Here is a 247,213-nt window from a genome sequence, read left to right on the forward strand (position 1 = left end):
AACTAGGGATAGGGTTTCTCTTGTCCTCACCTACCACCCCACCAGCTTCCACATCCAGCACATAATTCTCCAAAACTTCCACCATGTCCAACTGGATCCCACTACCAAACACCTCTTTCCCTCCCCCCAACGTTCAGCTTTCCACAGGGATCGCTCCCTACACGACTCCCTTGTCCATTCGTCCCTCCCCACTGAGCTCCCTCCTGTCACTTATCCTTTCAAGTTGACCAAGTGCTTCACCCACCCCTACACCTCCTCCCTCACTACCATTCAGGGCCCCAAACAGTCCTTCCAGGTGAGGCAACACTTCACCTGTGAGTCTGTTGGGGACATATACTGTATTGGGTGCTCCAAGAGTGACCTCTTGTATATCGGTGAGATCTGACGTAGATTGGGAGACTGCTTCGCTGAGCACCTATGCCCCATCTGCCAGAACAAGCAGGATCTCCCAGTGGCCACCCATTTTAATTCCACCTCCCACTCCCATTCCGATATGTCCATCCGTGGCCTCCTCCTCTGTCGTGATGAGACCACACTTAGGTTGGAGGAGGAACACCTTGTGTAGCCTCCAACCTGATGGCATGAACATCGATTTCTCCAACTTCCAGTAATGCCTCTATTACCACCCCCCCCCCCCACCATTTTTTTGAATTATTTATCTTTCCTCATTAACGTGTCAACCTTCATGTAACCATTTCAGGAGTCAGCCTGACCAGAGGCCAGATAGAATTGGTCTCCTGCTTTGCTGAAAAGCATTAACTTTTACAGGTGACTGGTACAATGCAGTTCAGAGACGTGTTGCTGAGGCCGTATAAATGCAGATTGCTCATCTGCTGTGTAAAATCAGCCAGGAAGAATCAGATTCAGATTCACCTATTTATCACCTATACATCTGTGATGAAAGATTTAAATGTGATTCTTCCTTGAGTATATGTTAACATCCATATCACCAATAAGACAAAACTGTGTTAGCCTGGGATGTGAGAATGTGTTGGAAAGTACAAAGGAACCAGCTCACAGCCATGTTCCACGAACTTTGTGTGAGTACCAGTGCATTGCCTTGAGAGCAGAAAATGCTGAAAGATACGTTTAGATAGATAGATAGATACACTTTATTAATCCTGAGGGAAATTTGGTTTCATTACAGCCGCACCAACCAAGAATAGAGCATAAATATAGCAATACAAAAAACCCCAACAATCGAACACCAAAATGCAAACTATGCCAGATGGAAAATAAGTCCAGGACCAGCCTATTGGCTCAGGGTTTCTGACCCTCCACGGGAGGAGCTGCACGTTCGATGGCCACAGGCAGGAGCGACCTCCCGTGCCGCCAAGTGTTGTACCACGGTGGAATGTGGCTGAAGTCCAACAGTAAAAAGTTCAATATCCAATTTCCCAATTTGTCTGGGAAAGTACGAGGGAAAATGTTGTGATAGACGTTTGAAGGGATCTGAAAGGATATTAAACAACAACAAGTGGGAACTTTCTCCCAAGCTGAGCCATGACCCATGCTAAGAGTCAGGGATAGAGACAAGGACAGAGATAGAGAGAAGGAAAGAGAGGCGGACACTGAGGGAAAGCTGTCGAGCATCTTTGGTTCCCTCTGACAGTGTGTTGTGTAGCACGGTTTAGTGATTGGTTGATAAGTATTAATTTGTCCCTTGTACTGCTTTATTAACCATTATTTCTTTCTGTATTTTATTCTTTATATCTCAAATAAAGTAATTTTCTCTCACCTTTAACATCTGTACAGTACCTCCTCTGTTTGCGGATACCTCTCGCTGCTGATTCAGAAAAGAGCAACAAACAAATATTTAAATGTTTTTATTGCACAATTGACATCATCAGCAGGAGTCAGCATAACGGGGGCTATGTTTCACATACCACAGGATGGACCACAGGTGGGGTGCAGTCTGGGGTACCAGGTGCATGGGCAACACCCATGGTATTGGAGCAATGGCCAAAATATTGTTCGTGTCTTGCCCTCCACGTGCCAGAGAATCGAGATGGAGAGCAGGAGTAGTTACGTCCAGACTATGGAGCCACTCTGTTAAGCAACTTTGAGCTTCCCAATCCAGAGGAGAGTAAGGGTAGAAACTCAATTGAATTGAATTGAATTGAATATATTTCTCACGTCCTTCTCGTACATGAGGAATAATAATCTTTATGTTACGTCTCCAACTAAATGTGCAATTATAGTAATGTATAATAATCAATAATAAATAGAACAGTCAATGTAATATAGAGTACACTCAAATCAGCATGAGTTCATTAATCTGATGGCCTGGTGGAAGAAGCTGTCCTGGAGCCTGTCGGTCCTGGCTTTTATGCTGCAGTACCACTTCCCGGATGCTAGCAGCTGGAATAGATTGTGGTTGGAATAACATGGATCCCCAATGATCTTACAGGCCCTTTTCAGATACCTGTCCTTGCAAATGTCCTGAATCATGGGAAGTTCACAACTACAGATGTGCTGGGCTGTCCGCACCACTCTCTGCAGAGTCCTGCGATTAAGGGAGATGCAGCCAGTCAGGATGATCTTAATTGTGTCCCTGTAGAAAGTTCTTAGGATTTGGGGGCCCATACCAAACTTCTTCAACCATCTGAGATGAAAGAGGTGCTGTTGTGCCTTATTCACCACACAGCTGGTGTGTACAGACCACGAGAGATCCTCGGTGATGTGGATGCCAAGGAACTTGAAGCTGTTTACCCTCTCAATCCCAGACCCAGTGATGTCAATAGGGGTTAGCCCATCTCTGTTCCTCCTGTAATCCACAACCAGCTCCTTTGTTTTTCCTGAAATGTCATGCGATGGAAAAAGACATATGACGTGTTGGGCAGCAGATCATGTTCAGACAGCATGCCGGAAAGATTAGCGCCCTGGTACACTCACCTCAACTATAAGCAAATGTTTTGAGAGGCCGGTTAAAGACTACATCCACAGCCTGCTACCACCCACACTGGACCCCTACAATTTGCCTACCAACTGAACCGGTCTCCTGATAATGCCATAGCAACAGCACTACGCACCATCTTCACTCACACGGAGAAGAGGGATGCATACGTTAGAATGCTGTTCCTGGACTACAGTTCAGCATTCGACTCCACAATCCCCTCCAGATTTGACAGGAAGCTCAGAGACCTCGGCCTGCACCCCACCTTGTGCAGCTGGATACTTGACTTCCTATCGAATTGCCAACTGTTGGAAAGGACCGGCTCCCTAACCTCTGTCCCTTTGACTCTCAACACAGGTGCCCCCTAGGGTTGTGTCCTGAGTCCCCTCCTCTGCTTCCTTTACACCCACGACTGTACTGCCACACACAGCTCCAGTCTGCTGATCAAATTCGCAGATGACACAACTTGGATAAGCCTTATTGGTGATAAGGCAGTCTACAGCGGAGAGGTTGACACCTGACACAGTGGTGCCAGAGTAACAACCTCTCCCTCAATGTCCAAAAAAACAAAGGATTTGATTGTTGATTACAGGAGGAACAGACACAGGCTCGGTCTGATCAACATTAATGGGTCTGCAGATGAGACGGTGAGTAGTTTCAAGTTCCTCGGTGTTCATATCACCAATGATCTCACCTGGACTGCACACACCGGCTTTGTGGCAAAAAAGCACAACAGCATCTCTTCCACCTCAGGTAACTGAAGAAGTTCGGCATGGGCCTCCAAATCCTCAGGACTTTCTACAGGGGCACCATAGAGAGTATCCTGACTGGCTGTATCACCACCTGGTAAGGGATGTAATCACCATAGCGAAGTTGCAATTCTGGATTAAACTTGAATCAATGAAGGGTACTCGACAGTTGTGGCAGGGCTTGAATACTGTCACCTCTTATAAAATTAAACCAGGTGACATAGGTGGCAACAGAGCTTTGCTTCCAAATGAGCTCAAAGCCTTCCGTGCTCATGATCAAAACGTGGAGAAAACATCACAAATTCTCACAGCCCCAATGATCCTGTGATTTCGGTCTCTGCAGCCGACATGCAATCAACCTTCAGGAGGATGAACCCATGTAAAACATCTCACCCAGATGGTTACCTGGCCAATTACTAAAGACCTGGATTGATAAACTGGCTGGAGTAGTCACTGAGGTCTTTACCCTCTCATTTTGGCAGTCTGCTTGAAGCAGCCTTCAGTTATACCAGTGTCTAAGAAGAACATAGTAACTTGCCTCAATGACTAAGGGTACATGTCACCCAGAGCGGATGAATCGCACCCTAGGGTTCTTAAAAAGGTAGCGTTAGAGACTGCGGAGGCATTAGCAATGATCTTTCAAAAATAATTTGACCCTGCATGATGCCAGAGGACTGTAAAATTGCAAATACCACTCTCCTCTTTGAGAAAGGAGGAAGGCAGCAGGAAGGAAATTACAGAATCAGAATCATGTTTATTATCACCGACATGTTTCGTGAAATTTGTTAACTTAGCAGAAGCAATTCAATGCAATATATAATATAGAAGAAAAAGAACAATAATAAATAAATAAATAAAAATGTGCTTATACATGTATTGAATAGATTAAAATCGTGCATAAAAGCAGAAATAATGTATAGTAAAAAAGTGAGGTAGTGTTCATGGGTTTAATGTTTGTTTAGGAAACAGATGGCAGAGGGGAAGAAGCTGTTCCTGAATCACTGAGTGTGTGCCTTTAGGCTTCTGTACCTCCTACTTGATGGAAAACGTGAGAAAAGGACCAGTTAGCCTGATCTCAGTGGTTGAGAAGATGTTGGTTTCAATTGTTAAGGCAGAGTACAAAGTAAATGGCAGGATACTTGGTAGTGTGGAGGAGCAGAGGGATCTCGGGGTACATGTCCACAGATCCCTGAAAGTTGCCTCACAGGTGGATAGGGTAGTTAAGAAAGCTTATGGGGTGTTAGCTTTCATAAGTCGAGGGATAGAGTTTAAGAGTCACGATGTAATGATGCAGCTCTATAAAACTCTGGTCAGGCCACACTTGGAGTACTGTGTCCAGTTCTGGTCACCTCACTATAGGAAGGATGTGGAAGCATTGGAAAGGGTACAGAGGAGATTTACCAGGATGCTGCCTAGTTTAGAGAGTATGCATTATGATCAGAGATTAAGGGAGCTAGGGCTTTACTCTTTGGAGAGGAGGAGGATGAGAGGAGACATGATAGAGGTGTACAAGATAATAAGAGGAATAGATAGAGTGGATAGCCAGTGCCTCTTCCCCAGGGCACCACTGCTCAATACAAGAGGACATGGCTTTAACGTAAGGGGTGGGAAGTTCAAGGGGGATATTAGAGGAAGGTTTTTCACTCAGAGAGTGGTTGGTGCGTGGAATGCACTGCCTGAGTCAGTGGTGGAGGCAGATACACTAGTGAGGTTTAAGAGACTACTAGACAGGTATATGGAGAAATTTAAGATGGGGGCTTATATGGGAGGCATAGTTTGAGGGTCAGCATAACATTGTGGGCTGAAGGGCCTGTACTGTGCTGTACTATGCTATGTTCTATGTTCTATGAGGTTATGGAGTACTTGGTGACACAGGACAAGATAGAACAAAGTCAGCATGGTTTGCTTAAGATAAAATCTTTCCCGGTGAACCTGTTGGAATTCTTTGAGGCGATTACAAGTAGGATAGATAAAAGGGATGTTGCATATTTGGACTTTCAGAAGGCCTTTGACAAAGTGCCACACATGAGGCTGCTTACCAAATTAAGAGCCCAGGGTATTACTGAACAGTTACTAACATGGTTAGAGCACTGGCTGGCTGCCAGTGACTAGTAGTGTTCTGCATGGGTCAGTGTTGGGACCGCTTCTTTTATGCTGCATATCAATGATTTTGATGATGGAATAGATGGCTCTGTTGCCATGTTTGCAGATGTTAGGATGCCTGGTAGAGTGGCTGGTAGTGTTGAAGAAACAGGTGGGATGCAGAAGGACATACAGATTAGGAGAATGGGCAAGAAAGTGGCAAATGAAATACGATGTTGGAAAATGCTTGGTCATGCACTTTTGTAGTAGAAATAAATGTGCTGATTATTTTCTAAAGAGGGAGAATTTCCTAAAATCTGAAATGCAAAGGGTCTTGGGCGTCCTTGTACGGAATACCCGAAAGGTTAACTTGCAGGTTGAGTCAGTGGTGAGGAAGGCAAATGCAATGTTAGCATTCATTTCAAGAAGCCCAGAATACAAGCGCAAGAATGTGGTGCTGATGCACTGGTGAGGCCTCACCTTGAGTATTGTGAACAGTTTTGGGCTCCTCATGTACAAAAAATTGTGCTGTCATTGGAGAGGTCTGGAGGAGATGCACAAGGGTTATCACATGAAGAACGTTTGATAGTCCTGGGTCTGTACTCACTGGAATTTAGAAGGATGAAGGGGGATCTCATTGGAGCCTTTCAAAGGTTGAAAGGCTGAGACAGAGCAGATGTGGAAAGGATATTTCCCCAGGTGGGGGAGTCTAGGACAAGAGGACACAGACTCAAGATAGAGGGGAGTCCATTTAAAATGGAGATACAAAGAAATTTATTTTGCCAGAGGGTGGTGAATTTGAGGAATTTGTTTCCACATGCATCTGTGGAGGCCAGGTTATTGGGTGTATTTAAGGCAGAGATTGATAGGTCCTTGGTTGGACATGGCGTCAAAAGCTACGGGAAGGAGGCTGGGGAATGGGGTTGAGAAAGGGAAAAGGGATCAGGTATGATTGAATGGTGGAGCAAACTTGATGGGCCAAATGGCCTAATTCTGCTCCTATGTCTTATGACTGTGAGGGGTTTCTTCTTTTAAGTTACTGCATAGGCTAATTAAAATGGCTTCTTTGTTACGTTATAATTAAAATGGCTTCTTTGTTATGTTAACTGCTGAGAAAGTTCTCTCGCTAGCAGCTTGTTTGGGTTATATTATTGATAACAGAGTGAACGAACCAATTGGGATAGATGTTATTCTTTCTACTGTGTCTGTAAGTTATTGTGATGTGCGGGTTTTTGGGCAGAAGGTCTTGGAAGAGAGAGAGAATGGACAAACTGCTGTGAGCTGGCTAATGGGGTCGGACCCCGAGCAGGAGTCCAAGGTCCAGGGTCTTCGGCAAGGAGAGGAGACGGAGACAGACTTGTGTGGAGCGCCAGGTCAACCACCGTGGTTGGTCGCAGGTGGCAGGTCGAGGTGGTCAGAGGGGATCGAATGGTGAAGAGAGGCTCATTACGAGAGCTTCAACTGTTGTGCACGAAGAGATTGAACTTTGATAAGTGTGGCGCCTTTTATTTTCCTTTAATATTTTATCTCTATTAACTATATAGTTCCAGTAATATCTATAAACTGTAATTCATTTAATCATAGATGGTGTATTGTCTGTTATTTGGCGGGGTGGGGTACATCACACAGCATCCACACAAACCTAGTTACCCAGTTTGGCAGAGCCGAGGGCTGTTTCCCCAGAAGACAGCGAGTTGAGCGACACTGAGGCTTGCCTGGGGGGGGGCGCTATATTTAGGGGCTTTTGTCTGGGGTTGGATTCAGTGGTGTGCTACGTGGTTGCCCTGTTTAAGTCAGTAATGTGTGTCTCTGTGGATTATTTGCTGGTTATTGCTGCATGCGTGTTGGGTGAGGTCTTTGTTCGAGTTCAGACTAGTGCTGACGAGTTGGTTGTGGGAGTCGGGGCTGGCCATCCTGTTGGGAGAGAGAGGAAAAAGTGGTCTGATTCGGAGGTAATGGGGAATGGGGTTGAGGAGGGGAAAAAAGGATCGGCCATGATTAAATGGTGGAGCAGACTCAATGGGCCAAATGGCCTAAATCTGCTCCTATGTCTTATGGTCTTTTGACTATCATCCAGTTGCACTGACATTCACAGTGAAGAGACGTTTTGAAAGGTTTGTCATGAAATATAACCTGCCTGAGAAGTGAATTGTGTCCACTACAGTTTGTCTACCAGAGCAAAAGGTCCACAGCAGATTCCATCTCATTGTCTCTCCACTTAACCTTGGAACATCTGGACAGCAAAAATGAGATCCCCCTTCATCCTTCTAAAGGTGCATACATCAAAATGCTCTTTATTGACTGCAGCTCAGCATTAAATACCAATTTCCCCTCAAAACTAATCAGCGAGCTTCAAGACCTAGCTCTCATTTCCTCCTTCTGCAGTTGGAGCCTCAACTTCCTCAATTACAGACCAGTCAGTACGGATTGGCAACAACATCTCCTTTGTGATCTCCATCAGCACAGTTGCACCACAATGCTGTGTGCTCAGCTTTCTAGTCTACTCACTTTACAATGTGTGGCTAAGCTCAGCTCCAACGTCACATTAAAGTTTGCTGATGACATCACTGTCATACGTTGAATCAAAGGTGATAATGAATCAACATATAAGAGGGAGTTTGACTACCTGGCTGAGTGCTACCAGAACAACAACCTCTCACACAATGTCAGCAAGACCAAAGAGCTGATTCTTGACTTTAGGAGGTGTAAACCAGAGGTTCATGAGCCAGTCCTCATCAGTGGATCAGAAGTGGAAAGGGTCAGCAATTTCCTCAGTACTGTATTATTATTTTTGAGGATCTGTCCTTGGCCCAGTATGCAAGTTCAGTTACAAAGAAAACACTGCAGTGCCTCTAATTCCTCAGGAGTTTATGAAGATTTGTATGACATCTACAACTTTGACAAACTTCTATTGTGCTAGAGGAGAGTATATTCACTGGCTGCATCAGAGCCTGGTATGGAAACACCAATACCCTTAAATAGAAAACCCTACAAAACGCAGTTGATACAGCCCAGTAAGGCAGAGGTAAGTCCTCCCCACCAGTGTGCGTATCTACACGAAGCATTATCGCAGGAAAGCAGGATTCATCATCATGGACCTCCACCACCCAGGTCCTGCCCACTTCTTGCTGCTTCCATCAGGAATAAGGTACAGGAGCCTCAGGACTCACACCACCAGGCTGAGGATCAATTACCATCCCTCAACCATCAGGCTCCCGAACCAAAGTGAATAACTTCATTTGCCCCATCTTTGAAATGTCCCTACAACCTATGGATCACCCTCAAGGACTCTTCATCTCATGTTCTCAATATTTGTCACTTACTTATTATTATTCATTTATTTTTATTTGCACAGTTTATACACTGGTTGAATGCCAAAGTTGGTGCAGTTGCTCATTGATTCTCTATGGTTATTTATTTATTTAAAAATTTATTGAGATACAGCGCAGAATAGGCCCTTCTGGCCCTTTGAGCCACATTGACCAGCAGCAAACTAACAACTGCTCCAATTTAATCCTAGCAAAATCATGGTACAATTTACAATGTCCAATTAAACTACCAACTGGTCTGTCTTTGGACTGTGGGTGGAAACCAGAGTACCCAGAGAAAACCCACTCGGTCACGGGGAGAACATACAAACTCCTTGCATCCGGGTAGCCTGTACTGTAAAGCGTTGTGCTAACCACGATGCTAATGTACCTAAGATGGATTTATTGAGCATGCCTGCAAGAAAATGAAACTCAGGTTTGCATATCGTTTGGAGCAAAAAGACTGTGAGTGAACGGCTGATTTCCGGAGCGAAGGCAGTATTTTTTTTACTACTCAGGGTAAAAGGGAGGCGACACTGCGCAGGTGCATGACATCAGCCTGTAGAGCGCAAAAGGTTTAAAAAGAAGACCGCCATATCCAGCGGACAGCGGAATGATAGGGCTTTGGATCAACGGGCTTAAGCGGTAACGGGACGAGGCGAGGTAGGTCTACCTGTGTTATTTGCGGAAAGGAGGAAGATGTGTGTGAGGCCAGTTTTCTGTGCTCAGTGTCAGATGTGGGAGGTCCTGGAGTCTCCCAGCCTCCCGGACGGCCATATCTGCACCAGGTGTGTCGAGCTGCAGCTCTAAGGGACCTTGTTAGGAAACTGGAGATGCAGCTCAATGATCTTCGCCTGGTCAGGGAGAGCGAGGAAGTGATAGAGAGGAGCTATAGGCAGGTGGTCACACCGGGGCCACAGGCGACAGACATGTGGGTCACAGTCAGGAGAGGGAAGGGGAAGAGTCAGGTACTAGAGAGTACCCCTGTGGCTGTACCCCTTGACAATAAGAATTCCTGTTTGAGTAATGGGGGGTGGGACAGCCTACCTGGGGGAAGCAACAGTGGCCGTGCCTCTGGCACAGAGTCTGGCCCTGTGGCTCAGAAGGGTAGGGGAGGGAAGAGAAAGGCAGTAGTGGTAGGCGGCTCTATAGTTAGGGGGTTAGACAGGTGATACTGCGGACGCAGGAAAGAAACACGAATGATAGTTTGCCTCCCAGGTGCCAGGGTCCGGGACGTTTAAGATCGCGTCCAAGATATCCTGCGTAGGAAGGAGAACAGCCAGAAGTCATGGTACACCAGTGACATAGGTAGGAAAAGGGAAGAGGTCCTGAAAAAAGACTACAGGGAGTTCGGAAGGAAGTTGAGAAGCAGGACCACAAAGGTACTAATCTCGGGATTACTGCATGTGCCACACGACAGTGAGAATAGGAATAGGAAGAGGTGGAGGATAAATGCGTGACTGAGAGATTGGAGCAGGGGGCAGGGATTCAGATTTCTGGATCATTGGGACCTCTTTTGGGCAGGTGTGACCTGTACAAAAAGGACGGGTTGTACGTGAATCCCAGGGGGACCTATATCCTGGCGGGGAGGTTTGCTAAGGCTACTGGAGAGAGTTTAAACTAGAATTGTTGGGGGGTGGGAACCGAACTGAAGTGATGGAGGAAAGGGAGGTTGGCTCACAAATAACAAGGCTTGTAGACAGTGCGAGAGGGAGGATAGGCAGGTGATAGAGAAGGGATGCACCCAGACTGAAGGTTTGAGATGTGTCTATTTTTATGCAAGGAGCATTGTGAACAAAGCGGATGAGCTTAGAGCATGGATCAATACTTGGAGATATGATGTGGTGGCCGTTACAGAGACATGGATGGCTAGTGGACAGGAATGGTTACTTCAAGTGCTGGGCTTCAGATGTTTCAGAAAGGACAGGGAGGGAGGCAAAAGAGGTGGGGGCATGGCACTGTTGATCAGAGATAGTGTCACGGCTGCAGAAAAGGTGGACATCATGGAGGGATTGTCTACGGAGTCCCTGTTAGTGTTGGCGTATGGCCAAGAGGTTAAGGCGTCAGGCTAGTGATCTGAAGGTCGCTAGTTCGAGCCTCAGCTGAGGCAGCCTGTTGTGTCCTTGAGCAAGGCACTTATCCACACATTGCTCTGCGATGACACTGGTGCCAAGCTGTATCGGCCCTAGTGCCCTTCCCTTGGACAACATCGGTGGCATGGAGAGGGGAGACTTGCAGCATGGGCAACTGCTGGTCTTCCATACAACCTTTCCCAGGCCTGCACGCTGGAAAACTTCCAAGGTGCAAATCCATGGTCTCACAAGACTAACGGATCCCTATGTGTTTTTATTGGCCACTCAATAGTAACAGGGATATTGAGGAGCAGATAGGGAAACAGATTCTGGAAAGGTGTAATAATAACAGAGTTGTCGTGATGGGAGATTTTAATTTTCCAAATATCAAAAGATATTTTCCTAGAGCAAGGGGTTTAGATGGGGTGGAGTTTGTTCAGTGTGTTCAGGAAGGTTTCTTGACACAATATGTAGATAAGCCCGACAAGAGGAGAGGCTATACTTGATTTGGTATTGGGAAATGAACCTGGTCAGGTATCAAATCTCTCAGTGGGAGAGCATTCTGGAGATAGTGATCATAATTCTATCTCCTTTAGAATAGCATTGGACAGAGATAGGAACAGACAAGTTAGAAAAGTGTTTAATTGGAGTAAGGGGAATTATGAGGCTATCAAGCAGGAAATTGGAAGCTTAAATTGGAAACAGATATTCTCAGGGAAAAGTACGGAAGAAATGTGGCAAATGTTCAGGGGATATTTGTGTGGAGTTCTGCATAGGTACTTTCCAATGAGACAGGGAAGTTATGGTAGGGTACAGGAACAGTGGTGTACAAAGCCTGTAATAAATCTAGTCCAGAAGAAAAGGAAAGCTTACAAAAGAGTCAGAGAGCCTGGTAATGTTAGAGATCTATAAGATTATAAGGCCGCTAGGAAGGAGCTTAAGAAGGAAATTAGGAGAGCCAGAAGGGGCCATGAGAAGGCCTTGGTGGGCTGGATTAAGGAAAACCCCAAGGCATTCTACAAGTATGTGAAGAGCAAGTGGATAAGATGTGAAAGAATTGGACCTATCAAGTATGACAGTGGGAAAGTGTGTATTCAACCAGAGGAAATAGCAGAGGTACTTAATGAATACTTTACTTCAGTATTCACTATGGAAAAGAATTATAGTAATGACTTGCAGCAGACTGAAAAGCCTGAGCATGTAGATATTAAGAAAGAGGATGTGCTGGAGCTTTTGGAAAGCATCAAGTTGGAGAAGTCGCCGGGACCGGATGAAATGTACCCCAGGCCACTGTGGGAGGCAAGGGAGGAGATTGCTGAGCCTCCTATCTTTGCATCGTTAATGGGGACAGGAGAGGTTCCGGAGGGTTGGAGGGTTGGAGGGTTGCGGATGTTGTTTCTTTATTCAAGAAAGGGAGTAGAGGTAGCCCAGGAAATTATAGACCAGTGAGTCTTACCTCAGTGGTTGGTAAATTGACGGAGAAGATCCTGAGATCAGGATTTATGAACATTTGGAGAGGCATAATATGATTACGAATAGTCAGCATGACTTTGTCAAGGGCAGGTCATGCCTTACGAGCCTGATTGAAGTTTTTGAGGATGTAACTAAACATATTGAAGAGGGAAGAGCAGTAGATGTAGTGGATATGGATCTCAGCAAGGCATTTGATAAGGTACCCCATGAAAGGCTTATTGAGAAAGTAAGGAGACATGGAATCCAAGAGGACATTGCTTTGTGGATCCAGAACTGGCTTGCCCACAGAAGGCAAAGAGTGGTTGTAGATGGGTCATATTCTGCATGGAGGTCGATCATCAGTGGAGTGCCTCAGGGATCTGGTCTGGGACCCTTACTCTTCGTGATTTTTTAAAATGACCTGAATGAGGAAGTTGAGGGATGGGATAGTAAGTTTGCTGATGACGCAAAGGTTGGAAGTGTTGTGGATTGTGTGGAAGGCTGTCAGAGGTTACAGCGGGACATTGATAGGATGCAAAACTGGGCTGAGAAGTTGCAGATGGAGTTCAACCCAGATAAGCGTGAGATGGTTCATTTTGGTAGGTCAAATATGACGGCAGAATATAGTATTAATGGTAAGACTCTTGGCAGTGTGGAGGATCAGAGGGATCTTGGGGTCCGAGTCCAAAGGACGCTCAAAGCAGCTGCGCAGGTTGACTCTGTGGTTAACAAGGCATACGGTGTATTGGCCTTCATCGATCGTGGAATTGAATTTAGGAGCCGAGAGCTAATGTTGTAATGGACCCTGGTCAGACCCCACTTGGAGTACTGTGCTCAGTTCCGGTTGCCTCACTACAGGAAGGATGTAGAAGCCATAGAAAGTGTGCAGAGGAGATTTACAAGGATGTTGCCTGGATTGGGGAGCATGTCTTTTGAGAATAGGTTGAGTAAACTCGGCATTTTCTCCTTGGAGCGATGGAGGATGAGATGTGACCTGATAGAGGTGTATAAGATGATGAGAGGCATTGATCATGTAGATAGTCAGAGGCTTTTTCCCTGGGCTGAAATGGTTGACACAAGAGGACACAGGTTTATGTTGCTGTGGAGTAGGTACAGAGGAGATGTCAGGGTAAGTTTTTTTAATCAGAGAGTGGTGAGAGCATGGAATGGGCTGCCAGCAACGGTGGTGGAGGCGGATACGATAGGGTCTTTTAAGAGACTTTTGGATAGGTACATGGAGCTCAGAAAAATAGAGGGCTATAGGTAAGCTGAGTAAATGCTAAGGTAGGGACAGGTTCGGCACAACTTTGTGGGCCAAAGGGCCTGTATTGTGCTGTAGGGTTTCTATGACATATATATACATACACACACACACTTTGATATTAATTTACTTTCAACTTGTTTCAGCACCATTCAGCTCGGTACCCTGTGTCACTCCTGTACACCGACTCATCACCAGCTGTGAATCATCGTGATATAATTGGCAAACTTGTATAAAGTTGTGTGAGGAGCCATTTCAAAGAAACTTCTGATTTCCAGCCTCGCTGACAGGCTGTGACCACAGACTCCGCCTCTGAACTTGAGTTTTTATCAGACTTTGACTTTCAACAGTAAAACAGGTCATCATGGGCAAGAAACACACACAAAATGCTGGAGGAACTTAACAGGCCAGGCAGCATTTACAGAAAGCGTACAGTCGACGTTCTAGGCCTAAATCCCTCGGTAGGACAGGAGAAAACAAAACCTGAGTAGTAGCTTTCAGTGGGGGGCGGGAGGGGAGGGGAGGGGGAGAGAGAAAAATGCAAGGCGACCGGTGAAACCTGAAGGGGGAGGGATGAAGTAAAGAGCTGGAAAGTCTCACTGATATACAGGAGGCCACACCTGGAGCACCAGACATAGTATATGACCCGAACACCTCACCTACGAGGACTGTTTAGGGCCCTGAATAGTAGTGAGGGAAGAGGTGTAGGGGCAGGTGTAGCACTTGTTCCGCTTGCAAGGATAAGTGCCAGAAGGGAGATCAGTGGGGAGGGACAAATGCACAAGGAAGTCGCACAGGGAGGGGTCCCCACAAAAAACAGAGTGGGTTAAACGGTGGGGGAGGGGAAAGAGAAACACAAGGTGAGAGATGAAACCGGGAGGGGTGAAGGAGCTGGGAAATTGATTGCTGAAAGAAATACAGAGCTAGAGAAAGGGGAATATAACGGAGAGGGCAGAAGGCCATTGAAGAGAGAAAAGGAGAAGGAGCACTAGAGGGAGTTGTTGGGCTGGTATTGTTCTCTCCAATCCCCGACACAGTTTCACTCTTCTAGCCCCGGCTATTTCACTGCATCTATGTTACAGGAAAGTATAATTAGTTTACTTTTTCCTCTGGCAGCTGCCGTGACGCCGACTTTGTGGTGCTCCTGACCAAGAAAGTTCTGCTCTGAGTTGCTTACTCCGCGTTACTGCTGAGCGCTCGTTAAAAACTTCCCCACAAGGAGTGGGGAGGGAGTTCTGCGTGAGGAAGCTAATCGGGTGAGTGGGGCTCGGGAACATGTCACCGCACGGGAACCACCCGGACAAAGTGGGTCACTTTCCTCTTTCCTAGCGCAGTCAGTGAGGGGGAGACCCGCAGCTACCGGCCGGCTCACGGCCCCGAGACTGGCTCCGCCTCGTTGTTGTTGCCGGAGCCGGAACGGCGAACCCGTCTGCTCCGGAGAATCGGGAGAGCGAGGGCTAGGCAGGTGAGGGAGGTGGAAGTCCTTAAAACCCCAAGACAAAGGGGCAGAATCCATCATGGGTGATCCCGGATCCCACTGAACCCCATAAACCAGCCTTCTCGCCGGACCCTTTGATGTCCTGATCAATCTGGAAACTATCAACTTCCGCCTTTAATATACCCACGGACTTGGCCTCCACGGCAGCCTGTGACAGAGCTTTCCAGAGATTCGCTACTCTCTGGCTATTAAAAAAAATCCTCCTCGCCTCAGTTCTGAAAAGTCGCCCCTCAATTTTGAGGCTGTGCCCTCTTGTTCTGGATACGCCCGTCACTGAACATCCTCTCCACATCCACCTTATCTGGTCATTATCACATTCGGTAGGTTTCAATGAGATCCCCTCTCCCCGCATTCTTCTAAATTCCAGTGGGTCCAGGCTCAAAGCTGCCAAACTGTCCTTGTATGTTAACCCCTTCATTCCCGGAATCATCCTCCTGAACCTCCTCTGGACTCTCGCCAATGACAACCCATTCCTTCTGACATATGGGGCCCAAAACTGTTGACAATACTCTCAATGCAGCCTGACTAGTGTCGTATAAAGCCTCAGCATTATCTCCTTGTTTTTATATTGTATTACCCTTGAAATGAATAACAACATTGCATTTGCCTTCTTTACCACAGACTCGCCCTGTAAATTCACCTTCCGGGAGTCTTGCATGAGGACTCCTAAGTCCCTTTGCCCCTCTGATGTTTGAATTTTCTGCCCATTAAGATAATAGTATGTATTATTGTTCCTTTTACCAAAATTAATTTATCATACATTTCGCAACACTGTATTCCATCTGCCACTCTTTGCTCATTCTTCCCATTTGTCCAAGACCTTCTGCAATCTCATTGCTTCCTGGGCACTACCTACCCCTTCACCTATTTTTGTATCATCTGCAAACTTTTCCACGGTGCCATCGATTCCATTATCTAAATCATTGACAAACAACGTGAAAAGTAGCGGTCTCAATATTGATTCCTGAGGAATACCACTGGTCACTGGCAGCCGACCAGAAAAAGTCCCCTTTATTCCCATTTGCTGCCTCCTGCCAGTCAGACATTCTTCTATCTATGTCAGCATTTTTCCTGCAATGCCATGAGATTTTACCTTGTTAAGCAGCCGCATGTGTGGCACCTTATCAAATACTTCCTGAAAATTTGAGTAAGTGAAATTCACTGCCTCTCATTTGTCCACCTTGCTTGTTACTTCGTCGAAGAACTCTGACAGATTTGTCAGCAAAGATTTCCCTTTACAGAAACCAATGCTGATTTTGACTTATTTTATCATTAGTCTCCAAGTACCATGAAACCTCATTCTTAATAATAAACTCCAACCCTTTCGCAACCACTGAGGTCAGGCTAACTGGCCTATAATTTCCTTTGTTTTGCCTTCCTCCCTTCTGAGAGAGTGGAGTGACATTTGCAATTCTCCAGTCCTCTGCAACCATGCCAGAATCAAGTGATTCTTGAAAGATCGTGTCTGCTATCTCTTCATAACCTCTCTCAAGATTCTGAGATATAGTCCATCTGGTCCAGGTGACTTTATCCACATTAAAACCTTTGAGTTTGCTAGCACTTTTTTCTTTGTAATACCAATGACACTCACTCCTGCTCCCTGACACTCATGGACCTCTGGCACACTGCTAGTGTCTTGCAGTGAAGATTGACGTAAATAACTCATTAAGTTCATCGGCCATTTCTTTGTCCTTCATTACTACCTCATCAGCATCATTTTCCAGTGGTCCAATATCAACCATCATCTTCCTTTTACTCTTTATATAACTAAAAAAATACTTTTAGTATCCTGCTTTATGTTATTGCTTCGTTTGATTTCATATTTCATCTTTTCCCTTCTTATGGCTTTTTCAATTGCCTTTTGTTGGATTTTAAAAACTTCTCAGTCATCCAATTTCCCACTCACGTTTGTCCTTTCCTTGGTTTTTATGCCGTCCTTAACTTCCCTTGTCAGCCATGGTTGACTACCCCTTTCATTTCAGAACTACTTCTTCTGTGGGACATATCTATCCTGTACCTTGTTAATTATTCCCAGAAACATCAGCCACCTCTCCTCTGCTGTCAGCCCCGCCAGTATCCCCCTCCAATCCACCCGGGCAAGCTCTTCTCTCACATCTCTGTAATTCCCTTTATTCCATTGAAATGCTGATACATCTGACTTGTGCTTCTCCCTCTCAAATTGCAGCATGAATTCAATCGTATTCTGATCACTGCCTCCGAAGGATTCCTTTACTGTAAGCTCCATAATAAAATTTGGATTATTAAATAACACCCAATCAAAGATAGCCTTTCCCCTTGTAAGTTCAAGCACAAGCTGCTCTAAAAAGACGTCTCGTAAGCATTCAACAAATTCCCTTTCTTGCTAGCCAACACAAACATGATTTTCCCAATCCCCTTGCATATTGAAGTCCCCCATTAAAATTGTGATATTACCCTTATTACATGCCCTTTCCAGTTCCTTTTGCAATCTCCCTTTGAAAACTGGATGGATCCTGGGGTTTGTTTACTTACAGCAGTGACTTTCAAAGTTCAAAGTACGTATTTCACCATATACAAGACTGATTCATTTTCGAGTGTCCATATTCAATAAAACCATAGAATAATAACTATAACTGGTTGAACACACTGATTGGGCATTGAACCAGTGTGCAAAATACAATGATCTCTATAAATACAAAAAGAAAGAAATATCATACGAGGAAAGTTTGATGCCTCTTGGTCTGTACTCACTGGAAGTAAGAAGGATGAGGAGTGAGGGATCTCATTGGATCCTTTTGAATGTTGAAAGGCCAAGACAGAGTGGATGTGGAAAGGATGTTCCCCATGGTGGGGGAGTCCAGGACAGGCAGGGACAGCCTCAGGATAGAGGAGTGCCCATGTAAAACACAGATGTGGAGAATTTTCTTCAGCCAGAGGGTGAGGCATTTGTGGAATTTGTTACCGCATGTAGTCATGGAGGCCAGGTTGTTGGGGTCTATTTAAGGCAGAGATTGACAGGTTCTTGATTGGCCATGGGTTCAAAGGTTGTGGAGAGAAGGATGCAGAATGGGATTGAGGAAGGGAAAAGAGGATTAGCCGTGATTGAATAATGGAGCTGACTTCTTGGGCCAAATGCCCTAATTCTTCTCCTATATCTTATGGTCTTATAATAAATAAACAATGAATACCGGGAACATGAGTTATCTGAGCGACTTTGTGGTGACACAGCTATTTTTTTTATAAACTCCATGACAACCATGGTGTCTTCATTCATATCCTCAAAGGAGCCCTTGAACAGGGCCCAGTCTGCTGACTCGTAGCAATCCTGTAGCCACTCCTCTGTCTCCAGCGACCACCTCTTTGTGGTCCTAATTTCTAAAGCCTTGCTGTTCAGCGTCTTCTATGACTTAGCTTTCAGACTGTGATGGGCGCTAACTGACTGGAAGGAGGAAGGAGGGGAGAATGAGGAGGGGAGAGGGGATTTCATTAAAAACTACTGAATGTGGAAATAACTAGATATGGTGGATGTGGAGAGGATGTTCACTGTGATGAGCGTGTCCAGAACAAGAGGGCACAGCCTCAAAATTGAGGGGCGACTTTTCAGAATGGAAGCAAGGAGGATTTTTTTTAATAGCCAGAGAGTAGTGAATCTCTGGAATGCTCTGTCACAGGCTGCCGTGGAGGCTGAGTCCGTGGGTATATTAAAGGCGGAAGTTGATCGTTTCCTGATTGGTCAGGGCATCAAAGGTTACGGCGAGAAGGCTGGTTTATGTGGTTCAGTGGGATTCGAGATCACCAATGATGGATTCTGCTCCTTTATCCAGACATCCCACCTCTCCCGGAAGTTCCGGGAGTCTCCCGCTTATTAATAGTGGCTCCCTGATATCCGCAAATTATATACAATGTCCCAGAAATCAATTTTTTTGAGAGAGCGAGCGCAAGGGAGACCACGAGACAGAATTTGGCGAAATTTCTCCTTGTATATGTTTTGTGGAAAGCAAGAAATAACACAAAGTACATTAAATGCAATTTTTGACAGTGAAAGTGTTGATTGTACTCTGCCACTGTTTACAGACAGATTTTTCAGTTGCTGGCCCTTTGTGAGAAAGCTTGCTGCATATGTTGGCCATGACAAATTTTGTGGCTCATATAGTATTATTGGTTCAGAGTTTAGATGACAAAGTTGTAATCCTGACCTCAGGTCTTGTTTGTGGAGTTTATACATTTTCTCTGTGACTGTGCAGGATTGCCCTGCATGCTTAGTTTCCACATGCATCCCATAAACTCTAAGATTGATAGGCTAATTGGTTGCTGTAAATACCGTAATGACCAGGGGAACATTTGGGGAGTTGATGTGAATGTGAAGAGAGTAAAATGAATGAGGGAAGGATTACTGTCAGTGGATGTTTGGTGTTAACACAAATTTTGTGGACTTATTGGCCTGTTTCCATCCTGTTCTGTTTTGTAAATCTATCAAAGTCCATAAAATATGCTAGTTATCAAAGGATCTGGAGCTTTTGTCGCTTAAATGATGAATAAATTCTCCACACATGAGAGAACATTGAACCAGTGAGCAAAATACAACAATCGCTGTAAATACAAAGAGAAAGAAATATTATACGAGGAACGTTTGATGGCTCTTGGTCTGTACTTGCTGGAGTTAAGAAGCTTTTGCGGGGGGGGGGGGTGGTGGCGCTGGAATCTCATTGAAACCTTTTGAATGTTGAAAGGCCAAGACAGAGTGGATGTGGAAAGGATGTTTCCCATGGTGGGGGAGTCCACCAAGGGGTTTCAGCCTCAGGATAGAGGAATGCCCATTTAAAACAGAGATGTGGAGAAATTTCTTCAGCCAGAGGGTGATGCATTTGTGGAATTTGTTACCACATATAACTGTGGAGGCCAGGTCGTTAGGTGTATTTAAGGTAAAGATTGACAGGTTCTTGATTGGCCATGGGATCAAAGGTTACAGGAATGGGGTTGAGGAAGAGATAAAGGGATCAGCTGTGATTGAATAGCGGAGCAGACTTGATGGTCCAAATGGCCTAATTCTGCTCCTATGTCTTATGGTCTTATAAGCAATAAATATCGAGAACATGAGTTACCTGAGCGACTTTACAGCAACACAGCTTTTTTTTAATAAAATCCATGACAACCATGGTGTCTTCATTCATATCCACAAATGAGTCCTTGAACAGGGCCCAGTCTGCTGACTCGAAGCAATCCTGTAGCCACTCCTCTGTCTCCAGCGACCACCTCTTTGTGGTCCTAATTTCTAAAGCCTTGCTCTTCCGCCTCCTCTGTAACCTATCTTTCAGACTGTGACAGGCACTAATTGTCTGGAAGGAGGAAGGAGGGAAACTTTCTGTTCCCCGTGCTGAAACTCATTGGCAGGGCTGTGGGGGCTTCCCGGGTCTGGGTGTTGGGGCAAACTGCACAGCTCATTGGAGAGATCCCACTCCTCCCTCCACTTTCACTCTTGTTATTTGTGTTTCCCGGGGCTGTCTTGTTGCACATTTCATATTTCCATCGCTTATTGATTCAGTCGGTGGTTGGGAGAGGGGTCTTGTTGGAAGTCTTTAAAAACTCATACAGGAGATTGATGGTTAGAGATGAGCTGGATATTGTGTACTGAGAAGAGGAGGACGGCATGGAGCATGGATACCGACAGACTGTTCGGGATAATTATCTGAATGTCCTGTTTCTCTGACTAAAGTGTGATTTGAATTTTCTGTGCCTCATATTTTATTTGTTATGGGGGGAGGCCATTTGGCTCAGGGAGTCTGTGTGGAATCCAACAGCAGTGACTTTTGTTCCATTTTCCTGTTATTTTCCCCAGAAACTTATTACTCTTGAGTGCCAAATGAAGTAGGGGAATTTACAGCAGCCGATTAACCTATCAAACAACCCATCTTCGGGATGTGGGAGGACACTGGAGCTCCCAGGGGAAACCCATCAGTCTCAGACTGTGCAACTCCCAACAGACAGTCCCAGACTGAGGTCAGGATGGAACCAGTGTCACTGATTGAAGTGAAGAAGCAGCACCATTACTCTTTATAATCTAAAAGTTGCAAGCAATTGTCTCCCGGGACTCACAGTCCTGTTAGTCACAGTCACTCTGTGGGAAGCATTTCCAGACATTTTGAGTGGACACAAATTGTGACCAGCAGACATTGTTTGTCTGCAGGCAGTTCCACACATGGAGGGGCTTTGGAGAGGTGGATTTTCAGCAGCTTGACAAAACACTGACTCTCAAATTCTCCATCTTGATCTAGTCATACCTGAGAGTTGGTCTGAAATACGAGGGTGATACTCAGTAACTGTTTCCTCAACCTCAGAGTGCCATAATCGAGAACCCCACTGGAAACAGTTCTGATCTGTAAATTGCTGATCCTACTATCAAAAAGTCATTGTGTAGAATATTAGACTTCCCTATCGAGGCTACTCCTAAGCTTTTTGAAAGGATATGATTCCATATTGTTTCTTTGGAAAATTTGTTTTTTGATGGCCTTAGCAACATGCCTCTGAACTTTAGTGTGTCAGTCACCTATAAAAGTTAGTGCTTTTCTGCAATGCAAGGGACCAATTCTATCTGGCCTCTGGTCACGTTGAACACTGAAATGGTTGCATGAAGGTTGACATCTAATAATTCAACAAACTCTAGACTGACCTGAGTTCAGCTGCATCAGCTGAAGGTGGTACTTTGATAATTGCATCGACTTTGCTCTGAGGCCTTGAACTCCAGCATCAGTTTGACAGGCCATGTAATGCTTAGTATTTGTGGAAATTGGCATTTTGCATGCTGACACTGATTCCATTAAGACTGCAGTCTGACCATCACTACTCCTGGTAGCTCCATACTGAAACCAGGATTTCACAGATGAAGCGGCCAGAGCGTGAGTGGGCCAGTGAAGTAGCGGAGCTTTGAGGCTTTGACTCGAGAGATTCTGGCAGTTTTGGCAGTTAGTCTGTGCAATCAAGTCAATCAAGATTTGAATAGATCAGCAGAAAGCAGTTGATTAGACAATCAAGATTTGAATAGCTCAGACTCAGCAGAAAGCAGCTGATTGGGCAGTCGAGGTCAGGTGACCAAACATTTTGAAAAGCTAAAACAGATAAATAGAGGGATAGCTCAAGTGAAGCGGCCAGTGCGTGAGTGGGCCAGTGAAGGAGTGGAGCTTTGAGGCTTTGACTCGAGAGGCTTCGACGAGAAGAGGCTGAGGACAAGCTAGCTCGCAGTTAGTTTTTACAATGTCTCCTGAGACGGTGATGTGCCTCTCATGTGAGATGTGGCAGTCTTGGGGGAATGCCCCCTCCTGCAGAGTCACATCTGCCAGAAGTGCATACGGCTGGGCGATCTGGAAGACCGTGTAAGGAATCTGGAGCAGCAGCTGGATGACCTTCGACTCATAAGGGAGAATGAGGCAGTCATAGATGAGAGCTACAGGGAGGTAGTCACACCTAGGCTGTCGGAAACAGGTCATTGGGTGACAGTCAGAGGGGGGAAAGCGAAGTTGAGCAGACAGGTAGTGCAGAGCACCCCTGAATGATAAGTTTACCGTCCTGGATACTGTTGGCGGGGACGACCGACCAGGTGTGACCACGGCACTGAGTCTGATCCTGTGGTGCAGAAGGGTGGGACGGAGAAGAGGAGAGCTGTCGTCATTGGAGACTCTATAGTCAGGGGAGCAGACAGGAGATTTTGTGGACGTGAGAAGGACACCCGCATGGTTTGTTGCTTCCCGGGTGCCAGGGTCTGGGATGTCTCTGACCGGGTGCACGACATCCTGGTACGAGAGGGAAAGCAACCAGAAGTCGTGATACATGTTGGGACCAACGACACAGGCAGGAAGAGGGATGAGGTCCTGAAGTGTGAGTTTCGGGAATTAGGCAGAAGGCTGAAGAACAGGACCTCAAGGGTGACGTTCTCAGGATTGCTGCCAGTGCTACATGACAGAGATGGTAAGAATTGGAGGAGATGGCAGTTGAATGCGTGGCTGAGGAGTTGATGCAGGGAGCAGGGTCTTACATTTTTAGATCATTGGGATCTCTTCTGGGGAAAGTGGGACCTGTACAGATTGGATGGGTTGCACCTGAACTCGAGGGGGAACAATATCCTTGCAGGTAGGTTTGCTGGCATGGTTCGGGAGGGTTTAAATTAATTTGTGAGGGGGATGGGAGCCAGAACGATAGAGCAGTGAAAGAAGTGCATGGAGTAAAGCCTAACATACAGAGAGGCTTTGAGGAAAGAGAAGCAGAATAAATGGTGTAAAGACAGTAACGTAGAAGGGCTGAAATGTGTGTACCTCAATGCAAGAAGCATCAGGAACAAAGGTGATGAACTGAGAGCTTGGATACATACATGGAATTATGATGTAGTGGCCATTACAGAGACTTGGCTGGCACCAGGGCAGCAATGGATTCTCAATATTCCTGGATTTCAGTGCTTTAAAAGGGATAGAGAGGGCGGAAAAAGGGGAGGAGGGGTGGCATTACTGGTCAGGGATACTATTACAGCTACAGAAAGGGTGGGTAATGTAGCAGGATTCTCTTTTGAGTCAGTATGGGTGGAAGTCTGGAACAGGAAGGGAGCAGTTACTCTACTGGGGGTATTCTATAGGCCCCCTGGTAGCAGCAGAGATACAGTGGAGCAGATTGGGAGGCAGATTTTGGAAAGATGCAAAAATAACGGGGTTGTTATCATGGGTGACTTTAACTTTCCTAATATTGATTGGCACCTGATTAGTTCCAAGGGTTTAGATGGGGCAGAATTTGTTAAGTGTGTCCAGGATGGATTCCTGTCACAGTATGTGGACAGGCCGACCAGGGGGAATGCCATACTAGATCTAGTACTAGGTAATGAACCAGGTCAGGTTACAGATCTCTCAGTGGGTGAGCATCTGGGGGACAGTGACCACCGCTCCCTGGCCTTTAGCATTATCATGGAAAAGGATAGAATCATAGAGGACAGGAAAATTTTTAATTGGGGAAAGGCAAATTATGAGGCTATAAGGCTAGAACTTGCGGGTGTGAATTGGGATGATGTTTTTGCAGGGAAATGTACTATGGACATGTGGTTGATGTTTAGAGATCTCTTGCAGGATGCAAGGGATAAATTTGTCCCGGTGAGGAAGATAAAGAATGGTAGGGTGAAGGAACCATGGGTGACAAGTGAGGTGGAGAATCTGGTCAGGAGGAAGAAGGCAGCATACGTGAGGTTTAGGAAGCAAGGATCAGCTGGGTCTATTGAGGAATATAGGGAAGCAAGAAAGGAGCTTAAGAAGGGGCTGAGAAGAGCAAGAATGGGACATGAGAAGGCCTTGGCGAGTAGGGTAAAGGAAAACCCCAAGGCATTCTTCAATTATGTGAAGAAAAAAAGGATGACAGGAGTGAAGGTAGGACCGATTAGAGATAAAGGTGGGAAGATGTGCCTGGAGGCTGTGGAAGTGAGCGAGGTCCTCAATGAATACTTCTCTTTGGTATTCACCAATGAGAGGGAACTTGATGATGGTGAGGACAATATGAGTGTGGTTGATGTTCTGGAGCATGCTGATATTAAGGGAGAGAAGGTGTTGGAGTTGTTCAAATACATTAGGACGGATAAGTCCCCGGGGCCTGATCGAATATTCCCCAGGCTGCTCCACGAGGCGAGAGAAGAGATTGCTGAGCCTCTGGCTAGGATCTTTATGTCCTCGTTGTCCACGGGAATGGTACCGTAGGATTGGAGGGAGGCGAATGTTGTTCCCTTGTTCAAAAAAGGTAGTAGGGATAGTCCGGGTAATTATAGACCAGTGAGCCTTACGTCTGTGGTGGGAAAGCTGTTGGAAAAGATTCTTAGAGATAAGATCTATAGGCATTTAGAGAATCATGGTGTGATCAGGGACAGTCAGCATGGCTTTGTGAAGGGCAGATCGTGTCTAACAAGCCTGATAGAGTTCTTTGAGGAGGTGACCAGGTGGATTCAGAATTGGCTTGCCTGCAGAAGGCAGAGGGTGGTGGTGGAGGGAGTACATTGAGATTGGAGGATTGTGACTAGTGGTGTCCCACAAGGATCTGTTCTGGGACCTCTACTTTTTGTGATTTTTATTAACGACCTGGATGTGGGGGTAGAAGGGTGGGTTGGCAAGTTTGCAGATGACACAAAGGTTGGTAGTGTTGTAGATAGTGTAGAGGATTGTCAAAGATTGCAGACAGACATTGATAGGATGCAGAAGTGGGCTGAGAAGTGGCAGATGGAGTTCAACCCAGAGAAGTGTGAGGTGATACACTTTGGAAGGACAAACTCCAAGGCAGAGTACAAAGTAAATGGCAGGATACTTGGTAGTGTGGAGGAGCAGAGGGATCTCGGGGTACATGTCCACAGAGCCCTGAAAGTTGCCTCACAGGTGGATAGGGTAGTTAAGAAAGCTTATGAGGTGTTAGCTTTCATAAGTCGAGGGATAGAGTTTAAGAGTCGCGATGTAATGATGCAGCTCTATAAAACTCTGGTTTGGCCACACTTGGAGTATTGTGTCCAGTTCTGGTCACCTCACTATAGGAAGGATGTGGAAGCATTGGAAAGGGTACAGAGGAAATTTATCAGGATGCTGCCTGGTTTAGAAAGTATGCATTATGATCAGAGATTAAGGGAGCTAGGGCTTTACTCTTTGGAGAGAAGGAGGATGAGAGGAGACATGATAGAGGTGTACAAGATAATAAGAGGAATAGATAGAGTGGATAGCCAGCGCCTCTTCCCCAGGGCACCACTGCTCAATACAAGAGGACATGGCTTTAAGGTAAGGGGTGGGAAGTTCAAGGGGGATATTAGAGGAAGGTTTTTTACTCAGAGAGTGGTTGGTGCGTGGAATGCACTGCCTGAGTCAGTGGTGGAGGCAGATACACTAATGAAGTTTAAGAGACTATTAGACAGGTATCTGGAGGAATCTAAGGTGGGGGCTTATATGGGAGGCAGGGTTTGAGGGTCGGCACAACATTGTGGGCCAAAGGGCCTGGACTGTGCAGTACTATTCTGTGTTCTATGAAGAAAAGAGCATAATCAGCTGATCCAAAATCTCATCTGTTGCACAGTGCATAAACTCCGGTGGTCTTTAACCTCCACATGCCCTTTATGTGTGTTAATTGTGAGACACGTCAGTCACTGTATTCAGGCCTATCTGCTGTTTAGAGATGGATAAATTCATCTTACTGAATCCATTTGCCTGTCCAGTTGCAAAAAGAATTGAGCTATGTGTATGAACATTCATGTAGCAATTTAGTCCCACGGCATCACTGTTTCACCGTGATTTGGAAATGGGAGCAACCCAATCACAGCTCAGATGGGACAGAATACCATGTCTCTTCAGACAGCCCAGTTCATGCACAACTGCTTCTTTTGTGATCTGGAGAAGAGTTTGGGTCTTGTGGAAGGTGTGAGTAGCTTGTACTTCCACATGGATCTTCACATTGAAATCCTTTAAATGTGTGTGTGTGTGTCAAAAACCTTCCTTTCTTTCTAAGCTGACAATTGTTTCTGAGTTTAATGTGAACCCAGTTTAATATCCTTCCCCACTGGCTTCTGTGTTTTCAAACTCCCAGATTCTAGGCACAGCCCCTCATCATTATCATACAGGTACTCCTCATTCATATCATCCATTGGGAACTTAACGCTGGTGTTTCTCTCCCTTTTGACAGTATTAGCTGTTTTTTTTTACTAATAGTTCTGATAACAACCCTGGTCTGCACCCTATCACAGGCATTATACCTTCTCCCCACTGTACAGGAATTTGCAACTTAAAGCAAACTTGTCTTCTTATTTTTGCCATTCTGATGAAAGGTCCTTGGCCCAAAATGTTGACTCATTTTCTTTGCAAATGTTGCCTGGCCTGCTGAATTCTTCAGAAATTTGGTATACACCCCAATATGTTTTACTTGCATATAATTTTCCATTTCTGAACAACAGTGTTGTTGAACTGAACAATTTTGCCAAAGTTCTCTTTTATTTCCACAATTTTACCCCTTATTCTTTGCCATGTATTAAAAGCCTAGAGTGCACTTAACTCTTCTGGAGTTAATCAATACTTGGCCATTTGTTTAAACTTTGGGGGAATTTCTCCTTGTGCATGTTTTATGAAAAGCAAGAAATGACACAAAATACATGAAGTTCAGTTTTTGACAGTGGAAGTGTTGATTGTTCTCTGTCACTGTTTACAGCCAGGTTCTTCAGTTGCTCGATCACTTGCTGGCCCTTTGTGAGAAATGTTGCTGCATATGTTGGTCATGATAAACTTTGTGGCTCATATTGTATTATTGGTTCAGAATTTAAATGACCAAGTTGTAATCCTGACCTTAAGTCTTGATTGTGGAGTTTACACATTTTCTCTGTGGCTGTGCAGGATTGCCCTGCATGCTTAGTTTCCTCATGCATCCCATAAACTCTCAGATTGGTAGGCTAATTGGTTGCTGTAAATACTGTAATGACCAGAGGAACATTTGGGGAGTTGATGTGAATGTGAGGAGAATAAAATGAATTAGGGCAGGATTAATGTCAGTGGGTATTTGGTGTTAACACAAATTTTGTGGACCTACTGGCCTGTTTCCATCCTGTTCTGTTTTGTAAATCTATCATAGTCCATAAAGTATGCTAGTTACCAAAGGATCTAGTGCTTTTGTGGCTTAAATGATGAATAAATTCTCCACGCATGAGAGAACAGGAATCCTATACTTACTGACAGCACCTCAGCAACATTTCCCGACTACAATTCCCATTAGACTTGCCAGCGATGGTTAGAGTGTTGTTGAATTTTCGGGAACAAGCAAGCAGCTGAGAAGAAGGGAGTGAAGAAATCGGGTACAAAAAGTCTTTTTTTAAACACTGCTTGGGGAGAAGGGTCTGCACTGTGCAGGCACGTGATGTGGCGTGCCAAGGTTTAAAAACAGACCACCATGTACAGCGGGCAGCATTGTGAGCGGGCAGTGGAGTGACAGGGAGCAGAGTGGGACGTATTTGGCTTAACAGGCTTCAGCGAGAACAGGCAGAGGCCAGGGTAGGTTCTGGTAAGTTTTTTTTTGTTCAGATTGCTTAGAGTAGAGAGAATGCCAGGCAGGGTGTTGGAATGCTCCTCTTGCAGGATGTGGGAAGTCAGGGAGCCCTCCGGTGTCCCTGACAACGACTCCTGCAAGAAGTGCACCCAGCTGCAGCTCCTAACAAACAACGTTAGGGAACTGGAGCAGGAGCTGGATGACCTGCGGATCATTCAGGAGAATGAGGAGATTACAGATCGTAGCTACAGGGAGGTAGTTACACCAAAGGAGCAGAGGACAGGAAATTGGGTCACTGTCAGGTGAGGGAAGAGGAAAGGGCAGGCAGAGCAGGGTTCCCCTGTGGCCATTCCCCTCAACAACAAGTATACCGCATTGGATACTGTTGGGGGGATGACTTACCTGGGACAAGCTGCAGCAGCCGGATCTCTGGCACTGAGTCTGGTTCTGCAGTGCAGAAGGAAGGGTGGAAAAAGAGGAGAGCAGTAGTGATAAGGGACTCGATAGTTAGAGGTGGTTCTGTGGTCGTGACAGAGAATCCAGGATGGTTTGTTGCCTCCTGGGTGCCAGCGTCAAGGATGTCTCTGATCGCTTGCATGACATTCTGAAGTGGGAGGGTGACCAGCCAGATGTCGTGGTGCACATCGGTACCAATGACATAGCAAGGAAGAGTGAGGAGGTCCTGGAGAGTGAGTATAGAGAGCTTGGTAGGAAGTTGAAAAGCAGGACCTCGAGGGTGGTAATCTCAGGATTGCTACCTGTGCTACATGCCAGTGAGGGTAAGAATAGGATGCTCTGGAGGATGAACAAGTGGCTGAGGAACTGGTGTAGGGGGCAGGGTTTCAGATTTCAGGATCATTGGGACCTCTTCTGGGGCAGGTGGGACCTGGACAAGAGAGACGGGTTACACCTGAACTACAGGGGGACCAATATCCTTTCAGCGAGGTTTGTTAGTGCTATTGGGGAAGCTTTAAACTAGATTTGCAGGGGGATGGGAACCAGAGTGCCAGAACTGACAGTGGGGCTGGGGTGAAAATAAATGATGTTAAAAGTTCAAGCAAAGCCGCTAGAAAGGTTGTGAGTGGTGGTAAAAATCTTCTGAGGTGTATATATTTCAATGCTAGGAGTATTGTGAGAAAGGCAGACGAGAGGGCATGGATTGACACATGGAATTATAACGTTATAGCAATTAGTGAAACTTGGCTACAGGAAGGGCAGGACTGGCAGCTTAATATTCCAGGGTTCCGATGTTTCAGATGTGATCGAGGCAGAGGAATGAAAGGTGGGGGAGTAGCATTGCTTGTCAGGGAAAATGTTACAGCAGTGCTCAGGCAGGACAGATCAGAGGGCTTGTCTACTGAGTCCTTATTGGTGGAGCTGAGAAACAGGAAAGGTATGGCCACATTAGTGGGGTTGTATTATAGACCACCCAGTAGTCAGCGAGAATTGGAGGAGCAAATCTGCAGAGAGATAGCAGGCAACTGCAGGAAACATAAAGTTGTGGTGGTAGGAGATTTTAATTTTCCACATATTGATTGGGACTCCCATACTGTTAGGGGTCTAGATGGGTTAGAGTTTGTAAAATGTGTTCAGGAAAGTTTTCTAAATCAATATGTAGAGGTACCGGCTAGAGGGGATGCAATATTACATCTCCTATTAGGAAAAGAGTTAGGACAAGTGACGGAAGGGGAGCACTTTGGTTCCAGTGATCATAACCCCATTAGTTTCTACTTGATCATGGATAAAGATAGATCTGGTCCTAGGGATGAGGTTGTAAACTGAAAGAAGGCCAAATTTGAAGAAATGGGAAAAGATCTAAAAAACGTGGATTGGGACAGGTTGTTCTCTGGCAAGGATGTGATCGGTAAGTGGGAAGCCTTCAAAGGAGAAACCTTGAGAGTGCAGAGCTTGTATGTTCCTGTCAAGATTAAAGGCAAAGTTAATAGGAATAAGGAGCCTTGGTTCTCAAGGGATATTGCAACTCTGATGAAGAAGAAGAGAGAGTTGTATAACATGTGTAGGAAACAAGGAGTAAGTAAGGTGCTTGAGGAGTATAAAAAGTGCAAGAAAATACTTAAGAAAGAAATCAGGAGGGCTAAAAGAAGACATGAGGTTGCCTTGGAAGTCAAAGTGAAGGATAATCCAAAGAGCTTTTCAAGATATATTAAGAGTGAAAGGATTGTAAGGGATAAAATTCGTCCTCTTGAAGATTAGAGCGTTGGCTATGTGCGGAACCAAAAGAAATGGGGGAGATCTTAAATGAGTTTTTTTGTGTCTGTATTGACTAAGGAAACTGGCATGAAGTCTATGGAATTAAGGGAAACAAGTAGTGAGATCATAGAAACTGTACAGATCGAAAAGGAGGAGGTGCTTGCTATCTTGAGGCAAATTAACGTGGATAAATCCCCAGGACCTGACAAGGTGTTCCCTCAGACCTTGAAGGAGACTAGAGTTGAAATTGCAGGGGCCCTGGCAGAAATATTTAAAATGTCGGTGTCTACGGTTGAGGTGCCGGAGGATTGGAGAGTGGCTCATGTTGTTCCGTTGTTTAAAAAAGGATCGAAAAGTAATCTGGGAAATTATAGGCCAGTAAATTTGACATCGGTAGTGGGTAAGTTATCGGAGGGAGTACTAAGAGACAGAATGTACAAGCATTTGGATAGGCAGGGACTTATTAGGGAGAGTCAACATGGCTTTGTGCGAGGTAGGTCATGTTTGACCAATGTATTGGAGTTTTTGAGGAGGTTACCAGGAAAGTGGATGAAGGGAAGGCAGTGGATGTTGTCCACGTGGACTTCAGAAAGGCCTTTGACAAGGTCCCGCATGGAAGGTTAGTTAGGAATATTCAGTCACTGGGTATTCATGGAGAGGTGGTAAATTGGATTAGACATTGGCTCAATGGAAGAAGCCAAAGAGTGGTTGTAGAGGATTGCTTCTCAGAGCGGAGGCCTGTGACCAGTGGTGTGCCACAGGGATCAGTGCTGGGTCCATTGTTATTTGTCATCTATATCAAGGATCTGGATGATAATGTGTTAAACTGGATCAGCAAATTTGCTGATGATACAAAGATTGGAGGTGTAGTGGACAGTGAGGAAGGTTTTCAAAGCTTTCAGAGGGATTTGGACCAGCTGGAAAAATGGTCTCAAAAATGGCAGATGGAGTTTAATACAGACAAGTGTGAGGTATTGCACTTTGGAAGGACAAACCAAGGTAGAACATACAGGGTAAATGGTAAGACACTGAGGAGTGCAGTAGAACAGAGGGATCTGGGAATACAGATACAAAATTCCCTAAAAGTGGCGTCACAGGTAGATAGGGTCGTAAAGAGAGCTTTGGTACATTGGCCTTTAATAATCAAAGTATTGAGTATAAGAGCTGGAATGTTATGATGAGGTTGTATAAGGCATTGGTGAGGCCGAATCTGGAGTATTGTGTTCAGTTTTGGTCACCAAATTACAGGAAGGATATTAATAAGGTTGAAAGAGTGCAGAGAAGGTTTACAAGGATGTTGCCGGGACTTGAGAAACTCAGTTACAGAGAAAGGTTGAATAGGTTAGGACTTTATTCCCTGGATCGTAGAAGAATGAGGGGAGATTTGACAGAGGTATATAAAATTATGATGGGTATAGGTAGAGTGAATGCAAGCAGGCTTTTTTCCACTGAGGCAAGGGGAGAAAGAAAAAACAGAGGACATGGGTTGAGGGTGAAGAGGGAAAACTTTAAAGGGAACATTGGGGGGGGCTTCTTCACACAGAGAGTGGTGGGAGTGTGGAATGAGCTGCCAGACGAGGTGGTAAATGTGGGTTCTTTTTTAACATTTAAGAATAAATTGGACAGATACATGGATGGGAGGCGTATGGAGGGATATGGTCCGTGTGCAGGTCAGTGGGACTAGGCAGAAAGTGGTTCGGGACAGCCAAGAAGGGCCAAAAGGCCTGTTTCTGTGCTGTAGTTTTTCTATGGTTTTCTATAGTAACAACTGGTTTAAACATGTACAGGAACAATATTTTTACTAATATGATACTGTGATGATTGTACCTTTATATTACTGAACATTATACTGTTCTGGAGTATGTAAATACATTTTACTAATCTAATTATGAAAATCTTGACAATAATTTCCCTATTTTAATACAAGTTTGTTGGTTAGAAATGTTCCCTACATTTCGAAAGTGAGGTGGGGGCTCAGTGCTGAACCTGGTGCTCCTTTGCCCAGTAACTTGTTCCCACCTTGTGTGGAGAGGCCAAGGACATTTTTTCTCAGGTTATTGGGAGTGGGGTTGGTGGACATTGGTGCTAAGGACAGTGAGGGAGGGGATGCTCACAGCTTCCGTTAAATGACAGGACTAACATCTCTCTCTCTCGCCCCCCCCTCACTCCACCACTACCCCACTCCCCCTCCCCACAACCCCTCTCCCAGCTTGTCAGCCTCTCGACTCTTCTGCTGAGATGAGAGTGATTCACTGCACTCTGCTGTTACTGAATGAGATTCTCATCTCACTCCAGGGTAATTATCACAAAATCTTGTTTAATTATGTTTCTTTATCTCACAGAGTAGACACATGGAATCAGAAGATAAATTGTTTTATACTTAGTAACTTATGAAATTGTTCACACTACTTAACTGCAATGAATGAATGTCCCATTCCTATCCTTGAAAGTGAGATTCTAGATATCTGTAATTACAAAAACATTTTCAAGTGCCTTTTATTTGGTTAAAAACTATAAATTGCTGACTTTTATATGCATTAATTTGCGAGATAGATGAAATGTATGAGAGTATTGAGTTTAGTTTTTGGTGTGTATCTAATCAAACCCCCACAATGACTTCTGCTAGAACTCCCATGAATCACAGGAAAACCATTAAACATGTAGACACACGCACGCACGTGCGCGCAGACACAGACAGACAATCCTGCGGATACTGGAAATCCAGAGTAACTCAGCAAATGCTGGAGGAATTCTGACAGGTCAGGCAGCATCCATGGAGAAGAATTAGAAGTCACTGTTTTGGGCTGAGACCCTTCATCAGGACTCCAGTGGTCCTGGATTCATACGATTTCTTGCTGGGCTTTTCCATTTTTACTAGCATTGCATTTGTTGGCTCAGACACACCCTGTATAGGAATCCCTTCCCCAGCAGTGTCTGAATGGTGGAACACCCTCCCCAGCAACACTGGGAGACATTCACCAGAAGTAACGGAGCAGTTCAAGGAAACAAAACATCAGCTCATCCTCAAGAATAATTGATGTACCAATCTTGTAAGTTGAGAAAGCAAAGAGTGGTTTGCATCCAGCAATATTTGTGAGGGCAAGTCATCATTAGGCTCTGTGCCAAATTCATGGCATATAAATGATATGATGTCTGTGAAAGAATGTTAAACAGGCCATGAACAGCAAGTCAGGAACAGCTTGTTCAAATGCCCTTCACTGTGAAATCTGCACATTTTGGGTTCTGTGCACCCGAAAGTTGACCTTCCATCCAAAAGCTTTTCCTCAGTGCACTCTGCCTTTAGAGAATATTGTAGGTTTTCACGAATAAAAATGGTGAAGACATTTTATGTTTAAGAGAAGTCATAACAAATCCTTTATTGTACTCCAAACTCTGACCACAATGCATTAAGAAAAGTCATAACAAATCCTTTATTGTACTCCAAACCCTGAACACAATGCATGGTTAAGAAACTTAATGTAATCAAGTCAGACCAGCCTTTAATATGAAGCTCCAACTCAATGTCTGTGGTTGTTAATGATATATATTTCCACTAATTACATGACCATACAACCCCCCATACTTCACTAAAACCGGCATTGTGACCCTGTCCGGAGTTTGGACGAGCTGCCCAGCTCAGGTTCTGTGTTCCATGGGAGGAGGAACAGCAGGTGCCTCGGCTCCTCCAGAGGAGTGTTGACACACTCACGGTCATGTTGTGACACCAGGTGCCTGGTAGTGGAATCCTCCACATCCTGGTGGGTCAGTGTAAGGTGATCTACCGAAATATGTTCAGGTTTACCCCTCTTATCCGTGATAAAAGTCTTTTCTCCCCATTCCAAAACGTGGAATGGGTCGTCGTTAGTGGTCTAAGGGGATGTTGGTGTGCATCACGTCGGATGAAAACAAACAAGGTGGAATGTAGGTCAACAGGAAGCCAAGTGTGCTGTGCACCATGACGGGAGGTGGGAATAGGTGAAAAGGAATTGAATTTACTGAAGAGGGTGGAACACTGTTGAATGGCCGACAAGGCAGTCGTGGTGTCCGGAATGAAATCACCTGGGTCTCATAATGGCTGCCCTTATACCAACAGCCATGGATGACTGCAGGTCCTCTTGGAGCTATTCTGAGCCTCAGGAGGACCCACGCGAGATGATTATGCCAACACCCATAGGTCAGGGAAGCCCTCAGAGTAGCCTCTGAGGAGCGGTGAAACCACTCACACAGGCCATTGGAGTGTGGGGTTACTCTGTGGTGTGAGGAACCATTTCTGCTAGTTCCCAGAGTGTGTTGGTGACTTGTCATCAGGAACTTGCATCTGCCTAATTCTGCTATATATCTCCAAACAATTGATCACAGAGGAAAATTATCAGGCAGATATTTAGAGCAGCCTTTCTCAAACCTTTTCCCTGGAGGAACTGTTGAAACAATTTTTAGGTCTCAGGGAACCCCTGCATAAAAATTATATCTACAGATCACAGTCCGTTAGTGTGATCAGTAGAAACACAGAAAATAGGTGTGGGAGTAGGCCCTTCGAGCCTGCACCGCCATTCAGTACGATCATGGCTGATCATCCAACTTAGAACCCTGTACCTGCCTTCTCTCCATACCCCCGATCCCTTTAGCCACAAGGGCCATATCTAACTCCCTCTTAAATATAGCCAATGAACTGGCCTCAACTGTTTCCTGTGGCAGAGAATTCCACAGATTCACCACTCTCTGTGTGAAGAAGTTTTTCCTCATCTCTGTCCTAAACGGCTTCCCCTTTATCCTTAAACTGTGACCCCCCGTTCTGGACTTCTCCAACATGGGGAACAATCTTCCTGCATCTAGCCTGTCCAATCACTTTAGAATTTTATACGTTTCAATAAGATCCCCCCTTAGTCTTCTAAATTCCAGCGAGTATAAGCCTAGTCAATCCAGTCTTTCTTCATATGAAAGTCCTGCCATCCCAGGAATCAATCTGGTGAACCTTCTTTGTACTCCCTTTCTGGCAAGAATGTCTTTCCAAAGATTAGGGGACCAAAACTGCACGCAATACTCCAGGTGTGGTCTCACCAAGGCCTTGTACAACTACAGTAGAACCTCCCTGCTCCTGTACTCCAATCCTCTTCCTATGAATGCCAGCATACCATTCGCCTTTTTCACCGCCTGCTGTACCTGCATGCCCACTTTCAATGACTGGTGTACAATGACACCCAGGTCTCGTTGCACCTCCCCTTTTCCTAATTGGCCACCATTCAGATAATAATCTGTTTTCCTGTTCTTGCCACCAAAGTGGATAAACCTCACATTTATCCACATTAAATTGCATCTGCCATGAATTTGCCCACTCACCCAACCTATCCAAGTCATCCTTCATGCTCTTAGCATCCTCCTCACAGCTAACACTGCCACCCAGCTTCGTGTCATCCGCAAACTTGGAGATGCTGCATTTAATTCCCTCATCTAAGTCATTAATATATATTGTAAACAACTGGGGTCCCAGCACGGAGCCTTGCGGTACCCCACTAGTCACTGCCTGCCATTCTGAAAAGGCCCCATTTATTCCCACTCTTTGCTTCCTGTCTGCCAACCAATTCTCTATCCACATCAATACCATACCCCCAATACCATGTGCTTTAAGTTTGCACACTGATCTCCTGTGTGGGACCTTGTCAAAAGCCTTTTGAAGATCCAAATATACCACATCCACTGGTTCTCCCTTATTCACTCTACTAGTTACATCCTCAAAAGATTCGTCAGACATGATTTTCCTTTCACAAATCCATGCTGACTTTGTCCGATGATTTCACCGCTTTCGAAATGTGCTGTTATCACATCCTTGATAACTGACTCCAGCAGTTTCCCCACCACCGACGTCAGGCTAACCGGTCTATAAATCCCCAGTTTCTCTCTCCCTCCTTTCTTAAAAAGCGGGGTTACATTAGCCACCCTCCAATCCTCAGGAACTAATCCAGGTTGTAGATATAATAATTCAAAAATAATTGTCAGTGCTCTTTTGAATAGAGAATGTATTTATAGCTGGCCTTTCTTGAAAAGAAAACAGGTAGTTAAACTCAGTTTACCTTTCTTGGAATTAATCTCTTTCTTTCCCTCCCATAAATTTTTAAAACTCATATGGCAAACAAAATAAATTTTTCAATTCTGGGTCAAACTTGAGATAAGCACACATGGATTTCACCTTCAGCTGAAATGAGATGATTTTTATCCTTGCTCTTGTTGCTTGTTCAGCAAGAAAAAGCTTGCTCACACGTGTAAGAAGTTGAAAACTGCAGCAAAATGTTCATTGCTTTCCGATGGCAGGATACTCTTCTTCTACAGAAATCCAGAACTTATCCAGGGTCAGGTCAGTAAATCTAATCCTGAGTGCATGATCAGAGTGCAGCTCACAAAGTTCTTCCTCTTCTCCCAAAGTCAGGCTCTCTGGCTGAGCAGAAGATTCAGAGAAAGATTCCCTCAACCAGTCATACACTTGAGTTGAAAGGGAGGAAAAATACTGTTCAGTTTTGTTCTGCAGTTCTTCCAGGTGATTTTCATTTAGAGTCAAGACTTTCTGATATCCTTCCTCACTCTCAAGCCCAAACAACAGTGGAAACTTTTCAAGATTTCCTTTTCCAACATGATTTTTCCAAAGATTCAGTATCCTTTTAAATCGAAGAATCTTGTCATTTGAAGTCAAAACGTTTTCTCCAGGAAATTCAGAAACTTGTTCAACTAGTTCATATGATGAAAAATGTCTGTTCAGTAGGATAGTTTCTGCATTAGGGTTTTGTTTCTCTTTGGCACGATGCCAAGTGTGATAGAAACATAGAAAACCTACAGCAGAATACAGCACCTACACCCCACGATGCCGTGCCGAGCATACTTACCTTAGAAATTGCCAAGGGCTACCTGTAGCCCTCTATTTTCTTAAGCTCCATGTACTTATCCAGGAGTCTCTTAAAAGACCCTATCATATCAGCCTCCACCACCGTTGCCGGCAGCCCATTCCTCACAGTCACTACTCTCTGCGTTAAAAACTTACTCCTGACATCTCCTCTGTACCTCCTTCCAAGCACCGTAAACCTGTGCCCTCTTGTGTTCGCCATTTCAGCTCAGGGAAAAAGCCTCTGACTATCTCCATGATCAATGCCTCTCATCAACTTAGACACCTCTATCAGGTCATCTCTCATCCTCTGTTGTCCCAAGGCCAAAAGCCCAGGTTCACACACCTATTCTCATGAGGCCTGCTCCCAAATCCAGGCAACATCCTTATAAATCTCCTCTGCACCCTTTCGACAGTTTCCACATCCTTCCTGTAGTGAGGTGACCAGAAATGAGCACAGTACTCCAACTGGGGTCTGACCAGGATCCTATATAGCTGCAACATTACCTCTCAGCTCTTAAACTCAATCCCACCGTTGATGAAGGCCAATGCACCGTATGCCTTCTTAACCACAGAGTCAACCTGCGTAGCAGCTTTAAGTGTCCTATGGATGGGGACCCCAAGATCCCTCTGATCCTCCACACTGCCAAAAGTCTTACCAATAATACTATATTCTTTTGTCATATTTGACCAGACAAAATGAACCACCTCACACTTATCTGGGTAAAACTCCATCTTCCACTTCTCAGCCCAGTTTTGTATCCTATCGATGTCCCAATGTAACCTCTGACAGCCCTCCACACTATCCACAACACCTCCAACCTTTGTCCCATCAAGTTTGATTGGGAGTAGTGATGGAGCCTCAAGATGCCAGGAGTGATGTTTGATTGGGAGTAGTGATGGAGCCTCAAGATGCCAGGAGTGATGTTTGATTGGGAGTAGTGATGAAGCCTCAGCTTTTTGCAGTTTATTTTTTAAAAAAATGACGACTGGACAATGTCTATATAAAATTGCTACTTCAGCCCTCAAATTTTGGTCTGTGAGCACTTGGAATGCATTAAACTTCCCTCATCAAATTTTTTGTTGTAATTTGGGTTTTTCTGTCCAGCTTCGGCCTGGTTGGATTTCACATACAGATTTCCGTGCTGAGTCCCACCCACACCATTACACACCCTCAGACCTAAACCATCTCTTTCTTCATGCTTGTTGGGTGGGTTGTGGTGGAGTAGCTGTGGGATGTTATTTTCCACCCCGGTGCTCTGTGGGATGCTAAACTATTCTGATGGTTTGAGGGGGTGGGGTAGATGCAGGGCAGACCCAGTATTTTTTTAACATTTTTATTATAATCTGTAGTAAATTTATATGCAAACTTGTGTTAAAGCCAGCTGCTAACATACCCAATTCAATTTACAGAACACCGAACATAGAATAGTACAGAAGAGTACAGGCCCTTCGGCCAACAATGTTGTGCCAACCCTTAAACGCTGCTTCCCACATACCCCGCCCCCCACCTTCATATACCTGTCTAGTAGTCTCTTAAATTTCACTAGTGTATCTGCCTCCACCACTGACTCAGGCAGTGCATTCCACGCACCAACCACTCTCTGAGTAAAAAACCTTCCTCTAATATCCCCCTTGAACTTCCCACCCCTTACCTTAAAGCCATGTCCTCTTGTATTGAGCAGTGGTGCCCTGGGGAAGTGGCACTGGCTGTCCACTCTATCTATTGCTCTTAATATCTTGTATACCTCTATCATGTCTCCTCTCATCCTGCTTCTCTCCAAAGAGTAAAGCCTTAGCTCCCTTAATCTCTGATCATAATGCATACTCTCTAAACCGGGCAGCATCCTGGTAAATCTCCTCTGTATCCTTTCCAATGCTTCCACATCCTTGCTATAGTGAGGTGACCAGAGCTGGTATGTAATTGTTTAAAAAGGGTTCTAAGAGTAAACCTAACAATTATCGGCCTGTGAGTTTGATGGCAGTGGTGGGTAAATTGATGGAAAGTATTCTTAGCGATGGTATATATAATTATCTGGATAGACAGGGTCTGATTAGGAACAGTCAACATGACCTTGTTCGTGGAAGGTCATGTATGACAAATCTTATTGAATTTTTTGAAGAGGTTACAAGGAATGTTGACGAGAGTCAAGCGGTGGATGTTGTCTATCTGGACTTCAGTAAGGCCTTTGACAAGGTCCCACACGGAAGGTTAGTTAGGAGGGTTCAATCGTTAGGTATTAAGATTGAAGTAGTAAAATGGATTCAGCAGATGGGAGATGCCAGAGAGTGGTGGTGGATAATTGTTTGTCAGATTGGAGGCCTCAAGGATCTGTACTGGGTCTAATGTTGTTTGTCATATACATGAATGATCTGGATGATGGGGTGGTAAATTGGATGAGTAAGTATGCAGATGTTACCAAGATAGGTGTTGTGGATAATGAAGTAGGTTTTCAAAGCTTGCAGAGAGATTTAGGCCAGTTAGAAGAGTGGGCTCAGAGATGGCAGATGGAGTTTAATGCTGATAAATGTGAGGTGCAACACTTTGGTAGGACTAATCAAAATAGGACATACATGGTAAATGGTAGGGCATTGAAGAATGCAGAAGAACAGAGGGATCTAGGAATAATGGTGCATAGTTCCCTGAAGGTGGAATCTCCTGTGGATAGGGTGGTGAAGAAAGTTTTTGGTATGCTGGCCTTTATAAATCAGAGCATTGAGTATAGGGGTTGGGATGTCATGTTGAAATTGTATGAGGCATTGGTGAGGCCTAATTTGGAGTATTGTGTACAGTTCTGGTCACCAAATTACAGGAAAGATGTCAACAAAATAGAGAGAGTACAGAGAAGATTTACTAGAATGTTACCTGGGTTTCATCACCTAAGTTACAGAGAAAGGTTGAACAAATTGGGTCCTTATTCTTTGGAGCATCGTAGATTGAGGGGGGACTTGATAGAGGTATTTAAAATTATGAGGGGGATAGATAGAATTGACATGGATAGGCTTTTTCCATTCAGTGTAGGGGAGATTCAAACAAGAGGACATGAGTTGAGAGTTAAAGGGCAAAAGTTTAGGGGTAACATGAGGGGGAACTTCTTTACTCAGAGAGTGGTAGCTGTGTGGAACGAGCTTCCAGCAGAAGTGGTTGAGGCAGGTTCGATGTTGTTGTTCAAAGTTAAATCGGACAGCTATATGGACAGGAAAGGAATGGAGGGTTATGGGCTGAGTGCAGGTCGGTGGGACTAGGTGAGAGTGAGAGTTTGGCATGGACTAGAAGGGCCGAGATGGCCTGTTTCCATGCTGTAATTGTTATGATTATATGGTAATCAAAATCGTAATAATTTTTGAGATTTTTCTCATTTGAGTTCACAGTCCTGGTTGTGTAGTAGTTGATCTGTATATTGGGTAACAGGTTCCTGATCAATGTTCAATATGGGTTCCTTGTCTCTCAATTATTTCTCTCCAGGTGATTTTATCCTACTTGTACCCGAAGAGCCTTTTGTAGCAATTGCAGGTGAAGATGTTGTACTGGAATGTGAGCTGCTCCCACCAACCTCTGCCAGCAACATAACAGTGCAGTGGCTGAAATCAGGTCTCAGCTCACCCATCCATGTGCACAGACATGGACAAGGTGACCCCCTCGCCCAACACCAGGATTACAAAGGAAGGACAGAACTGTTTAAAGATGAAATTACAGAAGGAAACATTTCCCTCAGATTAAAGAACGTAAGGCCAGACGATGAAGGGCGATATACATGTTCAGTTAAAGACAGAATTGTCTTCAAACAAGCTACAGTTGAACTGCATGTTCGGAGTGAGTATTATTGCCATTTGTACCACGGTGTAGTGGGAAGCTTTTGTTTTGCATACCATCCAGATAGATCATTTCATACACGAGTATATTGAGGGAGTAAAAATAAAACAATGTGGAATATAGTGGTGTTGTTGCAGAGAAATTACAGTGCAAGTAATTACACAATTACACAATAAGGTGTGAGGGCTGCATTGAGTTAGACTGGGGCTACAAGTGTTCATATCTCAGTGTGTGAGATGTCCATTCAGGAGTTTGATAACCATGGCATAGAAACTGTCCTCGAGTCTGATGGGTCGTGCTCTCGGGGCTTTGTATTTTCTGCTCAATGGGAGAGGAGAAAAGAGAGAATGACAGCGGTGGGTGGGGTCTGTGATTATATCGGCTGCTTTCCCAACCCAGTAGTAAGTGTAGACAGAATCAGTGGAACAGTCTGGTTTGCATGAAGGACCAGGCTTTGTTCACAACTCTTCAGTTTCTTCTCAAACCTCAGTCACAGAGACATAGAGAAGTCCAACACAGAAACAGGCCCTCTGTCCCATGTAGTCAATGCTGGACCATTTAAATTGCTTATGCCCATCGATTTGCACTGGGACCATGGCCCTCCACCGCCCCCCCCCCGCCAACCATGTACAGTACCTAATCAAACTTCTCTTCAACATTGAAATCGACCTTGCATGCTCTGCTTGTGTTGGCAGCTTGTTCCACACTCTTACAAACCTCCGAGTGAAGAAGTTTCCCCTCATAAGCCCATTAAACTTTTCACCTTTCACCCTTAACTCATGAACTCTGGTTGTAGGCCCTCCCGACCTCAATGGAAAAAGACTGCTTGCATTTACCCTATCTATACCGCTCATTATATTGTATACCTCTGTCAAATCTTCTGTCAGTCCTCTGCATTCCAAGGAAAGAAGTCCTAACCTATTCAATCTTTCCGCAACTCAGATCCTCCAGACCTGATAACATTTTTGTAAAGTTTCTCTGTACTCTTTCAAACTTATTTACATCTTTCCTGTAGCTGGGTTACCAAAACTGTACACAATACTCCAAATAATACAACTTCAACATCGCAACCCATCTCCTGTAGTCAAAACTTTCATATATGAAACATCTTCAAGTCAAGAAAAGTCAAGTTACTTTTATTGTCATTTCGACCATAACGGCTGGTACAGTACGCAGTAAAAATGAGACAATGTTTTTCAGGGCCATGGTGTTACATGAAACAATACAAAACTTCACCGAACTATGTAAAACAACGCAAAAACTACACTAGACTGCAGACCTACCCAGGACTGCATAAAGTGTACAAAACAGTGCAGGCATTACAATAAATAATAATAAACAAGACAATAGGCACAGTAGAGGGCAGAAGGTTGGTGTCAGTCCAGGCTCTGGGTATTGAGGAGTCTGACGGCTTGGGGGAAGAAACTGTTACACAGTCTGGTCGTGACAGCCCGAATGCTTCGGTGCCTTTTGCCAGATGGCAGGAAGGAGAAGAATTTGTATGAGGGGTGCGTGGGGTCCTTCATAATGCTGTTTATCTTGTGCCCTCCCTCCTACACCAACTCTTTAGCCAAATGTTAAAGGGTGTAATCTTCCTATTTTTGTTCCAATAACATTTGGCATGGGTAGCAATCCTGAGATCATAATCCTAGACACCCGGCCCATTAACTTAGCACCTAACTCCCTGAACTCAATTTGCAGAACAGCATCACTCTTCCTACCTATGCCATTGGTGCCTACATTGACCACAACCTCTGGCTGTTCACCACCCACTTTGGAATGCTGAGGACTCGATCCAAGATGTCCAGGAGCTTGGCACGTGGGACGCAACATACCATCCAGGAATCTTGTTTTCATCCGCAGAACCTCCTTTCCGTTCTCCTAAGTAAACAATAGACAAGAGACAGTAGGTGCAGGAGTAGGCCTTTCGGCCCTTCGAGCCAGCACCGTCATTCACTGTGATCATGGCTGATCATCCACAATCAGTAACCCGTTCCTGCCTTCTCCCCATATCCCTTGACTCCGCTATCATTAAGAGCTCTATCTAACTCTTTCTTGAAAGCATCCAGAGAATTGGCGTCCACTGCCTTCTGAGGCAGAGCATTCCACAGATCCAGAACTGTCTGGGTGAAAAAGTATTTCCTCAACTCCGTTCAAAATGGCCTAGCCCTTGTACTCAAATTGTGGCCTCTGGTTCTGGACTCCCTCAACATCGGGAACATGTTTCCTGCCTCTAGCATGTCCAATCCCATAATAATCTTATATGTTTCATCAGATTCCCTCTCATCCTTCTAAATTCCAGTGTATACAAGGCCAGTCGCTCCAATCTTTCAACATGTGACAGTCCCGCCATCCCGGGAATTAACCTCGTGAAACTCCGCTGTACTTTCTCTATATGAAGAATGTCCTTCCTCAAATTTGGACACCAAAACTGTAAATGATACTCCAGCACGAGGAAATCTGCAGATGCTGGAATTTCAAGCAACACACATAAAAGTTGCTGGTGAACGTAGCAGGCCAGGCAGCATCTCTGGGAAGAGGTACAGTCGATGTTTCGGGCCGAGCCCCTTCATCAGTCCTGACAGTACCCCAGTAGTCACTGCCTGCCATTCTGCAAGGGGCCCGTTAATCCCTGTTCTTTGTTTCCTGTCTGCCAACTAATTTTTTATCCATGTCAGTACCCTACCCCCAATACTATGTGCTCTAATTTTGCCCATTAATCTCCTATGTGAGACCTTATCAAAGGCTTTCTGAAAGTCCAGGTACACTACATCCAATGGCTCTCCCTTGTCCATTTTCATAGTTACATCCTCAAAAAATTCCAGAAGATTAGTCAAGCATGACTTCCCCTTCGTAAATCCATGCTGACTCGGACCAATCCTGTTACTACTTTCCAAACGTGCTGCTATTTCATCCTTTATAATTGACTCCAGCATCTTCCCCACCACTGATGTCAGGCTAACTGGTATATAATTCCCTGTTTTATCTCTCCCTCCTTTCATAAAATGTGGGATAACATTAGCTACCCTCCAGTCCTCAGGAACCGATCCTGAATCTATAGAACATTGGAAAATAATGACCAATGCCTCCATGATTTCTAGAGCCACCTCCTTAAGTACCCTGAGGTGCAGACCATCAGGCCCTGGGGATTTATCAGCCTTCAGTCCCATCAGTATATCCAACACCATTTTCTGCCTAATATGAATCTCCTTCAAATCCTCCATAACCCTAGGTCCTCCGGCCACTATTACATCTAGGAGATTGTTTCTGTCTTCCCTAGTGAAGCCAGATCAAAAGTACCTGTTCAACTCGTCTGCCATTTCCTTGTTCCCCGTAATAAATTCACCTGTTTCTGTCTTCAAGGGCCCAACCTTTGTCTTAACTAATATTTTCCTCTTCACATTCCGAAAGAAGCTTTAACTATCCTCCTTTATATTCTTGGCTAGTTTGCCTTCGTATCTTATCGTTTCTGTCCGTATTGCCTTTTTAGTTATCCTCTGTTGCTCTTTAAAAGTTTCCCAATCCTCTGGCTTCCCGCTAATCTTTGTTATGTTATACTTCTTCTCTTGTACTTTTATACTATCCTTGACTTCCCTTGTCAGCCACGGTCACCCCTTACTCCCCTTAGAACCTTTCTTCCTCTTTGGAATGAACTGATCCTGCACCTTCTATATTATTCCCAGAAATACCTACAATTGTTGTTCCACTGTCATCCCTGCTAGGGTATCTTTCCAGTCAACTTTGGCCAGCTCCTCCCTCATGACTCCATAGTCCCTTTGTTCAACTGTAATACTGACACTTCCAATTTTCCCTTCTCCCTCTCAAGTTGTAGTTGAAAACTTATCATATTATGGTCACTACCTCCTAATGGCTCCTTTACCTCGAGTTCCCTTATCAAATGTGGTTCATTCCACAACACTAAATCCAGAATTGCCTTCTCCCTGGTGGGTTCCAGTACAAGCTGTTCTAAGAATCCATCTCGGAGGAACTCCACAAACTCCCTTTCTTGGGGTCCAGTACCAACCTGATTTTCCCAGTCTACCTGCATGTTAAAATCCCCCTTAACAACCGTAGTATTACCTTTGCGACATGCCAATTTTAACTCTTGATTCAACTTGCACCCTATATCCAGGCTACTGTTTGGGGGCCTGTAGATAACTCCCATTAGGGTCTTTTTGCCCTCACAATTTCTCAGTTCTATCCATACTGACTCTACAGCTCCTGATTCTATGTCCCCCCTCGCAAGGGACTGAATTTCATTCCTCACCAACAGAGCCACCCCACCCCCTCTGCCCACCTGTCTGTCCTTTCGATAGGACGTATACCCTTCATTATTCATTTCCCAACCCTGGTCCTCTTGTAGCCATGTCTCTGTTATTTCTACAACATCATGCTTGCCAATTTCCAACTGAGCCTCAAGCTCATCCACTTTATTTCTTGTACTTCGTGCATTAATATATAATACTTTTAATCCATTACTCCCTCACCTTTCACATCGATTCCTATTGCAATTGGCCATTCTCTCCGATCCCTTCCTGAGCTTTCTGCCCTGTTAATTCTGTTGTCTTTCTTAACTTTCCTTATTCTCTCTTTCCCTTTAATTCCATCCTTATATTTCCTCTCCTCCCCCTCCCCCCCCCCAACACTACTTAGTTTAAACACACCCTTGTAGCAGTGGAAAACCTGCCTGCCAGATTGCTGGTCCCCCGCCTGATAAGGTGCAACCCGTCCCTTTTGTACAATCATCCTTGCCCCAAAACAGATCCCAGTGGTCTAAGAATCTAAGTCTCTGCTTCCCGCACCAGCTCCTCAGCCACACATTCAGATCCCTTATCTCCCTGTTCCTGCCCTCAACAGCACGAGGAACTGGAAGCAAACTGGAGATAACCGGTTTGGAATCTCCTGTGGATAGGGTGGTGAAGAAAGATTTTGGTATGCTGGCCTTTATAAATCAGAGCATTAAGTATAGGAGTTGGGAGGTAATGTTGAAATTGTACAAGGCATTGGTGAGGCCAGATTTGGAGTATTGTGTACAGTTTTCATTACCGAATTATAGGAAAGGTGTCAACAAAATAGAGAGAGTACAAAGAAGGTTTACGAGAATGTCAGCTGGGATTCATCTCCTAAGTTACAGAGAAAGGTTGAACAAGTTGGGTCTTTATTCTTTGGAACGTAGAAGGTTGAGGGGGGACTTGATAGAGGTGTTTAAAATTATGAGGGGGATAGATAGAGTTGACGTGGATAGGCTTTTTCCATTGAGAGTGGGGGAGATTCAAACAAGAGGACATGAGTTGAGAGTTAAAGGGCAAAAGTTTAGGGGTAACATGAGGGGGAACTTCTTTACTCAGAGAGTGGTAGCTGTGTGGAACGAGATTGCAGCAGAAGTGGTTGAGGCAGGTTCGATGTTGTTGTTCAAAGTTAAGTTGGACAGCTTTCTGGACAGGAAAGGAATGGAGGGTTATGGGCTGAGTGCAGGTCGGTGGGACTAGGTGAGAGTAAGAGTTCGGCATGGACTAGAAGGGCCGAGATCTCTTATTTCCATGCTGTAATTGTTATGATTATATGGTCATCAAAATCGTGATACTGTTTGAGATTTTTTTCATTTGAGTTCACAGTCCTGGTTGTGTTGTAGTTGATCTGTATATTGGGTAACAGGTTCCTGATTAATGTTCAATATGGGTTCCTTGTCTCTCAATTATTTCTCTCCAGGTGATTTTATCCTACTTGTACCCGAACAGCCTTTTGTAGCAATCACAGGTGAAGATGTTGTACTGGATTGTGAGCTGCTCCCATCAACCTCTGCCAGCAACATGGCAGTGTGGTGGCTGAAATCAGATCTCAGCTCACCCATCCACGTGTACAGACATGGACAAGGTGATCCCCTTGCTCAACACCAGGATTACAGAGGAAGGACAGACCTGTTTAAAGATGAAATTACCGAAGGAAACATTTCCCTCAGATTAAAGAATGTAAGGCCAGACGATGAAGGGCGATATACATGTTCAGTTAAAGACAGAATTGACTTCAAACAAGCTACAGTTGAACTGCGTGTTCACAGTGAGTATTATTGCCATTTGTACCAGGGTATAGTGGGAAGCTTTTGTTTTGCATGCCATCGAGTTAGATCATTTCATACACAAGTATATTGAGGTAGTAAAAATAAAACAATGTGGAATATAGTGGTGTTGTTGCAGAGAAATTACAGTGCAAGTAATTACACAATTAGACAATAAGGTGTGAGGGCTGCATTGAGTTAGACTGGGGCTACAAGTGTTCATATCTCAGTGTGTGAGATGTCCATTCAGGAGTTTGATAACCATGGCATAGAAACTGTCCTCGAGTCTGGTGGTTCGTGTTCTCGGGCCTTTGTATCTTCTGCTCAGTGGGAGAGGGGAAAAGAGAGAATGACAAGGGTGGGTGGGGTCTGTGATTATATCGGCTGCTTTCCCAACCCAGTAGGAAGTGTAGACAGAGTTAGTTGAAGAGTCTGGTTTGCATGAAGGACCAGGCGATTTTCACAGCTCTTCAGTTTCTTCTCAAACCTTAGTCACAGACACAGAGAGAAGTCCAACACAGAAACAGGCCTTTTGTCCCATGTAGTCCATGCTGGACCACTTAAATTGCCTACTCCCATCGACTGGCACTGGGACCATGGCCCTCCACCCCTCTGCCAACCATGTACATTACGAAACCAAACTTCTCTTCAACATTGAAATCGATCTTGCATGCTCTGCTTGTGTTGGCAGCTTCTTCCACAATCTCACGGACCTCCGAGTGAAGAAGTTTTCCCTCATAAGCCCATTAAACTTTTCACCTTCACCCTTAACTCATGAACTCTGGTTGTAGTCCCACCCAACCTCAATGGAAAAAGACTGCTTGCATTTACCCTATCTATACCCCTCATTATATTGTATACCTCTGTCAAATCTTCTGTCAGTCCTCTGTGTTCCAAGGAATAAAGTCCTAACCTATTCAATCTTTCCGCAACTCAGATCCTCCAAACCTGACAACGTTTTTGTAAAGTTTCTCTGTACTCTTTCAAACTTATTTACATCTTTCCTGTAGGTGGGTGACCAAAACTGTACACTATACTCCAAATAATACAACTTCAACATCGCAACCCATCTCCTGTAGTCAAAACTTTCATATATGAAACATCTTCAAGTCAAGAAAAGTCAAGTTACTTTTATTGTTATTTCGAACATAACGGCTGGTACAGTACACAGTAAAAACGAGACAATGTTTTTCAGGGCCATGGTGCTACATGAAACAATACAAAACTACACTGAACTATGTAAAACAACACAAAAACTACACTGGACTGCAGACCTACCCAGGACTGCATAAAGTGTACAAAACAGTGCAGGCATTACAATAAATAATAACAAACAAGACAATAGCACAGTAGAGGGCAGAAGGTTGGTGTCAGTCCAGGCTCTGGGTATTGAGGAGTCTGACGGCTTGGGGGAAGAAACTGTTACATCGTCTGGTCGTGACAGCCCGAATGCTTCGGTGTCTTTTGCCAGATGGCAGGAAGGAGAAGAATTTGTATGAGGGGTGCGTGGGGTCCTTCATAATGCTGTTTATCTTGTGCCCTCCCTCCTACACCAACTCCTTAGCCAAATGTTAAAGGGTATAATCTTCCTATTTTTGTTCTCAATAGCATTTGGCATGGGTAGCAATCCTGAGATCATAACCCTGGACGCCCGGCCCTTTAACTTGGCACCTAACTCCCTGAACTCACTTTGTAGAACAGCGTTACTCTTCCTACCTATGCCATTGGTACCTACATTGACCACATCCTCTGGCTGTTGACCACCCACTTTGGAATGCTGAGGACTCGATCTAAGATGTCCAGGAGCTTGGCACCCAGGACGCAACATACCATCCAGGAATCTTGTTTTCATCCGCAGAACCTCATTTCCATTCTCCTAAGTAAACAATAGACAAGAGACAATAGTTGCAGGAGTACGCTATTCAGACCTTCGAGCCAGCACCGCCTTTCACTGTGATCATGGCTGATCCTCCACAATCAATAACCCGTTCCTGCCTTCTCCCCATATCCCCTGACTCCGCTATCATTAAGAGCTCTGTCTAACTCTTTCATGGAAGCATCCAGAGAATTGGCGTCCACTGCCTTCTGAGGCAGAGCATTCCACAGATCCAGAACTGTCTGGGTGAAAAAGTTTTTCTTCAACTCCGTTCTAAATGGCTACCCCTGTACTCAAATTGTGGCCTCTGGTTCTGGACGCCCTCAACATCGGGAACATGTTTCCTGCCTCTAGCGTGTCCAATCCCTTAATAATCTTATATGTTTCATCAGATCCCCTGTCATCCTTCTAAATTCCAGTGTATACAAGGCCAGTTGCTCCAATCTTTCAACATATGACAGTCCCGCCATCCTGGGAATTAACCTTGTGAACCTCCGCTGCACTCTCTCAATATGAAGAATGTCCTTCCTCAAATTTGGACACCAAAACTGTAAACGATACTCCAGCACGAGGAAATCTGCAGATGCTGGAATTTCAAGCAACACACATAAAAGTTGCTGGTGAACACAGCAGGCCAGGCAGTATCTCTGGGAAGAGGTACAGTCGATGTTTCGGGCCAAGACCCTTCATCAGTCCTGAGAGTACCCCACTAGTCACTGCCTGCCATTCTACAAGGGACCTGTTAATCCCTACTCTTTGTTTCCTGTCTGCCAATTAATTTTCTATCCATGTCAGTACCCTACCCCCAATACCATGTGCTCTAATTTTGCCCATCAATCTCCTATGTGAGACCTTATCAAAGGCTTTCTGAAAGTCCAGGTACACTACATCCAATGGCTCTCCCTTGTCCATTTTCATAGTTACATCCTCAAAAAATTCCTGATGATTAGTCAAGCATGATTTCCCCTTCGTAAATCCATGCTGACTCGGAGCAATCCTGTTACTGCTATCCAAATGTGCTGCTATTTCATCCTTTATAATTGACTCCAGCATCTTCCCCACCACTGATGTCAGGCTAACCGGTCTATAATTCTCTGTTTTATCTCTCCTTCCTTTCATAAAAAGTGGGATAACATTAGCTACCCTCCATTCCTCAGGAACCGATCCTGAGTCTTTCGAACATTGGAAAATAATGACCAATGCCTCCACGATTTCTAGAGCCACCTCCTTAAGTACCCTGAGGTGCAGACCATCAGGCCCTGGGGATTTATCACCTTTCAGTCCCATCAGTCTATCCAACACCATTTTCAGTCCAATGTGAATCTCCGTCAATTCCTCCGTAACCCTAGGTCCTCCGGCCACTATTACATCGGGAGATTGTTTCTGTCTTCCCTAGTGAAACCAGATCAAAAGTACCTGTTCAACTCTTCTGCGATTTCCTTGTTCCCCATAATAAATTCACCTGTTTCTGTCTTCAAGGGCCCAATCTTTGTCTTAACTAATATTTTCCTCTTCACATTCCTAAAGAAGCTTTAACTATCCCATTTATATTCTTGGCTAGCTTGCCTTCGTATCTCATCTTTTCTCCCCGTATTGCCTTTTTAGTTATCCTCTGTTGCTCTTTAAAAGTTTCCCAATCCTCTGGCTTCCCGCTAAACTTTGTTATGTTATACTTCTTCTCTTTTATTTCTCCTTGTCAGCCATGGTCACTCCTTACTCCCCTTAGAATCTTTCTTCCTCTTTGGAATGAACTGATCCTGCACTTTCTGTATTATTTCCAGAAATACCTACAATTGTTGTTCCACTGTCATCCCTGCTACGGTATCTTTCCAGTCAGCTTTGGCCAGCTCCTCCCTCATGACTCCATAGTCCCCTTTGTTCAATTGTAATACTGACACTTCTGATTTTCCCTTCTCCCTCTCAAATTATGGTTTAAAACTTATCATTTTATGGTCACTACCTCCTAATGACTCCTTTACTTCGAGTTCCCTTATCAAATCCGGTCCATTACACAACACTAAATCCAGAATTGCCTTCTCCCTGGTAGGCTCCAGTACAAGCTGCTCTAAGAATCCATCTAGGAGGCACTCCACAAACTCCCTTTCTTGGGGTCCAGTATCAACCTGATTTTCCCAGTCTACCTGCATGTTAAAATCCCCCATAACAACCGTAGTATTACCTTTGCAATATGCCAATTTTAACTCTTGATTCAACTTGCACCCTATATCCAGGCTACTGTTTGGTGGCCTGCAGATAACTCCCATTTGGGTCCTTTTGCCCTTACAATTTCTCAGTTCTATCCATACTGACTCTACGTCTCCTGATTCAATGTCGCCCCTCGCAAGGGACTGAATTTCATTCCTCACCAACAGAGCCACCCCACCCCCTCTGCCCACCTGTCTGTCCTTTCGATAGGACGTATATTCTTGAATATTCATTTCCCAGCCCTGGTCCTCTTGCAGCCATGTCTCTGTTATTTCTACAACATCATGCTTGCCAATTTCCAACTGAGCCTCAAGCTCATCCACTTTATTTCTTGTACTTCGTGCGTTAATATATAATACTTTGAATCCATTACTCCCTCACCTTTTACATCGATTCCTATTGCAATTGGCCATTCTCTCCAATCCCTTCCTGAGCTTTCTGCCCCGTTAATTCTGTTGTCTTTCTTAACTTTCCTTATTCTCTCTTTCCCTTTAATTCCATCCTTATATTTCCTCTCCTCCCCCCACTACTTAGTTTAAACACACCCGTGCAGCAGTGGCTGCCAGAATGCTGGTCCCCCGCCTGTTAAGGTGCAACCCGTCCCTTTTGTACAATTCATCCTTGCCCCAAAACAGATCCCAGTGGTCTAAGAATCTAAATCCCTGCTTCCCGCACCAGCTCCTCAGCCACACATTCAGATCCCTTATCTCCCTGTTCCTGCCCTCAACAGCACGAGGAACTGGAAGCAAACCGGAGATAACCAGTTTGGAATCTCCTGTGGGTAGGGTGGTGAAGAAACCTTTTGGTATGCTGGCCTTTATAAATCAGAGCATTGAGTATAGGGGTTGGGATGTAATGTTCAAATTCTACAAGGCATTGGTCAGGCCAAATTTGGAGCATTGTGTACAGTTTTGGTCACCAAATTATAGGAAAGATGTCAACAAACCACAGAAACCATAGAAAAACTACAGCACAGAAACAGGCCTTTTGGCCCTTCTTGGCTGTGCCGAACCATTTTCTGCCGAGTCCCACTGACCTGCACATGGACCATATCCCTCCATACACCTCCCATCCCAATAAATCTGTCCAATTTATTCTTAAATGTTAAAAAAGAACCTGCATTTACCACCTCGTCTGGCAGCTCATACCATACTCCCACCACTCTCTGTGTGAAGAAGCCCCCCCTAATGTTCCCTTTAAACTTTTCCCCCCTCAGCCTTAACCCATGTCCTCTGGGTTTTTTTCTCCCCTTGCCTCAGTGGAAAAAGCCTGCTTGCATTCACTCTATCTATACCCATCATAATTTTATATACCTCTCTCAAATCACCCCTCATTCTTCTATGCTCCAGGGAATAAAGTCCCAACCTATTCAACCTTTCTCTGTAACTGAGTTTCTCAAGTCCCGGCAACATCCTTGTAAACCTTCTCTGCACTCTTTCAACCTTATTTATATCCTTCCTGTAATTTGGTGACCAAAACTGAACACAATACTCCAGATTCGGCTTCACCAATGCCCTTTACAACCTCATCATAACATTCCAGCTCTTATACTCAATACTTTGATTAATAAAGGCCATTGTACCAAAAGCTCTCTTTATGACTGTATCTACCTGTGATGCTACTTTTAGGGAATTTTGTATCTGTATTCCCAGATCCCTCTGTTCTACTGTACTCCTCAGTGCCTTACCATTAACCCTGTATGTTCTAACTTGGTTTGTCCTTCCAACGTGCAATACCTCACACTTGTCTGTATTAAACTCCATCTGCCATTTTTCAGCCCATTTTTCCAGCTGGTCCAAGTCCCTCTGCAGGCTCTGAAAACCTTCCTCACTGTCCACTACAGCTCCAATCTTTGTATCATCAGCAAATTTGCTGATCCAATTTACCACATTATCATCCAGATCATTGATATAGATGACAAATAACAATGGACCCAGCACTGACTCTGTGGCACACCACTAGTCACAGGTCTCCACTCTGAGAAGCAATTCTCTACTACCACTCTTTGGCTTCTTCCATTGAGCCAATGTCTAACCCAATTAACCACCTCTCCATGTATACCTAGTGACTGAATTTTCCTAACAAACCTCCCATGTGGGACCTTGTCAAAGGCCTTACTGAAGTCCATGTAGACAATATCCACTGCCTTCCCTTCATCCACTTTCCTAGTAACCTCCTCGAAAAACTCTAATAGATTGGTCAAACATGACCTACCACGCACAAAGCCATGTTGACTCTCCCTAATAAGTCCCTGTCTGTCCAAATGCTTGTAGATTCTGTCTCTTAGTACTCCCTCCAATAATTTACCTACTACCAACGTTAAATTTACCGGCCTATAATCTCCCAGATTACTTTTCGATCCTTTTTTAAACAACGGAACAACATGAGCCACTCTCCAATCCTCTGGCACCTCACCTGTAGACAGCGACATTTTAAATATTTCTGCCAGGGCCCCTGCAATTTCCACACTAGTCTCCTTCAAGGTCCGAGGGAACACCCAGTCAGGTCCCGGGGATTTATCCACTTTAATTTTCCTCAAGACAGCAAGCACCTCCTCCTTTTCAATCTGTACAGTTTCCATGATCTCACTACTTGTTTCCCTTAATCCCATAGACTTCATGCCAGTTTCCTTAGTAAATACAGATGCAAAAAACCTACTTAAGATCTCCCTCATTTCCTTTGGTTCCGCACATAGCCGACCACTCTGATCTTCAAGAGGACCAATTTTATCCCTTACAATCCTTTTGCTCTTAATATACCTGTATAAGCTCTTTGGATTATCCTTCACTTTGACTACCAAGGCAACCTCATGTCTTCTTTTAGCCCTCCTGATTTCTTTCTTAAGTATTTTCTTGCACTTCTTATACTCCTCAAGCACCTTATTTACTCCCTGTTTCCTATATATGTCATCCAACTCCCTCTTCTTTATCAGAGTTGAAATATCCCTTGAGAACTAAGGTTCCTTATTCCTATTCATTTTGCCTTTAATCCTGACAGGGACATACAAGCTCTGCACTCTCAAAATTTCTCCTTAGAAGGCTTCTCACCTACCGATCACATCTTTGCCAGAGAACAACCTGTCCCAATCCATGCTTTTTAGATCCTTTCTCATTTCTTCAAATTTGGCCTTCTTTCAGTTCAGAACCTCAACCCTAGGACCAGATCTATCCTTGTGCAAAATAGAGGGAGTACAGAGAAGATTTACTAGAATGTTACTTGGGTTTCATCACCTAAGCTACAGAGAAAGGTTGAACAAGTTGGGTCCTTATTCTTTGGAATGTAGGAGGTTGAGGGGGGACTTGATAGAGGTATTTAAAATTATGAGGGGGATAGATAGAGTTGACATGGATAGGCTTTTTTCATTGAGTGTGGGTGAGATTCAAACAAGAGGACATGAGTTGAGTAAAAGGGCAAAAGTTTAGGGGTAACATGAAGGGGAACTTCCTTACTCAGAGAGTGGTAGCTGTGTGGAACGAGCTTCCAGCAGAAGTGGTTGAGGCAGGTTTGAAGTTGTCATTTAAAGCTAAATTGGACAGCTGTATGGACAGGAAAGGAATGGAGGGTTATGGGTTGAATGCAGGTCGGTGGGACTCGGTGAGACTAAGAGTTCGGCACGGAGTAGAAGGGCCGAGATGGCCTGTTTCTGTGCTGTAATTGTTATATGGTTATATGGTTAACCACCCTGGAGGTCCTGCTTTTCAGCCTTCTTCCGAGTTCTCTGAAGTCATGCTGCAGAATTTCTTTCCTGCTCTTCCCGACGTCATTAAGTATCCCCTATCACCACAGCTTTCCTCTGCTACTGCCCCCCCCCCACCTTCTCTTCTGAGTTAAAGGCCAGAAACCTAACTGCTGTGACTTTCCTCTGCCAGGTCACCACTTGGCACAGTAACCAAAGTACCTGTTGTTGCGGTGGATGGCCGCAGGGGTACTCTTGTACTGTCTGTTGAACCCCTTTCCCCTTCTTGACTGTCACCCAGTCTCCTGTGCCACACCTTCGTTGTAACTACCTCTCTAATTATCCAATCTATCACCCCCTCAGTCTCCCAAATGATCCAGAGTTCATCCAGTTCCAGCTCCAACTCCTTAACACGGAGTGTTCGAAGCCACAGCTGGATGCACTTCATGTAGTTGTAGCTGTTGGGCTCCCTGTATTTCCGTATCCTGTAAGTGGAACATTCAACTATGCTGCCTGGCATCCCAGTTGTTCTATCTGAGCAAATATAAAGAAAGAAAAACAATAATAAACTGTGGGGAAATAATTACCTACAGCTTTTCGTTTTCTCTCACTCATGCCTCTCCTCAGTGAAGCCTCGAAGAGCTGAAGCCTCAAAATCCCAATTCTATCTCTTTCCTCTCCACGGTCATTGCAACAATGGCTGCTCCACTTTCCCCAGCCTTACTTTAGTTTCTCTTTGTCAATCAATCCCGAATGCTGATTGCACCATGCGGCTCAAAGCTCCAATCTGCCCCGAGCTGCTGTCTTTTCTACTCAATTGATGAACCACTCCTCTCAATAACTAGTATACCACTCTGAATGGCGTTGGGGGAATGACCTACTGGGGAAAGACACAGTGACCAGGGCTCTGGCACTGAGTCTGGTTCTGGGACTCAGAAGGGAAGGGGGTAGAAGATGAGTACAGTAGTGATCGGGGATTAGGGCTGAGGATGGTGCAGTTGCTACACAAGCAAAGGCAGTGTGTAATAAAATTCCAGGAAGGACAGACAGGTAATAGAGCAACATTTCAGTCAGTGCAATGAGTTGCAGTGTAACGGGGGATGAAATCGAAAAGGATTATGAATACAGGACAGGTGGAGTTATATCTGAATGCATGCAGTATATGAAATAAGGTAAATGATCTTGCAGCTCAGGTAGAGATTGGCAGGTATGACATTGTGGGCATCACTGAATCGTAGCTGAAAGAAGATTATAGTGGGGAACATCATCATTATGATCAGCTAGGGCTTTACTCTTTGGAGAGAAGGAGGATGAGAGGAGACATGATAGAGGTGTACAAGATAATAAGAGGAATAGATAGAGTGGATAGCCAGCGCCTGTTCCTCGGGGCACCACTGCTCAATACAAGAGGACATGGCTTTAAGGTCATGGGAAGTGGGAAGTTCAAGGGGGATATTAGAAGAAGGTTTTTTACTCAGAGAGTGGTTGGTGCATGGAATGCACTGCCTGAGTCAGTGGTGAAGGCAGATAAACTAGTGAAGTTTTAAGAGACTACTAGACAGGTACGTGGAGGAATTTAAGGTAGGGGGCTTATATGGGAGGCAGGGTTTGAGGGTTGGCACAACATTGTGGGCCGAAGGGCCTGTACTGTGCTGTACTTTTCTATGTTTTCTATGTTCTATATTGGGTAGGCTTACCAGATTAATTACTATGAGAGTTATCATATCACGAGAGATCAGATAGTTTAGTTACTTTTTCCCTTGCAGTTTAGAAAACAATGGTTGAACTTGTCTGTTCAACTAACACCCTAATTGGGCTTCACAGGGCAGATACAGAAGTTTCCATTGGGTAACAGGACAGCACAGCACAGAACAGGCTCCTTGGCCAACAATATCAGTGGCAACCAAAATGCCTAATACAACTAATCCCATGTAATTGCATGTGATTGATATGCCCCCATTCCCTGTTTGTTCTTTTTTTCCTGTCTAAATGTATTTTAGACATTTTGTTTATACCCACTCCTCTCAGTTACCCTGTGACACATTCCAGACACTTTCTTCCTGCCCCCTAATCCTATGTCCAAGTACAAGATTTCCACTGGAGGAGAAAGCACTGACTAACTATCCTATGTACGCCTATCATATTTAAAATACTGTACATCAATCAGGATGCCCGTCGGCCTCCAACACTCCAGAGAAAACAATCTATTTGTCCAACTTTGTGCTGTACTTAAAACTCTAAGACAACATTCTGTTAAACCAGTTCTGCACGCTCTCCTCCACTGTCCCCACATACCTTCTGTAATGTGGTGCACAGAATATTCCAGTTGTGACCTGACTAAAGTTTTGTGCTGCTGCAACATGACTTCCAGGCTTTTCTGATCGACGTCCCAATGGGTGAAGGCAACGGTGCTGTAAGCACCTTTATCACCCTATTTACCTGCACACTTTCAGGGTGTTACGAACTCGCACCATAAGATTGCGCTGTACATCAACGCTTTTGAAAACATGGAATAGTACAGATTAGCAACAAGTTTTTACTCTCAATGTCTATGCCGTATTAAGCTAATCCCTTCCACCTGTACATGATCCACATCCCTTCATTCTCTGCACATTCACATGTCTGTCTGAAAGTATCGTCGATGCCACTGTCATAACTGCTTCCAACACTATCCCTATCAGCCTGTTTCAGTCACATGCTGCTCTCTGTTTAAAAAAAAATATATTCTGCATATGTCTATAAACTTTTTCCTCCCACTATTTGACATTTCTACTGAGAGGACAAGTTTCTGACTGCCTTCCTTATCTATGCCTCTCATAACTTTTTAAACCTCTGTCAGGCATCCCTCCAGCCTATGATACTCCAGAGAAAGCAATCCAAGTTGGTCTAACTTCTGGTTATAGCTCATACCTTCCAATCCCGGCAACAGGTATATTTCATGTCAAAGAAATGTGTACAATATACATCATGAAATTCTTTTTCTTCACAAACATCCATGAAAACAGAGGAGTGGCCCAAAGAATGAATGACAGTTAAATGTTAGAACCCCAAAGCCCTCTCCCAGCTCCCCTCCCACGCATAAGCAGCAGCAAAGAAGTTATCATCCGCCTCCCCCATCAGCAAAGAAGCATCAGCAACCCCACCGGACACTCAAGTGTGCAGCGAAGTATCAATAAAGACACAAACATGCAGTATCCCACAGACTACTCATTCACCCGGTATTCGACATACCACAGGCTCTCTCTCTCTCCTTAATAAGGGAAAAAAGAGGTGTCCTCGTTTCACAGCAAGAGGGGAGATATAACAAAACAACTCGCTTATTTATGCTATTAAAAGTCTGTTGCATCACTTTTTCTGAGCTCTGTGCCCAAAGAACTCGGGTCTCTGGGCACACACAGCCAGCAACCAGCTCGCTTCTTTCGATCTTCCATCTCCCACCTCGCACCAGGTGGCAGCACGAACTTGAATCCACCCACCTCCAGAGCTACAAAATTCCGGCACCCTGAAGGCACGCTAGTCTTCTCGGCCACATCCTTGGCATGTCGCTCCCCTCTCCTTGTAGCTCATGCCTTCTAATCCAGGCAGCATCCTGGTACACCTCTTCCACATCCACTCCAAAGACACCATATCCTTCTTGGAATGGGGCAGGCAGAATTGCACATCAAATTCCAAGTACTGCCTAGACAAAGTTTTATAGAACAACAACAACAACAGCAACAGCAACAGCAACTACTTCTTCTCCTCCCCCTCCCTCCCCCTCCCCTCCCCCTTCCCCTCCCCCTCCCATCTTCAAGGTGCATTCCCACCACCAATTGGACTGGAGTGTGGTGTAGAGAGTTGAGACATAAAACTCCTACTAGTTCCTTATCAAATGAAAACTAAATTACCCCAAAGATTTTGAAAATAATGAAGGACAATATTGTGAATTAAATTCAAGTCACTTCTATAACTTAGTAAAGTTTTCAAATGAAAATTATCAACCCCCCCGCCAAGCTAGTACTGTAGTGCAGCCTGAATTTGCTTTCTTTCAACCTTCTAAGCTTCACATTGTAAAAGATGTTCAACTGTTTCATAATGATAAAACCTACACATCCCAGAGTGATGTTTTCCAACAAGATACAAGGAAGAATTAACCATAGAATGCCCAATTCTAAGTCAAGTCAATATAGTTCCTTCCTTCTTGTTTTACCCTCTTTTCTCATCAATCAAACTTTTTTGTGTATTCTGTATTCATAACTTATGCCCATTATCCTATGTCTTGCCATAATCCCCTAATTCTTAACTCCACCAACCCCTTAACTTCTGATTTGTTAAGTGGAAGGTCGATATCCACAGGTGAACTTTTAACAGCTTTTTTGGCCAAACAATCAACTCACTCATTCCCCTCAAAACCTCTGTGTGCAGGGACCCATAAGCAGAAGACATGCAGACCAATGCTTTGAATATGAAATAAAGTTTGAAGAGCTTCCAGCAGTAAATCTGACCTACTGCTGGAATGAGCTGTTTTGAGAAAAAGAAACTGAACAAATTACAACTTTGCGAGGACAAATTTCCTCCACCCACTCTCAGCCCAAAATGCTGGCAACCGATTGTGCTGTATATACAGATAAACGGTTAGTAAGATGTTTCTTTATTGTTACATGTAATTCAGGCACAAAAACAGCCACACCAGCATTCCCTGTTAAATTCTCTTTAGATCCATCAGTAAAAATGGTTAAGATATCATAATTTTTTTTTTACCATATTGATGAACCAACAGACTCTCAGGCATATCAGGATCCTTCGATTTGATTAACTCATGCAACCTGATAAAGCCATTGGAAAAATTCAGGGTGGGGTTACAGAGAAAGCTACAGTGGGACATATTGCCTAATATAACAAACCTATTCCTAGCGTGACAAGAACCCAGCCACCCAGAACTAAAAATGCTCTTCTTGTGATGTTCCTGACAATCTTCCAGCACGCTTTTAACAGGGTGATCATTGCTCTAACCCCTCAAATTAATCCAGTATGCTTCTACCTACACAGCTGTAAGGGGACGACCATATCAGACCACAACGCAGTCTTAAAGCCCGTGCTTGTATCACATCCAAACATTTTACATTTGAAGATGAAGCTGATCCATAAGCCACACAGCTATAATCAAGTACAGATCTTATTAAGTTTTATAGAGCTGTATCATGACTTCCTGACTCCTGTACTGTATGGCCCTTGTGATGAAGGCAGGCATTTAGAACATAGAATATAGAACATAGAACATAGAATAGTACAGCACAGTACAGGCCCTTTGGCCCACAATGTTGTGCTGACCCTTAAACCCTGCCTCCCATATAATCCCCCACCTTAAATTCATCCATATACCTGTCTACTAGTCTCTTAAATTTCACTAGTGTATCTGCCTCCACCACTGACTCAGGCAGTGCATTCCACACACCAACCACTCTCTGAGTAAAAAACCTTCCTCTAATATCCCCCTTGAATTTTCCACCCCTTACCTTAAAGCCATGTCCTCTTGTATTGAGCAGTGGTGCCCTGGGGAAGAGGTGCTGGCTGTCCACTCTATCTATTCCTCTTAATATCTTGTACACCTCTATCATGTCTCCTCTTATCCTCCTTCTCTCAAGAGAGTAAAGCCCTAGCTCCCTTAATCTCTGATCATAAGCATACTCTCTAAACAAGGCAGCATCCTGGTAAATCTCCTCTATACTCTTTCCAATGCTTCCACATCCTTGCTATAGTGAGGCGACCAGAACTGGATACAGTACTCCAAGTGTGGCCTAACCAGAGTTTTATAGAGCTGCATCATTACCCCGTGACCCTTAAACTCTACCCTCGATTTATGAAAGCTAACACTCCGTAAGCTTTCTTAACTACCCTATCTACCTGTAAGGCAACTTTCAGGGATCTGTGGACATGTACCCCGAGAACCCTCTGCTCCTCCACACTTCCAAGTATCCTGCCATTTATTTTGTACTCTGCCTTGGAGTTTGTCCTTCCAAAGTGTACCACCTCACACTTCTCCAGGTTGAACTCCATCTGCCACTTCTCAGCCCACTTCTGCATCCTATCAATGTCTCTCTGCAATCTTCGACAATCCTCTACACTATCTACAACACCACCAACCTTTGTGTCGTCTGCAAACTTGCCAACCCACCCTTCTAGCTCCACATCCAGGTCGTTAATAAAAATCACGAAAAGTAGAGGTCCCAGAACAGACCCTTGTGGGACACCACTAGTCACAATCCTCCAATCTGAATGTACTCCCTCCACCACCACCCTCTGCCTTCTGCAGGCAAGCCAATTCTGAATCCACCTGGCCAAACTTCCCTGGATCCCATGCCTTCTGACTTTCTGAATAAGCCCACTGTGTGGTACCTTGTCAAATGCCTTACTAAAATCCATATAGATCACATCCACTGCACTACCCTCATCTATATGCCTGGTCACCTCCTCAAAGAACTCTATCAGGCTTGTTCGACACGATCTGCCCTTCACAAAGCCATGCCGACTTTTCCTGATCAGACCATGATTCTCTAAATGCCCATAGATTCTATCTCTAAGAATCTTTTCCAGTAGCTTTCCCAACACAGATGTAAACCTCGCTGGTCTATAATTACCCGGACTATCCCTACTACGTTCTTTAAACAAGGGGACAACATTCACCTCCCTTCAATCCTCCGGTACCATTCCCATGGACAATGAGGACATAAAGATCCTAGCCAGAGGCTCAGCAATCTCTTCCCTCGCCTCGTGGAGCAGCCTGGGAAATATTCCTTCAGGCCCCGAGGACTTATCTGTCCTAATGTATTTTAACAACTCCAACACCTCTTCTCCCTTAATATCAACATGCTCCAGAACATCAACCTCACTCATATTGTCCTCACCTTCATCAAGTTCCCTGTCATTGGTGAATACTGAAGAGAAGTATTCATTGAGGACCTCGCTCACTTCCACAGCCTCCAGGCACATCTTCCCACCTTTATCTCGTATCGGTCCTATCTTCACTCCTGTCAACCTTTTCTACTTCACATGATTGAAGAATGCCTTGGGGTTTTCCTTTACCCTACTCGCCAAGGCCTCCTCATGCCCCCTTCTTGCTCTCCTCAGCCCCTTCTTAAGCTCCTTTCTTGCTTCCCTATATTCCTCAATAGACCCATCTGATCCTTGCTCCCTAAACCTCATGTATGTTGCCTTCTTCCAGCTGACTATATTCTCCACCTCATTTGTCACCCATGGTTCCTTCACGCTAGCATTCTTTATATTTCTCACCAGGACAAATTTATCCCTAACATCCTGCAAGAGATCCCTAAACATTGACCACATGTCCATAGCATATTTGCCTGCAAAAACGTCATCCCTATTCACACCCACAATTTCCAGCCTTATGGCCTCATAATTTGCCCTTCCCCAATTAAAAATTTTCCTGTCCTATCTGATTCGATCCTTTTCCATGATAATGCTAAAGGCCAGGGAGCGGTGGTCACTGTCCCCCAGTTGCTCACCCACTGAGAGATCTGTGACCTGACCCTGTTCATTATCTAGTATGGCATTCCCCCTCGCCAGCCTGTCAGCATACTGTGACAGGAATCCAGCCTGGACACACTTAACAAACTCTGCCCCGTCTAAACCATTGGAACTAATCAGGTGCCAATTAATATTAGGGAAGTTATAGGCACCTATGATAACAACCCTGTTATTTTTGCACCTTTCCAAAATCTGTCTCCCAATCTGCTCCTCGGTATCTCTGCTGCTACCAGGGGGCCTATAGAATACTCCCAATAGAGTAACTGCTCCCTTCCTGTTCCTGACTTCTACCAATACTGACTCAAAAGAGGATCCTGCTACATTACCCACCCTTTCTGTAGCTGTAATAGTATCCCTGACCAGTAATACCACCCCTCCTCCACTTTCCCCCCTGTTCTATCCCTTTTAAAGCACTGAAATCCAGGAATATTGAGAATCCATTCTTGCCCTGGTGCCAGCCAAGTCTCTGTAATGGCCACTACATCATAATTCCATGTATGTACCCAAGCTCTCAGTTCATCACCTTTGTTCCTGATGCTTCTTGCATTGAAGTACATGCACTTTAGCCCTTCTACCTTACGACCTTTGCACCCTTTATTCTGCTTCTTTCCTCAAAGCCTCTTTGTATGTTAGATCTGGCTTTACTCCATGCACTATACTTGCAGTTCTCGCATGACCTTTATCCTCCTCCACCTCACTCTCTGCTCTAACACTCTGGTTCCCCTCCCCCTGCAAATCTAGTTGAAACCTCCCAGAGCAGCACTAGCAAACCTTCCCGCAAGGATGTTAGTCCCCCTCCAGTTCAGGTGCAACCTGACCTGTTGGAACAGGTCCCACCTTCCCTGGAACAAGGCTCAATTGTCCAGAAACATGAAGCCCTCCCTCCTGCACCATCTCCTTAGCCATGTATTTAGCTGCATTATCTTCCTATTTCTAGCCTCACTAGCACGTGGCACGGGTAGCAATCCTGAGATTGCAACCCTGGAGGTCCTGTCCTTCAACTTTGCACCTAACTCCCTAAATTCTCTTTGCAAGACGACCTCCTTCTTCCTATCCACATCATTGGTCCCTATATGGATCACGACATCTGGCTGCTCACCCTCCCTCTTGAGAATACCAAGAACTCGATCTGAGATATCGTGGACCCTGGCACCGGGGAGGCAACAGACCATCCGGGATTCTCGATCTCTCCCACAGAACCTCTTATCTGTCCCCCTAACTATTGAATCCCCTATCAGAACTGCTCTTCTCTTTTCCCTCCTTCCCTTCTGAGCTGAGGGTCCAGTCTCGGTGCCAGAGATGCAACCACTGCAACTTGTCCCTGGTAGGTTGTCCCCACCAACAGTATCCAAAACAGTATACTTATTATTGATGGGAACGGCACAGGGGTGCTCTGCTCATTCTGTGTATTCCCCTTCCCTCTCCTGACAGTCACCCAGCTACCTGCCTCCAGACTTTTAGGGGTGACTATCTCCCTGTAACTCCTGTTTATTTCTGCCTCTGCCTCACCAATGATCCGAAGTTCATCCAGCTCCAGCTCCAGTTCCCTAACTCAGTTTGTCAGCAGCTGCAGCTGGATGCACCTTTTACACGTGTAGCCACCAGGGACAATTGTGCTCGCCCTGACTTCCCACATCCTGCGACGCAGCATCTGACTGCCCTAACTGCCGCCTCCATTGCATACTCTTAAGTTAATTACAGTAATTAAAGGAACTTACCCAGCCTTACCTCACTGAGATCAAGCTCGTCCTCAGCCTCTGCTCACTGAGGCCTCTCGAGCCAAAGCCTTCCTACTGTGTTTCCCTCTACTCCATTGCCCGCTACTACATCACCCGCTCCGTTAATCTGCTCACTTTTTAAACTCTCCCACTGTCTCACCGGCCAACTTTCACATGCTTGCGCAGTTGTGCCCTGTTCGAACTGCTGAAGAAATGACCTCCCCTTTTCAATCTGCTCACTTTTCAAACTCTCCCACTGTCTCACGGTTTCATACACATCTTTTTTTGCCACTCTATCTATTTGCATTGCCACTATCAGGAAGATTGGACTTTAACCCAAAATTCCTCTGTACATCAAAGCCACTTACACTTGACATTCTGAAGTGCAACACCTCACTTGTTCAGATGTCTCCTCAGATCTCCGAATGATCTGTGTCCTACTGTATCCTTTGAGAACTGTCTTCACTACCCAAAATTCAACCAATATTTGTCTTGTCTGCAAAGTTGCCAACTCACCTATCTACAACTTTGTCTCAGTCATTTATATGTTGTATATGTACTGTGTGTACAGTTCGCCAAGGATCCTGTGCATCTCAGAATGTTCAAAGTTTACAACTCTGAAATTCTTCTTCTCCAGTTAGCCATGAAACCACGAAAGAAAAGAAAGGCAGCATGATCATCCAACCCCAAATCCCCCCTCCCCACACAAAAACAGTGAACAAACACAGAACAAGCACATCGACCTCCAAATCCCTCCTTCCACACAAAAAAGAACAAAATGGGAACAGGCACATCAACCCCCAATTCCCCCTCCCTGCAAAAAAAAATTTAGTGAGATTAGGCAAAAAACATCGAATATTAAAAAACTATAGGACTGAAAAAAAATTCTAGTCCAAATCTACATCCGAAACTCAGAAAACTTGGATAACACTCTCCAGGCAAAGCGACAGGCTTTTCCCTGTCTGGCAACGAGTGATTAAAAGACAGGCAGCCGGCGCTCACCCTCCACATTCACCTCAATCTTAATCATCCTGATCAACCCACCATGAGAGGCTGTTCAGTTTCCTTACTAAAGCCCATGTAGTCAACATCCACTGTTCCACTGTTATAAATCACCTTCTTCACCTCAAAAACCTCAATCAAATTTGCAAGACATACCCTACTCCACACAAAGCCATCTAAATGCAAGCAAATCCAATCCCAGAGAATACTCTCCAATAGCTTTTCTATCACTGATATGAAGTCCATGGGCTATCATAGAAACCATAGAAACAGGCCCTTTTGGCCCTTCTTGGCTGTGCCGAACCATTTTCTGCCTAGTCCCACTGACCTGCACACGGACCATATCCCTCCATACACCTCCCATCCATGTATCTGTCCAATTTATTCTTAAATGTTAAAAAAGAACCTCATTTACCACCTCGTCTGGCAGCTCATTCCATACTCCCTCCACTCTCTGTGTGAAGAAGCCCCACCTAATGTTCGCTTTAAACTTTTCCCCCCTCACCCTTAACCCGTGTCCTCTGGTTTTTTTCTCCCCTTGCCTCAGTGGAAAAAGCCTGCTTGCATTCACTCTATCTATACCCATCATAATTTTATATACCTCTATCAAATCTCCCCTCATTCTTCTACGCTCCAGGCAATAAAGTCCCAACCTATTCAACCTTTCTCTGTAACTGAGTTTCTCAAGTCCTGGCAACATCCTTGTAAACCTTCTCTGCACTCTTTCAACCTTATTTATATCCTTCCTGTAATTTGGTGACCAAAACTGAACACAATACTCCAGATTCGGCCTCATTATTAATATCCTTCCTGTAATTTGGTGACCAAAACTGAACACAATAGTCCAGATTCGGCCTCACCAATGCCTTATACAACCTCATCATAACATTCCAGCTCTTATAATCAATACTTCGATTAATAAAGGCCAATGTACCAAAAGCTCTCTTTATGACCCTGTATACCTGTGACGCCACTTTTAGGGAATTTTGTATCTGTATTCCCAGATTCCTCTGTTCTACTGCGGTCCTCAGTGCCTTACCATTAACCCTGTATGTTCTACTTTGGTTTGTCCTTCCAAAGTACAATACCTCACACTTGTCTGTATTAAACTCCATCTGCCATTTTTCAGCCCATTTTTCCAGCTGGTCCAAATCCCCCTGCAAGCTTTGAAAACCTTCCTCATTGTCCACTACACCTCCAATCTTTGTATCATTAGCAGATTTGCTGATCTAATTTACCACATTATCATCCAGATCATTGATGTAGATGACAAATAACAATGGACCCAGCATTGATCCCTGTGGCACACCACTAGTCACAGGCCTCTACTCTGAGAAGCAATTCTCTATCACCACTCTTTGGCTTCTTCCATCGAGCCAATGTCTAATCCAATTTACCACCTCTCCATGTATACCTAGCGACTGAATTTTCCTAACTAACCTCCCACGCAGGACCTTGTTAAAGGCCTTACTGAAGTCCATGTAGACAACATCCACTGCCTTCCCTTCATCCACTTTCCTGGTAACCTCCTCGAACAACTCTAATAGATTGGTCAAACATGACCTACCACGCACAAAGCCATGTTGTCCCTCCCTAATAAGTCCCTGTCTATCCAAATGCTTATAGATTCTGTCTCTTAGTATTCCCTCCAATAACTTACCCACTACTAACGTCAAATTTACCGGCCAATAATTTCCCAGATTACTTTTTGATCCTTTTTTTAAACATCAGAACAACATGAGCCATTCTCCAATCCTCCAGCACCTCACCCGTAGACACCGACATTTTAAATATATCTGTCAGGGCACCTGAAATTTCAACACTAGTCTCCTTCAAGGTCCGAGGGAATACCCTGTTATGTCCTGGGGACTTATCCACTTTAATTTGCCTCAAGATAGCAAGCACCTCCTCCTTTTCAATCTGTACAGTTTCCATGATTTCAGTACTTGTTTCCCTTAATTTCATAGACTTCCTGCCAGTTTCCTTAGTAAACACAGACGCAAAAAAACCATTTAAGATCTCCCCCATTTCTTTTGGCTCCGCACATAGCCGACCACTCTGATCTTCAAGAGGACCGATTTTATCCCTTACAATCCTTTTACTCTTAATATACCTGTAAAAGCTCTTTGGATTATCCTTCACTTTGACTGCCAAGGCAACCTCATGTCTTCTTTTAGCCTTCCTGATTTCCTTCTTAAGTATTTTCTTGCACTTTTTATAATACTCAAGCAACTTATTTACTCCCTGTTTCCTATACATGTCACACAACTCTCTCTTCTTCTTTATCAGAGTTGCAATATCTCTTGAGAACCAAGTTTCCTTATTCCTATTCAATTTGCCTTTGATCCTGACAGGAACATACAAGCTCTGCACTCTCAAAATTTCTCCTTTGAAGGCTTCCCACCTACCGATCACATCCTTGCCAGAGAACAACCTGTCCCAATCCACGCTATTTAGATCCATTCTCATTTCTTCAAATTTGGCCTTCTTCCAGTTTAGAACCTCAACCCTAGGACCAGATCTATCCTTGTCCATGATCAAGTTGAAACTAATGGTGTTATGATCACTGGAACCAATGTGCTCCCCTACACAGACTTCCGTCACTTGCCCTAACTCGTTCCCTAATAGGAGATCTAATATTGCATCCCCCCTAGTTGGTAGCTCAATATATTGATTTAGAAAACTTTCCTGAACACATTTTATAAACTCTAACCCATCTAGTCCCCTAACAGTATGGGAGTCCCAATCAATATGTGGAAAATTAAAATCCCCTACCACCACAACTTTGTTTCCTGCAGTTGCCTGCTATCTCTCTGCAGATTTGCTTCTCCAATTCTCGCTGACTATTGGGTGGTCTATAATACAACCCCACTAATGTGGCCATACCTTTCCTGTTTCTCAGCTCCACCCATAAGGACTCAGTAGACAAGCCCTCTGATCTGTCCTGCCTGAGCACTGCTGTAACATTTTCCCTAACAAGCAATGCTACTCCCCCACCTTTCATTCCTCTGCCTCGATCACATCTGAAATATTGGAACCCTGGAATATTAAGCTGCCAGTCCTGCCCTTCCTGTAGCCAAGTTTCACTAATTGCTATAACGTCATAGTTCCACGTGTCAATCCATGCCCTCAACTCGTCTGCCTTCCCTGCAATACTCCTAGCATTAAAATATATACACCTCAGAAGAATTTTACCACCACTCACAACCTTTCTATCAGCGGCTTTGCTTGAACTTTTAACATCATTTATTTTCACCCCAGCCCCACTGTCAGCTCTGGCACTCTGGTTCCCATTCCCCTGCAAATCTAGTTTAAAGCCTCCCCAGTAGCACTAACAAACCTCCCTGAAGGGATATTGACCCCTTGTAGTTCAAGTGTAACCCGTCTCTCTTGTACAGGTCCCACCTGCCCCAGAAGAGGTCCCAGTGATCCTGAAATCTGAAACCCTGCCCCCTACACCAGTTCCTCAGCCACTTGTTCATCCTCCAGAGCATCCTATTCCTACCCTCACTGGCACGTAGCACAGGAAGCAATCCTGAGATTACCTCGCTCGATGTCCTGCTTTTCAACTTCCTACCAAGCTCTCTATACTCACTCTCCTGGACCTCCTCACTCTTCCTTGCCATGTCATTGCTACCGATGTGCACCACGACATCTGGCTGGTCACCCTCCCACTTCAGAATGTCATGCAAGCGATCAGAGACATCCTTGACCCTGGCACCCGGGAGGCAACAAATCATCCCAGATTCTCTGTCACTCTGTCACTCCAAGATTATTTCCTTCTTGAAATATAAAACAACATTCGCTATCTCCAATTCTCCAGGACTTCATTTCTGGCCAGCGTTCCACCATTAACCCCTGTCTTCTGTGGGCAAGACAGAGCAAAGAGTTTTGTCAAAATGCCAGAAATCCCAGAAAAACCCAGAAATTTCCTCTCTTGCCTCTCTCAGTCACTGGTTGTGATGAATCAGCATACGCAGGGAAATTGAAAATTTGTCTGAGTGGTGTCACAACAACAACCTCTCATTCAATGTCAGCAAGACCAAGGAACTGATTGTAGACTTCAGACGAGGGAAAGCAGAGGTCCATGAGCCAGTCCTCACCGGTGGATTAGAGGTGAGAGGGTTAGCAACTTTAAATTCCTGGTTGTTACTATTGTAGAGGACCTGACCTGGACCCAGCATGTCAGTGTAATTGTGAAGGAAGCATGGCAGTGTCTCCAGTTCCTTAGCAGCCTGCAGAGGTTCAGTATGACATCAAAAATTTTGATAAAGGTCTACAGTTGTGTAGTGAAAAGTGTATTGACTGGCAGCAGCATGGCCTTATTTGATGTGGGATCACCAAAGCCTTTGAACAGAAAATCTGACAAAAGGAAGTGGATTTGGCCCAGTATATCACAGGAAAAGCCCTCCCAATCATTGAGCGCATCTACAAGAAACACCATCGTAGAACAACGTTATCCATCATCAGTGATCCTCACTGCCCAGGCCAGGCTCTTTTCTCACTACCGCCATCGGATAGAAGGTACAAGAGCCTCAGGACTCGCACCACCAGGTTCAAGAATAGTTATGAGCCCTCAACCATCAGACTCTTGAACAAAAGGGGATAACTACACTCACCTGCCCATCCATTGAGATGCCCCCACAATGAATGAACTCTCCTTCAAGATTGTTTTCTTTCATGTTCTCAATCTTTATTGCTATTTATATATTTTTGCATTTGCCCAGTTTGCTGTCTTCTGCACTCTATTTGATCTTTCAGTAATCCTGTTACAGCTACTATTCTGCAGGTTTGCTGAGTACGCCCAAAGGAAAATGAAACTCAGGGCTTATTTATGTAGTCTGACAATAAAATTTACTTTGAACTTTGTATAGATCAGAATCAGGTTTATTATCATCAGCATATTTCGTGAAATTTGTTAATCTAGCGGCAGCAGTTCACTGCAACACATAAAATAGAAAAAGAGGGAAAAAAAATAAATCCATCAATTACAATATACATACATTGAATAGATGAAAAATCATGCAAGAAACATTAATAATGTCTACTGTATTAAAAAAGTGAGCTGGTGTTCATGGGTTCAATATCCATTTAGGAATCGGATGGCAGAGGGGAAGAAGCTGTTCCTGAATCGCTGAGTGTGTGCCTTCAGGCTACTGTACCTCCTACCTGATGGTAACAGTGAGAAAGGGGCATTCCCTGGGTGCTGGAGGTCCTTAATAATGGACACTGCCTTTCTGAGACATGGCTTCTTGAAGATGTCCTTCCTGGATACTTTGTAGACTCGTACCCAAGATAGAACCGACTAAATTTACAACCATCTGCAGCTTCTTTCAGTCCTGTCTGTAATTCCCCATACCAGACAGTGAGGCAGCCTGTCAGAATGCTCTCCATGGTACATCTGTAGAAGTTTTTGAGTGTATTTTTTGACATACCAAATCTCTTCAAACTCCGAATGATGTATAGTTGCTGTCTTGCCTTCTTGATAATCGCATTCCCTTGATATGTTGGGACTAGGTTATGTCCTCAGAGAGATCTTTACACCCAGGAACTTGAAACTTCTTAATCTTTCCACTTCTGATTCCTCTATGAGGATTGGTATGTGACATAGTAGAATTTCCCAGATTGATTTCACTATCTTCCATAATCTAATCATAAGCAAACAACTTTTGTTACCCAAACACGAGGAAATCTGCAGATGCTGGAATTTGAAGCAACACACATAAAAGTTGCTGGGGAACACAGCAGGCCAGGCAGCATCTATAGGAAGAGGTACAGTGGTCGTTTCAGGCCGTCAGGATGAAGGGTCTCTGCCCGAAACGCTGACTGTCCCTCTTCCTAAAGATGCTGCCTGGCCTGCTGCGTTCACCAGCAACTTTTATATGTGTAACTTTTGTTACCCTTTTGCTTTTAATATACGTAAGAAATGCCTTGGTATTTTCTTTAATTCTAATTGCCAATGGCATTTCATGTCCACTCTCAACTTTCCTTATTCTTTGCTTGTGTTCTTTCTGGCTTTCTTTATATTCCTGAAGTATCCTGTCTGAATTCAACTTCCAAATATTTACAAGTTTCATCAGGCAGCATCTGTGGAGAGAATAACAGTTAATGTCTCAAATTGATGAACTAGGAAAGGTTAGAAATCAATAAACGTGATTGCAAGCAGCTTTAATACTTATGCTTCATGAATTCATGTTGCATTTTGCCTGACGACTATTATTTCTCCATCTGTCATTAACTGCAGGTTCGGGGAGTGAACCTCGGATTCAGATGAAGAGGAATCATGGAGCGGGAATCCAGCTTGTGTGTAAATCCAGTGGATGGAATCCTGAGCCGGAGATCCAGTGGATCGGTGGCGATGGGAATGCATTAACAGAGGCTGAGACAAAGTACCACAGAGACTCGGGTCTTGTAAATGTTGAGAGCAGTGTTAGAGTAACGAGACAATCATCAGGCAAACTGAAGTGTATTATCAGGAGTCAACATTTGAAAACAGAACATACAGCAATTATTACAATATCAGGTTTGTAAATTTCATCATTGAAGGGGGAAGGTGAACTAATTTCTGCTGAAAACCTGAATACCAAAGGATAGTAATGTCTTAGCCAAAATCTTATGCCTGTTGAATGCTGTCCTTCGCTTTTAAACTGTTAGTCAACTGTTAGTGACAATTTTGCTGTTTGTGCATCTTTTAAATCTGGCACACCATTAAATGCCAGTTGAATCCACAACTTGTTCATTTGGGTTGGACATCAACACAGATATTTTCAATCCTTTGATACTCAGGTGAAAATTAGGTGGATACAACTTGGAATGTTTCCAAAAACATTAGCATTACAAAACATTTCCCAAAGCATTAGCATCTGCTGCATTGACCTACCTGTGAACTATTGACATTGCTATGCCCAAGATGAAAGTCGCAGGTGTTGTCGAATTGGAAAAAAAAGATCCAGAAAAATAATCAACCCGATTACTACTTGAAACCTCTATAAATTGGCCCAGGGCTAATACGATCAGAGTAGAATTCCTGGCTCAATGATCAGTGTGGGAATACCACTCATAATTTTGTATACCTCTAAAATCTCCCCTCAATCGGCTACATTCCAGTGAATAAAGTTCAAAGGCAATTCAGTCTTGCCCCATATCACAGTGGCTGAGTTTTCGGTAACTTCCCTGTAAATTTTCTCTGCATTCTTTCAATCTAGGTAGGTGATCAAAACCGGACATACTTCAACTTAGGCTGTAAAACATCTCATTCAATTTCAAGCTAACATTCCACTTGTGTACACAATACATTGATGTACAAAGGCCAATATTCCAAAAAGTTTTTCTTATGACCCTATCTACTTGGAACACCACTTTCAAAGAATTATGGACTGTATTCCCAGATCCCTGTGTTCTACTACACTCCTCAGTGCCCAACCACTCACCATGTAAGACCAACCCTGGTTGGTTCTACTGAAGTGCAACACCTCACACTTGTCTGTGTTAAACTGCATCTGTCAATTTTCATCCCATTTTTCCAGGTCTTCCAGATCTGCTGTAAACTCTGATCATCTTCCTCACTGTCCACTAAACCCAATCTTGATGCCATCTCTAAATTTGATGATAGAGTTTACCGCATTATCATCCAGTTTGTTGCTATGGATGATAAACAACAATGTACCCAGCACCGATCCCTGTGGCAGTCCACTAGTCATAGGCCTCCAGTCAGAGAAGCAGCCACCTACAACGCTCTCTGGCTTCAAACGAGAAATCAAAGTCTCTTGCAATCTTGAAAGCCAAGCAACTGAATGTCCTTGACCAAACTACCATACAGGACGTTCTCAAAGGCCTTGCTAAAGTGCATGTAGACACCATCCACTGCCTTGCCTTCATCAACATTCTTTGTAACTTGCTCAAAAAATTCTATAAGATTGGTTAGACAAACTTATCACACACAAATCCGTCTTGGCTATCCCTAATCAGTGACTGCCTATCCAAATACTTTCATATCCAGTCCCTTAGAACACTTCCCCAAAACTTTCCCAGTACTGACGTCAGGCTCAGATGCCTATGATTTCCTGGCTTATTCTTCAATAGCAGAACAGCGTTAGCTATCCTCCAATCCTCTGGCACCTCACCCATTGCTAAAGATGTTTAAAATATCTCTGCTGGGACCCCTGCAATTTCTGCATGAGCCTCCCACAGGGTCTGAGAGAGCATCTTGTCAGGTCCTGTGATTTATCCACCCTAATTTGCTTCAAGACAGCAACACCTCCTCCTCCGTAATCTTTATAGGGTCATTACCCCGTTACTGCACAGCCTCACGTCAATAGATCCTGTCTCTCTCCCGAGTAATTACTGATGCAAAAATCCATGTAAAATCTCCCACGTTTCTGTCAGCTCCATGCATGGATACCTCTCCTCAAGTACCTCATTTGTTCCTGCCTGACTCTACCTGTTATGTACCTCCTCCTTTTCCTTAACTAGGACCTCAATATCTCTTAAAAACAATGTTTTTTCAACCTGTTATCCCTGCCTCTTATTCTGACAGGGACATACAATCTCTGTACTCTGAAAGTTTCCCTTTTGAAGACCTCACACTTAACAAGTACACCGTTGCCAGAAAACAAGTGGTCACTATCCACACTTGCCTGATCCTTTCTGATACCACCAAAACTGGCCTTTCTCCAATTTGGAATGTCACCCAAGGATCAGACCTGTCCTTTTCCATAATTACCTTGAAACTAATGGCATTATGATTACTAGATGCAAAGTGTTCCCCTACAGAAACTGCTGTCACCTGCCCTGACTCATTCCCTAACAGCAGATCAGGTATCACACACTCTCTCTTTTGGACTTCCACATAATGATTAAGGAAACTTCCTTGAGCACATTAGACAAACCTTTTCCAGCTGTTTTACAGTATGGGAGTCCCAGTCAATATGAGGAAAGTTAAAATCACCCACTATCACTACATTTTGTTTCTTGCAGCAGTCTGCAATCTCTCTACAAATGTGCTTCCCTACATTATAGGCTCATAGAGAAGTACAGCACAGAAGCAGGTCCTTTGGCAAATCTAGTGCATGCTAAAAATATTTAAATCGCCTACTCCCATCGACTTGCACTGGGATGATAGCCCTCCATATCCCTACTATCCATCCACCTACATAGAAACATAGAAAACCTACAGCACAATACAGGTCCTTCACAGCCCACAATGCTGTGCTGAACATGTACTTACTTCAGAAATTACCTAGGGTTACCCATAGCCCTCTATTTTTCTAAGCTCCCTGTACCTGTCCGGGTGTATCTTAAAAGACCCTGTCATATCCACGCCCACTACCGTTGCCAGTAGTCCATTCCACGCCCTCACCACCCTCTGCGTAAAAAAAAAAATTTAACCCTGATATCTCCTCTGTACTTGCTGCCAACAACCTTAAAGTTGTGCCCTCTCACGTTAGCCATTTCAGCCCTGGGAAAAAGCTGCTGACTATCCACACAATCAATGCCTCTCATCATCTTATACACCTCTATCAGGTCACCTCTCATCCTCCACCATTCCTAGAATAAAAGGCCAAGTTCACTCAAGCTATTCTCATAGGGCATGCTCCCCAATCCAGGCAAAATCCTTGTTAATCTCCTCTGCATCCTTTCTATGGTTTCCACATCCTTCCTGTAGTGAGGTGACCAGAGCTGAGCACAGTACTCCAAATGTGGTCTGACCAGGGTCTCTATAGCTGTAACATTACCTCTTGGTTCTTAAACTCAATCCCACGGTTAATGAAAGCCAATGCACCGTATGCCTTCTTAACCACAGAGTCAACCTGCACAGCAGCTTTGAGTGTCCTATGTACTCGGATCCCAAAAACTCTCTGATCCTCCACACTGCCAAAAGTTTTCCCATTAATACTAAATTCTGCCATCATATGCGACCTTTTAAAATGAATCACTTCACACTTACTGGTGTGAACTTCATCTGCCACTCTCATGCCAGTTTCACATCCTATCGATGTCCTGCTGTAACCTCTGACAGCCCTCCACACTATCCACAACACCCCCAACTTTTGTGTCATCAGCAAATTTATGAATCATCCCTTCACTTCCTCATCCAGGTCATTTATAAAAATCACGAAGAGAAGGGGACCCAGCACAGATCCCTGAGGCACACCACTGGTCACCGCCCTCCATGCAGAATATGATCCATCTACAACCACTCTTTGCCTTCTGTGGGCAAGCCAGTTCTGGATCCACAAAGCAATGTCTCCTTGGATCCCATGCCTCCTTACTTTGTCAATAAGCCTTGCATGGGGTACCTTATCAAATGCCTTGCTGAAATTCATATACACTACATCTACTGCTCTACCTTCATCAATGTGTTTAGTCACATCCTCAAAAAGTTGAAGCAGGCTCGTAAGGCACGAGCTGCCATTGACAAAGCCATGCTGACTCTTCCTAATCATATTATGCCTCTCCAAATGTTCATAAATCCTGCCTCTCAGGATCATCTCCATCAATTTACCAAGTACTGAAGTAAGACTCACTGGTCTATAATTTCCTGGGATATCTCTACTCCCTTTCTTGAATAAAGGAACAACATCCGCAACTCTCCAATCCTCCGAGACCTCTCCTGTCCTCACTGATGATGCAAAGATCATCACCACAGGCTTAGCAATCTCAAGTCAAGTCACTTCTGTTGCCATTTTGAACATAACTGCTAGTACAGTACACAGTAAAATTGACAGAACTTTTTTTCAGGACCATGGTGCTACTTGAATCTCCTCCCTTGCCTCCCACAGTAGTCTGGGGAATATCTCGTCCAATCCCAGTGATTTATCCAACTTGATGCTTTCCAAAAGCTCCACCACATCCTCCTTCTTAATGTCTATATGCTTATGCCTTTCTTTCCACTGCAGGTCATCCCTACAATCGCCAAGGACTTTTCCATAGTGAATACTGAAGCCAAGTATTCATTAAGTACATCCGCTATCTCCTCTGGTTCCATACACACTTTTCCACTGTCACACTTGATTGGTCCTATTCTCTCACGTCTTATCTTCTGGCTCTTCACATACTTGTGAAATGCCTTGGGGTTTTCTGTATTCCTGTCCGCCAAGGCCTTTTCATGGCCCTTTCTGGCTCTGCTAATTTCATTCTTCAGCTCCTTCCTGCTGGCCTTGTAATTTTCTAGATCTCTATCATTACCTAATTTTTTGAACCTTTCATAAGCTTTTCTTCTTGACTAGATTTGCAACAGCCTTTGTACATTACAGTTCGTGTACCCTACCACCCTTTCCCTGTCTCATTAGAACGTACCTATGCGGGACATCACAGAAATATCCCCTGAACATTTGCCACATTCCTGTGTACATTTCCCCGAGGGCATCTGTTCCTAATCTGTGCTTCCAAGTTCCTGCCTGATGGCTTCATACTTCCCCTTATTCCATTTAAAAGCTTTCAAAAGTTGTCTGTTCGTATCTCTCTCCAATGCTATGGCAAAGGAGATAGAATTGTGATCACTGTCTCCAAAATGCTCTCCCGAGAGACCTGACACCTGACCAGGTTCATTTCCCAATACCAGATCAAGTACAGCCTCTCCTCTTGTAGGCTTATCTACATATTGTGTCAGGAAACATTCCTGAACACACCTAAGAAACTCCACCCCACCTGAACCCCTTGCTCTAGGAAGATGCCAAACAATATTTGGGAAATTAAAATCTCCCACCACGATAACCCTGTTACTATTACACCTTTCCAGAATCTGTCTTCCTATCTGCTCTTCAATGTCCCTGTTACTATTGGGTGCTCCATAAAAAACACCAGGTAGAGTTATTGACCCCTTCCTGTTCCTAACTTCCACCCACAGAGACTCAGTGGACAATCCCTCCATGACTTCCTCCTTTTCTGCAGACGTGACGCTATCTCTGATCAGCAGTGTCACACCCCCAACTCTTTTGAGTCCCTCCCTGTCTGAAACTTCTGAAGCCTGGCACTCTAACTAACCATTCCAGCCCTTTAGTCATCTCAGTCTGTAATGGTCACAACATCATAGCTCCAAGTACTGATCCATGCTCTACGCTCATCGGCCTTGTTCATGATGCTTTTTGCATTAAAATAGGCACATCTCAAACCATCGGTCTGAGCGTATCCATTCTCTATCACCTGCCTATCCTCCCTCTCACACTGCCTACAAGCTTTCTCCATTTGTGAGCCAACCTCTTCCTCTGTCACTTCAGTTTGGGTCCCGCACCCCAGCAGTTCTAGTTTAAACTTTCCTGAATAGCCCTAGCAAACCTCCCCACCAGGATATTGGTCCTCCTCAAATTCAAGTGTAACCTATCCTTTTTGTACAGGTCACACCTGCCCCGAAAGAGGTCCCAATGATCCAGAAATCTGAATCTCTGCCCCCTGCTCCAATCCCTCAGCCACGCATTTATTCTCCACCTCATTCTCTTTCTATACTCACTGTCCCATGGCACACCAGTAATCCCAAGATTACTACCTTGAGGTCCTGCTTCTCAACTTCCTTCCCTACTCCCTGCAGTCTGTTTTCAGGACCTCCTCTCTTTTCCTACCTATGTCATTGGTACCAATAGATACCACGACATCTGGCTGTTCTCCTTCCCACTTCAGGATACTGTGAACGTGATCAGAAACATCTTGAACCCTGGCACCTGGTAGGCAAGCTACCATCAGTGTTTCTTTCCTGCATCCACAGAATCGCCTGTCTGACCCCCTGACTATAGAGTCCCCTATCACTGCTGCCATCCTCTTCCTTTCCCTACCCTACTGAGCCTCAGCGCCAGACTTTGTGCCAGAGGTGCAGCCACTGTTGCTTCCCCCATGTAGGTTGTTCCCCCCCGCCACCAGTACCAGTACTCAAACAGGAGTACTTATTGTGAAGGGGGACAGCCACAGGGGTGCTCTCTTGCCTCTGACTCCTGCCCTTCCTTCTCCAGACTGTTACCCACTTATCTGTCTCCCGAGGCCCCAGTGAGCCTGTAGCTCCTCTCTATCACCTCCTCACTGTCCCCGACCAGAGGAAGGTCATCGAGCTGCATCTCCATTTCCCTAAGGAGCTGCAGCTTGACGCACCTGGTGCATATGTGGCCGTCCGGGAGTCTGGGAGTCTCCCTGACATCCCACATCTGACACCCAGTCCAGATCACCGTCCTCACAGACATACTTCCTATCCCTATTCTTCACAAGCTATCTACCTTGCCTCGACCTGTTATCGCCAAAGCTCTGTTCAACCAAAGCCCTCCTACTCTGTCTCCCTCTACTCTGACACCCACTCTACAAAACTGTCTTCTTGTAAATCCTTCCCGCTGGTCTAACTCGCTGACATCCACGCGCTTGCGCAGTTATGCCTGAATGTAAACTTTTCGTAAACATTGAAATTGTGATCGCATGCACCACTTGTGTTAGCAGCTCATTCCACACTCTCATGACCCTCTAAATGAAAAAGTTTCCCCTCCTCTTCCCCTTGAACTTCTCACCTTTCACCCTGAACCTATGCCATGTGGTTGTAGTCCTACCCAACCTCTGGAAAAAGCCCACCTTCATTTATTTTATATAGCCTCATAATTTTGTACACCTTTGTCAAATCTCATCCCAATCTTCTATGTTCTGAAGAATACAATCCTAACCTATTCCATCTTTCCTTATCATTCGGGTCCTCCAGATGTGGCAACATCCTTGTGAATTTTCTTTGTACTCTTTCAACCATGTTTACATCTTTCCTGTAAGTAGGTGACCAAAATGCATACAATACTCCGAATTAAGCCTCACCAACGCCTTAAACATTATCAACATAACATCTCCTATACTCAATAGGAACACTCACAATGTGCTGGAGGAACTCAGCAGGTTGGGCAGCATTTGTGGAAACGATCAGTCAAAGTTTCGGGCCGGAACCCTTCATCAGGACTGAAGAGGGAAGGGGCAGAGGCCCTATAAAGAAGGTGAAGGGAGGGTGGGAAGGAGAAGGCTGGTAGGTTCCAGGTGAAAAACCTGTAAGGGGAAAGATAAAGGGGTGGGGGAGGGGAAGCAGGGAGGTTACAGGTAGCTGGGGGAGTGGGCAGAGTGAAATAGAGATAGGGGAAGGGAATTACCAGAAGTTGGAGAATTCTATGTTCATACCAATGGGCTGGAGACTATCTAGACGGTATATGAGGTGTTGCTCCTCCAACCTGAGTTTAGCCTCATCAAGGCAGTAGAGGAGGCCATGGACATATCCGAAAGGGAATAGGAAGCAGAGTTAAACTGGGTGGCTACTGGGAGATCCTGTTTGTTGTGGCGGACGGTGCGGAGATGCTCGCCGAAGAGGTCCCCCTGGTATGAACATAGAATTCTCCATCTTCTGGTAATTCCCTCCCCTTCCCTTCCCCTATCTCTATTTCACTCTGCCCCCTCCCCCAGCTGCGTATCACCTCCCTCATGGTTCCGCCTCCTTCTACTACCCATTGTGTTTTCCCCTATTCCTTCTTCACCTTTCCTGCCTATCACCTCCCTGCTTCCCCTCCGCCACCCCTTTATCTTTCCCCTTACTGGTTTTTCATCTGGAACCTACCAGCCTTCTCCTTCCCACCCTCCCCCCACCTTCTTTATAGGGCCTCTGCCCCTTCCCTCTTCAGTCCTGATGAAGGGTTCCGGCCCGAAACATTGACTGCTCGTTTCCACGGATGCTGCCCAACTTGCTGAGTTCCTCCAGCGTGTTGTGAGTGTTGCTTTGACCCCAGCATCTGCAGATTATTTTGTGTTTACGATCCTGTACTCAATACATTGATTCATGAAGGCCAATTTTGCAGAAGCTTTATACCTGTGAGATGGCTTTCAACAAATTATGTATCTGTATTCCCAGATCCCTTTATTTACTCACAATCTTCCGTGCCCTACCATGCACTACGTAAGACCTACCCTGGTTATTCCTAATGAAGTGCAAAACCTTGTACTTCTCTGCACTAAATTCCCCCTGCCATTTTTCAGCCCGTTTTCCCAGCTGATGCAGATCCCTTTGCAAGTCATGATGGCCTTCCTTACACTCTCAGTCTGGGTGTCATCCGCAAATTTGATGATCCAGTTACCCACATTATCATCTAGATCATTGATATACTGTAGACAGCACACAGTAAAGGACCCAGAACTGATCCAGTGGCACACCACTAGTCACAGGCCTCCAGTCAGAGAGGCAACCCTCTACTACCACTCTCTGTCTTCTCCCATAAAGCCAATGTCTAATCCAATTTACTACCTCATTCTGCATGCCGAGCGACTGAACCTTCTTGGCCAGCCTCCCATGTGGGCCCTTGTCAAATGCCTTACTTGAATATCAGTGGATTTAATTTGGCTTTTTTGACTCTGATTAACAGTAAAGTCTCTTTCATGTAAAGTGAATGCAAATTTCTACAAATTGGTCGAAATTTATTCCAATTATTACAAAATAATTGATTGTGTAATTACTGACCCACTTCAAAACTCTTCAAGCTCTGTCAGTTTGCATGGTGATCACGAGTGAACAGCCCTTTTCAAGTCCAGCCAGAAATTCTCTATAGGATTGAGGTCTGGACTCTGACTTGGCCACTTGCAGACATTAACTTTGTCGTTTTTAAGCTATTCCTGTGTAGCTGTGACTTAATGCTTGGGGTCATTGTCTTGCTGGAAAAGAAATCTCCTAAGTCGCAGCTCTCCGGCAGACTGCATCAGATTTTCCTCCAGGATTTCCTTGTATTTTGCTGCATTCGTTTTACCCCCGACCTTCAGAAGCCTTTCAGGGCCTGCTGCAGTGAAGCATCCCCACAGCATGATGTAGCCACCACTATTCTTCACAGTAGGGCTGGTGTGTTTAGTCTGATGGCCAAAAAGCTCAATTTTGGTTTCATTAGACAGTAGAACCTTCTAGCTGACTTCAGGGTCTCTCACGTGCCTTCTGGTGAACTCACGATGAGATTCATGTGATTTTTTTAAACAGTGGCTTTCACTTTGCCACTGTCCCACAAAGTTACAGCTGGTGAAGCACCCGGACAACAGTTGTTGTATGAACGGTCTCTCCCATCTCAGCCGCTGAAGCTTGTAACTCCTCCAGAGTTGTCATCGGTGTCTTGCTGGCCTCTCTCACTCGTCCTCTTCTTACACGGTCGCTGCGTTTTTGAATTAAATTGAATTGACTTTGTTACTTACATCGTTCATGTACATGAGGACTAAAAACCTTTACGCAACATCTCCATCTAAATGTGCAATGTGCAATTTATAGTAACTTGTAATAAATAGTATGTACAACAGGACAGTCAATATAACATAGAATTACAATTCTATCAGTGTGAATTAATCAGTCTGATGGCTTGGTGGAAAAAGCTGTCCCGGAGCCTGTTGGTCCTGATGTTTTGCAGTGGTACCGTTTCCCGGATGGTAGCAGCTGGAACAGTTGCAGCTTCAAAGACGCTTGCAAACTGCTGTGCAAAGAGAGTACAGAGTACAGCAAAGTTATGTTCCTGTTAGAAAGAAGGATAAGAGAACCTTTGATGTCCATGAAGGTGATGAATTTAGTCAAGAAAAAGGAAACATATGTCAGGCTTTGGAAGTTAGGATCAGACGAAGCAAATGAGTTGTATAAAGAAGCCAGAAAACAACTAAAGAAGGGAATTAGGAAACTGGAGGGGCCATGAGAAGTCCTTGGCAGGTTGGTTTAAGGTGGATCACATGGCATTCTATAAATATGCCAAAAGCAAGAGGATAACTAAGGAAATTGACCACTCAGGGATTAAGGGGGAACACTTGCTTGGATGCAGAGAATGTGAGTGAAGTACTTAATACCTTGCTTCAGTATTTACTAAGGAAAAGGATGTGGAGTACCAGGAGAACAGTGTTTCAGAATCAGGTTTAATATCACCGGCATAGCTTGAGAAATTTGTTAATTTAGCAGTAGTAGTACAATGCAATACATGAAAATAAAGAAAAAATAAATAAGTAAATCAATTACAGTAACTACATACTTGTATTGAATCGAATTGACTTTATTACTTACATCCTTCATATACATGGGGAGAAAATGTTCAATGTGCAATTTATAGTAATTTATAATAAATATTCTCTGCAAATGGGATAGTCAATGGAAGGATGCTGTTCCGCCTAATCATGCTCTGGTTACGGGATGTTATGGCATGCCTAAATTTAGAAAAGATTTTTTGTTCAATTTCTGAATCTAACCAAGATTTTCAAAATTTGTGGGGGCCATTTTCAAATTATTTTCATAATCTTTGATTTCTTATTGAAGTACAGAAGGTGGTTAATAGTATATTTTATTATCTGATAAATTTCTTTTTTCTTTTTTTTCCCAAACAATAGTGGGTGTAGCTTTGGTTGTGGGTGTAGATTTTGGTGGCTTTGGTAGTGGGTGTAGATTTTTTTTTTCTCAATAAAATTGTTTATATTCAAATATACGAACTAATCTAATCCATATGAATATAGAGTAAGGAGTTTGTTAATGTGATTTAATATACTACATCTGGTAATATTATATTTTGTTTTTTGTTTTATAATATATATTCTCTTGAACTCTGTATTCTTATATATAGAAATCAAATCAATAAATATTGAAAGAAAAGTCAATATAACATAGAAATACTGTTGCGTCAGCATGAATTAATCAGTCGGATGGCCTGGTGGTAGAAGCTGTCCCAGAGCCTGTTGGTCCTGGCTTTTATTCTGTGGTACCTTCCATTGGTTGGGGTCAAACATGGATATTGCATCTGAGCTGTTTACATGATTATATAAATTGGTACACAAGTCAGGGCAGTATGATATGGAGAGCAAACTGTTGCTCATGCAGCAGGTTTTTGTTCTCCAAACAGCTGAAACATCAAAAGGAACATCAGAAACCAATACAGTTTGGCATCAGTCGTGTTGTAGGACTCTAACTCCGGGTGTACTCCTGAAGCCATCCCCATGACTGGGTGTAGCCACAGGACAGCGGAGGTTTGAGGTCAGAGTTTTCCTTTTGCAAGATGATCTGCCAGCCTCAGCTGACAAGCCCCATCTACTCAAAGTGACTCGTTTTAAGCTGCCAGTAACCTGCTTTTGGCCCTTCTCCTGACAGTAGAAACCGTTCTGTCAGGCATGAAGGCCAGGAGCTGGACTTGGTTGTCAGAGGCTATTTGAGATGCACACCATTGGGAACATTAAATAGGTAGTGGGAGCTCATCCCCAAAAACTGGCCTGGCTATAACAAACTGAAGGAACTAGTGATCTTATAGAGATGTATAAAATATTGATGGGCATGGAGAGGAAGAATTCACACAGTTTCCCCCCTGGGTTAAAGTATCAAGAGACCATGAGATATAGGAGCAAAGTTAAGCCATTTGGCCCATTGAGTCTGCACCACCATTTCATCATGGCTGATCCAATTTTCCTGTCAGCCCCGATCTCCTGCCTTCTCCCTGTATCCTTCATGTCCTGACCAATCAAAAATTTATCAACTTCTGCCTTAAATATACGTGAAGACTTGGCCCCTGCAGCTGTCTGTGGCAAAAATTCCACGGATTCACCACTCTCTGGCTAAAGAAATTCCTTCTCATCTCCATTCTAAAAGGATGCCCTTCTATTCTGAGGCTATGTCCTCTGGTATTAGGCTCTCCCACCATAGGAATAATCCTCTCCACATCCACTCTGTCAAGCTTTTCACCATTTGATTGGTTTCAATGAGGAATATCAAGCAGTAGTAAATCAAGGCAACCGGACTTGCTGTGTTGTCTGATCCACGGTGGGTAGTTTTCTGGCTTATAATACCTGGAAAACTACCCACATTGGATTAGAACTGAAGAAGCCTCTCTGATGAGTGGCGAAATATCTTCTCGACAACACAGCAAGTCCAGTTGCCTTGATATGGCCCTTGTGGCTACAGGGGTCAGGGGGTATGGAGGGAAGGCTGGGTTCTGAGTTGGATGATCAGCCATGATCATAATAAATGGCGGTGCAGGCTCGAAGGGCCGAATGGCCTACTCCTGCACCTATTTTCTATGTTTCTATGTTTCTATGTTTCTATGATTTACTACTGCTTGATGTACAATGAACAAGGTACTGTATTTAAATACGCGTAGCATTTGGAATAAGGTGGACAATATTGTGGCGCAATTAGAGATTGGTCGGTATGACGGTGTGTGGATCACTGAGTCGTAGCTGAAAGAAGGCAATAGTTGGGAGTTTAACATCAAAGGATATATTTTGTATCAAAAGGAAAGGCAGGAAGGCATTGTTGGTGGTGTGGCTCTGTGTGTAAGAGATGGAATTGCATCTTTAGATGGAGGTGGCATAATGTCAGAGAATGTTGAACCTTTGTGGGTGGAGTTAAGAAATTGCAAGGATTAAAAAGTCCATTGTGGGAATCATATATAAGCCTCCAAATAGTAGCCAAGATGTGGGGTTGAGATTCCAAAGGGAGCTGGAAAGGGTAATGACACAATTGTAATGGGGGACTTCAATATGCAAGGGTGTTGGGAACATCAGGTTGGTGTCAGATCACAAGGGAGGGAATTTGTTGAATGCCTATGAGATGGCTTTTTAAAGCAGCTTGTGCTTGAGCCTGCTGGGGAAAGGTTATCTGAGATTGAGAATTGGGTAATAACCCAGATCTTATTAGGGAGCTTAATGTAAAGGAACCCTTAGGAGGTAATGATTACAATAGGATTGAATTCATAATGCAATTTGAGAGGGAGAAGCATAACTCACATGTATCTGTATCGCAATGTAATAGAGGGAATTGCAGGTGCATGAGGAAGGAGCTTGCCCAGGCGGATTGGAGGATATTGGCAGGGATGACCCTGGGATGTCATCTTATGAGGATTTATGTAGGAGACTTACAGGGATGACGGTGGAGCAGAGATGGCTGAAGTTTCTGGGAATAGTTCACAAGGCGCAGGATAGATATGTCCCACAGAGGAAAAAGTTCTCAAATGGCAGGGGTAAGCAACTGTGGATGACAAAGGAAGTTAAGGACTGCATATATGACAAAGAAAGTGCATATGTGGTAGCAAAAGTGAGTGGGAAGTTGGATGATTTAAAATCCAACAAAAAGGCAACCAAAAAAGCTAAAAGGAAAAGATGAAATATGAAAGCAGACCAGCCAGTAATATAAAGCAGAATACCAAAAGTTTTTTTTTCAGTTAAATAAAGAGTATAAGGGAGGTGAGAGTTGATAATGGACCACTGAAAAAGGAAGCTGGTGAGGTAGTAATGGGGGACAAAAAAATGGCAGATGAACTTAATGGGTGCTTTGCATCTGTCTTCACTGTGGAAGACACGAGCAGTTTGCCGGACATCCGTGAGTGTCAGGGAGCAGGAGTGAGTGCCATTGCATTTACAAAGGAAAACGTGCTAGGCAAGCTCAAAGGTGCCTAAGACAGATTCCTGAGAGAGGTTGCTGAAGAGATATCAGATGCATTGGTCATGACCTTTCAAGGATCACTTGATTCTGACTTGTTCCTGGAGGACTGGAAAATTTCAAATGACTTCACTCTTTAAGAAGGGAGGAAAGCAAAAGAAAGTAAATTATAAGCCAGTTAGCCTAACCTCAGTGGTTGGGAAAGTGTTGAAGTCTATTGTTAAGGATGAGGTTTCGAGGTACTTGGAGACTAATGATAAAATAAGTCGAAGTCAGCATGGTTTCTGTGAAGAGAAATCTTGCCTGACAAATCTGTCAGAGTTCTTCGAGGAAGAAGCAGGGTGGACAAAGGAGAGAGAGTGGATATCATTTACTTGGATTTTCAGAAGGCATTTGATAAGGTGCCACACATGAGGCTGCTTAACAAGATACAATCCTATGGTTTTGCAGGAAAGATACTGGCATGGATAGTGACAGGCAGGAGGCAGTGAGTGGGAATAAAGGGGGCCTTTTCTGGTTGGCTGTTGGTGACTAGTGGTGTTCCCCAGGGGTCAGTATTGAGACTGCTACTTTTCACATTGTTTGTCAGTGATTTAGATAATGGAATTGATCGTTTTGTGGCAAAGTCTGTGGATGATACGAAGAGAGATGGAGGGGTAGGTAGTACTGAGGAAGCAATGTAGTTGCAGCAGGACTTGGACAAATTGGAAGGATGGGCAAAAAATGGCAGATGGAATACAGTATTGTGAGGTGTATGATAGTGCATTTTGGTAAAAGGAACAACAGTGCAGACTGTTATCTAAATGGGGAGAAGGTTCAAATATCAGAAGTGCAGAGGGACTTGGGAGTTCTCATGCAAGGCTCCCAGAAGGTAATTTACAGGTTGATCCTGTGGTAAAGAAGGCACATGCAATGTTGGTATTTATTTCAAGGGGAGTAGAATATCAAAGCAAGGAGATAATACCGAACCTTTATAAGACGGGTCGGGCCACGGTTTTGGTCCCCATATCGCAGAAAGAATGTAATGTCATTAGAAAGAGCCAAGAAGAGGTTGACGAGAAAGTGTCCCGAATGAAGTGGTTAACATATGAGGAGTGTTTGGCAGCTTTGGGTGTGTACTCACTGGAATTTAGAAGAATGCATGGGGATCTCATTGAAACCTACCGAATGTTGAATTTGCCAGGATACTGATTCACCAGCAGTTGGTCCTTCCAGATACAGGTGTATTTTTACTGCAGTCATTTGAAACACCTTGACTGTACACAGGTCTCCAAAAACAGATCTCTGTTTAACTAATTATGTGACTTCTAAAAACCATTTTGCTGCACCAGTGATGATTTGGTATGTCATATTAATGGGGATGAATACCTATGCAATCTATTATTCTATGTTTTATATTTGTAATAAACTTCGATCATTTTCACTCTGACACGAAAGAATCTTTTTCTGTTAATCAGTTTCAAAATTGCTGAATTAGGTCACCTGTGATTCAATGCTATAAAACAGTAAAATCTGAAAACTTCCAAGGGGTGAATACTTTTTAGAGGCACTGTGCTTATATATCTGGTTCCTTTCAAGACCTTCCAATAACTTTCCCACAACTAATATCAGACTCACCAGCCTGTAATTTCCCTGGTTCAGAGCCTGTTTTAAACAACACAACAACATTGTCTTTTCTACAATCCTCTGGTACCTGTCCTGTTGCAAGGGATATTTTAAATACCTCTGCTGGGGTCCCAACAATTTCTGCACACCTCCTGTGTTCTCTTGCTTTTTGTGTCCTCCATAAGCACCTCATATGTTCCTACCTGCCTACACCTGCTATGCAACTCCTTTCCTCTCTTAACCCAAGCCTCGGTATCTTTTGAAATCTAAGGTTCCCGACACCTGTTGTCTTTACCTTTTATTCTGACAGACAAGTACAAGCTTTGCACTGTCAAAATTTGGCTTTGAAAGCCTCCACTTTCAAAGTACACTTTTGCCAGAAAACAGCCACTCCCAATCCACATTTGCCAGATCATTTCTGATGACATGAAAACAGGCCTTGCTCCAATTTAGAATCTCAACCCGTGGACCAGACCTATATTTTGACATATTTACTTTAAAAATCCAAGTACATCAACTAATTCTCCTTTATCTGTCCTGCTTGATATTTCTTTAAAGAATTCCAACAGATCTGTCAGGCAAGATTTTCCCTTGAGAAAACAGTGCTGACTACAGACTATTTTATCATATGCATCCAAGTCCCTCATCTTTAAAAATTCACTCCAACATCTTCCCAACCACTGAGGTCAGACCAACTGGCCTATAATTTCCTTTCTTCTGACTCTCTGCTTTCTGAAGAGTGGAGTAACATTTGCAATTTTCCGGTCTTCTGCACCCATTGTAGAATCTAGTGATTCTTGAAATATCATTGTTAATACCTCCATGATCTCTTCAGCCACCTCTTTTAGCACTCGGGGTGTACGCTATCTGGTCCAGTGACTGATCTACCATCAGTTTCCCATGAACATTCTTTCCTGTTATGGTAGCTTCACACACCTCATGACCCCTGACACCTAGAACTTCCACCATACTGGTAGTGCCCCGCACAATGAAGACTGATGCAAAATACTTCTTCAGCTCATCTGCCATTTTATTGTCCCCCATTACTAGCTCTCCAGCATCATTCTTGAGTGGTCCAATATCCACTTTCACCTCTCTTTTACATTCTGTATATCTGAAGAAACTTTTGGCATCCTCTTTAATATTATTGGCTAGCTTACTTTAATATCCCATCTTTACCTTCTTAATTACTTTTTAGTTGGCTTTAAAAGCTTCTCAATCCTTTTAACTTCCCACTATTTTTTCTCTATTATACACCCTCTCTTTGGCTTTTATGTTGGCTTTGACTTCTCTTGTTAGCCACGGTTGTGTCATCTTTACTTTTGAAAATTTCTCCTATTTGGGATTGCATATATGCTGTGCCTTCTGGATTGCTTACAGAAATTCCAGGCATTGATGCTGTGCTGTCATCCCTGCCAGTGTTCTTTTCCAGTCAATTCCAGCCATCTCCTCTCTCATGCCTCTGGAATTCCCCTTACTCCACTGTAATACTGATACATCTGACTTTAGCTTCTCCTTCTCAAATTTCAGGGTGAATGTTATCATATTATGATCACACTCCCCTGAGGGTCCTTTTACCTGAAGCTCTTTAATCAATTGTGGTTCATTGCACAACACCCAATCCAGAATAGCTGATCCTCTATTGGGCTCGACGAGCTGCTCTGAAAAGCCATCTTGTCGGCATTCCGGAAATTCCCCCTGCACCAGCCTGATTTTCCCAATCCACCTGCATATTGAAATCCCCCATGGCTATTGTAATATTGTCCTTGTGGCATGCATTTTCTATCTCCCATTATAATTAGTAGGCCACATACTTACTACTACTTGGGGGTCTGTATGCAACTCCCATCAGGGTCTTTTTACCCTTGCAGTTCCTTAGCTCTATCCAGAATGCTTCAACACCTTCTGGCCTATGTCACCTCTTTCTAATGATATCACTTTTTACCAACAGAGCAACACTGCTCCCTCTGCTTTCCTGCCTGTCCTTTCGATACAATGTGTATCCTCGGGCATTATGATCCCAACTATAATCTTCTTTCAGCCATGATTCAGTGATGCCTACGACATCATACCTGCCACGATCTGGTGTGACAGTCAAATGCCCGGGAATGTAAGAAGCTGCAGGGAAAAGTGGACTCAGCCCAGTACATCAGGGGCAAATCCCTCCCCACCATTGGTAGTATCTACAGGAGGTGCTGCCTCAAGAAGGCAACATCCATCATCAAAGATTTTCACCATTCAGCCATGCCCTCTCCTTGCAGTGACCATTAGGCAGAAGCTACAGAAGCCTGAAGCCCCCACACAACCAGGCTCAGGAATAGCTACTTTCCTTCACCTGTTCAGTTCATCAACTAACTCACAAAACTCTAATCACTACCTCAATATAACAACACGATGACAACCTTGATCACTTTGCACTACAACAGAGATTGTTTCTTTTTCATTATGATTGTGTTCTTTCTTGTAAAAATTATGTGTAGTTTATGTTTTCCTTGTGAATGCTACCTCTGTGACATTGTAAAGCCTGTGATGTTGCTGCAAGTGTGTTTCTCTTTTGGCCTGATGCTTTCATGGACTTGTGCATATGACAGTAAACAACATTGAAACTTTGAAGAGACAATTTGTCAGGCACACGGACAAGGAAGGTTGAGGAGGATCTGGGCTAAACACTGGCAAATGGGACTAGTTTGGACGGGGCATGTTGGTCATCATGGACCAGTTGGGCTGATGGACCTGTTTCTGTGCTGTATATCTCTACAATTAAACATCAGTGACAGTGATGAAGTCTCAGAGCCTCCATTATAACAGTCCATTGCAGCCATTTCTGGTTCTTCCAGTGAACACCTATTAATGTTACAGGAGGAGGCTGCTTGGGCAGTTGTGGACTTTCCACCCAAATGGAATTTTACTGATCTAATTTTGCTGGGGTGCATTGCAGATTTTTTCATTGTCTCATTCACTGATCTTTATTCTACAGATGATCTCTTCCCTGCTGTTCCTGAATGGGTCCTGCCACTGGTCGTCACCATTTGTGTTGTAATTGCTGCAAACTTCACCCTGATTTATTGGAATGTGAAACAAAACAGATGTATAAAAGGTACGTTTCTGCAATATTGTGAAGTACAGGGCTGGAAATCCAGTGGAAAATCTCCCAGTTTCCCTCTGAAATTGAAAGCCAGAGCATTTTCTGGAGAAATCATGTAAAATCCACATTTCCCAGCAGTCTCTGACATTCCAGCAGTGAACGTTGTCTCTGGAAAGAATATTTGTAGCCATAGAGCTGGGAAGTAAGGAAGAAAACTGCCCGATGTTGCATCTCCTGTGTCTGCATGATGAAGTGCCAGGAGGTTCAACTGGTCACTGATTCACTTGTACTTCCTGTAACTTGGTTCCCGATATTTCGGCTCCTCTGCAGTGGTGAAACTGGGTACACTTTGTACGATAACTTTGTTTAATAGCTCAAACCAAATTTTAAAACTATGCATTTTGATTGTGCAACCTATCCCACTCTAAGCTCTCCACTCACGGTGTCCTACAATGTTCTCAAAGGCTTAACAGAGGATGAAGAACAGAACTTCATCTTTTAAGTAGGAAAGCACAAAAGTGCTGGAGGAACTCAGTATCTGTGGAAAGGAATAAACAGTCAACGTCTCAGAGCAAGACCCTTGATTGGAAAGGAAGGGTGAGGAAGCCTGCAAGAACATGGGTGGAGGGGAAGGAGTACAATCCAGAGGCTGGTAGGTGAAGGAAGGTGAGGGAAACATTGGTGGATGAGGGAGAGAATTGAAGTGTGAAGATGGGAGATGATAGATGGAAAAGGTAAAGGGCTGAAGAGAAGGGATCTTGTAGGAGAGGAGAGTGGATCATGGGAGATCAGGAAGGAGGAAGGAGCTGATAGGCAGGGTAGGAGAAGCAGTAAGAGAGGAGTCAGAATGGAGTATGGAAAAAGAGAGAAGAGGAAGGGCATCAGAGGGAGGTGATATGCAGGTTATGAGAAGAGAAGGGGTAAAAGAGGAGTCAGAATGGGGAATGAGAAAAGAGAGGGGGAGGGAGGAGAAATTGATATTGATGCCATCAGGTAGGAAGCTACCCAGACGGGATATCAGGTGTTGCTCCTCCAACATGAGAGTGGCCTCATTGTGCCTGGAGAGGAGGCCATGGACCAGTATGTTGGAATGGGAAAGGGGATTGGCATTAAAATGGCTGGCCACTGGGAAATCCTGCTTGAAGGGGCTGACCAGACAATCCCCCAATCTACATCAGGTCTCACAAATGTAGGAGAAATCACACTGTGAGCACCATATACAGCTGGTAGCTCACAGCATTTCAAATTCAACACTGAGTTTAACCACTTCAAACCATGGTCACCATGTTCATGTTTTCTGACAGCAACTGTTGGTAATGGTTTTTGTGTTGTCATTTAAACCTTGACCCTAACATTGACCCACGGTGCATTTCCTCACTTGGCTCTTCTGTCTGACATCTGACACCACTTCAACATTTTTTTGTCTCTGATGGGAGACAGTCAACCATGAGTTTGATGATCCTCTCCGCAGCTGCCTGACCCTCTGAGTGTTCCCCATTCTTTCAGATCTCCAGCTTCGGAAGTGAAATAATCGTCCTGAAAATGTGTTGTTGTTCTAATATACCACTGGTCTGTCTTTTCAGAGCTGGAACTTCAGAAATTCTTCATAGAATCCGGTAAGATTTCAGTATTGGAATATTCAGAAACTATAAAGAATAACAGTTTTATATAATAAAATCAACCTTTTCTTCTGTTAGCATTAATTATTTAAATCCCTCATGACATTGCTTTGTTTAGAGATTCATAAATTAAGAATAATAAACTAATTTCCTGTATTTTACAACCAAGGCTTCTTGAAATAGTCTTGATGAAATACAAGGACCTTAGAATAGGAGCAAGCAATCTTCTCTGGGAACAGTGGCTTAAGCAGAATCTGTCGGGGCTATAACCATTAGCATAATGGTTGGTGAGGGAAGTTATTTTTCACATTTAGGGTAAAAACTACATCAAGACTGGATGTTTTGGGTTGAAACCCTCCATAAAGACTGATGCTGGATTTTGACCAAATATGTCAAAATTTCACTTCACTCCCCCAACATTCTCCCCCCACCCCCCGAGACGCTGGTCACTGATTTCCTCCACCCATTGTTTGTTGTGTGAATGAAATGCTCTGAGTGGAATTTTCCAAACCCTTGTGCTTTGGGTGATTCCCCCCAACCTCGAGAACATGGTGGCAACTTCCTAGAACTGGGTTTGTATTTCTGCACCGAACATCAATCACCACTCTGACGCAGGCTGGTAATATTACAGGGTCAGATGTTGCTGATCCCAGCCTACATTCACCCTGTGTCTGCACCCGCGTTCTGCAGCGCGACAGTCCCAAAAGGTCCGATCAGCATCATTGGTTTATCACAGGACAAAACACCAATGAAACGAAGAGCAACTCAGTCACAGATGTTAGAGTCAGCATGGCCACTGACTGGTCCAACGACACAGTCACATGAAATGTATTTAATATATTGTCAGTGTTCTTGTGTGTCATTAAAGTAAATCTTAGTTTTTATTTATAAAGTTACTTTTATTAACGTTTCCATTGTGGTTTGCCTTTATATATTTTAGGAAAATGGAAACCCCTCGAGCAGTCAGGTATGTGTCCTCACTCCTCTCTCACCCCTCTCCCTTCCCCCTCCCTACCCCTCCACCCCTCTTAACCCCCTCACTCCCCGCTCACTCTCCCCCCCATCCTCCCCTCTCTCCCACCCCCCTCCCACCGCCTCTCTCTCAACCCCTCTCTCTCCCACCCATCTCTCTTCCCTCTCCCCACACCCCCTCACTCCTCTACATCCCTCTCCCTCCCTGAATGAGGATCAAGGCCGGATGATGGGACACAACTCATCCCACCAGGAGAAGGGCAAAGGTCAGACATTTCCTGTTGAAGAAAGCGAGGGATATGTTAATTCAGGAGTTCGTGTACTTGGGTCAGTGAACCCTCCACCAACATTCTGTTTGAATCTGACAGGATCCTCTCTCCATGCGGCAACAATAGCTCGAGCCAATTCTACAGCTCATTCTCTTCGAGAATTTCTCCCATTGGTGGTGGGATTGGTAAACTTTCCCTGCACTGAGAGGGAATTACTGCATCACCGTCCACTCCCAGACAAGATGATCGTGGACTTGGTTAAGTCCAGGGGTCCTGGCTCATCAGACAGCAAAGCCTCCTTTGCCAGTGATCTACAGCAGGATCTCCAACCTTCACCATCCATATTTTCCACAAGTTGTGTAAATAAGTATGTGACTTTTTCTTCCTAGATCCTGTCAGCAAGTTTTCATCAGCAGGTCCAAACTTTAACATGGATTTGGCTGAATTCTGCAGTGACAATCATTTACCATCAGTGGATCTCAGGGCTGAATTCTTTTTATGATCCACGTTCTCAGCTGCAGCCGTCCGGCAGATGAGCTTTACCTGTGAGATGGACTGACGTGTAAATTTAGTCAGGATTTTCTGTTCAACTGCACGGATGGAAATTGAATTGAACTGAAATTGTATTATTACTTTAACAAGCACCAGAAATTTGTCTTGCATGCTGTTCGTACAGATTAATTGCAACAGGGCAGGTACCAGAGGACTGTAGAAAAGACAATGTTGTTATGTTGTTTAAGAAGATGAAGAAGGATCAGGCAGCACGGAACAAATGAGGTACTTGAGTATCAGAAATGCAAGCAAACACTTGAGAGGAAATCAGGAGGCTAAAATAAGCCGTGAAGTTGCTCCAGCAGACAAGGTGAAAAACAATCCCAAGGACTTCTACAGATATGTGAAGAACAAAAGAATAGCACGGGACAAAACTGACCCACTTGAAGATCAGTGTGGCATCTGTGCATGGAGCCTAAAGAGATGGAGGGAAATCTTAAATGGATTTTTTACATCTGTAGTTGCTCAGGAGATGGACAGAGTCTCTAGCAGTGAGGCAAAACAGCAGGGAGATCATGGACCGTATGGAGCTGACAGAGGAGGATGTGTTGCTGAATTAGGGTGAATAAACACCCAGGGCTTGACAAAGTCCCCCTTCAGACCATGTAGGATGTTAGTGCAGAAATTGCAGGGATCCTAACAGAGATATTTAAAGCTTCCTCAGCCACAAGGGAGATGCCAGAGGATTGGAGGAGAGTTAATATTGTTCCATCGTTTAAGAAAGGAACATAGGAATAATCCAGGAAATTATATAGACAGCTTAGTCTGCCATGGGTAGCGGGTAAGCTATTCCAAGGGACAGGAAATTTCAGTATTTTGGACAGACAAGAACTGATTAGGGATAGTCTGCATGACTTTGTCTGTGATAACTCATGTCTAATCTGTCTTACAGAGTCTTTCCAGGAAGTTACCAGTAAGGTTGTTGAAGGAAAGACAGTGAATGTTGTCTACATGGACTTTAACAAGGCCTTTGACAAGATGCCGTTTGGGAGTTTATTCAGGGTGTTTCAGTCGCTTGCCATTGAGGATGAGGTAGCAAATTGGATTTGACATTTGCTTCACAGGAGAAGCCAGTGAGAGGTAGTAAATGATTGCCTCTCTGACTGGTGCCCTGTGACTAGTGGAGTGCTGCTGGGGTCGGTGGGAGGTCCATTATTGTTTGTCTTCTGTATCACCGATCTGGATCATAATGTGATAAACTGCAACAGCAAATTTTCAGATGACACCAAGATTGTGGGTCTGATGGACAGGGAGGAAGGCTATCAAAGCTTTCAGCAGGATGGATCAACTGGAACCATGGGCTGAAAAATGACAGATGAAATTTCATGCAAATAAGTGTTAGGTGTTGCACTTTGGAAGGACAAACCAGGGTGGGAATTGCAGGGTGAGGGGTCGGACACTGAGGAACAGAAGGATTGAGGAATACAGATCTTTAATTCCTTGAAAGTTGTGTCACAGGTTGTAAAGAGAGGTTTGGCACGTTGGCCTTCATAAATCATAAATTGAGTTCAGGAGTTGCAATGTTATGTCGAAAACATTGGTGAGGCCAAGTCTGGAGTATTATCTGCAGTTCTGGTCACCCACCTACAGGAAAGATCAATACGATTGAAAACGAGTACAGAGACAACTTGCACGGATGCTGATGGGGCTTGAGGACCTACCTGAGTTATCAGGCAGGGTTAAATAGATTAGAACTTTATTCCACTGAGTGTAGGAGAATGAGGGGCAATTTGACAGAAGTGTACACAATTATGAGGAGTATGGAATGGGTAAATGCATGCAGACATTTTCACTGAGGTTGAATGAGACTAGAACTAGAGAGCATAGGACAAGAACCATCCTCCATAATTATCTTGCAACTAATGGAATTATGATCACTCGATCAAAAGTGTTCCCCTCCACACACTTCTGTCGCCTGCCTTGTCTGTTTCCCTATCACACACTCTCAAGTTGCAACCTCTATATATTGATGAAGGAACATTTCCTGAAAACAGTTGACAAACTCAGTCACATCCAGTCCTCTTACAGATGGGAAATCCCAGACAAGATTAGGAAATATAAAATCACTTACAATCAATTGTACTGGGCAATGAACCAGGGCAGGTGACAGATCACTCAGTGGTGAGCTTTTTGGAGACGGTGACCACAACTCCCTCACTTTTCCCATAGCCTTGGACAGGGATTTGAGCAGCCAGTGTAACTGGAGGATGGTGAGTTACGATGATATTAGGTGGGAACTTGGGATTGTCAACTGGGAATGGTGGTTCTGTGGGAAATGCACGATGTAGATATGGTGTTTGTTTAGGGAGCGCTTGCATGGGATCATGGACAGGTTTGTCCCATTGAGACAGTGAAATGGTGGGAGGGTGAAGAAACCATGGTTGACAAGACATATAGAACATCAGGTCAAGAGGAAGCAGGAAGTTTACTTCCAGTTCTGGGAAGCAAAGATCAGACGGGGCTCTAGAGAGTTAGAACGTAGCCAGGATGGAACTGAAAACTGGACTGAGGAGAGTTAGAAGATACGAGAGGGCCTTGATGAGTAGGATTAAGGAAAATTCTAAGGCATTGTACACATACGTGAAGAACAGAAGGATAACTGGAGTGAGGTAGGACTGATCAGGGACAGAAGTGGAAACATGCCTGGAGTCAGAGGAGGTTGGAAACGTCTTTAATGAAGACTTTGCTTTAGTATTAACTACCGAGAGCGAGACAGTGATTTTTCTGAGAACAGCACAAAACAGGCTGATATGCTAGAACATTGACATTCAGAAAGAGGATGTGCTGGTTGTTTAGTAAAGTATTAGGATGGATAAGACCACAGTCTATACCACAGGTTACTATGGGAAGTGAGGGAAGAGATTTCTGTGTCATTGGCGGTGATCTTTGTGTCCTCATTTGTCACAGTAGTGGTGCCATATGCCTGGAGGGTGGCATATTAAACTAATTTGACAGGGGGATGGGAACCGGAGAGATCGTGCTGAGGATGAGGGAGTTGGTTTACAAACAGAGGCAGTGTGCAATGAGACTCCTGGCAAGGAGAGGCTGATGATAGGGGAAAATGGCAGTTAACAGGGTGAGTTGTAATGTAAAAAGTGGGCACAATCAAAAAGGTTGAATACAGGATTCAAGGTGTTATATTTGAACGTGCGCAGTATACAGAATAAGGTAGATGAACTTGTAGCACAGTTACAGATTGGCAAGTATCATGCTGTAGGCTTCACTGATCGAGGCTGAAATAAGGTTATATCTGTGACCTTAATGTCCAAGGATGCACATTGAATCAAAAGGACAGGCAGGAAGGCAGAGGGGGCTGCGTGGCTCTGTTGGTAATAAAATATGAAATCAAATCAATAGAAGGAGGGGACATCAGATCGGAAGGTGTTGAATAATTATAGACAGAGCTTTGGAACGGCAAGGGTAAAAAGACCCTGATGGCAGTTGTATACAAACCCCAAACAGTAGTTTGTGGTCTGCAAGCTACAACAGGAGATAGAAGGTGCATGCCGAAAGTGGCAATGATACAAGGGGGGATTTCAAGATGTGGGTAGATTGGGAAAATCAGGTTGGTGTGGGATTCCAAGAGAGGGAATTTCTACAAAGCCTCAGAGAAGGCTTTTTAGAGCAGCTTGTGGTTGAGTCCACCAGGGGATCTGCTGTTCTCGAATGGGTGAAATGAACTGGAATTGATGAGAAAGCTTAAGGTAGAAGAACCCTTAGGGGAAAGTGATCATAATCTGATCGAATTCACACTGAAAATTTGAGAAGGAGAAGCTAAAGTCAGATGTATCAGTATTACAGTGGAGTAAAGGAAATTACAGAGGCAGGAGAAAGGAGTTGGCCAGAACTCATTGGAAAAGAACACTGGCAGGGATGACGGCAGAGCAGGAATGGCTGGGATGTGATACGAGGGATGTTTGTCTTTGGAATTCTCAGCACCAGAGGGCTGTGGGGTCTCAGTCATTCAGTTCATTTGAAGTCACAGAGTTATCGTCATATAGCACAGAAACAGGCCCTTCGATCCATCACCTCAGTGCTGACCTATTTACCCATCTACACTCACCCCATTGGCCAGCATTGGGTCAGTCTCCTTCTGTGCCTTGTCTATGAAGTGTCTGTCTGAGTGTCTCTTAAACACAGTGATTGTATCTAATTCCAACACCTCCTCTTGCAGCAAGTTCCAACATCAACCACTCACAGTTCAAATAAATGTATCTTCAAACTCCTTCCTCTCACCTCAGACATGTGACCTCTTGGATTTGATCCCCCTCCTGTGGGAAGAAGATTTCAACCATCTGCTCAATCTACAGTCTCATAACCTTGTATATTTCTGTCAGATCACCCCTTGGCCCATTTACCTGCATTTGGCCCGTATCCTTCTAAACCTTCCCTGTCATCATTCTTTTCTCTGCCCCGGGCCTCAACTCCTCTTCTGTGCCAGTTTCACAGGGCCTTCAATTCTCCCGTGTTACAGAAGATGTTCGACCTCATTTTCTACCACATTACAGAAGCAAATGTGCTGCAGGTCCTAAAATGCACAAAGGTAGATAAATCCCCAGGAGAGATTGGGGGGTTGCGGATGTTATTCCCTTATTCAAGAAAGAGAGTAGAGATAGCCCAGGAAATTATAGACCAGTGAGTCTTACTTCAGTGGTTGGTAAGTTGAAGGAAAAGATGCTGAGAGGCAGGATTTATGAACATTTGAAGAGGCATAATATGATTAGGAATAGCCAGCATGGCTTTGACAAAGACAGGTCATGCCTTATGAACCTGACTAAGCTTGAGGATGTGTCTAAACACATTGATGAAGGTAGAGCAGTAGATCCTGTGGAAATGGATTTTAGCAAGGCATTTGATAAGGTACCCTATGCAAGGCTTACTGAGAAAGTAAGGAGGCTTGGGATCTAAGGTGGTTCATTTTGATAGGTCAAGTATGATGGCAGAATATAACATTAATGGTAAGACTCTTGGCAGTGTGGAGGATCAGAGGGATCTTGGGGTCCAACTCCATATGACACTAAAAGTTCCTATGCAGGTTGACTCTGTGGTCAAGCAGGCAGACAGTGCATTGGTCTTCATCAACCGTGGGACTGAGTTTATGAGCCGAGAGGTAATATTGCAGCTATATAGGACCCTGGTCAGACCCCAGTTGGAGTACTGTGCTCAATTCTGGTCGCCTCACTACAGGGAGGATGTGGAAACCATAGGAGCGGTGCAGAGGAGATTTACAAGGATGTTGCCTGGACTCCTTATGAGAATAGGTTGAGTGAACTCGGAGGATGAGAGGTGACCTGATAGAGGTGTACAAGATAATTAAAGGTATTGATCAGCTGCTTTTTCCCAGGGCTGAAATGGGGCAATGTTTTAAGGTGCTTGGAAATAGGTACAGAGGCAATCTCAGGGGTAAGTTCTTTGTGCAGAGAGTGGTGAGTGCGTGGAATGGGCTGCCAGCGGCGGTGGTGGAGGCGGAAATGACAGGGTCTTTTAAGAGACCCCTGGATAGGTACATGGAGCTTAGAAAAATAGAGGGCTATGGGTAAGCCAAGGTAATGTCTTCTTTTTTTAATTAATTTTTTATGCATTTCTACAATATAGCTACAGAAAAAAAACATCAACAAAATGGAGATTTATACAGTGCAAAACATGTCCAATGTATAATTCATAACAACAAAGAAAAAGCACCCAAAATAAAATCTTGTAAGATTAGTATCCTCCCCAACGTCCCACTAGAAAAAAAACCCAGGCCAACCATTTCAGTGTATAAAAGAAAAAAATTATCGGAGCACTTGACCCCACAGAGCTGTAAATATATATTAAAAAAGGAAAATATAATGCTGACTACCAAAACTATAATGTAAAACAAAAAACTGTAAAACATACAGGAAAAAAAAAGGAGAAAGTAAGGGAGTGCAGTACAAGAAAAAGGGATAAACCTAATCTAAAGAGGAGTTATGAAAGTATTCAAGAAAATATCCCCACACCTTATGAAACTTTATGTCCGAATTAAGAAGTGAATAATGAATCTTTTCAAGGTCTAAGCAGGACATAATATCACTCAGCCATTGAGCATGAGTGGGTGGGGCAGCATCTTTCCACCAAAGAGGAATTAACCATCTCACCAAGAGAGAGGCTAAGGAAAATGTTCGACGTTTAGTCTGACCTGAGTGCATGTCTACTTCACCCAAAGTGCCAAAAAGAGCAATCAGAGGGTTAGGTTCTAAGTGCCAATTAAGAATATGAGAGAGAGTTTAAAAAACTTCTCTCCTGAATTTCTCTAGACAAGGACAGGCCCAGAACATATGCATAAGAGAAGCCTCACCCCCTTTACACTTATCACAAACGGGACTAGTGTCAGGGTAAAACTGCGATAATTTAGTTTTAGACATATAAGTCCTGTGTACAGCCTTAAACTGCAAAAGGCAGTAGCGAGCACATGAAGAGGTTGAGTTAACTGACTTCAGAATTGAATCCCAAACCGCATCAGATAAGGAGATATTTAAATCATGCTCCCAGGCAGTTCTGATTTTATCGAAGGGGGCACGCCTCAAGATCACTAACTTATCCCGAATAACAGATATTAAACCTTTACCCAACGAATTGATACAAAGAAACAGGTCCAGAACGTTTTTCTCAGGTTTCTCAGGAAAGTTTGATATTAAAGGGTTAACGAAATGTCTAATTGGAAGATATCTAAAGAAATGAGTATTACGTAGGTTGAACTTTACAGACAGTTGTTGGAAAGTTGCAAAACGATTACCTATGAAAAGATCTTCAAAGCGCCTAATACCCTTTCTATACCAATCATAAAATGTTGAATCCCGCATAGAAAGTAGGAAAAGATGATTGTATAAAATAGGGCTGGAGAGAGAGAAACCATGAAGGTCGTTATATTTTCTGAACTGAGCCCATATTCTCAGAGTACAGTATGGCTAATAAGAGGATTTACAATTAGTCTGGGCAAATGACAGGGAAGTGCAGATCCGAGAAGTGCAGAAATGGAAAGATCCTTACTAGAATTCAGCTCCATTGCCACCCATTTTGGGCAGTCAGACTGATTATGGAAGAAAGACCAAAAAATAATACAAGGAATATTGGCTGCCCAATAATATAAACAAAAATTATGCAAGGCCATACCACCTTCCTTTTTAGATTTTTGAAGGTGAGCCTTATTGAGTCTAGAGTGTTTACCCTTCCATAAATAGGACGAAATAATACAATCTAACACATCAAAAGGAGCTTTAGAAATAAAATTTGGTAAAGACCGAAATAAATACAAAAAATTAGGAAGGATATACATTTTAATAACATTAATTCGACCTACAAGAGACATGGACAAGGGTGACCACTGTGTCAGATTCTGTTTTGTAGAGTTTAGAACATTGGTAAAATTTTCTCGAAAAAGATTCTTAAAGTTTCTTGTTACTGTAATACCAAGGTAAGTGAATTGGTTGTTAACTACTTTAAAAGGGAGGTCATGGAATATTAATGCTAGTACTTCTCTATAGATTGGGAAGAGTTTGTTCTTGTGTAAGTTAAGTTTATAACCAGAAAGCTGACTAAATTTATTAAGGAGTGAAAACATTGGGGGTAAGGAGGTAGTCGGGTTTGATATAAAAAGTTAAAGATCATCAGCATAAAGAGAAACTTTATGCTCAACACCTCCACTCCAAATCCCCATCAATTCAGCACAGCTACGAAACACAATCGCCAGTGGTTCTATAGCCAAATCAAAAAGTCAGGGACTTAGAGGGCATCTTTGATGGGTGCCACGTTTAAGGCTGAAAGACTGGGATTGCTGAGAGTTGGTCAAAACAGAAGCGGTAGGACATGAATATAACAATTTAATCCATGTAATAAAACTTTGTCCAAAATCAAATTTTTCTAAAACCGCAAAAAGGTAATTCCATTCCACATGATCGAAACCTTTCTCCACATCAAGAGAAATAACACATTCAGGAGTCCAAATTGAGCGTGAATATAAGATATTAAATAAGAGCTGTATATTAAAAAAGGGAAGGTGATTTTTAATAAAACCAGTTTGATCTTCAGAAATAATAGAAGGTACAATGTTCTCTAATCTACGAGCCAAAACTTTAGCCAAAATTTTAACATCGACATTTAACAAAGAAATCGGCCTATACGAAAAACAGTCTGTTGGATCTTTACCTTTTTTGGCTAAAAGAATGATACATGCCTCGTTAAATGATGCTGGCAATTTGCCGTGTTTAAACGAATCAGATAGGACTAAAAATAATTGAGACAAAAGCAGTGAAGAAAATGATCTATAAAATTCTACAGAAAAGCCATCAGGTCCAGGAGATTTACCCGACTGCAATGCAAAGATGGCAAATGATATTTCCTCTAGTGATAATGGCTCATTAAGTTTTGCTTTAAAGTCAGAGGAGAGCGAAGGAATATTTAAACTGTTTAAAAAATGCTCAACAGAGATACTAAAGATTCAGAGGTATAAAATCGAGAATAATAGTTCTTAAATGTATCATTAATATCAGAAGGATTCGAAGTAATGTTCCCATTTCCCATTCAAAATTTATAATTTGTTGTTTAGCTTTAGAGCGTCTTAGTTGGTCAACTAAAAATTTACCGGACATACCACGATGAATATAAAATCGACTCTTACTTATGTTACGTACCCCGTAACTGGGTTGCCAAACCAGCAGAAATGGATCACTCAGTTGGAGTCTGGAGTACTAGAACTAAGAAAGTTTTATTAAAGAAACAAGCAACACAGTAATCGAAAGGATAATAAATGCAACAATTCAACAATGATAACCACACATAGAAACATAGAAACATAGAAAATAGGTGCAGGAGTAGGCCATTCGGCCCTTCGAGCCTGCACCGCCATTTATTATGATCATGGCTGATCATCCAACTCAGAACCCAGCCTTCCCTCCATACCCCCTGACCCCTGTAGCCACAAGGGCCATATCTAACTTCCTTTTAAACATAGCTAATGAACTGGCCTCAACAGTTTGCTGTGGCAGAGAATTCCACAGATTCACCACTCTCTGTGTGAAGAAGTTTTTCCTAACCTCGGTCCTAAAAGGCTTCCCCTCTATCCTCAAACTGTGACCCCTCGTTCTAGACCTCCCCAACATCGGGAACAATCTTCCTGCATCTAGCCTGTCCAATCCCTTTAGGATCTTATACGTTTCAATCAGATCCCCCCTCAATCTTCTAAATTCCAACGAGTACAAGCCCAGTTCATCCAGTCTTTCTTCATATGAAAGACCTGCCATCCCAGGAATCAATCTGGTGAACCTTCTTTGTACTCCCTCTATGGCAAAGATGTCTTTCCTCAGATTAGGGGACCAAAACTGCACACAATACTCCAGGTGTGGTCTCACCAAGGCCTTGTACAACTGCAGTAGTACCTCCCTGCTCCTGTACTCGAATCCTCTCGCTATAAATGCCAGCATACCGTTCGCCTTTTTCACCGCCTGCTGTACCTGCATGCCCACTTTCAATGACTGGTGTATAATGACACCCAGGTCTCGTTGCACCTCCCCTTTTCCTAATCGGCCACCATTCAGATAATAATCTGTTTTCCTATTTTTGCCACCAAAGTGGATAACTTCACATTTATCCACATTAAATTGCATCTGCCATGAGTTTGCCCACTCACCCAACCTATCCAAGTCACCCTGCATCCTCTTAGCATCCTCCTCACTGCTAACACTGCCACCCAGCTTCGTGTCATCCGCAAACTTGGAGATGCTGCATTTAATTCCCTCATCCAAGTCATTAATATATATTGTAAACAACTGGGGTCCCAGCACTGAGCCTTGCGGTACCCCACTAGTCACCGCCTGCCATTCTGAAAAGGTCCCGTTTATTCCCACTCTTTGCTTCCTGTCTGCTAACCAATTCTCCACCCACACCAATACCTTACCCCCAATACCGTGTGCTTTAAGTTTGCACACTAATCTCCTATGTGGGACCTTGTCAAAAGCCTTTTGAAAATCCAAATATACCACATCCACTGGTTCTCCCCTATCCACTCTACTAGTTACATCCTCAAAAAATTCTATGAGATTCGTCAGACATGATTTTCCTTTCACAAATCCATGCTGACTTTGTCCGATCATTTCACCGCTTTCCAAATGTGCTGTTATCACATCCTTGATAACTGACTCCAGCAGTTTCCCCACCACCGACGTTAGGCTAACCGGCCTATAATTCCCCGGTTTCTCTCTCCCTCCTTTTTTAAAAAGTGGGGTTACATTAGCCACCCTCCAATCCTCAGGAACTAGTCCAGAATCTAACGAGTTTTGAAAAATTATCACTAATGCATCCACTATTTCTTGGGCCACTTCCTTAAGCACTCTGGGATGCAGACCATCTGGCCCTGGGGATTTATCTGCCTTCAATCCCTTCAATTTACCTAACACCACTTCCCTACTAACATGTATTTCGCTCAGTTCCTCCATCTCACTGGACCCTCTGTCCCTTACTATTTCTGGAAGATTATTTATGTCCTCCTTAGTGAAGACAGAACCAAAGTAATTATTCAATTGGTCTGCCATGTCCTTGCTCCCCATAATCAATTCACCTGTTTCTGTTTGCAGGGGACCTACATTTGTCTTTATCAGTCTTTTCCTTTTTACATATCTATAAATGTGCACAGAATTAAGATAACAGCATCAATCAAGCTCTATCGTTGTCTAGGGGTAAATGACCAATTTCAAAATGACTCAAAGTTCAGTCCAGTTTGTAGTTCAGTTTGCAGTAATCGTTTCCATGGCGATGGACAAGGTGGGGGAAGAGAGACAGAATAGGAACAACTGATCATTCAGCACAGCTTCACTCACAGACCAGCGGGATGGCTCACAAACAGCATTTGGGCGGGTCCTTGGTGATGTCACCTGAGGTCACCGACTGTGACCCCTCCTCCAGATGCGGTCGATCCTCTGCAGTGAACCCGGCACCCAGGCAAGGGCGGACACACACCGGGTTCCCGCTGATCGTACCTTTCCACCCTGGTCGTTGTCTGGCACTTCTCACCCACTCGTGAGAAGCGTACCGCTTCCAGGGTCTCGTTACCTCGGGTGGCGTGTGTGTCTGTCTTAGCGAACCTGTCCCTTTTTATCCCCCTGCTGGGGTATCGCCTGTCCATCACTTCAAACAGTTCAGGGTTCAAAGGGGGGAGCCGCTCCAGACAGCTCTCCCTCCCACATCCCTTCATTACACATCTCCAGACGCTGCTCCATTGTTCCTTATCTCTCCTTCCCCTGAGGGCAGGTGGCAGACCAACTGCTGATGCCACTGATGCTAGCCCAGGCCAGCAAACATCTTAATTTTTATGTGTATTCTCGTAACACTTTCAAGAAGTTGGCACTCAACTGGCTGAGTGGAAATGAGGTCAAACTTACTTTGAAGTTCTTCTCACTTCTTATACAGTTCGGGATTTTTGGTCTGGGCATATATTTGGTCTGTTGCTTTAATTTGACTAAAGCAGATTTACCTGTGAGTCTCGGAACAGAGGAGGATCGATCCAATACTGAATCAAACCAACAGTTAAAATCACCACCCAATATAAAGGAATATAAACTCACATCAGGCAATAAAGAGGAAAAAAACGATCAAAAAAGTCCACATCATTTGAGTTGGGAGCACAGAGGTTAGCCAGTTTCCCAGAGACAATAATAAAATGACCATTTGTATCCGATACTTTGGTGTGAAGCTCAAAGGGAACATTCTGATTAATAAGGATTGAAATCCCCCCTGGCTTTAGCCAGAAAAGCAGAATGGAAGTGCTATCCCACCCAGCTAGACATAAGGCGATAGTTATCAAAACTACGAATATGTGTTTCTTGCAAAAAAGCAATGTCAGCTTTGAGCTGCTTAAGATGTGAAAACACCTTCCTTCTTTTTACAGGATGGTTCAATCCCTTAACATTCCAGCTTATAAAATTCAACGGGCTAACCACTGTCATTTAAAACAACATCAAGGGTAGTAGGCATAAATAGGAACAAACATTCAAATAACAGCTCTGGGGCAAAAGTATAAGACAAGATAATCAGGACAAAATAAAAGTCCCGAGTAACAAAGAATAACTAAGGGTTGTATAAATAGTGTTGGCACTAGGGAATCCTCCTCCCTCCCTCTAATCCCAAAGCAAGAAATCTACCAAAGAACAGCAGGAAGCTCTTCAGAAAAAAACTACCCCTAAACCTAACTTTCAGTTTCTGAATATCTTCATAACCTCCATTTAATTAACAGTTCATTAAAAAAAGAGAACTTATGCACTGCGAATTAAAATTGTACATAAAGAAAAAAAGAACCAGTACCAAAGCGTATTAGTAATAATCCAGAGTACCATACCTGCAAAAAACAATCAAAAAGAATTCAGTAATTAAAAATTTAATTGAAAAAGAGAACAGGGAAATTCTAGGTAAACGGGGAAAGCCTAGGTAATTTCTGAGATGTACAGTTCTGGTTACCTTCCAAAAGGAAGGCTGTCATGAAACTGAGAAGGAATAAAACAGATTTACAGGGACATTACCAGGACTGGAGGGTTTGGTTTACAAGGAGAAGCTGGGACTTTCCCTGGAGCTGAGGAGGCTGCCAGAGGAAGTTTAAAGGAATAATGGATACATACATCCAAGTGGGACAAGCTCATTGAAGCAAGTTGGTCAGGATGAATGAATTCGGCCGAACAGCCTCCCTGACCTCCTCTTTAAATGCCTCCAGTTTTCACTCACCCCGTCCTCAATCCAGTTGTTGCTCCACCCCCTCCTCACACCAGTTTCCACTGGCTACGTCCTCTTTCTTTCTATTCTTGTTGCTGGCTTTCGGCCTCAAACATCGGCTGTCTATCTCCCTCCACACATGCTGCTTGACCCGCTGAGATCCTCCAGAGTTTTAGTGTGTTGGCCGGAAAAACTCGGCTCTCCATCCGGGTGGAAAAACCTCGGGAAGACGCTGGTTGTCGTGGTTTGATAAATCCCGCGAAGGATTTCTGTCGGCCACCCGACTGTGCCTGAGCCTCTTTCCCCGGTCCGGTCCGGTCCCGGGGCCGCGCTGCCCGAGTCTGCCCCCGATCCCCGGGGACTCTCTAATTCTCTGCTTCTCCCCCCAGTCTCTGTCACCCTGGATGTGGAAACGGCGAGTCCGCGGCTCCAGGTGTCTGAGGATCGGAAGAGTGTGAGACTGACCGGGACCCGGAGGAATCTCCCGGACACCGGGAAGAGGTTCACAGACCGGGCTTGTGTGCTGGGATCGGAGGGGTTCACATCGGGGAGACATTACTGGGAGGTGGAGGTGACGGGGAATCGGTATTGGAGTCTGGGAGTCGCCGCAGAGTCTGTGCAGAGGAAGAGATGGGTCAGACTGAGTCCAGGGACTGGCTTCTGGATCATCGAGCGGGATGATAACTGGATGTGGGTTCACACCTCTCTTGGATCCCGTCTCCCTGCCGGTCCCATCCCCGGGAGGGTGGGAGTTTATCTCAGTTACGAGTCCGGGACAGTTTCATTTTACAACGCGGAGACCAAGTTCCATCTCCACACTTACTCTGGGAATAAATTCACGGGGAAACTTTATCCTTTCTTGGAGACTTGGCGTGAAAACCACTGGCTGAGAATCTGCCCCGGTTTAGCCCCGGGTCTGTAAACGGGTCGGGTCCAGGACCGGCGTCAGGAGTAAGTCAGTGTAAATATAAATGTGCGGAGAGTGATATATAAACACGATGTGAGAATTATCGATCCATTCATTTTAAAATCCACCGGGACTGAGAGGGTAACTGGGACAAGTGGTGGTGGTGCTGACTGGAAGAGGTGAATCTTCGGGGACGGGACAGGGACCGGCGGCAACACGCAAAGTGTCAAAGAATCGGTACAGAAAGGTGGAAGGAAGGGGGAGTAAAAGCTGACAGCTGATCCGGATGAGGGAGGGGTGGAGTGTGGAAATGTGTCAGAAGCTGGGAGGGGAGAGGTGGTGGAGACAAAGATGATGGAATCTGGTCGGAGAGGAAAGTGGAGACTGGAATAAAGGGAGGGAGCTGGGGAGGGGAAGATGGAGAGGGAGGGAAAGAAAATGGCCACATGCTTCCTGTGGGATTATCATTGTGGAATTGGTTTCTTATTCCCTTAATCTTCCTGGTGACCTCTAGGATGTGATCTGTGAAGTAAATTCTGTTGTCCTGATTCATCTCGTACGTACGTGCAACATTCTTGTCCAATCTGGGCACACATGGTTTCTTTCTCGGATAAAACAAAGCCAAAGCGTTTTTGGATTTGCAATGGACTAGCACCAATTCTGCCGACAATTAAATGTTGCTTATTGGCTTGGATCGAGAGCATATGCAGTTTAATTTTCTAACTTTTCCAGTGCTGATGTTATGTTAATCAGTTCCTGTGCTGCTTTACCAGCTCCCGAGGCAAGTGTTACATTCTCCAGAGACAAGAGTCTCCTGGATGGGTACATGAAGCTTAGAAAAATAGAGGGCTGTGGGTAAGCCTCGGTAGTTCTAAAGTAAGGACATGTTTGGTGCAGCTTTGTGGGCCGAAGGGCCTGTATTCTGCTGTAGGAGGTTTTCTATGTTTCCATGTAACACCAAGTCCTTTTCACCCTGGGGTTATTGTCGTACAGAGGTATACACCATCCTCTGAAACACTGGTTGGTTCCAAATTTACATCCCCATCCCCAGTGACATTCTGGCCATCCGATAAGGGGATGAAGGGTCTATGTTTCTCAGTCCCGTCATCATTGTACCAGAAATACCCTCGGCTGAGGGCTCGGACCAATTAAAGTCACAGTTCATCTCTGTTTCAGTGAAGGACACATCCATTTCTACATGTGCCAGGACAGCCGTACACACCCAGCAGCCTGAGTGTTCGTGGCAGGGAAAGGACACGATCTAATCCGACTGTCGTGGTTAGAAACATAGAAAATAGGTGCAGGAGTAGGCCATTCGGCCCTTCGAGCCTGCACCGCCATTCAGTATGACCATGGCTGATCATCCAACTCAGAACCCTATACCAGCCTTCCCCCCCATACCCCCTGATCCCTTTAGCCACAAGGGCCATATCTAACTCCCTCTTAAATATAGCCAATGAACTGGCCTCAACTGTTTCCTGTGGCAGAGAATTCCACAGATTCACCACTCTCTGTGTGAAGAAGTTTTTCCTCATCTCGGTCCTAAAAGGCTTCCCCTTTATCCTCAAACTGTGACCCCTTGTTCTGGACCTCCCCAACATCGGGAACAATCTTCCCGCATCTAGCCTGTCCAATCCCTTTAGGATTTTATACATTTCAATAAGGTCCCCCCTCAATCTTCTAAATTCCAACGAGTATAAGACTAGTTGATCCAGTCTTTCATCATATGAAAGTCCTGCCATCCCGGAATCAATCTGGTGAACCTTCTTTGTACTCCCTCTATGGCAAGGATGTCTTTCCTCAGATTAGGGGACCAAAACTGCACACAATACTCCAGGTGTGGTCTCACCAAGGCCTTGTACAACTGCAGTAGTACCTCCCTGCTCCTGTACTCGAATCCTCTCACTATAAATGCCAGCATACCATTTGCCTTTTTCACCGCCTGCTGTACCTGCATGCCCACTTTCAATGACTGGTGTATAATGACACCCAGGTCTCGTTGCACCTCCCCTTTTCCTAATCGGCCACCATTCAGATAATAATCTGTTTTCCTGTTTTGCCACCAAAGTGGATAACCTCACATTTATCCACATTAAATTGCATCTGCCATGAATTTGCCCACTCACCTAACCTACCCAAGTCACCCTGCATCCTCCTCACAGCTATCATTGCCGCCCAGCTTCGTGTCATCGCAAACTTGGAGATGCTGCATTTAATTCCCTCATCTAAGTCATTAATATATATTGTAAACAACTGGGCTCCCAGCACTGAGCCTTGCGGGTACCCCACTAGTCACTGCCTGCCATTCTGAAAAGGTCCCGTTTATTCCCACTCTTTGCTTCCTGTCTGCCAACCAATTCTCTATCCACATCAATACCTTACCCCCAATACCGTGTGTTTTAAGTTTGCACACTAATCTCCTGTGTGGGACCTTGTCAAAAGCCTTTTGAAAATCCAAATATACCACATCCACTGGTTCTCCCCTATCCACTCTACTAGTTACATCCTCAAAAAATTCTATGAGATTCGTCAGACATGATTTTCCTTTCACAAATCCATGCTGATTTTGTTTGATGATTTCACCGCTTTCGAAATGTGCTGTTATCACATCTTTGATAACTGACTCTAGCATTTTCCCCACCACCAATGTCAGGCTAACCGGTCTATAATTCCCCGGTTTCTCTCTCCCTCCTTTTTTAAAAAGCCACTCCAATCCTCAGGAACTAGTCCAGAATCTAAAGAGTTTTGAAAACTTATCACTAATGCATCCACTATTTCTTAGGCTACTTCCATAAGCACTCTAGAATGCAGACCATCTGGCCCTGGGGATTTTTCTGCCTTTAATCCCTTCAATTTATCTAACACCACTTCCCTACTAACATGTATTTCCCTCAGTTCCTCCATCTCACTGGACACTCCATCCCCTGCTATTTCCAAAAGATTATTTATGTCCTCCTTAGTGAAGACAGAACCAAAGTAGTTATTCAATTTGTCTGCCATGTCCTTGTTCCCCATAATCAATTCACCTGTTTCTGTCTGTAGGGAACCTACGTTTGTCTTAACCAATCTTTTTCTTTTCACATATCTACAAAAGCTTTTACAATCAGTTTTTATGTTCCCTGCCAGTTTTCTCTCATAATCTCTTTTCCCTTTCCTAATTAAGCCCTTTGTCTTCCTCTGCTGGACTCTGAATTTCTCCCAGTCCTCAGGTGAGTCACTTTTTCTGGCTAATTTGTATGCTTCTTCTTTGGAATTGATACTATCCCTAATTTCCCTTGTCAGCCACAGGTGCACTACCTTCCTTGATTTATTCTTTTGCCAAACTGGGATGAACAATTGTTGTAGTTCATCCATGCGATCTTTAAATGCTTGCCATTGCATATCCACCGTCAACCCTTTGAGTGTCATTTGCCCGTCTATTTTAGCTAATTCACGTCTCATACCTTCAAAGTTACCCTTCTTTAAGTTCAGAACCTTTGTTTCTGAATTAACTATGTCACTCTCCATCTTAATGAAGAATTCCACCATATTATGGTCACTCTTACCCAAGGGGTCTCTCACGACAAGATTGCTAATTAACCCTTCCTCATTGCTCAATACCCAGTCTAGAATGGCCTGCTCTCTAGTTGGTTCCTCGATATGTTGGTTCAGAAAACCATCCCGCATACATTCCAAGAAATCCTCTTCCTCAGCACCTTTACCAATTTGGTTCACCCAATCTATATGTAGATTGAAGTCACCCATTATAACTGCTATTCCTTTATTGCACACATTTCTAATTTCCTGTTTAATACCATCCCCAACCTCACTACTACTGTTAGGTGGCCTGTACACAACTCCCACCAGCGTTTTCTGCCCCTTAGTGTTATGCAGCTCTACCCATATCGATTCCACATCCTCCTGGCTAATGCCCTTCCTTTCTATTGTGTTAATCTCCTCTCTAACCAGCAATGTTACCCCACCTCCTTTTCTTTCATGTCTATCCCTCCTGAATATTGAATATCCCTGAATGTTGAGCTCCCATCCATGGTCACCCTGGAGCCATGTCTCTGTGATCCCAACTATATTATATTGTCAGAAGCCCTTTGAGAACATTTTTAGATGGAGCTTCTGCTCACTACCTCCATGGCCATGATAACCTTAAGGAACTCCATCCTGGGACTTTGTGGGAAGAAATTTTTAGAGGCCCAACTGAGATATTTAGAAAACTGAACATAGAATAATGCAGCCCTTTATTGTCACCTGGTTCGGAAATGGCGCAAGTGTGGAGTGAGATAGATCAGACTTTAATGTGAACACTGTTAAAGAGAAAAGAAAGCAATAAACGTTGCCCAAACAAGAGGGAAAAAGAACAAAGCCCTTAAGTGGAGTCATTGGGATGCCACCATGACGGCGGTTTTTTTAGCAGGCTTTCTTATTTTTATGAAGCCGAGTTGCTAGCTTCACGCTCAACCCAGCACGGATGGAAAGCGGGTAAGGGAGCCGGCTGGATTCGAACTCGGGAGCCTTCACTCCAAAGTCCAGCACTGACACTACTACGCCACCAGCCAGCAGGCCAAACAAGTCTGTTTGGTAAAACTCTCAAGTGGAAATCGAAGCCTGCACTGCAGGTGAAAAGAACAACTAAATATTAAACAAATACCACTAGTCTTCTGAGTCAATTGACTTTGACAGTCCAATTTCTCAGGCAAGGCTGAATGCAAACAGGCAGTAAAGCGAAGCGTTGCTGTGATGTGTCCAAGCCTCCAGAAGCACTGTGACGGAATGAATGGAGTTAAATACTATCACAATGAAATAATAATTAGCTGACACATGCATATTCACAAGCTCAATTGCCGAATCTGCTGCGCTGCCGAATCCGTGCTTGTGGCAGCCCCCACCCCCCTCCTCTCTAGGCACAGCCCCTGAGGTGCCACAGACCTGTGTCCGCTGGGAGTCCCGGATGAGGGACTTGTCCAAGACGTCCTTCACTGATGCTGATAGACCAGTGCGATGGTGTGCACTGCCAAGATCGGAGACAAAAACTTCCATGTAGAGACAGAAACAAGAGCTTTTACAGAGGTAGCTCGACCAAGTGACACAGTGAGACGGATAATTCTGAAATTGAGGACCCTCCGATTGGAGCTAGTCAGGCATCTGCTTAACAATAAAACTAACAGAATCCCTGTGCCTATCAAAATAAACCTAACAAACTTAAACAGAAAGCACCAGGAAACTGCATTACAAAGAGCGAGCTGCTCGAGGAAAAACACACGGAACTCTTAAAACTTTAATAACTGTTGTTGATTAATTCCTCCCCAGTAACACCATTGTACATCTGTCTTGCACCTCTCCATCTTAATAACATCTTTCCTGTTGCAAGGTAACCAGAACTGTAAGCTATGCTCCAAATGTGCTCCCACCAACGTCTTGTACACATGTAACATGACATACCAGCTCCTACTCAGCATTCTGATCGGTGAAGGTGGGAACCCAACCATTCCCCCCCCCCCCATTCTGTAACGTAACACTCTCCAGGGGCCCACCAGTTACTGTGTAGGTCCTGCCCTGGCTTTTGTCCCAAATCATAACACCTCACATTCCTCTAAATTTAACTCAATCTGCCATTCCTTAGTTCCACTGGCTCAGTTGATCAAGGTACCATTGTCATCGAAGATCACCTCATCTCTGTCCACTGTACTGTTGAGTATCCATCAACGGAACTACAGAAGTTTGTGGATTAGAAAATTCACTGCACAATTCGTAATTAATCAAAGCTCACACTTTATTGTCTCTGAACAAACAACAATGTAACTATGTTGACTCCAGGCCAACAACTTAAACCATATATTCTACTCTTCCCTCTGTACAACTTGCCCAATTTATAACACCATAACAGGGGATCTCCATTGGCCAGACGATCGATCCTTCCTTCTCCCAGCCCCTGGCATGGGGGTTCTTCCTCGTGATGGTGATTCTCCTGAGTTATCGCTGTGACCGCATTTATATTCATTTCTCATCAATTCAAACGTAGCACTCCAGTGTCATTAACACTTTTTTGTTGGCTTTGGTCCAGGCCAGCATCCATTAATGGCCTCTTCCCAGCCAGTGACAATCGGTAATTCATGACCTTATGTGCTCAATGAGCAACGAGTTTGATTCATGCAAAACAGCTTCTGACTCCAACAGTCAAAAACCTTCATGTTATAACCAACCAAAGAACGTCTCACAAATGACTTCTTATTCGGAAATGATCTCTGGTCCAGCAGATTACGTGAAGCATCATTGTAACTTCTATAAAACACTGATCAAGTCAAGCAGCTAACACACAAAATTGAGGACATAAAACAGTTCCACAAAATGGCAGCCTCCATCTCCAAGCACGTGACAGGAATAAAAAGAATAGATCTGTCTGCTTTCACTGTCCTTGACCCATTCAAGTTCAACGCTTTCTTACAGAATTAAAATCCGCCATGGCCAACCTCTATACCACCAATTTTAGTGTCACCCATAAACTTACTAACCCTGTCTCCAACTGTCAATACCTCCAGTTGAACAAAGTATTTTTGAGTGTTTCCTTTAGCTGTCATTCTGTGTTTTTGTATTGCCATGGGCTCTTGATTGTTTTCATGCCCCATGTGCCCCTGTCCCCGTCCCTGCTCTACTACAGCCCCTGTATCACTGATTACTCTGCCCCTCACCTGTTTCCCATTATTACCTGTATTGCTGCCACCTGTGTCTCATTGTGCTCTACCTATCATCTGCCTTTCTGTTTGTTGCTCAGTGTATTTTACTCCTTTTTAATGCACCCGTGTTTTGCCAGATTGTGCCAGTAAGTTCTCCTGAGCCTTTCCAACATTTAGCTTTTCCTAAACTCTGTCTTTCTGATTATTGACCCTGCCGCTTGTTGACCCTGATTTTGCTTGTTTATCTTGATTGTTCTGGTTTTTGACGCTGCCTGTTTCCTGATTCTAAACGTGGAGAAAATTGGAAAATCTGAGATGTAAAAGGACTTGGGAGTCCTTGTACAGCACACCCTAAAGGTTAACTTGCAAGTAGAGTCGGCGTTGAAGAAGGCAAATGCAACTAGCATTCATTTCAAGAAGTCTGGAATATAAGAGGCTTTATGTGATGCTAAGGCGCTGGTGAGGCCTCAAATTGAGTATTTTGAACACCTTTGGGCTCCTTATTTGCGAAAAGATGTGCTGAAGGGTTCAGAGGAGGTTCTCGGGGATGATTCCGAGAACGAAAGGCTTGTCATATAAGGAGCTTTTGATAGCTCTGTGCCATTGAATATTTGCGGCAACATAACTTTCATTTCTTGAGACTGCAGCGCATCTAGTGGACAATCACGGTACTACAGAGGTTCAGCAGTTGAGTGTAAAAACATTTTGAACCAGGAAGTGCTGGGAATTAACATGGCTTCGAGGCTGGACGAGTGTTTAACCGAGGAGGTAATTTGCCACGTCTGCCTGGATTTCTTCACCGATCCGGTTACACTGGAGTGTGGACACAACTTCTGCCGCTCCTGTATCACACGCTTTTGGGAAAGGGAGGAGAGAAACTCCTGTCCGGAATGCAAAGTGCAGTTTGCAGACCGGACCCTCCGGTCCAGTCGACTTTTAGCAAGACTGGCTGAGAAAGCTCGAAAACTGCACCTGAAGCCGAGAGAGAATGAAAGTAAACTTCACTGCGAGGAACATGAAGAAGAAATGAAGCTGTTTTGTGAAACGGACAAGAAACTGATCTGCGTGATTTGTGCAGTTGCGCAGGAACACAGAGAGCACCGCTTCCTGTCGATTAGAGAAGCTGTTGAAACCTGCAAGGTAAATATTAACCGATTTCAATCAGCTGTTTATCTTATTGTGACTGCATTGTCTAATTCCTTTCCTCTCTGGTTCTCAGGACCAAGTTAAATCTTCTATAGAAACCCTCACAAAAAGGAAATCAGACTTTCTGGAAATGGAGCAGCAACAGATACGGAAGATTTCCGGAGTTCGGGTGAGGCCTGCCTGTGCGCAATTTCTGATCTTGTTTAGTTTTCGTTTCCTCTGCTGATGGCAGCACCGTATCGCAGCAGGTAGTGCTACTTTTTCATAGATTCAGTGACCTGGATTCGACCCTGATCTCTGCTGCTGCCTAGGTGTAGTCGCGCCTTCTCCCTAACGGCATAGACGGGTTTCACGCCAATCACAGAGACTCTGGCTGAACAGGTAGGATGCATGAGGACTTGGACAGATTAAGAGTATGGGCAAGAAAGCGGCAAATGAAATACAATGTTGGAAATGCATGGTCATGCACTTTGGCAGTAGAAATAAACGTGCAGACTATTTTCTAAATGGGGAGAAAATCCAAAAATCTAAGGTGCAAACGGATCTGGGAGTACTTGTGCAGAACATCCTAAAGGTTAACTTGCAGGTTGAGTCGGTGGTGAGGAAGGCAAATGCAATGTTAGCATTGATTTCAAGAGGTCGAGAATACAAGAGCAAGGATGTGAGCTGAGGCTTTATAAGGTACTGGTGAGTATTGTGAAGAGTTTTGGGCCCCTCATCTTAGAAAGTATGTGCTGACATTGGAGAGGATTGAGAGGAGGTTCACAAGGATGATTCCTGGAGTGAAAGGGTTATATGAGGAGCGTTTGATGGTTCTGGGTCTACTCGCTGGAATTCATAAGGATGAGGAGGCGATCTCATTGAACCCTTTCTAATGTTGAAAGGCCTAGACAGAGCAGATGTGGAAAGGATGTTTCCCATAGTGGGAGAGTCTAGGACAAGAGGGCACAGCCTCAGGATAGAGGGGTGCACTTTCAAAACAGATGCAGAGAAATTTCTTCAGCCAGAGGGTGCTGAATTTGGAGAATTTGTTGCCACATCAGCTGTGGAGGCCAGGTGGTTGGGTGTGTTTAAGGCAGAGATTGACAGGTTCTTGATTGGACATGGCATCAAAAGTTATGTGGAGAAGGCCGGGATCTGGGGTTGAGGGGGTGATAGAAAAAAAGGAATTGCCATGATTGAATGGCGGAGCAGACTCGATGGGCCAGATGGCCTAATTCTGCTCCTATGTCTTATAGTCTTGTGGTCTTATAGAATTGCTAATTGATCACGATGATGCGGGTGGTCTGGGAATTGGCTGGGAGTTAATGAGTGTGTGATGGAGAAGATACTTCTTGGACTGAGGGACTGGTGGGATTGCTCTGAAAGTCGGCATAATTTTTAAGGACTAAATGATCAATTTCAGTGTCGTGGTGCAGTCACATAATATCTTAACCATCACGGTCATTTGACAGGAACAGTCTCGTCACCTGCAGTCCCACATCACAGCCCAGTTTGTTGAACTACACCAGATTCTCACTGAGAAAAAGCAGCACTTCCTCAGAGATCTCAGGGAAGAAGAGGAGAGGATTTTAAATCCTATGGAAAAAAATCTTCGAGCGATTCAAGAGAATTTAAATTGTATTCGGGAGGAAATTTCAACATTACAGGAACGGATGGATCTAACAGACAGTGTGAGGTTCCTCAAGGTGAGAGACAATATTACAAGCACAAGAGATTCGGCAGATGCTGGTGTTGGAGAAACACAAACAATGCTGGAGGAACTCAGCTGATCAAGCAGCGTCTGTGTGGTCGACTTGCTGGCAGTGACCCTTCAGCAGGGCTGGAGAAGGAGGCAGAGGCCAGAATAAGATGGTGGAGGAGGGAGAGAAGTACAAGCTGGCAGGTGATAGGTGAAACCAGGTGAGGAGGAAGGTGGGTGGGTGGGAAGGGGGATGAATTAACCTGGAGATGATAGGTGGAAAAGCCATCTAACAGGAGTATGAAAGAAAGGGAGGATGAGGGCCACTAGAGGGAGGTGAGGTAAAGAGAAGGGGTGAGAGGGGAAACAGAACAGGCAATGGCAAAGGCGAGATGGGGAGGAGCAGAAATTATGAAAGTCAGAGAAATTGATGGTGCTGAGTTCCTCCAGCATTTTGTATATGTTGCTTTGGATTTCCAGCATCTGCAGAATTTCTTGGCTACACAAATTGATGTCAGGCTATAAAGCTGGAGGCTGCCCAGAAAGAATGAGGTGCTCTTCCTCCAACTTGAGTGTGGTCTCATTGTAGCAGTTGAGTAGGCTGTTTACTGACATGTCAGAATGGGACTGGGAAGTCCTATTGAAATATGCAGCCACGGGGTATCTTGGGGTTTTTTGCAACAGATGGAATGAAGTGCTTGACAAAGAGTTCTCCCAGTCTATGTAGAAGCTGCACCAGGAGCACCCAATACCAATGGATGACCCTGATAGACTAACAGGGATGGTGATGTGCTGGATATGGAGGCAGTACTGCTATATAGTAGGTAGAGACAAGGGGAACAGTGAACAGTGAACCATATTCCTTCGTGTGTTTCTCCGGCTTCCCCATTTGGTCTCTGCTGCCAGTTTCAACCACACTTGTGGCAGAGTTTTGCTTTCTCTTTCCTGAACTTATTGCATGATCTATTGAAGCCTGCCTTACATTTTATCTTTGGCTGAAGGCATTGACATACATTCTTTATCTTCTCTCACCCTTTAATCTATGCATAATGTTAAATATCTGTCTGATCACCTTAATGTCTTACTAGGGTGAGAATGGATGACCTGTCCCATCTTTCCTGTAAGTATCATCCCCTATGTTATAAATTTCTCAAGCTTTCTTTGTACTATGTCTGGTGGCCCTACGTCATTTCCACAATGACCTTTATAAAATCTGTGTGCCAGCAGGGGTGAGTTTGGAAAAGGGAATATTGAGTGTCATGCAATAATTGGCACAAAATTCCTGTTGTAGGGTGTCCAGTCTCAATTAATTCAAATTTATGTTTTATTTATTTTAGGAAGAAGATCATCAGAAGAGCAGGTAGGACATCTCAACAAAATTCGTTCATAAAATAATTCAAAATTGGCTGATGCTCCGTTTATAACCAGTTGTTTAACATTTGCAGTGTTGGCGATGAAGCCCAAATGTTGTCAGTGACAGATGGTACCCTGACAATGGAGAAATTCGATCATCTCTTCTCACTAAAAACATTGTTGAAAGAAACTTATGTTGCCATTAAGCAAGGTAAAACTTGTACCGTTTCCTTTGTCCTTGCACCGTTAAATAATAATTAGAAGAAAAAATGACTTGCCATAACATTTGGGGGGCGGTGGGATTGACCTCCTTGGCCCAAGTTTAGGTCTCAGGAGAAGCATGGACATCCTGACTAATCTGGTAAAGATTCTGGCACCAAACCCCTGCATCCTGAACCTATTCACACTGAGCAAACACAAAATAAAAGTCTGAATTCCACTTTAGAACATTGGAAATTAAAATTAATTTAAAGAAAACAGGAAATAAAACCTGGAATTGTCACGGACCTGGCAAGGCAGGAAACCTGTCCCACTCACCCTGTCTGACGTGGCCATGACTGCAGACTCTGGTTGACTCGGGTCTGCACCCTGCTGCCCCTGGGAGACTCGCCGTTGTTATCAATTCAGCACAGAGAAGCATTGAGGGACTGAGACTAGAATGTGGAACAGCATTGACCTTGGCCCAGGATTGGATCTCGGGGAAGCTACACAGACTAACCGATTGTACGTATATATATATATACACACACACACACCACCCTGCAACCCTACAACCCCCAAGTCTGTAACCATTCTATCTCACACCCAACCATTCAACTCCACTTTCCTGCCATATTCGATGCACCCCTCCCTCTGTGTCACCAATCATTCCAGAAAATAAAATAGCGACAGGAGTAGGTCATCTGGACCATCAAGTCTGCTCCCTTTCAATATGGTCACAGCTTCTCCACCTCAGAAATCTCCTGTGCCAGATTACTCCTAATTCTCTAACATTAAAGAAAATTATCTCTCTCCTTCCAATTTCTCCAGTAACTGCTCACATCAGTCCCGTCCATCGTCAATTTGATCCCATAGGAAAAGTTCTATATATTGCGCACGACCACTTTATCTCCACCCGCAATCTTTCAATCCTCCTCTCTTCTTTCTGCCATTTTTGTCAGCACGCCTCTGTCCCCTCCCAGCAATCCCGGGAAAATTTTGTCTCCATCCCGGCGAAAATGCTCGCAAGAAGTTTGTTTTCCATTTATCCCAAGAATAGCGACTGCTGCCGTTCAATTGTGCCTGAGGGCAAGCGGTTTGAACCCCAGTCACGAGGCTGCCCAATCCATGGGGACTCTCTAATTCTCTGCTTCCCACCTCTCCCCACAAATCTACAGTCTCTGTGACTCTGGATGTGGAAACAGCAGGCCCGGGGCTTGAGGTATCGGCCGACCTGAAGAAAGTGAAATGGACTCGGTCCCCGCCGCATCTCCCTGACACGGAGAAGAGGTTTACAGTCGGGGCCTGTGTGCTGGGATCGGAGGGATTCACATCGGGGAGACATTACTGGGAGGTGGAGGTGATGGGGAATCGGCGCTGGAGGCTGGGAGTCGCCGCAGAGTCTGTGGAGAGGAAGAGAGGGGTTAAACTGAAAACAGACAAAGGATTCTGGATCATTTGGCGCCGGGATGATGAGTTCAATGTGAACACTTCCCCTCCAACCCGTCTCCCTGCTGATCGCATCCCTGGGAGGGTGGCTGTATATCTGAGTTATGAGACTGGGACAATTTCATTTTACAATGCGGAGACCAAGACCCATCTCCACACCTTTACTGGGAATAAATTCACAGGGAAACTTTATCCTTTCTTTGGAACTGTGGATGAAAACAAGTGGGTCAGAATCTGCTCCGTCCCCCTGCGGATCTGTAAACGAGCCGGGTCCAGGCATCAGCGTCAGATGCTGGGCTCAGCAACTGCGGAAAATCTCACTGACAACAGATTGGCACTGAAAGGGTCCCTTTTAATCCCCAAATTCCGCACTGTGGTGATCCAATGAGCCTAGAAATAGATCTGGTGTCTAAATAAATGTGGGAAAAGTGGACTAAAAAAGAATTACTGAAAAAAATAAAAACTATTGATCCATTAATTTTAACGTGTTAACTGCATTGTGAGCACAACAGAAATATTTTTTGTGAAATTATAAAGATTGAATCAATCGCCCTTCGCCTGAGCTCCGCAGATCAGCAGCAATCGCAGTTCGCGGGTCCAGAGCTCCCGGCTCCCCAGGGTCCTGAGGTGTAGAGAGCAGTGTGAACGTTGCAAATGGTGGTGCCACTGGCTGGGATAGGTGAGTCGAGGGTAGTTGTAAATGGATGGCAGGGGTCAAATCCGACATCGCCATAAATGAAAGAAGACAAAATAAATGCTGGGGATGTGAGAATGACTGAAATTCAAGTAGTTTGAATTCATTGTTGAGACCTGAGAACCAGGAGAAAGATGAAATAAGGAGAGATGGGTGAGGATTGGGAACTCACAGACTGAAGGGGCAGGAAAGGCACAAACTCTGGGCACCCTTAAATAGCTCCCTGATGTACTTGAAGAGCCATGACCTGCAGGGTTACCAGGTATTGAGGGTGGTGACAAATGAACACACTCTAGAACCATTTGGAGTGTTTGTGAATGAAGGAACCTTTCTGGGGAAAGAAAAATCAATGGTGGTTGATCGGGGTGTTGTACATCTGATGTAATCGATAAATTCTCTGCACTGTCCCAAATAAAATCAGGGTTCTGGCTGGCATAGTGTAACAGTGATTACATCGGCTACTCCCAACTCCATCTCCAATTACCTACATTTGATCCTGACCGGAGGGTCTGGAGTCCTCATGTTCTCCCTGTGACCGCTCTGAGTACTCTGGTTTTCTGTCATATCCCAAAGACAAGCAGCTCGCTCGAAAGTACCCAACTATCAGACAGTGGGTGTGGCTGGAAGGGGTAATTGGGTGGGGGAGGGGAGCTGATAGCAAAGAGAGAGAGAATAGGGTTGAGGGAAATGAGTGGAGGAGTGGGACTGACAGTGACCTGATGGGTCGAATGGTTCTTCAATGTAAGGAAAAGAACAGGGTATTTCACAGCTTTAACTACAGGACTTCAAATTCAATCGATTTCTTGCTTGTATTCCATCTCAATGCCCTCCAACTTGATGGCATGAATATCAATTTCTCAGACTTCTGGAAAGTGCACCCCCACCACCCCATTCCCCATTCCTGTTACCTTCTCTCACCTTATAACCTTACCTGTCCATCACCTCCCTCTGGTGCTCCTCCCCCTTCCCTTTCTCCAATGGTCTTCTACCCTTTCCAATCAGATTCCCCCTTCTCCAGATAAAGATCTCTTTCACCAATCAACTTCCCAGCTCTTTACTTCACCCCTCTCCTGGATTCACCTGTCACCTTCCACCTTCCTCCTCTGACTTCCCATCTTTTTCTCCAGTCTTGATGAAGTGTCTCAGCCCAAAACATCGACTGTTTACTCTTTTCCTTAGATGCTGCCTGGCTGCTGAGTTCCTCCAGTGTTTCTTTACAGCATCAGTGATCTCTAATTGGGATTGGATTCCCACCGAGTTCTGTCTGGAATTTGTACATTCTTCCCGTGACCACATAGGTTTCTTCCCACATTCCAATGACATATGGAATCTGGAGCCTGCTTCATGCTAATTATCCAATAACATTTTCTGTTAATAGAATACCAGCCTCAATAAACAACATTTAACATTATTGCTAGGGTATAGTTTTAAATGGACGACAACACACAGATTACAGCAGCTGACGTCGCATGTTTCGACCTGCACGAGGGCAGTCAGTGGCCAGTAAATGCTGGCCCTGCTGCCAATTTCCCCCTTTCCATAAGCAAATATTTGAAGGGTCTCAGCCCGAAATATAGACTGTTTACTCTTTTGCATGGATGCCTGCTGAGTTCCTCCAGCGTTTTGTGTGTATTACTTTGATTTCCAGCATCTGCAGGTTTTCTCTTGTTTGAAATATTTACTTGCCCCTTGTCCAGCCGAGAGATACAACATTTTGTTTTCGTTCTTGCTGCATTACTCTTTCCAGCAACAAGTGGGGATCCTCGCAGTGAAACAGATATTTGGGCCTCTTGCCATCCCCATTATCTGGTTGAAAACACCATTGTAATGAACTGATCTTCCAAACATTCCTTGGTTGCATTGGCGGAGTCCTGAATTCAGGGCATTAACAGTAGATGATCAAGGATGAGGGTCACTGTAGATATACCCCTTTCCCTCTCTCTGTCCTTCTCCAGATGATCCTCAAACTCAGTCCTTTCCCCTCACTCACTCTCCAGCCCCATGAACCTCACTGGAACTGGAAGGCCCCACGAGAGAGTGAAGGGTCAAAGGCCTTCTCCCACTGCTCCCAGTATGGATTTCTTTCTGCCCCTCCATCTCTCAGTCTTCCATTGCCTCTTTTCCTCCGCATGTCCCTCAGCCTTATTCACATAATAAATCGGTACACTTCACCTGATCAAGGACTGTGTCAGCAACCCGGGTTGGAAAAACTCTATGCAATGATCACAGGAGCAAACAGGGTGCAGGAAAAGGTGGGGTGAAAATGTATTGGAGGAACAGATCTGAGGCAGGGCGCACGGAGCATAAGGGTCGAGTCGTCGTGCGCTCTGGGTTGGGCCGAGTAACGGGGGAGGCTCCGCTGCCACTTCTAGCTGCCGGGCTGTCGATTGGGTTGGGCCCCGAAGCCGACACTTAATCCCGGATGGTCGGGCTCCTTCCTTAAGCCGAGTCACGGTGGTGGAGGCCTCCGCTCCAGCCGAGCCTCGGGCTCGATTTCCGAGGTCGGCGCCGGAGGCCTCACTTCCGGCAACTGTGGATGGCCACCAACGGGGCTTTACGGTGGTCGCTCCGGGGAAGCGTCTGGGGCACCTTGAGGTCTCCGCTGTCCCTTCTGTGTGGTCGCAATGGGCCGTGTCTCCAAGCGCTCCGGCTCGGTAGCAGACCGCGGGTCTCCGGGAACGTGGTGCGCCTCGCTGGTCGGGCCCGGAGTTTAAGAAGCATTTCTGGCGCGGTGCTCTCCAGCTGGGTCAGTAGCTTCGCCAGGGGGTTGTTGATCTAGATTGGTGGTTTAGGAGGGTTTCTCGGGTGGAGGATAGCGGAGAGGGCAGTTTGCCCGGGAGAGCCGCCAGTTACCAGCGCCATCTCTAACGGATCTTTTTACCGACCAATTAAAGAAACTAGAACTGCAGCTCGATGACCTTCAGCTTGTTAGGGCCATTGAAGAGGTGATAATCAGGAGCTACAGGGAGGTCGTCACCTCGAGGCTGCAGGAGACAGATAAATGTGTGACTGTCAGGAGAGGTAAAGGAGGGCGCTTTCCAAAGCATCTCATCCGGCTGGCTAGTGCTGAAGGGGGCTGGCCAGAAAGAATTTCAGTCTACAAATGAGTGAATTCGAATGAATCAAGGACGGTAGTTGAAGGCCAGGGTTTCAGGCTGGCTGGTTAGGTGGATTGAGTGGGTGGGGACTTTGGTGGGGAGAAGCCTAGTAGTTTGGAAAGTTAGCTTGTAGCCTATGGCTGCAAAAGGTGGGGGGGGGGGCCGGTGAGATTGAAGGGGGAGACCGGGAGATTGTGGAATACACCAGCAGTAATGGTAGCCAAAAAAAAGGGGTGCATCAAGTGAAAGACCTGAAGTAATGGGGAAAATGGGTGAATTGGAGGAATTCAAACAACAGGAATTCTGCAGATGCTGGAAATTCAAGCAACACACATCAAAGTTGCTGGTGAACGCAGCAGGCCAGGCAGCATCTCTAGGAAGAGGTGCAGTTGACGTTTCAGGCCGAGACCCTTCGTCAGGACTAACTGAAGGAAGAGTGAGTAAGGGATTTGAAAGTTGGAGGGGGAGGGGGAGATCCAAAATGATAGGAGAAGACAGGAGGGGGAGGGATAGAGCCAAGAGCTGGACAGGTGATAGGCAAAAGGGGATACGAGAGGATCATGGGACAGGAGGTCCGGGAAGAAAGACAAGTGGGGGGGACCCAGAGGATGGGTAAGGGGTATATTCAGAGGGACAGAGGGAGAAAAAGGAGAGTGAGAGAAAGAATGTGTGCATAAAAATAAGTAACAGATGGGGTACGAGGGGGAGGTGGGGCCTTAGCGGAAGTTAGAGAAGTCGATGTTCATGCCATCAGGTTGGAGGCTACCCAGACTGAATATAAGGTGTTGTTCCTCCAACCTGAGTGTGGCTTCATCTTTACAGTAGAGGAGGCCGTGGATAGACATGTCAGAATAGGAATGGGATGTGGAATTAAAATGTGTGGCCACTGGGAGATCCTGCTTTCTCTGGCAGACAGAGCGTAGATGTTCAGCAAAGCGGTCTCCCACTTTGCGTCGGGTCTCACCAAAGCCACATCGGGAGCACCAGACGCAGTATATCACCCCAGTCGACTCACAGGTGAAGTGTTGCCTCATCTGGAAGGACTGTTTGGGGCCCTGAATGGTGGTAAGGGAAATTTATAGAATTGGAGGAATTTATAGTTCTGTATAAAATTAAAGGTCAGAAGGAAGGAGAAAGAGGATTTAGAGCCCTTAATCCTTTGAAAGTGGCAGCAACATTGGAGAACCAAATAGGTAAAGGATTCCAGGCCAAGATTTGGTCAAATGGATTGCTGAAAATTTGTTGCAAAGACATTGACCAATATAACAGTGCTAAAATGGTGGGAAAATTGGTTGTGAAAGTGGGGTGTATTACTCTGAAAGGAAGGAGTTAAGGGGGTAGTGTATGGTATTTGATCTGGCATCTCTGAAAAGGAAATTCTGGACAATATTAAAGGTGGTCAAGTGATTGAAGCCAAACGATTAAAATCAAGAGAAGGTGGTAATTGGGATTCCCCTGTTCTTCTGGTTTTAGCAGGTGATGTTCTTCTAACTAGAGTCTACCTTGTGTGCATATCTTATCAAGTTAGAGAATACATTAGGCCTCCCTTACGCTGTTATAATTGCCAGATATTTGGACATGTTGCTGGTTCATGTCGAGGTAAAAGAAGATGTATGAAATGTGGAGAGGATCAGGATATTAAAGCATGTAAGGCAGCAGTACCTAAATGCAGTAACTGTGGAGGGGACCATATAGCGGCGTTCAGAGGATGTGAGTATTTCAGTAAGGCAAAGCAGATTCAGGATGTTAGTATCCAACAAAAATTATCATATGCTGAGGCAGTAAAGAAAGTTGATAGAGAGCAAAGGATAAGTAAAGATTGGAATGATGGGGAGTCAGTTCATTCTGAGTTCTCCAACTATGGTTCCTTCAGGCATGTTGTTGATGACTAAAGAGTCTTTTTTGGCGTTTGTTGTTGACGTACTGGTTGGGGCTAAAATTACAACAAAGAGGTCGGATATGATTAAAGTAGAGATAAATAGAGGGATAGCTCAAGTGAAGCGGCCTGTGGAAAGCAGCCAGTGAGTGAGTGGGCCAGTGAAGGAGTGGAGCTTTGAGGCTTTGACGAGAAGAGGCGGAGGACAAGCTAGATCTCAGTTAGTCTTTACGATGCCTCCTGAGATGGTGATGTGCCTCTCATGTGAGATGTGGCAGTCTTGGGGGAACGCTCCTCTCCCGCAGAGTCACATCTGCCAGAAGTGCATACGGCTGGGCGATCTGGAAGACCGTATAAGGAATCTGGAGCAGCAGCTGGATGACCTTTGACTCATAAGGGAGAATGAGGCAGTCATAGATGAGAGCTACAGGGAGGTAGTCACACCTAGGCTGCCGGAAGCAGGTCGTTGGGTGACAGTCAGAGGGGGGAAAGTGAAGCTGAGCAGACGGACAGTGCAGAGCACCCCTGTAGCCATTCTCCTGAATAATAAGTCTACCGTCCTGGATACTGTTGGCGGGGATGAACGACCAGGTGTGAGCCACGGTGGCAGGGCCTCCGGCACTGAGTCTGACCCGGTGGTGCAGAGGCATGGGATGGAGAAGAGGAGAGCTGTCGTCATTGGAGACTCTATAGTCAGGGGAGCAGACAGGAGATTTTGTGGACATGAGAAGGACACCTGCATGGTTTGTTGCCTCCCGGGTGCCAGGGTCGGGGTTGACTCTGACCGGGTGCACGATATCCTGGTACGAGAGGGAAATCAACCAGAAGTCGTGATGCATGTTGGGGCCAACGACATAGGCAGGAAGAGGGATGAGGTCCTGAAGTGTGAGTTTCGGGAATTAGGCAGAAGGCTGAAGAACAGGACCTCAAGGGTGGCGTTCTCAGAATTGCTGCCAGTGCTACGTGACAGAGATGGTAAGAATTGGAGGAGATGGCAGTTGAATGTGTGGCTGAGGAGTTGGTACAGGGAGCAGGGTTTTAGATTTTTGGATCATTGGGATCTCTTCTAGGGAAGGTGGGACCTGTACAGATTGGATGGGTTGCACCTGAACTCGAGGGGGAGCAATATCCTTGCAGGTAGGTTTGCTGGCATGGTTCAGGAGGGTTTAAACTAATTTGCAAGGGGGATAGAACCCAGAGCGATAGAGCAGTGAAAGAAGTGCATGGAGTAAAGCCAGATCCAACATACAGAGATGCTTCGAGGAAAGAGAAGCAGAATAAATGGTGTAAATATAGTAAGGTGGAAGGGTTGAAATGTGTGTACCTCAATGCAAGAAGCATCAGGAACAAAGGTGGTGAACTGAGAGCTTGGATACATACATGGAATTATGATGTAGTGACCATTACAGAGACTTGGCTGGCACCAGGGCAGGAATGGATTCTCAATATTCCTGGATTTTAGTGCTTTAAAAGGGATAGAGAGGGTGGAAAAAGGGGAGGAGGGGTGGCCTTACTGGTCAGGGATACTATTACAGCTAGAGAAAGGGTGGGTAATGTAGCAGGATCCTCCTTTGAGTTAGTATGGGTGGAAGTCAGGAATAGGAAGGGATCCCTCCTGACGAAGGGTCTCGGCCTGAAACGTCGACTGCACCTCTTCCTAGAGATGCCGCCTGGCCTGCTGTGTTCACCAGCAACTTTTATGTGTGTTACATAGGAGCAGATTGGGAGGCAGAATTTGGAAAGGTGCAAAAATAACAGGATTGTTATCATGGTTGACTTTAACTTCCCTATTATTGATTGGCACCTGATTCGTTCCAAGCGTTTAGATGGGGCAGAGTTTGTTAATTGTGTCCAGGACGGATTCCTGTCAGAGTATGTGGACAGGCCGACCAGGGGGAATGCCATATTAGATCTGGTACTAGGTACTGAACCGGGTCAGGTCACAGATCTCTCAGTGGGTGAGCATCTGGGGGACAGTGACCACCACTCCCTGGCCTTTAGCATTATCATGGAAAAAGATAGAATCAGAGAGGACAGGAAAATTTTTAATTGGGAAAGGGCAAATTATGAGGCTAGAAGACTAGAACTTGCGGGTGTGAATTTTTGCAGGGAAATGTACTATGGACATGTGGTCGATGTTTAGAGATCTCTTGCAGGATGTTAGGGTCCGGGTGAGGAAGATAAAGAATGGTAGGGTGAAGGAACCATGGGTGACAAGTGAGGTGGAAAATTTAGTCAGGTGGAAGAAGGCAGCATACATGAGGTTTAGGAAGCAAGGATCAGATGGGTCTACTGAGGAACATAGGGAAGCAAGAAAGGAGCTTAGGAAGGGGTTGAGAAGAGCAAGAAGGGGGCATGAGAAGGCCTTGGCAAGTAGGGTAAAGGAAAACCCCAAGGCATTCTTCAATTATGTGAAGAAAAAAAGGATGACAGGAGTGAAGGTAGGACCAATTGGAGATAAAGGTGGGAAGATGTGCCTGGAGGCTGCGGAAGTGAGCGAGGTCCTCAATGAATACTTCTCTTCAGTATTCACCAATGAGAGGGAACTTGATGACGGTGAGGACAATACGAGTGAGGTTGATGTTCTGGAGCATGTTGATATTAAGGGAGAGGAGGTGTTGAAGTTGTTAAAATACATTAGGACGGATAAGTCCCCGGGGCACGATGGAATATTCCCCAGGCTTCTCCACGAGGTGAGGGAAGAGATTGTTGAGCATCTGGCTAGGATCTTTATGTCCTCGTTGTCCACGGGAATGGTACCGGAGGATTGGAGGGAGGCGAATGTTGTCCCCTTGTTCAAAAAAGGTAGTAGAGATAGTCCGGGTAATTATAGACCAGTGAGCCTTACAACTGTGGTGGGAAAGCTGATGGAAAAGATGCTTAGAGATAGGATCTCTGGGCATTTAGAGAATCATGGTGTGATCAGGGACAGTCAGCATGGCTTTGTGAAGGGCAGATCGTGTCTAACAAGCTTGATAGAGTTCTTTGAGGAGGTGACCAGGCATACAGATGAGGGTAGTGCAGCGGATGTGATCTATATGGATTTTAGTAAGGCATTTGACAAGGTTCCACATGATAGGCTTATTCGGAAAGTCAGAAGGCATGGGATCTGTTCTGGGACCTCTACTTTTCGTGATTTTTATTAACGACCTGGATGAGGGGGTAGAAGGGTGGGTTGGCAAGTTTACAGATGACACAAAGGTTGGTGGTGTTGTAGATAGTGTAGAGGACTGTGAAAGATTGCAGAGAGACGTTGATAGGATGCAGAAGTGGGCTGAGAAGTGGCAGATGGAGTTCAACCCAGAGAAGTGTGAGGTGGTACACTTTGGAAGGACAAACTCCAAGGCAGAGTACAAAGTAAATGGCAGGATACTTGGTAGTGTGGAGGAGCAGAGGGACCTAGGGGTACATGTCCACAGATCCCTGAAAGTTGCCTCACAGGTTGAGAGGGTAGTTAAGAAAGCTTATGGGGTGTTAGCTTTCATAAGTTAAGGGACAGAGTTCAAGAGTCACGATGTAATGATGCAGCTTTATAAAACTCTGGTCAGGCCACACTTGGAGTACTGTGTCCAGTTCTGGTCGCCTCACTATGAAGGATGTGGAAGCATTGGAAAGGGTACAGAGCAGATTTACCAGGATGCTGCCTGGTTTAGAGAGTATGAAGTATGATCAGAGATTAAGGGAGCTAGGGCTTTACTCTTTGGAGGGAAGGAGGATGAGAGGAGACATGACAGAGGTGTACAAGATAATAAGAGGAATAGATAGAGTGGATAGCCAGTGCCTCTTCCCCAGGGCACCACTGCTGAACATAAGAGGACATGGCTTTAAGGTAAGGGGTGGGAAGTTCAAGGGGGATATTAGAGGAAGGTTTTTTACTCAGAGTGGTTAGTGTGTGGAATGCACTGCCTGAGTCAGTGGTGGAAGCAGGTGCACTAGTGAAGTTTAAGAGACTACCAGACAGGTATATGGAGGAATTTAAGGTGGGGGCTTATATGGGAGGCAGGGTTTGAGGATCGGCACAACATTGTGGGCCAAAGGGCCTGTACTGTGCTGTACTATTCTATATTCTATGTTCTATAGTTGTTGGAGCTGCAGAGAGATTCCTTGATATAAAACATTTCGCCGGAAAAATTACATGAGTATATGACAGACAAACAATCACTGAATACTTCCTAGTTGTCGGGATCAGAGAGTACAGAGGAGCTTTATGTGGATGAAGAGGCCAATAATTAGTATCTCGATGTTTTTAATATTACAATGGAATGCAAGAAGTTTATCTGCAAATGGGCCAGAATTAAAATGATTTGTTGGAACTTTTAAAGACAAGCCTGATTTCATCTGTATACAGAAGACATGGTTAAAGCCTCATTTGGATTTTGAGAGCTGACAGAACAGGTAAATCTGGTGGAGGGTGTGCAACTTTCATAAAATCAGGACTCCAGTTTAGAAGACTTGATATTAAATTTAAACTTGAAATTGTGGCTGTGGAGGTTTGGAGCTCTCGTGGTCAAATAACTTTGATTAACTTTTATAAACCAGGTAATATGATATTATCAGATTTGGATGAAATTATGAATAAATTAAGATCCCCAGTAATCTGGGTTGGAGATTTCAATGCCCATAATCCTATATGGGGTAGCGAAAGTAAAGATAGTAATGGAGTGGTAATGGAGGAGTTTCTAGATAAATACAACATGGTACTGCTAAATGATGGAAGGCCTACAAGATTTAATATTGTATAGAATACGTGTAGTCACTTAGACTTATCTATCACTTCCTCAAACTTAGCTAGGGTTGAGGAATGGGATGTTATGGACAGATACACACTAGGAAGTGATCACTATTGTATATTATGTCAATTTGGTAGAAATTTGATAGTACAAGTTGAGGAGAGGTCTGCTAGGTATAATTTTTCTTTGGCCCATTGGGATGAGTACCAGGAGAAAGCTGTGGATATAATAGAAGAGATTAATAGCGAGGGCTCCATAGATGATTGGAATGAATCTCTCTGTTCTGTAATTCATAAAGTTGCTCAGTTGACTATTCCGCTACGGAATGTACTTAAGGCTCGAGCATTAGTTCCGTGGTGGAATAAAAATTGTGATACAGCAGTAAGGAACAGAAATAGAGCTTACAGGAAATTAAGAAAGTACCCAGTGTTAGATTATGTTATGGAGTATAAAAAGGAAAGAGCAGTAGCAAGGAGAGTAATTAAAAATGCAAAGAGGGATAGTTGGAGAAGATTTTGTGGAACCCTGAGCCCTGAGACACCTATAAAGCAGCTATGGACGATCATTCACAGAATGTCAGGGAGATATGGGAAACCATCTATCCCAGCTTTGCTGGAAGGAGATACTGAAGCTGTAACCAATAAGAAAAAGGCTGATATGTTTGTAGAGGTGTTCCAAGCGTTACACAGTTCTGGAGAGTTAGGTGATTTGAGAAAGGAAATTATGTTAAAGGAAAGTTGGAAATTGGACAGGAGTTTGGATGATAATAGCTCCATAAATTTGTTTTTCTCCCTTCACGAATTGCAGGAAACTGTCCAATCAGGTTCAAACACTTCTCTTGGTAGGGATGGACTGTGTTATGAATTGCTTAAGCATTTAGATGACTCTGTATTAATAGAAATTCTAGCCTTGTTTAATTCAGTGTGGAAAGAAGGAAAATTACCAGTAGAATGGAAGCATGCGGTGGTAGTTCCAGTTTTAAAGCCAGGTAAGGATGCGTCTAGTCCTAGTTCGTATCGGCCTATAGTTTTAACGTCAGTGCTTTGTAAAACAATGGAACGAATGGTCGCCAACAGACTTGTGTATTTTTTGGAAAATCAGGGACATTTTGCTGCCTATCAAAATAGTTTAAGAAATGGACGATCAACAGTGGAATCTGTTGCCCTTTTAGGTCATGATATTAAAAAAAAGCATTTCAAAATAGAGAAGTAATGGTAAGTGTGTTTCTAGATATTGAAAGTGCATATGACTGACTATGGAAGGATGGCTTATTAATTAAACTCTATGATGCGGGAATTAGAGATAGAATGTTTAATTGGATCAAAGATTTCCTTAAGAAAAGGCCAATTCAAGTAAGAATAGGTGGAACAAGCTCCAAGTCAGTTAAAATAGGTAATGGTACCTCTCAAGGAAGTGTCATTAGTCCAGTTCTTTTTAATGTCATGATAAATGATATCTTTGATCAGGTAGGGACAGCACTTCGTAAATCATTGCTTGTAGATGATGGTGCAATCTGGAAAAGAGGAAGAAGCATCAAGTATATATTAAGTCAAGTACAAAAGGTTTTAAGATCGATTGAAAACTGGGCTAATAAATGGGGAACACACATCAAAGTTGCTGGTGAATGCAGCAGGCCAGGCAGCATCTCTAGGAAGAGGTACAGTCGACGTTTCAGGCCGAGACCCTTTGTCAGGACTAACTGAAGGAAGAGTGAGTAAGGGATTTGAAAGTTGGAGGGGGAGGGGGAGATGCAAAATGATAGGAGAAGACAGGAGGGGGAGGGATGGAGCCAAGAGCTGGACAGGTGATAGGCAAAAGGGGATACGAGAGGATCATGGGACAGGAGGTCCGGGAAGAAAGACAAGGGGGGGGGGTGACCCAGAGGATGGGCAAGAGGTATATTCAGAGGGACAGAGGGAGAAAAAGGAGAGTGAGAGAAAGAATGTGTGCATAAAAATGAGTAACAGATGGGGTACGAGGGGGAGGTGGGGCCTTATCGGAAGTTAGAGAAGTCGATGTTCATGCCATCAGGTTGGAGGCTACCCAGACGGAATGTAAGGTGTTGTTCCTCCAATCAGGATTTCTGCTTCTAAGTCCAAATACATGATTTTTGACTTTAGAAGAAAGATTCCTGATTGTGAACTGTGTCTATATGATTCTCCACTAGAAACAGTCAAGGTATTCAAGTTTTTAGGTGTCTGGTTTGATGAAAGACTTACTTGGAGCGTTCATATAGATTAGCGGGGGCTACTGAGGTGACTTTAACCTAGAATGGTTGGGGGGTGGGAATCAAATTAAAGAGGCTAGGCGTGAGGAGGTTAGTTCACAACAGAGGGATGGGAACCAGTGCAGAGAGACAGAGGGGTGTAAAGTGAGCGTAGAAGCAAAAAGTACAAAGGAGAAAAGTAAAAGTGGCAGGCCGACAAATCCAGGGCAAGCATTAAAATGGGCCACTTTTCAACATAATTGTACAACGGCTAAGAGAGTTGTAAAAGAGCGCCTGAAGGCTTTATGTGTCAATGCAAGGAGCATTCGTAATAAGGTGGATGAATTGAAAGTGCAGATTGTTATTAATGATTATGATATAGTTGGGATCACAGAGACATGGCTCCAGGGTGACCAGGGATGGGAGCTCAACGTTCAGGGATATTCAATATTCAGGAGGGATAGACATGAAGGAAGGGGAGGTGGGGTGGCGTTGCTGGTCAAAAAAGAGATTAACGCAATAGAAAGGAAGGACATAAGCCGGGAAGATGTGGAATCGATATGGGTAGAGCTGCATAACACTAAGGGGCAGAAGACGCTGGTGGGAGTTGTGTACAGGCCACCTAACAGTAGTAGTGAGGTCGGAGATGGTATTAAACAGGAAATTAAAAATGTGTGCAATAAAGGAACAGCAGTTATAATGGGTGACTTCAATCTACATGTAGACTGGGTGAACCAAATTGGTAAAGGTGCTGAGGAAGAGGATTTCTTGGAATGTATGCGGGATGGTTTTTTGAACCAACATGTCGAGGAACCAACTAGAAAGCAGGCTATTCTGGACTGGGTTTTGAGCAATGAGGAAGGGTTAATTAGCGATCTTGTCGTGAGAGGCCCCTTGGGTAAGAGTGACCATAATATGGTGGAATTCTTCATTAACATGGAGAGTGACATAGTTAATTCAGAAACAAAGGTTCTGAACTTAAAGAGGGGTAACTTTGAAGGTATGAGACGTGAATTAGCTAAGATAGACTGGCAAATGACACTTAAAGGATTGACGGTGGATATGCAATGGCAAGCATTTAAAGGTTGCATGGATGACAACAATTGTTCATCCCAGTTTGGCAAAAGAATAAATCAAGGAAGGTAGTGCACCCGTGGCTGACAAGAGAAATTAGGGATAGTATCAATACCAAAGAAGAAGCATACAAATTAGCCAGAGAAAGTGGCTCACCTGAGGACTGGGAGAAATTCAGAGTTCAGCAGAGGAGGACAAAGGGCTTAATTAGGAAGGGGAAAAAAGATTTTGAGAGAAAACTGGCAGAGAACATAAAAACGGACTGTAAAAGCTTTTATAGATATGTAAAAAGGAAAAGACTGGTAAAGACAAATGTAGGTCCCCTGCAGACAGAAACAGGTGAATTGATTATGGGGAGCAAGGACATGGCAGACCAATTGAATAATTACTTTGGTTCTGTCTTCACTAAGGAGGACATAAATAATCTTCCAGAAATAGTAAGGGACAGAGGGTCCAGTGAGATGGAGGAACTGAGTGAAATACATGTTAGTAGGGAAGTGGTGTTAGGTAAATTGAAGGGATTGAAGGCAGATAAATCCCCAGGGCCAGATGGTCTGCATCCTAGAGTGCTTAAGGAAGTAGCCCAAGAAATAGTGGATGCATTAGTGATAATTTTTCAAAACTCGTTAGATTCTGGACTAGTTCCTGAGGATTGGAGGGTGGCTAGTGTAACCCCACTTTTTAAAAAAGGAAGGAGAGAGAAACCGGGGAATTATAGGCCAGTTAGCCTAACGTCGGTGGTGGGGAAACTGCTGGAGTCAGTTATCAAGGATGTGATAACAGCACATTTGGAAAGCGGTGAAATGATCGGACAAAGTCAGCATGGATTTGTGAAAGGAAAATCATGTCTGACGAATCTCATAGAATTTTTTGAGGATGTAACTAGTAGAGTGGATAGGGGAGAACCAGTGGATGTGGTATATTTGGATTTTCAAAAGGTTTTTGACAAGGTCCCACACAGGAGATTAGTGTGCAAACTTAAAGCACACGGTATTGGGGGTAAGGTATTGGTGTGGGTGGAGAATTGGTTAGCAGACAGGAAGCAAAGAGTGGGAATAAACGGGACCTTTTCAGAATGGCAGGCGGTGACTAGTGGGGTACCGCAAGGCTCAGTGCTGGGACCCCAGTTGTTTACAATATATATTAATGACTTGGATGAGGGAATTAAATGCAGCATCTCCAAGTTTGCGGATGACACGAAGCTGGGCGGCAGTGTTAGCAGTGAGGAGGATGCTAAGAGGATGCAGGGTGACTTGGATAGGTTGGGTGAGTGGGCAAACTCATGGCAGATGCAATTTAATGTGGATAAATGTGAAGTTATCCACTTTGGTGGCAAAAATAGGAAAACAGATTATTATCTGAATGGTGGCCGATTAGGAAAAGGGGAGGTGCAACGAGACCTGGGTGTCATTATACACCAGTCATTGAAAGTGGGCATGCAGGTACAGCAGGCGGTGAAAAAGGCAAACGGTATGCTGGCATTTATAGCGAGAGGATTCGAGTACAGGAGCAGGGAGGTACTACTGCAGTTGTACAAGGCCTTGGTGAGACCACACCTGGAGTATTGTGTGCAGTTTTGGTCCCCTAATCTGAGGAAAGACATCTTTGCCATAGAAGGAGTACAAAGAAGGTTCACCAGATTGATTCCTGGGATGGCAGGTCTTTCATATGAAGAAAGACTGGATGAACTGGGCTTGTACTCGTTGGAATTTAGAAGATTGAGGGGGGATCTGATTGAAACGTATAAGATCCTAAAGGGATTGGACAGGCTAGATGCGGGAAGATTGTTCCCGATGTTGGGGAGTTCCAGAACGTGGGGTCACAGTTTGAGGATAGAGGGGAAGCCTTTTAGGACCGAGATTAGGAAAAACTTCTTCACACAGAGAGTGGTGAATCTGTGGAATTCTCTGCCACAGCAAACTGTTGAGGCCAGTTCATTGGCTATGTTTAAGAGGGAGTTAGATATGGCCCTTGTGGCTACAGGGGTCAGGGGGTATGGAGGGAAGGCAGGTACAGGGTTCTGAGTTGGATGATCAGCCATGATCATAATAAATGGCGGTGCAGGCTCGAAGGGCCGAATGGCCTACTCCTGCACCTATTTTCTATGTTTCTATGTTTCTAAAACAATTGGGAAGTGTGAGAAAGTTTTAAATGTTATGAGAAGTATTGCTGGATGTAACTGAGGAGCAGGGCGGGAAACTATGTACTTAATATATCTAGCTATGATTAGATCGGTTATATATTATGGTTGTATTGTTTATGGTTCCGCTGCTACAGCAGTGCTTGGAAAATTAGACACTATGCAGTCCAAAGCACTTAGACTCTATTGTGGAGCTTTTAGAACAACATCATTCCCGGCATGATGTGTGGAGATGGGAGAAGTGCCTCTACATTTAAGACGAATTCAGCTGGGCCTGCAGTATTGGGTAAAACTAAATGGATTCAATCACAACTGTCCACCAAAGTGTCTTTTGCAGAGGAAGTCAGAGAGCCAAAGTGAAATTAAAACATACACATTTTTAGATTTGGTTAATTTGGTTAATAACCAATTTCCCCCGGGATCAATAAAGTATGACTATGACTATGAGTAACTGGGCTGTGAATTTGAAACTGACTGAGGAAGACATAGTTGACCAAATTTGCTTGCCACCCGTCCCATTTTGGCTCTTTCCAGAACCAGAAATAGATCTGTTCCTCCTTCCTCAGCTTAAAGGAAGCAGTGCAATTTCATCAGCATTGATCACAAATGAATATTTAAATAATAAATGAGGATCTTATCTGAAGATTTTTACTGATGGCTCAGTGGACCCAGAAAGCAGTAGGGCAGGATTTGGGATGTATCTGTCTCAACTTGGAGGTAAGATTGGTCACCGGGTTTCAGATGGTGTTTCTGTCTTTGCAACAGAATTATTAACAATCCTCTGGGCCTTATGGTGGATAGAAGACTCTCGACCACGTAGGGTTATCATCTGTTCGGATTCTGCTGCGGCCTTGGAGTCTATAAAAGGGAGTAAATCAAAAGCCCGTCCTGACATAGTTATTGAGATTCTCTTAGTGTTGTTTAGAGTAGGGAAGATGGGTTGTGCAGTTAGATTTTCATGGATACCTGGGCATGCTGGGGTGGAGGGAAATGAAATTGTGGATGGCATTGCAAAGTCTTCCTTGCAGAACAGGCAAATAGAAATTAGAGTTCCCCTGGGCAGAGCAGAATTGAGAAGTAGGATTAAAAAAGGTATAGCGAAGAAGTGGCAGGAGGATTGGAAAAATGAATTAAGGGGCAGGCATTATTTTTCTAGTCACCCACTAGTTAAAAAGGTCTCAGACTGTTACCTTTTAAGTCGTAGATATATGGTGAAATTTACAAGACTTAGGTTGGGGCATTGTGGGCTAAACTATTATTTAAAGATAATAGGAAAACATCCTACTGGATCATGTGACTGTGGTAGTCCAGAGACAGTCCAGCATGTTTTGCTGAGCTGTCATTGATACAAAATTGAAAGAAGTATGCTGTTCAAGAGGCTATCTGGCTTAAATTTATTTTGGTTTTCTATTAAATCTTTGGCCATCAAGAGAATCAACATCTGATTGAAGAGTCTATTATTCAGTTTATACGTGAGACTAGGTTGTATTTGTGAATTTGAGTTCCTTGAAGTTCTATAATTAATTACACACCCTGCGGAGGGCTGTAATACACCTAGATGCGTCTAAACAGCCAGAAATAGAAGAAGAAGAGGTAAGGGAGAATGTCTGGCAGAACGTCAGACACCCCTATGGCTGTCTCCCTCAACAATAAGTATTACATTTTGAGTACTGTTGGTGGGGATGGGAGGTTACCTACGTGGGGAAGCAACACCGGCCATGAGTCTGACCCTGTGGCTCAGAAATGCAGGGAACTGAAGAGAGTGGTAGCAGAAATAGGGAACTCTATAGACAGGGGGCCAGATAGGCGATTCTGTGGACACAAAAAAGAAACATGAATGGTAGTTTGCCTCCCAGGTGCCAGGATCCACGATGTTTCTGAACGTGTCCACAATATCCTGAAAAGGGAGGGTGAGCAACCAGAAATTGTGGTACATATTGTGCGAACAACAGAGGTAGAAGAAGGGAGGAGGTCCTGAGGAAAGAATATAGGGAGTTAGGCAGGAAGCTAAGAAGCAGGACTACAAGGGAAGTAATCTCATGCCTGTGTCATGCAACTGTGAGGATAAGAATAGAATGAGGTGACAGATAAATGTTTTTCTGAAGAACTGGAGCTGGGGGCAGGGATTCAAATTTCTACCTCTTCTCGGGCAGGTGGGACCTACACAAAAAGGACGGGTTGCACTTGAATCAGAGAGGAACCAATATTTTTGTGGGCAGATTTACTGGAGTTTTTGTGAGTGGTTTACACTAATATAGCAGGGGAGTGGGAACCAGTACAATAGAGCTGAGGATGAGCCAACAGGTTTACTAGTAGATAATGGATGTAACACGAATGTAAGTAAGGACAAGCCACTGACTGGGTATAAAAGCAGACAGAACAAAGAGTTAAATTGTACCACAGAGACACAATTCAAAGAGCAAAGAATGCAGACTGAAGGTGCTGTATTTAAGTGCATGTAGCATTCAGAATAAGATGGCGTAATTAGAGATTGGTGGGTATGACATTGTGGGCATCACTGAGTCATGGCTGATAAAAGACCATAGTTGGGAGCTTAACATCAAAGGATATACTTTATCAAAAGGACAGGCAGGAAGGCATAGGTGGTGGTGTGGCTCTATTGGTAAGAGATGGAATTACATCTTTAGAAGGATGTGACATAGGGTTGGAAAATTTTGCATTTTTGTGGGTGCAGTTAAGAAACTGCAAGGGTGAAAAATCCATTATGGGAATCATATAGTCCTCCAAATAGTTGCCAAGATGTGGGGTTGAGATTGCAAAGGGAGCTGAAAAGGGCATGTAATAAGGATAACGTCAGAATTGTAATAGGGTTTTCAATATGCAAGAGGATTGGGAAAATGAGGCTGGTGTCGAATCGCAAGAGAGGGAATTTGTTCACTGCCTGTGAGATAACATTTTTGAGGAGCTCATGCTTGAACCTACTCGGGGAAGGCTATTTTAGATTGGGCGTTGTGTAATAACCCAGATTTTATTAGCGGGCTGAATGTGAAAGAAACCTTAGGAGGCAGTGATTATAATATGTTTGAATTCATATTGTAATTTGAGAGGGAGAAGTATAAGTCAGGTGTATCAGTATCACAATGGAATGAAGGGGATTACAGAGGCATGAGAGAGGAGCTTGCCCAGGTGGATTGGAAGAGGATACTGATGGGGATGACAGCAGAGCAGAGCTGGCTGAAGTTTCTGGGATTAGTTCACAAGGCGCAGGACAGATTGTCACTGTCCGGTCAGCTGACTCCTTGTTTCTGTTGTTCTCCTTTTCCCGTGTTTTGCCTGGCTCCTTGATTGAGACACCTGATCTTCATTCGAACCAGCAGCATAAAAATCTCCAGCTTGCATCTACTCGCTGCTGGTTTGTCACCGTAGCCAGTGCGGCTCTGCTCGTCCCCGGGCAGCCGAGAATCATGGACTCTTAAGTTGCTTCGGTGCCAGTGGCTGCTTAGTGAATTCAGTCATTTTCGTGTCCAGCTGAGTTGCTGGCCATTTTGCCGCTACTCCGAGTCAAGATGTGGATTCTGTCGTTTTCATGTACGGCTGAGATTTGCTGGCCGGTTGTCGCCACTCCGAGCCGCCAAGAATAAGGGACCGTCCTCTTGGAAGGTTCCACCAGCATTTTATGTGTTGCTTGAATTTCCAGCATCTGCAGATTTCCTCGTGTTTGAGGATGATCTAATGACGCTTCCTTTGAGTTGCATTTAACTTTCAAATACCCAGGTCTTCACACCAACACATCCAAATGAGTGTTAATCACTGATGCATTCTAAATTCAGTCTACAATTCTTATTCAAATCTGAAGGCTGGTTGCTATTGAAATGAGTATTTGCTTGATTCCATAATCCCAGAAGACATCTAACATTCCTTTCTCTTGGCCGTCCCGGACAAAAATAAATTTCTTCCAGAAAAGGCCAAACCTTCAGGAGGATCTAATGAAATAGGGCAGCAAAGATGCCCAGTACTTTGAACACCTTTCCCAATTACCTACCCTTGTGCATCGACATCTATGCTGTAATTCCGTATGACCATCTACAAGACTAAGCAGAGATTGTTTCAGAATTTGACCTCCAGTCTTTAAAATGCAGCTTTGTTATTCGTATGCCTTTTGCCTCCCACACTGCCGGCCAATTAGCACATATCTTCACCCATTCATTCTCTGACAGCTAACCTTCCTCATTTGCGTTTGTTGTGGGTCTGCTTCCATCGGGTGTGGTGAAGCCGGCTGGTGTTTATCACTCAGGTTCTCTGCAATGACTGTTACCGGGTACACTTGATCTCTTGCTCTGTCTGTCAGGGCTACCTCGCCCCGTCTGCACACAGACTCGTGTCATTTGTCAGAAGTACCATTTGTGGTCATATCCATCTTGGAGCAAACCCTCCCTTTTCAGGCAGCATGCTCACCATGACGTGATCATTTGGCTGTGAGAGGACTGCCTCCTCTCCCTGTGGCTCTCTCCAATCAGTAATGTGTGGCTTTGTTTTGCTCTTTGTTTAGGTGGTCAAAGGGGTCTTCCACATACCAGCCATTTCATTCCATTAAGTTCCAGGCTCACTGCAACCCACAATCACCCCATCGGGAAGTCGCATTGCTCGACCCATCAATGATTTGTATGGGCTGAGACCCAGCGTGCAGTTTGGTTGCTTGCTATCTCATCAGGATTCCCGGCAATACACAGAAGTGTCTTTCCTGTCTCTGTTGTAGCTTTAGCTATGGTAGTCCTGATTGTTCGGTTCAACACACAAAATGCTGGAGGAACTCAGCAGGCTGAATGGTTTCGGCCTGAAATGTCGACTGTACTTCTCTCATAGTTTGTGATTTGATTGCTTGGTTCATCCTTTCCACCATTGCTGAGCTGAGTGTGGTGGTCTATGTGGAATTGTCGAATCCCTAAAAGCTTGTGCATTTCTTTCAATCGCTTTCCCTGTGAAGTGTGCTTCCTGATCAGAGTCCACCTGAATTGGAGTTCCCCACCTGGGGAGCATTTCCTGAACTAAAGTCCGAACAGCCACCCGGCAGTGCAGTCCCTCATTGGGAAAACCTCTAACAACCGGGTGAAGTGATCCTTGATCACTCATTTCTGCATACCTCGACACGGTTTTATCCCCCCTTGTTCAATCCCTTCCGACCTATGTTCGTGACACTTCTCACGCTCTTAAACTTTTCGATGATTTTAAGTTCCCTGGCCCCCACCGCTTTATTTTCACCATGGATGTTCAGTCCTTATATACTTCCATCCCCCATCAGGAAGGTCTCAAAGCTCTACGCTTCTTTTTGGATTCCAGACCTAATCAGTTCCCCTCTACCACCACTCTGCTCCGTCTAGCGGAATTAGTCCTTACTCTTAATAATTTCTCCTTTTGCTCCTCCCATTTCCTCCAAACTAAAGGTGTAGCTATGGGCACCCGTATGGGTCCTAGCTATGCCTGCCTTTTTGTTGGGTTTGTGGAACAATCTATGTTCCGTGCCTATTCTGGTATCTGTCCCCCACTTTTCCTTCACTACATCGACGACTGCATTGGCGCTGCTTCCTGCACGCATGCAGAACTCATTGACTTTATTAACTTTGCCTCCAACTTTCACCCTGCCCTCAAGTTTACCTGGTCCATTTCCGACACCTCCCTCCCCTTTCTAGATCTTTCTGTCTCTGTCTCTGGAGACAGCTTATCCATTGATGTCTACTATAAGCCTACTGACTCTCACAGCTATCTGGACTATTCCTCTTCTCACCCTGTCTCTTGCAAAAACGCCATCCCCTTCTCGCAATTCCTCTGTCTCCGCCGCATCTGCTCTCAGGATGAGGCTTTTCATTTCTAGGATGAGGGAGATGTCTTCATTTTTTAAAGAAACGGGCTTCCCTTCCTCCACTATCAACTCTGCTCTTAAACGCATCTCCCCCATTTCACGTACATCTGCTCTCACTCCATCCTCCCACCACCCCACTAGGAATAGGGTTCCCCTGGTCCTCACCTACCACCCCACCAGCCTCCGGGTCCAGTTTTGGTCCCCTAATCTGAGGAAAGACATCCTTGCCATAGAGGGAGTACAAAGAAGGTTCACCAGATTGATTCCTGGGATGGCAGGTCTTTCATATGAAGAAAGACTGGATGAACTGGGCTTGTACTCGTTGGAATTTAGAAGATTGAGGGGGGATCTGATTGAAACGTATAAGATCCTAAAGGGATTGGACAGGCTAGATGTGGGAAGATTGTTCCCGATGTTGGGGAGGTCTAGAACGAGGGGTCACAGTTTGAGGATAGAGGGGAAGCCTTTTAGGACCAAGGTTAGGAAAAACTTCTTCACACAGAGAGTGGTGAATCTGTGGAATTCTCTGCCACAGCAAACTGTTGAGGCCAGTTCATTAGCTATGTTTAAAAGGAAGTTAGATATGGCCCTTGTGGCTACAGGGGTCAGGGGGTATGAAGGGAAGGCTGGGTTCTGAGTTGGATGATCAGCCATGATCATAATAAATGGCGGTGCAGGCTCGAAGGGCCGAATGGCCTACTCCTGCACCTATTTTCTATGTTTCTATGTTTCTATATTATTCTCCGTAACTTCCGCCACCTCCAACGGGATCCCACCACTAAGCACATCTTTCCCTCCCCCCCCCCCGCATTCCGCAGGGATCGCTCCCTACACAACTCCCTTGTCCATTCGTCCCCCCCATCCCTCCCCACTGATCTCCCTCCTGGCACTTATCCGTGTAAGCGGAACAAGTGCTACACATGCCCTTACACTTCCTTCTTACCACCATTCAGGGCCCCAAACAGTCCTTCCAGGTGAGGCATCACTTCACCTGTGAGTCGACTGGGGTGATATACTGCGTCCGGTGCTCCCGATGTGGCCTTTTATATATTGGCGAGACCCAACGCAGACTGGGAGACCGCTTTGCTGAACATCTACACTCTGTCCGCCAGAGAAAGCAGGATCTCCCAGTGGCCACACATTTTAATTCCACATCCCATTCCCATTCTGACATGTCTATCCACGGCCTCCTCTACTGTAAAGATGAAGCCACACTCAGGTTGGAGGAACAACACCTTATATTCCGTCTGGGTAGCCTCCAACCTGATGGCATGAACATTGACTTCTCTAACTTCCGCTAAGGCCCCACCTCCCCCTCGTACCCCATCTGTTACGCATTTTTATGCACACATTCTTTCTCTCACTCTCCTTTTTCTCCCTCTGTCCCTCTGAATATACCTCTTGCCCATCCTCTGGGTCACCCCCCCCTCCTTGTCTTTCTTCCCGGACCTCCTGTCCCATGATCCTCTCGTATCCCCTTTTGCCAACCTGTCCAGCTCTCGGCTCTATCCCTCCCCCTCCTGTCTTCTCCTATCATTTTGCATCTCCCCCTCCCCCTCCAACTTTCAAATCCCTTACTCACTCTTCCTTCAGTTAGTCCTGACGAAGGGTCTCGGCCTGAAACGTCGACTGCGCCTCTTCCTATAGATGCTGCTTGGCCTGCTGCGTTTACCAGCAATTTTGATGTATGTTGCTTGATCACTAGAAAGTTACTTTGCCCTTGCTTTTTCGCAGAGAGCCCATGAAGTTCATCTGGATGCTTTCCCAGGGACCAGGGTTTGTCAGCTACACCTTTATGCCTTTGTCAGAGTTATGCTGGGTACAAATGATACAACGGTGACAGAATTTCTCAACATCCCTGCCCATCCCTTGGTCATCACCAGTTCTGCTGGAGGGTCATGATCATGGTATGCCTTCCCTGATATCACTTCAGTCATATCTGCCTAATACGTGGTGGCACTACTGCGATTCCTGACTTCCCGTGGGCCCAGTTTCCAACTGGTGCCTCCTTGGCTCCCTCTCTCCTCCATTTCACCTTCTTCTCTGCCTCCACCTCCTGGCATAATTTTACTAAAATGGCTCCAGTAGTTTCTTCCTGCACACTTGCAATTTCAGTTGTTTCTCGTTCTCCTGCTGCTCTCCTCGCACTGATGTCTGCCCACTTGTTCCCTTTCTACTCCTTACTTCCCCTTTCTGGTGAGCCTTTATTTTAATCACTGCTACCTTCTCAGGCAGTTACACGACTTCTGACTGGGCATACTCTGCCCTTGGGAGCTCCTGACATGATTCCCACGCACTGTCTTGTCTCCACTTCCTGCCTGGGGCTCTTCGCTCTCTGTGGGTTATGTTAGCTGTTCTGTGAGTCACTCATGTTTTCTGTTCTTGTCTTGTCTATGTTATTTCTCCTTTCTGAGTCTATGACTTTCTGAGTAACCGGCCTTACTCAGTTCATCTATTCTTAGGATAGCTCCTTCATATTCTGTGCACACCCAAAAATCTACAGGAAGCTGCACTCCCTCAGTGTCACGTTCCTGGGGCTGACTTCTGTCTGCCCTCATTGTTTCACCTCCTGCACAGGTAATGTAAATCACTTCTCCAGTCATGACTGAGCCCAGATCTAGTATCACTGCTGACAATTCCATGTCTACTGATGTTTCGCATAACCAGTCCGCTCATAAACATCTTGTGTACACTATCACTGGCAACAGAGGCTGCCGCCAGCTGTTTGTCTGATCTGGATACTGATTCAATAACTTGATTGGCAGTGAAATCGGAAAGGGAGGGCGCTGCTGTGGATTCTGCTTGCTTTGGTGAGATATTCTCATACCTTCCTCTCTTTTCAGGACACTGCCTCCAACCATGGCCTGAGAGGTCACAGCTGTAACAAAGCAGCATGTCTACCTTTGCATGTCTATTCCAGCTGTACCTTGCTAGGTGCCCTGGTTGTTGGCACAGAAGTAAACTCCTACGTAATATAACAACAACTACATCCACTTCAGCCACTTTGCAACCTCTCGTGGTCATTGAACAGTCCTAAGTGTGAGTGCTAACTTTCAAACTAATCACCCACTTAGACTGCTCAGACAAGAGGGCACAACGTCAGGATTGAAGGACATCCATTTAGAACTGAGATGTGAAGAAATTACTTTAGTCAGAGGGTGGTAAATCTGTGGGATTTGTTGCCATGAGCAACCGTGGAGGCCAAGTCATGGGGTGCATTTAAGGTAGAGATAGATAGGTTCTTGATTAGCCAGGGCATCAAGGGGTATGGGGAGAAGGCAGGGGAGTGGAGGTGACTGGACGAATTGGATCAGCCATGATTGAATGGCGGAGCAGACTCGATGGGCCGAATGGCCCGCTTCTGTTCCTATATCTTATGGTCTTATGGAGAACTCTGGTCACACAATGGCTCACAAATGCATCCTGAACATGCCCCAAATGCTGTGTCTGTCAATAAAAGCCACCAGAAAATGTTGGTAACATAACATGACATTTTGATGTGTTAGAGTATGAGAACACTCTGCTCTCGTTTATTGTCATTTAGAAATGCATACATGCATTAGGAAATGATACAATGTTCCTCCAGAGTGATATCACAGAAAAACAGGACAAACCAAAGACTAACACTGACAAAACCACATAATTATAACATATAGTTACAGCAGTGCAAAGCAATACCATAATTTGATAAAGAGCAGACCATGGGCATGGTAAAAAAAAGTCTCAAAGTCCCGATCGACTCCCGAGTCCCCGATAGCAGGCGGCAAAAGGGAGAAACTCCCTGCCATAAACCTCCAGGCACCGACAACTGCCGATGCACTGGAAGCACCTGACCACAGCCGACACTGAGTCCGTCCGTCTGAAAACTTTGAACCTCCAACCAGCCCCTCTGATACAGCCTCCCGTGCACCATTCTCTTCCGAGCACCTTCAAACTTGCCCCGGCCGCCAAAACAAGCAAAGCCGAGGATTCGGGGCCTTCTCCTCCGGAGATTCCAGACCACACAGTAGCAGCGGTAGCGAAGCGGGCATTTCATAAGTTTCTCCAGATGTTCCTCTGTACTCTTACATCTGTCTCCATCAAATCAGAATTGTGCACGGTACCCTACTTGACAAATAGCAGACATCATCACCGGAGTGGCCGTGTGCACTGTGCCGCTCCACCATCTTCTCCTCCCCCCTCGCCAGATTTGTTAAAGAACAAAGGTAACAACAGGATTATTTCCGTTGTTACGATGCATTCAAAATGCTTCCTAATTGCATATAATTTTGAACTACCTGGGTCTTCACTCCAACATGCCCAAAATGAGTGTTAATCATTGTTATTTCTGAGCTGCATTTTAAATTCAGTCTACAATCCATATTCAGATCTGAAGACTGGTTACTATTGAAATTAATATTTGCTGTGTTTCCATAACCTCAGAATACACCCTAACAAATGGTAATGAAAAATGTCACAGTAGTGCTTAGTCTTGACAAACTAGTGTGGCATTATGGGTGGAAATGAGGGATAAGAAAGGTCAATAGGCCTATATTACAGACCACCCAACAGTCCATGGTATTCAGAGGGACAGATCTGCAGAGAGATCACATTCTGTTGCAAGAAATATAAGGTTGTTATATAACGTTACTTTAACCTTGCACATATTGGGAACTCACACACTGTAAAAGAACTAGATCAGATATAGTTTGTCAGATGTGTTCAGGAAAGTTTCATTAATCAGTGCAAAGAAGTTCCAACAAGAGAGTGTACAATACTTGACCTGTTATTAGGGAATGAGAGAAAACAGGTAGAAGTTTGTGTAGCAGAACCCTTTTCATATACTGATCGCAGTGGCATTAGTTTCAAAATAAATCTGATCCACAGATTGGAAAAAGGCCAGTTTGATGGTATTAGAAAGGATCTGGCAAGATTGGGACAGGCTGTATTCTGGCAAAGGTGTACTGGGTAAGTGAAATTTTAAGGGTACAAAGCTTGTATGTGCCTGTCAGAATAAAAGATAAAGATAACAAGTTGAGGGAACCTTGGTTTTCAAGCGGTATTGACACCTTGGTTGAGAAAAATAGGAGGCTCATAGAAGGTATAGACATGAGGTAAGACATGAGGTGCTTATGTAGTGTAAGAAATGCAAGAGAACATTTGAGAAATATATCAGAAAGGCTAAAGGAAGGTGTGAAGTTGCCCTAGTAGACAGGGTGAAGGAGAATCCACAGGTATGTTAAGAACAAACAGATTGCGAGGAAAAAAATTTGATCCTGTGGAAGATCAGAATGGTAATCCATGCATGGAGCCAAAGGAGACTGGGGAGATCATAAATGATTTTTTTTGCATCTGTATTTACTCAGGAGGTGGACATGGAGTCAAAAGAAGAGAGGCAAAGGGCAAAGTGGCATTTGTGGGATAAATCTCCGTTTATTTTCTGATCCTTAGGGTTCTTCCAGGAGCCACAAATAATGTCACTAACAATCATTTATTTTAAAGTACAAACAAAATATAAATACTAAGCAAAGTAAATAAAGAGCTGAAAAATGATGCTAAAAGATAATGTGAAGACAAAAAGAAGCTAAGATGACGTCTCTGTAAAAGCTATAACATTTTATAATCCAGATGACCGAAATTGATTGGATAGAAATAAACTAGTTAATAGGTACATAATTAAAACATGTGCATCACATGGTTATGTATTACTAGCTAACGAAAAACGAGGAAGATGATAAACCGTCAATTCAGCTGCTATACCGCTTCTTGCCAGTAAGTGGGGATGAACCACCACATACTGTGAAGAATACGAGTGTGGAACGAGCCGGCAGTACAAATGATCCAGCGAGCTCGATTCCACCGTTTCAGAGAAGTTTGGACGGGTACATGGATGGTCGGGGCCTGGTGCAGGGGAGTAGGCAGTGTAAATCGTTCGGCATGGCCGAGACGGGCTGAAGGCCAATTTCTACCCGATAGTTTTCTCTGATTCTGAACCAAGACAGGATTTACACAGCAATTGGTGAGGTGAGGCCCTGGAGAGTGGAGTAGAACAGAAAACCCGGGAGGTGATTGGCTTCACCGGTAGGAGTACTGAGTACCGGAGCTGGGACGTCACGTTACATGTGTACAAGACATTGGAAAGCTCACATTTTGCAGCACTGTACAGTTCTGATTTCTTTGCTATAGGAAGGATGTAATTTAGACACGCGACTGTGCGTGAGGACCAGCGGCCTCTCCTTGGATCACGGGGCCCCGCTACCCGGGTTTCTTCAGATCCCCGGGGACTCTCTAATTCTCTGCTTCTTTTCCCCAGTCTCCGTCACCCTGGATGTGGGAACAGCGCATCCAGGGCTCAGGGTGTCCGAGGATCGGCAGAGTGTGAGATGGACGGGAACCCGGAGGAATCTCCCTGATACCGAGAAGAGGTTCACAGTCTCGGCCTGTGTGCTGGGATCGGAGGGATTCACATCGGGGAGCCATTACTGGGAGATGGAGGTGGCGGAGAATCAGTTGTGGGGTCTGGGAGTCACCGCAGAGTCTGTGCAGAGGAAAGGATTGTTCGAACAGAGTCCGGAGACCGGATTCTAGATCATCAAGTGGGATGATGACAGGATGTGGGTTTACACCTCCCCTGAGTCCCGTCTCCCTGCCGGTCCCATCCCCGGGAGGGTGGGAGTTTATCTCAGTTACGAGTCCGGATCAGTTTCATTTTACAACGCGGAGACCAAGTCCCATCTCCACACCTTCACTGGGAATAAATTCACGGGGAAACTTTATCCTTTGTTCTGGACTGGATATAAAAACCAGCGGCTGAGAATCTGCTCCGGTTCCGCTCCGGGTCTGTAAACGGGTCAGGTCCGGGACCGGCGTCAGGAGTAAGAGTGTAAATATAAATGCGAGGAGAGTGAAATGAATACGTTATGAGAATTAATGCGTTAACGGCATCCGTCAACAGAACAGAAACACTGCCGATTCCACAGCAGTCGCGGGCGGCGGGTCAAGAGCTTCCCAGCTTCCCCAGGTCCTAAAGCCCACAGGAACTAACGTGGGGTAACTGGGACAAGTGGCGGTTGTTGTGTAACATCTGTGGAGGGAACTGGACAGTTCATATTTCGTCTTCAGGCCAATCATCAGAATCAAGTTTAACATGGTGAAATATTTTAACTTTGCAGCAATACAATGCAATACATGATCATGGAGGGAAAAACTCTGAATTTCAGTGAATATACACACATACATTATAGTCATAGTCATACTTTATTGATACCGGGGGAAATTAGTTATATAGTTGAATAAAATGGTACCACAAAAAATAGAAATACAAAAGTGGTGTTGTAGTGTTCCTGGGTTCAAATTTCATTCAGAAATTCGATGGCGGAGGGGAAGAAGATGTTCCTGAATTGTGGAGTGTGTGCCTTCAGGATTCTGTCTCTCCTTACTAATGGTAGCGATGAGAAGAGGGCATGTGCTGGGTGGTGAGGGTTCCTTAATGATGGACTTCGCCTTTCTGGGGCATCTCTCCCCGATGATGACCAGGATACTACCGAGTCTACGGTCTATGATCGAGCTGGCTAACTTTACGACTCTTTGCAAATTCTGTGCAATTCCCACCCCAACCCCCACCCCGGTCGGTGATGCAGTCAGTCAGAATGTTCTCCACGGTACATCTGTCGATATTTGCGTGTATTTTTAGTGACAAACCAAATCTCCTCAAACTCCAAATTAAAAATACCGCTGTCTTTCCTTCTTTATAGTTGCATCGATATTTTTGATCCAGGTGAGGTCCTCAGAGATCTTGACACGCAGGAACTTGAAATGGCTCACTCTCTCCACTCCTGATTCCTCGATGAGGACCGGTGTGTGTTCCCTCCTCTTACCCTTCCTGAGGTCTTTGTCTTACTGACACCGAATGCAAGGTTACCTCTGCGACATCACTCAGCTACCTGGCAGTCTTGCTCCCGTACACCCTCTCATCACCATATGAGATTCTGCCAACAACGGTTGTATCTTTAGTAAATTTATGGATGGCGTTTGAGCTGTGCACGCAGTCATGGGCGTGGAGAGTTTGAGCAGTGGCACACATCCCTGAGGTGATCAGCACAGAATGTGGTCGCCCCATTAGGAAGTCGAGGGTACTGTAGCAGAGGGAGGTACAGAAGCACAGGTCCTGGAGATTTTCAATCAGGATGTAGGAATGATGGTGTTAAACGCTGAGATGAGGTCAGTAAACAGCATTCTGACATATGTATCTGTATTGTCCAGGTGATCCAAGGACACATGGAGAGCCAGGGAGATCGTATCCACCCGTTGCAGTGGAACCAGGCCCTTGCTGAGGCAGGAGCTGATTCTAGCCATAACCAACCTCTTAAAGCACTTTAGCACTGTAGATGCGACTGCCAGTGGATGACAGTCGTTAAGGCAGCTCACACTACTCTTCTTGGACACTGGTATAGTTGTTGCCCTTTTGAAGCAGGTAGGAATTTCTGACTGTCACAGTGAGAGGTTGAAAATGTGCTTGAACACACCCGCCAGTTGGTTGGCACAGGTTTTCAGGCCCTTACCAGGTACTCCATCAGGGCCTGTCATCTTGTGAGAGTTCACATTCTTGAAAGACAGCTGACATCAGCCTCTGAGACCAAGATCAGAGGTCACCGGGTTCTGCCGTGATCCACATAGCTGTAGTTTTATTCTCCCTTTCAAAGTGAACAGAAACACTGTTGAGCTCATCTGGAAGCGAAGCATCACTGCCATTCACGATGTTTGGATTTCACTCTGTAGGAAGCAATGTCCTGCAAATGCTGCCCGTATTGATGTGCAACCAATGTCGCGTCTGACCCTCACCCTGAGTTGTTAAAGACCTTCTGAAAATCTAAGTACACCACATCTACTGCATCTCCTTTGTCCACTCTGCTTGTAATTTCCTCAAAGATTTGCAGTAGGTTTGTCAAGCAGAATTTTCCTTTCAGGAAACCATGCTGGCTTTGGCCTATCTTGTCATGTGCCTCCAGGTACTCCGTAATCTCATCCCTAACAATCCAACAACTTCACAACTACTGATGTCAGGCTAACAGGTCTATAGTCTCCTTTCTGCCGCCTCCCACCCTTCTCAAGTAGCAGAGTAATATTTGCAATTTTCCAGTCATCCGGTACAATGCCAGAATCTGTCAAACCTTAACCTTATACTCTCTTATCACCTCCGGATCATTGCACAACACCCAATCCACCACAGCCAATCCCCTAATGGGCTCAACAACAAGCTGTTCTAAAAAGCCATCCCTTAGGCATTCTACAAAATCTCTTTTGAGGTCTTGTACTGGCCTGATTTTCCCAATCCACTTTCATGTGAAAATCCCCAATGATTATTATGACATTGCCCTTCTGACATGCCTTTTCTATCTCCTGCTGTAATTTTTAATCCATATCCTGGCTGATGGTTGGAGGCCTGTATACAACCGCCAGTAGGGTCTTTTTACCCTTGTCATTTCTTAAATTAACCCATTGAGGCTCGACATCTTCCATTCCTATGTCATCCCTTTCCAATTATTTAATGTTATTTCTTTCCACAGGGCCACACCACCCCTTCTGCCCACTAACCTATCTTTCCAGTATACTGTATATCCTTGAACGTTCAGCTCCCAATGGCAGCCATCCTTTAGCCAAGTTTCAGAGATGGTCACACCTTGCCTATCTGTAGCTGAATTTCAAGAGTGTCCATTTTGTTTCTTATGCTACGTGCGTTCAACTATAACACTTTCAATCCAGCATTTGTTGCTTTCTGTTTTAACTGCTCCATGTTTCTATTGCCCTGTAAATCATCCCATTGGCTGTAATTTTGCCTCATCTCCTGCCTGTCCTTTCTATCATCTCTGTTGCATGCTATCTTTGATTTATTTATGTTTCCCCTTCCTCAGCCCTCTCACTCTGGTTCCCATCCCCCTGCCAAATTAGTTTAAACCCTCCCTAACAGTTCTAGAAAACCTGCCTGCTAGGATATTGGAATGAGCAAATAAGTATCAGATGGAATACAGTGTCAGGAAGCTTATGGTCATGCACTTTGGTCGAAGAAATAAATTGATAGACCGTATTTTAAATGGAGAGAAAATTCAAAAATCTGAGTTGCAAAGGGAGTCTTTGTGCAGAATCCCTTCAAGGTTAATTTGTAGGTTGAATCTGTGATGACGAAGACAAATGCGGTGCTTGTATTAATTTCAATATGAGGAGAATACAAGGCAAGGATGTTATGTTGAGGCCTCACTTGGAGTATTGTGAGCAGTTTTAGGCACCTTATTTAAGAAAGGATGTGCTGACATTGGAGAGGTTTTGAAGCAGTTTCACCATTGTAAGGCATCAAATAGAGAGCGTTCAATGGCTCTGGGCCTGTACTCACCAGAATTCAGAAGAATGAGGGATGACTTCACTGAAACATTGAATATTGAAAGGCTTTGATAGAGTGGGTGTGGAGAGGGTGCTTCCTATAGTGGAGTGTGCAAGACAAGAGAACACAACCTCAGAACAGAAGGGCATCACTTTTGAATGGAAATCGAGGAGGAATTACTTTAACTAAGACTGGTGAATATTTGGAATTAATTCCAAGAACAGCAGTGAGCCCACGTGTTTAGGTATACTTAAGGCAGAGGGTGAAAGATGGTGGAGCAGTAGTGGAGGCGGATACAATAAGGTCTTCTAAGAGACTTTTGGATAGGTACATGGAGCTTAGAAAATAGAGGGCTATGGGTAAACCTAGGTAATTTCTAAAGTGAGTGCATGTTCGGCACAGCATTGTGGGCTGAAGGGCCTATATTGTGCTGTAGGTTTTCTATGTTTCTAACAGCAAAGTAACCCGACAGCCGGTGTCAAGTATGGCTCTACCATAAATAGCCTCAATCCGTAGTCATATTCTGGAGCTTGGAATTCAGGAAACAGAACAGACTGCTCTGACAGAACTGCTAAAATGAAACACATGCAGCATAACAGTAAAAATATGAACCAGGGCATTGCAGATGTTTTCTTAGAACGAGTTGCATGGCGTTCCTTTGTTTCATGGCTGCCTGCGGGAAGATGAAACCCGTGATCGTATACAGAATGCAACATACTTTGATAATAAATGTATAAATGTACTTTGATTCTTTGCAGTTGCTGGAATCCAGCAGTGCAGCCTAATTTCGTCCTGAAGCATGAATTCAACCATCTATTTGCCTCCACTGGTACTGCTTGACCCGCTGATTTCTCCTGGCAATTTAATTTCCGCTCCTCAACTCAGGGCTTTGTCAATCCAGCTGATGGGTACAAGAAGGTCAAGTCGTTGCAGAGCCGCTCTCAACTATTCGATGGAGATGGCGAGCGACGCAAAGATTTGCGCAGTTCCACGGTGCAGGATCGCCGCCTGCTGCTAGAAACCGGTACTGCAGGAAGAGCAGACACTAAATGCTTTAACTCGGCTCGAACAGGGACAAGAAATTGTTTACGGATTGTGGGCATCGACACTGGAGCCAACATTTACTGCCTACCAAGTGCCCAAAATAAAATCGAAATGAGGTACTTCCCCACCCACTCGCGCACAGACTCCACAGTGTGGAGTATCCTGGCTGCTTGTATCACGCCCTGGTATGGAAACAAATGCCTATAGTGAACAGTGTCCAGTCCATCACAGAAAAAGCTTCCCCCACCTCTGAGCACATTTGATATGGAGTGCCGCCACAAGAAAACAATATCCATCATCAGCGATTCCCTCCGTACAGGCCATTATCCCTTCTCACAGTTGCCATCAGGAAGAGGGTATGGGAGCCTAAGGTCCCACAGCAACAGTTATTAATCTGCAAAATCAGACTCCTGAGCCAGTGTGAATAACTTCACTCACCTCAAAACCGAAATGATTCTCCAACCTATGGACTCACTTTCAAGGAATCTACTACTCATCTTCTCAGATGTATTTACCACATTTTTCTTTATTATTAACTGTTTTCTTGTAATTGCACTGTTGTGTTCTTATGCACCTTGATATTTGTCCACACGGTGTTTACGTGTAATTTTTCATTGACTCTAATGTATTTCTTTGTATCTACTGTGAAGGCCTGCAAGAAAATTAATCTGAGGATACTATATATGTGAACAAAAAATGTACTCCGTTAATAAACAACACACATCAAACTTGCCGGTGAACGCAGCAGGCCAGGCAGCATCTCTAGGAAGAGGTACAGTCGACGTTTCGGGCCGAGGCCCTTCGTCAGGACTAACTGAAAGAAGAGCTAGTAAGATTTTACTTTGAACTTTGACATTCTCCAGCATTGTGTGTGTGTGTGTGTGTGTGTGTGTGTGTGTTTCCAGCATCTGCAAATCTCAAGACTAAAAAGGCCATAATACGTAGGCACAGAATTGGGCCATTCAGGCCATCGACTTTGTTCTGGATGCAGAAGATGGGAGCTGATAGGCACCAGACCACAGACCCCTAACAGAGGACAGTAACAGCTGCCGAGAATGATCACTGGGGTTACCCCTGCCCTGTTCCCAAGTTGTGACATTTACTGGGAGGGTTCTATAAGAAGGGCCCAAAGCTTTGCTCAGGATCCTTGCCACCCATCCCACAATCTCATTGACCCACCAGCATCAGGAATGAGGAACAGGAATACGAGGACAGGGAATACCAGACTGGGTAAAAACTTCTTCCCTCAGGCTGTGAGACAGATGTGTACCTCGCCATTACTAACGTCCTCTCTCACTCTCTCTCTCTCTCTCTCCCCCCTCTCCCTCCCTCCCTCCCGCCCCCCCCCCCCTCTGTCGTAGGGGCAGTGAGAGTACTCCTGTTGGGAAGTCTCCCATTTAAACACATCAGCACCAGGTGCATCGATTTGTAGCTTCTGAGGGAATGTATTAAGGAACTGGAGCAGCAGCTGGATGTCCTTGGACATGTGGGAGAAGGTGAGAGACAGGAGCTACAGGGAGGTAGCCACCCCTTGGTTGACTGTCAGGAAAAGGAGGTGATATCGGACTGCTGGAGAGGGAATTATGGGGGACAAGGAAATGGCTGATGACCTGAATTAGTATTTTGCATCAGTAGACTGAATTAGTACAGGCAGTATTACACGTCCTGGTTACACTGAAGGGCAAAGCTATCAGGATGAGGGCGTTCAGCTGGCGAGAATTTTTGAGGCTCATGTCCGAAAACGATGGAGTTGTGGCCAGGTGAAACTTGCAGGGATTAGTCAATGTCCTTTATCAGTAGACTGAAGAGGGAAATCAGGAAGGCAAAAAGAAGACACAAGATAGCTTTAGCAGATAAGGTAAAGGAGAATTCAAACAGATTATTTGGGTTTGCAGAAAACGAAAGGGTAACTTGTGAGGGAATATGTCCCTTGAAAGATCAGTGTGGCCTTGGGGAATTCAAGGCTGAGAATAGTATAATGTACTGAGACAAACCAGCATTACAAAGGAAACTGGCCAGCTTTAACGCGCTAAATTGAATAAATATCTGCGGTTCTAACCAAGTGTATCCTCTGTCATGGTGGGAATCTAGGGAAGAAATTACAGGAGCCCTGGCTGTGATATTATGAACACTGGACATAGAACAATACAGAAAAGGAAAGCGCCCTTCAGCCCGTGATGTTTGTGCTGACCACGATGTCAAATTAAATAACTCCATTCCCTGTCTGTTAACTTGGCTGTTTAAATGTCTCTTAAACATGATGATTGTGCGTGTTTCCCGGGTAGGGAGACTGGGGTGTGTACCAGAGTAATTATCCACAGCTCCTGCTGGACTGGGGGAGCAGCGAGTTCCGACACGGTGAAAGCGGAGAGTGAGAGTGAAAAACTGGAGCAATTCCGCCACCTGCTGGCCGCACAGGGTGAAACGGAAATTGTTTTAAGATTCGTTCTGTGTTGTTCTCTGATTCCGCTTAGAAGAACACAGAGACCAACATATGTATTAGCAAACAAAGATGTTGCACACATGTTCAAAGCCACAAAAATACTTTATTAGAACTATCACAAAGGCAAAAGCAAATAGAAAAACAAAAGTCTGCAGTATTAGCAGTATATAACTGAAAATAATACATCATTCACTAAGAAATCCAACCATCTTTCGTACAGCCTTATCCCTTTGTCTGTCAATCTGTATCTTTCCGTCTCTCCCCCACTCCCCCCCACCCCTGGCTCTTACTTCTCCCTATCTTCTCTAACCCGTAGCATTAACGCCTGTGGTGACCTAGCGTCAGGCAAAACGCTCCCACTACACAAAGGAAGTGCCCTTTTTATACCATTTAAGATTCCTTAAAATAGTACCATAATTATCACACCAATACTTTTTCATACCTTGGTGGTTCCAGCTGAATCCTCTTTTCTCTTACAACACACAATTTAAGAAGAAGGAGACCACAGGTCTGTAACGAGGAAAACATCTTAATGAGGTGCATTGAAAATAGAGACGAGACATTGGTCAATTTGAGGGAAAATAGGCCATTATCACATTACAGCCTGACACTATTTAGCCTTCGCATGTACCTTCTTCTTTGGCGGTCTCCCGGAGTTGTGGATGACTCGCTTCCACTCCAGAAGTGAGCTGACTGATGAAGCCAATGTGGGATCTGCAGTGCAGGATTAGTGTAATTGGGTGGTTCATATAACATATAACCATATAACAATTACAGCACGGAAACAGGCCATCTCAGCCTTTCCATTCCGTGCCGAACTCTCACTCTCACCTAATCCCACCGACCTGCACTCAGCCCATAACCCTCCATTCCTTTCCTGCCCATATATCTACCCAACTTAGCTTTAAACGTCAACATCGAACCTGCCTCAACCACTTCTGCTGGAAGCTCGTTCCACACAGCTACCACTCTCTGAGTAAAGAAGTTCCCCCTCATGTTACCCCTAAACTTTTGCCCTTTAACTCTCAACTCATGTCCTCTTGCTTGAATCTCCCCCACTCTCAATGGAAAAAGCCTATCCACGTCAACTCTATCAATCCCTCTCATAATTTTAAACACCTCTATCAACTCCCCCCCCGCCCCTCAACCTTCTATGCTCCAAAGAATAAAGACCTAACTTGTTCAACCTTTCTCTGTAATTTAGGAGATGAAACCCAGACAACATTTTAGTAAATCTCCTCTGTACTCTCTCAATTTTATTGACATCTTTCCTATAATTCGGTGACCAAAACTGTACACAATGCTCCAAATTTGGCCTTACCAATGCCTTATACAATTTCAACATTACATCCCAACTCCTATACTCAATGCTCTGATTAATAAAGGCCAGCATACCAAAAGCTTTCTTCACCGCCCTATCCACATGAGGTTCCACCTTCAGGGAACTATGCACCATTATTCCTAGATACCTCTGTTCTACAGCATTCTTCAATCCCCTACCATTTATGTCCTATTTTGATTAGTCCTACCAAAATGTAGCACCTCACATTTTTCAGCATTAAACTCCATCTGCCAACTTTCAGCCCACTCTTCTAACTGGCCTAAATCTCTCTGCAATCTTTGAAATCCTACTTCATTATCCACAACGCCACCTATCTGTCATGGTCTGGTCAGTGAAGTCCGCATTCTGGTTCATGGTCCGGTCCATCGACCCTTGCTCCAGGTTTTCCTGTCTACCCTGTTTCTGTTCCTGTTGAGCACTAATTGAGGCAGCTGATTCTCGTTGGGGCTGGCTGCATAAATACCTCCAGAGACCAGGGTATGGGGGCTGGATTGTTCTTGTCCTTACTCCTTGTACCCTTCCCCTGCCTTCTGTTTCCTTGCCTGAAGCCCTGCCTTGTCTTACCGGTAACTCTCGCCTCACCTGAAGTTCCTGTCTCACTTTGCATTGCCTGAAGCCTTGCCTTGTCTTGCGGGTAACTCTCACCTCATCTCGCCTGCAGACTTGTCCTGGAGCCACCCTGTACCTAGCTCCCTTCCTGTCCCTTGCCTCTGCCGGGTAAGTCAGGCCGTCTTGCCGTTACCCTACAGTTGGTTCCGTCCCATCCTGTCCCTTGCCTCCATTGGGTGGAGTACTGCACCCTGCCCAGGTGATCCACGCTCTGCCCAGGAGGAACTTCAAGACCCCAAGCCTCAAGCCTCGCCCAAAGCCAAGCTACAAGACCCCAAGCCTCAAGCCGCTGGGCTCAAGCCTCGTCTCAAGTCTCTAGCCAAGCCCCGCCTCAAATATCTAGCCAAGCCTCGCCCCAAGCCAAGCTTCAAGACCTGAAGCCTCAAGCCTCCAGTCTCAAGCCTCACCTCAAGTCTCTAGTCTCAACTCTCTGGTCTCAAGGCTCGCAAGTCTCTGGTCTCTGGCTTCGCCTCAAGCCTCTGGTCTTTGGCCTCGCCCCAAGTCTCTGGTCTCCGGCCTCGCCCCAAGTCTCTGGTCTCCGGCCTCGCCCCAAGTCTCTGGTCTCCAGCCTCACCTCAAGTCTCTGGTCTCTGGCCTCACCCCAAGTCTCTGGTCTCCAGCCTCGCCCCAAGTCTCTGGTCTCCGGCCTCGCCTTAAGTCTGAAAACTCCAGTCTCGTCCTGCCTGCCAGCCAAGTCACGTCCTTGCCTAGTTCTGGGGTCTGAGCCAGAGGCAAGACCCAGGTTCTGGGTCCTTGTCCAGTCTCTGGCTCGGAGTCCAACCCCGGGCTCCTAGCTATCTTGTCCAGTCCTGTTCCGGGTTCCCAGTTTTCGTGTCCATGTCCTAGCCCTCACCCTGTATCCTAGTCCTGTCCTTAGTGCTTCAGTGTCTGTGACTTGCACTTGGGTCCGTTCCCAGCCACCGCCTTATGACAGAACAATCCAGCCAACCGCGGACCCAGTGACACAGACACTGTTGTTTTCCTCTTGCCACCCGGGATTCCCTTCTGTTAAATACCCTCCCACCCGCCTGGGTCGTCCATAGTCTGGATAGCCTGTTTGGTCGCCAGGAGGCTCCCGTAGAGGGGGGCGGGGGGTACTATCATGGTCTGGTCAGTGAAGTCCGCATTCCTGTTCACAGTCCAGTCCATCGACCCTTGCTCCAGGTTTTCCTGTCTACCCTGTTTCTGTTCCTGTTGAGCACTAATTGAGGCAGCTGATTCTCGTTGGGGCTGGCTGTATAAATACTTCCAGAGACCAGGGTGTGAGGGTTGGATTGTTCTTGCCCTTACTCCTTGTATCCCTTCCCCTGCCTTCTGTTTCCTCGCCTGAAGCCCTGCCTTGTTTTGCCGGTAGCTCTTGCCTCGCCTGAAGTTCTTGTCTCGCTTTGCATTGCCTGAAGCCTTGCCTTGTCTTGCTGGTAACTCTCGCCTCATCTCGCCTGCAGTCTGGTCCTGGAGCCATCCTGTACCTAGCTCCCTTCCTGTCCCTTGCCTCCGCTGGGTAAGCCATGCCATTTTGCCGTTACCCTGCGGTTGGTTCTGTCCCTTCCTGTCCCTTGCCTCAGCCGGGTAAGTCAGGCCGTCTTGCCGTTACCCTATGGTTGGTTCTGTCCCTTCCCTCCGCTGGGTAAGTCAGGCCGTCTTGCCGTTACCCTACGGTTGGTTCTGTCCCTTCCTGTCCCTTGCCTCCGTCGGGTAAGCCAGGCCGTCTTGCCATTACCTATGGTTGGTTCTGTCCCATCCTGTCCCTTGCTTCCGTCGGGTGGAGTACTGCACCCTGCCCAGGTGATCCGCGCCCTGCTGAGGAGTACCACGCCCTGCCCAGGAGACCCCAAGACCCCAAGCCTTGAGCCTCGCCCCAAGCCAAGCTTCAAGACCCCAAGCCTCAAGCCTCGCCTCAAGTCTCTGGGCTCAAGCCTCCCCTCAAGTCTCTGGGCTCAAGCCTCGCCTCAAGTCTCTGGGCTCAAGCCTCGCCTCAAGTCTTTGGTCTCCAGCCTCGCCTCAAGTCTCTAGCCGAGCCGAGCCCCAAGCCAAGTCTCAAGCCTCGCCTCAAGTCTCTGGGCTCAAGCCTCGCCTCAAGTCTCTGGGCTCAAGCCTCGCCTCAAGTGTTTGGTCTCCAGCCTCGCCTCAAGTCTCTGGGCTCCGACCTCGCCTCAAGTCTGAAGACTCCAGCCTCGTCCTGCCTGCCAGCCAAGTCATGCCCTTGCCTAGTTCTGGGGTCCGAGCCAGAGGCAAGACCCAGGTTCTGGGTCCTTGTCCAGTATCTGACTCAGAGTCCAACCCCGGGCTTCTAGCTCTCTTGTCCAGTCCTGTTCCGGGTTCCCGGTTTTCGTGTCCCTGTCCTAGCCCTCACCCTGTATCCTAGTCCTGTCCTTAGTGCTTCAGTGTCTGTGTCTTGCACTTGGGTCCGTTCCCAGCCACCACCCTATGACACTATCTCAGTATTATCTGCATACTTACTAATCCAATTTACCACCCCATCATCCAGATCATTAATATATATGACAAACAACATTGGACCCAGTACAGATCCCTGAGGCACACTGCTACACACCGTCCTCCAATCTGACACACAGTTATCCACCACTACTCTCTGGCGTCTCCCATCCAGCCACTACTGAATCCATTTTACTACTTCGATATTAATGCCTAACGATTGAACCTTCCTAACTAACCTTCCGTGTGGAACCTTGTCAAAGGTCTTACTGAAGTCCATATAGAAAACATCCACCGCTTTACCCTCATCAACTTTCATAGTAACCTCATCAAAAAATTCAATAAGATTTGTCAAACATGACCTTCCCCACACAAATCCATGCTGACTGTTCCTAATCGGACCCTGTCTATCCAGAAAATTATATATACCATCTCTAAGAATACTTTTCATCAATTTACCCACCACTGACGTCAAACTCACAGGCCGATAATTGCTAGGTTTACTCTTAGAACCCTTTTTAAACAATGGAACCACATGAGCAATACGCCAATCCTTTGGCACCATCCCCGTTTCTAATGACATTTGAAATATTTCTGTCAGAGCCCCTGCTATTTCCACACTAACTTCCCTCAAGGTCCGAGGGAATATCTGGTCCGGACCCGGAGACTTATCCACTTTTATATTCCTTAAAAGCCCCAGTACTTCCTCTTCTTTAATGGTCATACTTTCCATAGCTACCTTTCTTGTTTCCTTTACCTTACACAATTCAATATCCTTCTCCTTAGTGAATACCAAAGAAAAGAAATAGTTCAAAATCTCCCCCATCTCATTTGGCTCCTCACATAGCTGTCCACTCTGATTCTCTAAGGGACCAATTTTATCCCTCACTATCCTTTTGCTATTAATATAACTGTAGAAACCCTTTGGATTTATTTTCACGTTACTTGCCAAAGCAGCCTCGTATCTTCTTTTAGCTTTTCTAATTTCTTTCTTAAGATTATTTTTACATTCTTTATATTCCTCGAGCACCTCATTAACTTAATGGTCGATGAGACTCAATAGCCGGGGGCCTGTATCTGAGCAGCATTTTGTATTTCAAAAGCACTTAATTCATAATAAAAGTATGTACAAGAAAAACTAAACGTTTTACATTCTGAGTGCCACATGGCCAGTAGATTCCGTCATGTTTACACTGTTTAAACCATCGTCACTCAGTGGTGATGCAACTTTCAATGCCTGTGTTGCTTTCCCGTCTGAATTAGCTCCTCCATATTTGGAAGCGTGTGCAGCCCCGACTCTGGTACTTCTCCACAGAGCATTTACATTGGCTTCTCTGAGCTTTGGTTCAACACACAGCAAGTTATCCGACCGCCTGGACTGCGCCAGTTGTCAGCACTCCCTCACAGACATCTCGCTGCGTTGAGAGACCAAGTTTCGTGCAGAACAAAGAGCGTCTCTCACTGAGTTGATATCTTCCAGCAGCAGTTTCTGTGCTGAACGACTCAATGACACTGTGGGGGAAAGGTGAGAGGTTTAGAATGAACACGAGTGGAAACTTCTTCACTCAGAGGGTGGTGAGAGTGTGGAACGAGCTGCCAGCACGTGGCTCATGCCAACTCCATTTCAACGCTTAAGCGAGGCCATGGATAGTAGGGGTACGGAGGGCTATGGTCCCGCTGCAGGGCGATGGGAGTAAGCAGCTTAAATGGTTTCCCACAGACTGGATGGGGCGCAGGCCCTGTTCCTGTTTCTGTTTTCTATGACCCAATGACACTGAGATTCACCAGAAACAGTAACATCAGCATTGAGAGCGCTTGGTCAAATGTCTCCGGTTTTGACAGGGAGGATGAAGTATTGCAGCAGAAGTCCTGGCCTTAAATCAGGGTCCTGACTTCTGTAATATCCCACTGTTGTGCAGGCAGGTATTTGGGCTTAGAGTTGTGCAGGGGGGAGGGTGCAGTGGATGGGGGGCGTTGAATGGAGAGATCATCGGGGTGTTAGGATGCAGATCCTTGCACGAACCCCTATTCCAACCAGATAGGTCATTGGGAGGTTGTCAGAGAGATTATGTGGGTGTGTCTGGGAGGGTGAGAAAATGATGGAGAAAATGCAGGAGGGGTTCAGTGATTGTTTTGGGGAGAGTTTGGTGATTGGGTGAAAGGGACGGAAAGGATTATCCTGGGACTGTGCGGCTTGCCAGGTAGATGACGCGCGAGTAAGAAAGATTAATCGTATCTCTGGCCAGAGTGCAGGTGACTAGAAAGGATGACAGTGCGATGGTTGCACTGGCTTCGTTGTACAGGAGGGGCAGAATGGAGGACCCTTACTGTGGACGTTAAGGCCCTTGTCCTTTCTATGTTTCAGTGACACAATCTACCATAATTTACAGCTCGGAATCCAACCAGCAGGAACTCTGGAAGAATGTCTCAGAAGAATCTCTGCTTGTTGTGCTGAATAAAGAACGTTTACATTCACAGCTCCACTCTCCGTGTGGCTCATTCACAGTCACGGTAGACGTGAAGGTGTAGCATTGCAGCTAGAAAGATGGAGACAATGTTGGGGCTGTGACACGGCCAAGCATAACCCTAGTCTGTACTAAGGTTTCACACTTTGTAAGACCCATTGGTTTAGACCACGGCGTGCATTCCATCCTGAAGGTAAAGACGGTGTCCATTTTACCTGTGGACGCACAGAACCCACACGGTGAATCGGGGAGCAGTGGTTCAGCTGTAGGGCGCCGAGAAAGTCCCAGGCAGGACGGAAGTGGACAGGGCCCAGTGATGACGTTGACTCAGATAATCTGATGAAGGGATGCATATGTTTGTTGAAGACACTTCGTGGACATGCAATCAATCTATGTATATGAGCTATTTTACGCATTTATATTTATTTAGTTAGTTTTTTTTCTTATTGTACTCTTTGAGCTATAATTTTTTGTCCTACATCGGATCCAGAGTAAAAATTATTTAGCTCACCTTTACTCTTGTGTACTGGAAATGACGTTGACCAATCTTGAATCTCGGACTAGGATGAACAGAAACCTCCCTCCAAGCACACATTACCATTTTTACAGAACACGGAAGAGAGCAGAACCGTTCATGAACAGGCTCTCTGCCTCATGGTATCTGTGCCGAGTGTCAAGATTCATGCCCAGCAGCTGCGTAACAGAGGACTCTCTGATCTGCGGGCTGTTCCCGGGGACGCACACGGAGACCAACATCCGGTGCTGCTGGCAGATCATCAACTCGGTGAAAGACGCTCTTTGGTCGGCCCGAAACTTGATGATCTACCAGCACATGGAGATGTCCGTGGTAGAATGCTGCCGACTGGCACATTCTCGGTTACAGGAGTACATGCTGAGGGACGCACTGAAACTCGGTGTAGCCACCGCAAGGGTCCGGTGGGGAAGGACCACAGCTTAGAGTTCTTCTCCCGCGGGAGTTGAGGGGTAGGGTGGCGGGGAGTATTCCCTTCAACAACAGAGTGCCACCTGGGTGGCTAAATGTGTGGAAATGTAAAGACCGTAATGGAAACATTTGTAAAGGATTGTGAGACGTTGAATGGTTTATTGTACATAATTTTATTTTTGAATAAAGTATATTTTGTTTTAAAAAAAAATTGTGCCAAGCGCGATGCCAAATTAAACCAGATCGCTGCTGATCGATAGACTTCCATCTCCTGCAGAGTCACGTGTCTATCTCTATGTCTCTTAAATGCCACCAATATATCTGCTTCTTTATTCAGTTCTGTTTTCAGAACAACACACAGGAGAATTGTTGTTTTGGATATCCAGCATTTTTTCGTTTGCATCATCTGTATTCTCAGTGTGGTATGGCAATTGTCCCGTTTCGGACTGCAAAGCTCTCCAGCGTGTGGTGAAAACTGCCCAGCGGATTATCGCCACCCAATTGCCCACCATTGAGAACATCTACCATAAACGCTGCTTAGGCAGGGTGAAAAGCATGATCAGGGATGCATCTTACCCAAACCATGGATTTTATACGCTCCTCCCATCTGGTAGGCGCTACAGGAGCCTCCGCTCCCGCACCAGCAGGCACAGGAAGAGCTTCTTCCCTGAGGCTGTGACACTGCTGAACCTCACATCACAGCGCTAAGCAGTATTGTCTCAGTACTTTTATATTTGTGTGGTGTAGCACTTTTTTCATTCGCAGTTATTTTGAAAATAACACTATTCTTTGCATTTCTGGTCAGATGCTAAATGCATTTCATTGACTTTGTATCGGTACTTCATAGTCATAGTCATACTTTATTGATCCCGGGGGAAATTGGTTTCCGTTACAGTTGCACCATAAATAATAAATAGTAATAAAACCATAAATAGTTAAATAGTAATATGTAAATTATGCCAGGGAATATGTCCAGGACCAGCCTATTGGCTCAGGGTGTCTGACCCTCCAAGGGAGGAGTTGTAAAGTTTGGCACAATGACAATCTAATCTAATCTATTCAGGACTGGTTTACTCGCCTCTCCATGCGTGGGAAATTAAAAACTGTCAGATTACCTTTCCACTAAATACTTGTGTAATGCCCTGGTTCGTATTTTTACTGTTAAACTGTGTGTGTTTCATTCAGCGGTTCTGTAAGAGCAGACTGTTCTGTTTCCAGCTTCTTTGGGTTACGGTTAGAGATGAGGAGAAAAGTGTGCCGTCCAATTAGGATGGTCGAATTACGGGGAGGTTTCTCTGGAGAGGGACACTACGGTTGGACTTTTGTTCGAGAGGAGATGAAGAGGGCCGGGGCGAGATCGATTGACTATTGGTGACAATGGAAAAACACTGAGCTCCAACTTTTAATTAAAATGGGCTGTTTTCTCTTTTTTGTTCATTTTACTAAACCGTTAGTCAAATTAAGATTCATAAATATAATCTTGTAATCGTATGCGGTGTACTGTCTGTTGTTTCGTGGCACTAATTTGTAACAGGGTAGCAAATAACACCGCCTCCACACAAACCGGGGTTTGGGTTGGGACAGCGCCTCGATCTCACGAGTCTGGTGGGGCCGGAAACCGGTGGTAATCACTTGTAACAACATTACGTTCCTTCTCTGAGTCTACAGCGCATCGAGTGGGCAGTCGCAGTACAGCACATCCACGGAAGTAAAAGGATCGTGAATCAGGAAGTAGCAGCGGTTAACATGGCTTCGAAAGGACAAGTCGAGAGTTTAACAGAGGAGGTAATTTGTCCCATCTGCCTGGAATTCTTTACCGATCCGGTTACACTGCAGTGTGAACACAACTTCTGCCGCACCTGCATCACACGCTGTTGGGAAAGGGAGGGGAGGAACACGTGTCCGGAATGTAGAGCGCAGTTTGCTGACCGGACCCTCAGGCCAAGCCGACTCCTCGCTAGACTGGCTGAGAAAGCTCAGAAACTACATCTGAAGCTGAGAGAAAAGGAAAGTAAACCTCTCTGCGAGGAACATGAGGAAGAACTGAAGATGTTTTGTGAAACAGACAAGAAACTGATCTGTGTGATTTGTGCAGTTGCGCAGGAACATAGACAGCACCGCTTCCTGTCGATTAAAGAAGCTTCTGAACTCTACAAGGTAAAGGCAAGCAGATTTTGATCATGCGATTGCTTATTTGTTTCTTTATTCTCTAACTCTTCTATTTTCTGATTCTCAAAACCACACAGGGTCAGGTTAACTTTTCCTTAGAATTTCTCACAAAAAGGATGTCAGTGACACAGGCAGTGGCGGAGCAACAGAGACTGAAGATTGAAAGAGTTCGGGTGAGTTTCGGTTAACTGATCTTGTGTGTAGATTTGTTATGTGTAATGCGGGTATTAACACGGCGGCGCATTGCTCGGTCGGTCGGTGCAGCTGTCGAAAAATCAGATGTCCTGGTTAGATGCTGATCTGGGATGCTGTCTGTGTGGTTTATGTGTTCTGCCTGTCACCGCCCCGGATTCCTTCCACGTCCCAAAGGCGCGCTGCTTGGATGTTCAATTGTCTGCCGTAAACTATGTTTGTGAGATTGGGCGGTGAATCAGCGGGAGTGAATGTGCGTGTGGTAAAAGAATCGGCTGCAGGGATTGATAAGATAATGAACTTCCTTTTCACAATATTTCGGAAGCATCGCGATAAAGTTTTGAATCGCCAAGGCAAAGAGGTTTACAGAGCAAATGCTGACGAAATGTAACACTGCAGGTAAGTAACGTGGACAGCACCTACCGGTTGGGCTGAGAGACGTCTTCTCGTGCTCCGTTATTTTGTGCTCAAGATTGATGGGCTGAATGGTCACCTTCCCTATCGGAAGGATCTACAATACATTAACATAACACTTTAACCTTCACCCTTAATTCGACAGGAACAGTCACGCTTCCTTCAGTCGGATATCGCATCCCAGTTTGTTGAACTACACCGGGTTCTCACTGAGAAAGAGCAGCGCTTACTCCGAGATCTCAGGGAAGAAGAGGCAAGGATTCTGAATCCAATGACGAAAAACCTTCGAGAGATTCAAGAGAATTTAAATTCTATTCAGGAGGAAATGTCAAAGTTACAGAAACAGCTGGATCAAAAAGACAGTGTGGTATTTCTGAAGGTGAGAGATTACATTACAAATTGATTCAGTTAAAATCCACTGTCACAAAGTGGTGGGTGGCATTTCTGAAATACATGCAGCATTTACCAATAATTCAGAAACTGGAATAAGTGCTGCCTGTTCTCCAGGGTTGATCTGGCAGTGATTCCCAAAAATAAATCTGTGCCTTTGGAGGGTTTTCTCCCAGCTGCTTGTGAATGAGTTGCTTTGATCTTGACACTGAGTTTGTGATTGTTTCATATCTCTACACTGTTCATATGAGTCACAGTTGCAGGCAGTGTGTGTGGCTGGTGTCGTGGTGTGAGGACACCCCTGGAGAAAGTACATTAAGACCATAAGACATTGGTGCCGAATTAGCTTATACTGCCATAAGACACAGGAGCAGAATTAGGCCATTCGGCCCATCGAGTCTGCTCCGCCATTCCATCTTGGCTGATCCCAGATCCCACTCAGCCCCATACACTTGCCCTTGCCATATCTAGACCAATCAAGAAGCTATCAACTTCTGCATTAAATATACCCACGGACTTGGCCTCCACCACAGTCTGTGACAAAGCATTTAGCAGATTCACGACTCTTTAGCTAAAAAAAATCCTCCTTACCTCTCTACTGAAAGGTCACCTCTCAATTCTGAGGCTGTGCCCCTTAGTTCTGGATACCCCCACCAGAGGGAACATCCTCTCCACATCCACCTTATATAGTTTTTTCAATATTTGGCAGGTTTCATGCATCAGATGCCCACGCATTCTTTCAGCTCCAGTGAGTACAGGCCCAAAGCTGCCAAACAATCGTCACATTCCCGGAATCATCCTTGTGAACCTCCTCTGGACTCTCCCCAAAGGCAACACATCCATTCCGAGATGGGGCCTAAAACTGTTGACAATACTCCAAGTGAGGCCTGACTACTGTCTTAAAAATCCTCAGCATTATCTCCTTGTCTTTATATTCTATTCCCCTTTAAATAAATGCCAACATTGCAGTTGCCTTCTTTACCATAGACTCAACCTGAAAGTTAGCCTTCTGGGTGTCTTGAAGTGTTCTGTTCACCTCAGATGTTTGAATCTTCTCCCCATTTAGATAATAATCTGCAATATATTTCCTTTTACCAAAATGCATTATCATACATTTCCCAACACCATTAGTCACTGGCAGCCAACCAGAAAAGTCTCTCATTATTCCCACTCGCTGCCTCCTGCCTGTCAGCCATTCCTCTATCCGTGCCAGTAACTTTACTGTAACGCCACAGGATTGTATCTTGTTAAGCAGCCTCATGTGTGGCCCCTTATCAAATGTCTTCTGAAAATCCAAGTAAATGACATCCACTCTCTCTTCTTTGTCCACCCTGCTTGTTTCTTCCTCAAAGAACTCTAACAGATTTGTCAGGCAAGATTTCCCTTGACAAAAACCATGCTGACTTTGACTTATTTTATCATTAGTCTCCAAGTACCCTGAATCCTCATTTTTAATACTGGAACCCAATACTTACCCAACCACTGAGGTCAGGCTAACTGGTATATAATTTCCTTTCCTTTGCCTTCCTCCCTCCTCAAAGAGTGGAGTGACTTTTGCAATCTTCCATCCTTTGCGACCATGCCAGGATCAAGTGATTCTTGAAAGTTCATGACCAGTGCATCCGTTATCTCTTCAGCAACCTCTCTCAGGGCTCTGGGATGTTGTCCATCTGGTCCGAGTGACTTATCCACCTTAAGACCTTTGAGTTTGCCCAGCACATTTCCCTTTGTAATAGTAATGGCACTCAGTCCTGTTCCCTGACACACTGACCTCTGGCACACTGCTAATGTCTTCGGCAGTGAAGACAGATGCAAAGTACTCATTAAGTTCATCTGCCATTTCTTTGTCCCCCATTACTATCTCACCAGTATCATTTTCTAGTGGTCCAAAGTCAACTCTCACCTCCCTTTTACTCTTCATATAACTGAAAACACTTTTAGTATCCTGCTTTATGTTATTGGCCAGTTTACACTCATATTTCATCTTTTCCCTTCTTAAAGCTTTTCTGGTTGCCTTTTGTTGGATTTTTAAAGCTTCCCAATCATCCAAATTCCCACTCACTTTTACTACCTCGGCAGCCCTTTCCTTGGCTTTTATGCAATCGTTAACTTCCCTTGTCAGCCATGGTTGCCCATTGAGTCTGTTCCACCATTCCATCATGGCTGATTTAACACCCTATGTTCTTGCCTTCTTCCCGTAACATTTCAGAGCCTGACTAATCAAGATCTATCAACCTTCACTTTTAAAAAAAAAACCGCCAACAGCCTCCACATCTGCCAGTGGCAATGAATTGCACAAATGCACTACCCCCGGCTGAATAAATTCATCCTCCTCTCTGTTCAAAATGGACTTTCCTCTATTCTGAGGCTATTCATTGTTGTTCTAGACTCCCTCAATATAGGAAGTTTTTTCTCCACATCCACTCTATCTAGGCTTTTCAATATTTGATAGGTTTCCATACAAACCCCCCTTATTCTTCAAAACTCCTCCGAGTACAGACCCAAAACTATCAATTCCTTCTCATATATTAATCCTTTCTTTGTCGGCATTATTCATATGAACCTCTTCTGGACCCTTTCCAATGACCGCAAACATTTTCTTTTTCGGATAAGGGGCCCAAAGCTGCTCACAACAAGTGTGGTCTGGGCAATGCCTTATAACACCTCAGCATTATATGCTTGCCTTATATTCCAGTCCTCTCAAAATGAATGCTAACATTGCATTTGCCTTCCCTCACCCTACAGGTTGACCTTTAGGAAATCCTGCATGAGGACTCCCAGTCCCTTTCCACCTCTGATTTTTTAAAAAAAATTTTCTCCCTGTTTTGACAATAGTCTGTGCCTTTATACTTTTCCCAAAGTGCATTAGCAAACACTTCCCTACTCTATGTTTTATCTGCCACCTCTTTTCCCATTCTTTCAATCTATGTCCTTCTGTAAGCTTCCTCAACAAAAGCTCCCCTTCCAGCTCTCTGAGCATTGGCTGTCAAATTGGTCACAAAACCATCAATTCCATCATCCAAATTATTGACATCATGTGAAAAGGAACATTCCCAACACCGATCCCTGCAGAACACCACCAGTCACCGGCAGCCAATCAGAAATGCTCTCTTTATTCCCACTCATTGCCTCCTGCAGTCAGCCACTATTCTATGCACGCTAATATTTTTCTTGTAGTACCATATCAGTTAAGCAGCCTTAACTGTTTGGCAAAAGCTTCCAAAAATCCAAATTTGGATTTAACATGGGATTAGAAATTTGTTATTGCCCAGAAAAAAACGCAGAAATTCGAAAAATGTACCTTTTTCGGCTTGTAAACATAGAGGACTCCAGGGATGTGTTCTTGTCCCTGAATTACCTGCTAATTATGTTAATGGTCTGAGAGAGGGAGCTGTGTCCAGGTCACGTTCTGAAGAAGTAGCTGTGAATAGGCAATGTTGGTGGTCAACAGCTCTCTGAGCTCGCCGACAAGCCTGGCATTTTTGATATGTCCAGGAGCACCTGTAAGGCGTTCACCTTCGGAGTGCGGCCCTGAGGCCATTTGGATGACCCGATTCCTCACCAGTGTTACTGACTGAAGTGCCACGGGAGATCAGAACATCGAGAGAGCAGTGTACACTGTTGTGGAAATAAGCAACGCTGCAGACCGCAGATTGTAATATCGAAACAGCGATCTGTTGGCCTCCCCTCTCGCTGTGGCAGGAGTGATACTTCTCACTCCCTCGTTAGTGAGAAGTGGAGCGTGTGGCAGGTCGAAGTATTGCGGTGAACATTGTTTTGTTTGATGGACTCTGGATCATGGATTCTTTGGGGGCTTTGCTATTGCTCGCATGGGAAAGTGGTTGGGTCTGATGCTTTTGCTGCGGCCTCTGAGGGGGAGGGGGAGGGGAAGGGGACGGGTTGTCTCTTTGCAGCTGCGTGTGTGGGAAGTCAGGGGCGGGCTTTGGTGTGCTAGTGTTTTCCTGGCATTCATTCTTTGGGATTTTTCTTCTGTTTCATTGGATGTCTGGGAAGAGTAAGAATTCCAGGTTGGACACTGCATTCATTCTGTGACATTAAATAGAGCAATTGAAGCATTGATATTGACAAACAGAGTAAGTGGGCATATGAGCTTCGTTGTGAGAAGGTGTGAGGGGATAATCATCAGAAAAAAGTGAAACAAATGGGAGATTGGAAATGAAATAGACTGTGAATGGATGAAATACAGCTGAATCTCAGACAAACCCATCAACACTAACTCATTATCAGCTTTTCATACACTATTTACTTACTTTTCTGAGTTATAGGTTTTAACTCAATAGACAATAGACAGTAGGTGCAGGAGTAGGCCATTCAGCCCTTCGAGCCAGCACCACCATTCACTGTGGTCATGGCTGATCATCCACAATCAGTATCCAGTTCCTGCCTTCTTCCCATATCCCTTGACTCCACTATCTTTAAGAGCTCTATCCATCTCGTTCTTGAAAGAATCCAGAGAATTGGCCTCCACTGCCTTCTGGGGCAGAGCATTCCACAGAACCACAACCCTCTGTGTGAAAAAGTTTTTCCTCAACTCCGTTCTAAATGGCCTACCCCTAATTCTTAAACTGTGGTTCTGGACTCACCCATCAGCGGGAACATGCTTCCTGCCTCCAGCGTGTCCAATCCTTTAATAATCTTATATGTTTCAATCAGATCCCCTCTTGTCCTTCTAAATTCCAGTGTATACAAGCCCAGTCGCTCCAATCTTTCAACATATGACAGTCCCGCCATCCCGGGAATTAACCTCATGAACCTACGCTACACTCCCTCAATAGCTAGAATGTCCTTCCTCAAATTTGGAGACCAAAACTGTGCACAATACTCTAGGTGTGGTCTCACCAGGACCCTATATAACTGTAGAAGGACCTCTTTGCTCCTTTACTCAACTCCCCTTGTTATGAAGGCCAACATGCCATTAGCTTTCTTCACTGCCTGCTGTACCTGTATGCTTGCTTTCAGTGACTGATGAACAAGGACACCTAGATCTCGTACTTCCCCTTTTCCTAACTTGACACCACTCAGATAGTAATCTGCCTTCCTGTTCTTGCCACCAAAGTGGATAATCTCACATTTATCCACATTAAACTGCATCTGCCATGCATCTGCCCACTCACCCAGCCTGTCCAAGTCACCCTGCATTCTCATAACATCCTCCTCACATTTCACACTGCCACCCAGCTTTGTGTCATCTGCACATTTGCTAATGAATTAATAAGTCTTTGCACTGCTGTGCTACCACAAAAGAACTTACTTTTCATCATATGTCAGATGTAATCAACCTGGTTCTGAGTTCTTGCACATTAATTACAAACATTAGCAGGCAGGTGGAGCAGGTAGTTAAGAGAGTGACTGACATATGGAGTACTGTTCAGATTTGCCACCTTACCTGGAAATGTTAGAGTTGCGTTGGAGGTGATGCCAAAGTGATTCAGCAGGGAAATTCCTTGGATGGAAAGATTCTCCTGTCAAGAGAATTTCACCAGCTTGAGTTTCAATTCTTTGAAGGGTGGCCAAATGGCAAGGGTAGGCAGAAAAAGCTTGTGCCCCACCAAGATGACAAAGTTAATGGCAAATGCCATAGAGGTGTCTAAATTTATTAGAAATTGATATTGGTATTAGTTTATTGGGGTGGTGGGGTAGAGATTTGTCTCTACCAAAGGAGGTATAAGGCATTCCTTCCCCCCGCTAGCCTGCAGGTCACCCTCGGGCAAGGTGTAGCACCTGCTTAGCCCCCGATCAGGGTCATGTGAAGCCATGGGAACAGGTGGAGGATGGTGGTATGAGCAACAAGTCCTGGCTATGTGCCAGTCAGACAGTCTCTGAAGAGCATTGATAATGGCTGGATTCACCTGACTTGTAGATACACGGCCCAGAAGAAGGCAATCGCAAAGCACTTCTGTAGAAAAATTTGCCAACAATCATGGTGATGGAAAGACCATGATTGCCCACGTATTACGAGGCGGCACATAATGAATGAACTTTGGAAGAATAAGGGATGATGGTACTGAAAGATAGAAGAACTGAATGGGCTGTGACAGGATAAATGTGGAAATGCTTTCATGTGTGGGGGAGTCTGAAATGTGAGGACATAGTTTCAGGGTGAAGGCCTGGCCATATAATACTGAGAACTGAAGAAATTTCTTATCACCAAGAATAGTGAATCTCCAGAATCTCTCTCCAAAAATTTGGTATGGTTAACTGGCTTGGTGTGTTTAGAGGTGGAGAACATTTTAAAAAACACACAACAAAAAACAGGGAATTGAGAACTTTTGGAACCCAGCAGAGAGCAACAGATGAGACCTGAGGTAAATCAGCAATGACTGGTGTAGCAGGTTTGACGGGGTTGGTAGCTCCTCCTTCTACTATTTGTGTTTTTATGTTGTAATGATTGGGAGGAGGACTGTGACTGTGACTAAGATTGATATCCAGAATGTGACATGCACACGTCAGACATCTCTGGCTAGTTCTACCGGCTGTGGTATCCAGGGTGTGACACGCACACATCAGACATCTCTGGCTAGTTCTATCAGCTGTGGTTGGCATCCTGGGGGAGTTCGCGACTTTTGTTTTGTTCAATGTTAAATGGACAGGCTATTGGGTCCATCTTCATCTGTCAGCTTTGCCATTCCACCCAGAACCTCATCATACCCGTTAACAATGCCCCAAATCCCATGGTCTCCCAAGCACTGATCACCTTCCCCTTACACTTATCTCTGCTGTTGGCTTAATGAACACCGGTGGCACCCTGTTCCATATTCTCTTTACTGAATTCCTTATGGGATTCACTGAAAACCTGATGTTTTATTGTTGAATTTTGGTCTCCCCACAAGTACGGATATGTTTTCCACCCCGTCCAATCAAATCTATTGATAAATTTAAATTCCTTAATCAGATCATCACTGACATCTTCTCCAGATAAAACTGCACAACCTGTCCAAACTTCCCTGCACCTTTCATTCTCTCAGTTACAGTAGAATATAAAAAAAAGTCCTTGTACATTCTCCTGTCATTCTATGTCCTATGATATCCATTTTCCCTCTTTGTGTCTATGTGAGTGAAGTTTGCTCAATGGGACTTTTCAGAGGCTTCAAATAATTTGGGTGAAATTCCTGCCATTGGGGTTGGACTGTCAGTCTCAGTGAATTCAGATTTGTGTTTTATTTCTTTCAGGAGGCAGCTCAACAGAAGAGAAGGTAGGACACGCTCTTCACTGAAACCCTGTCTGTGTTGTAAAATTGCACAAAACCTGCCAATGCTCAGTTTATAACTGGTTGTGTTCCTCCTGCAGGGTCCGTGCTGAAGAGAAATCATTGTCAGTGACAAATGGTACTCTGCTGATTGAAAAGTTGAATTGCCTCTTTTTGTTGAAATACATATTGGGAGAATCATTTGATGCCATTAAGCGAGGTAAGCATGGTTATTGTGCACGAGACATCTTTAAATAAGACTTAGACACAAAGATTGCTATAACAGTAGACTGAAAGGGAGTAGTTATTTTATTCTAGCACCAACCCCACCTGCTGGGAAACATCACTGTCACATGGTCAGTTGGAGGTCCCTGAACACACTGACATGGGACACAATATAACCAGTTGACACACTGTAAAGTGAACATCCACATCATAATCCCATCCATCCTTCAAAAACACCCCATGAGATGAGGTTGAAGACGACCATAATCGCTACGGAATGAAACCTCCTGTAGGGATAACCACAGGGATAAAAACTGGGATCATCAGGCAAATACACCTGGATGGTTCAGAGAAACACAGTTCTGCCCCTGCTGGTCTTTCGGGTCTCACAGTTGTTATCAAACCGCCACACAGAGACTGTGAGACTGAGACTCAGTCTGGAAAAACCAAGCAGCATTCACCTCCGATCAATCACCCAGACACTATATGATCTGGCAAATTTCCTCTCACACACGTACATGAGGAGGATTAGCAGATAATGGCCAGAATCTTCGTCAGGTACTTTCTCATTTCCCTCAGTAAACTAATCCGAGATGTCTGTGCTGAGTGTGATACCAGACTAACCCACAACTCTTCACATGCTGAACAGACAGGATGCAGGGCGCAGAGGGTGGTGTATCTTCAGAATTCTCTGCAGTGGAGGGCTGTGGGGTCTCTGTCAATCAGTTCTTTTAAAGTCCCAGTCATCGTCACTGTACAGAAACGGCCCCCTTTGACCCATCAACTCTGAGCCGATCTATTTACCAGCTACACTCATCCTATTGGCTGGCATAGGTCAGTCTCCTTCTGTCTTTCCCATTGAAGTGCCTGTCTATGTGATTGCTGTTAACCTTTCTGGCAGCAAGTTCCAATATCAACCACTTACTGTTCAATTAAACTCACCTTTAAACTCCTTCCTTCCACCTCAGGCATCTGGCCTCTTGTATTTGATCCCTGTCCTCTGGGAAAAAGATTTCAACCATCTGCTCAATCTACGTCCCTCATAACCTGATATATTTCTGTCAAATCTCCCCTCGGCCCATTTCCCTGCATATGGCCCGTATCCTTCTAAACCTACCCTGTCGTCATTTCTCTGCCCCAGGCCTCAACTCCTCATCTATACCAGTTCTACCAGGGCCCTCAAGTCTCCAGTGTTACAGAGATGATCGACCTCATTTCCTACCACATCACAGAAGCAGATGTGCTGCAGGTCCTAAAATGCAGACCAGTAGATAAATCCCCGGCTCCGGATCATTGTAAGAAGATCAGGAAGAAACCGTGGGGTTCTTTTCAGAGATATGTGTATCATTGATGGGCTGGAAGGCTGGAGGCTGACTAATGTTATACCTTCATTGAAGGTAGGCTGCAGTAAAAAGCCGGGGAAGTACAGACCGGTGAGCCTAACATCTGGGGTGGGTACATTAATGGAGGGGGTTCTGAGAGACAGGATCTACATTCATTGGAAAGGCAAGGACTAATCGGGAATACCCGGCCTGGTTTTCTGCATGGATGAAGATGATGGGTAATGGAAATGCAGGGGACATCATCTACATGGACTTTAGCGATGTATTTGGCAAGGTACTTCATGGTAGACTATTCCACAGAGTAAGATCTCCTGGGATACTGAATGATCTGGCCAATTAGATGCAGAACTGGATGGGTGGAGTGCTGTGACCAGCAGTGTGCATAATCACAGGGCAACACAGTAGCATAGTAGTTAGCACAACACTTTACAGTAAAGGCCATCCAGGTTTAACTCCCACCGCCGCCCGTTCACTCCGTGAATGTGTGGGTTTCCTCCCGCGATCCAAAGACATACCGGTTGGTAGGTTAATCAGTCACTGTAAACTGTTCAGTGTTTAGGCTATAATTAAAATCGGGGCATTGCTGATGGTGTGGCTTGAAGCACCTATTCCACGCTGTATCTCAATAAAAATAATAGAATTAAATAGACAACTTACAATGGCCAATTAACCTACTAACTGGTTCATCTTTTTACTATGGGGGGAATTCTGAGCAGCTGGTGGAAACCCACGATGGCATGGGGAGAACATACAACCTCCTTACAGAATTTAACTCTGAATGCCCCGAAGTGCTATCCACTCTGTTACTATGACGCCCGTAGACGTCACCGTCGCACCCATGATTTATCAGAGGTTACAACGGGATCTTGATAAACTAGGACAGTGGGCTGTTGAATGGCTGATGGATTTTAATTCAGAGAGATGTGCGCGTTGCATTTTCTAGCAGCAAGCAATCGGTGATCGAAGGTGTTGCTAACACAGGTTTGCCGATTGAGCAAGTAAGATATTGACTCAGGGCAATTTGATGTTTTGAACAGCGGCCAAAACATGATGGGGATTGATCGGCAAGAACCAATTAAAATAAGGAAGGGGCAAGTAGAGTGGCTGTCGTTGGAGTGGACAGTGTTAGAGTGCAGATTTTGAGGCTCGAGCTCTCTAAGGCTTCATTGGGAAGCGGCTTGAGTGAGGGAAAGCAAAAAGCAGTTGGTAGGTTTTTCCCCCACAGTTTATTTATTGTTTTTCCTTCTTTATACTTGCTCAGATAGAACAGCAGGCATGCCAGGCAGGATAGGTAAATGCGGGATGTGGGAAGACGGGGAGTTCCACAGTGTCCCTGATGATGACACCTGCCAGGGGCGTATCCAGCTGCAGCTTCTAAGACTACATGTTAAGGATGAAGTTTGGATTATTTGGGAGACTGCGGGGGTAATAGATAGGACATGGAGAGAAGTAGATGCAGAAGGTGCCGAACACAGGAAACTACGTGACTGGCCGGAAGGGGAAAGGGGTAAAACAGACAGAGCTGAGTACCCCTGTGACCGTGCCACTCAATAACACTTTGGATGCTGTTGGGTTTGACTGAGCGGAGGAAAGTCCCAGCGATCAGGTCTCTGGCATTGAGTTTGACTCAGTGACTCAGAAGTGAAGTAGGGAGGAAAGGAAAGCTGTGGTGATAGGGAATTCAATAGTCTGGGAAACAGAAACCAGGATCTGTGGACGAGAACAAAATTTTCAGATGCTATATTGCCCCCTGGGTGCTAGGAACCAGGACATGTTAAATCAGGTCCTCAGTATTCCTAAATGGGATGAGCAGCCAGAGGTCATAGTTCATGTAGGTACCAACGACATAAGTAGAAAGACAGCAAGGTTCCGCAAAATGAGTTCGAGGAGGTAGGTGCTAAGTTAAAGGGCAGGACCTCCAGGGTTGTGATCTCAGGATTGCAGTCTGTGCCAATAATTAGTGATGCCAAAAATAGGAGAATTATGCTGTTTAACATGTGGATAGGGAGTTGGTGTAGGAAGGAGGGGGCATCAGATTTCTGAATCATTAGCCTCTCTCCCAGGGAAGGTGGGACCTGTACAAATCAGACAATTTGCACCCGAACCAGAGAAGACTAATATCCGAGCAGGAGGTTTGCTAATGCTGCACGACAGGGGTGGGGGTGGGGGGGGGGGTTTAATATAGTGTTGAGGGGGATGGGAAACAGAATGCCAGAACAGATAGTGGAGAGGTTCTGGAGACAGATGTTATTAAGACCTCAGACAAAGCTCAGAATCAAAAGTTTGAGTGTGGTGAGACTATTGTTGGGATGATGTTTTTGCAGGGAAATGTACCATGGACATGTGGTCGATGTTTAGGGATCTCTTGCAGGATGTTAGGGATAAATTTGTCCCGGTGAGGAAGATGAAGAATGGTAGGGTGAAGGAGCCATGGGTGACAAGTGAGGTAGAAAATCTAGTCAGGTGGAAGAAGGCAGAATACATGAGGTTCAGGAAGCAAGGATCAGATGGGTCGATTAAGAAATATAGGGTAGCAAGAAATGAGCTTAAGAAGGGGCTAAGGAGAGCAGGAAGGGGCCATGAGAAGGCCTTGGCAAGTAGGGTAAAGGAAAATCCCAAGGCATTCTTCAATTATGTGAAGAACAAAAGGATGACAGGAGTGAAGGTAGGACCGATTAAAGATAAAGGTGGGAAGATGTGCCTGGAGACTGTGGAAGTGAGCGAGATCCTCAATGAATACTTCTCTTCGGTATTCACTAATGAGAGGGAACTTGATGATGGTGAGGACAATATGAGTGAGGTTGATGTTCTGGAGCATGTTGATATTAAGGGAGAGGAGGTGTTGGAGTTGTTAAAATACATTAGGACGGGTAAGTCCTTGGGGCCTGACAGAATATTCCCCAGGCTGCTCCATGAGGTGAGGGAAGAGACTGCTGAGCCTCTGGCTAGGATATTCATGTCCTCATTGTCCACAGGAATGGTACCAGAGGATTGGATGGCAGCGAATGTTTTCCCCTTGTTTAAAAAAGGTAATAGGGATAGTCCAGGTAATTATAGACCAGCGAGCCATACGTCTATGGTGGGAAAGCTGTTGGAAAAGATTCTTAGAGATAGGATCTATGGGCAGTTAGAGAATCATGGTCTGATCAGGGACAGTCAGCATGGCTTTGTGAAGGGCAGATCTTGTCTAACAAGCCTGATAGAGTTCTTTGAGGAGGTGACCAGCCATATAGGTGAGGGTAATGCAGTGGATGTGATCTACATTGATTTTAGTAAGGCATTTGACAAGGTTCCACACGGTAGGCTTATTCAGAAAGTCAGAAGGCATGGGATCCAGGGAAGTTTGGCCAGGTGGATTCAGAATTGGCTTGCCTGCAGAAGACAGAGGGTCGTGGTGAAGGGAGTACATTCGGATTGGAGGGTTGTGACTAGTGGTGTCCCACAAGGATCGGATCTGGGACCTCTACTTATCGTGATTTTTATTAATGACCTGGATGTGGGGGTAGAGGGGTGGGTTGGCAAGTTTGCAGATGACACAAAGGTTGGTGGTGTTGTAGATAGTGTAGAGGATTGTTGAAGATTGTAGAGAGACATTGATAGGGTGCAGACGTGGACTGGGAAGTGGCAGATGGAGTTCAACCCAGAGAAGTGTGAGGTGGTACACTTTGGAAGGACAAACTCCAAGGCAGAGTACAAAGTAAATGGCAGGATACTTGGTAGTGTGGAGGAGCAGAGGGATCTGGAGGTACATGTCCACAGATCCCTGAAAGTTACCTCACAGGTAGATTGGGTAGTTAAGAAAGCTTATGGGGTGTTAGCTTTCATAAGTCGAGTGATAGAGTTTAAGAGTCGCAAGGTAATGATGCAGATCTATAAAACTCTGGTTAGGCCACACTTGGAGTACTGTGTCCAGTTCTGGTCACCTCACTATAGGAAGGATGTGGAAGCATTGGAAAGGGTACAGAGGAGATTTACCAGGATGCTGCCCAGTTTAGAGAGTATGCATTATGATCAGAGATTAAGGGAGCTAGGGCTTTACTCTTTGGAGAGGAGGAGGATGGATGAGAGGAGACGTGATAGAGGTATACAAGATAGTAAGAGGAATAGATAGAGTGGACAGCCAGCGCCTCTTCCCCAGGGCACCACTGCTTAATACAAGAGGACATGGCTTTAAGGTAAGGGGTGGGAAGTTTAATGGGGATATTAGAGGCAGGTTTTTTACTCAGAGAGTGGTTGGTGCGTGGAATGCACTGCCTGAGTCGGTGGTGGAGGCAGATACACTAGTGAAGTTTAAGAGACTACTAGACAGGTGTATGGAGGAATTTAAGGTGGGGGGATAATATGGGAGGCAGGGTTTGAGGGTTGGCACAACATTGTGGGCCGAAGGGCCTGTACTGTGCTGTACTATTCTATGTTCTATATTCTTTTGTCCTGTGTTGCATATATTTCAATGCAGGAAGTATTGTAGGAAAGACAGATGAGTTCACAACATGGATCAACATATAGAATTATGATATGTAACCATTATTGAGATGTGGGCACGTGGCCAAGTGGTTAAGGCTTTGGACTAGTGACCTGAAGGTCGTGAGTTCGAGCCCCAGCCGAGGCAACGTGTTATGTCCTTGAGCAAGGCACTTAATCACACATAGCTCTGCGACGACACTGGTGCCAAGCTGTATGGGTCCTAATGCCCTTCCCTTGGACAACATTGGTGTCGTGGAGAGGGGAGACTTGCAGCATAGGCAACTGCTGGTCTTCCATACAACCTTGCCCAGGCCTGCGCCCTGGAGAATGAAGACTTTCCAGGCGCAGATCCATGGTCTCGCAAGACTAACGGATGCCTTTCAGTGAGATGTGATTATAGGAGGAGCAGGAGCAGCTCAATATTCCAGGGTTGTGATGTTTTAAACGTGACAGAATGGGAGGGATTAAAGGAGGAAACTATCAACGAATGCCACCAGAGAGACATGATGCTGGTAGTATAAAAGTCTTTATTCAGCTCACAATAGATGGCAGCCTTTGGAGTCACTCTGGAGAGAGAAGCTCCCTGACCTAACAATAAATCACATTTTTTATGTTAAAGAACAAAAGTAACAACAGAACTATTTATATCATTACATTGCATTCATGACGCTTCATTTGAGTTACTTATAACTTTCAAATGCCCAGTTCTGCACACCAACACACCCAAAATGAGTGTTAATCACTGATGTCTCTGAGCTACATTTTAAATTCAATCTAAAATCCGTATTCGGATCTGAAGACTGGTTGCTATTGAAGTTAATATTTGCAATATTCCATATCTCCAGAATACACACTAACAACCAGTCAGGGAAAATGTCACAGCATTGCTCAGACTGGAGAACTCATCTAGCAAGGTGTTATAGATGGACATGGGGAATAAGTAAAGTATAACTGTGTAATGGGGCAATATTAATGACCACCCAACAATCCACGGGATTGAGAGGAATAAATCTGCAGAGAGATCACAGCCTGTTGCAAGAAACATGAAGTTGTTTCTTAACATAAATTTAACTTTCCACGTATTGTAGAAACCCCATACTGTAAAACGACTAGATGGAGTAGAGTTTGTCAAATGTGCTCAGAAATGTTTCATTCATCTGTACGTAGAAGTACCAATGAGAAAGTGAACCAATTTGTGATCTGCTACTAAGGAATGAGACAGAGCAGTGACAGAAGTTTGTGTAAGGGAATACTTTCTATCTAGTGATCACAGTGCGATTAGTTTCAAAATAAATCTAGTCGACCAATTGAGATTCTAAATTGGAAAAAGGCCAATTTTGATGGTGTCAGAAATGATCTGGCATGTGGATTGGGACAGGCTGCCTTCTGGCAAAGGGAGGCCTTCAAAAGTGAAATTTTGAGAGTACAAAGCTTGAATATGCCTGTCCGAATAAAGGGTAAAGATAACAAAGTTGAGGGAACTTCGGTTTTCAAGAGGTATTGAGGTCCTGGTTAATAAAGGAGGTACATAACGTGCAGGCAGGCAGCAACAAATGAGGTGTTTATGTAGTATAAGAAGTGCAAGAGAATACTTACAGAAGGAAATCAGAAAGGATAAATGAAGGCATGAAGTTGCCCTTGTAGACAAGGTGAAGGAGAATCCTTAGGGATTCTACAGATATGTTAAAAACAAACAGATTACAGGGACAAAATTGGAAGTTCATAATAGTAATCCAAACGTGGAGGTAAAAGAGATGGGGGGGGATCCTAATTGATTTTTTTTTTACATCTGCATTTACTCAGGGGATGGGTGCACAGTCTATAGAAGTGAGAGAAAGTGGCAATGACTTCATGGACCTGTTGGAACTCTTGTTTATTTTCTGATCCTTGGGGTCTTCCAGGAGTCACCAATGGAGTGCAGTCTTAATTGTAACGACTGTGTTTTTAAGTACAAACAAAACATGCAAGTCACCTTTTATAATCCAGATAACCAAAATTCATCAGATAGAAATAAAACTCATTAATAAGCGACATCATTAAAGCAGTTACTTCATGTATTTAATGTACTAATACTTAGCTAATAAAAAATGACAAAGGTGATAACGCTTCTGTTTAACTGGTATACCACTTTCTGTCAGTAAGTGCAGATGAACCACCACACACTGTGAAAAATGCATGACTTTGTTAAAAAGTAGAAATCTTATTTAAAAAAGATATTATTTAAAAAGTCGTTTCCAACAGACCCTATACAGATTACAGAGAAGGCAGTGTTTCCTGAGGGAAATTAGGGTGGATGAATCCTCAGGGCTAGACAAGGAGTTCCCTCAGTCCATGTGGGAGGCAAATGCTGAAAGTGCAGTGTCCCTGGCAGAGATACTTAAATCATCCTTAGCCACAGGTGAAGTTCCGGTGGATTGGAAGACAGTGCCGCTGAAGAAAGGCTCTAAGTTGAGCCAAGAAATTCTCAGCCAGAGAGCCCAACATCAGTGGTGGGAGAGTTATTGGAAGGTATTCCACCAGCTCGAATATATGAGTATTTGGATAGCATGGACCAATTAGAGATAGTTGACATGGCTTCGTGCGTGGTAGGTCATGTCTAACTAATCTTACAGGATTTGTCGAGGAAGTTACAAGGAAAGTTAATGAAGGCAAGGCAGTGGATGTTGGCTCTGTGTACTGTAGCAAGGCATTTGTCAAGGTCCCGCATGGGAGGTTGGTCAAGAAGGTTCGTCCGCTCAGCGTTCAAGCTGAGGTGGTAAACTGGATTAAAATTGGCAGCGAGGAGCGCAGTCGAATAAAGGATCTGAGAATGCAGGTCCATAATTCATTGAAAATGGTGTTGCAGATAGATAGGGTTCTAAAGAAGGCTTTTGGGCACATTGGCTTTCATTAATCAATGTATTGAGTACAGGAGATGGGATGTTATTTTGAAGTGGTATAAAACATTGGAGAGCCCTAATTTGCAATATTATGTGTAGTTTTGGGCACAAGCCTAAAGGGAAGATGTAAGTAAGGCTGGAAGAGTAGAGAAAAGAATTGTAAGGGTGTAGCTGGGAGTGCAGGATCTGAGTTATAAGGAAAGATTGAATAGATGAGGACTTTATTTCTTGGAATGGCGAAGATTGAGGGGAAATTTGATATAGTGTACAAAATTATGAGGGGTATAGTTAGGGTAAACATAAGCAGGCTTTTTCCATGAGGTTGGTTGGGACTACAACTGGAGGTCCAGAGTTAGAATCAGGATCAAAATCCGGTTATTATCACCAGCATGTGTCAGGAAATTTGTTAAATTGGCAGCAGCAGTTCAATGCAAAACATGATAATATGGAGAGAGAAAATAAAAGTAAAGCAATTACTGTGTATGTGTATAATCAACAATACCATATAAAAAAAAATCAATAGTAGTGTTCGTGGGTTCAAATTCCATTTAGGAATCATATGGCAGAGGGGAAAAAGATGTCCTTGAATCACTGAGTGTGTGCCTTCAGGCTTCTGTACCTCCTTCCTGACGGAACAACGAGAAGAGGGCTTCTCTTGAGTGATGAGGGTCCTTAATAATGGACGTTGCCTTTATGAGGTACCGCTCCTTGAAGATGTCTTGGGTACTACGGAGGCTAGTACCCAAGATGGAACTGACTAATTTTACGACTTTCTGTAGCTTCTTTCGGTCCTGTGCAGTAGCCACCACCCCCCGCATCAATACCAGACAGTGATGCAGCCTGGCCGAATGCTCTCCACAGTACATCTTAGTTGACAAACCAAATTTCTTCAAACTTCGAATGAAACATGCCTACAGTTTTGCCTTCTTTCTAGCTGCATTGGTATGTTGGGACCAGGTTAGATTCTCAGAGATCTTGACTCCCAGGAACTTGAAATTACTCACTCTCTTCACTTCTGATCCCTCTATGAGGACTCGTTCATGTTCCCTTGTCTAATCCTTCCTGAAGTCCACAATCAGCTCTTTCGTTTTTACTGACATTGAGTGCCAGGTTGTTGCTGCGACACGACTCCACTAGTCGGTATATCTCACTCCTGTACGCCCTCTCATCTCCATCTGAGGTTCTACCAACAATGGTTGTATCATCAACAAATTTATAGATAGCATTTGAGCTATACCTAGCCACACAGTCATGGGTATAGAGGGAGTAGAGCAGTGGCTAAGCTCACACCCTTGAGGTGCACCAGTGTTTGTCGTAAGTGAGGAGGAGATTTTATCCCCAATCCACACAGATTGTGGTCCTGTGGTTAGGAAGTCGAGGATTCAATTGCAGACGGAGATACAGAGGGCCAGGTTCTGTAACTTATCAATCAAGATTGTGGGAATGATGGTGTTAAACGCTGAAAGGCAAGATGTTTAAGGGAGACATCTTCACTCAGATGTCTTAAGGAATAATAAGACTGTGGAAAGAGCTGACAGCACAAGTAGTGCAGCGAGCTCGATTTCAATGTTTTAGATATGTTTGGATACGTACATGGATGGAGGCGTACAAAGGGCTATTTTCCTGGTGCAGGTCGATGGGAGTAGGTAGTGTAAATGGTTTGGCATGGACTAGATGGGCAAAAGGTCTTGCTTCTGTTTTGTACTTTTCTATGTCTCAATGAATCTAAACCTAAACAGGATTTACCCAGCAATTGGCGAGTCTCTGGAGAGTGTTCGGTAGGAATACTGAGTGCAGGAGCTGGAATGTGACGTTGCCACACTTTGGAGCACCGTGACCAGAATATTTACCTTGCTATAACAATGATGTCATTAATTTGAAAAGAGTGCAAAACAGGTTTACAACCATGTTACAGGGGATGGAGGGATTTGGTTTTGAGGAATAGCTGGATAGGCCGGGAATTTTCACTGGGGATTAGGAGGCTGCTAAGGGAAACACTAGAGGCGGGAATAGTTACAATGATTTTGAAGACATCTGGACAGGTACATGGGTAGGAAACACTTAAAGGAATAATGGGCAAATTCAGGCAAATGGGAGTAGCTCATTAAAACAAGTTGGTTAGCACGAATGAATTTGGTCCAAAAGCCTACCTTATCTCCTCTTTAAATGCCTCCAGAATTCACTCACCACATTCTCATCTGGATCCAGTTGTTGCTCTACCCCTTCCTTACAGCCATAAGACCATAAGACAATAAGAGATAGGAGCAGAATTGGGCCATTTGGCCCATCGAGTCTTCAACACCATCCAAATATGGCTGATCCTTTTTTCCCCTCCTCAGGCCCACTTCCTGGCCTTCTCTCAGTAACCTTTGATGCCGTATCCAATCAAGAACCTATCAATCTCTGTCTTAAATACACCCTACGACCTGACCTCCACAGCTGCCTGTGGTAACAAATTCCACAAATTCACCACCCTCTGGCTGAAGAAATTTCTCCGCATCTCTGTTTTAAATGGATGACCCTCTTGTCCTAGACCTTCTTGTCCTAGACACCACCACCATGGGAAACATCCTTTCCACATCTACTCTGTCTAGGCCTTTCAACATTCGAAAGGTTTCAATGAGATCCCCCCTCATCCTTTGAACTTCCTCCAAGTGCAGACCCAGAACTATCAAACGTTCTTTGTATGATAACCGAGTCGTTCCCAAAATCATCCTTGTGAACCTTTTCTCGGCCCTCTCCAATGCCAGCACGTCCTTTCAGAGATGAGGAGCCCGAAACTGTTCGCAATACACAGGATAAGGCCTCGCCCAATGCCTTATAAACCCTCAGCATCATGTCCCTGCTGTTTATTCTACACCTCTTGAAATGAATGCTAACATTGCATTTGCCTTCCTCACCACTAACTCAACCCGAAAGTTAACATTTAGGGTGTTCTGCAAAGGATTCCCAAGTCCCTTTGCATCTCAGATTTCTGGATTTTCTCCCTGTGTAGAACATAGACTACACATTTATTTCTACTAACAAAGTGCATGACCATGCATTTTCCAACATTGTATTTCATTTGCCACTCTCTAGCACATTCTTCTAATCTATCTAAGCAGCCTTCCTGTTTCCTCAACACTATCCTCCCCTCCACTAATTTTTGTATACAAACTTGGCAACAAAGTCATCTATTCCATCACCTAAATCAGTTATATACAGCATAAAAAGAAGCAGTCCCAACACCAACCACTGTGGAACACCTCTAGTCACTGGCAGCCAACAAGAAAAGGATCCTGTTATTCCCACTTGTTGCCTCCTACCAATCAGCCATTCTCTAACCATGCCAGTAATTTGCCTGTCTTACCTTGGGCTCTTAACGTGGTAAGCAGCCTCATGTTTGGCACCTTTTCAAAGGCCTTTTGAAAGTCCAAATATACAATATCCACTACATCTCCTTTATCTGTCCTACTTGTAATCCCCTTAAAGAATTCCAGCAGGTTTGTCCTAGATTTTCCCTTCAAGAAACCATGCTGACTTTGTCCTATCTTGTCCTGAGTGACTATGTCTTCCATAACCTCCTCCTTAACAATTACTCCAACATCTTCCCAGCCACTGAGGCCAGGCCAACTGGACTATAATTTCCTTTCTGCTGCCTTCCTCCTTTCTTAAAGTGTTAAGACCTGTTTCCATGGGCTCTCTCCCGTCTTTCTTTCCGTTCTTGTGTGAAGGTCTCAACCACTGTCCATCTCCCTCCACATCTGCTGCTTACCCGCTGAGTTCCTCCAGCATTTAGTTTGTGTTTTTCTGGAAAACTCCGCTCACACCCCAGAGGAAAACCCTCAGGAAGATACTGCATGGTCCATTCTCTCGCTGAGTAAAATCGCAGGAAAGGTTTCTGTCGGCTATCCAACTGCGCCTGAGGCCCAGCGGCCTCTCCCCCAGTTCTGTGGTAGCGCTGCCCGAGTCTTCTCCCAGTTCTCGGGGTCTCTCTAATTCACTGCTTCTCCCCTCAGACTCTGTCACCCTGGATGTGGAAACGGCGCATCTGGAACTCGAGGTCTCTGAGGATCGGAAGAGTGTGAGACGGTCCAGTACCCGGAGGAATCTCCCTGACACCGCGAAGAGATTCATAAACTGGCTTTGTGTGTTGGGATCGGAGGGATTCACATTGGGGAGACATTACTGGGAGGTGGAGGTGACGGGGAATCAGTGGTGGAGTCTGGGAGTCGCCGCAGAGTCTGTGGACAGGAAGGGAGATGTCACTCTGAGTCCGGAGACCGGATTCTGGATCATCGGGCGGCGTGATGACGTGGTGAAAGTTCTCAGCTCCCCTGAATCCCGTCTCCCTGCTGGTCCCATCCCCAGGAGGGTGGGAGTTTATCTCAGTTACAAGTCCGGGACAGTTTCATTTTACAACGCGGAGACCAAGTCTCAACTCTACACCTTCACCGGGAATAAATTCACGGGGAAACTTTATCCTTTCTTCGCGACTAGATATGGAATGCAGTGGCTGAGAATCTGCTCCGGTTGTGCTGCAGGTCTGTAAATGTGTCGGATCCTGGGAACTGGTGTCAGGAGTAAGTCCCTGTAAATATAAATTTGAGAAGAGTGAAATAAACGCTATTTGAGAATTATCAGTTCATTAATTTTAATATGTTAACGCTATCCGTCAATGAACAGGAGTACTGCGGAAGGTGATTCTTGAGCTCCCCGGGTCCTAAGACCCACCGGCTCTGTTGTGAGTTATCGGGGACAAGGTGAATCTTGGGCAAACGGGGCGTGCTGTGGTGGTAACACAGGAAGTGCCGGAGACTCCCAGCGAGTCAGTGGCATCTATGGAGGGAAGTGATCAGCTCGAGCTGCTTCATCTGGACCGGAAGTCAGAGGGGAGATAATCGGTGCAGGATGGGGGAGACAAGGATGGAGAAAGAGCTGGCTGGTGTTGAGTGGATCCAGCAGAGGGGTTGATAGATAGATGAAGGAGGGATGAATTGTGAAAATGTGTCGGAATCTGGGAGGTGAGAAGCGGCAGAACAAGGGGCTGAAGATTTTAGATTCTGGCATGACGGAGATATGAGGGGTGGGGATAAATGTGTGAGTGATAGGCAGATGGAGATGATGGGTCAGGCTGAGTCAGAAAATTGAAAAGGAAAATCGACAAGGTCGGTGGGGGGCGCGACTTCAGGAAGTTTGAGGGTTTGATGTCATGACGCCAGTTTGCAGGCTACCCAGCCAGAACATGAGGGGGCTGCCCCTGAGATGTTAAAAGATTAATTTATCCTGCTGACATATTAAACATGATCTGACACGTGCCTGTGCTGCCTCTTCCATTCCCTCCTTGCCAAGGTGGGTATCAGTGTGCAAATAATCAATAGGCATTGTCAGTACAGCGTCAGGGATCCAGAGGCCTTTTGATGCAGAGTGCGAACACCCATGCGCCTTCCATATCTGTTCTTCTCAGTCAGCGGTGTCCCCCTGTAAACGCTGGGCAGTGTCAATGTCTGGTATGCCCGTTGCTTTCGAGGCAGGCGAACGATTTAATGCCTGCCGGTTCATAGAGGACACAATAGAATTGCGAGCTGTAGCAGCGTCCTTGGCAGCTTGATCAGCTCTGGCATTGCCATTACTGACATCTGTGTTGTCCATCACATGGGCAGCACATTTGATTATGGCCAGTTGCTCGGGGAGGGGGATGGCTTTGAGGAGGTTTTGGACATATAGTGGGTTCTGAATTGGTACCCCTGAGGAGGTCAGAAATCTGCGCTGCGACCATAGCTGGCCGAAGTCATGGGCCACGCCAAAGGCGTATTGTGAGTCCGTGTATATGTTTACTGATCTTCCTGCAGCCAGGATGCAGGCTCGTGTTAGAGCAAAGAGCTCTGCTTTTTGAGCAGATGGAGGATCGAAGGAGGCTGATTCTAAAGTGGTTGTGTGGCTCACAGTTGCTTATGCTGAAAGGTGAACTCCTAAAGGTGATATAGAAGAGCTACCATCCACGAAGAGGGTAAGATCCGGTGTGGGTAATGGGGCATCTGAAAGGTCCTGTCGAGGGGAGGTTAAGAAGTGACTGCGTAAAAGGCAATCATGGGGGGGTACCGGGAGCTCGTCTGGTGGGCTACTCAGGAAGGTCACCAGGTTCACAGTTGAACAGTAGGAAAGGTCAGAAGGGGGTTATTGAGGAGAGCTACCTCATAACGACTCAGGCATGCTTGTGTAAGATGTTGGGTCTGATGGGAAGTCAAGAGGGCTACAATAGCATGTGAGGAATAGACAGTCGGGGGTTGTTGGAGAGTAATATTGGAAGCGGCAGTTACAAGGGAGTAGATAGCGGGGAGAATTTGTGAGCAGGGTGGGAGGCCCATGGCTACAGGATCAAGGGAGTCAAGTAGTAGGCCACTGGTCTCTTGCGATCCCCATGGGCTTGGGTCAAAACAACAGTTGTGCAGTCCTCTCGGATACTGGCTTACAACTGGAGAGGCCTGTCATTCAAAGGTCTTCCGAGTGCTGGGCCACAGGAAAGGGATGTTTTTAATTCAGTGAAGGCTGACTGCTGCTCTTCTGATAGGGTGAAGGTTTCTGGGGCCTTGCTTGAGGCCAAAGGGGTTAACTGTTCGGTGAGTAGTATTACGTTAGGGAGCCACTGTCGGCAGTAGTTAACTAAGCCTAAGAAGGCACACATTTGCTTGGGCTTGTGGGCAAAGGGGACGCCAGAATGGGTGTGGTATGTTCCGGGGTCAATTGTCTATCGGAGGCACTGAGCAAAGTTCCAGGAATTTGACTTGGCGCTGGGTGCGCTTGACCTTGGCGGCCAGTATGACATACCCCCAAGAGTGGAGAGTGTTCAGGAGATGGTTGGTGTCTGCAATGTTAACAGGTTCCGAAGGGCTGGCTGGGAGCAAGTCATCAACATGTTGGACAATGGCAGAGCCGTCCAGGAGCCAGAGCTCCCGAAGCTGCCGGTGCAATACATAGAGAATAAAGCAGGCCAATGGACAAATCCCCGAGGGAGGCGAGTCCAAGTGTACTGCCAGCCCTTTACGTTAAAGGCAAACAAATATCGGGATACTTCTGCCAGAGGGATAGCACAGAAAGCATGCTGTCAGTCAACCAGGTGAAAACACGGGCGTCGGCGGGGTTGCTGCTAAAGAATCGTTGCAGGGTTTGGCACAACCGGGTGTAAAGACTGGACTATTTTGTTGATCTGCCTGAGATCCTGCACTAATCTCCATTCTGGGCGTCCTGCTTTTGGGACAGGTAGAATGGGGGTGTTGCAGGGTGATTGGCAGGGAACTCGGATGCCTTGTTGGAGGAACGATTCTATCAAGGTTGTTATCCCCTCTATTGCTTCTGGTCTTAGGGGGTACTGGGGTACTGAAGGCAGTTTTGTCCCTGGTATAACCTGGATCTTTATAGGCTCTACAGGGGTGCATCCTGCTTCATGCATAGAGGCCGGCCAGAGATCGGGAAAGGGTTCTTCCGAGGGGTTGTGTTGGGGTTGATGGTGGCAAAGTGGGCCCATTATGGTGAAAGGGTCTGCTCCGGGCCTGTGCAAGCGAGCTAGCTGGAGTGTTTGCTGACATCTTCAACTGCATGTTCCCTATTTTTACAGGCCCAGGTTCCGGAGCTTAGGAATCAGTTTATTTGGAGTGATGGTATTAAAGGCAGAGCTGCAGTCAATGAAAAGGAGCCTTATGTATGCGTCTTTATTCTCCAGGTGTTCCAAGGAGGAATGTAGGGCCAGAGAGATGGTATCTGCCATTGATCTGTTGCTCCAGTAGGCGAATTGCAAAGTGTCGAGGTTGACCGGTAGGCTGTGGTTGATGTGTGCCATAACCAATCTCTCGAAGCACTTCATAGAAACATAGAAAATAGGTGCAGGAGTAGGCCATTCGGCCCTTCGAGCCTGCACCGCCATTTATTATGATCATGGCTGATCATCCAACTCAGAACCCAGCCTTCCCTCCATACCCCCTGACCCCTGTAGCCACAAGGGCCCTATCTAACTTCCTTTTAAACATAGCTAATGAACTGGCCTCAACAGTTTGCTGTGGCAGAGAATTCCACAGATTCACCACTCTCTGTGTGAAGAAGTTTTTCCTAACCTCGGTCCTAAAAGGCTTCCCCTCTATCCTCAAACTGTGACCCCTCGTTCTAGACCTCCCCAACATCGGGAACAATCTTCCTGCATCTAGCCTGTCCAATCCCTTTAGGATCTTATACGTTTCAATCAGATCCCCCCTCAATCTTCTAAATTCCAACGAGTACAAGCCCATTTCATCCAGTCTTTCTTCATATGAAAGACCTGCCATCCCAGGAATCAATCTGGTGAACCTTCTTTGTACTCCCTCTATGGCAAAGATGTCTTTCCTCAGATTAGGGGACCAAAACATAGCAATTCATAGCAATTGATGTCAGAGCCACAGGTCGATAGTCATTCAGGCATGCCACCTTGCTCTTCTTCGGCACCGGGATTATCATTGCCTTCTTAAAACACGAGGGGACCTTAGCATGTCTACCTGGAGAATAAAGACGCATACATAAGGCTCCTTTTCATTGACTACAGCTCTGCCTTTAACACCATCATTCCAAATAAACTGATTCCTAAGCTCCAGAACCTGGGCCTTAGCACTCAAATCTGCAGCTGGATCTTCAACTTCCTCGCAGACAGGACCCAGGCTGTAAAAATAGGGAACAAGCTCTCCTCTACAATCACTCTGAGCACCGGTGCCCCACAAGGTTGTGTACTCAGCCCCCTGCTGTACTCGCTGTACACCCATAATTGTGTAGCCAAGTTTATATCAAACTCAATATATAAGTTTGCTGATGACACAACAATTGTAGGCAGTATCTTGGGTAATGATGAGTTTCAGTACAGAGAGGAAATTAAGAACCTGGTGGCATGGTGCGAAGACAATAACCTATCCCTCAACGTCAGCAAGATGAAGGAATTGGTTGTTGACTTCAGAAGGAGTAGTGGACCACACGACCCCATTTATATCGGTGGTGCACAACTGGAAAAGGTCAGAAGCTTTAAGTTCCTTGGGGTCAATATCACAAATGACCTGACTTGGTCCAACCAAGCAGAGTCCACTGCCAAGAAGGCCCACCAGCACCCTTACTTCCTGAGAAAGCTAAAGAAATTTGGCCTGTCCCCTAAAACCCTCACTAATTTTTATAGATGCACCGCAGAAAGCATTCTTCTAGGGTGCATCACAACCTGGTATGGAAGTTGTCCTGTCCAAGACCGGAAGAAGCTGCAGAACATCGTGAACACTGTCCAGCACATCACACAAACCAATCTTCTGTCCTTGGACTTACTTTACACCGCACGCTGTCGGAGCAGTGCTGCCAGGATAATCAAGGACACAACCCATCCAGCCAACACACTTTTTGTCCCTCTTCCCTCCGGGAGAAGGTTCAGGAGCTTGAAGACTCGTATGGCCAGATTTGGGAACAGCTTCTTTCCAACTGTGATAAGACCGCTGAACGGATCCTGACCCGGATCTGGGCCGTACCCTCCAAATATCCAGACCTGCCTCTTGGTTTTTTTGCACTACCTTACTTTCCATTTTCTATTTTCTATTTATGATTTATAATTTAAATTTTTAATATTTACTATTAATTTGTACTCCAGGGAGCGTGAAGCGCAGAATCAAATATCGCTGTGATGATCGTACACTCTAGTATCAATTGTTTGGCGACAATAAAGTATAAAAGTATAATAGGTTAAACTCCCATCAGTCAGTTGTTGGGGTATGTCAGTGACACTGGGGTCTGACTGCTGCTTTAGTGGGTGTGCTAAGAATCCCAGGGCCTTGGCTTTGTATCCCTTGTTCACAGACAGGGTGATATGTGGAGATAACACACATCAAAGTTGCTGGTGAATGCAGCAGGCCAGGCAGCATCTCTGGGAAGAGGTGCAGTCGACATTTCAGGCCGAGACCCTTTGTCAGGACTAACTCACTCTTCCTTCAGTTAGTTCTGACGAAGGGTCTCGGCCTGAAACGTCGACTGCACCTCTTCCTAGAGATGCTGCCTGGCCTGCTGCGTTCACCAGCAACTTTGATGTGTGTTGCTTGAATTTCCAGCATCTGCAGAATTCCTGTTGATATGTGGAGATACCAAGCCTGGTTGATGCCAGAGGTGGACGGGAACGTTCACCAGGAGTGCTGATCCCTCCTTACCCTCAATACATCCTGTAATGGTAACAGCGACCCTAGGAAAGGGACAAAGGTGGCTAGCAGCTCAGCGGAAGCTCCAGTGGAATCGTAACATAGGGTTACATGGGGATCAGGGACCTGCAGGGGAGAAGTAAAAATCCTCCGGCCTCAAGTCGACATCCCACCACTGGGGGGAGCACTAGATCCAAAATTGTCTCTCAGTGATATTGTTTTAATGGTGATGCCCTCATTAAGCCAAAGAATTTCGACTCAGAGGGAACACAACAAATCTCTTCCTGCTATATTAATCCCCAAATCAGGGTTTTGGGCCAATTGGACAGTACAGAACTGAGGGCCAAATTGGGCAATTAGTGGTTCTGTCAGGGGGTATTCTCTCTCCTGCCCGGTTAGACAGCCGAGGTTCGCGGAGGCGGATGAGAGCCTAAATCCATGCTGGCTCAAACAGGAGATTTCAAGTGTTGAAGCTGTGGCCCCGGTCTCAACCATAAAGGGGATTTCCCTGCCCTCAACAGTCAAGCATACTATTGGCTCATCCTCAGTCAATATAGGAAGTTCAGAAGGGAGGATAGTGCTGGTGGAAAAAGGTTGTCTCCTGCCCTGGGGTCTATTTTGCTGCTGTGTCTGTGGGCCGTTCCGTTCCAAATGATCCGTGCCACCACAGTTAAAACAACCCTGTGTTGAACTTGGTGTTGCCGAACAGGGCGGGAAGTTGTTATGATTGCGGAAAGGGGGAGAAGGGGCATAAGATGGTCCATAAAGAGGGCCATATCTATCAGCCCACCCCGGGACACAATACTGGGGTTCCATTTGATAGCCTCTGAGGGCATCAGGGCCCCTGTGACGGGACTGACGAGAAGGGCACTGTACCATCCCATGTTTGACCTTAGCTGGCTTAGATTCTTTAATGCTATTCCAGTAATGAGTGAGCGCCCTTCTCATTCGTGGGCGGGTGTTATCCGGCCAGTCCATATTGTTGGTCTCTGGATTGAGGCTGAGGTGGTGGGGCACTGGTAGGGGTATTAAGGTATACGGGTTGAAATGGTTGGACGGGTGGGGCACTAGACAGATTTTGCCAATCCTCCTCCTGATCATCGGTGTCATTATTTTGGAATAGCGTTGGCAGACCAGACATGTCAGGAGGTACCTCCATTTTATTCCCCTATGGTAGTTCGGCTTGGCGTTTCAACCCTGATTCCTTATTTTGTCTCTCCTTTCTTAATCTTTCCTGTTTTTCTCTATTCATATCGTAATCCTCACACTGCCGCTTCAACACCTCCCAAGGCTTAGGGTTTCCCTCATGATCAGATGAATTAATCTCTCTCCAACGCGTGTTATTCTTCCAGCTGGCCTGCTTAGATTTATTCGTTATTTCCTCAGCAATCTTCCTCCACGTGGATATTAAAGAACCAACATGACACCCCTGTATTTTAGGAGACAAGCAGAGCCAGTATCTCTATCCTGAGTCAGATATTTGATGTTGGGCCCATTTTATATCCAGGAAATGCAGGGGAAACACAGCAGGTCAGTCAGGATCTGTGGAGAGAAACCGAGCTCGCGTTCCATGCCGATGACCTCTCCCTGAATTGATTCAAACTGCCTGTCCTGCTGCGGATTTCAAGTTTTTATCTGTTTTGTTTTTGTTCTTCAAGCATCTGATTCAAAAAGAAATGGGAGTGCAGCCTAATTTCCTCTGGAAGGATCTCAAGAACGTATCTGATAGGAGAGGAGAGTGGACCGTCGGAGAAATCGATGTTCATACCATCAGATTAGAGGCTACACAAACGGAATATGAGGTGTTGCTCCTCCGACCTTTGTGAGTCCCCATCATGGCAGTACAGGAGGCCAAGGGTAATGAGAATGGGAAGTCGAATTGAACTGGGCGGTCACCGGAAAATCCGACCTTTTGTGGCGGGCAAAGCGAATGTGCTCGATGAAGCGTCCTCCAATCTACGTTGGATCTTACTGATGTAGAGTGGGCCGGACCAGCGCACCAGATACAGTGGCTGACCCCGACAGTGTCGCAGATGGAGTGACGCCTCTGGGGACCTGAATGCTGGCCAGGGAGGACATGCAGGGGCAGGTGTAGCAATTGTCCTACTTGAAGGGATAGGTGCCCGGAGGGATGAGTGGGCAAGAGATCACTTAGAGAACAGTCTCTATGGAAAGTGGGGGAAAAGATCCCCACGGGGACTCTGATGTTCTCTCTTTGTGTAAACGCGTATGGCAGTTGGGCGGTGCGTTAGCCTAACTGTTAGAGCAACCCCTTTACAGCACAGACTGGCAGTCGAGTCCCAGGTTTCCTCCGGGCACCCTGGTTTCCTCACATATTTTAGACAGGTAAATTTAGGCTTAGTGAGACATGGGTATGGTATTCTGGTGCTGAAAGCGTGGCGATACTTGCTGGCTGATCCCAGAACAACCCACCGACAGACTATGTCTGTCGTTGACACAGAATAACACCTTTCTATATGTTTGTACGTGTTTCCACATGTCATGTACACGTGACAAATAGAGCTAAGTTTAAAGTTATCTTTCTCTGGTTCACTGTTCTTAATGCCCCGAATCCAAGAAACCGCGTGCTGAGTGCGGCCTAATGGCGAAACGTGGGTCCATGTTCGGCTCCATTACTTGCTGATCTCGGCAATAAAAGCTTCACGTAAGTTTGAAATCGACCAGAACAAGGGCGGAAGTCAAGCTGGTGATTAGTGCTGTCTGCCTGGGTTTGACTTCATACGAAAATAAGCATATAAGAAGCATATAAGAAGTATAAGACTGATATCTACTACAAGCCTACTGACTCTCACAGCTATCTGGACTATTCCTCTTCTCACCCTGTCTCTTGCAAAAACGCCATCCCCTTCTCGCAATTCCTCCGTCTCCGCCGCATCTGCTCTCAGGATGAGGCTTTTCATTCTAGGAAGAGGGAGATGTCTTCGTTTTTTAAAGAAAGGGGCTTCCCTTCCTCCACTATCAACTCTGCTCTTAAACGCAACTCCCCCATTTCACTAATCCTAACATTATTATTAAACCCGCTGATAAGGGGGGTGCTGTTGTAGTCTGGCGTACTGACCTCTACCTTGCCGAGGCACAGCGACAACTCGCGGATACCTCCTCTTATTTACCCCTCAATCGTGACCCCACTAAGGAGCACCAGGCCATTGTCTCCCACACTATCAACGACTTTATCGGCTCAGGGGATCTCCCATCCACTGCTACCAACCTTATAGTTCCCACACCCCGCACTTCCCGTTTCTACCTCCTACCCAAGATCCACAAACCTGCCTGTCCTGGCCGACCTATTGTCTCAGCTTGCTCCTGCCCCACCGAACTCGTTTCTGCATACCTCGACACTGTTTTATCACCCCTTGTTCAATCCCTTCCGACCTATGTTCGTGACACTTCTCACGCTCTTAAACTTTTCGATGATTTTAAGTTCCCTGGCCCCCACCGCTTTATTTTCACCTTGGATGTCCAGTCCCTATATACTTCCATCCCCCATCAGGAAGGTCTCAAAGCTCTACGCTTCTTTTTGGATTCCAGACCTAATCAGTTCCCCTCTACCACCACTCTGCTCCGTCTAGCAGAATTAGTCCTTACTCTTAATAATTTCTCCTTTTGCTCCTCCCATTTCCTCCAAACTAAAGGTGTAGCTATGGGCACCCGTATGGGTCCTAGCTATGCCTGCCTTTTTGTTGGGTTTGTGGAACAATCTATGTTCCGTGCCTATTCTGGTATCTGTCCCCCACTTTTCCTTCGCTACATCGACGACTGCATTGGCGCTGCTTCCTGCACGCATGCAGAACTCGTTAACTTTATTAACTTTGCCTCCAACTTTCACCCTGCCCTCAAGTTTACCTGGTCCATTTCTGACACCTCCCTCCCCTTTCTAGATCTTTCTGTCTCTGTCTCTGGAGACAGCTTATCCACTGATGTCTACTATAAGCCTACTGACTCTCACAACTATCTGGACTATTCCTCTTCTCACCCTGTCTCTTGCAAAAACGCCATCCCCTTCTCGCAATTCCTCCGTCTCCGCCGCATCTGCTCTCAGGATGAGGCTTTTCATTCTAGGACGAGGGAGATGTCTTCCTTTTTTAAAGAAAGGGGCTTCCCTTCCTCCACTATCAACTCTGCTCTTAAACGCATCTCCCCCATTTCACGTACATCTGCTCTCACTCCATCCTCCCACCACCCCACTAGGAATAGGGTTCCCCTGGTCCTCACCTACCACCCCACCAGCCTCCGGGTCCAACATATTATTCTCCGTAACTTCCGCCACCTCCAACGGGATCCCACCACTAAGCATATCTTTCCCTCCCCGCCTCTCTCTGCATTCCGCAGGGATCGCTCCCTACACAACTCCCTTGTCCATTCGTCCCCCCCATCCCTCCCCACTGATCTCCCTCCTGGCACTTATCCGTGTAAGCGGAACAAGTGCTACACATGCCCTTACACTTCCTCCCTTACCACCATTCAGGGCCCCAAACAGTCCTTCCAGGTGAGGCATCACTTCACCTGTGAGTCGACTGGGGTGATATACTGCGTCCGGTGCTCCCGATGTGGCCTTTTATATATTGGTGAGACCCGACGCAGACTGGGAGACCGCTTTGCTGAACATCTACGCTCTGTCCGCCAGAGAAAGCAGGATCTCCCAGTGGCCACACATTTTAATTCCACATCCCATTCCCATTCTGACATGTCTATCCACGGCCTCCTCTACTGTAAAGATGAAGCCACACTCAGGTTGGAGGAACAACACCTTATATTCCGTCTGGGTAGCCTCCAACCTGATGGCATGAACATTGACTTCTCTAACTTCCGCTAGGCCCCACCTCCCCCTCGTACCCCATCTGTTACTCTTTTTAATGCACACATTCTTTCTCTCACTCTCCTTTTTCTCCCTCTGTCCCTCTGAATATACCTCTTGCCCATCCTCTGGGTCTTCCCCCCCCCCCCGTCTTTCTTCCCAGACCTCCTGTCCCATGATCCTCTCGTATCCCCTTCTGCCTATCACCTGTCCAGCTCTCGGCTCCATCCCTCCCCCTCCTGTCTTCTCCTATCATTTTGCATCTCCCCCTCCCCCTCCAGCTTTCAAATCCCTTACTCACTCTTCCTTCAGTTAGTCCTGACGAAGGGTCTCGGCCTGAAACGTCGACTGCGCCTCTTCCTATAGATGCTGCCTGGCCTGCTGCGTTCACCAGCAACTTTGATGTATGTTGCTTGAATTTCCAGCATCTGCAGAATTCCTGTTGTTCCCCCATTTCACATACATCTGCTCTCACTCCATCCTCCCACCACCCCACTAGGAATAGGGTTCCCCTGGTCCTCACCTACCACCCCACCAGCCTCCGGGTCCAACATATTATTCTCCGTAACTTCCGCCACCTCCAACGGGATCCCACCACTAAGCACATCTTTCCCTCCCCCCCCCCCGCATTCCACAGGGATCGCTCCCTACGCAACTCCCTTGTCCATTCGTCCCCCCCCATCCCTCCCCACTGATCTCCCTCCTGGCACTTATCCGTGTAAGCGGAACAAGTGCTACACATGCCCTTACACTTCCTCCCTTACCACCATTCAGGGCCCCAAACAGTCCTTCCAGGTGAGGCATCACTTCACCTGTGAGTCGACTGGGATGATATACTGCGTCCTGTGCTCCCGATGTGGCCTTTTATATATTGGCGAGACCCGACGCAGACTGGGAGACCGCTTTGCTGAACATCTACGCTCTGTCCGCCAGAGAAAGCAGGATCTCCCAGTGGCCACACATTTTAATTCCACATCCCATTCCCATTCTGACATGTCTATCCACGGCCTCCTCTACTGTAAAGATGAAGCCACACTCAGGTTGGAGGAACAACACCTTATATTCCGTCTGGGTAGCCTCCAACCTGATGGCATGAACATCGACTTCTCTAACTTCCGCTAATGCCCCACCTCCCCCTCGTACCCCATCTGTTACTCATTTTTATGCACACATTCTTTCTCTCACTCTCCTTTTTCTCCCTCTGTCCCTCTGAATATACCTCTTGCCCATCCTCTGGGTCACCCCCCCCTTGTCTTTCTTCCCAGACCTCCTGTCCCATGATCCTCTCGTATCCCCTTTTGCCTATCACCTGTCCAGCTCTTGACTCCATCCCTCCCCCTCCTGTCTTCTCCTATCATTTTGGATCTCCCCCTCCCCCTCCAACTTTCAAATCCCTTACTCACTCTTCCTTCAGTTAGTTCTGACGAAGGGTCTTGGCCTGAAACGTCGACTGCACCTCTTCCTACAGATGCTGCTTGGCCTGCTGCGTTCACCAGCAACTTTGATGTATGTTGCTTGAATTTCCAGCATCTGCAGAATTCCTGTTGTTTGCATATAAGAAGTAGGAGCAGGAGTCGGCCATCTGGCCTGTCGAGCCTGCTCTGCCTTTCAGAAAGATCATGGCTGATCTGGCCATGGACTCATCCCCACCTACCTGCCTTTTCCCCATAACACCTAATTCCCCTACTATGCAAAAATCTATTCAACCTTGTCTTATATTTACTGAGGTAGCCTCCACTGCTTCATTGGGCAGAGAATTCCGCAGATTCACCACTCTCTGGGAAAAGCAGTTCCTCCTCATCTTCGTCCTAAATCTACTCCCCTGAATCTTGAGGCTATGTCCCCTAGTTCTAGTCTCACCCAGCAGTGGAAACAACTTTCCTGCTTCTGTCTTATCTATCCCTTTAATGATGTTATATGTTTCTATAAGATCTCCTCTCATTCTTCTGAATTTCAGTGAATACTGTCTCAAGCGACTCAATCTCTCCTTCACGAGGAAGTCTGCAGATGCTGGAAATTCGAGCAACACACACAAAATGCTGGTGGAATGGAGCAGGCCAGGCAGCATCTACAGGAAGAAGTACAGTCGACGTTTCGGGCCGAGTCCCGACTAAGGGTCTCGGCCCGAAACGTCGACTGTACCTCTTCCTATAGATGCTGCCTGGCCTGCTGCATTCCACCAGCATTTTGTGTGTATTGCTTCAATCTCTCCTTATAGTCTAACCCCCTCATCTCTGGAATCAACCTGGTGAGCTTCATCTGCACCACCTCCAAAGCTAGCATATCTTTCCTCAAGTAAGGAGACCAGAACTACATGCAGTACTCCACGTATGGCCTCACCATTACCCTGTACAGTTGCAGTATAACCTCCCTACTCTTAAATATAATTCTCGCAATGAAGGCCAGCATTCCATTTGCCTTCTTGATAGCCTGCTGCACCTGCAAACCAACCTTTTCCAGTTCATGCACAAGCACTCCTAACTCAATCCTCCTGCAGCATGGTCACAGTCATCTCGTTGCCTCCACTGACACTGCTTGACCTGTTCTACCACACTATTTTGCACTACGTAGATATTTTCTTGTGGTAACATGTCATGCTGCCTCAAAACACCAATTTCACGACGTACATCAGTGATAATAAATCCGATTTTGATTCTCGATCTTGGCCCTCACCGGGAGATCCTGATTTCCAAAAGTGCGGTGGGCAGAATTGTCTTTCTTTTTAAATTTTTTTATTGAATTACTACACAAAAGGTAAAACATATAGCAACCAATACATTGTTACGATATAAATATACCAGTAATATTAATACAAAACAATGCAAACAACGTAAGTTAGTTATAAAATAACAAGGTAATATAGTTGTATACTCATTTTCCATATATATCGACAAAGGAGAAAAAAAAACAGAAAAAAACCCCAAAAAAAACCCACCGTGCAACTAACCTACAAAGCAAAGCAAAGCAATGGGCTAACTAGGTACATAGTAGACTTAAACAGCTTAAACAATCACGTCCTCAAACCCGACCTCTACTAATAGCAGATAAAATCCTCGAAGGGAGTGTATATATATGATCAGAGAGAAAAAAATAGTTACATTAAATGAAAATATTGAATAAAAGATCGCCAGGTCAGTTCAAATTGAACTGAAGTATACTGTGGGCAGAATTGGAGCCAAGCCTCTATCGCTCAGCTGTGGAGACGTTCCTGTAGCTTGTAATTTCCCCTCCAGTTGGTGACCTGCCAGAGTTTCTGTTTATAGCTCTTTGCACTCAGCTTTGCTTCCTTACTCGCCCATAGAGTCTTTCAGAAGATATATTACTCATTGGTCACCTTCACCCCCATGCATAGTTCTATTCTTCTCTTGTCTTCTGTCTCACCTAATAGCTTGGCACTCTAATCGTTAATCATTACAGTTCCTTATCTGGGTTAAGTCTGGTAACACACAACTGTAATTCTATCCCATTGACTTCTCATTCTGAAACTTGACTTCCTTCGAAACCAATTGAGCTAAATTTGCTCTTCACTCTTTGAAAGCCAGTTTCAAGCCAGCTGTTAACCAGGTTTCTTTTTGGAGCCTTTCATGATAATAATCCAGCGATGATCGCTTCACCTGCCTGGCCCACTTTGTCTCTCATCCATCGATCCTGTTCTGGGGGGAGTTGATGATCAGCTCAATAGGGGAAGCTCTGGGATGACTATATTGCCAAGAAAATGAAGCATTATTTTGTCCAGAAGGGGTAAGGCTAATATTCTCCCCGAAGAGCAATTGTGAATTTAGAGATAACATTTGACTTTGCCTCTCACATGTATATCGGAACATACTATGAAACGTGTCATTTGCATCAATAACCAACACAGCCTGAGGATGTGCTGGAGAAGCCTGCAAGTGTCGCCAAAATTCTAGCACCATCGTAGCGTGACTGCAATTTACTACCCTAAGCCATATATCTTTGGAATGATTATGATTATGATTATGATTATGAGGACACGCAGTCCCCTTTTATTGTCATTTAGTAATGCATGCATTAAGAAATGATAAAATGTTTTTCCAGAATTATATCACGAAAACACATGACAAACCAACTTAAAAACTAACAAAAACCACATAATTATAACATATAGTTACAACAGTGCAAAGCAATACCGTAATTTGATAAGACCAGACCATGGCACAGGAAAAGTCTCAAAGTCTCTCGAAAGTCTCATCATCTCACGCAGACGGTAAACCTCCAGCGCCGCCAACTTGCCGATGCAGCATCCCGGAAACATCTGACCACAGTCCGACTCCGAGCCTCCGACCACCTCTTCGACACCAAGCATCGAGCACCACCTCTGCTGAGCGCTTCGACCCCGGCCCCAGCAACAGGTAATATGCAAAGCCAAGAATTTGGGGCCTTCATCTCCGGAGATTCTCGATCGCACAGTATCAGCGGCAGCGAAGCAGGCATTTCAGAAGTTACTCCAGATGTTCCTCTGCGCTTCTCATGGCTGTCCCCATCAAATCAGGATTGTGCACGGCCCCCTAGTTACACATAATCAATATTCATTCAGAAACGGCCACACGTGCTGCATCGTGCCGCCATCTTCTCCACCCAGAATGTGGGAGGAAACCGGAGCACCCAGAGGAAACCCACGCAGTCACAGGAAGTTTATACAAACTCCTTATGGAGAGCAGCAGGAACTGAACCCGGGCCACTAGTGTTGACTGCGTATGTCATCAAGGTGCCCTCGCTAAAATGGAGTCAATGGGAATTCGGGGGAAACCCCTCCACTGGTTGGAATCATACCTGACACACAGGAAGATGGTTGTTGTGGTTGGAGGTCAATCATCCCATCCTCAGGACAGCACTGCAGGAGTTCCTCAGGGAAGTGTAACCCAGATTAATTAAACCCAAAGCTGTCATGTTAGGAAGCTCCACCTGCGGAGGGATGAAAATGAGGTTTTCCGATTTTAAAAAAAGAGAATTTGAAAAAAGGGCTATACGAGAAGGAGGTGTGGCTGGTGCAGGTGCAGACAAGGAGAGAAATGCAGCAACGATTAGAAGCTGTAGACATGAAATGTTAAGAGTGGAATTAGTAGTGAGTATCTTTACCCTACTAACGAAAACCTCAGGGTGAAACCCCTGGAGGAGAGACAATAGCGATAAAAAATTTATTGAAACTACGGCTGTAACACACAGCCACTATAACAAGACAATATCGACAGAGACGCGTGTCCAAGATCCCTACTGTGTAATCAGGAATTGATTACAATTACAACTTCGTAAGGTAAAGGAAACAAGAAGGGTAGTTATGGAAAGTATGACAATTAGAGAAGAGGAAGTACTGGCACTTTTAAGGAATATAAAAGTGGATAAATCTCTGGGTCCGGACAAGATATTCCCTAGGACCTTGAGGGAAGTTAGTGTCGAAATTGCAGGGGCTCTGACAGAAATATTTCAAAAGTCATTAGAAACGGGGATGGTGCCAGAGGATTGGCGTATTGCTCATGTGGTTCCATTGTTTAAAAAGGGTTCTAAGAGTAAACCTAGCAATTATCGGCCTGTGAGTTTGACGTCAGTGGTGGGTAAATTGATGGAAAGTATTATTAGAGATGGTATATATAATTACCTGGATAGACAGGGTCTGATTAGGAACAATCAACATGAATTGTGTGTGGAAGGTCATGTTTGACAAATGTTATTGAATCTTTTGATGAAGTTACTAAGAAAGTTGACGAGGGTAAAGCAGTGGATGTTGTCTATATGGACTTCAGTAAGGCCTTTGACAAGGTTCCACACGGAAGGTTAGTTAGGAAGGTTCAATCATTAGGCATTAATATCAAAGTAGTAAAATGGATTCAGCAGTAGCTAGATGGGAGACGCCAGAGCGTAGTGGTGGATAACTGTGTGTCAGATTGGAGGACGGTGTGTAGCGGTATGCCTCAGGGATCTGAACTGGGTCCAATGTTATTTGTCATATACATTAATGATCTGGATGATGGGGTGGTAAATTGGATTAGTAATTATGCAGATGATACTAAGATAGGTGGAGTTGTGGATGATGAAGTAGGTTTTCAAAGCTTGCAGCGAGATTTAGGCCAGTTAGAAGAGTGGGCTGAAAGATGGCAGATGGAGTTTAATGCTGATAAATGTGAGGTGCTACATTTTGGTAGGACTAATCAAAACAGGGCATACATGGTAAATGGTAGGGCATTAAAGAATGCAGTAGAACAGAGGGATCTAGGAATAATGGTGCATAGTTCCCTGAAGGTGGAATCTCATGTGGTTAGGGTGATGAAGAAAGCTTTTGGTATGCTGGCCTTTATAAATCAGAGCACTGAGTATAGGAGTTGGGATGTAATGTTGAAATTATATAAGGCATTGGTAAGGCCAAATTTGGAGTATTGTGTACAGTTCTGGTCACCGAATTATAGGAAAGATGTCAATAAAATTGAGAGAAGACCGCCGCAGAGGCTGCTGAGCGAACAGCCAGCCTCCAGACGACTATGGATCAAGAAGTGTGATCCATGGGCCCATAAAGTGAGGACAGAAGCCCGAGCCTAATCAACCTTGGCTGGGTCATCTGGGCGAGAGTGTCTGATGCTGAAAGACCCAAAACTCCCATTAACCCCAGGTTACATTACTGATGGTATGTTCTGGCGCATCCTATATATCTCAGGATCAGTCACACGTGGGCAATGAGTGACCGTTCTGTACATTGGATTTGGCTCAACCAGGAGGAGACACTGCTGAGAAGTGTCCTTCGAGTCTGGCTGTTTCTAAGGAGGGTAAGGTGGGTCTACCATTAGTCCATTAACCACTTCTATCATACTCATCTTCAGCCCTTTAACTCTTCCAGCTATCATCTCCAAACTTCATATTCACTCCCCACCCCGCCGCTAACCACACACCTTCCATCTCACTTTGTCACCTGCTACCTATCTCACCTATGACCTGCTACCTTGTACTCCTTCCCTTAACCACACTCCCTGCCACCACCAGCTTTTTCCCCCTTTCCCATTTCTGATGGAGTCTTGGCCCAAATCATTGACTAGTTATTCCCCGCCCCCCCCCCCACCATAGATGGGGTTTGACCTGCTATCATCCAGTTGCACTTAATCTACTGTGATGAAGTGCTTTGAGAGATTGGACATGAAGCACATCAACTCCTCCCTGAGGAGTGACTACTGCCCAATTTACCCACTGACACAACAAATCCACAGCAAATGCAATTTCATTGGCTCTTCAATCTTTGCAGCCATGGAACATCTGGACAGTGAAGAAGCAGGATGCTCAACATTCAACACTGTTATCCCCTCAACACTAATCAGTAAGCTCCAAGCCCTGTACCTGAACACTACCATGTGCAATTGGACCCTTAATTTCCTCACTTGCAGACTGCAGACAGTTCAGATTGGCAATAACACAACTACCATCAGCACGGGTACACGACAATGTTTTGTGTTTAGCCCCCTGCTCTGCTCGCTTTATACATATGTCTCTGAAGCTAAGCACAACTCCAATTTCATATTTAAGTTTGCTGACAGCGCCACTTTTGTTGGCCACATCAAAGGTGATGAATTGGCACATAGGGAGATTGAAAATCTGACACCATAACCTCTCACTGAATGTCCACAAAACTAAAGGCAACTATCAACCACAGGAGGGAAAAACTGGAAGTCCATGAGTTAGGTCTCATCAGGGTATTATTCGAGTAGTAGAAGGTCAGTAACTTTAAATTCCTTGAATTATCATTTCCTAGGATCTGTCCTGGGACCTGCACACGAGTGCCGTTGCAAAGAAGACACGGTAGCACCTCCACTTTCTTAAAAGATTGGTCAGATTTGTCATGTCATCTGAAACTTTGACAAACTTCTACAAATGCACCGTGCAGATTCTCCTGGCTACTTGCATCATGGCCTGGTATGAAAATACAAGTGCCAATATGAATATAGCCCAGACCATTGCAGGAAAAGCGTCTCTGAATTCAGCACATCTCACAAGGAACGCTGCCACAAGAAAACAACATTCACCATCAAGGAACCTCGTGCTGCTGCCATCAGGAAGAAGATACAGGAGCCTAAGGTTCCACACCAATAGTTTCAGGAACATATATTAGCCATTGAACATCACGCTGGATAACTTCATACACCTCGAAACTGAATTGATTCCACATTCTATGGACTCACTTCAAAGGAATCTACGACTCATGTTCTCAATATTATTTATTACATATTTACTTATTAATAGTAGTAATTGTTTTATTCTTGTAATCCCACAGTTGGTCTTCTTATGCACATTGGTTATTTGTACATATGTTATTTATTTGTCTGTAGTTTTTCCTTGATCCTATTGTGTTTTTTTGTATCTACCGTGAAGTCCTACAAGAAAATAAATCTCAGGGTAGTATATGGCAACAAAAATTTATCTTGATAATTTTATTTTGAATTTTGAGTTCCTCCAGGACTTTAAGTTGCTCAAGATAGCCACCATATGCAGAATACCAAGAAAAATAAAACAAGAGTAGAATTAGGCCATTCAGTCCATCGAGCCTGCTATGCCATTCAATGTGGAATCTGGAAGATGGAACCTGCAAGGCGTCAGATCAGAAGACCCTACAGAGGATAGTAAAAAACCACCAATCACTGGGGTCTTCACTATCGCAACCCACTATTTGTGACATTTACTGGGAGATTTGTATTCTGAGAGCCCAAAGCATTGTTGAGGATCCCTACTATCCATTCCACAATCTGTCTAACTCATTGCCACCCAGAGGGAAGTACAGGACCATGAGGACTAGGACTGCCAGACTGGGTAACAATTTCTACCCTCAGGCTGAGACTGATGAATACCCTGCCTCCACTAAGGCAGTGGTCCCCAACCTCCGGGCCGCAGACCGGTACCGGACCGCAAAGCATGTGCTACTGGGCCACGAGGAAACGATATGATTTAGCGATATGAAACGATATGAGTCAGCTGCACCTTTCCTCATTCCCTGTCACGCCCACTGTTGAACTTGAATGCACACGAGGTCATTACCCACGCGTCATCCATGTCAGCGCGGGAAGAAGATCAACTCCTCGAGCTTACAAATGACGGTGGGCTGAAAAGTATGTTTGACATAACATCTCTGCCGGCATTCTGGCTCAAAGTCAAGGCTGAATATCCTGAGATAGCCACGAAAGCTCTGAAAACATTGCTTCCAATTCCAACATCATATCTCCGTGAAGCGGCGTTTTCTGCAATGAATGCAATGAAAACTAAATTGCAGAACAGACTGGACATAAGGAACCCCCTTCAAGTATCGCTGTCTCCCATCACCCCTCGATAGGACCGTCTTGTTGCAGGAAAACAAGCTCAGGGCTCCCACTGATTCAGCGATATTGGTGTGTTGCAATGATTTTATATGTTCATACGGGGAAAATATGCGCTGCGTGTTTAAAATGTTATGATGCTATTGACTTGTAAGTGACTTATAATTGACTTATCACTATTATCACTATATTCATGCGAGGAAAATATGCGCTGTGTGTTTAATATTAAATTCATTAGATAAACCTTTTTAGAAATGAAATTGAGTGCATTAGCCACTTATAAATGACTTATAGTTGACTCATCAACTATATTCCGGTCGTGATTAATAACCCCCCTCCCCCCGCCCCCCCGGTCGGCCGATCTGCAAAAATATTGTTAATATTAAACCGGTCCGCGGTGCAAACAAGGTTGGGGACCCCTTGTACTAAGGTCTTGTCACGAGGACAGCGAGCTGCTTACTGTTTACTTGTGCTGCACACTTCACATGCATCTTGAATTATAATTTGTTAACTTACTTGTGGTGATATTTTGTTTCATGTGTTACGTGTGATATATGTTTTGTGGATACTCTGTAGTCCGGAGGAACATTGTTTCATTTGTTTGTATATATGAACAGTCAGATGATGATAAACTTACACTTGATCATGGCTGATTTACTTTCCCTGTCAACCCCCTTCCTCTGCCTTCTCCCCGTAATATTTGAGAACATTGCTGACCTATCACCCTCCACTCAAAATATACCTAATAACTTGGCCTCTATTGGCATCAGTGGCAATAAATTCCACACATTCACCACCCTCTAGCTAAAAAAAAGTTTCCTCGTATGTCCCAAAAGGACATTATTTTATTCCAAGGCTGTGCCCACTGCTCATGAACTCTCCCACTATTGGAAACATAGTCTCGACGTTCACACTATCTAGGCTTTTGAATATCCCATAGATTTCAATGAGATCCCCCCTCGCTCTTCTAAAGCCAGCGAGTACAGGATCAGAGTAGTCAAATGCTCCTCATACATTTCATTCACAGGATCATTGCTCTGAATGCCCTCTGGACCGTCTCCAATGCCAGCACATCCTATCTTCGATGAGGGGCACAAAACTGCTCACAATACTCCAAATGCAGCCTGACCTAAAGGCTCAGCAGTATAATACATCTTTGCTTTTATATTCTAATCCTCCTGAGATGAACACCAACATTGCATTTGTCTTCCTTACTACCGACTCTACCTGCAAGTTAATTTTTAGGGAATTCCGCACTTGGACTCCCAAGTCAATTTGCAGCTCTGATTTCTGAATTCACTCCCTGTTTAGAAAATAGTCTTTGCCTTTATTCCTCGCTTCCAGGGAAGATAAGAGCAGCTTTATTTGTCACATCGAAACATACACTGAAATGTGTTGTTTGCACCAATGACCAACACACAGTCTGAGGATGTGCTGGGGGGCGTGGGGGCAAGTGTCACCAATCTTCTCGGGCCAGCATTGCATGTCCACAATTTACCAGCCCTAACCCACACGTCTTTGGACTGTGTCAGGAATGTCTCCCATCCACTACATAACGTACTGGGTGGGCACAGGAGTACATTCAGCCAGAGACTCATTCCTCCGAGATGCAGCACAGAGCGTCATAGGAAGTCATTCCTGCCTGTGGCCATCAAACTTTACAACTCCTCCCTTGGAGGGTCAGACACCCTGAGCCAATAGGCTGGTCCTGGACTTATTTCATAATTTACTGACATAATTTACATATCACTATTTAACTATTTATGGTTCTATTCCTATTTAATTATTTATGGTGCAACTGTAACGAAAACCAATAAAGTATGACTATGACTATGAAGCCCATGCAGTCTCAGGGAGACTGTATAAACTCCTTACAGACAGTGGAGGGATTTACACCTTGATTTCTGGTGCACTGGAGGGTTAACGTTAGCTGTTATGCATCCATCCCACCCTTATCTCCTCAGGTAGTGTGAGTCATGATTCCGGTCACTGGCGCTCACCTTCACCGGAAGATCATCCAGAATGTCAGGAGCTGCTTCCTGAGCACAATAATGTCAGGTAGGCAGGCGTCTGAGAATCAGAACTTATTGAGCTCTTGCATGGGTGTGGGAAGTGTGTGAGAAGGTGCTGTTCTGTGGTAAGTGGCTTCTCAGGGTCGAGGACACATTTCCCACCTCAGCAAGGGCAATGATGTGTGTAGATCTGTGTGACAAACCCACGACCCGTCTTTGTGGTCCCCTCCCACCATACTTTCCACTTTTATGCTGGTTCTTAGTTTGACTGAGGATGTGAAAGGAAAAACAGTCTCGCTGACACTGAGCGTCAGTCAAACCAAGCAAGGCCCAGGGAACCACAGTATACAGATCCCACCCGTGCTGGTCTCAGAAAGTAAAAGTTCAACTGAATTCAAATCTCCTTCAGCAAGGGGTGACCAGCAGATATCCAAACTATTTTTTATGCCGTCGGGCAGTAAAGTGCCAAACATTAAACCACACAAACCAGGAAATACAATGAGATTACTTTGAGAAGACTACCTAGCCCTTCAAGATTGTCCGACCTACCTATCAGATCAGGGCCTATCGAGATGCAATTTTAGCATGCCAACTTCTCTGCCCACAGCTGCAGAGAGTCGTGGACGCGGCTTAGCATATCACAGAAGGAAGACTCCCCTCTGAGGACTCTGTCCGCCAGTTGAAGCAGGATCTTCCAGTGGCCACACATTTTAATTCCACGTCCCATTCCCATTCTGATATGTCTATCCACGGCCTCCTCTACTGTCAAGGTGAAGCCACACTCAGGTTGGAGGAACAACACCTTATATTCCGTCTGGGTAGCCTCCAACCTGATGGCATGAACATTGACTTCTCTAACTTCCGCTAATGCCCCACCTCCCCCTCGTACCCCGTCCGTTATTTATTTATATACACACATTCTTTTTCTCTCTCTCCTTTTTCTCCCTCTATCCCCCTCACTATACCCCTTGCCCATCTTCTGGGTTCCCCCCCCCCTCCGCTTTTCTTCCTCCCTGGGCCTCCTGTCCCATGATCCTCTCGTATCCCTTTTGCCTATCACCTGTCCAGCTCTTGGCTCCATCCCTCCCCCTCCTGTCTTCTCCTATAATTTCAGATCTCCCCCTCCCCCTCCCACTTTCAAATCTCTTACTAGTTACTAGCTCTTCTTTCAGTTAGTCCTGACAAAGGGTCTTGGCCCGAAACGTCGACTGTACCTCTTCCTAGAGATGCTGCCTGGCCTGCTGCGTTCACCAGCAACTTTGATGTGTGTTGCTTGAAATTTCAGCATCTGCTGATTTCCTTGTCTCTACACCACTTGTTGCATCAGTAAAGCAGCCAGCATAATCGAAGGCCCAGCTCACCCTGGACATTCTTTTTTCTCCCCACTCCCCTCGGGTAGAAGGTACAAAAGCACGTACCACCAGGCACAAGGACAACTTCAGTCCTTATTCTAAATTTTGTGGAAAACTGCTGCTGGAAGAGAAGCAACTCAGTGAAAGATGCTCTTTGGTCTGCACAAAAGCTGCTGGACTCCGAGCACAGTGAGATGCCCGTAAGGGAACGCTGCCGGCTGCCCCAGTCCAGGCTGCAGGAGGACGTGCTGAGGGAAGCACAAAACTCAAATGCAGCCAGTGTAGAGGCTCTGTTCTGGAGGACCACAGTCGAGGCACCTTCCGTTACCAAAGTGAAGAGGCTGAGTTGCGTAGGGAAGCCCCTCAAACATTGAAATGTTGCATCACCCATAGGGCAACCTGAGTGGCAATGGTGCAATGAAACCATAGAAAACCATAGAAACTACAGCACAGAAACAGGCCCTTTGGCCCTTCTTGGCTGTGCCGAACCATTTTCTGCCTAGTCCCACTGACCTGCACACGGACCATATCCCGCCATACACCTCCCATCCATGTATCTGTCCAATTTATTCTTAAATGTTAAAAAAGAACCCGCATTTACCACCTCGTCTGGCAGCTCATTCCATACTCCCACCACTCTCTGTGTGAAGAAGCCCCCCCTAATGTTCCTTTTAAACTTTGCCCCCCTCACCCTTAACCCATGTCCTCTGGTTTTTTTCTCCCCTTGCCTCAGTGGAAAAAGCCTGCTTGCATTCACTCTATCTATACCCATCATAATTTTATATACCTCTATCAAATCTCCCCTCATTCTTCTACGCTCCAGGGAATAAAGTCCTAACCTATTCAACCTTTCTCTGCAACAGAGTTTATCAAGTCCCTGCAACATCCTTGTAAACCTTCTCTGCACTCTTTCAACCTTATTTATATCCTTCCTGTAATTTGGTGACCAAAACTGAACACAATACTCCAGATTCGGCCTCACCAATGCCTTATACAACCTCATCATAACATTCCAGCTCTTATACTCAATACTTTGATTAATAAAGGCCAAGGTACCAAAAGCTCTCTTTACAACCCTATCTACCTGTGACGCCACTTTTAGGGAATTTTGTATCTGTATTCCCAGATCCCTCTGTTCCACTTCACTCCTCAGTGCCTTACCATTTACCCTGTATGTTCTACGTTGGTTTGTCCTTCCAATGTGCAATACCTCACACTTGTCTGTATTAAACTTCATCTGCCATTTTTCAGCCCATTTTTCCAGCTGGTCCAAATCCTTCTGCAAGCTTTGAAAACCTTCCTCACTGTCCACTATACCTCCAATCTTTGTATCATCAGCAAATTTGCTGATCCAATTTCCCACATTATCATTCAGATCATTGATATAGATGACAAATAACAATGGACCCAGCACTGATCCCTGTGGCACGCCACTGGTTACAGGCCTCCACTCTGAGAAGCAATCTTCTACTACCACTCTTTGGCTTCTTCCATTGAGCCAATGTCTAATCCAATTTACCACCTCTCCATGTATACCTAGCGACTGAATAGTGTTTAATTTAAACTGAATGGTGTAAATAGTGTTGACATACTGAACCCATCAACCATATGGCATTCAGAATATAATTAGTTTTTTGTTGCTATTTTTATCATGAATAAAATTTACTTTTGAAATACAAAAAGCATCTGAGATACAGGCCCTTCGTTCACCGAGTCTCATCCACTTACACCAATCCTTGACCGCAGATCCCACATTGGCCTCATCAGTCACCTCAGTTCTGGAGCGAGTCATCCTCAACTCCAGGAGACTGCTGGAGGAGGTGCATTTCCCTGTGTAGGGAAAGAGTTAATTGTGATCCTCCTTGGTACATGCCAAAATAAAATGGAAGTTCGAAGACAGAATAGTGACCGGTTGGAATTTGGTAATGACCTGTTTTCCTTCTTATTCACCAATGTCTTGTCTCTATTTTGAATGCATATTATTAAGATAAGAATCTGGTAACAGCTCCTGTTGCCTTTTTTTTTCCCCCTAAATTGTGTGTCTGGGCTGAAGGTTGTAAGAGATAAGAGGGTGCAGCTGGTTCCACCAAGGTATGGAAAAATACTGACGTGATACACTTTGATGGAATCTTAAGGGGTGTTTCCTGTCTGCAGTATGAGAGTTTTGTATGAGGGTCTGTGACAGCCTGTGTTAGAGCTAGAGATGGGGGTGGGGTGGGAGAGAGGGGGCTGGGGGAGGGGTGGAAGAAGCGAGTGGTAGGGGGAGTGGATAGGGCGAGCCGTGCATTAAAGATTCTTAAATCTGATACTCCTGTCTGTTATGAAATGTAGCGTTTTAGAAACGAACCAGCAGCAATAGATTTTACACATGAAGTCTGGTTTTGATTTTAGAACCACTATCTTTAATAGTATCTACTTATAATACAATAACTTAACCAAGATAAACAAAAGTTAACAGTGTCATGTGTATATATGTGTGTAAATATAACACCCAAACTATTGAGCTTGGGGGAATAAGGCTTAGAGTCTTGAGATGGTAAAGTAGAAAGTTCAGTAATCCACGAAATAAATGATGGGAGAGAGGTATTTGTAATCCAGGGTGAAACGCAGAGAAACGGTAAATACAAAATATTCCACAGGTTCCACGCTGGTAAAACGAGACAACAGTCACCGTAGGTCTTGTTCAACGTGTCGTTCCAAATCCACAAATGAATTATCACCGAAAGTGACCTGTCACAGGAATATCGTCTTCCACTGGTTATCACACAACATACCCAGGCAAGGGCTACAAAAGTGCTCCCACAAGATACCCCAAAATCCACTCCTGCAGATTGTATGAAATGACAGTCACACACTCGCTGTGCACCGTGTGTCGATGTTTAACCCACCCTTGTAGGCATAAGAGGGTTCCAAGCCCCAGCTGCGACAAGCTGAAGCTACCGGCTTCCCCAGTCTCTCTCTCTCTCTCTTTCGATCGACGGTCGCCCTCTCTGTATATGAGTTGGTTCGCAGCAGCCTGTGACTGACGTCATGGTCCCGCCTCACTCAGGCACTTAAAGCAACAGTCCACAGTAAACGAAACCGTGGGTTTGTAACATGTCTAACGTTGCAGAGGTCAGCTTAGTGAATAATAAGTACTATTTTGATTCCATACTGCTACTACTGCAGACTTTTGATTTTCTTCCTGTATGTGCTGGTTCTGATAAAATCTTTTCTTGTGGTTTTGAACACGTGTGCAGTACAGTATCTCCATTGTTTGTGAAAGCATATACGAATATCCTGATCTAAGTCAGAAAAGAACACAGAACAAATCTTAAAATGACTCTGGTTAGAACCTGTGCGGCCAGCAGGAGGGAGAACCACTCCAGTTATTCACACTCACGCTCTGCTTTCACCCAGTCAGGAAAGAGTGCCAACAGATGCCAAGTGCACACTCGCTGCTCCCCACTTCAGAGAGTAGTTATAAAGTGAGAGGAGAAGGGTTAAAGGAGATTGATGAGGCAAGTTTTTTCTTAAATTGCACACGGAGAATGGTCGGTGCCTGGAACGTGCTGTCAGGGGAGGTGGTGGAAGTAGATACAACAACAACATTTCAGTGGCATTTCGACAGACACATGAACAGACAGGGAATGGAGGGTTGTGGACCATTTCGGGCGGATGGGATGAGATTGCATTGGGGACATGGGCAAAGGAATGGCAGAAGGAATTCAAATCAAATAAGTGTGAAGAGTCATATTTCAAGAAGTTCAAACCAATGCAGAATATACACAGTGAATGTCAGGGCCCTGGGGAGCATTGTAGAATAGAAATACCCAGGGGAACGAGTACAAAGTTCTTGAGAGTAGAGACACAGGCAGACAGTACAGTGAAGAAGCTGTATGTTACGCTGGCCTTCATCGATTGGGGCATTAAGTACATGAGATGGTTTGTCACGTTACAGTTGTACAAGACATTGGTGAGACCACACTCAGAATATTGGTCACAGTTCTGGTCATCGAGCTGTAGAAAGGACGACATTCAGCTGGAATGTGTGCAGACAAGATTCACAGGAATGTTACCGGGGCTCATGGGCATCAGGAGAATCTGGATCAATCTGGACTCTTTTCCCTGAAGAAAAGGAGGATGAGGTTTCACATTTTTGTGGTTTATGAAGTTCTGCAGGGTAGTGATAAAGTTGATAGTCACAGTCTTTTCCCCAGGGTAGGGGAGTCTAAAACTAGGGTTAAAGTGAGAGGGTAAAGATTAACAGCGGACCTGAGCCAGTGTTCCACACAGACGGTGGTTGGTAAATGGGAGGAGCTGCCAGAAGAAATGGTAGAGGCAAACAGAATTGAAACACTTTCAAGACATTTGGATAGGTCCGTGACAGAAAATGCTTAGAGGGATGTGGACCAATGCAGTTAAATGGAATTGCCAAGGAAGCCACCTTGGTTGACAGGGATGTTTTAGGCTGTGCTGACTATTTCCATTAGTCTTTTTAGAAAGAGTGGCACCCCACAGAGTACCCAAATAGGTACCTGACAGGCCTCTGAAAACCTGCGCCAACCAATTGGTGGGTGTGTTCAGACATTTTCAATCTCCCATTTCTACAGTTGGAAGCTCCCACCTGCTTCAAAGGCTCAATGATGATACCCGTACCGAAGAAGCCCAGGGTGAGCTGAGTTAATGACTATCACCCAGTGGTACTTACATCTATTGTAATGAAGTGCTTTGAGAAGTTGGTCATGGCTAGAATCAACTCCTGCCTAAGCAAGGACCTGGACCCACTGCAATTTGCCTAGCGCCACAATAGGTCGAGAGCAGATGCAATCTCACTGACTCTCCATCGGCATTGAATTTTAGATTATGAGGACATGCAGTCCTCTTTTATTCTCGTTTAGTAATGCATGCATTAAGAAATGGTACAATAAGGGAGCTAGGGTTTTACTCTTTGGAGAGAAGGAGGATGAGAGGAGACATGATAGAGGTGTACAAGATAATAAGAGGAATAGATAGAGTGGATAGCCAGCGCCTCTTCCCCAGGGCACCACGTAAGGGGTGGGAAGTTCAAGGGGGATATTAGAGGAAGGTTTTTTACTCAGAGAGTGGTTGGTGCGTGGAATGCACTGCCTGAGTCAGTGGTGGAGGCAGATACACTAGTGAAGTTTAAGAGACTACTAGACAGGTATATGGAGAAATCTAAGGTGGGGGCTTATATGGGAGGCAGGGTTTGAGGGTCGGCACAACATTGTGGGCCGAAGGGCCTGTACTGTGCTGTACTATTCTATGTTCTAGTCTATGTTCTATTTCCTCCAGTGTGATATCACAAAACACAGGACAAACCTAGCCTGAAAAAGCTAACAAAACCACATAATTATAACATATAGTTACAACAGTGCAACAATACCATAACTTGATGAAGAAGTCCATGAGCACAGTAAAAAGTTCAAAGTCTCTCAAATGTCCCACATCTCACACAGGCAGGAGAAGGAAGACAAACTCTCCCTGCCATTCCCGACCACAGTCCGACTCTGAGTCATCCAAAAACTTCGAGCCTCCAATCAGCCCTCTGACACCGAGTACTAAGCACCATCTCTGTCCGAACGATTCGGCCTCAATCTCGGTCGCCGACAGCAGACAAAGCCGGGGATTTTGAGGCCTACCCTCCGGAAGATTCCCAACTGCGCAGTAACAACAGCAGCCAACTGATGTTTCAGAAATTTCTCCAGATGTCCCTCTGTGCTTTCACGTCTATCTCCATCTAATCAGAATTGTCCACGGCCCCTATTTAAAGGATACAATAACATTTTTCGCTGGAGGGCTGTGCACGTGCAGTGCGCTGCTCTCTCTCCTCCCACCTGGATTACATAGAAACATAGAAACATAGAAAATAGGTGCAGGAGTAGGCCATTCGGCCCTTCGAGCCTGCACCGCCATTCAGTATGATCATGGCTGATCATCCAACTCAGAAACCTGTACCTGCCTTCTCTCCATACACCCTAATCCCTTTAGCCACAAGGGCCATATCTAACTCCCTCTTAAATATAGCCAATGAACTGGCCTCAACTGTTTCCTGTGGCAGAGAAATCCACAGATTCACCACCCTCTGTGTGAAGAAGTTTTTCCCAATCTTGGTCCTAAAAGGCTTCCCCTTTATCCTCAAACTGTGACCCCTCGTTCTGGACTTCCCCAACATCAGGAATAATCTTCCTGCATCTGGCCTGTCCAATCCCTTTAGGATCTTATACGTTTCAATCAGATCCCCCCTCAATTTTCTAAATTCCAACGAGTACAAGCCCAGTTCATCCAGTTTTTCTTCATATGAAAGTCCTGCCATCCCAGGAATCAATCTGGTGAACCTTCTTTGTACTCCCTCTATGGCAAGAATGACTTTCCTCAGATTAGGGGACCAAAACTGCACACAATACTCCAGGTGTGGTCTCACCAAGGTCTTGTACAACTGCAGTAGTACCTCCCTGCTCCTGTACTTGAATCCTCTTGCTATGAATGCCAGCATACCATTCGCCTTTTTCACTGCCTGCTATACCTGCATGCCCACTTTCAATGACTGGTGTATAATGACACCCGGGTCTCGTTGCACCTCCCCTTTTCCTAATCGGCCACCATTCAGATAATAATCTGTTTTCCTGTTTTTGCCACCAAAGTGGATAACCTCACATTTATCCACATTAAATTGCATCTGCCATGAATTTGCCCACTCACCTAACCTATCCAAGTCACCCTGCATCCTCTTAGCATCCTCCTCACAGCTAACACTGCGCCCAGCTTCGTGTCATCCGCAATCTTGGAGATGCTGCATTTAATTCCCTCGTCTGAGTCATTTATATATATTGTAAACAACTGGGGTCCCAGCACTGAGCCTTGCGGTACCCCACTAGTCACTGCCTGCCATTCTGAAAATGTCCTGTTTATTCCCACTCATTGCTTCCTGTCTGCTAACCAATTCTCCACCCACACCAATACCATACCCCCAATACTGTGTGCTTTAAGTTTGCACACTAATCTCCTGTGTGGGACCTTGTCAAAAGCCTTTTGAAAATCCAAATATACCACATCCACTGGTTCTCCCCTATCCACTCTATTAGTTACATGCTCAAAAAATTCTATGAGCTTCATCAGACGTGATTTTCCTTTCACAATAGGGCATGAAGGGATATGGGGAGTAGGCAGGAGATTGGGGCTGAGAGGAATAATGGATCAGTCATGATGAAATGGCCATGCAGACTCGATGGGCCAAATGACCTAATTCTGCCCCTATATCTTCTGGTCTTATCTAGATATCATCCTGGTAAATCTCCTCTGCACCATCTCTAATGCTTCCAGATCCTTCCTATAATGAGGCGGCCAGAATTGAATACAATATTCCAAGGGTGATCTAACCAGGGTTTTATAGATCTGTAATATTACTTCATGGCTCTTGAACTCAATCCCCCAACTATTGATGGCCAACACGCTACCACAAATTCTCTCTTAACTTTGGCATGTTTTAGCATTTCAGAAACACAGGAGATTCTGCAGATGCTGGAAATCCAGAGTTACGCTTACAAAATGTCTTATGGGTGATTTTTATGGTGATTGTTGCAAACTATAGTGAGGATTTCGAAGGTAAGTTTCTTTTACACAGAGTGGTAGTAACGTGGATCGCTTCTCGGGGTAATGGTAGAGGCATTATGAACATTTAAGAGTCTCTTTGATAAGCACGTGGATTTTAAGAAGGAGATCTATGTGGGAAAGAATGGTCAGATTATTTTAAGTTATAGCCATAGTCATAGTTATACTTTATTGATCCCGGGGGAAATTGGTTTTTGTTACAGTTGCACCATAAATAATAAATAGCAATAGAACCACAAATATTTAAATAGTAATATGTAATTATGCCAGTAAATTATGAAATAAGTCCAGGACCAGCCTATTGGCTCAGGATGTCTGACCCTCCAAGGGAGGAGTTGTAAAGTTTGATGGCCACAGGCAGGAATGACTTCCTATGACGCTCTGTGCTGCATCTCGGTGGAATGAGTCTCTGGCTGAATGTACTCCTGTGCGCAACCAGTACATTATGTAGTGGATGGGAGACATTGACCAAGATGGCATGCAACTTAGACAGCATCCTCTTTTCAGACACCACCGTGAGAGAGTCCAGTTCCATCCCCACAACATCACTGGCCTTATGAATGAGTTTGTTGATTCTGTTGGTGTCTGCTACCCTCAGCCTGCTGCCCCAGCACACAACAGCAAACATGATAGCACTGGCCACCACAGACTCGTAGAACATCCTCAGCATCATCTGGCAGATGTTAAAGGACCTCAGTCTCCTCAGGAAATAGAGACGGCTCTGACCCTTCTTGTAGACAGCCTCAGTGTTCTTTGACCAGTCCAGTTTATTGTCAATTCATATCCCCAGGTATTTGTAATCCTCCACCATGTTCACACTGACCCCCTGGATGGAAACAGGGGTCACCGGTGCCTTAGCCCTCCTCAGGTCTACCACCAGCTCCTTAGTCTTTTTCACATTAAGCTGCAGATAATTCTGCTCACACCATGTGACAAAGTTTCCTACTGTAGCCCTGTATTCAGCTTCATCTCCCTTGCTGATGCATCCAACTATGGCAGAGTCATCCGAAAACTTCTGAAGATGACAAGATTCTGTGCAGTAGTTGAAGTCCGAGGTGTAAATGGTGAAGAGAAGACAGTCCCCTGTGGAGCCCCAGTGCTGCTGATCACTCTGTCGGACACACAGTGTTGCAAGCACACGTACTGTGGTCTGCCAGTCAGGTAATCAAGAATCCATGACACCAGGAAAGCATCCACCTGCATCGCTGTCAGCTTCTCCCCCAGCAGAGCAGGGCGGATGGTGTTGAACGCACTGGAGAAGTCAAAAAACATGACCCTCACAGTGCTCGCTGGCTTGTCCAGGTGGGCGTAGACATGGTTCAGCAGGTAGACGATGGCATCCTCAACTCCTAGTCGGGGCTGGTAGGCGAACTGGAGGGGATCTAAGTGTGGCCTGACCTTAGGCCGGAGCAGCTCCAGAACAAGTCTCTCCAGGGTCTTCATGATGTGGGAGGTCAATGCCACCGGTCTGTAGTCATTGAGGCCGCTGGGGCGCGGCGTCTTTGGCACAGGGACGAGGCAGGACGTCTTCCACAGTACAGGAACCCTCCGGAGCCTCAGGCTCAGGTTGAATACATGGCGAAGTACTCCACATAGCTGAGGGGCACAAGCTTTGAGCACCCTGGTACTGACACCATCCGGTCCTGCAGCCTTGCTTGGGTTGAGACGTTTCAGCTGTCTTCTCACCTGTAGAGCTGTGAAGCCCACCATGGTGGTTTCGTGTGGGGAAGGGGTATAGTCATGAGAGCAGGGTGGGGGACTGTGAGGAGGGGTAGGAGGGGAGAGTGGAATATGTGTTGGTTGGGGGCCGACAACAGATGGCAGGGGCCACAATGTCAAATTAGAAGATCGGCACAACATTCTTGGGCCGAAAGGCCTGTATTATGCTGTACCGCTCTATGTTCTATTTTCTACCTTTCAGTCATTACCACTAGATCTGTCAACTTGTAATACAATTTCACTTTTTTATAATTCTTTTTAACAGATACTCTGAATTTGTATTTATCCACCGTTTAACGCCCCATTTGGCGTGTTCCTTCCCGTCCTGAACAAACTGTGACAAGCCCTTCTCTCTGGTTATTGATTTTCAGCCTTATTTGTGTCTTCCCGATCCTTCCGTCATGTAAGATTAACTGGAAGAGCCGGACATTTTACCATTGAACAGCTGCAGAATGTTCATTCTCTGTGGTTGTAGCGCTTGCGGTGGACAATCGTGGTACTGATCGTGGACAATCGGATTCAACAGTAAAAGCATTTTGAACCAGGAAGTACCGGGTCCGGAGCTAACATGGCTTCGAAAGGACGGGACGAGAGTTTAACTGAGGAGGTAATTTGTCCCAGCTGCCAGGATTTCTTCACCGATCCGGTCACTCTGGAATGTGGACACAACTTCTGCCGCTCCTGTATCACACGGTGTTGGGAAAGGGAGGAGAGAAACTCCTGTCCGGAGTGTCGAGCTCTGTTTGCCGACCGGACCCTCAGGCCAAGACGACTCTTAGCAAGACTGGCTGAAAAAGCTCGAAAACTGCACCTGAAGCCGAGAGAGAATGAAAGTAAACTTCACTGCGAGGAACATGAGGAAGAAATGAAGCTGTTTTGTGAAACGGACAAGAAACTGATCTGCGTGATTTGTAAATGTGCCCAGGAGCACAGAGAGCACCGCTTCCTGTCGATTAGAGAAGCTGTTGAAATCTACAAGGTAAATATCAACCGAATTCAATAACCTCTCTACCTTTTTGCGTCTGTTTTTTTCTCATTCACTTACTCTCTGATTCTCAGGACCAGGTTAAATCTTCAATAGAAACCCTCACAAAAAAGAAATCAGACTTTCTGGAAACGGAGCAGCAACAGATACAGAAGATTTCCGGAGTTCGGGTGAGGCCTGCCTGTGTGCAATTTCTGATCTTGTTGTTTAGTTTTCGTTTCCTCTGCTGATGGCAGCACCGTATCGCAGCAGGTAGTGCTGCCTTTTTTATAGATTCAGCGACCTGGGTTCGACCCCGTTCTATGGTGCTGTCTGCGTGGAGTTTGCCGGTTCTCCCTATGACCTAGACCGGTTTTACGGCAATCGCAAAGGCATGCCGGTTGAATGGCTAATTGACTGCCATGACGTGGCTGGTGTGGGAATCGACTTTGGCGTTAATGGGTATAGATGGAAAAGAGGTTTCTTAGACTGAAGGAATGGGATGGGTGGGATTGCTCTGAAAATCAGCACAAATTTTAAGGACGAAATGATTGCTTTCAGTGTCGTGGTGCAGTCACATAATAGGTTAACCTTTATGGTCATTTGACAGGAACAGTCTCGCCACGTTCAGTCCCACATCACAGCCCATTTTGCTGAACTGCACCAGATTCTTGCCGAGAAAGAGCAGCACTTACTCAGAGATCTCAAGGAAGAAGAGGAGAGGATTCTAAATCCAATGAAGAAAAATCTTCGTGAGATTCAAGAGAATTTAAATTCTATTCAGGAGGAAATTTCAAAGTTACGAGCACGGATGCATCTAACAGACAGTGTGAGGTTCCTCAAGGTGAGAGACAATATTACAAGCACAAGAGATTCTGCAGATGCTGGTGTTGGAGAAACACAAACAATGCTGGAGGAACTCAGCTGATCAAGCAGCATCTGTGTGGTCAACTTTCCAACAGGGAATCTTCATCAGGATTGGACAGGAAAGAGGCAGAGGCCAGAATAAGAAGGTGGCGGAGGGAGAGAAGTACAAGCTGGCAGGTGATAGGTGAAACCAGGTGAGGAAGGAGGTGTGTGGCTGGGGGGATAAATTAAGAAGCCAGAGACGATAGGCGGAAAGAGTATCTAATAGGAGGATGAAGAAAGGGAAGGATGAGGGGCACTAGAGGGAGGTGATGGGTAGGTGAGGAAATAAGAAGGGGTGAGAGGGGAAACAGAATGGGGAATGGAATAAAGAGAAGGGGGAGGGAGTGAAATTGCTGGAGGTTAGAGAAATTGATGCTGGCTGGCCTACTGGGTTCCTCCAGCATTTTGTGTATGTTTGCTTTGCATTTCCAGCATCTGCGGTATTTCTTGTGTAGCAAAGTCGATGTTCATGTCATAATGCTGGAGGCTGCCCAGAAGGAATATGAGGTGTTGCTCCTCCACCCCGAGTGTGGTGTCATCGTAGCAGATGAGGAGGCCATTGACCAACATGCCAAAGTCAAATTGAAATGGGTGGCCACCGGGAAATTTCACTTTTTGCAGTGGACAGAACAAAATGCTCCCTGTTTACGTTTGATCTCACTGATGTAGGGGAGGCCGCACTGGGAGCAACAGATAGAGTAGATGACCTTGATAGATTCACAGGGAGAACGATGTGCTGGACACAGAGGCTCGTGAGGTGGTAGACAGAGACAAGGGGAACACTATCCCACTCATAGCAGCAGGAGGACGGGGTGAGAGCAGCTGTGTGGGAAGTGGAGGAGAAGCGGGTGAGATCACCATCAATGGCAGTGGGCAGTGAACTCCCATTCTTTGAAGAAGGAGGACATCTCTACAGTCCTGGAAGAGAAAGTCTTGCCCTGAGAAGACAGATGTGGAGACTGAGGAACTGGGAAAAGTGAATAGCATTTTCACAAGTTACAGTGAGAGGAGGTACAATATAGTCAAGATAACTCTGAGAGTCAGTAGATTTGTATAAGATATCAGTATCCACCTCTGGAGACAGAGATTGAAAAAGGGGAGAGGGGTGTCAGAGATGTCAAAAGGGAGAGAGCTTTCAGGCCAGGGTGGAAGCTCGAGGCAAAGTTGATCAAAGTGATGAGCTCAGCATAGGTGCATGAAGCAGTACCAGTGCAGTTGTCAATGTGGCAAAGAAGCAATACCAAGGAAGGCTTGGAACATGGACTGTTCATTGTCATAGTCATAGTCATACTTTATTGATCCCAGGGGAAATTGGTTAAATTGGTTCCACGAAATCGACAAAAGGCAGGCATAGCTGAGGACATGCTGGTGTCAATGGCTACGCCTTGGGTTTGGAGAGAGTTGAAGGAGCCGAAAGGGAAGTTGTTGAGTGTGAGGATCAGTTCCACCAGGTGGTGGCAGAGGTGGAATGTGGTTCAGTGAATGTGAACGTTAACAAAATGGGAAGTGGTAGTTTTGAAGCAGGTGTGATGTTTACCACCAACTCAGAACTTACTGAAACTGTTCTAAACTGACTTCTGACAATATTTGCACATCACAGGGCAATGTGCAGACTTCCCAGGAATGAGCTATTGTAACACAGAGCTGGTGATTGTTTCTGTGAATCTCACATCTAAAATCCATTGAAACTATCATTATCATCCAGTGACACTCACATGCGTCTGGTGAGTGTGTCTGGTGCAGTGGGTGTGAGCATCTTTTTGCCGATGTGTGGACACTATGTTTGAATTGTGGAATGTGATACAACATCTGGCTTTCGCCAGTAGAAACTAATTTTATCAGGGAAATTTGTACAGTTTCCTTTCTCAGATAAGTTCCACATGATATTCCACTATTTTCTACATCAAAGACAACTGCTCGGCCGTCTCTGCTATCAGTTCTTAGACCCGCACAAGCCTCTTCAACCGACTGACTAGCCCCATCAACAGTGAACAGTGAGCCAGGGTCTTTCACATGTTTCTCCAGCTTCCCCATTGCATTCCATCTCTCCTGCCTAGGTCAACGGTACGGATGCCAGCGAGATCCGCGTTCTCTTTACTGAATTTATTGCGGGATCTATTGAAGACCACTTCACATTTTATTTTTGGCTAAAGGCATCCACACACATTTTTTATCTTCTCCCGCCCTTTGTAATCTATAAATAACGTTAAATATCTGTCTGATCACCCTAGTGTCTAACTCGGATGAGAGTGCACGACCTGTCCCATCTTTCCTGAAAGTCTTCTCCCTCTGTCATAAATTTCCCAAACTTTCCTTTTACTTTCTCCCATGGTCCTATGTCAGTTCTGCAGTGAACTTTTTTTTAAAAGTTATGTGTCAGCGGGAGTGAAAGTTCAGAAAAGGGAGTATTCAGCACTGAGAATATTCCTGCTGTAGGAATCCAGTCTCAGTTATTTCAAAACTGTGTTTATTTTATTTTAGGAAGAAGTTCATCAGAAGAACAGGTAGGACATGCTCTCGGCACAATTCCTTCTTAAAATAATTCAAGATTGTCTGATGCTTTGTTTATAACCAGCTGTTTAATATTTGCAGCATTAGCGATGAAGCCCCAATGTTGTCAGTGACAGACGGTGCCCTGACGTTGGAGAAATTCAATAATCTCTTTTCGCTAGAAACATTGTTGAAAGAAACTTATGTTGCCATTAAGCAAGGTAAAACTTCCACAGTTTTCTTCGTCTTTGCACCATTAAATAATAATTAGAAGCAAAAATTGACTGGAATAAAGTTTGTTGGGGGATTGACCTTGGGGCACACCCTAACCAATCAGGCAAAGATTCTGGCACCAACCTCACTGCATCCTGCACCTATCCACACTGCATAAGTACAATACATGGGTATGAAATTCACCATAGTACTTGGGAAATTAAAATTCCTCTAATTAAACCAGAGGGAATAAAAACTAAAATTGTCATGGAAACAGACCTGTACCCAGCAAGGCAGGAAACCTGCGCCACTCACCCCATCTGACCTGTCCATGACTGCAGACTCTGCTGGACTTGTGAGTCACGCCGTTGTTATCAATTCACCACACAGAAGCACTTTAGTCTGAGACCAGAAGGAAGACCAGCAATAACCTTGTCCCAAGATTGGGTTTTGAGGGAAGCATGCACAGACTAATTGATATGGTAAAGATCTCCTCACATCAGAATGATTGGCAGATTAGGGCCAGAACCATCACAATGTTCATTGTTTATTCTCTGAATAACATGGAATCCATTGCTAGAGACCCAGTGAATTCATTGATTTGAGAAATCCTAAGACATGCCACATATATTCTCATCAACAGACAACATAAATGTAGGGACCCCCAATAACATATACATACTTCAATGTGCACACTCTCCTTCCCAGGGTACGCAAATCCACTGATATTTACTCCAGTCAACACACACACACACACACGCACACACACACGCGCACACACACACGCGCACACACACACGCACACACACACACGCGCACACACACACGCACACACACACACGCACACACACACACACACACACACACACCAACCTTACAATCCCCAAGTCTGCACCTATTCTATCTCACACCCGATCATTCAAACCCACATTCCTGCCAAGGCAATGCAACACTCCCCATATCTCACAAATCACTCCAGAAAATAAAACACGGCCAGGCATAGGTCATCTGGCCCTTCATGCCTGCCCATTTTCAATATGGTCACGGCTTCTCTCCCCAGGATTCATCTCTTCTTCTGTGCCAGACAGATTGCTCTGAATTCTCTAATAATACAGATAATTATCTCCCTCATTCCAACATCTCCAGTAACCAATCACATCAGTCCCCTCCATCATCCATTTGCCTCCCATTCCATGACTCTGTAATAAAAGTTCCAAACATTGTGCCGTTCCCGTTATATTCACCCGCAGGTTTCGAATTTCCCCTCACTGTTTCTGTCTGCATGCCTCTGCATTCTCCCGGCAATCCCAGGAAACTCTCGCTCCATCCAACCCAGTGAAAATGTTCACAAGAAGTTTGTTTTCCATACAGTGGCATGCAAAAGTTTGGGCACCCCGGTCAAAACTTCTGTTACTGTGAATAGCTAAGTGAGTAAAAGATGATCTGATATTCAAAAGGCATGAAGTTAAAGAAGATACATTTCTTTAATATTTTAAGCAAGATTACTTTTTTATTTCCAACTTTTACAGTTTCAAAATAACTAAAAAGGAAAAGGGCCCAAAGCAAAAGTTTGGGCACTCTGCATGGTCAGTACTTAGTAACACCCCCTTTAGCAAGTATCACAGCTTGTAAATGCTTTTTGTAGCCAGCTAAGAGTCTTTCAATGTTTGTTTGGGGGATTTTCGCCCATTCTTCCTTGCAAAAGGCTTCTAGTTCTGTGAGATTCTTGGGCCGTCTTGCATGCACTGCTCTTTTGAGGTCTATCCACAGATTTTCAATGATGATTAGGTCGGGGGACTATAAGGTCCATGGCAAAACCTGCAGCTCGTGCTTCTTGATGTAGTCCATTGAGGATTTTGAGGTGTGTTTAGGATCATTATCCTGTTGTAGAATCCATCCTCTTTTCATCTTCAGCTTTTTTATAAATGATGTGATGTTTGCTTCCAGAATTTGCTGGTATTTAATTGAGTTCATTCTTCCCTCTACCAGTGAAATGTTCCCCATTCCACTGGCTGCAACACAAGCCCAAAACATGATTGATCCACCCCCGTGCTTAACAGTTGGAGAGGTGCTCTTTTCATGAAATTCTGCACCCTTTTTTCTCCAAACGCACCTTTGCTCATTGCGGCCAAAAAGTTCTATTTTAACTTCATCAGTCCATAGGACTTGTTTCCAAAATGCATCAGGCTTGTTTAGATGTTCCTTTGCAAACTTCTGATGCTGAATTTTGTGGTGAGGACACAGGAAAGGTTTTCTTCTGATGACTGTTCCATGAAGGTCATATTTGTGCAGGTGTCGCTACACAGTAGAACAGTGCACCACCACTCCAGAGTCTGCTAAATCTTCCTGAAGGTCTTCTGCAGTCAAACAGGGGTTTTGATTTGCCTTTCTAGCAATTCTACGAGCAGAGTTTTCTTGGTCTTCCAGACCTCAACTCGACCTCCACCGTTCCTGTTAACTGCCATTTCTTAATTTCATTATGAACTGAGAAAACGGCTACCTGAAAATGCTTTGCTATCTTCTTATAGCCTTCTCCTGCTTTGTGGGCATCAATTATTTTAATTTTCAGAGTGCTAGGCAGCTGCTTAGAGGAGCCCATGGTTGCTGATGTTGGGACAAGGTTTGAGGAGTCAGGGTATTTATAAAGCTTTGAAATTTGAATCAACTGGCCTTTCCTAACAATGATTGTGAACAAGCCATAGCCCTAACAATTAAGGTCTGAGACCTTGGTAAAAGTTATCTGACAGCTCAAATCTCTTGGGGTGCCCAAACTTTTGCATGGTGCTCCTTTCCTTTTTTTCACTCTAAAATTGTACAAAACAGAAATAATACATTAGACTTGCTTAAAATGTTGAAAAGAATGTTTCATCTTTAACTTTATGACTTTTGGAGATCAGTTCATCTTCTACTCACTTAACTATTCACAGTAACAGAAATTTTGACCAGGGGTGCCCAAACATTTGCATACCACTGTATATCTCCAGAATGGTGACTGTTGCCGTTCAACTGGGCCTGGGGCTGATCAGTTTGACCTCCGGTCCCGAGGCCGCACTGCCCAGTCCCCGAGTACTCTCTAACCCTCTGCTTCCCTCCTCTCCACCCAACTCTACAGTCTCGGCGACCCTGGATTTGGAAACGGCAGGTCCGGGGCTCGTGGTGTCGGAAGACCTGAAGAAAGTGAAATGGACCAGGTCCACGCCAGATCTCCCTGACACCGGGAAGAGGTTTACAAATGGGGATTATGTGCTGGGATCAGAGGGATTCACATCAGGAAGACATTATTGGGAGGTGGATGTGGCGGGGAATCGGTGGTGGAGGCTGGGAGTCGCCTCAGAGTCCGTGGAGAGGAAGAAAGGGATCAAACTGACAACAGACAATGGATTCTGGATCATCTGGCATCAGAATGATGAAATTAATGTGAACACCTCCCCTCCATCCCGTCTCACTGCCAGTTCCATCCCTGGGAGGGTGGGTGTTTATCTCAGTTATGAGTCTGGGACAATTTCATTTTACAACGCGGAGAATAGATCCCATCTCCACACCTTCACCGCAAATAAATTCATGGGAAAACTTTATCCTTTCTTTGGAACTGTGGATGAAAACGAGTGGGTCAGAATCTGCTCTGTGCCACTACAGATCTGTACACGGGTCGGGTCTGGGCATCGGCGTCAGATGCCGGGCTCAGGTTCTGTGAAAAACCTCGCTGTCACCAGATTGGTGCTGAAAGGGTCCCTTTTAGTTCCCAAGTTCAGCACTGTGGTGATCCAATGAGCCCGGAAATGGAATGCCTGTAGATATAAATGTTGACTTTTGTATTTTGGTTGATTGTCCATTCTTATTGATTGTGGTCTTACATTGAATGTGTTATGTTCCTTGGATTTACTGACCATGACTCAGGGTTGCATATGGTGACATATTTATTTTGATCTTGAATCTGAATTTACAAGACATGTCATCCGGGGACTTGGGTTTTATATATATATTAAAAATGGAACTGCATGTTTACTGTCATCCTAAATGTGCCTTGTGCTGTGTATGACTGTTGGTACTGTGTTTTGCCCTGCAGGAAAACTCTTTTGCCTGGCTGTATTCATGGGTATTCATGTAAGGTTGATAAATAAACATGAACTTGAACTTTCAGTCCTGATGAAGGTTTCAGCTCGAACCATTGACTGTTTATTTTCCTCCATTGATGCTGACTGACATGTGGAGTCCTACCAGCATCTCCTGTTCGTGGTTTTTTTTTGCTCAAGAGCTAAAGAGGGACAGACAAGTGAGTAAAACTGTGGTGAAATATAATTTTTTGGCAAATATTCATTTAGCTAATGCCTTGAAACTGGGGGTGTGGAGACAATATTGTGTTGCGAAGAGCCAAATGCCGTGGAGAGTGGACATCCATCTCAAAGTCATCGTGGTTCATTGAAGCATATGGAAAAATGGGACATACCCCCATTGTGTGGGTCCTCCATTGGCCTGCTCCACCTGTACTGCACAGCCTGATGGTGATAAAGGTGGGTGATCGGTCCTGACTGATTTCCACCACACATGCAGGACCACAAGGATATTGAGGCTGGCCTTAACGGGAAGATGGAGGATATCTAATGTCAGTTTTCAACCTTACTGTCTGCCCCCATACTCCTCACTGCCAATATCCTCAAGCCTCCATCCGATTATCTGTCCAGCATCTCCCCGAGTCACCTGGTCTCTGGTTAGAAACAGTTAGTTAATCTATCAGTCTCACCTGTTAGCTACCTGGCATCCCTCATACCCCACAAACCATCCCTTTCCCTGATCACCTGACCCTCCCCAAAAAAAATCACTGAACTCTCCTTCCCCCGTTTGCTCCAACACCATCTCACCTTCACAGTCGCACCCTCATTATCCGTCGGACAACTTCCCAAGGACCTGACTGATCCAACCTCTTCCGATCATGTGCACGAACCCCTCCCAACGCCTTGATTATCTCAAACAAGAGAAAATCTACAGATGCTGGAAATCCAAGAAACACACACAAAATGCTGGAGAAACTCAGCAGGCCAGGCAGCATCAATGAAGAAGAGTAAAGTAGATGTTTCAGGCCAAGACCCTTCAGCAGGATTGGAGAAAAAAGATGAGGAGTCACTGTTTGAAGGTGGGGGTGAGGGGAGGGAGAAACACGTTGATAGGTGAAGGCCGGGAGTGGGGAGGGGTGAGGTAAAGAGCTGGGAAGTTGATTGATGGAAGAGATACAGGACTGGAGAAGAAAAGGAGAGGACAGACGGCCATAGAAGAAAGAAAAGGGTGAGGAGCACCAGAGAAAGGCGATGCGCAGGCAAGGAGACAAGTGAGAGAGGGAAGAGGGGATGGGGAGTGCTGAAGAGGAATGTGGCCGTTACTGGAAGTGTGAGAAATCAATGTTCATGCCAACAGGTTGGAGGATACCCAGTAGGAATACAAGGTGTTGCTCCTCCAACCTGAGTGGCCTCATTGCGACAGTAGAGAAGGCTATGGTCTGACAAGTTGGAATGGGAAAGGGAAGTGGAATTAAAATGAGCCGCCACTTGGTGATCCCTCTTTTTCTTTCAGGCAGAGCATAGGGGCTCAGCAAAGCAGCCTCCCAATCTATGTTGGTATTCTCTGTTGTAGAGGAGGTCACACCAGGAGCACCGGATGCAGTAGATGACTCCAACAGACTCACATGTGAAGTGCCGCCTCACCTGGTGGGATTGTTTCGGGCCCCGAATGGTAGTGAGGGAGGAGGTGTAGGAGTGCCAGAGGGAAATCAGTGGGGAGGGACGAATGGACAAGGGAGTCGCGTAGGGAGCGATCCCTGTGCAAAGCAGATGGTGGGGTGGGGTGGGGTGGGGGAGATATGCTTGGTGGTGGGATCCCATTTAGATAGCAGAAGTTATGGAGAATTATGTGTTGGACGTGAGGCTGGTGGGGTGGGCGGTGAGGACAAGAGGACCCCTATCCCTGGTGGGGTGGCAGGAGGATGGGGTGAGGGCAGACGTGCGCAAAATGGAAGAGATGCATTGATGGTGGAGGAAGGTAAGTCCCTTTCTTTGCAGAAGGAGAACATCTTCATTCTGGAATAAAAAGCCTCATCCTGAGAGCAGATGCAGCAGAGATGGAGGAATTGAGAGAAGAGGGTGGCATTTTTACAAGTAACGGGGTGGGAAGAGGTATAGTTGAGGTAGCTGTGAGATTCAGTGGGTTTATAACTTTTCTGCCTCTCTCTTATCTATCTCTTCCATAATTTTACATTTATATAGTCAACAACAACAGCAGACACAGGAATGATAGACAGCCAGAGTCTCTTTATCCTCAGTGTGGGAATGTCAATTACTACAGGGGGTAAATATAAAATGAGAGGAGAAGGTTTAAAGGAGATTGATGAGGCAAGTTTTTTTTTAAACACAGAGAGTGGTCAGTGCCTGGAACATGGTGTCAGGGGAGGAGGTGGAAACAGATACAACAACAACATTTCAGTGGCATTTAGACAGACACATGACAGACAGGGAATGGAGGGTTGTGGACCATGTACAGGTAGATGGGATGAGACTGAATTGGCACAATGGTCGGTACAGATTTGTGGGCCAAATGTACTCTTATATCCCTTCTAGTCCTCAAGGGATTCACTTTATCCCAGCTGATTTCACCTGACGCATGACTCCATTTTTTTGGCCAGAGCCTCCATAACCCTCATCAGCCAGTGTTCCCTCATACCTCCAGCCTTATCCTTCACTCTAACAGGGATGTACGGTCCTGAACTTTTTCTGTTTTATTACTAAAGCCTCCCACTTACCAGATGTGTGTGTAACTGTGAACAGCTTCCAGAAATTCACCTATAAAAGTTCTGTCAAAAATCAACCTTCCAATGTAGGACTCCACCTTTTGACTTTTTCCCTAATTAAAACCTAATACAGTAGAATTATATTCAAAGGTTTCAAAACTACATTTAATGTTAGAGAAATATATACAATATACCTGAAATGCTTTTCTTCGCAACCATCCACAAAAACAGAGGAGTGCCCCCAAAGAATGAATGACAGTTAAATGTTAGAACCCCAAAGCTCCCCCCTCCCATGCATAAGTGACAGCAAGCAATGATCCTCCTCCCCCCACCAGCAAAACAAAGCATTGGCACCCACTACCGAGCACTCAGCAAGGCACAGACTACTCGTTCACCCAGTACTCAACATACCACGGGCTCTCTCTCTCTCTCTCCCTAATAAGGGAGAAAGACGCGTCTCCATTTCACAGGAAGAGGGGAGACATAACAAACAACTCGCTGGTTTATGATGTTAAAAGTCTGTTGCTTCGATTTTTCCGAGCTCTGTGCCCAAAGATCTCAGGTCTAGCAACACAGCAATAAACCTGACTCCCATGACACCGAAATCTGCCTGGATTCCGAACTTCGATCTGCTTTCTTCACACATAGAGTGGTGGGTACATGGAATGCACTGCCTGTGATAGTGGTGGAACCGGATGCAATAGGGTCTTTTATGAGCCTCTTAGATAGGTACAAAGAGCTTAGAAAAATAGAGTGTTATGTGCTAGGGAAATTTTAGGCAATACCTAGAGTAGGTTACATGGTCGGCACAACATTGTGGACCAAACGGCCTGTAATGTACTGTAGATTTCTATGTTCTATGTTCTATGAGACATTAGAGTTAAAAAAAAAGAGGTGCAGCACGCGGTTATTTGGGAAGGGATAGAAATGGTCAAGTTTGTTTAAAAAGGCAGAAAATGGACAAATTCTTGAATAATAAACAGTGAGTAATAATCATAAATTTAAAAAGCAGAAATGGCAGGTGACATTTAAAAGATAGACACATTCAATTACACAAGATATAAATGGATATTGTATACTAAGAAAATTGAGCAGTATTGTAAAGCAAATGAAATAATTAATGAAAAGTGAGGGCCAGTTTTGCTGATTGCATTAGGTGGGAAAGCATATAGTTTGCTTGGAGGTTAGACTGCTCGAACAAAACCAGCCAAAATAAACTTTGCTGATATCGGGAAAGTAATATAGGAACATGTAGAAACAAAAGCATTGTTAATTGTAGAATGCTTTGGATTTTATAAGTTGAATCAAAAGGAAGGGAGTCCATTTCAGTCTATATGGCTGAATTGAAGAAATTGTCTGAACATTATCAGTTTGGTGATGGGCTTAATGATGCATTGAGAGATAATTTTGTTTGTGGAATCTTACAAGAAAGTACGCAAAAACATCTCCCAAATGAAGAGCTTCTTACATTGAAAAGAGCAGTTGAAATTGTTGTATCAAGGGAAAGAGCAGACAGAGATTCAATTGAGTTGAGGTCAGGAATGAAAGTGAGTGTGAATAATAACAATATTAATAATAATAATATTTTATTTTAATAGAATTGCAGTATCTAAATAGAAAGCAGCCTGGCCAAACAAATTGTGTTACCATTGTAGCAGGAGCTCATACACACCATTTCAGTGCAGGTTTTAATGCAATGGAAAACTTGCAGAAAATGCAACAAAGGACACATACAAAGAGCATGTCATGTCGACAAAAATGAATGGATTGCAAAGGGAAGAGAAAAAGATAAAAAGTCAACTTGCAGCTTCAAATAGAGTATTAATTTGCATGCTATTGATGAAAAATCTGATAACAATAAGAGTGACATGGGATTGGGTAGCTGAGATTTACAATGTGAAAACTAACCAGAGACAGGCAAATCAAAAAGACAAGAAATTCTGCAATTATTAGAAATCCAAAGCAACACACACAAAAATTCTGAGGAACTCGGCAGGTCAGGTAGCATCTATGAAAGTGATCAAACAGTCAACATTTCAGGCCAGGTTTCTGGAAAAAAAGATGCCAGAATAAAAAGGTGCAGCAAGGGAAAGTAGATTGCTAGAAGGAGATAGGTAAAGCCAGGTGGGTAGGAAAGGTAAAGGGCAGGAGAGGAAAGAATTTGCTCGGAGAGGACAGTGGACTATAGGAGAAAGGAAGAAAAAGGGGACCAAGAGATGAGTGTGGTATGGAGGGCTATGGTATGAAGGGATGAGTGTGGTATGGAGGGCTATGGTATGAAGGGATGAGTGTGGTATGGAGGGCTACAATATGAAGGGATGAGTGTGGTATGGAGGGATGAGTGTGATATGGAGGGTCATGGTATGAAGGGATGAGTGTGGTAGGGAGGGATGAGTGTGGTATGGAGGGCTATGGTATGAAGGGATGAGTGTGGTAGGGAGGGCTATGGTATGAAGGGATGAGTGTGGTAGGGAGGGCTATGGTATGAAGGGATGAATGTGGTAGGGAGGGCTATGGTATGAAGGGATGAATGTGGTATGGAGGGATGAGTGTTGTATGGAGGGCTATGGTATGAAGGGATGAGTGTGGTAGGGAGGGCTATGGTATGAAGGGATGAGTGTGGTAGGGAGGGCTATGGTATGAAGGGATGAGTGTGGTATGGAGGGCTATGGTATGAAGGAATGAGTGTGGTAGGGAGGACTATGGTATGGAGGGATGAGTGTAGTAGGGAGGGCTATGGTATGAAGGGATGAGTGTGGTAGGGAGGGCTATGGTATGAAGGGATGAGTGTGGTAGGGAGGGCTATGGTATGAAGGAATGAGTGTGGTAGGGAGGGCTATGGTATGGAGGGATGAGTGTAGTAGGGAGGGCTATGGTATGAAGGGATGAGTGTGGTATGGAGGGCTATGGTATGAAGGGATGAATGTGGTATGAAGGGATGAGTGTGGTAGGGAGTGCTACGATATGAAGGGATGAGTGTGGTATGGAGGGCTACGATATGAAGGGATGAGTGTGGTATGGAGGGATGAGTGTGATATGGAGGGTCATGGTATGGAGGGATGAGTGTTGTATGGAGGGCTATGGTATGAAGGGATGAGTGTGGTAGGGAGGGCTATGGTATGAAGGGATGAGTGTGGTAGGGAGGGCTATGGTATGAAGGGATGAGTGTGGTATGGAGGGCTATGGTATGAAGGAATGAGTGTGGTAGGGAGGGCTATGGTATGGAGGGATGAGTGTAGTAGGGAGGGCTATGGTATGAAGGGATGAGTGTGGTAGGGAGGGCTATGGTATGAAGGGATGAGTGTGGTAGGGAGGGCTATGGTATGAAGGAATGAGTGTGGTAGGGAGGGCTATGGTATGGAGGGATGAGTGTAGTAGGGAGGGCTATGGTATGAAGGGATGAGTGTGGTATGGAGGGCTATGGTATGAAGGGATGAATGTGGTATGAAGGGATGAGTGTGGTAGGGAGGGCTACGATATGAAGGGATGAGTGTGGTATGGAGGGCTACGATATGAAGGGATGAGTGTGGTATGGAGGGATGAGTGTGATATGGAGGGTCATGGTATGAAGGGATGAGTGTGGTATGGAGGGCTATGGTATGAAGGGATGAGTGTGGTAGGGAGGGATCAGTGAGGTAGGGAGGGATGAGTGTGGTATGGAGGGCTATGGTATGAAGGGATGAGTGTGGTAGGGAGGGCTATGGTATGAAGGGATGAATGTGGTATGGAGGGATGAGTGTTGTATGGAGGGCTATGGTATGAAGGGATGAGTGTGGTAGGGAGGGCTATGGTATGAAGGGATGAGTGTGGTATGGAGGGCTATGGTATGAAGGGATGAATGTGGTATGAAGGGATGAGTGTGGTAGGGAGGGCTATGGTATGAAGGGATGAGTGTGGTATGGAGGGCTATGGTATGAAGGAATGAGTGTGGTAGGGAGGGCTATGGTATGGAGGGATGAGTGTAGTAGGGAGGGCTATGGTATGAAGGGATGAGTGTGGTAGGGAGGGCTATGGTATGAAGGGATGAGTGTGGTAGGGAGGGCTATGGTATGAAGGAATGAGTGTGGTAGGGAGGGCTATGGTATGAAGGGATGAGTGTGGTATGGAGGGCTATGGTATGAAGGGATGAATGTGGTATGAAGGGATGAGTGTGGTAGGGAGTGCTACGATATGAAGGGATGAGTGTGGTATGGAGGGCTACGATATGAAGGGATGAGTGTGGTATGGAGGGATGAGTGTGATATGGAGGGTCATGGTATGGAGGGATGAGTGTTGTATGGAGGGCTATGGTATGAAGGGATGAGTGTGGTAGGGAGGGCTATGGTATGAAGGGATGAGTGTGGTAGGGAGGGCTATGGTATGAAGGGATGAGTGTGGTATGGAGGGCTATGGTATGAAGGTATGAGTGTGGTAGGGAGGGCTATGGTATGGAGGGATGAGTGTAGTAGGGAGGGCTATGGTATGAAGGGATGAGTGTGGTAGGGAGGGCTATGGTATGAAGGGATGAGTGTGGTAGGGAGGGCTATGGTATGAAGGAATGAGTGTGGTAGGGAGGGCTATGGTATGGAGGGATGAGTGTTGTAGGGAGGGCTATGGTATGAAGGGATGAGTGTGGTATGGAGGGCTATGGTATGAAGGGATGAATGTGGTATGAAGGGATGAGTGTGGTAGGGAGGGCTACGATATGAAGGGATGAGTGTGGTATGGAGGGCTACGATATGAAGGGATGAGTGTGGTATGGAGGGATGAGTGTGATATGGAGGGTCATGGTATGAAGGGATGAGTGTGGTATGGAGGGCTATGGTATGAAGGGATGAGTGTGGTAGGGAGGGATGAGTGTGGTAGGGAGGGATGAGTGTGGTATGGAGGGCTATGGTATGAAGGGATGAGTGTGGTAGGGAGGGCTATGGTATGAAGGGATGAATGTGGTATGGAGGGATGAGTGTTGTATGGAGGGCTATGGTATGAAGGGATGAGTGTGGTAGGGAGGGCTATGGTATGAAGGGATGAGTGTGGTATGGAGGGCTATGGTATGAAGGGATGAATGTGGTATGAAGGGATGAGTGTGGTAGGGAGGGCTATGGTATGAAGGGATGAGTGTGGTAGGGAGGGCTATGGTATGAAGGGATGAGTGTGGTAGGGAGGGCTATGGTATGGAGGGATGAGTGTGGTAGGGAGGGCTATGGTATGAAGGGATGAGTGTGGTAGGGAGGGCTATGGTATGAAGGGATGAGTGTGGTAGGGAGGGCTATGGTATGAAGGGATGAGTGTGATATGGAGGGCTATAGTATGAAGGGATGAGTGTTGTATGGAGGGCTATGGTATGAAGGGATGAGTGTGGTAGGGAGGGCTATGGTATGAAGGGATGAGTGTGGTAGGGAGGGCTATGGCCCAGGTGCAGATCAATGGAATGAGGCAATTAGTTAGTTGTCAGTCTGCATCTTTGGAACCAAGCACAAGATCACACAGAGACTTTGAAGGGTTACACAAAACTAGGAATTTTATTAACAAAAGAGACTAAACAAAACAGTAGAAGTTAAAAGGTCTAGAATAACTTGGCCAGTGTTTCAGGTGAGAAGAGGTAAAAGGCCAGAGTGGGGAAGAGAAGAAGAGGAAGTGGGGCATTCAGGGCCCTAATAATCCCTTCCCGGTGCAAAAGTGATTCATAAGGGAACTTATCGGTCTTAATTTTATTGCATCCGTTACTCTCGGTGTAGCTTCCTCTCCACTGGAGAGACCTAAGGCAGATCGGGGGATCACTTTGTTGAGCACCTTCACTCTGTCTACTGAACCAGCCTGCATTTCTGGTAGCCAACCATTTTGATTACACTTCCCATTTCCTATTTCCACACCAAATTATCTGTTCACAGCTTTTTCTAGCACCAAGATTATGCTAGACACAGACAAGATGAACAGAAACTCATACTCCACCTTGCTAGTCTCCAACCTGATGGCATGAACGTTCATATCCACCATTCCACTCTCTTCCTTCCCTATTGACCTTTGCTCACCAGTCCCCATCACCCTATCACTTTCCTCATCATCTGGCTATTGCCCAGACACATGCCCCACTGGATTCCCTCCTCGCCTCTTTCACTTTATTCCATGGTGCACTATCCTCTCCTACCAGAGTCCACCTTCTTCAGCCCATTGTCATTTCCAACCACCATCTCAGCTCTTACATCTTCTCCCGTCTTCTCCTTCTCTGACCTGGATCCACTTGTCACCCCCCAGCTCTTGCGCCACCCCTTCCACGCACCTTTCTGTATTATCTCTGTCCGCTGTCTCATGCAGTAGTGATAAATTGTCTCGACCAGAAATATTAACCGGTTATTTCCCTCATGCGGATGACCACCTTTGAATGTGAACCCAGTGCATCCCTCAGGACATGGGGAAGAACCATGGGCAACATTCCTCCAAGGGCTCATGAAACTACTTCTTTCACTTCTTTTTTCTTTCAAATGTGGTTCTGCTCCTGTGAAGCAAATGATCTCTATCTTGGTGGTGTGTTTTCAGGCTGGTTGAGCTACCTGGCTCGAGAGTATTCCATGAGGCTTCAAGTGAATGGTGTTCCTCAAGGCCAAGAAGAATGGAGACCATGGTCGACTCCATTTCTCGCCGATTAAAGCGCTGAGGAAGACTGAAATCATTAACACGAGTGCAGAAGGCAAGCATAAGTGCCAGCCCCTCACTCGCTGGTCCCAAATGAAGGTCCCTGCATTTGAGTGATCAGAGCTGTCAGAGAATGAGGTCAGATTTTGGGTTTTGAGCAAGGTTTCATTGATGTGGTCTGTGATAAGATTCTGCAGTTCATGTTATGACATGCTTTTGGTTTCTGGTTGCTCTTGGTTGCTATTTTGGGCAATTCTGAATTGGGGCGACCTGCAGATAGTGTCCACTGAGCAGAACTGAATTCTGTGTTTTTTGCTTGCTTTTTTTTTGTTGCTGTTTGCGTGATTTGTTTTTTTTTGTGTGCAGGGAGTTGATATTTTTCTTTGAACAGGTGCCATGGTTTTCTTTGTTTTGTAACTGTCTGTGGGGAAGACCAGTCTCAGGGTTGTATACTGCATATATACTTTAATAATAGATGTACTTTGAATCTTTGAATCTGGGGACAGAGGGCTCCGGCGGGCTGCTGTTTGCAACCATTAGGGGTGATGGGTGTAAGTAACTAATATGTTTTCATTATGAATATATTTATTTTTAAAATAAGAATCTCCATCCAAAGGTGCTGTCTGAGTTCCTCCAACGCCTTTGAATATTGTTCCCGAGTTCTTGTAGCTGTCGTCTGGTGTCCCCGTCTGCAGCGCACCTAGTGGGCAATCTCGGTATTGCGGGGCTTCAGCAGCTTCCGGAAGGTGAAAATACTTTGCATCTTGGAGATAGTTAACATGGCTTCGAAAGACCAGGATCAAGAGTCTAACCGAGGAAGTAATTTGTCCCATCTGCCTGGACTTCTTCAATGATCCGGTAATTCTGGACTGTGGGCACAACTTCTATCACTCCTGTATCACACGCTACTGGGAAAGGGAGAAGCGAAACTCCTGCCCGGAATGTCGAGCCAAGTTTGTTCACCGAAACCTCAAGCTAAATCGGGCCTTAGCAAGACTGACTGAGAAAGCTCAGTGACTTAATCTGAATTCGACAAAGTAGGAAAATAAATATCACTGCGAGGAACATGATGAAGAACTGGAGCTGTTTTGCGAAACTGACAAAGAAACTGATCTGCCTGATCTGTAAAGATGCGCGGAAACACAGAGAGCATCACTTCCTGCCGATTAATGAAGCTGTTGAAGTCTACAAGGTAAAATAAAGCAATTTTGATCACGTTTTTCACTTTATTGCATGTTGATTTTCTACATCCTCTACACTCCAAGGCCCAGATACATCTGTTTGCTTACTTGCATCTTTATTGCCTTCTCTTTACTCTTGGATTCATTCCCAGGATCCAATCAAATCTTCCTTAGAATCCCTCGTTGAAAAGAAATCACAGCTTCAGCTCATGGAAGGGAGGCAGAAAAAGAATATTTTGGAAATTCGGGTGAGGCCTTCTTGTGCAGACTTTCTGTCCTTGTATACTTTGTTCTCTGTGATGCACAATAACAGGGTGGTATAGGTCCAGTTCAACCCTGACCTCGGGCACACGTTCGCCCTGTGGCAACTACATTGTTCACCCACATCTCAAAGACGTTCTGGCTGATTGGTTAATTGGTTCCTAATTAATGTGTGAATGTTGATGGTATGTGAATCAGATAGGAGTTAATGGACATAGGCCAGTGAATAGGTTTCAGGAAGACTTGAGGGAATGGGTTTGAGAATTGGTGTTAAATTTAGTGGGCCCAATGCTCACTTCCCAGGTGATAAGGAAATACAGCACAACAATATGGCAACTTAATTCTTCACCTGTCATTTCTTAGGATGATGCACATAATCTTCACTCCTTGATCATATTGCAATTTGCTGAACTGCACCAAGTTCTCAATAATAGGGAGCCATCTATATTCAGCAATCTCAAGGTAGAAAAGGAGGTGGTTCTAAATCCAATGGAGAAAAATCTTCGAGCGATTCAAGGGAATTTAAATTCAATTGAAGAGGACATTTCAGAGCTAAAAGAACAGATGGATCAGGAAGACAGTTTGATATTTCTAAAGGTGAGTGATTATGTTAGCTGTGTACATACATCTACTGATGCTTCTGGACACATCTTCAGTGATGTTCCTGGAATCATCGGGTGTTTCGGGTCTTTCAACATCATACAACCTCCTCCAGGTGACCCAGCCAGGGCTGATCAGACCCCAGCTTGTGTCCAGATGGCTAGCTACTTATGACTCCATGGCTCCCCTCTTTTGAGCCACCGTCATCTTGAGGCCCTCTCTGCCGCATCGGTGGTACTGCGGATGGCTCTCCTCTTCCTCTCTCCCTCGATGCCCAAAATGCTGAAGGCTCTAACTAAGGAACGGGCTGCCAATCCCCTACAACCAACCTCCACTGGGAGACACCTCGCTCTCCATCCAGCCTGCTGACAGTTGCTGGCAATTTGGTTCAGTAAAAGTGTAAAATGGGGAGTGATATACTTGAAGTAAATATAATGTTTACCAATAGATGTAAACTGATTTACAACAGACAGATGTTTCAACTAAATCAGACAAATGGTTGGGGTCTGATGTTGAAGCTGTAAGAGAAATTGATGAGGCCTAATTGTGAGCAGTTTTGGTACCTACCTACAGGAAAGGTGCCAATAAGATTGAAAGAGTACGGAGGAAATTTACAGGACTGGAGGATGTGACTTATAGGGAAAAGTTGAACAGGTTATTCTCTGCAGCATAAAAGAATGAGGGGAAATTTGATAGAGGTATTCAAAATTTTGAGGGGCAAGTAAATGCAAGCAGGCTTTTTTCACTGAGGTTAGGTGAGATTAGAACTAGAGGGCATGGGTTAAGAGTGAAAGGTGAAACATTTTGGGGGAATTTCTTCACTCACAGGGTGGTGAGAGTGTGGAACGAGCTGCCAGCAGAGGTGGTGGATGCCGGTTTGATTTCAACTTTTAAGAGAAATTTCGATAGGTACATGGATAGGAGTGGTATGGCCCAGGCGCAGGTCAAGGTACGAGGCAATTAACTAATTGTCAGGCTGCATCTTCGAACCCAAGCGCAGAATCACACAGAGACTTGGAAGGGTTACACAAAACTAGGAATTTTAATAACAAAAGGACTTAAACGAAACAGTCGAACTTCAAAGGTCTAGAAGAACTTGGCCAAGCAAAGATCAGGACCACTGAGCCCCAGGTGGTTAGCACTGCCCTTTAAATATACTTCAGAGTACGAAGGAATCTGTGCCCAACTAATTAAATCGCCAGACTCTTGACAAACTTACAAATAACCATTCAGATAAAAGACAAAAGTCCAAGGATACCTAATTAGACAACATTCACCTGCCATCTCCCCATAACCTTTGACACCCATACTAACCAAGAACCAATCAACCTCCGCTTCAAATAGAGCCATCAAATGCACCTGAGAGGTTAACCCTTTCATTCCTGGGATTATTCTCGTGAGCCTCCCCTGGACCCTCTCCCATGCCAGCACATCCTTCCGTAGATAAGGGGCCCAAAACTGCTCACTGCTCATTTTGAAATTTCCACTATCGGGTTTCTTTCACATTGTATTTTATCCCACTCTACTTCATAGAAAGGCCATTCTATCCTTGTATCGATTTACCTGCTTGATATGCCTGCTCCTCAGCTCAGCCATCAGTAATGCCCTGAACTCCACAGTCCTATATTCCCTCACGTTCATCCAACTTCCCTGCTTCATTCAGACTCTGCACCTGCTCCAACCACACTTGCAGAAGAAAGTTCCGCATTCTCTTTACTGAGTTTCCTGCGGGGTTTATTAAAAACTACCTGCCATTTTATCTCTGAATTTTGGGCCTCCAGATTTACCGGTCCTTTTTCTGTTGCCTGCTAGTCAAAGCCATCATCGTCCTCATTATGTGCCATGTCGAATGATGTGGGCAATCACGGTTTTGATCATGATCATTTCTACAGAACTGGTTTGCCATTGCCTTCTGGGCAGTGTCTTTACAAGATGGTTGAACCCATTATTAATACTTGTAGAACATAGAAACATAGAAAACCCACAGCACAATGCAGGCCTTTCAGCCCACAATGCTGTTCCGAACATGTACTTAATTTAGAAATTACTTCAGATTACCCTCTATTTTTCTAAGCTCCATGTACCTATGCAGAAGTCTTTTAAAAGACCCTATTATATCCACCTCCACCACCGTCGCCGGTAGCCCATTCCATGCACACACCACTCTCTGCGTAAAAAAACTTACCCCTGACATCTCTGTACCTATTTCAAAGCACCTTAAAACTGTGCCCTCTCGTGTTAGCCCTCAGAAAAAGCCTCTGTCTATCCACACGATCAATGCCTCTCATCATCTTATACACCTCTATCAGGTCACCTATCATCCTTCATTGTTCCAAGGAGAATAGACCGAGTTCACTCAACCTATTCTCATAAGGCATGCTCCCCAATCCAGGCAACATCCTTGTAAATCTCCTCTGCACCCTTTCTATAGTTTCCTCATCCTTCCTGCAGTGAGGTGACCAGAACTGAGCACAGTACTCCAAGTGGGGTCTGACCAGGGTCCTATACAGCTGTAACATTTGTCATGGACCCCGTGACGGGGATAAAGAACCAGCAGAGATGGAAAACACTTTGGAGTCTCGTATTGCTATAAACTACTAATATTTATTAGTAACTGCACAATACAGTAATATAAATGTAGATAAATCAAACAAGTTAGCAATGATTATATATAAAAGTAAGTGTGGAATATATATGTATGAAAAACCAAGCTTCTTTAAGTCGAGGGGTAAAAAGATACAGTCTTACGATGTTGAGTAAAGTTCAGTTCAGTTCGTGGTATTTATTTGAGTAGTGATGGAGAGAGAGAGAGAGTTGAGTCTTCAGGTGAGCTGATGCCGTTGATCTTCTCGTTGTCCTTCGAAATCCTTTATGTCACCGATTGTGACTTTAACCAGGGGACCGGTTTTCCTGTGGTGGAGCTATCACCCCAGCAAGCGTGGACACATAGACAACTCCCCACCAGTCAACTCCTTCTTCACCGTTGGAAAAGCAATTTGGATCAATCCGCCTGATCGATCCTCCAAAATCCACTTCCTCTGCGGGCACAACAATGCTCATTCAGTGTCCAGATCACGTGTCCTGAGGTCTGTATCATCTGACCTCCCATTTATTTCACCAGGCTGAGAATCACCTGTCATTCAAAGAGTCCCTCCTTCCTTTGTCTGTAAAGGAGTGCAAGCAGGCAACCTGTCCTTGGAAGTAACATCAACAACCAGCCTTTGGTCACCATAGCAACATTCGAGCTGCTCGGTGCTGTCTCCAACTCCAAACTCAGTAGAAATCCAAAGTTAATTCCAATGCCTTAAAGCGACAGTCCACTGTTAATCTTGGTCTCTCTCTCTCTCTTTTCCAAAAGCAACATTTCGGTGGTAAATAACCCTGTCTCTCTCTCCTTTCCAAACAAACCATCAATGATAAATGTCTCTCTCCAAACAGTTAATAGGGGCACTCCTGGATCCCCTCACACATTACTCTTCCAGAGATTGTCTGTCTGAATCTCATAGAATTTTTTGAGGATGTAACTAGTAGAGTGGATAGGGGAGAACCAGAGGATGTGGTATATTTGGATTTTCAAAAGGCTTTTGACAAGGTCCCACACAGGAGATTAGTGTGCAAACTTAAAGCACACGGTATTGGGGGTAAGGTACTGATATGGACAGGGAATTGGTTGGCAGACAGGAAGTAAAGAGTGGGAATAAACGGGACATTTCCAGAATGGCAGGCAGTGACTAGTGGGGTACCGCAAGGTTCAGTGCTAGGACCCCAGTTGTTTACAATATATATTAATGACTTAGATGAGGGAATTAAATGCAGCATCTCCAAGTTTGTGGATGACACGAAGCTGGGCTGCAGTTTTAGCTGTGAGGAGGATGCTAAGAGGATGCAGGGTGACTTGGATAGGTTAGGTGAGTGGGCAAATTCATGGCAGATGCAATTTAATGTGGATAAATGTGAGGTTATCCACTTTGATAGCAAAAACAGGAAAACAGATTATTATCTGAATGGTGGCTGATTAGGAAAAGGGGAGGTGCAACGAGACCTGGGTGTCATTATACACCAGACATTGAAAGTGGGCATGCAGGTACAGCAGGCGGTGAAAAAGGCGAATTGTATGCTGGCATTCATAGCAAGAGGATTCAAGTACAGGAGCAGGGAGGTACTACTGCAGTTGCACAAGACCTTGGTGAGACCACACCTGGAGTATTGTGTGCAGTTTTGGTCCCCTAATCTGAGGAAAGACATCCTTGCCATAGAGGGAGTACAAAGAAGGTTCACCAGATTGATTCCTGGGATGGCAGGATTTTCATATGATGAAAGACTGGATCGACTAGGCTTATACTCGTTGGAATTTAGAAGATTGAGGGGGGATCTTATTGAAACGTATAAAATTCTAAAGGGATTGTTCAGGCTAGATGCAGGAAGATTGTTCCCGATGTTGGGGAAGTCCAGAACAAGGGGTCACAGTTTGACGATAAAGGGGAAGCTTTTTAGGACCGAGATTAGGAAAAACTTCTTCACACAGAGAGTGGTGAATCTGTGGAATCCTCTGCCACAGGAAACAGTTGAGGCCAGTTCATTGGCTATATTTAAGAGGGAGTTAGATATGGCCCTTTTGGCTAAAGGGATCAGGGGGTATGGAGGGAAGGCTGGTACAGGTTTCTGAGTTGGATGATCAGCCATGATCATACTGAATGGTGGTGCAGGCTCGAAGGGCCGAATGACCTACTCCTGCACCTATTTTCTGTGTTTCTATGTTTTAGCGTCAGTGATCGCATAACCAGGACTTGTGATATGCACGAGCTACTCATACGACCATTCACCACCTCCTCCCATGGTTTCATGTGACCCAGTGAAGAAGGGCGGGGTGCGGGCTGAGTTACTGCTATACTTAGCTATGGGTGATCTGCAGGCTAGCTGAGGAAAAGAGCACCTTTGATACAAATGTATCTCCACCCACCACCCAAAGCCATCAATAAACTTATCTAACACCTAATCAAGATAAAAATGTACAACCTGTCCAGTTTTTCCTCTCAATTATGGCATATTTTAAAAGATTTTTCAAAAGAAAAGGTTAGCTTTATTTGTCACATGTACAGAATATTGGAACTCCCAACGCTGTCTGAATATTACCTCTATATATGTTTTCGTAAATCAAGTATAAAGAGAGATTAGTTTTATTTGTCACATGTACATTGTAACATACAGTGACTTGCATCGTTGGCTTCAAATCAAATCAGCGGGATTGTGAGGGGCAGCCTGCAAGTGTCGCCACGCTTCCTGTGCCAATGTAGCATGCCCATAATTCCCTAACCCTGACTCAAGCGACTTTGGAATATGGGAGGTAATCAGAGCTGCCAGAGGAGCTCCACCCAGTGACAGGGAGACAGGGAGAACATACAATCTCCTTACAGACAGTGCTGGAATTTGAAACCCAATCTTACATCTGTTTCTAGCTTCATAAATATTCTCTGTAACTTCCCCTGTGTTCCTGTGTCCTTCAGTAATACCCTCTTTATGTCTTTCTCAGCAACAATGAGAGTTGGGAAACGGTATTTTTCTGTAGCTTGTGATAACTTGCATGAAAGTATACTTGTTGCAATGGAGGATAAGGAAATGGCAGACAAACTGATTGAGTACTTTGCATCCATTTGCACAGTGAAAGACGTTCCAAGTGTCAGGGGTCATGAAGTGTATGAAGTTACCATAACTAGAGAGAAGATTCTTGGGAAACTGAAGGTAGATAAGTCAACTAGACCAGATGTGGTACATACCAGGATTCTGAAAAAGGTGGCTGAAGAGATTATGGAGGCATTAGTAATGATCTTTCAAGAATCACTAGATTCTGGAATGGTTCGGGAAGACTGGAAAACTGAAAATGTCACTCTACTCTTCAAGAAGGGAGAGAGGCAGAAGAAAGGAAACTATAGGCCAATTAGTCTGACCTCAGTGGTTGGGAAGATGTAAGAGTTGATTATAAAGGATAAGTTCTCAAGGTGCTGGAGGCAGATGATAAAATAGGCTGTAGTCAGCATGGTTTTCTCAAGGGAACATCTTGCCTGACAAATCTGTTGGAATTCTTTGAATAAACAAGCTGTATAGAAAAAGGAGAATCGGTTGATGCTGTGTACGTGGATTTTCAGAAGGCCTTTGACAAGGTGCCAGACATGAGGCTGCTTAACAAGCTAGGAGCCCACGGTATTACAGGAAAGATTCCAGCATGGAAAAAGTAGTGGCTGATTGGCCGGAGGTAAATAATGGGAATAAAGGGAGCCTTTTCTGGCTGGCTGCCGGAGGCTAATGGTATTCCACAGGGGTCTGTGTTGGGACCGATTCTTTTTACATCATATGTCAATGATTTTGATGATGGAAGTAATGGCTTTGTTGCAAAGTTTGCAGACAATATGAAGATAGGTGGATGGGGCAGGTAGTTTTGAGGAAGTAGAAGGGCCTAGACAAATTAGGAGAATGGGTAAGGAAATGGCAGATGGAATTCAGTGTCAGGAGGTTTATGGTCATGCATTTTGGTAGATGCAGTGAAAGGATTGACTACTTTCTAAATAAAGAGAAAGTACAAAAAAACTGAGGCATAAAAGGACTTGGGAGTCTTTGTACAGGATTCCCTAATGGTTAATTTTCAGGGTGGGTTTGTGGTGAGGAAGGAAATGCAATGCATTCATTTCAAGAGGACTAGAATATAACAGCAAGGATGTAATGTTGAGACTTTACAAAGCACTGGTGAGGCCTCACTTGGAGTGTTGTGAGCAGTTTTGCTCCCCTTATCTTAGGAAAGATGCTGTTAAAATGGAGAGGTTTCAAAGGAGGTTCTCGAAAATGATTCCAGGATTGAATGACTTGTCATATAAAGACCTTTTTATGGCTCTGGGCATACATTCACAAGAATTCAGAAGAATGAAAGGTGATCTCATTGAAACCTATGGAGTAGTAAAAGTCCTTGATAGAGTGAGTGTACAGAAGATGTTTCCTATGGTGGGAGAGTCTAGGACAAGAATCAGAATCAGGTTTATTATCACCGGCCTGTGTTGTGAAATTTGTTAACCTAGCAGCAGCAGCTCAATGAAATACATAATACTGTACAGAAGCAGGAAGCGAGGTAGTGTTCAATTCAATATCCATTTAGGAATCAGATGGCAGATGGGAAGAAGCTGTTCCTGAATCACTGAGTGTGTGCCTTCAGGCTTCTGTACCTCCTACCTGATGGTAACTGTGAGAAAATGGCATGCTCTGGGTGCTGGAGGTCCTTAATAATGGACGCTTGCTTTCTGAGACATCGCTCCTTGAAGGTGTCCTGGGTACTTTGTAGGCTAGTACCCAAGATGGAGCCGACTAAATTTACAACCCTCTGCAGCTTCTTTCTGTCCTGTGCAGTAGTCCCTCCATACCAGACAGTGATGCAGCCTGTCAGAATGCTCTCCACCGTACATCTGCAGCAGTTTTTGAGTGTATTTGCTGACATACCAAATCTCTTCAAGCTCCTTGTGAAGTATAGTCGCTGTCTTGCCTTCTTTATAACTGCATCGATATGTTGGGACCAGGTTAGGTCCTCAGAGATCTTGACACCCAGAAACTTGAAATTGCTCACTCTCTCCAATTCTGATCCCTCTATAAGGATTGGTATGTGTTCCTTCGACTTACCCTTTCTGAAGTCCGCAATCAGCTCTTTTATCTTACTGATGTTGAGTGCCAGGCTGTTGCTGCGACACTATTCCACTAGTTGGCATATCTCACTCCTGTGCGCCCTCTCATCACCATCTGAGATTCTACCAACAATGGCTGTATCATCAGCAAATTTATAGATGATACTTGAGCTATGCCTAGCCACACAGTCATGGGT

The 247,213-nt window shown here is 45.0% G+C and overlaps 3 protein-coding genes across 5 annotated transcripts; all 3 read left to right on the forward strand.

The window, feature by feature from the left end:
* Positions 1-14,719: 14,719 nt before the first annotated feature.
* On the forward strand, positions 14,720-109,703 carry LOC134346578 (butyrophilin subfamily 3 member A1-like). 2 transcript variants are annotated; one of them, XM_063048007.1, is made up of 9 exons: positions 14,720-15,076; positions 32,732-32,818; positions 40,857-41,204; positions 46,914-47,261; positions 71,505-71,783; positions 90,199-90,318; positions 91,890-91,922; positions 92,866-92,892; positions 106,822-109,700. In XM_063048007.1, the coding sequence occupies exons 2-9, from the start codon at positions 32,761-32,763 to the stop codon at positions 107,352-107,354; spliced, it is 1,746 nt and encodes a 581-aa protein (XP_062904077.1). In that variant the 5' UTR covers positions 14,720-15,076; positions 32,732-32,760; the 3' UTR covers positions 107,355-109,700. The 2 variants fall into 2 exon arrangements, with proteins under 2 accessions (XP_062904077.1, XP_062904078.1); XM_063048008.1 differs by lacking the exon at positions 40,857-41,204 and having other exon boundaries at positions 106,822-109,703.
* Positions 109,704-114,165: 4,462 nt separating this feature from the next.
* LOC134346439 (uncharacterized) lies at positions 114,166-187,053 on the forward strand. The gene is made up of 14 exons (XM_063047808.1): positions 114,166-115,144; positions 115,224-115,319; positions 116,605-116,838; positions 118,169-118,191; positions 118,277-118,395; positions 119,561-120,217; positions 147,760-147,986; positions 152,707-153,050; positions 164,765-165,260; positions 165,350-165,445; positions 166,024-166,257; positions 173,460-173,482; positions 173,578-173,696; positions 186,386-187,053. The coding sequence occupies exons 1-14, from the start codon at positions 114,737-114,739 to the stop codon at positions 186,916-186,918; spliced, it is 3,609 nt and encodes a 1,202-aa protein (XP_062903878.1). The 5' UTR covers positions 114,166-114,736; the 3' UTR covers positions 186,919-187,053.
* Positions 187,054-219,909: 32,856 nt separating this feature from the next.
* Positions 219,910-228,084, forward strand: LOC134346579 (zinc-binding protein A33-like). Of its 2 annotated transcripts, none has more exons than XM_063048009.1 (6): positions 219,910-220,332; positions 220,413-220,508; positions 220,928-221,161; positions 223,708-223,730; positions 223,819-223,937; positions 227,042-228,084. In XM_063048009.1, the coding sequence occupies exons 1-6, from the start codon at positions 219,922-219,924 to the stop codon at positions 227,698-227,700; spliced, it is 1,542 nt and encodes a 513-aa protein (XP_062904079.1). In that variant the 5' UTR covers positions 219,910-219,921; the 3' UTR covers positions 227,701-228,084. The 2 variants fall into 2 exon arrangements, with proteins under 2 accessions (XP_062904079.1, XP_062904080.1); XM_063048010.1 differs by having other exon boundaries at positions 220,934-221,161.
* The last annotated feature ends 19,129 nt before the right edge of the window (positions 228,085-247,213 follow it).

This window comes from Mobula hypostoma, chromosome 5 (genome assembly GCF_963921235.1).
Source record: "Mobula hypostoma chromosome 5, sMobHyp1.1, whole genome shotgun sequence".
NCBI classification, from domain to species: Eukaryota; Metazoa; Chordata; class Chondrichthyes; order Myliobatiformes; family Myliobatidae; genus Mobula; species Mobula hypostoma.

Bases quoted from the DNA above. Each gene is read 5' to 3' on its own strand.
- LOC134346579 (XM_063048009.1), top strand. From the start codon at position 219,922: ATGGCTTCGAAAGGACGGGACGAGAGTTTAACTGAGGAGGTAATTTGT. The intron at 220,509-220,927 runs GTGAGGCCTGCC...GTCATTTGACAG, and splicing joins AGAAGATTTCCGGAGTTCGG to GAACAGTCTCGCCACGTTCA. The intron at 221,162-223,707 runs GTGAGAGACAAT...ATTTTATTTTAG, and splicing joins ACAGTGTGAGGTTCCTCAAG to GAAGAAGTTCATCAGAAGAA.
- LOC134346439 (XM_063047808.1), top strand. From the start codon at position 114,737: ATGGCTTCGAGGCTGGACGAGTGTTTAACCGAGGAGGTAATTTGCCAC. The intron at 166,258-173,459 runs GTGAGAGATTAC...TATTTCTTTCAG, and splicing joins ACAGTGTGGTATTTCTGAAG to GAGGCAGCTCAACAGAAGAG. The intron at 173,697-186,385 runs GTAAGCATGGTT...TTCTCCCCTCAG, and splicing joins ATTTGATGCCATTAAGCGAG to ACTCTGTCACCCTGGATGTG.
- LOC134346578 (XM_063048007.1), top strand. From the start codon at position 32,761: ATGAGAGTGATTCACTGCACTCTGCTGTTACTGAATGAGATTCTCATC. The intron at 41,205-46,913 runs GTGAGTATTATT...ATTTCTCTCCAG, and splicing joins AGTTGAACTGCATGTTCGGA to GTGATTTTATCCTACTTGTA. The intron at 92,893-106,821 runs GTATGTGTCCTC...TTCTCCCCCCAG, and splicing joins GAAACCCCTCGAGCAGTCAG to TCTCTGTCACCCTGGATGTG.